This window comes from Meriones unguiculatus, chromosome 6 (genome assembly GCF_030254825.1).
Source record: "Meriones unguiculatus strain TT.TT164.6M chromosome 6, Bangor_MerUng_6.1, whole genome shotgun sequence".
NCBI lineage: Eukaryota > Metazoa > Chordata > Mammalia > Rodentia > Muridae > Meriones > Meriones unguiculatus.
Window position 1 is genome coordinate 80,747,453 of NC_083354.1, and position 288,358 is coordinate 81,035,810.

The 288,358-nt window shown below is 38.6% G+C and overlaps 1 pseudogene; it reads right to left on the reverse strand.

Annotated features, from left to right (window-relative positions):
* Positions 1-43,094: 43,094 nt before the first annotated feature.
* LOC110563480 (proliferating cell nuclear antigen-like) lies at positions 43,095-44,001 on the reverse strand (annotated as a pseudogene).
* Between the last annotated feature and the right edge of the window lie 244,357 nt (positions 44,002-288,358).

Below are 288,358 nucleotides of genomic sequence, written 5' to 3' on the forward strand. Positions count from 1 at the left end.
AAAGAAAAAAAAAACATACAAGCAATTGTAGAAAAAAAAACTGTTCAAGACCTGAAAATGGAAATAGAAGCAATAAAGAAAACACAAACTGAGAAAATTCTTGAAATGAAACACTTAGAAATTCAAACCAAAACTTTAGCAAACTTCAGCAACAGAACACAATATAGAAGAGAATCACAGGTATTGATGACACAATAGAAGAAATGGATATATCAGTCAAAAAATGTTAAGTCTAAAAATTTCCTAACATAAAATATCCAGAAAAACTGGGAAACTATGAAAAGACCAAATCTAAGAATGATGAAAACAGATGGAGAAGAATCCCAGCTCAGGAAGTATTTTCAACAAAATCATAGAAGAAAATTTTCCTAACCTAAAGAAGGACATGCCCATAAAGATACTAAAATCATTTAGAACACCAAATAGGTTGGACCAGAAAAAGAAAATCCCCTTGCTACATAGTAATTAAAACACTAAACATACAGAACAAAGAAAGAATATTAAAAGCTGCAAGGGGAAAAGACGAAGTTACACATAAAGGAAGACCTATTAGATTTACACCTGACTTCTCAACAGAAACTCTAAAGTCAGAGGGGATGGACAGATGTGCTACAGACTCTATGAGGCCAAAGATGTCAGCCTAGACTACTATACCAAGCAAAATGTTTAATCACCATAAATAGAGAAAATGAGATACTCCATGATAAAATCACAGTTAAACAATATTTCTCTACAAATCCAGACCTACAGAGGATGCCAGAGGAAAACTCCAACCAAAGCAGATTGCCTGTACAATGAAACCACAAGGAATAAATAATTTCAAGACAAAAATATTTAAAAAAGGAACCATAGGCACACACTCACACATACACACACACACACACACACACACACACACATACACACACACACACATGCACCAAATACTGCCACCACTAACAACTTCCTAACTTTTTCCAAAATGACCACATACTTGGATAAAAGAAGTTTCAGCAGACACAAGAAAATTGAAGCATCTTCCTGAAACCTATCAGACCACCATGGATTAAAGCTAGATATCAACAACAACAGAAACAACAGAAAATTTACAAGCTAATGGAAACTGAATATCTCTCTACTGAATGAAAAGAAGATTTTCTAGAATCCAATGAAAATGAATATACAGCATACCCAAACATATGGGATGCAATGAAAGCAGTGCTAAGAGAAAAGTTCATAGCACTAATTACCTACATTAAAAAAAAAATAGAAACTGGAGAAATCTCATACTATCAAATTAATAGCACACCTGAAAGCTCTAGGAAAAGAGAAGTAATCCCACACAAGAAGTATAGACAACAAGAAATAAACAAACTATGGGCTTAGATCAATAAATAGAAACAAAGAGAAAAATACAAGAAATCGATGGAAGAAACAGTTGGTTTTTCGAGAAAAACAAGAAGATAAACAAACCCTTTTTCAAATTAACTAAAAGGCAGAGAGAGAATATATGCATTAACAAAATCAGAAACAAAATAGTGTCACATAACAAGAAACAGCAAGGAAATCCAGAGAATCCTGAGTACAATGTAGCCAGTCCTGATGAGACTTGATAGGCTAGGGTCAAATGGAAGAGGAGGAGGATCTCCCCTATCAGTGGACTGGGGAAGGGCATAGGAGAAGAGAGAGGGGGTGGGGTTGGGAAGGAATGGGGGAGGGGGTTATAGCTGGGATACAAAGAGAATAAATTGTAATAAATAAAAAACTTTTTAAAAAAATATCATCAAAAAAATAAGTAAGAGATTGGGGATACAAGGGACATACCTGAACACAATAAAGGCAGTTTACAAACTATTGCCAACATCAAATTAAATGGATAGAAACTCAAGGCAATTCCACTAAAATCAGGAACAAGACAAGGTTGTCCACTCTCTCCATATCTATTCAATATAGTTCTTAAAGTTTTACAGTGAAAAGACAAAAAAAAAATAAAATGGATACAATTTGAAAAGGAAGAAGTCAATGTATCATTATCTACTGATGATATAATAATATAGATAAGTGCCCCTAAAAATTCTACCAGGGAACTACAACAGCTGATAAACATTTTCAGCAAACTGGCTGGAAACAAGATTAACTTGAAAAAAAAAATCAGTAACCCTCCTATATACAATGACAAATGGATTAAGAAAGATATTAGGGAAATAACACTTTTCATAATAACCGCAAATCATATGAAATATCTTGGTGTGACTCTAATCAAGCAAGTGAAAGACTTGTATGATAAATGCTTCAAGTCTTTGAAGAAATAAATTGAAGAAAATATCAGAAGATGGAAAGTTCTCCCATGCTCATGGATCAGTAGGATTAACATAGTAAAAAGGCCATTTTACCAAAAGCAATCTACAAATTCAGTCTCATTCCCATCAAAATTCTAACACAATTCTTTACAGACCTTGGGATGACAATTCTCAAATGGAAAAACAAAAAGTGCAGAGTAGCCTAAAGAATCCTAAACAACAAAGGAACCACAGGAGTTCTCATCACCTTTTAAGGCACCTCTTATTGCTGCTGTACTACAGCACTATCATAATAGAAACTGTACGGTATTGGCATAAAAACAAACCTGCCAATCAATGAGATCAAACTGATGATACAGACATAAATTCATCCAACTATAGACACCTGATTTTTGATACAGAACTCCAGAAATTCACACTGGGAGGAAAAAAAAAAAAAAAAAGACAGCATCTTCCTCAAATCGTGCTGGTTAAACTGGATGTCTGCATGCAGAAAAATGCAAACAGAGCTGTGTTAATCCCTTTGCAGGAAACTCAAGTCCAAGGGACTATAGACCTCAACATATAACCAGATACAATGAGCTTGATAGAAGAGAAAGTGGGAAATAGCCTTACAGGCATTGGTGCAGAAGATAACATTCTGAACAGAATACCAACGGCTTAGACAACAAGATTAACAATTAATAAATAGGACCTCATGACACCGAAAAGCTTCTGTAAGGCAAAGAACACTGGCAATCAGACAAAACAGGAGCCTCCAGAATGGGAAAAGATTTTTACCAACTCTACAACCAATTTAAGACTAACATCCAAAATATATAAAGAACTTAAAAAACTAGATAATACAAAGTAACAACAGAAAGACATACATGGTACATACTCACTTATACATGGATATTAGACATATAATATAGGATAATCATACTAAAATCTGTACACTTAAAGAAGCTAAGCAAAAAGGGGGACCCTGGGTAAGATGCTCAATCCTCATTCAGAAAGGCAAATGGGATAGATATTGAAAGAGGAAGAAAACAGGAAACAGGACAGGAGCCTAACACACAGGGCCTGTGAAAGATTCTACACAGCAGTGCATCAAAGTGATGCTGAGACTCATACTCAAATGTTGAGCAGAGTGCAGGGAATCTTATGAAAGAAGGGGGAGATAGAAAGACCTGGAGGGGACAGGAGCTCCACAAGGAGAGCAACAGAACCAAAAAGTCTGGGCACAAGGGTCTTTTCTGAGTCTGACACTCCAAGGACCAAGCATGGAGATACCTAGAATCCCTGCACAGATGTAGCCAATGGCAGCTCAGACTCCAAGTGGGTACCCTGGTAAAGGGGAACAGGGGCTGTCTCTGACATGAACTCATGGTCTGGCTCTTTGATCACCTCCTCATGACAGGGGTTGGGAGGGCAGCCTTACCAGGCCACAGAGGAAAACTATGCAGATATTACTGGTGAGACCTGATAGGCTAGGGTCAGATGGAAGGCGAGGAGGACCTCCCTTATCAGTGGACTAGGGGAGGGGCATGGGAGGAGAAGGGGTAGGGAGGGCAGGATTGGTAGGGGATAAGGAAGAGAACTGTAGCTGGGATATAAAGTGAATAAATTGTAATAAATTTTAAAATAAATTTAAAAGAAATTAAAAATAAAAAAATAAAAAAACAACCAAATAATCCAATTTTAAAATGGGGTACAAATCTAAACAAGGATTTCTCAATTGAGTATTCTCAAATGGCTGAGAAATATTTAACAAAATGTTCAATATCCTTAGCCAACATGAAAATGCAAATCAAAATGACTCTGATAGCTATTGTTGGTTCCTCAGAAAATTGGGAATTATCTACCTCAATCCCAACTCTACCACTCTTGGGCATATACCTAAAGGACACTCCATCCTACGATAAGGACACTTACTCAACTATGTTCACTGCTTTATTCATAGTACCCTGAAACAGGAAACCAAAAATTTCCTCAACAGAATAATGGATAAACAAAATGTGGTACACAATGGATTATTTCCCAGCTTTATTATAAGTAAAATAACATCATAAAATTTGCAAGAGAATGGTTGAAAATAGAAAAATTTCTCCTGAGTTAGGTAACCCAGATCCAGAAGGACAAATATGGTGTGCATTCACTTACAAGTGAATATTTGCTGTTAATTAAATGATAATTGTTTTACAATCCATAAATGCAGAGAGGTTAGGTATCTCCCTAGGGAGGGTAGACTTGAACAAATGGGATCAGGTGCAGTGAGGAAACAGGATGGAAGAATGGAGTGTAGGGAGGGACAGCTGGAAATGGGGAGCATTTGGACGGTGGCATGGAAACGTAGTGCAGTGGAAACTTCCTGGATTCTATGAGGGTAATCCTAGGGAGTAATGGCATGGAGCGTCATCTGGCCACCTTTTGTAGTTATTGTTTTATGCTTTTGTTTTTGAGACAACAACTCTCTATGTAGTCCTAGGTGTCCTGGAACTCACTATGTAGAACAGGCTGGCATTGAACCCCCAGAAATCCATCTGCCTTTGCCACCTGGGCTCTGAAATTAAAGTTGTGTGCCAACAGTGTGCCAACATACCTGGCTATAGTGTAAAGGATTCCTCTAGTCATTGTGGTTTTGTTTTATACATGCAGGCCATTTTACCTATATGAACTGTGTATAGTGAACTGTAAGGAATGAGAGCTTCTAGCATGGGTGCTCCTTGAAATACTGCCAAGAAATTATACAAAATTATTTCTCTCAAGGAATCAAGGAGGAAGCACACTCACTTGTTTCAGAACTGTTTCTATTTTTTACTTAACTATTATATTTTTAAAAGTAATTTATCTACCCCCATTTCCCATTCTCTCCCTTGTAATTCTTCTCCTATTCTCCCCTCACCTCTTTTTCCTTCTACTTCATATGCATTTCTTTTAAACCCACTGTTTCCACATAGTGTTGTCAGTATGCATGGATGTCGCACTATCTACTGTAACAGATGTAGTCTCTCAAGGACCACACCCTTGAACAAAATTGACTCTCCCTTCACCAGTAGCCATCACTTTCCATTGACTTCTCAGGTAGGAATGGTACGAACATGACACCCTCCTCCTCTCTAGCTTGATTTAGTGCACTCACAGCTGTTGCAAGCTCATGTCTTCCAGGACCAGAAAAACCTTTTTTGCTTCAATCATCCACTTTCTCTGGTTCTTCCAGTCTTTCTGGCTGCCTCCCTCCACCCCCCACCCTCCACCTTCTACAATAATACTTAAGCCTTGGAAGGAAGGGATAGAATATAGATGTTCCATCAATTTCTAGTCTCTTTATGTTAATCTTAAGTCTGTGTGTTAATGACTGTCTACATTAAAAAGAAGCTTTTCCACTGAAGGTTGAGAGATGTGCTAATTGGGGGCTATAAATATAAGTGCTAGGGGACAATGTAATGCTCTGTTCATTTAGCAAATTGTTTTTGTTTCTGCAACAGGGTCTCCATAGGAAGCTAAAGCTCACCTGGAACTCGCAATTCTATGTCTGCCTCCCTAGTGCTAAGATTATAGGCTTGTGCTACCTTGCCTGGAAGAAAACAATAGGATCCTTGACAAAGACAATCTTCACAGGTAGAATCTGTGTAATCATCATCATCATTTTCTCCTCTGTTCAGTAAATATTTACTGAGAAATTACCACACAGAATGTAAATCATGGGGATAAGGCTGAGTATAGCCATGGTACCTCTTCAGGCATAAACACTTCAAAGTGGCAAGATTATAAACAGGAGAAATGTTTTCAGACAATGCCTGTCCTGTTGTGTTGCATTGCATCATTCCTCTTATATAACAAAATAGAGGGAGACTTCACACATGTCCATTATTCCCAAAAACCAAAGGAGCAAGGAGATCTGCCAAGTGACATTGATAACTCCCCTTTTCTTAATTCTAAATTGGAAAATAGCAATCCCATAAGGTCAGAGATTCTAGATCTAATAACTAATTGCCAATATGTTTCTGAAGCAAGCACAGAAGCACTGTCAGTTACTAGCAAAGCCCATACTCCTCTCCAAAGGCAAAAGCAATGGAGACGTTACCCAGCCTTGTAGAAAAACAGAAACTGTGGTGTGGGGAGCTATGCTTTAAGATATGATTATTCAACACTAAAGAGAGAGACTTCATAGGCTTTTGTCTTTGTACTCTTCACAGAATAGCACTCATAATGAGCACATTTATTTGATATTGTAGCCCAACTGCCAGCATAAAGAATATACAGCAATGTCCTTGGCCTTACAGTTTGATGTCAGTGAAATTAAGCCAAGTACTTTGTTCTGGACAAGATTTCAATGCTTCCCATTAGCAACCTACACACAAAACAAATGATTTAAAGCACCCATGGATTATTTGAGGAATTCATCCCAACTTGGAAAAGTAAGTAATTTTAAAGGAAATAATAGCCATGATCTACAAAGAAAGCTACCTTTTGATTGGCAAGTGGAAATCAAAGAATGTGCGTGAGAATTAGAACTGCTTGAAGTGCACAATTTAAGCTGAGGGAAGCCAGGAAGAACCACAAGGAAGGTAATTATAGCTCCAAGCAAAGCTTTCGAGAATCCGAAGCAGACTCAGAACTTCTCACCTTAATTGGTTTCTATACAAATATACATAGAGCCCATCTGTCTGTCTGAATACAGCATCTTCTCTGTTTGGGTTAAAACTTCATCTTACTCCTGACTTAACTGTATGGATACACGAGAAAGTTTTGTTCTGCTATATTGGAATGTCACAGCGTGACTAACTCAAGCCTAAAATAGAGAACAATGTGAAAGCCTGTGAATGTGACATTCAACTTGAAGGCCACATGGGAATGATAAAACCATGAAAGTAAAGGGTGGAACTAGATATGCCCACAGACTTCTGGTATGGATGGGGCTTATCAACTCTGCGCTGCTTAAAGAATTTTCACAGACAACTGTTTTCATCTAGTTTAGTTTTACTCATCTGATTTAGCTCTGCAAATTAAAAATTGACAATGTATTTTTAAGAGGAACATCCTCTACATTAATTCTTGGTGGGAAAGTAACAGGATGGGCAGTTTTGAATCATTGTCATTCGTGTTTGGCTTTGAGTGAGCAAGGCTACTGCTCATTTTATACTCAAAAGAATGGAGAAGAAAAAGCAAATGAAATTATTGTAAATAATGCACCAGTTCTGTTGCCAAAAATAATCACACATATGTTTTTAAGTAGTAAGAGAGGTAAAAGATATTTTGTTGGAGTAAAAATTTTGCAGTTTTATCTTCTCAAGATAGGCACTGATGAAAAACTCTCTCTTGACCTTTAGTCAGCTCCCTTCTCGAGTAGCTCCTGACTTCTTCCCTTCTATGTTAGCTTGTGCATTTCTAATTTCAGTATGAATCCTGACAAGACAATTCAATCCAAAGTCTCACTTCAGTATTGACTATGGGCATCTATCAAAGTGGTTTCCTCTCCTATCCCCATACTTCAAGTGATGACATACCAGATTGGCCCACCTTCAGCAGGAAAGTTTCTGTTAGATCTGTTTAGCCAGAATCCCTCCTCATGACGCACACTCTCTAATTTCCCACCCACTATCTCCCCTAACCTGATCTTTTGGAATCAGTTTCTGCTTTTCATTGTTGTATTTATCATTGTGCTCAATGTCTTCCACTCACTGTAAAAAAAAAAAAAAAAAAAAAAAAAAATTGCAGGGGGTGTCTAAACCTCTTCTAATTGATTGGAGGAATTAAAAAAAAAGAAAGAAAACACTAAGAACTGCATAGAAGAAACAGCCGCTCTGCATCCTGTATTCCCATGATACACACTTCACCCTTGCTCTGAGTGTCAGTGAGAACACTCCATTATCTTCCTGCAAGAACTGAAGCTCTAGCAATGAACATTACTCTGATGAAGAGCTCTGTAAAGACAATTTATTAGACTGTTTTCTTGAATTTCTAAAATGTGTCTTTCATTAAAATAGCCTTGGCATGCAAAAATCACTAAACAACATTAGTAAACTGCAAGCAAAGTAGCAAGCTATAATGAATAAAATAGATGACCTTCCTAATGCTTATTTTAATTCATCCTAATTCATCTATCACTTAGAATGCTTTCTGTTTTAATGTATAAAACAGAACATGGCCAGACATGGCACCCACTGCAGACAATGTGAAATATGTCATTTGAGGAAATTATTGGAGCACGGTTACAAATGAAGGGGAATAAAATGACTAATGCTGCAAGTAAAACTGGCATTACAGATCACCACCACGGGCAAGCGGTCCTCAGGGAATATGTTAAGATGCCTGGAGTTATATCTGTATACCTCATGCTGGGACAGAATCTAAATTCTGTCTTGCCTAGCCTCATCCAGTTCCATATAGCTGGGCTCTTGGATAACTCTGACATCAAGCCTTACCAATACCTTATTAATTCATTGATACAACTACTAACTGAATATCTAACATGTCAAATGTTTTCAAGGATACAAAGATAACATAGATATGCTTCCCTTATTCAAAAAGTACCAGTGCTCTACACTTTGATGATACGGTTTGTATTCAACCTTAAATACTGCTTTCTCGTATTTCTGGAATATCTTCCACTTAGATTCTACACGTTATTAATGCTGAAGCCACTTTTCTCTACCCTACCTGCATCGCTAATTATATTGAATTATTTAAGTTCTGTGATAAACCAACTTAAATACATTGTACATAGGTTAGTGCCAGTATTCAGAAGATAAGAAAGACAAATAAAACATAGATAGGAACTCCGAACTAAGAGGGAAACATTTAAAATACTCTTTTGCATAGTTTGAGTTCATGCACATGCCAAGAAAGCCTGCAGGGTTGATAATAACCTTAAACAAAAGTACTATGACAACAATAATAAACCATTAAAAAGAGCATAAGTATTTTATAAAATTCCTATCTGGAAACACAAAAATAAATAACAAAGCAAAAAAAAAAAAAAGGTAAAAGACAGAAACAGAGACAAGAAAATTAAGATGTAATACTTCTACAAATTAAAGTCCAACCTTATTTCTTTTCTTTATTCTTTCTTGGTAAAACCCACTTCTCCACAAAGTAGATCTCAGCCTTGAGAACTGTCTTCCTTCTTCCCAGCTCTACCAACATGTTGTAAAATGAAGAAAATGGTGTCTTAACTGAATAATGTATCCTTAGGTCCAATGTGCCCCCCAAAATTGCAGTCCTGGTAGCAATGTTCTACAGAGAACACTGGCCTTGAAAACAGAATAATTGTTTCTGTTTATCAGAAAAGCAGATGGCTCATAGGTGTGTTTCTGCTTACCAGGAATCTTATTTAATCATCTACCAAAGGTCCACTACCTTAGGCAAGGACATCTTGTTCCTGCTAAATCTGAGCAGCCTGCTCAAAGATACTCACTATGATTATAGTCATATAAAATTTGTTTGATTTTCCACCACTTTACTCTTCTCTCTGCCCATTCCCAAGAGATATCCTTTAACAGTTTGAAACCCAATAACCCTTTCTTTCTACTCATGGAGTGGGCCAGTTTGGTGGATTCATGGTGCCGTTGCTTACAGGTATGAGGTTCTATGTCATATTGTAACTTCGTTAAAGTAAGTATGCAATACACAAAGCTCCCTGGCCTGCAAATTGACTTCAGTAGATGGTGAGAATAGATTTCGATAGACATAGGTATGGCACTCAGGAGGGAAAATAAGGATGCAATGTTTGAAAGGGGAACACTGACTTATTGTCATTTGCTAACATTCAAGGCGTTAGCCTCTGAAATTTCAACACTGTAGTTTGAATTTTGGGAGACTCCATCTAAAGTGTCGTGATTTTCATGTCTTTGCACACAGTGCAGTTTCGCCAAGGCCATTATCATTTGCACATTTTCTATCAAGGAAAGTACTGGACTGGCTTATCTACTCTTACCTACTCTCTAAGTTCTCTCAAAGACTTGTTCACCAGTCTGTGGAGTTATTTGGAATTGGTGGAAACATTAGGAATTAGGGCCCATGAGGAAGGGAGTTACATTAGTAAACTGTGTTCTTGATGACTATGTTAGAGCAGTTGTCCCTTTCTTCTTTCTCTTTGTTTCTCTGCTGCCAGGATGTGAGCGGTTTTCTTTGTCACATGCTTATAGACATGATATTTGTTCTTGCCACAAGTCCAAAGGCAACATCGCCTATCTACCAGAGATGAGACCTTCAAAACCCTCAGCTTTTTACAACTTGCTCCTCCCAGCAACTTAGTTCCCAGCAATGGAAAGCTGACTAACACATCTAAAAAATGTAATGGAAATACTTTATAAAAGACAAGAAGGAGAACTATGAGATTTCTACACCAGAGTCTATACCCAAATCTCTTGAAACCACGTAAACATGTTTGTCAACATCCAGTAAGAAGTATCCAAAACACTAAGCTAAATATGGCAGATTTCATGTAAATACTTATCTCTGCTTCTTTCAAAAATATCATGAAATAAAATAAATGAACTAACAATGTAAGTCCAGTTGAAAAAAATGAAAATTTATAGAGTAGAGAAGGGGAAGAAGTCCTCCCCTATCAGGGGACTAGGGAAAGGGCATAGACCGAAAAGAGGAAGGATGGGACTGGGAGGAGACAAGGGAGGGGGCTGCAGTGGGGTAACAAAGTGAATAAATTGTAATAAATAAAACATAAAAATTAAATTAAATTTAAAAATAGAAAGGATAGATAGGACAGCCCAGCAATTTTTCGTGATAGAAAATGTGCATAATAGCAATGGACCTTGGTAAAGCTGCACTGTGTGTCCTATAGAACTCAAGCTGCTCCAGATTTAGAATGAAAGGGTATAGGGCAGCCAAAGGTGACACAAAGGACGTGGAGTTCCAAAGGATGAGAGAAAAATGAGGTGGGGGGATCTTTAAAGAGAAAGTCTCTGAACTAAAGCACTTGAATGTTTTGACTGAAAGCTTTCTACTCTCTCAGGTCAAAACAGATCACATGCTCTCCCTCCTGAAGAGTACACAGTTGCTACTACTTTACTGTGAATTAGAAGGTTTTTTCACAGTGTGCCACCTTCCCTGTATGTTCCTTTCTTGTATTTTTTTTTCATTTGATGATGCTTTATTAGTAGATAATGAACTAATTGCCCACATCACAAAGTCATAAGCCAGCTTCTACCCTAACAAGCCAACGATGAGATGGAAGAATTTAAAGCAAGTGACAACATTTAGTCTTTTAATTTTTAATTATCTTGTCTATTTTAATAGTTCCATCACATTGGTCAGGCAGCAGGAGTTCTGAACTTGCCATCACCAACTAACACTGTGGGATACAGTGAGTGATTTGATTTGGACAGGATTATTAAGCCCCTTGCAATCATATATTTCTCACATTGTCGTAAACAGGGAATAGAGCTTTCAGTGGAGATTTATCATGTTGTCCTCCAGAGGACTCAGCTATGGTGGGAAGCAAACCAGGCTCTCCTTTCATTAGAAATTCTTTCTATTCTTGACCTGATTATAACATTCAGACACAAATGTCTCAGCTTCAGATTCCTTCCCAGTGAAATAAAAAACTAATTGCATGAATTTCTAGTAAGGCTGAAAAATTATGAAATGGTTGCAGAATAAATGGAAATTTCAGCAATTGCTGTTTAAAAACTCCAGTGAGGATATCAACAAAAATAGGTAATTTGATTTTCATTACCAAAGAAATGAAAGTATACTTTGCATTGCTGGGATAAGACACTTAAAGACCTAGGCCCACAATTTCTTTTCTTTTTTTTTAATTACACTTTATTTTCTTGTATCCCCCCTCTAGTTCCCTCCCTCCTCCCCTGCCAATCCCTCCTTTCCTCCCCCTTCTCCACACACTCCCCTCCCCAAGACTACTGGTAGGGGAGGGTTTCTTTTTCTTCCTTCTGATCCTAGTCTGTTAGGTCTCATCAGGAGTGGCTGCACTGTCTTCCTCTGTGGCCTAGTAAGTCTGCTCCCCACTCAGGGGAAAGTGATCAAAGAGCAGGCCAATCAGTTCATGTCAGAAGCAGTCCCTGTTCCCATTACTATGGAACCCACTTGGTCACTGAATTGCCATGGGCTACATCTGTGCAGGGGTTCTAGGTTATCTCCATGCATGGTACTTGGTTGGAATATGAGTCTCAGGAAAGACCCCTGTGCTCAATTTTTTTGGTTCTGTTGCTCTCCTTGTGGACCTCCAGTCCTCTACAGATCTAACTATTATTTCCCACTTCTTTCATAAGATTCCCTGCATTCTTCCCAAAGTTTGGCCATAAGTCTCAACATCTGCTTTGATAGTCTGCAGGGCAGAGCCTTCCAGAAGCCCTCTGTGGGAGGCTACTAACATGTTTCCTGTTTTCTTCTTCTTCTGGTGTCCATCCTTTTTGCATTTCGGAGTAGAGATTAGCCAGAGTCCTCCCTCTTGATCAGTTTCTTTAGGTGTACAGATTTTAGTAGGTTTATCCTATATTATATGTCCATGTGAGTGAGTATATACTGTGTGTGGGGGGGGGATGATCCTTTCCAGATCTCACCATTTACCTGCAAATTTCATGATTTCCTTGTTTTTCATTGCTGAGTAATATTCCATTGTGTAGATGTACCACAATTTCTGTATCCATTCTTCAGTTGAGGGGCTTGTTTCCACCTTCTGGCTATTACAAATAAAGCTGCTACAAACATGGTTGAGCAAATGTCCTTATTGTGTACTTGAGCCTCTTTTGGATATATGCCTAGGAATGGTATAGCTGGATCTTGAGGAAGCACTATTCCTTGTTGTCTGAAAAAGCACCAGATTGATTACCAGAGCGGTTGTAAAAGTTTACATTCCCACCAGCAGTGGAGGAGGGTTCCCCTTTCTCCACAACCTCTCCAGCATGTGTTGTCACTTGAGTTTTTCATCTTGGCCATTGTGATGGGTGTAACATGAAATCTCAGGGTTGTTTTGATTTGCATTTCCCTGATGGCTAATAACATTGACCATTTCTTTAAGTGTTTCTCTGCCATTTGATATTCCTCTACGGAGAATTCTCTATTTAGCTCTGTTCCTCATTTTTAATTTGATTACTTGATTTGTTGTTTTTCAACTTCTTTAGTTCTTTGTATATACTGAATATTAGCCCTCTGTCAGACAGAGAGTTGGTGAAGATTCTTTCCCAATCTGTAGGCAGTCATTTTGTTTTGATGACAGTGTCCTTTGCTTTACAGAAGCTTTTCAGTTTCATGAGGTCCCATTTATTGATTGGTGCTCTTAGAGCCTGTGCTGTTGGTATTCTGTTCAGGAAGTCATCTCCTGTACCAATGAGTTCTAGAGTCTTTCCCACTTTTTCTTCTAACCGATTTAACGTGTCTGGTTTTGATCCACTTGGACTTTAGTTTTCTGCAGGATCCTAAGTATGGATCTATTTGCATTTTTCTACATGTAAACATCCAGTTAGACCAGCACCATTTGTTGAAGGCATCTTTGTCAAAGATCAGGTGTCCAGAAGTGTGTGGGTTTATTTCTGGGTCTTCTGTTTGGTTCCATTGATCCACCATTCTTTTTCTATGCCAGTACCATGCAGTTTCAATAACTGTTGCTCTATAGTACAGCTTGAGATCAGGGATGGAGATACCTCCAGAAGATCTTTTATTGTAGAGGATTGTTTTAGCCATTCTGGGTTTCTTGTTATTCCATATGAAGTTGAGAATTTTTTTCCAGGTCTGTAAAGAATTGTGTTGGTAATTTGATGGGAATTGCATTGAATCAGTAGGTTGCTTTTGGTAAGATGGCCATTTTTACTATGTTAATCCTGCCATGAGCATGGGAGATCTTTCCATCTTCTGATATCTTCTTCTAATTCTTTCTTCAGAGACTTGAATTTTTTTTCATACAAGTCTTTGGCTTGCTTGGTGAAGGTTACACCAAGGTACTTTATGTCACTTGTGGCTATAGTGAAGGGTTTTGTTTCCCTAATTTCTTTCTCGGCCCTTTTGTCTTTTGTATACAGGAAGGCTACTGATTTTTTTGAGTTAATTTTGTATCCAGCCACTTTGCTGAAGGTGTTTATCAGCTGTAGGAGTTCCTTGGTAGAATTTTTGGGGTCACTCAAGTATACTATCATATCATCTGCAAATAGTGATAATTTGACTTCTTCCTTTCCAATTTGTATCCCCTTGATCTCCTTCAACTGTCTTATTGCTCTAGCAAGGACTTCTTTTTTGTATTTTCAAAGGTGTCCCTATTCTTTGCTTATTTTATCTCATCCCTCACAGAATCTTTGAGTTGTGATATTCTATCTTCTGCTTAGTTCATTCATGTTACTTGTAAGGCTTCTGTTTGAGTTGAGTAATGGGGATTTTTATTCCATCTTCATTGCATTTTGAGTCCTCTTTAGTGTTTTTATACTTTAATAAATTCAGTTTTCAAACCCTGGGTCATTTTTGTCATTTCCATAAGCCTGGTGACATCATTCAGATACTTACTTTCCTTAATTTCTTCCTACTTGATTCCACTGAACTGTCTTTTTGTGTATTTCTGCCTCTTTTATGCTTCTTGAGTGCTTTGATTAAGTTGATGATTGTTCCTTTAGATTCTGTGTCTGAGTTCTTCTGGGTAACTCTCATTGGGAAACATTTCCATGGTACTAATAGGTTTCAGAGGTGAAATGCTGCCTCGATTCCTCATATTTATCTTAGTTGGAGTTTCTATTGCTTTGAAGAGACACATGAGCATAGCAACTCTTATAAAGAAAAACATTTAATTGGGGCTGGCTTACCTGCAGAGACTTAGTGCATTATCATCATGACAGCAAGCATGGCAGCACTCAGGCAGACATGATACTGGAAATAAAACAGAGATCTACATCTAGATCAGCAGGCAGCAGGAAGAAAAAAGAAAGAGAGATTGGGCCTGGCTTGAGCATTTGAAAATTCAAAGCCCATCCCCAAAGACTCACTTCCTTGAAGAAGCCCATACCTACTCAAGTAAAGACATACCTCCTACTAGCGCCACATCCTGATCACCAAGCACTCAAACCTATGAGCTTATGGAGCCATTCCTATTCAAACAATCACAAAATTGTTTGCATTTTTGTAAAGAGATCTGAGCATGTGGACTTCTTTTGTTAGCACTATGCCTCACATGAACAGAGCAGGTTGGGGCAGAAGAGAAGATATAGGGGTGGGATGGACCTAATGTTTGGAAATGGTTTGGTGGAATGAAGTCAGGTGGATAGAGGGGACTGGGCTGCTGTGTAGATGTGTATTTGGTTTAACCTTGTAGTATTGGGGGTAGACATGGATGGATGAATAGATCAAAGGTGACATAAGAAGAGCTTGTAGGGAAGGCACGGTGGGTCTTGGTGGAAGCCTACAGAAAAATTGAAGCTCATATCGAGGTGGCCAGGCTAGGCTGAGTCACTAGATGTGGGGTGCAAGCTAGATCTCACAAATAGAGGAAGGTTCATGAAGGGGAGGTCATACTGACTTACAGGTCTAGAACCTGGAGAATGTTGTATAAGTAGCTGTGTGGAGAGGGTGAAAATGTCGTGGGGGATGGGCCAGGAATAAAAAAGAAATCATCCTCTCCAGTTTCAAGATATTTTTATTTCAACCATTTTTTTTTCTTAAAGATACAATAGTTACATTGTATAGATGTACCACAATTTCTGCATCCATTCTTCAGTTGAGGGGCATCTGGGTTGTTTCCAGCTTCTAGCTATTACAAATAAAGCTGCTACAAACATGGTTGAGCAAATGTCCTTTTTGTGTGCTTGAGCATCTTTTGGATATATGCCCCGGAGTGGTATGGCTGGATCTTGAGGAAGCACTATTCCTAGCTGCCTGAGAGAGCGCCAGATTGATTTCCAGAGTGGTTGTACAAGTTTACATTCCCACCAGCAGTGGAGAAGTGTTCCCCTTTCTCCACAACCTCTCCAGCATGTGTTGTCACTTGAGTTTTTGATTTTGGCCATTCTGATGGGTATAAGGTGAAATCTCAGGGTTGTTTTGATTTGCATTTCTCTAATGGCTAATGAGGTTGAGCATTTCTTTAAGTGCTTCTCTGCCATTTGATATTCCTCTGTCAAGAATTCTGTTTAGCACTGTTCCCCATTTTTTAAGTGGATTACTTGGTTTGCTGCTTTTCATCTTCTTTAGTTCTTTATACATACTGGATATGAGTCCTCTGTCAGATAAAGGGTTGGTGAAGATTCTTTCCCAATCTGTAGGCAGTCGCTTTGTTTTGATGACGGTGTCCTTTGCTTTGCAGAAGCTTGATGGAATATTACTTAGAATTGAAAAATAAGGAAATCATGAAATTTGCAGGTAAATGGTGGGACCTGGAAAGGATCATCCTGAGTGAGTTGTCCCACAAGCAAAAAAAAAAAAAAAAAAAAAAAAAAAAAAACTCACTCATATAGACATACAACATAGGACAAACCCACTAAAATCTGTGCATCTAAAGAAACTAAGCAAGAGAGAGGACCCTACCTAAAACGGTCAATCCCCATCCTGAAAGGCAAAGAGGATGGACATCAGAAAAAGAAGAAAATAGGAAACAACCTAGGAACCTACCACAGAGGGCCTCTGAAAGCCTCTGCCCTACAGACTATCAAAGCAGATGCTGAGCCTGATGGGCAACTGTTGGGCAGAGTGAATGGAATTTTATGTAAGAACTGGGAAATAGTAAGAGCTGGAGAGGACAGGGCCTCCACAAAGAGAGCAACAGAACAAGAAAATTTGAACACAGGGAACTTCCCAGAGACTCATACTCCAACCAAGGACTATTCATGGAGATAACCTAGAACCCCTGCACAGATGTAGCACATGGCAGCTCAGTCTCCAAGTGGGTTACATAGTAATGTGAAGAGGGACTGCCTCTGACATAATCTGACTGGCCTGCTCTTTGATCACCTCCCCCTTGGGGGGAGCAGCCTTACCAGGCCATAGTAGAGGACAATGCAGCCATTTTTGATGTGAACTGATGAACTAAGATCAGAAAGGAGAGGAGAGCCTCCCCTATCAGTGGACTTGGGGAGTGGCATGCATGCAGAGGGAGGAGGGAGGGTGGGATAAGGAGGGGAGGAGGGAGGGGCTTATGGGGGGATGCAGAATGAATAAAGTGTAATTGATGAAAAATTAAAAAAAAAAGAAAAGATAATTTAAGAACCTTAAATGACTTTCAAAAGTGGAGGGAAACATGGAGTTAGTCAATTTACATGGGGGCAATGGTCTCCTGAACCTACTCAGACCTCGGACACCACCACTGCTAGTTCTAGAACTGATGCAGGATGTTCTGACGAGGGGATTAAGGCTTCTCATAATATTTCCTATAAGTCCACACCTGTTTGTTTATAACCCCCATTTTTATTCATTGTTAGCCAGATAGAGCCAAGTAATTGTAGTAATGATACTTGCTTTTTTGCCCAAGGCCGGAATGCTAGTGAATTTAGGTATGCCCTGGTTACTCGCATGCCTCGCTGGGTGCCTGTGCCCGTTGATGCCCCTCATGCTATGACTCTCTTCAGACAGAAAAGGGATCTTGGAATTACAGCCGCCATTGTTACTGCCATCTCATTGGCGGCTGTTGGAGCTACCACTGGGGCATTAGCCATGAGTCATACTATGCAGACTGCTCAGACCCTAAATAATTTTTTAGCCAATGTAGTTCATGCTTTAGATATACAAAAAAGAATTAATGCTCAACTAAAAGGAGACTTGATGGTGTTCAATCAGAGGATTGACCTCGTGCAGGAGCAAATTGATACCCTATGGCAAATCGCTCAACTTGGCTGTCAATGGAAGTATGCTGGACTTTGTGTCACTAGCATAAAATATGAGAATTTTTCCTGTGCTGCAAATCTGTCTGAACAATTGTCTAGCTATATTTTAGGTAATTGGACTGAAGAATTCAATACTATGATGGAGCAGCTGAGAGTGGCCATTGTTATGGCAAATTCTACCAGAGTGGACTCAGGACTAGCCACAGGATTATCATCATGGATTGCTGCAGCCATGAATCATCTGAAGGAATGGGAGGGCATGGGAGCATTAGCAGGCCTTCTGGTGTTGGTCTCCTTGGTTTGCCTGTGGTGTATATGCAAGATTAGAGTCTCACAATAGCGTAATGCAGCCATGATCATTCAGGCCTTTACAGCCATTGAAGCAGGACAGTCTCCCCAAGCATGGTTGGCTACCATAAAAAGCTGAAATGTTATGCTCAGGATGCGAGGCTAAGCACTGCACTCAGGGTCAGCTGCTTTGGACCCAGAGAAGAGCATGTCTGATTGCATGCGGGTTGATGCCCCAGGTCCCGCCTCTGAGAAAAAGGTATCAGACGGGTCTGATGCTCTTTGGGTGGATGACACCTAAATGAACATCAGTACAAAGTCCCAATTTATTTCTAATATCAGAGATCAGACCTCTACTCTTGCCTGATGCGTCTAAAACAAAAAGGGGGAATTGTAGAGAGCTGTGTAATGCCGCGCCTTAAAGATGGAGCTGGTTTCCACCTTCCACCTTTCTGACGGTGAGCACTCTCTGTCACAAACAACTCCATATTTGGCTAAGGCTGAGGATCTGGCTTGCTTCCATGTATGTGGACCTATCTGCATTGCCCACATGGCACGCTGGGGTTGGCTACCCAGAGGCTATTTTAAGCTGTGGGCTGGCTTTCCCCAGGGTCAGAAGATTGTTCAAGGTTCCTGAATAAACTGCATTGAGAAGAACAAAAAAAAAAAAAAAAAAAAAGATCAGAAAGAAGGAGAGGAGGACCTCCCCTATCAGTGGACTTGGGGAGACGCATGCATGCAGAAAGGGGGGAGGGGAGACCGGGAGGGGAGGAGGGAGAGGTTTATGGGGGGACACCAAAAGAATAAAGTATAATTAATAAAAGTTAAATAAAAAATTAAAAAAGACAATATAAGCAGCATTCTTCGTTGCAAGAAAAAAAAAGACACAATAATTAGGCAAAATATCTTTGTCTTTTTATCACACTTTCACATTTTAAAAAATGTAAATTCCATAAAGTCTTTGCATTACTAACGCAGTTATTTGAAATATTTTTGTATCATGTTGCCACTAGTTCAAAAAAGAAACTCGCTTAAGCCAATGGTGAAGATGTCTTGTAACATGCCAACATAGCAGGAGAGGTAAGGACCATCTCTTACAAAGGAGATTGCAAATTTCTGAATTTGTCCAAATCAAAATTCATATTGTACCTATGCTTTCATTTTTATATTCAACTGTCTAGATAGAGTTCTCTGCTGCAGTTGTACCAGGTCTAACTCCCAATCCTTTTTCCTTGAGTCTTTCCATCTTCCTTAGTCCTACCCCACACTCTTTCTTTTATTTTTTTACTGCCCATCTAAATGTATACTTGGTGGAGCATTTCAAATCTTCCTTTCCAAGTGATAATTTTTCTAATCACTCTATCTCAAGCTTTCTTACACTGGATAGTGGTATAAGCCAGTATTTATTAAACTGATTGGGTCATCATAGGCATCTTGCTTTTACACAACAGACATTTTGGATTCATTGCCATTTTTAGTGAACTCTACATTATAAACCAGACAGACCAAAGCTCTTGAAACCTCTAGTTGTAGTCATATATTGAATCTAGCTACCTGCATACTACTTAGCATATGAAGACTATTTGACCTTAATAGCAACATATGTGTATTATCTTAGCCAAGCGGTAAGTTCTGTGAGATAAAAGTTCTATTGTTCTTTTATATGTATGCACCTGTACATGTTCATGTGTGTGCATAACAAGAATTTCAATTACTGAACCATCTACTCAAGTCCAACAAGCTCATATATCACTTTATACTTAAGCTAATCTTTGCTCTTTGCATTAATTACTAATAACATGTTACGTTAGTGCATCGGATCACTGTTCTTTGTTAATGTGCTCTGAGCAATTGCACATGGCAGGTACTAGTCAATACGTAATGGGGCAAACGATGAATTAATGATTTATTTTTTAATTCCACAGTCAGCTTGTTTTAGCATTCCTATTTGAGAATGTGCTTATAATAAAAGTATTTTCTGACAATAAGCTCTCTCTAGAATTCTTTCATCTTTATTCTACAGAAATGTCATCAAAGGAAGATGAACACACCTCCCTGTGTATACATCTAAAGACTAGACTAAAACAAATACCATAAATAAAAATGATTGGTGATAAAATATTTGAAATATTTCAATGGAAGTAAAAAAAATTGTTTTCTGTGTGAGCTTTCTTTGATTCGACACACTTGCGTAGCCAACACACACTATTCCTGCATTCTAGAAGCCTCTTTAAAGTACCTCTGGTCACTGCCCACTCCCAAATTATTAGAAGCATGACTTCTAAAACTGTCTTGTTTAGATTGTATTTAGTATATTCTTATTTTCTCTTAGTTAGCATAGAATAGTAAGTTCCGTTGTGATATGCTATATGCTCATCACCATGCTTTGTTCATATTTGACCCATATCTTTCACGTATTTTCCTCCTCGTTCCTCATTTCCCCTTCCTCCACCAAATAGCTCCATTTCTGCTTTAATGCACACATATATTATATTATTTTGTATTATATAAATTGTATTCCATCAGAGAGAAAATGTGATATTTGCCTTTTTGAGTTTGTCTTATTCTGTTTAAAATGATGATCTGCAGGGAAACAGGAGAATTTAGAAATAGGTGCACTTGAATTTTGCCTTTGGGATTAGTAAGTTATTTAATTTATTCATCACATAAAGTTACTTATATGTAATAGATTAACAATCTCAACAGTGAGGTACCGCGGGTGTATTTTCTGCCAAGAGTTATAGTAGGGTCTTTATTAAGTCTTTCACTAGTCCCTTATGTATTTCTATGTTAAAGAATTACATCATATCTAATTACAGAAAATGATTCTTGAATAGAAATCTTATATTTTAAAGAACTTTGGATTATAACCCAGAAGACTTATAATTAAAGTGTAGCCAATTCCTCTTGGACTTGGTCTTTCCAATGGTTTTGGATGCAATATAATATACTAAGCAAGTAAATTAGAATATAAACCTGTCTCTGCCTCTTACTAACAGTATGTATTTAAACATAGTCTTTAAAGTGTTTGAGATTATTTTTCCTTGCTGATAACATTTTCCTTGTTTCAAGTTACACATTGTCCTCAATTCAGGATCTGAAGCAAGATAAACGTTCATGATACAGGATTTCCACTTCTGTATATATTAAAAACAATCTATTATACTGTACTCATATTTTCAGAGTTTCTATCAAAAAAAGTCTTAAAAGACATAATCGGGGAAAATAGAGATTTCTTCCACAACTAGTCATTTCTCTAATGGCCGAGAGTCTGAAGTGACTTGATGTACACATTTGTCCAGCAGGACCGAGAGCGTCTTAACTGCCTAGCAGTGTTCCTCAGGCTGGAAGTTTGCTCATAAAAATCATATAGAGCATCAAAAGTGGAGGCAACTGGCTCAGTTTCAAATCTGCACAGAGAGAAGGCAGTATATGTGAGCCATTTTCAACAGAGGACATAAACCCTGACTAATACACATGCAGCACCTATACAGGACTGGTTTCAACATGATCACTTTACACCAAACCCCACTTCTGTTCAGGACTCTTTCCTACAACGTAGTATTTGCACATGTCTTGTACACGTCCTCCTACCTGTTTTTAAATTCTTACTAGATGCCATGTAATACCTAACACAATGAAAATAGTTACTGGAATAAGGACAGAAAGAGACAGCCATGTGTGTTTAATACATACACAAAGATTTTTTCTTTTAATATTTTCAACCTGTGGTTCTATGGCTGGCTAAAAGCATAAAAATGGAAGCCAGATATATAGAGATTAGACAGGCTTTAAATAGCTGATATCATCTGAAGAATTTCTGAACATTAATACCTGAAGCGGCCTAAGTAATTAGGGGTATATCTGTTATCAGAATGATGAGCAGGACCCTGAGTAGACAGTCGATAAAGCATGGAGCTACTACAATAAAGCACATTTCCCAACCTGAGACGACTGTAAGTATTAATGTGTTGTACATGGGAGTGCTTATGGAGAAGAAGGAGTTAATAATAAAGTGAATGCCATGGCCTTTTGTATTAGGACAAAGCAAGGTATTCTCTGGGGTTATACATTAACAGGAAACAGCATTAAGAACGAGAGACAATATCATAATGACCACATGACCTCATCAGCCAATTCTGTCCCCAAAGGACTAATAATTTGCAAAAAGCCACAAAAAAAAATTAATGAAGCCTGACAATGGCTATTCCTGTCAGCTTTGACTGTATTTTTTTCTTTATTTCTTTCACATAAACAAATTAGCTGTAATAGTATGTCAGGTGATGTTTTCAATCTCTGCAAGACTTCTAATTTGCAGCACTGTCAACTGTGGAACAATCGAATCTGTCCTAAAACCATGCCCTCAGACCCTGCTTCAGCCAGGGTGGTGCTCCTCCGGCCTCTGAATGTTTGTACATTTCCTTTCCACATAGTGAGACAACTCCCCCTTTATCTCTAAAGGGATAATTTCGGTTTCTAAAAATAGTTGTAGCATGGTGTCAAGCCAGAGGTGAAACTCCAGGATACTAGTATAATTTGGATGATTTTGTGTACATATTAGAAAGCTCCAAGCTTAAAGCAATGGTGTTCCTCAAGTAGCTGATGCAGTTGAAAAACAAGGCATACTTTAAAAGTTGAAAATATTCTTTTCTGTCAACTACTTTCAAACAATAATTTGCTGTTGGCATCTGAACACAATTAATGGGAAACATGTGCCTGTCTATACATATAAGTGAGTCATTTAAGAGAGAGTCAGGACATTCACTCGATGGTGGGCTCTTTGACCTCCCCCCGCCCCCTCCAGGGAGGAGCAGCCTTGCTAGGCCACAGAGGAGGACTTTGCAGCCTGTTCTGAAGACACCTGATAAACCAGTATCAGATGTAAGGGGAGGATGTCCTCCCTTATCAGTGGACTTGGAAAGGGGCAGGGAGGAGATGAGGGTGGGAGGGTGGGATTGGGAGGGAAAGAGGGAGTGGGATGTAGCAGGGATACAAAGTTAACAAACTAATATTAAAAAAATAAAAATAAAGAGAGAGTCAGGAACAACTGATATACTAATACACACACATACACATATACATATATATATATATATATATATATATATATATGCTTAAAGTATTGCTTTCTTGAGTTATCTGAGTTATTTGTTGGACAAGTCATTGCTACATTTGCCATGAGAAGTGGGTTGTTAAGCATAGCCTAGATGCCTGGCAGATGGCAAGGAAAAGGGAAAGGGAGTAGGAAAAGACATTCCCATTCTCCCCTCCTTCCAGTATTTATTGCCACTATAGTTATTTAACACTCCTTTATTGATATTTTATTAAGGACATAGAGATCAAAAGGGGACTGTCTAGATAGAACAATTTTGATAATGAGTCAAATACTTCTCAGCTGATATTCTTTTATCATGTAGTGATAAAAGTGATAACATACTGAGTTAGAGATGTAATATGCTGTAGAAACGATAATTTTATAATCCAAGTTAATATACAAATGTTAATTCAAAAATTAGTTTCAATAAGGTTTGGTATCAAGTGGCTTCCTATAGTTACCCATCAAAATCTTCTCCTAGAGAATTAAAATTAAGTTTCTATTTGTTGTCACATCCTTCCCCTAAACTGCTAGCTAGAAGATTTGCCAACACTTCTCACTTGAAAAATCTACGCATTCTAAGAAATCATGTTGATTGAACCAATGTGTTAAGTAGGTGAATAGGTCCTGCTTTGGCACGTGGATCATGGCGTCCTCGGCGGGCTGCTCGGAGTACACCGGATGCCTCTGCTAACTCAAGCCTTCTAGCAGTATGCTCAGAAAATAACTCAAAGGACTGTTCTCAGGTAGTTTCTGCAGCATCAGAGGTACTTCCAAGACACAAACAGCTATTACTGGAATATTTTAGGTAGCTTATACCACAACGGCAAATGAAACTGGAGCAGATCCCCCAATTCATCTAGTTATGATTTTTAATATTCAACAATAACATAACTTATTCCAATATAAAGAAACTGTCCTCAGCCCATCATCTGTGTACATTCAGCTGTATTTCAGCTCAAACGTAATTGAGTTTCAGGATTCCTTTTTTTAAAAAACATTTATTTATTTATTTACATTACTGTTTTTTTAATATTGTTTTTTTTTAATTTTTTAATTTTTTTAATATTAGTTACAGTTGATTAACTTTGTATCCCAGGTGTAATCTGCTCCCTCATTTCCTCCCAATCCCACTCTCCCTTCCTCATCTCCTCCCTGCCCCTTTCATCTGACACTGTTTTATCAGGTATCTTCAGGACTGGCTGCAAAGTCCTCCTCTGTGGCCTAGCAGAGCTGCTCCTTCCTCAGGGGGGGAGGAATAAAAGAGCCTGCCATTGAGTTCATGTCAAAAATAGTCCCTGTTCTCCTTACTAGGGACCCCACTTGGATACAGACAATTAGGAATAGTGCTTCCTCAAGATCCAGCTATACCACTCCTAGGCATATATCCAAAAGAAGCTCAAGTACACAACAAGGACAAGGTTCAACCATGTTTGTAGCAGCTTTATTCATAATAGCCAGAACCTGGAAACAACCCAGATGTCCCTCAGTCGAGGAATGGATACAGAAATTGTGGTACTTTTACACAATTGAATACTATTCAGCAATTAAAAACAAAGAAATCATGAAATTTTCAGGCAAATGGTGGGACCTAGAAAAGATCATCCTGAGGGAGGTATCCCAGAAGCAGAAAGACACACATGGTATATACTCACTTATATAGACCTATAAGATAGGCTAAACATACTAAAATCTGTACACCTAAAGAAGATAAACAAGAAAGAGGACTCTAGGTAAGATGATCAATCCTCACTAAGAAAGACAAATGGGATGGGCATTGGATGTAGGAGAAAACAAGTAACAGGACAGGAGCCTACCACAGAGGGTCTCTGAAAGACTCTACCTAGCAGTGTATCAAAGCAGATACTAACCAAACCTTCTCAAGAGTGCAGGGAATCATATGAAAGAAAACAGAGTTAATATGACCTGGAGAGGACAGGAGCTCCACTAGGACCAAATATATCTGGGCACAGGGGTCTTTATGAGAATGTTTCTCCAACTAAGGACCATTTATGGATATAACCTAGAACCTCTGCTCAGATATAATCCATGGTAGTTCAGTATCCAAGATTTTTTTATTTTTTAATTTTTATTATTAGTTACATTTTATTAACTCTGTATACCAGCTGTATCCTGCTCCCTCATTCCCTCCCAATCCCACCCTCACTCCCTCGTCTCCTCCCTGCCCCTTTCCAAGTCCACTGATAGGGGAGGACCTCCTCCTCTTTCGTCTTACCCTGTTTTATCAGGTATCTTCAGGACTGGTTGCAAAGTCCTCCTCTGTGGCCTAGCAGAGCTGCTCCTCCCTTGGGGGGTGGGGAGGTCAAAGAGCCTGCCATTGAGTTCATGCCAGAGAGAGTCCCTATTCCCCTTACTAGAGAACCCACTTGGATACTGAGCTACCATGGGCTACATCTTGCAGAGGTTCTAGGTTATGTCCATACATGGTCCTTGGTTGGAGAAACAGTCTCATATAAGGCCCCTGTGCCCAGATATATTTGGTCCTTGTGGAACTCATATCCTCTCCAGGTCATACTAACTCCCCCTTCTTTCATATGATTCCCTGTACTCTGCCAAAGGTTTTGTTATGGGTCTCAGTATCTGCGTTGATACACTGCTAGGTAGAGTCTTTCAGAGACCCTCTGTCGTGGGCTCCTGTCCTGTTACTTGTTTTCTCCTACATCCAATGCCCATCCCATTTGTCTTTCTAAGTGAGGATCAATCGTCTTACCCCAGGTCTTCTTTCCTGTTTATCTTCTTTAGGAGTATAGATTTCATTATGCTTATCATACCTTATAGGTCAATATAAGTGAGTATATACCATGAGTGTCTTTATTTTTATTAATTACAATTTATTCACTTTCTATCCCAGATGTGGTCCCCTTCCTCATTCCCTCCCAGTCCCACACTCTCTCCCTCTTCTCCACCCATGACCCTCCCCCAGTCCACTGATACAGGAGGTCTTCTTCCCCTTCCTTCTGATCCTAGTCTATCAGGTCTCATCAGGACTTTCTGCATTGTCTTCCTCTGTGGCCTGGTAAGCTGTTACACCCCCTCCCCCAGGGGAAGGTGATCAAAGGGCAGGCCAATCAGTTCATGTCAGAGACAGTCCCTGTTCCCATTACTATGGAACCTACTTGAACACTGAACTGCCATGGGCTACATCTGTGCAGGGGTTCTAGGTTATCTCCATGAATGGTCCTTGGTTGTAGTATCATTCTAAGAAAATACCCCTGTGCCCAGATGTTTTGGTTCTGTTGCTCTCCTTGTAGAGCTCCTGTCCTCTCCAGGTCTTAATATTTCCCACTTCTTTCATAAGATTCCCTGCACTCTGCCCAAAGGTTGGCCATAAGTCTCAGCATTCGTTTTGATATCTTGTGGAGTAGAGCCTTTTAGAAGCCCTCTGTGGCATGCTCCTGTGGAGGACTCTGGCTAAGATGCTCAATCCCCATTCAGAAAGGCAAAGAGGATGGACATCAGAAGAGTTCCAGGATTCTTAAAGGACCAGTAAACCCCCAGAATCATTAAATGTCAACAGAAAAAAATAATTAAAAAAAAAAAAAACTTTAAAGTAAGCAGGAGGAGTATAATACCTAAACGCTGTTTTTAGAACCTGGTATTTATTGTCAGTCTTCTCTAAGAAGCTACCTGTGTGCCAAAATGAAAAATGCACACTTCCTGAACATACAAGCTTTGGTGTTGAATTCTGGGGATAAAGAAACATTGTTCATTCTAAATAGTGACATTTTCTCTTGCGAATGTTTCACTAAATGCCTTGAGGGCAAAGTTTTAGAGACTGATGTTCTTCTGCTACACTTTGTTTGTTTTCATAGGGTTTTCTTTCAGTACAAAGTGTTGCACATTACCTAAAAGCAACAGGAGAGCTTCGATAATATCCATGTTAAAAATGCTGGAGAGTAAAGCTAAAAGCTGTTTTTGCTGAGACACACTAAAATATGATATTTAACTTTTCTGTTTACCTTTTATTGAAAGTAGATTTTTTTCACATTATATTTTTTTAATTTTTAATTTTTATTATTAGTTACATTTTATTAATGCTGTATCCCACTCCCTCATTCCCTCCCAATCCCACTCTCCCTTCCTCATCTCCTCCCTGCCCCTTTCCAAGTCCACTGATAGGGGGGACCTCCTCCCCTTTCATCTGACCCTGTTTTATAAGGTACCTTCAGGACTGGCTGCAAAGTCCTCCTCTGTGGCCTAGCAGGGCTGTTCCTCCCTTGGGAGGTGGGGAGGTCAAAGAGCCTGCCATTGAGTTCATGTTAGAAATAGCCCCTGTTCCCCTTACTAAGGAAACCCACTTGGTTACTGAGCTACCCATACTATAGTTTTGATTACTGTTTCTTCTGTCCCAACTCCTGCAAGAGTCTCCCACCTATCAGAATTCACACTCTTCTGTCTCTTGTTGGAAAATAAACAGGCTTTTAAAAACAATAATAAAATAAAATAAATTGGAATAAAAAATAAAACAGAAGAAAAGGAACCAAATAAAAAACACAAGAAATAATCAACCAATCAGATATGTCTTAGGCAGGATAACAAAACAAAGATAGGTGTAACCAGATTTTAAGGGCCAGTAACACATCAGACCAACCTCCAACAAATACATTTCCTAGAATCCTCTTTGCCGTGTGGCTCTGGATGTGACTTGTCAAGGAGAGAAATTTAATTTGATATTTTTAAGGCAGAAGTGATATAATACAATCTGAAGTTAGGTGTTTTTGAGTCATAAATGACATACAGGAATTCAAATGTATTGAAGCTTATCCTTGCTTTCTTCTGTCCTATTGCAGTCCTCTGGCCTACTAACTGCTGACCTTCTAACCAATAGTGGAACAACAGCTGAGTGTGGTTACCTTAAAATGAGTTTCTGGCACATTCGACCTGTTCATCTGAGCCAGTGCTTCAAAAGTCTGAAGCTTGACTTTTTTCTGACTCTTTTTAAATCTCATGGACCAATATTTCCTACAGTTAGACCAGCCTCTTTTTCCACTATGTCAGGCCTGAATCGCAAATATTGAGGACATTTTCTCTCCAAAATGAAGGTAAATAAAAGGTATTTTGAGATTAGAGGGTAATAAATAACAGTCCCATTACAGAGGTAACAGAGGTAATTCTTCAGTATACGTTCTATGACTACTTGAAGCCAGGAACTGACTTCTGCTAACCAGAAAGAGTAAGGAACAATATTCTTCTACATTCTGCAGAGAACATATGACCCTGCTAATAATTGGACTGGACTGGTTCCATGTGAGGAATGAGGGAGGAAATATGTCCATTGATGGAAGAGAGCTTATACATCCTCAAGGCCTCACATTCTGACTGCAGTATAAAAGCAAAGGTCCGTGTGAGATGTCTGACTTAAAGAACAATGGGATTATAATCTGGTACTGCTCTGATTCACTAGCAGACTGCTTTGATTGGCAGGGCTAAGTGAATCATTGGTTAGTAAAGTAAGAAAAGCATTGGAAAGTTTGGGGGTCAGTAATGTCTGTAGAAGCAGCTGTCTCTTAATAATTGCTTTTAGAATCTTGAAAAGAAGCATAGGCTTCTTCAGTTATTCAGCTCAATTTAAAATTGTAAAAAGTAAAGAAATAAAAAAAAAACCACTGATCGCATAGAGACTGAGTCTGTGGGCTACATCTGAGCAGGGGTTTTAGATCCTCTCCATGCATGGTCCTTGGTGGGGATATCAGTCTCTGCAGGGCCCTCAAGACCCAATTTTTTTTGTTTGTTTGCTTGTTTAGTTTTTTGTTTGTTTGTTTGTTGGTTGGTTGGTTCTGTCAGTGGGGGGTGGGGTCCAACCTTGCCAGGTCACAGAGGTAGATGATGCAGCCAGCCTTGATGAGACTTGATAGGCTAGGGTCAGATAGAAGGGGAGGAGGTCCTCCCCTATCAGTGGACTAGGGGAGAGGCATAGGAGAAGAGGGAGGGAGAGGGGGGGTTGGGAGGAGACAAGGGAGGGGGCCACAGCTAGGATACAAAGTGAATAAATTGTAATAAATAATAAATTTATTAATTAAAAAAAAACAACACTGACCACAATTAAGGCTCTGTACAGTCCCAGCTTTGGTAAAAACTAGGATCAGGCATCACTGGTGAGGGTCAGAAAATTTATATAGAAGCTGAACACACAGCCTTGACCTACACCTAAACCAGAAAACTAACAGAGGCAAGGTTTGTTTGTATAAAGAACTCAGAAAAATTGTGGACCACCAAGGCAATAACAGCAAATCCCTTCCTGCTTAACAGAGACTTCTTCTTGCCTAAAACCCTGTGAAGACTTACCTGAAGCAGGTATCACATGTGATGAAGCCATTTCCATCTCTACCAACCTAACAGCTAGAAGGAGTTTATCATTTTTTTCCATAATTTTATTTTTCTCATTAGTTACATTTTGTTAATTCTGTATCCCAGATGTATCCCTCATTCCCTCCCCAATCCCACCTTTCCTCCCTCATCTCCTCCCTGCCCCTTTCCAAGACCACTAATAGGAGAGGACCTCCTCCCCTTTCATATGACTCCCTTTTGTCAGGTATTTTCAAGACTGGCTGCAAAGTCCTCCTCTGTGGGCTAACAGTACTGCTCCTCCCTTGGGAGGTAGGGAGGTCAAAGAGCCAGTCATTGAGTTCCTGTTAGAAATAGTCCTTGTTCCCCTTACTATGGGAAACCAATTGATTACCGAGCTATCACGGGTCACATCCGAGCAGAGGTTCTAGGTTTTATCCTCTCATGGACTTTGGTTGAGTGTCCATCTCAGAAAATACCCTGTGCCCAGATACATTTGGTCCTTGTGGAGCTCCTATCCTTTCCACATCAAACTCCCCTTCTTTCATATGATTCCCTGCACTCTGCCGAAGGTTTGGTTGTGAGTCTTAGTATCTATTTTGGAGCACTGCTAGGTAGAGTCTTTCAGATGCTTTCTGCGGTGGACTCCTGTCATACGTTCAATGCATATCCCATTTGTCTTTCTAAATGAGGATAGATCATCATACCCCGTGTCCGCTTTCTTGATTATCTTCTTTAGGTGTATAGATTTCATTATGTTTATCCTATCTTTTAGGTCTATATAAGCGAGTATATTCCATGTTTGTCTTTCTCCTTCTGGGATACTTCACTCAGAATGATCTTTTCTAGATCCCACCATTTGCCTGAAAATTTCATGATTTCCTCCTTTTTGATTGCTGAGTAGTATTCCATTGTATAAAAATACCACAATTTCTGTATCCATTCCTCTGTTGATGGACATCTGGGTTGTTTCCAGGTTCTGGCTATTACAAATAAAGCTGCTACAAACATGGTTGAGCAAATGTCCTTATTGTGTACTTGACCAAATTTTGGGTATATGCCTAGCAGTGGTATAGCTGGGTCTTGAGGAAGCGCTATTCCTAATTGTCTGAGAAAGCGCCAGATTGACTTCCAAAGTGGTTGTACCAGTTTACATTCCCACCAGCAATGGAGGAGGGTTCCCCTTTCTCCACAACCTCTCCAACATGTGTTGTCATTTGTGTTTTTCATCTTGGCCATTCTGATGGGTGTAAGGTGAAATCTTAGGGTCGTTTTGATTTGAATTTCCCTAATGGCTAATGACGTTGAGCACTTCTTTAAGTGTTTCTCTGCCATTCTATATTCCTCTACAGAGAATTCTCTGTTTAGCTCCGTTCCCCATTTTTTAATTGGGTTACTTGTTTTGCTGCTTTTCAGCTTCTTTAGTTCTTTATATATACTGGATATTAGCCCTCTGTCTGATAGAGGGTTGGTGAAGATTCTTTCCCAATCTGTAGGCAGTCGTTTTGTTTTGATGATGGTGTCCTTTGCTTTACAGAAGCTTTTCAGTTTCATGAGGTCCCATTTGTTGATTGTTGCTCTTAAAGCCTGTGCTGTTGGAGTTCTGTTCAGGAAGTTGTCTCCTGTGCCAATGAGTTCTAGGCTGTTCCCTACTTTTTCTTCTAACAGATTTAGTGTGTCTGGTTTTATGTTGAGGTCTTTGATCCACTTGGACTTTAGTTTTGTGCAGGGTGATAAATGTGGATCTATTTTCATTTTTCTGCATGTAGAAATCCAATTAGACCAGCACCATCTGTTGAAGATGCTATCTTTTTTCCATTGAATGGTTTTGGCTTCTTTGTCAAAAATCGAGTATTCATAGGTGTGTGGGTTTATTTCTGGGTCTTCAATTCGGTTCCATTGATCCTCCTTTCTGTTTTTATGCCAATACCATGCAGTTTTTATTACTATTGCTCTGTAGTACAGCTTGAGATCAGGAATGGAGATACCTCCAGATGATCTGTTGTTGTATAGGGTTGTTTTGGAGATTCTAGGTTTTTTGTTTCTCCATATGAAGCTGAGAATCTTTTTTTCAAGGTCTGAAAAGAATTGAGTTGGTATTTTGATGGGAATTGCATTGAATCTGTAGATTGCTTTTGGCAGGATGGCCATTTTCACAATGTTAATCCTACCAATCCATGAGCACGGGAGATCTTTCCATCTTCTGATATCTTCTTCAATTTCTTTCTTCAGAGACTTGAAGTTTTTCTCAAACAGGTCTTTCACTTGCTTGGTTAGTGTCACCCCAAGGTACTTTATGTGGTTAGTGGCTATTGTGAAGAGTGTTGTTTCCCTAATTTCTTTCTCGGCCCTTTTGTCTTTGGTATAAAGGAGGGCTTCTGATTTTTTTGAGTTGATTTTGTATCCAGCCACTTTGCTGAAGGTGTTTATCAGCTGAAGTAGTTCTCTGGTTGAATTTTTGGGGTCACTCATGTATACTATCATATCATTTGCAAATAGTGACACTTTGACCTCTTCCTTTCCAATTTGTATCCCCTTGATCTTCTTTAGTTGTCTTATTGCTCTGGCTAAGACTTCAAGTACTATGTTGAAGAGATATGGAGAAAGTGGGCAGCCTTGTCTTGTCCCTGATTTCAGTGGGATTGATTTAAGTTTCTCTCCATTGAGTTTGATGTTGGCTGTAGGCTTGCTGTATATTGCCTTTACTATGTTTAAGTATGTGCCTTGTATCCCTGATCTCTCCAATACTTTAAACATGAATGGGTGTTGGACTTTGTCAAATGCTTTTTCAGCGTCCAAGGAGATGATCATGTGGTTTTTCTCCTTCAGTTTGTTTATGTGGTGGATTACATTGATGGATTTCCGTATGTTGAACCACCCTTGCATGCCTGGGATGAAGCCTACTTGGTCATGGTGGATGATATCTTTGATGTGTTCTTGGATTCGGTTTGCAAGTATTTTATTGAGTATTTTTGCATCAATATTCATAAGAGAGATAGATCTGAAGTTCTCTTTTTTTGTTGGGTCTTTGTGTGGTTTGGGTATCAAGGTAAGTGTCGCTTCATAGAATGAGTTTGGTAATGTTCCTTCTGTTTCTATTTTGTGGAATAGTTTGAGGAGAATTGGTATTAGCACTTCTTTGAAGGTCTGATAGAATTCTGCGCTGAAACCGTCTGGCCCAGGGCTTTTTTTGGAGGGGAAGCTGTTAATGACTGCTTCAATTTCCTTGGGGGATATAGGGCTATTAAGTCTTTCTATCTGATCTTGACTCAATGTTGGTAGATGGAATCTATCAAGAAAATTGTCCATTTCATTTAAATTTTCAAATTTTGTGGCGTATAGGCTTTTGTAGTATGACCTAATGATTGTTTGGATTTCTTCAGTGTCTGTAGTTATGTCCCCATTTTCATTTTTGATTTTGCTGATTTGGATAGATTCTCTCTGCTTTTTAGTTAGCTTGGCTAAGGGTTTGTCTATCTTGTTGATTTTCTCAAAGAACCAGCTTTTTGTTTCATTGATTCTTTGAATAGTTTTATTTGTTTCTAATTGATTGATTTCAGCCCTGAGTTTGATTATTTCCAGCCGTCTGCTCCTTCTTGGTTTGTCTGCTTCTTTTTTTTCTAGGGTTTTCAGTTGGGCCATTAAGTTACTTGTATGTGATGTTATAGATTTCTTCTTGAAGGCATTTAGTGCTATAAATTTTCCTCTGAGCACCGCTTTCAATGTGTCCCATAAATTTGGGTATGTTGTTCCTTCATTTTCATTGAATTCTAAGAAGTCTTTAATTTCTTTCTTTATTTCTTCCTTAACCCAGCTGTCATTGAGTAACAAGTTGTTCAGTTTCCATGTGCGTGTCGGCTTTTTGTTGTTTCCATTGTTGTTGATGTCCAGCTTTAGTCCATGGTGGTCTGATAGAATACAAGGGATTATCTCAATCTTTTTATATCTGTTGAGGCTTGCTTTGTGACCAACTATATGGTCTATTTTGGAGAAGGTTCCATGAGGTGCTGAAAAGAAGGTATACTGTTTTGAGTTTGGGTGGAAAGATCTGTAGACGTCTATTAGGTCCATTTGATTTAGGGACTCTATAAGTGTTTTTATTTCCCTATTTTGTTTCTGTCTAGTTGATCTGTCCCTTGGTGAGAGTGGGCTGTTGAAGTCACCCACTATTAAGGTATTGCCATCAATGTGTGGTTTAAGCTTTAATAATGTTTCATTTATGAATGTGGGTGCTCTTGTATTTGGGGCATAGATGTTTAGAATTGTGATGTCTTCTTGGTGAATTTTTTCTTTGATGAAAATGTAGTGCCCCTCTATGTCTTTTTTGATTAGTTTTGGTTGAAAATCTATTTTATTAGATATTAGGATAGCCACTCCTGCTTGTTTTTTGGGTCCATTTGCTTGAAAAACTGTTTTCCAGCCTTTTACTCTGAGGTAATGTTTATCTTTGTTACTTAGGTGTGTTTCTTGGATGCAGCAGAATGTTGGTTCCTGTTTCTGCACCCATTCTGTTACTCTGTGTCTTTTTATTGGAGAGTTGAGTCCATTGATGTTGATAGATAATAATGACCATTGAATGTTATTTCCTATTATTGTGGAGTTGGTGATGTTACTTTGAATCATTGCTTGTTTGCTTTTGACTTTTGTTGGAAATTATCTTTAACCTCTGTTTTCTTGGGTGTATTTGTTTTCATTGGATTGGAATTTTCCTTCTAGTATCTTCTGTAGGGCTGGGTTGCTGTTCAAATATTGCTTAAATTTAGTTTTGTCGTGGAATATTTTATTTTCTCCATCTATGTTGATTGAAAGCTTTGCTGGGTAAAGTAGTCTGGGTTGGCACCTGTGGTCCCTTAGGGCCCACATGATCTCTCCCCAGGCTCTTCTGGCTTTCATAGTTTCTGATGAGAAGTCCGGTGTGATTCTGATAGGTTTGCCTTTATATGTTACTTGGCCTTTTTCCCTTGCCGCTTTTAGTATCTTTTCTTTGTTCTGTAGATTAAGTGTTTTGACTATGATGTGGCGTGAGGAGTTTCTTCTCTGGTCTAGTCTATTTGGTGTTCTGTAGGCCTCTTGTATGTTTGTGGACATCTCTTTCTTTAGGTTGGGAAAATTTTCTTCTATGATTTTCTTGAAAATATTTTCTGGACCTTGTAACCTGGACTCCTCTTCTTCTTCAATTCCTATTATTCTTATATTTTGCCTTTTCATGGCATCCTTGATTTCTTGGATGGTTTGTGTTTGGGATTTTTCTGATTTTGTTTTTGCTTTGAGAGAAGTATCAATTTCTGTGAGTGTATTTTCAGCACCCAAGATTCTCTCTTCCATCTCTTGAATTCTATTAGTGATGCTTACCTTTGAGAGTCCTTCTCTTCTCTCTAAGTTCTTCAGTTCCAGGGTTTTCTCAGTTTGTGTTTTCTTTATTGATTCTAATTCTGTTTTCATGTCTTGCAACATTTCCTTCATCTGTTTGAGTGTGGATTCCTGTGTCTCCAAGATGGACTCTATTTTTTGTTTCCTCTCTTAGTGCCTCTGCTTCTGCCTCCAATTGTTTGGCTATATTTGCATGTGTTTCTTTAAGAGCTTCTTCGTTCACCTTGTTTGTCTTTGTTTCTATTTGGGAAGCCAAATTGTTAAGGGATTTTTTTGTATCCTCTTTAACTGTTTGAATCTCTATGACTATTTCTCTGAGAGATTTTTTGGTTTCCTCTTTATGTGCCTCAAATAACTGGATAATCATTGCTTTAAAATCATTTTCTTTTTCTGTTTCTGCTGAGTTGGAGTGTCCAATAATTTTGGAGGTTGCCGGTGAAGCCATGATATCTTGATTTGCGTTGGTTGTGTTCTTTCGCCGACCTCTGGCCATTTGGTTATCTGTCGTGTTCACTGGATTCTGCAGGTCAGACTGGTTTTTCTCTGGTGTCTGGAGAATTCTTCAGGAGAATGAAGGTATAGTGAGGTCTAGTGGTTTCAGTGTGTGCGTTGGTTATTCAGCTATACCTGTAGAAGGAAAGTTTGAAGGGCAAATGCGGGGTAGTGTGTGTTTGAGCGTGTGCTTGTGGGTGTGTCCTAAGGGACAGGGTGTTGGTGAATGAAGAGGCCTTCAGTGTGTGAGAGGGGTGCTTTGCAGGCACTGAAGTTGTTGCAGGCGCTAAGGGATCGCAAGCGCTGTTGAAGAATGCATGCGCATATTGATTTTACAGGTCTGCTGTTCTTTGGTGTCTATTCAGCTGGTTTTCTGCCACTGAGGGGTTGGATGGCCCATACAGTCACTGGCTGGGCCGCCCTGTGTAGTCTGTGTTGCCACTTGCAGGCTTGGGATCTGGGAAGGGTTGTACTGTGGGTCTGAGTCTCTGTGACTAGCACTGTATTGGGCGTGCGCTCTGGCGGGGTGGAGTTTCCGCGGTGCGTGCACTCCTGCAGAGCTGGGTGGTGGTGGTAGTGGGGTGTGTGTTCCGCGGGTCAAGAGCTCGGTGAGAGGGTTCTAGGTCGGGTGTATTCTCCTCTGAGTGGTGGCGTTCAGCAGGCCATTACTGCTCTCCGCTGCGTCTGCAGGGTCTGGAGCCCTGCCTCCGCCCGTCTTGGGTCCCAGGCACTGAGCTTTGCGGCTTTGGTATCCAGGAAGAATTGTATTGTGGATCTGAGTCTCGGTGGTTAGGGCTCAGTAGTTGGAGCTCTGTGATTGGGCCTGTGCTCCTCCTGTGAGGAGGTTTCTGGGGTTATTGTGCTCTGGCTGCTTGGGGAGTGAGCTCCGCTGCACTTTCTGCTGCGGTCTAAGCCGCGGGATCACGTCAGTGGGATGGGGGAGGGGACGATCCTCGGGACCGAAGGGCCCCGAGCGGGACGTGTCCCAGGTGGGGTTGGGTGTTCAACGGGTGGTTACAGCAGACCGCTGCTGTAAGGGGCCCGGAGCACTGTCTCTGCTACCTTGATCTCCTGGATGTGAGTTTTGTGCTCAGCTGCCTGGTGCTGTGTGTGGTTTTCCCCGCGGGAGGCCCGGACAAGGGAAGCGCCCTATTTCCTTCCCGGAGAAGTCCGCGCCCGATATAAATCTACTAGCACTCCACACATCTGTGGTGGCCCCTCTCCTTTAGAAAGCCCCACAGTCCAAATTCTAGCTTTGATTGACTCTCCACTCACCAATTACGGAGATTCATGTCTTCTGCCTCTCCGAAACGGTGCGCTCTGCTCCGCCATCTTGGAGTCCGGAGTTTATCATTTTAACCATTAAACTAAAAATGAGTTTGTCTTTTTTGAACATTGATGAAATCTATAAAAAAGACATAAATATGTCAAGATTCTGAAACTGTAGGGATCTGGGAGCATAGACTTTTGGAAAGGGGACTTAATTGTCTCACAGAGAGAAAAGTATATAAAAAAAGAACATAAAAGATGAAAGTACTAAAAAACAATTTAAGTTAGATGTATATCACTTTAAAAAGTTATGTCTTCATAAACGGTAGGATTCGTTTTGCAGTGGAATTTTAGACAGAGAATGATATCCGATTGTTTTTTAGCTGTCCCAGTGGATATTGATATTTTAATGCAGAACTTAAGGCAATATAAGAAAGGGAAAAACATCAGTTAGTTCATTTGCATCTGTTTATATTGCTAAAGCAATGAAAAGAGGGAAAGATAATCATTTAACAGATAATATTCCAGCTGTTTATGACTGCTTTGGGTTCTTCAAAATGCTTTAAATAAAGGATGTGAGTCCATTCTTCCAGAAATCAGAATGTTCATTATTCCCATGTGGAATGTTGGCTCAGAGTTTCAGTTATAAACAAATTTGCTTTTACTCAAAGACCTGATCCTTGACTCAACTGAGTGAATCTAGTAAGCAAACCTTGGCAATTTCCGTTACAACAAGATAATGTTTATGAATGCAGTGTGATAACAGGTAAATAAATTAATGATATGTCTATTTACAATAAATAAATGTTGCAGAAGGAAATTAATGGGCTGTGGAAGCAGAGAATGTTACATTCAAATCCTGTTCTACATTTATAAGGTGCATAAAGTTTGGCAGGCCAATTTCTCCCAACTCAAGCTATCTTTCCAACACACTGGTATAAATATCCTCAGAGTGTTAAACGATAGAGTACGTACAAATATAGCAATTGTGTGTTAGAAAATATACTTAAAATAAAACCCTCCAGTTCAGTAACATGTGCCTGTAAGCAGAAGACTGAGACAATGGATTCCAAGTTTCAGTCCATCCTGGTCTATATAGCAAAACCCTGTCTCAGAAAATGAAAGGAAACCTCAGACACATCCAGAAATCTTTGGACAAATATCGAATAGGAATGCTACAGACTATTGCAGTATAATGTGCTACACCTCAAAGGCAATCCATGTAGTGAGAGAAAGGAGTAAAAGATCTGCATCTTCCACAGCAGCCAAACACCCTTGAGATAAACAATCGTCTAGGCTAATGGAAGTTAATAGCAAATCTATTCAAGAGTTCAACCTAAATTAACCTGGCAGTTGGGTTCATCTGTGATTGCTTTAGCTGAAGAAAATATAATCTCACATGTTTATGACAAGAGGTATATTTATAGCGTGGAACAATGGGCTATTAAAGTTAGTAGCTAGTGGTGGAGCAGGCCTGTTACTCCAGCATTGGAGAAACGGAGGCAAGAGAATCGTGAGTTCAAGGCCTGAATGAATGACCTACTCAGCAAAACCCTATCTCCAGAAGTTTACAAAAAGAAGTCAGGCTCTTGCCTTCTAACAGGAAGGACAGTTATGTTTACTAATGCTTGTACTTCAAAGAAATGGTCCATGTCCTTGAGAAAGAAACTCTTGAGCCTTCAAGCTGTCATGAGTCTTATTAGCTTTCTCAAAGACTCATACACACTTCACATAAACATACATGTACAAAAATATTTGCAACACAGGGTTATGATATAAATGATTTAAAGAAAAAGAAGCTTTTCTTTTTCTTTTCAATAAAATAAGCCTCATATATTATTTAATTTTTATTTCCCCCTATAGGTAGTACAATTTCTGTAACTCAGTATCTACCCTAAAGAACTGAAATAATATTTCAGCAATTGGAGATACCCGGGGAGCTAACTTTGGGAACTAGTAGTGATGGATAGTTTTCTTTGCAGTTTGTAGCTATGATGAAGCCATCAGAGATAACATGTAAAATTAGAACTTTTCAAAAATTGTGCACCCAAGGGTTCTGAGTTTGTTATGTTCTCTGGGAAGGCTAGCTTCACAGTGGATTTTCATATGTCAGGGCCCATGGGTCTACCTGGGTCTTGGGTCTCACACAACATACATTATAGCTTTATATTTCAGTAGCCATCCCATGTTGGTCCAGTCTTAAAATTTTCAGGAAAACAAAATTACTGCGATAAAAATTTGATATCCAGGTTTACATACCCCATATAAACTCTATTTTTATACGGATCTACCTTATTACCTGGAGATGGAGAAAGCAGGAGGATTTTGAACTGTCAAGTCATCAACATTTGGAGAACAGCTGCTGAGCATGATGGGAAAAGCTCAACAAACTGCACCCTCTGAAAATTTGCTGGAGGCATAAAAATGTCACCTCACATGAAGTTTCAGACTACAAATTTTTTAAAATGATGGGTAAATCCAGGCACTCTGTAAGAAATAATACTGGTTGACAACCTATAGTTTACAGATACCAAAATAAACTGTAGTTAGCAGGAAAAAATAGAACCTTAAAATATGTTTTCATCATTATTAATGGAATTAAAGTAGTAGTTGAAAAATAAGCCTAGCAAAAGAGATGGGCTTACTTTTCTGATATTAAGTCAATATACTAACAGATCTATCAGATGCTCACACGAGATTACTACCTTATTATATAGAGGGTACGTATACTTCCTAAATACATGTAAAGGTATATATGCATATACATATATATATGACATATATATATACACATACATACATGTAAAGGATATATATATGTCTATAAATATACAAATCCACTATGAAGCCCTCATAAAAAGTCTCAGTAAGTACAAAAGATACCAGACAATGTTTTTTAATCACAGCATAAAAAATAATATATAAGAAGATAAGCACCCTCTAAATTTATGAGATTTCTCAAAAAATCAAACTTTGAGTATAAAAATCACAATGGAAATAATAATCACTTGACTTTTGTTACAGGAAAGAGACAATATGCAAATAAGTGAAATTCCATATGAGAAAGGAAAAATGGCTAGAGACAAAATAATTTAAAATGAGATATCATAGTCAGCCATAATCAGGCACTAACTGAGACCAAATGTATAAAGTATTGAACACTTACAAAAAGCCAACAGAGGTTCAAAAAGAAATAAAAAAACGTAAAGACCTAACAAACTTTAGATACATTGTAACATAATAAAAACAGGCACTTTCTCTCTACACCTTTTGCATGGACTATGTGCTAATAGTCAACATCAGTGTTACACTTGGCACCTCAGCCTAAACAAATGTTGCTGTTTTGCTTAGCCTGGAAAAAAGCAAAGAATGGGAGCAGCCAGTTGTGATCCTAGCACATTTAAAAGTTAATTGCTTCCAACTGAAAATACAAAATAATTTCCTACTTTGTGTTTACCTGACCTATATTTATAAGTAGCTACTGACATCCTTCTTAGGCTTAGATAGTTCATTGTTTCTAGGAAATCTCCAACAATCTGTGTGAGCATTTAAATTTTTCATTGTAAAAGTGAAGAGTCACATATAAAACGTATTTATTTTCTCTGGCTTGAGAACTGCTCAACACCAGTTCTATTACCTAAATGAATAGGCAATACATTGGCGGTGAATACCGAAGGCATCATTCTTAGTGGAGGAAAATGATTTCATGCTATGACCAGCTGACTTACTCATTAAGACTAGAACACTCAGTTCCCTTTTAATCATTAATGCCTCATGATCCTCAACCCACAGCTGTCTATATTTATATGTCTATGCCACTGAAATAAGCTATAACTGCTAGGAAGAAGTATTTTAGATAGAAGTCTCAGTAAGCCAATTAACAATAAAATGTGGTTGGATGGCATTCCTCGTGTATGTGTTTTCTTTCAGCATCATCTCTAAGTATAGTACCCAACCAGCAGCATAATTACCCCCTGGGAATCTGTGAAAATGTAAACCTCAGAATTTGCTCAAAGCTTCTGAATCAGAAGTTTAGTAGTGGAGCCCAGATTGTAGAGACTCTGGTAGATGTACGCTCACTCTGAGAATGGTTGGCCTGAATGAGGCCAATGTGAGAAACAACTACCAGTTTATTAAGCTATTCGTAAGCTATAAATTGTCAGCAGCCAGTATTATTTTCTGCACTGTGCCTGAATTTATCTGTCATTTTAAGAAATTTGTAGTCTGCAGCTTCATGTGAGGTGACATGTCTAAAGCCTCCAGCAAACAGTTATATTGCATTTCATCTCATGCCCAGCAGTATTCTCTGAACAGTGATGTCTTGACAAGTTGATGTGTTCCTGCTCACCCTTTCCAGATGTTTAATCTACCAATGCCCAGGACACACTGTAATGGATTCTTGTGTAAGAAGTTTGAGATAAAATCTAAGAATGAGTGTTTTCTGCCCAACAGATATTAAGGACACATGTATGTATGCAAGTACAGACAAATATGTATATTCTACAGCAGGGTAGAATGCTGATGTTTGTTAAAACCATTGCTACTTCAAGGCTAAATGATCCAAATGTAGCAGAAAAGGCTTTGATCATTTCTGATGCTATGTGCCCAAACTATTCTTCAGAACATTGCCTCTTCTCCTCTTCACTCTTCAAGGCTCATTAGATACAGATTAACATGAGAGAATGACCATTAAGTTCTCCATCACCAAGCTTCACTTTCAAGCCTTTATAAATGAGTCTAAGCTCCAGGAAAAATATCAAGATTGTGTTATTACTGTGGGCCAGAATGATGTTTGGCAGAGACAGCTGAACACTGGGAGAATCTAAATTGAAGGTTGGGCTTGATGTTCAATGCACAGCAAGATTCCCTGATGTTAAATGCAGCCCACACTCAGGACAACATCCAAGAATGCTACTGTTTTGAAGGGAGAATTCCTATCTTGCCAGGTGCCACCTTCTCTTCTCTTCCAAGTCCTTAGAAACCTCCACAGGAAAGAACCTTCCTAACATAGAAATCTGTCCTTTATCCTTTCCCTTCCCTCCAGGACATGTATTTGCCTGCTGGGGAGCCAATATCTATACTGTGGGATTACATGGTGCCAAGCCAATCTTCGCAGTTGTATTACAAAATCATCTGGAGACACATTTTGCCAACGCTGCTGTTCTGCTTAATCATAGGCTCTACATACAATTGTAACTCTTAGAAAATTAACCAGATCTCTACACACAACCCCATTGCTCTTCTTCCCCCCACCCAACCACCAATGTTTGCTAAGGTTTAAGAACTCAAAATTCTGAGATGATATCAAGACAGCATGTAGAGTGTATGTGGCTTCATCAATATGTTGTGGGGCGAGTAACATGTTTTTCATATGGAATACATTATTGGTTCTTACTAAAATCTTCTTTGTGCCACCAAATTTACATGTGAAGAACTATCTCCCCACCCCATATGCTAAAATGTGACTTTCCTTGGGGTTTGGTCTGGTGCTTTGTATTCTAATGCTAATTACTGGCCCTTAAGATCTGCCCAGAGGAGCATATTCTCACATACACCTATCTTTGTTGTGTAAAATTTGCTCTACCTATTTTTTTTTATGTTAACAAAACTAGTTTTTACTTTGGAGTTTATTCAAGCAAATTGTGAGGAATGCAGAGAAAAAGGTACATTTGTATTCAGGTACAAAGCTGGTGACAGAAAAAAAAAACTGTTGTGGATATTAACATGTTTTTGTTTTAATCCCAGGTGTGGGATGTGGGCTGCTTCAGACAGTCCACAGTAGCAGACTATTTGCCTCCTGCAGTCTCTGAGAAGAGCTCTTTGCTAGCTGCAAATAGTTTAAATCTGAATACTCTGGAGAGAGACTAGATGACAGAGCCCAGAGAGTGTGGAGGAGCTCTGAGAAAGACCAAGGCTGCTGCTGCCTTCCCCAGCTTCTGCCTGCGGTTGATGCAGTGAGACAAGAAATTGGAGACCTCCTGAAACCAAGTCTGGACTGGCTCCAAGGAACGTGACGACCCTGACCATCAAGAAGCAGCTAACTGTGCCCCCTCTCCCTAACCTTTTCTTTCTCCTACCTGGTGTTGGAGTGTTGGAAGGGATTGGGGTGGAGTAGGGAGAAAGAGATTTTTAAAAATGTAAATAAAATAATTTCAGGAGGCCAACAAAAAGCCTCAGGACATGTGGGCATCTCAGAAGCATTTCTGTCAGAGGCTTAGTTCTCTCAGCTTCTAACAGTGCCTAAGGGCTTTCTTCATCTTTGACCTTGGGAGCCAAATAGTACATTAAATGTCCCATGTCAGCAGTTTTATACTCTACAACAACAGGCACGTCTGCAGGCGTAGAGTGTCGCTGTAGGAGATAGTGGAGTGGCTTTGTGAAAAAGTTCAGGTACCTCAGTGCAAAAGTTAGCTGAACCGGCTCATTCACTTCTGTGGTTACAGCTTCCTCTTCTGTATCGACATCCCTTGTTTGTGACAACTTACTGTTTCCATTTCCAAGCTCTCCACTTGCAGAAAACATCACTCCCTCCTTTGCACAGGATAATATGGCAGCATCTCCAATATGGCTGAGGTCTCTGCATATAAGCGCAAATTCCCCAGAAGACATCTTTACCACACTGCTCCGATCCTGTTCTGGGATTCCAGTTAGCTCAACACTCTATTCCATTTACTTCATTTCGTAGTCTGAAACTTTCTCTTGATTTGGTGCACCAAATGCTAGTGCTAATGTATCACCGTTATCTTAGTGTAGTGATGTCTTCATTACCAGCATATTTTAGTATTTTTGACATGCAAGTGAGGTAACCGCCCATGGCCAGGTTGCGGACACAGCAGTATGTGGAAATGTGTCCACACCTTCAGAGCTCAGAGTGAGATGAACTTCGGAGACATACTATGAGTCCATGCTCTGCAGGTTCAGGCCTAATGTCCCAGCAGGCCTTGTGGGTGAGGTCTTTGAGAGTTTCTGGCAGCTTCTGCACAATGGAGCCCTGGATCAGTCGTGCCTCAAACTGTATGGCAAAGTTGAAACAACTTAATATTAGAGACACTGTCAAAAGCAAGGCGTTGCTGCTCAAGTCTGCCAGTTCACGGTGCAGAATCGACAGCGAAGACCCCGAGAGGACGACTGCCACCCTGCTGCGCATGTAGCCATTTAACGCACGCTCTGCCTAAGTGTTTTTTTAAGATTGATAATTACTTTTCTTTTTTAATTTATTTATTTTTTATTAATTACACTTTATTCACTTTGTATCCCAGCTGTAGCCCCTTCCTCATTCGCTCCCAATCCCATCCTCTCTTCCTCGTCTCCTTCCATTCCCCTCTCCAAGTCAACTGACAGGGGAGGTCCTCCTCCCTTTTCATCTGACCCTAGTCTATCAGGTCTCATCAGGACTGGCTGCATCCTCCTCTGTGGCTTGGCAAGACTGCTTCCCCCTCGGGGGGGAGGTGGTGGTCAAAGAGCCAGCCACTTGTCAGAAACAGTCCCTGTTCCCCTTACTAGGCAACCCACTTGGATATTAGATGTAGTCTATGGGCTACATCTGAGCTAGGCTTTTAGGTTATATCCATGAATAGACCTTGGTTGCAATATTAGTCTCAGAAAAGATCCCTGTGGCCAGATATTTTGGTTCTGTTGCTCTCCTTGTAGAGCTCCTGTCACCTCCAGGTCCCACTATCTCCCCCTTCTTTTACAGGATTCCCTACACAATGCCCAAAGTTTGGTTAAGAGTCTCAGCATCTGCTTTGATACACTGCTGGGTAGAATCTTTCAGAGTCTCTCTGTGGTAGATTCCTGTCCTGTTTCCTATTTTCTCCTTCTTCCAATGTCCATGCCATTTGTCTTTCTGAGTGAAGATTGATCATCTTACCCAGGGTCCTCCTTCTTGCTTAGCTTCTGTAGGTGCACAGACTTTAGTATGTTTATCACATATTGTTTGTTGACTATCCACTTATAAGTGAGTATACACCATGTGTGTCTTTCTGCTTCCTGAGTGCTACCTCACTCAGGATGCTCTTTTCTTGTTCCTACCATTGGCCTGCAAATTTCATGATTTCCTTGTTTTTAATTGCTGAGTAGTAGTCCATTATGTAAATGTAGCACAATTTCTGTATCTGTTACTCAGTTGAGGGACATCTGAGTTCTTTCCAGATTCTAGCTATTATGAATAAAGCTGCTATGAATATGGTTGAGCAAATGCTCTTGCTGTACACTTGAGCTACCTAATTTAAAAGTTGATTGGTTAATAAAAATGCTGAAGCCTGTGACTGAGCAGAAGAGAGGTATGCAGGGCTTAGGTTCTTGTGCTTGGGGTCTGGGAGAAACCACAAGACTGGGAGAAGAAGGAAAGGAAGCAAATGTAGCAGGAGGAGAAGAAGCAGGAGAGGAGGAAGTCACCATGGGGTAGTAGGGACCATGAGCACATGGCCAAGAGAAGTTTGCTCTGAAGACAGACTAATGGAACAGAAGCAGCCCAGGCAGAGCTATTACAGCAAGTACTTTTGAAATATGCAGCTGGGAAGTAGCATAATAGCTTAGAGGGTTGACATTTGCCCAGTTATTGTATTTTAAAGCTTTTATAAATCCAATAGGTCTCTGTCTCAGTTATTTGGGAACTAGCCAGGGTAGAGAAACCCTCATAAGTCAAATATCCTTTCTACAACAGACTTTTCTTTGGAAATCTTGCTTAAAGTGCTAGTTACAATTAAATGAAGCCCTTGGATGGGGTCCTAATACCATCTGATAAATACATCCAGCATGACAAACTGAAGGTGACCTGTGACATCACAGGGATAGAGAAGCCATGTACAAGCCAAAGGAGCATCAGAAAAAAATAAGCAACTTGACCTTGAAGATCAAACCTCCAAAATTCTAAACATATTTTTTGTTGTTTTATTTTACTTCTTGCATTTAGGTTGATGGTCCACTTTTAAGGTGTGTGTGTGTGTGTGTGTGTGTGTGTGTGTGTGTAGTATGCACATGAATGTTTAGTGTGTGTGCCTATGCATGCATATGCAAATGTCAGAGGACAACATCAAATCACTTTGTTTCCCTCTGGATTCTTCCCTTTAGATAGCATCTCTTACTGAATTGGAAACTTGCTGTTGCAGCTATGATAAATGACCAGCATATGCCTGTCCATATTTCCCAAGGATGGGGTTACAGTGGCTTGTATTCATGCTTGGCTTTTTTATGTGAAGGCTGAATTCACACTTACACCTTCATGTTCAGACAGCAAACAGTCTTACTTACTGAGGCATCTTCCTGTTGTTTAAGCCACCCCATTTATGCTTTTGATAATGATGCACTGACCTTTTTCCATGGCTACATTTTTCTTACATCCTAGAGACACCCTCTTCTCCTAAGCATCTGCCTGTCACAGTGAAGGTCTGATGTAGCAAAATGAAAATGAGGTCTTTGTTGCAATGCACTGTGAAATAGAAATATTTCTCTCTCTTGCCTTACAAATAATTTCTTTCTATGAGGAGAGACCAAAAAAAGAGAGAGAGAGAGAGAGAGAGAGAGAGAAAAGTAAACTCAAGAACAAAGCAAGATGGTGAAGATATGCAAAAGAAAACTTCAATGCAATGCACAGCTAATCTTGACTTAACCGAAGTAATCCAGGGTAAGAAGAGATCAGTGGGAAAGAGTATGAAGGAGGTTCTAATTTCAATTCTTACGGATTACAATAAGAGGTCAAGCGATTGTAGCACAGGTGTTAGGAAAGGAAACAGTTTTTTGTGGTTGTTGTTATTTTGTTTTGCTTTTTATTAAACAAATCAGTTATGGGTGTGAATTTGCCAAGTTCATACACTGAAATTAGGTTTTGAAACAACAAAAGTCAAATAAACATTTCAGCACATGCAATGTGGTAGTCATTCTCAATATTCTGCATTTGAAAGAACTATTTCCACAGTAGAGGAGTGTATCCTAAGAGAGGAGCAGGCCTCAGAAAGGGAAAGAGAGCACAGAGGCCTGCCACTAGCTTTCTTGTTACCAATTTACTCACAGTAACATTGTCACAGCCTTAGGGTGTGTACTTGATGACACTGCCAGGACAGCAGCATTCCTGTGTGAGGTGTTTTTATTTGACAACTGTCCCATCTCTTGAGTAAGATCTCTCGCTCTTTCTTTCTGTCTCTTTTTCTCTCTCTGTCACTCAGTTGATATTTCTCTGTCTCTCTCTGTCTTCTTTCTCTGTCTCTCTGTCTGTCTCACTCTGTCTCTCCCACTAAAGACAGTTATCTCACCTTAGTAAGCCCCTCCATAGATTGTAGAGCTTTCTATCAACAGCGGTAGGGAGTCAGGGACAAATGCTGGAGAGTAGGTAAGGGAGAGCCTGGGAGGCATAGGTGAATGAATGACCATTGAATTGGGATTTTTTTACCTCTTCCCTGTTTTCAAGAGAGAACTTTTCCCAAGATGGAATTTTAGACATACAGCAAATTATAATTCCTATTTTTAAATTAAATTTTTATTTTTTACATTAATTACATTTTATTTGCTTTGTATAGTCCTTGAGCAAGGTAATGGGTAAAGAAGTTATTAAAGCAGACTATAGCTACCACAGTGAACTATAAAGCCTCAGTTCCATTCAGTAGGAAGGGGAAACCCCATAGGAAGCTTATATTTTTGTGATTCTGCCTCTGTGCATTCCAAAACCAGGGGAGCAGGGCTAAGCCACAGAACATGACTCTTTGATTCTGTCCTAAATGGGAAAGGAAACACAAATCTGTGTAAGCCACAGGTATTTAAGAGAGTAGAGCCACAGGACTCTTCATGCTATATCTTAGGTCATATCAAAGCGATTAACTCTGAAGCCATCCTATTTATCTATTTTGCTTTTCTTGCTTGAGTTACTGGAGTTTTCAAGAAATCATTGACCAGATCAATTTCATGGGCATTTACTCTGAATTTGCTTCTAATACTTTTACTAATATAAAAAAACATGAATGTAAGAAACTAACATAAGAAACATTGAAGTCTTTCATCTATTATTGTAAATATTTGTTATTTTTAATTGACACATAGTAACTGATATATTTTTGATATAGGGGATATTTTGATAAATGTATTCAATGTAAGAATCAAATAGGGTAATTACAATGGGCATTGCCTTAACATTTATCATTCCTTTATGGTAGGAACATTAAAAGGCCTCTAAGACTTATATTGAAACATTCAATTAAATTGAACTAATTGATGCCAACTATGGTTGTTTTACTTTGCTATAGAATATAGATTATCCGTGTTGTCTAAATGCACATTTTTAATTGATAAGATGATAGCTCAGTTTAATTCTCCAGTATGAAGATAGTACATATTAAACTTGGTGTCATGTCAATGAGCTCTTCAGCCAGCAAGACCCAGGTCCTAAGGATATTCCTTTATGTTCTCTCAGAGAAGGTAAGAGCTTTTCATGGTGTTTTTATTTTATTTTTAATTAACAGTTAGTACTTCCACATTTATGAGAAACAACATGCTGCTTTATACTTTATGTTCTATAAAATGGTCAATTCAAGCTAACCCACATATTCGCACCTCATATGTCTATAATTTCTTTAAAAATTAATAATCGTTTATTTGGCCGTTCTGAAATATAAATTAACTATAGCTGCCATGGTTGACAGTAGAACATCAAAATTTATTCCACCCATCAAACTGTAACTTGGTATCTATAGTCATAGTTTTCTCTATGATGTTACAAGTGACATAATATATTTTAAGGCAAAATGTCATTCCATTTTGAATACATGCCGTCTTGAAATACTCTATTCATATTTGGGTTGCTCAAATACATTGGTTATGTTGAATGGTAATATAATAATATGGGAATATAGACATATTTTTTTAGCATTCTGACTTAAATTTCTTTAGATACATATCTACTTCCAATACTATTGGATTATATTAATAGGATGGAGGGGCAATTCCCTTCAAATATTTGCAAATCATTTATTTTTTAATTTTATTATTATTATCATTTATTCAATTTTTATCCCAGCTGTGGCCCTCTCCCTTGTCTCCTCCCAATTCTACCCTCCCTCCCTCTTCTCCCCCTATGTCCCTCCCCTAGTCCACTGATAGGGGGCAAGTCATTTCTTAATTAAAGGAGTAGAGTGGTTAATTTCAATTGTCAACTTAATGAGCTACAGAACCATCTGGGTATATCTGTCGTGATTTATCTTGATTAAGTTAATAGGGATGGGAACACCTGTCCACTATGGGTGTCACCATTCTGTATGCTAAGATCCTAAAAGCATAAAAAGGAAAAAGGAACACAACCTCAAACTGTGAGCCAAAACAAACTATGCTTTGTTTATGTTGCTTTCACTAGGATGTTTTATCACAACAACTAGATAAGCATCTGACCGAGTTGTTTATCAGGACTCAATAACAAACAGCCCTATGAAAATAATAAAAGGCCAGGCTTGCCTAGGCCCACTATCTATGGATAATAGTAAAAGATAATAGTAAAAGACCACCATCCTGGTCTTTTACTATTTTAATAGGACTGTTTGTTACTGAGTCTTGATAAACAACTCCCATGCTCAGTTTCCTTAGTCATCCAGGAAACACAAATCAGAATGACACTGAGATTCCATCTTATACCCATCAGAATGGATAAGATCAAAAACTCAAGTGACAACATATTCTGGAGAGGTTGTGGAGAAATATGTGGGAATGTGTATTTGTACAACCACTTTGGAAAGCAATCTGGCACTAGCTTAGAAAATTGGGGAGTACTGCTACCACAAGATCCAGCTATACCACTCCCGGGCATATACTTGAAAGATGCTCAACTATACAACAAGGGCATCCACTCAGCAATGTTCATAGCACCTTTATTTATAATAGCCACAATTGGGAAACAACCTAGATGTCCCTCAACTGAAAAATGGATACAGAAATTGTTGTACATTTGCACAATGGAACACTACTCGTCAATTAAAAACAAGGAAATCATGAAATTTGCAGGCAAATAGATGGAGCTAAAAAGATCATCCTGAGTGAGGTAATCCAGAAGCCATATAATATAGGATAAACATACTAAAAGCTGTAGACTTAAAGAAGCTAAGCAAGAAGGAGGACCCTGGGTAAGATGACCAATCCTCACTCACAAAGGCAAAAAGGATAGGCATTGAAAGTGGGAGAAGACAGGGAATAGAACAGGAGCTTACCACAGAGGGCCTCTGAAAGAATAACCCAGCAGGGTATTGAAGCAGATTCTGAGTTTCATAGCCAAACTTTGGGCAGAGTGCAGCAATCTTATGGAAGAAGTGGGAGATAGAAAGACCTGGAAGGGAAGGACCTCTACAAGGAGAGCAACAGAGACAAAAATCTGGGCCCAGGTGGCCCTGCAGAGACTGATACCAACCAAGGACATGAATGGAGGGGACCTAGACCCTCTCAGATGTAGCCTATAGGAAACTCAGTCTCCTCAGGGTTTCCTAGTAAGGGGAGCAGATGTAGTCTCTGACATGGACTCGGTTGCCTAGTCACCTCCTCCTGGTGGGGTGGCCTTATTAGGTCAAGAGAAAGAGGATTCAACTAGTCCTGATGAGACCTGATAGGCTAGAATCATTCTATCAGTGCACTAGTAGAGGAACATAGGAGGAGAAGGAGAGAGAGTGGCACTGGGAGGAGATGGGGGAGGGGCTACAGAGGGATACAAAGTGAATAAATTATAATTAATAATAATAATAATTTAAAAAATAAAATAAAACAGTAAAAGACTGATAGATAATTCCAAAAGAAGGCATACAGATGACCAACAAATTACATGAGAAATCTTTAACATCTCTAATCATTAGACAAATGTGAATTAAAACAGCATTGAGATATCACCTTGTATCTGGTAAAAAAGGCTGTGATTATAAAGGTCACAATGACAAACGTTGATAAGGACATGGGTTTTGAATGTTCTCATCCTTTGCATATTGTTGAAATTTTTAAATTACAACCATTTGAGCAACAGCATGAGATATTTCAAAACACTGAAAACTTAAAATTGCAAGGAAGCTCTTACATCTACTTTTAAACATGAGGTATGTTTCTACTTCTTTTTTTTAAAGTTAAGTTAGGTCATCTACTCTTCTACTTCTCTATGGGAATTCACATCCTACGGCACAATTTATTTATTAGGCTACCTCCCATTGAATTCCCTTTGACCTTGGACAAAAATCATAAGCCCTCATTGCATTTTTTGTTATCTCTTGGCTTTGTGTTCTGTTAAATGTGTTTATTCTCTCTGCCAATATCAAACACTCTTACCACAGTGGCTATTGAGTGGTTAAATTCCATGACTTCATTTCTCTTAACTATTCTCTTTCAAAATTTTTTTATCTGTTCTAGTTTTGTTTTTTTTTTTTTTGTCATTTTTCCACATTGTCATAAAAATCTCATTAGATTACACTAGGAATTGCATCAAGTTTATAAGTCAGTTTTGGAGATAAATGTAGAAAGCTGAGACTTCTAATTTATAAACACAGTATGTAGCTCCATTTCTTTATAAAAATCAGAATGTAAGTTGTTACATGATTTGATGGATTTGCAACTAACTATTTTTAAAAATGATTATAATTGTAAATATTTCTAATTTTCTCAGCTTCTTATAATGTAGGTTTGCACAGGCTACTTTCATGCCTTCCTAAAATCATATTTCTCCACTAATTTTTGACCTCACATTTTTTTCTAATGTCTTTCTGAAATTCTGATGACAGAAATGTGGATACTTTAATACAGCATCTCTGGTCTCAAAGACACTGGTCACCTCTCATTACTGCTCAGGTTGCCAAATTTCACTGCTCCACTCTCAAGTTCACAGATGCTTTTCTCTTTGCTTTGAACTTGCCCACTGAGTATATACCCATCATTCTATTTTTCAGTTTTAAAGCCTCCACTGGATATTTTGTTTTCATTTTTCTACCGAGACTTCTTGCTTATAATTTTAAGCATCCCCTAAATGATCATGGAAGGATTTTGTGTTTTGTACTATTTTTGTGACAAATCTTTAATGGTTATTTCATCTTGACACCTGTGCTATTGACCATCAGTTTGAAATATTCTTGTCTTGGACAATAACTAACTTTTTATTGAAGTCCTAAAACTGTGGGTCTTACCAGGTTTTATCTATTATTTTACCAGGTTTTATCTATTATTTAAAATGTTCCCTTTAAATGCTGTTGTCATTTTGAACAGGGGAAAAAGTATTACCTCTATATTAACCCTCTATTGATTCTGGCTAGAATTTTTGTTGCTATTGAATGAGAGTGTGAGTTCAGATTGATGCCACTAACATCATGCAGCCTGTAGACAGAGCAGTGCTCCAATGGTGCCCAACCTGAACACCACTGAATTTTCATGGGACAGGCAGGTATTGTGGAGTGCTGCTAACTAACTCCAGAAGGGAGGGAGAGACAGCTTCATTATTCCTGAGATAAGGATGTGAAACCAGCCTCCACACAAGGTAGACAAATATGCCTTGTTATTGCTCACCCAAAACTCCCCACGTTTGGGGAGTTTGGCTTTCTCTGCACTACCTCATGGGGTAAACGGGGCAGTAGGAGTATTTCATTTCATGCCAGGCACTGTGGCACACAGGGAGGCAGAGGCAGGCAATGGAGCTCTGTGAGTTTGAGGCCAGCCTGGATTACAAAATGAGTCCAGGACAGCCAATCCCTGTTCTGAAAAACAAAAAAAGAAAGAATGAAGGAAAGAAAAAAAGAAAGAAAGAATAAGAAAGAAAGAAAGAAAGAAAGAAAAAAGGAAGGAAGGAAGGAAGAAAGAAAGGGAAGAAAAGAAAGAAAGAAAGAAAGAAAGAAAGAAAGAAAGAAAGAAAGAAAGAAAGAAAGAAAGAGTGAAAGAACTTCACTGTTGCTAGGACAAGAAATAGAGCCCAGGTTTTAATCAATCTTCACTGGGAAGAAAAGAAGTGAAGATTTCCTCCTCCTCCTCCTCCTCCTCCTCCTCCTCCTCCTCCTCCTCCTCCTCCTCCTCCTCCTCCTCCTCCTCTTCTTCTTCTTCTTCTTCTTCTGTGGTATTTGAAATCAGTAGAGTGGTTATTATGTAATTTTTTTCTGCTTTGTGAAGTAGAGATTTTTGGTCCTTTGGCGAAAGAGAGCAGGTTTTTATTAAGATGGTTGCCTGCAGTTATTGGCAGTTTTGTGCTGCTGACCTCTCTAGCATCCACACAATAAACAAAGTGGAAAGAAAACCTAAGAATGCACTGTTGTGTAATTCTTCAGGCCCTGGAATCCCTAGCTAATCAGTCTTCTTTCTGACTTAAAGCCTTCTAATATTTGAAATTCCCTCATAGGATATCCAGAGCCTTTGTCTGTATTTACCTGAAGGGATAGGGAAAAATTAATCTACTCTATAATTCTGGCAGAAAACCTAAGTTTCCACTTTCAATAATAAACAAAACCAAAATAGAAAATCCAGAGATAAACATAAGACAAGTTAATGAGATTGTTTTTTAATGTTTATTTTTTATATTAATTACAGTTTGTTCATTTTGTATTCCAGCCTCAGCTCCTCCCTCATTCCCTCTCAAACCCACCCTTCCTCCCTCATCTCCTCCCATGCCCCTCTTCAAGTCCACTGATACAGGAGGTCCTCCTCCCCTTCCATCTGACCCTAGCCTATCCAGTCTCATCAGAACTGGCTTAAATAACAGTTTAAAATTTTACTAGAAGAAATGAAAACTTAATCAAATGTTCTTATACGCAATGTGTCATAGTTTCAATTCCCATAGGGTAGTCACAGTACACACTTCAAGTAAACCTTCAAACAAAGTGTTGGAAATATATAATGAATGGAGGAGGCTATTTTTCTGGGAGCTGAACAGAGCCTAATCAGAAGGTAGAGAGACCTACCCTGCTTCCCCAGGCCTCTAGGAGACCTTATCAGAGGCTGATCAGTCTCTAGGTCTAGATGTTTGAGCTTCTGTTGCATGCCATTTTGCAAGCAGATTTCATCATGAAATAGAGCCCCCAAATTGCTATGTTGAAAATTAAATAAGTGTGTATACTGATTGAAATCAAATGTGTATGCATTACAGATACTTGTATTTATAAAAGTGACTGCCAGCAAAATTAAAAAAGGAATTGAGACATTTCATGATAGAAGATACCAGTAAGCTATCACCTGTCCAAAGGCAAGAAGCTATCTGGGGAAAAAAAAACCTGTGACAACAGATATTCCTCAAGGGATATTTTTAGAAATGGCTGCAGAAAGTATATGGGAGGGAGGGTCCATCTGAATGATGACTCTGAGCTCCACTGCATGGAATACAGACAGTAATGGCGGGTACTATTCCCTAGGAGCTGAAATTGGCCCAAAGTGTAGAGGGGACCTATTAACACTTGACCAATGAATTTCAAAATCATCACGGACAAAGGCAAACTCTAACTTTCATTCTTATCCTACCTCAGGAGTGTTGCATCATTACATCATATCTCTCTGTTCCATGACTGCATATTAACTCTTTAGAGCCTCAAGTTTATTTAGGTTTTTATTTCATATATCCCCAAATTAGGAGTGGTATGAGAGTCTATATTTCAAGTCTATTGTTATTACTGGGCAAGAATTTTAGAAGTCTTGTGTATGTGTCGGGGAGAGAGTGAAAGTAATTTGTAAATGAGAAGGATATAAGTTATTGGGATAAGAATGAAGATCATAGTATGTTGTATTATTAATTTCAGCTTTGTTCTAGCCATGGCTTCAGTTATATGATTATTGTATTCTATTCCTTGGTCATTGATTTGGTATTTGCCATGAAATTTGATTTGGTCAATGGAATTATAGTAGAAAGGGCTCAAGCAAGTACTTGAAACCCTGTACAGTGAGAAACATTATCATCTATGTCTCTGCTAGTGCCAGGAGAACATGGCACTTTGACACTGACCAAAGTGGAGAATAAACATCTGATTCTGCTATGAGCCAACAAGATGCATCCATTTATAAATATTTTGCATGTAAGGTCAGCAGGTGTTATATGGTACACATGGGGAAGGATAATTCTGCCTACTACTAAGTAGGGTGTTAAAGCAAATGAGTACTTTAGCATAAAATTAATGGATATTATAGTTTCCTGTAATAAATGCAAATGACTAATTCTCAGAGCTGTATACAGCTCTGAAATTACAGATATGGTAATTTGATAAGCACAAATTTTAAAATCTGCCTAGTTTTCAATGGCTGAGCTCTCTGGTTCTATCTGTCTTTATCAGGTTTCTTATATACAATCATAAACGCTGACTGTCCTAAATAATGACCTCATACTTTTAGGAAAACTGACTTTAGCGACTCACAAATGCAAGCGTAACATTTTGTTTTCAGCAAATTTTTAACCCCACTGCTGTGGTTGTCAATTTTTTCCAGAGGTTCATAACAGTAACTGGGCTTTGCACATGTACATCCGCATTTCATCTTTACAGAATATTTCTGTTCTAAAAGGATTGAGTACAGCAGTTCTCACCTGGTACAATCATGGAAGATTTACCCTGTGGTTACAGACCATGAACAAACAATCCACCAAAGGAACAAACTAACACGCTCTTTCTTTATATGTTTATATTTCAGCTCTAGTAGAGAATATGAGCCCTCCTGTGGGTGTTGCATAATTATTATATCAAAAATAAGTATTTCTGTGGGCTAAACTGCACATAAATACTAGGAAATGGAGTGCAGTTTATCTTGATACCCAATAGATAGGGACACCAAGGGAACTATTCCAGCAACTGATTGTGCTGTTTATCTTCGTGACAGACACTTTCATTGACTCCAATCATGTGCTTTTCAAAGGCAGTTTGGTTATTCTGCTTGACAATAATGTGAAAAGAACTGAGGAACGGTGCAATGATTCTTCTTTCACTCTTTGGAATATAAATCCATTCTTGATGAAATCAATAAGCTCTCAAAGAAAGTCAGAGATGGAGTCTTTCTGCTACAGCATGTGGTTACAATTTGTGAAGGTTTCACTTTTGTTTAGCAAGTAGCTTTGAGAGTTGCTCTGCTCTTAGATACTCATCTAGCAGACAGAGGAAACAATACTTGTGGAAATCACCTCTTCTTCCTAGACACTGTATCTGAAGGAGCATACAGTAATATACAGTTGACACTTGAATTGAGGGAGACACATGGCACCACCTAGAAATGAAGAGAACTCCTTGCTAGACTTCAGTTTGCCAGCAGCAGCTCTATGCTCTAGAGTAGGAGAACTGATGCTTCTTGGTCCACTATCCACCTGTTCCATGGCATCATTCATTAACTCCCTCAGTATGATTGCCTGTTTAGCACAATCATCTCAAATCTTGGTGATTTTACTGAAAAGAAGAAATATATGAAATCTGAATTTTCACAAAGAGGAGTATATAGGGCTCTCATGAGGCTCTTCACTCCTCTTTTCATCTCCTCTGGAAAACACAGAGGACCCTGTAAGAAGTACTAGAGATTGTACGAACTGATGTGGACATGTTTCTGACTCTTCACGTGGTACTTTTTGATAGTCCCACTGGTAATAGCAGTTTTAACCCACTATTGTAGGTCTTTAGTCATGTATAATGTCATCATGCCATGCCATCCCGGCCATACCATGCCACACAAAATTCACTGGCTTCAAGCTTCTGAGTACAAAGCAAATGCTTTATTGCAACACTGCTTTTACTTAAAAGAGTTTTAAAAAGTTAATATGCTTAAAAATAAATAATTTGAAATCTTGTTAGGTCTATGAGATATAACTGTTGTGGCCCATTAAATGATGAATCAAAAAAATTACTCAGCTATACAGAAAGTTTACATTACTTTTTTCTTCTTCTGTTTTCCTGTCTTTCAAAGCACCCCTTATTTATACTAGGGAATGTCTACATATGTATATGTGCATAGCAGATTTGTAATAGGACATCTGATACCAACAGAAAATCTAAAGCATCACTGGACCCTGGTGGCTATTAAATATAAATGAAGTTGTTCCTTTTGGATGTTAGCTAGAATACTCCTGTACATGTGCTTTTAGTCCAGAGAATGAAAATATCTGAATTTTAGAAGTGAAAATGAGACAGTTTCCACTTTTTCTTCCCCTGTAAAACCTCAAAAGACAAAAGAAGGCAAAGGGCCAGGATGGTTTGGGTAAGCAACAGAAAAGACCTTTGATGAGACAAAAGCTTGTGTCTTGAGCCTAGACCTACTGCACATAAACCACCCCAAGCATAGTGCCTGCTTGCCAGTGCCAACGCTAGCACTGCCCTGATGAACCCCTAGAACCGGAGTTGGCAATGTATGAGACGTAATCTACAATGGGCTGATTAAACAGTCTTTATCTGCAACCAGATCAGGACCTAAGGGCTGCTATAGGATCTTTCTGCTGGTTGTGAAACAACACCAAATGCCACAGGAGGTCACACTGGACATTTATAAGCATTAAATGGGCAGAGGAGAGGCACAAGGAGAAGTAGTCTTGACTACTTTAATACCACTCTTCCTACCGTCACTATGCTGCACCTGCTGCCGCTACTGCACTACCACTGCTACTAGTAGTAGAAACCTTTGGTAATTGCAAACATGAATAAAATGTACTTAGCTCAGACTGCTTCCGCTTTCTGTCTCTTCATGAAGGTCTCCTAACCCCACCCTCCTCCTAGCTTCACGATTGTTTACCACCACCATCTTCATAACCCAGTGAATCCAATTAATTCTTCGCAACTTCAAGGGTATAGGGCAATGCATCAGTGCATGGGCCACACTGAGGATGATAACTGACCCGCTCTCCTTCTGTCGCCATTACCCTGCCAAAACTCCATTGTTATGGGTGAGGACTTAAAAACAACCCGTCCACGCTGTTAGTGTTGGCCTACTTGTTGGCTTGGTCTTGGGCAGGTAAGCACAGCCTCTGTGAATTCATGAAAGTGTGTCCTGGGACAGTCTGAATCAGTCTCCCTTGACCTCTGGCTCTTACAGTCTGCCAGTCCTATTTTCTGTGATGCTCCCTGGGCTGCCTGGGGAAGAGGGTGTGATATAAATGTCCCAGTTAGGGATGAACACTTATCTACTGCTCTTTGACTAGCAGCTTCTGAATTAACTGCCTTTGACTGAATAAAGAAACTTTTCTGTTGAATAGTGAACTGTATCAATCTGTGGATTAAGGGGTAAGTATTAAGATAATTTACATATTAATTTGCTATGTACCTCCATCAAAATAATAGGTGTAACCAGAAATAACCCTCAACTAAACAACTCAATTAATGGCAACAACAACAAAACCAGAGCCTAATTCATTAGTACCAACAACAATGATGACATCTAACAAGAGGCTTCTCAGCATCCAGAGATATTTCTCTCTGCCCTTGTATGTGTCTTCCCCCTTCTCTGCTATCAAATGGCTAGTCTCAGGAAGAACTTTCTTCATTCAATGATGAACAACATATAGAGAAGTAAGTGTACATTTTATAAAAAATATTATGAAAGGAAAATGAACTTGTGTTAATCTTGGAGGGAGGAAACATTTATCCTCTACCAGTGATGTTTCTCTTTGTAGTTGGTGCTACAGTGGTGTAACAAGCCAGAGGAAATCTGAGGAATGACCTAAAATGATGAATAAATTTGGAAGATGAAATGAGGAACTTGGAAGTTAATTGCATTGGGGAGGTAGTTTGTGAACTCTTTTCTACTCAGCAAGTCTGTTCTGAGGACTGCTATTAAGGAATGACACTGGGTCTTGGTATTAAGGAATTTGCCTGGTTTGTTAGTGTTTTTTTTTTTTTAATTCTTTATGTATTTTTTATATAAACCAAATAATCTAACTTACAATGGGATACAGAGCTAAACAGAAAATTCTCAACAGAGGAATATCAAATGGCCAAGAAGCACTTCAAGAAATGCTCACTGTCCTTAGTCATTAGGGAAATGCAAATCAAAATGACTCTGAGGTTCCATCTTACATCCCTCAGAATGACAAATACCAAAAATTCAAGTGGCAGCACATGCTGGTACTGATGTGGAGAAAGAGGAGCACTCTTCCATTGCTGGTGGGAGCGCAAACTTGTACAAACACTTGGAAAAATAAACCTGTGCTTTATCAGATCATTGAGAATAGCTCTACCTCAAGACCCAGTTATACCACTCCTGAGCATATACCCAAAAGACACTCTACCATACAAAAGGATATTTGCTCAACTATGTTCATAGCAGTTTTCTTCACAATAGCCAGAATCTGGAAACAACCTAGATGTCCCTCAACTGAAGAATGAATAAATAAATTGTGGTATAGCAGGAGCAGTTGACCTGGGAAGAGCAAGGGTATGAGGACAAAGAGGGAAGAGAACCGTGGGTGGTGGCATCTCTGTGAGAAGCTGTAGACCTAAGAAAGGGTAAGCTTCTGGGAAAATATGGGGTGACTCTAGCTGAGACATCTAGTAGCAGGGGTCATGGAGACTAAAGAGGATACCCTCTAACTAGGCAGAACTCCTGGTATAGGAAAGGGAACACCAACCCACCCACAAAACCTCTGACCCAGTATGTGCCCTGCTTACAAGATGTGCAGGGATAGAGACAGAGTAGAGATTGAAGGAATGTCCAACCAATGCCTGCCCAACCTAAGACTATCCCATGGGCAAAAGCCAACTCCCTGACACTATTAATGATCCTCTGCTATACTTGCAGATAGGAGTCTAGCATAGCTGTTCTGAGATCCTCCACCCAGCAGCTGATCCAAACAAATGTTGAGAATCACAGCCAAACATTAGGCAAGGCCTAGGGAGTCTTGTGGGAAAGTGGGGAAAGGATAAAAAGACGTGGAGAGGACAGGCGCTACACAAGACCAACAGAGCCAATTAACCAGGGCCCAAGTGGGCTTGTGGAGACTGACACACCAACCAGGGACCTTGCATAGACTGGACCTAGGCCACCTACACAGATGTAGCCGATGGACAGCTCAGGCTGCATATGGGTTCCCTAGTAAGGGGAAAAGGAGCTGTCTCTGACATGGGCTCTGTTGCCTGCTTTTTAATCACTTCCCCCTGTTGGAACTGCCTTGGCAGGCCATAGGGGAAGAGGATGTGCTCACTCTTGATGCAACTTGATGTCCTAGGGTGGGTTGGGGGGGGTCCTCTTTTCTGAGGAGTAGGTGAGGAGAGATGGGAGGGGAGAGAGTGGGACCAGAAGGAAAGGCAGGAGGTGGCTATGATCAGGATGTAAAGTGAATAAATAAATACATTAATAAAAATAATATTTGCCTGTCAACTGATATAAACCATACTTCTTGTCACTTTTATCGATGGAAAGTGACATTTTAATACTGACATGCCTTTATTTCATAAATAAATCAATTCAGAACTTAGTGAAAAACAAAGTTGTTTTAAGCAACAACAAAAACACCCAGTAAGCAATTAAAATGGTGATGGGGTTCTTTGTGATACATGAGTAGGTGGGCTACCAAGTGGAGTCATTGATAAAAACAATAACATACAAAGAAGAGAAGTGCTTCCTTGATCAATATGTCAGGAAAGAAAACAAATAATATGAATACATCAAACAAACAGTGATGTCCTCAGAAGAACAAGTAAGTGCCACAGAAACTGTGAATAAGGGATAAAAGAGGAGCTAAAATAACTGGGTGATTTATAGATGGAGAATAGAATTTAAAAAAATGTTTTTCACTAGTACACTGAAAAATGTCTATGTAGTTAGTGGCAAGTAACAGCAAGGAGTTAAGTTTTTTGTTTTTTTTATTCCTAATTTATCATAGTAAGAACAGGAGCCATTAATTGCATCAGTCACTCAAATTATGGCATTATAACATTTTTTGGTATATATATATATATATATATTTATATGTGTGTGTATGTGTGTATTTATATACATATATACACGCATATATCTTTGTCATATGTAGCTCTAGACATAAATTTAATTTTGATCTTTTTAGTGATTTCTCAGTACATATGTTCATATAGACTAAATACATACTATCAAAAATAAAGTAAATATATATGATTGAGAATGCTATTAAAAACAAACCCAAATTTCACTGAAATAGAAAAGAATGTATAAAAGGCGACATCTATGAACCAGATGAATCATTTTTCTAATTTTCATCGTAAATTGGAATGAGGGCAGTATCTTCCACAGTCTGCTCCTACCCAGCATTAGTCTACTCAGCACCACCATGAGGCCATTTTTCCTAGATGAGGCTGTATGCAATCTGAGGATCAACAGGGATATGGAGGTTTGTTTTTGTTTTGATGTAGAAAAAAATTCTTTCAGTTACAAATATAAAATATTTTTACAGCAAGTTCACTAAGTTGGTTGTAATGTTAACATATCCAATACAAGAGATCATATTCCAATTGCCTAAAACCTATTTTCTTGTCAGTTCCATCTTTTAATTTGTGCTTTGATTCACATGCTTCAATTGTCACCATTCTATGATATTTATTATACTCCAAATTTACAAAGCAGAATCATTAACATTATTGGCCTGAGGAAAAAAAATAAATTTAAAAATACAAATATACTGAGATTCATGATCTTATCATTATAATAATTTCCCATAAAGATTCAAAATCAGTAAAAAAGAAAAGATGGTGCAGTTAGAAAAATGAAATGATGAACAACAAAAAATCCAGGTTTAGATAAGCGATCCATTCTTCAGTTTTTCATTTTGACTCTATCTATATAAAACATCACCAAGCAGCTCACGAAGCCATGAACGTTTACATGCCATTTTAAGACAAAATGCAGCACCCTCTCTAGTCAGCAAATTGATCACTCCCTAGACAGTAAAAACTGTTCCCAAGATCATATTCATTAATTTTGTGACAAACATAGAAGGAATGGAAATGTAGAAGTATCAGTCAAAGTTGTATCCATTTTGAAAATACAAATTTAATACAAAGTTATTCATTGACAGCAAGATAGTCCTACAGCACAATATTAATGGATACATAGTGCAGAAAGAAAATAAAAAGAGTAACAAATTATCTTTTCAAAGATTCTTCTGGATATAACACAAAGTAAGCAGCATTCCCTGTGAGTGAGCAATCGCTAACTCATGTCGATGATGACAGAGGTTTAATTTTACAGCTGCATGCACCCAGGAACAAAGTATATGCCTGTTCTTCAATATATACATGAAAACTATTTTTCTATTATTCTTGAAGCATGTACTGTAAAAAGCCTCATAATATATTAATGATTCCACTTTTTAAAGTATTTTTCGTGCCATGGTGGAGGCTGTGAAGCATCCACCAGAGCCCATACTATAGATGTGGACTGCAGAGAGACCACTGTGCAGGAAGGGTAGTGCTGCTGTGTCAATGTCCTGCCCCTTGACTGTGATTCTTGGGTTAGGAACATGACAAAAATAATGAGTAACATGACCAGTATTGTATCTTCTTCAATCTGATACCTAACATATAAATAATAATTATAAAGTAATATATTTCTCTTTCAAAGATTTTTTTTCATGTCAAAGACAATTTTTGAATGGTTTGTAGGTAGTAGGCATTTCATTTATTTTGTATCACTTAAGTTTTGTCAAAACTATGTGTAGAACATATTGGTCCTATTTATTAGCAGACAATAAGTACTTAAACAGTTAAGTTAGTTCTGAGTTATATCTGAAATGCCCTCCCAAAGCATTAATGTTAAAGACTTGATGTAGTTTCAATATACAGTATCTAGTGGGGACTTTAGAAAATGACAAGATAACCATTTGAACTGTGACAATGGATTAATATACTGGTACAATCATAATTTGATGGGTTATTAGGAGTATTGGGCTTAGCTGATGAAAGCGTATTCTTAGCAATTTTCTCTTGAGGAATTTTATCTTATTTACAACTCCTTTTGTCTCCTTTCTCTTTCCCAAGTGTCTGCCGTCAAGCAAACTTCCTCCACTGGATGCCATCTACCATGCTGTTAGTTGCTCTTAGACTAACACTGAAAATCATCATCAAAAGTAGTCCAGAAGGATTACAAAACTAAACAATTTGGCCAGAAAAGAAACATGTTGGGAGATGTACAGGAGGAGAAAATGGTTGCTAAAGGTATTAACATCTCCAAACTAAACCAAGTACTTTGCATCAGAATAGAAAAGAGGCAACTCAACCCCACTTACAAATATTTACTATACAAATATTTATGCAGAAATTTACAATTAAGTCTTATGCTGATAATAACTTATAAATCATTTACAAACACAACAAAACAATAAATACTAAGCAAAGCAAATAGTAAGAAAAGAGATAATATATCCTTTGGATCTAGAAAACCAATTTCCATAAACCTAAAGAAAAAGAAATGTTAGTTCACAGAGAATATACCTGTGCTTAAAATCTTATGCTTATTGATGTAAAATTGCTGGAAAAAAATTCTAACATTCAGAACTAAAAGAATAAACTAGTTGCTAGTTGTAGTCACATTCTGCCATAGAGTATAGTAACAATCAGTGAAGAATGCCTTAGGTCTATACTAGCTGACTTAAGAAATTACCACATATGTTTTTATGTGATAAGAACATGCTGTGAAGGGGTGTGTAAAATATATCATAGTTTTAGAAAGGAGTGATATGAAGCACCGTGTAGCTTTAACCATTATACAAATTTAGATTTGACCAAAAAAGTATACATACCTCATGCAGTTAAAATTTATTTGTGGAAGGTTTTGTGGGGAGTAAAATGTGGAAATGGAAATAACAGGTTTTCTGACTTTTAGACTCTTACCTAACTAACTACAGTTTCACAAGTAATATTTTTTGTAAGTGAGCTTTGTATACTTTTTTTAATTTTTAAAATTTACTTATTTATTTATTCAATTTATATCCCGATCATAGTTCCCTCCCTTTTCCACTCCCAGTATCACCCTCCCTCCCTCCCTCTTCCAGCTCAACTTTTTAATGTACCATCTTCCTCTTCATTCAGGCTGTAAAAACCACAGCCTCAACTTACCAGGCTCAGTGTATAGACATTGTGGTGTGCTCTGCTGTTCAGAGATGTTTTAACTTTGCTGCTTGTTTTGAGATATGCCAGGTTGTAATTCAAAGATGCCTGTATGTTCTGTGAATATCAAAAATTAGTTCTCATTTTTCATGCTTACATAGACAGAAAGAATTTATGCTCTACTGAGACTATGAGACCATTCAGCACTGGTTCCTAAAGATTAGAAAAAGGTATGATGTATTGGTTATGTTTAAGGAAAGGGGTTCTACTTAATGCTTCTGGATTCTCTCCTTCATGACTTTCTGCCAAGAATACCATTCTGTTTTTAAGTTTACCTAGGAAAAGTGTTGTTTCTCATTTTTCTTTTTGTACACTCTAAAGCAAAAGTTTACCTGAATCTTAGCTATGGAAATCTATTCCTTGTTATTGAGTCCATATCTATTAACATTCTAAACTACAAATATGTAATCATAGACATTTAAGAAATCTGAGAACATATTATGAAAAAGTAGGTATAATTGTGTATTCATTTCTATCTTTTATTAAAACATGCTATAGGATTGCTCTCATTGGACATTCCAAAATGTCCACAGCCTAGCCCTGATTAAGAGCTGCTGCTCTGGCTATGTATGATAGCATGTGACTATATCACAGCACTTAAAAAGTCAACAAAGGAAGATCTGGAATTCAAGGTCACTCTCAGCTACACAGGAAACTTACAGCAAGCTTAGGCAACATGAGAGTTTGTCTTTATTTATTTATTCATTTATTTATTTATTTTTATTATTAGTTAGATTTTATTAGCTTTGTATCCCAGCTGTATCCCACTCCATCATTTCCTCCCAATCCCATCCTCCCTCCCTCATCTCTTCCCTGCCCCTTTCCAAGTCCACTAATATGAAAGCACCTCCTCCCCTTTCATCTGACCCTGTTTTAACAGGTATCCTCAGGACTGGCTGCAAAGTCCTCCTCTGTGGCCTAGCAGTGCTGCTCCTCCCTTGGGGGGTGGGAGGTCAAAGAGTCCACCATTGAGTTCATGTCAGAAATAGTCCCTGTTCCCCTTACTAGGGTACCCACTTGGATACTGAGCTACCATGGGCTACATTGAGCAGAGGTTCTAAGTTATGTCCATATATGGTCCTTGGTTGGAGAAACAGTCTCATAAAAGATCCCTGTGCCAAGATATAGTTTGTCCTTGTGGAGCTCCTGTCTTCTCCAGGTCATATTAACTCCCCCTTCTTTCATATAATTCCCTGCACTTTGCCACAGGTTTGGTTATGAGTCTCAGTATCTGCTTTGATACACTGCTAAGTAGAGTCTTTCAGAGACCCGCTGTGGTGGGCTCCTGTCCTGTTACTTGTTTTCTCCTACATCCAATGCCCATCCATTTGTCTTTCTAAGTGAAGATTGATCATCTTACCCCAGGTCCTCTTTCTTGTTTATCTTCTTTAGGTGTATAGATTTCATTAAGTTTATCATATCTTATAGGTCTAAATGTGTGAATATATACCATGTGTGTCTTTCTCCTTCTGGGATACCTCACTCAGAATGATCTTTTCTAGATCCCACCATTTGCCTGTAAATTTCATGATTTCCTCATTTTTAATTGCTGAGTAGTATTCCAAAACTATCCTGTACAACGACAGATCATCTGGAGGTATCCCTATCCCTGATCTCAAGCTGTACTACAGAGCAATAGTAATAAAAACCGCATAATATTGGCATAGATACAGAAAGGAGGATCAACGGAACCAAATAGAAGATCCAGAAATAAACTCACACACCTATGAATACTTGATCTTTTACAAAGAAGCCAAAACCATTCAATGGAAAAAAAAACACACAGCATCTTGAACAAATGGTGCTGGTCCAACTGGATGTGTACATGCAGAAAAATGCAAATAGATCCATATTTATCAACAGCACAAAACTAAAGTCAAAGTGGATCAAAGACCTCAACATAAAACCAGACACCGTAAATTGGTCAGAAGAAAAAGTGGGGAAGAAACTTAAACTCATTGGCACAGGAGACAACTTCCTGAACAGAACACCAACAGCACAGGCTCTAAGAGCAACAATCAATAAATAGGACCTCATGAAACTGAAAAGCTTCTGTAAAGCAAAGGATACTGTCATCAGAACAAAACAAAACGACTGCCTGCAGATTGGGAAAGGATCTTCACCAACCCTATATCTAACAGAGGGCTAATATCCAGAATATATAAAGAACTAAAGAAGTTAAACAGCAACAAACTAAGTAATCCAATTAAAAAATGGGGAACACAGCTAAACAGAATTATCCATAGTGGAATATTAAATGGCAGAAAAACACTTAAAGAAATGCTCAACCTCATTAGCCATCAGGGAAATGCAAATCAAAATGACCCTAAGATTTCACCTTATACCCATCAGAATGGCTAAAATAAAAAACTCAAATGACAACACATGCTGAAGAGGTTGTGGAGAAAGGGGAACCCTCCTCCACTGCTAGTAGGAATATAAACTTGTACAACCACTTTGGAAATCAATCTGGTGCTTTCTCAGACAAGGAGCAATAATGCTTCCTCAAGATCCAGCTATACCACTCCTAGGCATATATTCAAAGAGGCATATATTCACAGTAAGGACATTTGCTCAACCATGTTTGTAGCAGCTTTATTTGTAATAGTCAGAAGGTGGAAACAACCCAGATGTCCACCAACTGAGGAATGGATCCAGAAATTGTGGTATTTTTACACAGTAGAATACTACTCAACAATTAAAAATGAGAGTTTGTCTTAATTAATACTCAACAAACAAAAAACGTCATTGTTGTAGATTTTAGATATATAGATAGATGATAGATAAATAGATAGGTGCATACATACATATATAGCTACATAGATAATAGATTAGACAGGCAGACAGACAGACAGACAAATAGATAGATATAGAAATTATCAAGATATAGCTATCTATTACATAGACACATGAGATAAAAGTAGAGGGGACTTTACTGGAAAAAGGAAGAGGGCTTTTAGGAAGAACAGGAGAAATCTAAAATGAAATAGGTAAATCTGAGTAATACGTGACATACCATATATGAAACTGTCATCTTGAGACACATAAGTCTTTTCACTAATAGGAAAACTGTTAAAAAAAAAAAACAAAAAAACAAAAAAACCTCCTGCTTTAGAAATATCATACCTAGAACTTCTGCTCAGATGTGGCCCCTGGTAGCTCAGTAACCAAGTAGTTTCCCAAAGTGAGGGGAACAAGGACTATTTCTAACAGGATCTCAAGGGCAGGCTCTTTGACCTCCCCCCCCAGGGGAGGAGCAGTCAAGTTAGGCCACAGAGGAGGACTTTGCAGCATGAAGATACCTGATAAAACAGGGTCAAATGAAAGGGGAGGAGGTCCTCCCCTATCAGTGGACTTGGAAAGGGGCAGGGAGGAGACCAGGGAGGGAATGTGGGGTTGGGGAGGGAATGAGGGAGCGAGATACAGCTGGGACACAGAGTTAACAAAATGTAACTAATAAGAAAAATAAAATAAAATAAAAAAAAGAAATATCACACCAAGTATCTCCAGGACTGGCTACAAAGTCCTCCTCTGTGGCCTAGCAATGCTGTTCCTCTCTTGGGGGGTACAGTGGTCAAAGAGCCTGTGATTGAATTCATGTCAGAAATAGTCCCTGTTCCCCTTACTAGCATACCCACTTGGATACTGAGCTACCATGGACTATATCAAGCAGAGGTTCTAGGTTATATCCATACATGGTCTTTGGCTGGAGAAACAGTCTCATATCAGACCCCTGTGCCCAGCTATATTTGGTCTTTGTGGAGCTCCTGTCCTCTCCAGGTCACATTAACTCCTCCTTCTTTCATATTTCGGCACTCTGCCAAAGGTTTGGGTTATGAGTTTCAGTATCTGATTTCATAAACTGCTAGGAGGACTTTGCAGCCAGTCCTGAAGATACGAGATAAAACAGGGTCAGATGAAAGGGGAGGAGGTCCTCCCCTATCAGTGGACTTGGAAAGGGGGAGGGAGGAGATGAGGGAGGGGGGTGGGATTGGGAGGGAATGAGGGAGCAGGATACAGCTGGGATACAGAGTTAACAAAATGTAACTAATGATAAAAATAAATAAATAAATAAAATGAAAAATAAAATATACCTGCTTTGTCAAAAATTTCTCTGATAAATTATAATACACTTACATGAGCTTTTCCCACATCTATCCCTTTAGGGCAATTTTTTTTAATTTTTTATTTAACTTTTATTAATTACACTTTATTCATTTTGTATCCCCCCATAAGCCCCTCCCTCCTTCCCTCCCGGTCCCACCCTCCCCCCTTTCTGCATGCATGCGCCTCCCCATGTCCACTGATAGGGGAGGTCCTCCTCTCCTTCTTTCTTTTTTTGTTTTGTTTTGCTTTTTTAATTTTTAATTAATTAATTTATTTATTTATTTTTTATCAGTTACATTTTATTAACTCTGTATCCCAGCAGTGTCCCGATCCCTCATTCCCTCCCAGTCCCTCCCTCCCTCCCTCCCTCATCTCCACCGTGCCCCTTTCCAAGTCCACTGATGGGGGGGACCTCCTCCCCATTCATCTGATCCTGTTTTATCAGGTATCTTCAGGACTGGCTGCAAAGCCCTCCTCTGTGGCCTAACAGGACTGCTCCTCCCTTCAGGGGTGGGGAGACCAAAGAGCCAGTCCTTGAGTTCCTGTTAGAAATAGTCCTTGTTCCCCTCACTTTGGGAAACCAATTGGTTACTGAGCTACCACAGGCTACATCTGAGTGGAGGTTCTAGGTTATATCCATACATGGTCCTTGGTTGAATGTCAGTCTCAGAAAAGACCCTGTGCCCAGATATATTTGGTCCTTGTGGAGCTCCTATCCTTTCCCCATCAGACTAACTCCCCTTCTTTCTTATGATTCCCTGTACTCTGCCAAAGGTTCTGATCTTAGTCTATCAGTTCTCATCAGAAGTGGCTGCATTGTCAGGATTCTAGGTTATCTCCATGAATAGTCCTTGGTTGGAGTATGAGTCTCTGGGAAGTTTCCTGTGTTCAAATTTTCTTGTTCTGTTGCTCTCCTTGTGGAGTTCCTGTCCTCTCCAGCTCTTACTATTACCCACCTCTTACATAAAATTCCATTCACTCTGCCTGACAGTTGGCCATCAGGGTCAGCATCTGCTTTTATAGTCTGCAGGGCAGAGGCTTTCAGAGGCCCTCTGTGGCAGGTTCCTAGGTTGTTTCCTGTTTTCTTCTGGCTTTCAGAGGCCCTCTGTAGCAGGTTCCTAGGTTGTTTCCTGTTTTCTTCTTCTTCTGATGTCCATCCTCTTTGCCTTTCAGGATGGGGATTGAACATTTTAGTTAGGGTCCTCTCTTTTGCTTAGTTTGTCCAGATGTACAGATTTTAGTGGGTTTATCCTATGTTGTATGTTTATATGAGTGAGTATATACCGTGTGTGTCTTTTTGCTTCTGGGACAACTCACTCAGGATGATCCTTTCCAGGTCCCACCATTTACCTGCAAATTTCATAATTTCCTTATTTTTCATTGCTGAGTAATACTCCATTGTATAGATGTACCACAATTTCTGCATCCATTATTCAGTTGAGGGGCACCTGGGCTGTTTCCAGCTTCTGGCTATTACAAATAAAGCTGCTACAAACATGGTTGAGCAAATGTCCTTTCTGTGTACTTGAGCCTCTTTTGGATATATACCTAGGAGTGGTATGGCTGGATCATGAGTAAGCACTATTGCTCGTTGTTTGAGAAAGCACCAGACTGATTTCCAGAGTGGTTGTACAAGTTTACATTCCCACCAGCAGTGGAGAAGGGTTCCCCTTTCTCCACAACCTATCCAGCATGTGTTGTCACTTGAGTTTTTGATCTTGGCCATTCTCATGGTGTAAGGTAAATTCTCAGGGTTGTTTTGATTTGCATTTCCCTATTGGCTAATGAGGTTGAGCATTTCTTTAAGTGCTTCTCTGCCATTCAATATTCCTCTACAGAGAGTTCTCTGTTTAGCTCTGTTCCCCATTTTTTAAGTGGATTACTTGGTTTGCTGCTTTTCAGCTTCTTTAGTTCTTTATATATACTGGATATGAGTCCTCTGTCAGATAAAGGGTTGGTGATGATTCTTTCCCAATCTGTAGGCATTCACTTTGTTTTGATGACGGTGTCCTTTGCTTTACAGAAGCTTTTCAGTTTCATGAGGTCCCATTAATTGATTGTTGCTCTTAGAGCCTGTGCTGTTGCTGTTCTGTTCAGGAAGTTTTCCCCTGTACCAATGAGTTCTAGAGTATTCCCCACTTTTTTTTCCAAGCGGATTTAATGTGTCTGGTTTTATGTTGAGGTCTTTGATCCACTTGGACTTCAGTTTTGTGCAGAGTGATAAGTATGGATCTATTTGCATTTTTCTACATGTACACATCCAGTTGGACCAGCACCATTTGTTGAAGATGTTGTCTTTTTTTCCATTGTATTGTTTTGGCATCTTTGTCAAAAATCAGGTGTCCATAAGTGTGTGGGTTTATTTCTGGGTCTTCTGTTCGGTTCCGTTGATCCACCATTCTGTTTCTATGCCATTACCATGCAGTTTTTTATAACTGTTGCTCTATAGTACAGCTTGAGATCAGGGATGCAGATACCTCCAGAAGATCTTTTATTGTAAAGGATTGTTTTATTAATTCTGGGTTTCTTGTTTTTCCATAGGAAGTTGAGAATTTTTCTTTCCAGGTCTGTAAAGAATTGTGTTGGCAATTTGATGGGAATTGCATTAGATCTGTAGATTGCTTTTGGTAAGATGGCCATTTTTACTATGTTAATCCTGCCAAGCCATGAGCATGGGAGATCTTTCCATCTTCTCATATCTTCTTCTAATTATTTCTTCAGAGACTTGAAATTTTTTTCATACAAGTCTTTGACTTGCTTGGTTAAGGTTACATCAAGGTACTTTATGTCTTTTGTGGCTATTGTGAAGGATGTTGTTTCTCTAATTTCTTTCTCAGCCCTTTTGTCTTTTGTATACAGGAGTGCTACTGATTGGAAATCCATCAATGTGATCCACCATATTAACAAACTAAAAGAAAAAAAACACATGATAATCTCCCTAGATGCTGAAAAAGCATTTGACAAAATCCAACATTTACTCATGTTTAAAGTATTGGAGAGATCAGGGATACAAGGCACATATCTAAACATAGTAAAGGCGATATACAGCAAACCTATAGCCAACATCAAACTGAACGGAGAGAAACTTAAAGCAATCCTACTGAAATCAGGGACAAGACAAGGCTGCCCACTCTCTCCATATCTCTTCAACATAGTGCTGGAAGTCCTTGCTAGAGCAATAAGACAGTTGTAGGAGATCAAGGGGATACAGATTAGAAAGGAAGAAGTCAAATTATTACTATTTGCAGATATGATAGTATACATGAGTGACCCCAAAAACTCTACCATGGAACTCCTACAGCTGATAAACACCTTCAGCAAAGTGCCCGGATACAAAATTAACTCAAAAAAATCAGTAGCACTCCTGTATACAAAAGACAAAAGGACAATTTCTTAAAGAAATTAATAGATTACTTTGTGTCAAAAAATAAATAACAATTTGCATATACCCATTGTTAAAAAATAAAAATAAATAAGTAAATAAATACCACACCAAGCTCTTGTTTTCTTTCTTGTCATGCACTTGCTTCTTAATTTATTTGCAGAAGTGAAGGGTCCTTTCCTTTGTCAGGCAGTATCTTTATATCCATGAGATTTCTTATGAGTGCTGTTTGCTTTAAGCTTTAGCATTTGCAATATATTTCAAATTTATTTTCAAAATATGAGTGGATATATTAGCAAGAGGGTTGTATTCACAAAAACAAGATGCAGAAATGATAAACTACTGCCTGTAATACTTGGGGACAGATATGTTCCAAAATGTATCCTTTTTCTAACTTACCAACTTTTGAAGGCAATGATTCATATAGCCTGTACTACCTAATGCTTCCCCCGGGGTCCAGAACATTTTTTTCCATAATCAAATACATTAGTATTTCTGCAGTAAAACAAAAATGATAATTTTTAGTAGGACTGAGATTAAAAACTGCATCACATTGGTTTCAGTTAGAGTTTTGCCAATATTGAATTGTGGAAAACTTGTTATTTTTTTTTCAGTACCTTGTATGGGGGAGAAAATATGATTAAAGGATGTTAAGCTTAACTAAAGAATAATGTTTTCCTTCAATTTTTATCTAGAATTGAACAACTACTATCTGTTAATGTTTCTCTTAAACAGTCTTTGTTATCTCTCCTCTTAGTTACTCTGAAGCACAATCTTACAAAATATGAAACATAACAAATTATTATGCAGTGAAATCTTAGTGGGAGATTATCTTTGGCTTTAGACCTATGGTAAGTGTTATAATAATTGAATATCTTCTGGATAACACATAATTGTCTTCTGTATTGTGTCTCCTATAACAAAACCAGTATCCCCAAATTTATGCTCCAATACCAAATTCTCAAACGCCTCCTCAAAATTATTTTGTTCTTATAGCCCTTAGAAATGGACCTAATGATCCTTTTATCCTACAATAAAATGGACATATAAACTGGGACAAGCAGTCTTAGGGCATAATGAGTTTCTTTTATTAAGGGTTTTAATGAAAACCTAGATGATACCATGAGCATGTTTATAACGTGAAACCAGCAGACCATAACGAAATTCATTTAATTCTGTTTGATTGTCACTTCTGCAGAATTCATAACGAAGCTTTATTCAAAACGCTCAAAGTGAAGGGCTAACATTTGGGAAAATGAAAGCCTACGATCTGAAATCCTTTGTTATCTGTCAAAAGAGTAATTACCCAACCTGTATTTTTGGGGTTTTAATAGCACATACAGAATATATGTACAACTAGAATGCCTTCCCATCCCTGTCAAAGGGTATTTACTGCTGACCAGTGGTATCTCCCTTATGAACTGCTCCAAATCTTTTGAGAAAGAAAAATAAAAAAACTTACATGTGTATCTCTGGAGAATACCTCTTCTTCATATTACATCACAATCATCATGCAAGGCTGATCCACAGCTCACTCGAAGCAAATTTAATAAAGTCCTAGCATCCATGAGTGTTTGGTGCTATTTTCTTGTAGTACTTAAAGCTCCCTGACAAATGGAAAGATGACAGATAATAGATATCGTTAGGTAATTCTACAGCTCTTCACAAAAGGCCCTTGCTCCTGTCAGCAAAAGATCATTGGAATGATTTTTCTACATTTACCAGTTCTCAATATTACAATACAGCTCTTCGTTTTTGCATCTTTTTGTGGGACCAAAGAAGCTGTAGTTTGTTTGAATTTTTATTTGACTGTTACTTATAAGCCAATGTTTTTCTATTTAAAATTTTCTAATTTTATGGAAGATTTTTTGCCTATCTTCTAATTATTTGTCATTTTATTTTATTCATGATGGAACCATATTATACATTAGGGATACAAACACTATTTCTTTCTTTTTTTTATTTTTCATCAATTACACTTTATTCATTCTGCATCCCCCCATAAGCCCCTCCCCCCTCCCCTCCCAATCCCACCCTCTCTCCTCCCTCTGCATGCATGCCACTCCCCAAGTCCACTGATAGGGGAGGTTCTCCTCTCCTTTCTGATCTTAGTCCATCAGTTCACATCAAAAGTGGCTGCATTGTCCTCTACTATGGCCTGGTAAGGCTGCTCCCCCCCAGGGGGAGGTGATCAAAGAGCAGGCCAATCAGATTATGTCAGAGGCAGTCCCTCTTCACATTACTATGTAACTCAATTGGACTCTGAACTGCCCTGGGCTACATCTGTGCAGGGGTTCTGGGTTATCTCTATGAATAGTCCTTGGTTGGAGTATGAGTCTCTGGGAAGTTCCCTGTGTTCAAATTTTCTGGTTCTGTTGCTCTCCTTGTGGAGACCCTGTCCTCTCCAGCTCTTATTATTTCCCAGTTCTTACATAAAATTCCATTCACTCTGTCCAACAGTTGCCCATCAGGCTCAGCATCTGCATTGATAGTTTGTAGGGCAGAGGCTTTCAGAGGCCCTCTGTGGTAGGTTCCTAGGTTGTTTCCTGTTTTCTTCTTCTTCTGATGTCCATCCTCTTTGCCTTTCTGGATGGGGATTGGACATTTTATTTCTTTTAACTGCCGTTTTTTTTTTCTTTGCCTGAAATCTTCAGTTTTGCTCTCCTACTGAATTTTACAACCTAACCATTTTTTTTCAAATATACACACCGTAAAAAACTCCACTTCAAATTTCCAGTTTTTGGTCTTTTCTGCCCACAGTTTAAGAAACAAACTATTCAACTATATTCAAACTTTGTTTCTTATATTACATTTAGAAATTTAAGCTCTGTGTTATTTGTGATATAAATAATATACAGTAGTGATTCAAACTTTTTATCTCCTCTTTGGAAAGCAAAGCACAGTTTTGCCACCTGTTAAATAATGCATTACAATTTTGCTTTCTTAAGGGGATGTCATTGTGCTGGATTAATTTGCCAAATATTCTTTAACTTACTCTTAATTTTTCTCCTACAGCCAATTTTCCTAATTAATTCCATACCCAGAGCATAAATTTTATTTTAGTGACTTGGCAATCAATTTTAATGTTTGGTAAAACAAATCTGTATTTGTCTATAATTAGTCTAATTATTAATAACATCTTAGGTATCATTAGATATTATCATTCCACTTAAAACTTTAATTTTATTCTGTTCCAAAATGAAACTCTGTTTTCATGCTAATAAGAATAATATTAAATGCCTATATAACTTTGAAAGAAGTTGTACTCTTCTCATGAGAGTTTATCATTAAATACATATACACAGATAATATTGCTTTATTTCATTCTGTCAAGTTGAATGTCCTGATATTCTATTTCAAAGTTTCACCTTTTAGTCTCTCTCCAAAATGTTATTTCTCTCCTTGACAAATATGTGGGGTGGTTTTAGATGTAAAGGAATTAAATAGACTAAGGTATATTTTTATACACTTTCTAAAGTTTGTCATAAAGAGACTTTATGTGCTAGCCTCTTGTCTGTTAGGTCCTCTTACCTTCTCCATGACCCACCAGAGAGAAACAAGCTGCCATGAAAGGTATCCCTGTGTGTAATGGAGCACTTTTCATCTCTGGCAGTACTTAGTGAAGTCCTATGTATTTCCAAGATCTTTATTAGGTCTATGTAACACATGTCTCAGAGGGTAAATATAGAGTTTTGATGGTCCGGTTTATCTATAATGAGATTACGACATTTTATTTTTACTAGTAGAGACTCCCTTTTAAAGAAGAAGGCTTTATTTTGACTCTAGGTTTATCAGGACAGTTCATGATGGGGGAAAGGCTTTCTGGTAGGAGACTGAAGGAGCTAGTCTTGTCAAACCCAAACTCAAGGAGAGCTGAGTGCTGGCAAGCAGCTTGCTTTCTTTTTACAGACTTCTTTAATTCAGCCCACTACCCGTGCTTTTGTGACAGCTTTTTCTTTTTTCTTTTTATATGAATTACAGTTTGTTCACTTTGTAGCCCAGATGTAGCCCCCTCCCAATCCCACCTTCCCTTCCTCATCTCCTCCCAAACCCCTCTCCAAGTCCACCGAGAGGGGAGGTCCTCCTCTCCTTCCATCTGACCCTAGCTTATCAAGTCTCATCAGGACTGGCTGCATTGTCTTCCACTGCGGCCTAGGAAGGCTGCTCCCCCCCTCAGGGGGAGGTAGTCAAAGAGTCCAGCCATTGAGTTCATGTAGGAGACAGTCCCTATTCCTGTTACTAGGGAACTCACTTGGGTACTGAGCTGCCAAGAGGTACATCTGAGCAGGAGTTCTAGGTTATATCCATGAATGGTTCTTGGTTGTAGTATCAGTCTAAGAAAAGACCACTGTGCCCAGATATTTTGGTACTATTGCTCTCCTTGTGGAGCTCCTGTCCACTCTAGGCCTTACTATCTCCTCTTTCATTCATAATATCCCCTGTACTCTGCCCAAACTTTGGTTATGAGTCTCAGCATCTGCTTTGATACACTGCTGGGTACAGTTTTTCAGAGGCCCTCTGTGGTAGGTTTCTGTCCTGTTTCCTGTTTTCGCCCTCTTCTGATGCCCATCTCATTTGTCTTTCTGAGAGGATTGATCATCTTACCTAGGGTCTTCCTCTTTGCTTAGCTTCTTTAAGTGTACAGATTTTAGTATGTTTATCCTATCTTATAGGCCTAGTATCCTCTTATAAGTGAGTATATACTATGTGCGTCTTTCTGATTCTGGGATACCACACTCAGGATGATCTTTTCTAGAGCCCACCAATTGCCTGAAATTTTCATGATTTCCTTGTTTTTAAGTGCTGAGTAGTAATCCATTGTGTATATATGCCACAATTTCTGAATCCATTACTCAGTTGAAGGACATCTGAGTTGTTTCCAGGTTCTGGCTATTACAAATAAAATGGCTAGGAACATGGTTGAACAAATGTCCTTGTTGTATACTTGAGCATCTTTTGGATATATGCCTAGGAGTGATATAGCTCAATCTTGAGGAAGCACTATTCCTAATTGTCTGAGAAAGCACCAGATTGATTTCCAAAGTGGTTGTACAAGTTTACATTCCCACCAGCAATGAAGAAGGGTTCTCTTTTCTCCACATCCTCTACAGCATGTGTTGTCAGTTGAGTTTTTGATCTTAGCCATTCTGATGGGTACAAGGTGAAATCTCAGGGTCATTTTGATTTGTATTTCCCTGAGGATTAAGGACGTTGAGCATTTCTTTAAGTGTTTCTCTGCCATTCGATATTCCTCTACAGCGAATTCTCAGTTTATCTCTGTAGCCCATTTTTTAATTGGATTACTTGATTTGTTACTTTTTAACTTCTTTACTTCTTTATATATTCTGGATATTAGCCCTCTGTCAGATACATGGTTGGTGAAGATCCTTTGAAAGAACAATTCACAACTTCATATGGAAAAACAAAAAATCCAGGATTGCCAGAAGGATCCTGTACAACAACAGATCATCTGGAGGTATCACCATCCCTGATCTCAAGCTATACTACAGAAAAAGAGTAATAAAAACTGCATGGTATTGGCATAGAAACAGAAAGGAGGATCAATAGAATCGAATAGAAGACCCTGAAATAAACCCACACATATATGGATACTTGATTTTGTCTAGAAGCCAAAACCATACAATGGAAACAAGACAGCATCTTCAAAAAATGGTGCTGGTCTAACTGGATGTCTACATGTAGAAAAATGCAAATATATCTATTTTTATCACCCTGCACAAAACTAAAGTCTAAGTGGATCAAAGACCTCAACATAAAACCAGACACACTAAATTGGTTAGAAGAAAAAGTGAGGAACAGCCTAGAACTCATTGGCACAGGAGACAACTTGCTGAGCAGAACACCAACAGCACAGGCATTTATTGATCAACAACCAATAAATGGGACCTCGTGAAACTGAAAATCTTTTGTAATGTAAAGGACACTGTTGTCAGAACAAAACAACAGCCTTTTGACAGTTTTTCCTTAGTCACCCTTAAGATCACTTCAATATTTTAAATTTTATTCTTTATTTTTGAGAATTTTATATATGTCTACAATAAAATATGATTATAGCTACCCTAATCCATTTCCTACTTCCAAATCCCCTCTTAACTCCCTAACATGCACCTTCCAATTTAATGTCTGGTTTTTTTTTCTTTATTTTATTTTTCACAACCTATTAAGTCTACTTAGTCTTGCCCATACATTGAATGGGTATAAAGCCAACCTTTCAGTGCCATATCCTTAAGAATAGAAAATTTGCCCTTCCTCCAAAGCTATCCACTGCCAAGAGCTACTCAGTAAGAGGTACAGACTGGAGGTTGGCTTTTGTTTGGGTTGATATTATGACTGCCTTGTGCAGGTAACTACAGCTACTATGATTTCACTAGTGCATGAGCCATGGCATGTCCAGAAGACAACATTTCACAGCATCCCTCCCCTTCTCTGGCTCTTTCTGTTTTTTCTTCCCTGATAATTCCTGAGTCCTGGTGGTGAAAGATATACATGGCTGTCTCCTTGGGGTTTAGCATGTGATAAAGACTATTCTTAATTTTATTAAAATAGGTTACATAAGGCCATGTTTAGGCAGTTAAATAATCTTGTTGTTGAAAATAAAGGATATCAGGCTAACAATGTTTATTAATAATCCCTTAATATTATGGCAGTATTATCTAACCCACTACTATGATCAATAAGATACACAGACACTTGATAGATTTTAGAATAGCCTTGTCTTATCTGGGGTATGGCAGATATTAATTCTCTAAACTACTTTTATCTTCCAGCCCCAGCTCCATAAATGCTTGTTTATCCTCTCACATCTGGGCTGCTTCCTCCATCTACTTGGACCATGTGCTTCTCCCACACTAAGCCATGGTGGCTCTCTGCTTCCTTCCTCTCCTTCTTCTGGTATTTTCTCTCTCTCCCAAGATGCTTCTCTCCCCCAAAGTCCTTGGACCACAGCCACCTTACAACATCCTGCCCTGCTCCAGTGTAGACCTTTTTAATCAGCCAACCAGGAATAAATGAGAAACATTCCTTCTCATCACCTGGGTACGGCAAAGAGTTCAACGTTAACAACAGTGCTCACAGCAAGGCGGTGAGCAGTTCCCAAGGCATTCTAATCAGCATTTGGAAACACAGTTTGACCTTCTTCCAACATAATCTCATAAGATTTCAGCTGAAATGTGATTCGACAAATTTGCAAGGAAATCTGTCATTTGTATGATAACCAATAAGAACAACAACAATAATAAAAATAATTAAAAAGAACTAATTCTTTTTCTTGATAGTTCAAAATCCAAAGGGGAGACAAAGTTAGCTCTCTCTATATAAAAGAAGCACAGTGAAGTGTCAACATCAAAGCTTCTGCCTGCTTACTGTTTGTGACACACACACACACACACACACACACACACACACACACAGGACAGAGTTAGGGCGGCAGAGAGATTTCAAGAAAGGAAATTTTTCTTCCTGTTGCCTGCTGCCTTCCCAGCACAATCCAACAATCCATGTATATAGTATATATGACATGCTGTTTTAAAGAAAGAGCACTCTGTAAAGCTTATTAACTATAGCACATTTAATATGTCCCTATTAGTGTAGTTCTTTCATTTTTATTTACCCAAAATGGTGACAATGGCACCACATCCCGACCATTTGTTCTTTAATGAGAACAATTTCATCACAGGGTTCTGTTTTGTTTCTCAACATCAGCCAAAATGTCATTGCTAATCACAGCCATGGTCTGATCCTTGGCAAGACAGTAGGAGAAATCAGAGAAAGAACTGCCCATTTTAAAAGCACAAGATTTTAGAGGAAGCGCAGCCTACAGAATTAACAAGACAAGAAATTAGTTTATTTGTTCACTTTAACGTTAATTCATCCCTTCTTTTAATCCATCATGAAACACTGTCAATATAAAAATTTTAAAAATTGGGCACTTCAGTGATTAAAACACCACTTTGTTTTTTAAGAGTGATTCTAGATTTTCTGATAGCTGAGGAAATTGTGGGCTACTAATATTTTCCCATATTTAAATTAAATAAAAGATATGCATTTTTGTGCTCAAAAGCACTGTGTGACTCAAACTCAGTCTCCAGCCCCTAGAAAGTTTGCCACTAAGTCATCCACATCACACAGGAATAAACAGTAGCAAGACAAGAGAAAGGAGTCAATGCGAAGGAAGGAGCATTTGTTTGTTTGTTTTCTTTTTTGTTTGTTTGTTTGGTTGGTTGTTTGGATGGTTGGTTTTTTTGAGACAGTGTTTCACTGTGTAGCCTTGGCTGTTTTGAAATTGCTTTCTAGACCAGGCTGGCCTCAAACTCACAGGGATCTGCCTGCCTCTGCCTCCCCAAGTGCTGGGATTGGAGGCATGTGCCACCATGCTCAGGTTAGATTTTTTTTTCCTTAATGACTACAAAAATCTTCTATCATATTATGGTACTACCTGGCATGCCTTCCAGGTGTTGGCTGTGCAGAATAATGGGGGAGGGGAGAAGCATGAATCTTGCTTGGCTATGTATTTCTATAAAACATGAGGACAAGAAATAGGAAGGGAAAGTTGTTTCTAAGGGTCATTTCCCAGCAGTATAGTACCTTTCAAGTCCTCATTTTAACTGATTCTATTGTAAAACAGAGTTCCCTGCTCCATTTACTCAAATTTAAAGAGTCCGCATTGAATTTGATGATGACTGTCTGCCCTTGCTCAAATCATTGTTGACGTAAACTTGTTCTAGTTCCTACATAGCAATGTTATGGTGGAATGTATGAAAGAAAAATCTAGTACACAGGTCTTTTCACAAAGAAGGAAAATAAAAGTTCTATTTTCCCATGAATGAGTTCCTTATTTCTTTTATCAAACAGGGCAAAAAATAACACTTGATAATTCAGTGAATCAATGTTGTGAATATCTTATGGCAAAAGCATGCTATTTCCGGAGGAGAATTTACATCTCAGTCTAAGCTTCAACTGACAGGTTTCACTTGGCTCTGAAGTCTCTCTGGTAGACTTCACATGCCATTGCAAGCATGGCCTGAGAGATGATGATTTCAACAATACACAGATTCCAGCAATAAATACTGTGTTAGCAAATATATGCTAATCTCTTCAAACACTTAACAATGTGCTAGCTTTCAAGGAAAACCTATAGGTGGCTTTAAACCTCAATAAACTTGTAGTCATGTTATGGAGAATTGAAAGCTCTTGATTAAAGTGGACGATGAATTGCAGAGTCCTAAATATAAATGAAAAGTACCTTGATGGTGGTTTCACTTTGCAATCTTGAGATATCAGTAAATTCTGGGTCTCCAGTTAAAGAAGTAGAAAGCAATAATATTAAGTTAAACTATTACTCCTAAATATTTAATTATTCCATAAATCAGTTCACCAACAGCTCCTGAAGGGAAGCTGTAAACGATAATATTTACACATTTAAATTCTGTAGTTTAACCATTTTGGGCTCCGATCTCTCTGCCTTATTATTCTTCATTATAGAACCTGACTAATGTAATCTTGCTAATCCTAAATATATTTAGTCATCAAATAAGGATATTATTGATGTTACATCATTGTTTAAAAAGCTTAAATGAAGTAACACATCATGTACACTAATTATTGTTTTGAAACAAACCACACAATATAGTAGCTTAAAACAGCAAGTACATAAAGTGGTTGTAGAAGTTTACATTCCCACCAGCAATGGAGGAGGGTTCCCCTTTCTCCACATCCTCTCCAGCAAGTGCTGTCACTTGAGTTTTTTATCTTAGCCGTTCTTATGGGTGTAAGGTGAAATCTCAGGGTCATTTTGATTTGCATTTCCCTGATGACTAAGGACGTTGAACATTTCTTTAAGTGTTTCTCTGCCATTTGATATTCCTCTGTTGAGAATTCTCTGCTTAGCTCTGCACCCTATTTTTAATTGAGTTATTTGGTTTGTTGGTGTACAATTTCTTGAGTTCCTTATATATTCTGGATATTAGCCCTCTATAGGATATAAGGTTGGTGAAGATCTTTTTCCAATCTGTAGGCTCTTGTTTGTTCTATTGACATTGTCCTTTGCTTTAGAAGTTTTTTCAGCTTCATAAGTTCTCATTTATTAATTGTAGATTTTAGAGCCTGAGCTGTTGGTGTTCTGTTCAGGAAATTGTCTCCTGTTTCAATGAGGCTCTTCCCCACTTTTTCTTCCAACAGTTTTATGTGTCTGCTTTTATATTGAGGTCTTTGATCCATGTGGACTTTAGTTTTGTAAAGGATAACAGATATGGATCTCTGCATTTTTTACATGTGGACATCCAGTTAGACCAGCACCATTTGTTGAAGATGCTATTTTTTCTCCATTGTATGATTTTGACATCTTTGTCAAAAATCAGAAATCCATAGGTCTGTGGGTTTCTTTCTTGGTCTTCTATTAGATTCCATTGACCTAACAGTCTGTTTTTATGCCAGCTATACCACTTTGGGCATATACCCAAAAGATGCCCCTCCCCCATTCAATAAGAACATTTGCTCAACTATGTTCATAGCAGTTTTATTTGTAATAGCCAGAATCTGGAAACAATCTAGATATCCCACAATGGAGGAATGGATACGGAAATTGTGGCACATTTATACAATGGAATACGATTCAGCTATTAGAAACAAGGAAATCATGAAATTTTCAGGCAAATGGATAGAACTAGAAGAGATCGTTCTGAATGAGGAAACCCAGAAACAGAAAGATAGTCATGGTATATAATCACTTATAAGCGGATATTAGCTGTATATTGTAGGAGAGTCATCTACAGACCTCAAAAAGCTAGACACTAAGGAGGACTCTAGAGAGGATGCTTAAATCTCATTTTATTTATTTATTTATTTATTTATTTATTTATTTAATCAGTTACATTTTATTAACTCTGTATCCCAGCCATGTCCCGATCCCTCATTCCCTCCCAGTCCCTCCCTCCTTCCCTCATCTCCACCGTGCCCCTTTCCAAGTCCACTGATAGGGGGGACCTCCTCCCCATTCATCTGATCCTGTTTTATCAGGTATCTTCAGGACTGGCTGCAAAGCCCTCCTCTGTGGCCTAACAGGACTGCTCCTCCCTTCGGGGGTGGGGAGAACAAAGAGCCAGGATTTGCAGGCAAATGGTGGGATCTAGAAAAGATCATTCTGAGTGAAATATCCCAGAAGGAGAAAGACAAACATGGGATATACTCACTTAAATCTCATTCATAATGGCAACTGGATAGAGACACCAGAAGCAATGGAAAAGAGGATGGGAACAGAATGGGAGCCTACTATAGAGGTCTTCTGAACGGATCGAAAGCAGATGCTCAGAATCATGCCAAAACTTTGGGCAAAGTGTAGCAAGTCTTATCAAAGAAGAGAGGGGTGGGAATAGAAGGACATGGAGGGGACCAGACCCCCACAAGGAGACCAACAAAGCTTAAAGATCTAAGCCCAAGTGGTTCTGCAGAGATTTGTGTATCAACAGAGGACCATGCATGAAAGGGACCTAGACCCCAAGCTCAGATGTGACCTATTGAAAGCTCAGTCTCCATATGAATTTCTGAGTGATTGGGACAGGGGTTGCCTCTATCATGAACTCAGCTGACTGCTCTTTGATCACTCACCCCTGGTGAAGTGGCCTGCCAGGCCACAGAGGAAGAGGATCCAGGCAGTTCTGATGAGACTTAACAAGCCATGGGTAGATGGCAATAGTGGAGAACTCCCTTTTTCAGTGGACTAGTGGAAGGGGATGGGGAGAAGAGGGAGTAAGGGTAGGACTGGGAGTAGTTGAGGGAGGGGGCTTCAATTGGGATATAAAAGGAATAAATTGTGAAGAAAAAAATAAAATTAAGAAAATAAAATAAATAAAACAAAACCATACAATAAGTATATTATTACTGTTTCAGATAATAGGGTGCCTGCATTTGAGTCTTTGTTTCATATCATCCTACTGTTGCATCTTCAACAGTAATTATAAATTGAGTAGATAACCATCCTGAACATTTGGAGGCCGGTTAGTATAGACAGACTTTGATGGCTTCTTAAGAGCAATTGGTCCCTCCCTGATATGGATTTAATCCTTTAGCAGGCTTAACAACATAATGTAGGAATTCCAAAATAGGCTATAAAGGTGTGCAAGTTCGCTTAACATGAGGCACGCATCTTCCCTTACATCTGTTGATCAGAGCAAAACAGAAGTCTAGTCTGCACCCAAAGGATGCAAACTAAACTTTACTGCTTAGTTCATGTATATGTGTTGATCTTCAGAGAGGAGAACTGAGGAGGCAAGAGTCAAGAACCAAGGTTTTGAGCTCTTTGTTTTGTTTTGTTTTGTTTTTTGTTTTTTGTCTTTTTTTTTCTTTATTAATTACACTTTATTCACTTTGTATCCCCCCTGTGGTTCCCTCCCGCCTCCCATCCCAATCCCTCCCTTCCTCCACCCTCTGCATGCATGCCCCTCCCCAAGTCCACTGATAGGGGAGGACTTCTTTTCCTTCCTTTTTTTTAAAAAATTGAACTGCTGTATTCTTTGAAAAACATAAAATTCTTCTATGAATTTAGAATTCATAGAAATTCTAGAAAATTGGGGTCTAGAAAATTGGGGTAGCAGCTAAGTACATCCTGTTCTTACAGAGGACCCAACATCAGGTAACTCGAAATGTCTGTAACTCCAGCTCTAGAATAGTCAACCCTTTCATCTTTCCCCCACAGGTGCATTCACTCACATGTGCATATGTATACACAGATACACATACACACAAGTTAAAATGAATTAAAATAAATCTGAAAATATGGAGTAAAACATTGATTATTGTCTCCTCAGGTTTCAATGAGAATGAGCCAAACAAATAATAAAACTGTGTGCAGATCAAAGTTCTTGAATTTATACGAGACAAAGTTTGATTAGATGGCACTGAAACTGAACAACATGAAAAATTAAGATTGAGTGATGTGCTGAAAAGATTGAAGTATGTGAGTAAAATTCCTGAATTATACAGTTAAGAATAAATAGGAGGAAAAGCCCAGACACCATCTTTAATAGGATATAGTTGCTTGAGAGGTCTTTAAACATCCTTACTAAATTAAAAAGGAGTTCTAACTTGCCAATACCTAGACTTGAAAGACAAAGCATTTGGGAAACAATGAAGCTGCAAATAGTCTGTAACCAATCTAGGTCAATCTAGAATGAATAATTAGAAAAACAGCCTGAACTTGCTGCAACTGAGACAGAGCCACTATGACTGAAAAAGCAAGTGTGAAGCACGCAAAGAAGACTCCTCTTGGACCTCTTGAAAGACATCTAAGCCTTTTTTAGTTACTTAGACAGATTTTGACCAATGAGGAAGAAAACCCGAGAAAGAAAAGGCATATTTCAACCACGGGATGGACAGATTATTCTAGGAACCAAAAAAATGTGGGTGTTTTTCACAAGAATTTGGCTACATAGTATGAAGGTTGAGAAAATGCCCAAGATAAAATGCAAAAGAATGTTGAGGTCTTTTTAATTGGATATCATTATGCATCCAATAATTCACAACCATCTTTTATCGTCAATGACACAGAGGTGCTACAGTTACTCTAAACGTGAACATGATAGATCCTTTGACCATGAAAGCTTGTGTCTTACCTTCAGGTACAGAAAATAGTAGGGATAGTTGGTGGCTCCCTGAACATCAACAATGCCTCAGTATGAACATACCTAGCTTATTTTACTAACCAGAAGGACTTGCTTTATGAAAATCAGTCCTCTCTGAGGGTCAGGTTTCAATTTTGCCTTTTTTTTTTTTTTTTTTTTTTTTTTTTACATGCACAGTGAGGTAAAATTTGGGTTACAGTTAAGGATCATGAGCTTAGTTCTGGCTTTGCTGTTAAGTCAAGGAAACTTCTTTAGGGCTCAAGGGTCAGTAATAATATTCATCTTATAGGATTACTATGAGCATTAAATATGAAGGTACATTCCTTTAAAACATTGTTATCTATATTGATTTATAAATGTTATTTATTTAGCAACACATAACTACTCCAAACCATGTGTTATGTATTATGGCTGGAAAGAAATATATCTACCATCAGCTCATTTGTCTAAATACTTGGTTGTTAGTTGGTTGAGCTATTCTGAGAGATATAAAACCCGTAGTAGGTGAGGGCTAGCAGAAAGAATGGGTCACTTTGGAGATAAGGAGAAACTTTGAAGGTGATACTTTCTTCTGCTGTCAGCCCAGACTCTTAGTGGTGAGCATCTTGTGCCAAGACACATATCTAGTTCCCACCATCCAGATGGAGCTAGTTGAGGTCTGAATGTGAAATCTTCCCATAGACCTGAACATTTCAACACCTGCCCCGCAGTAGCACAATTTGGGGAGTTTAGGTGCTGTGGTCTTGCTAAAGGAAGTGCATCACTGGAGGTAGGCTCTGAGATTAAAAAGCCTTAGCCACTTCCATTTGGCTTTCTGCTTTATGCTTGTAGATGAGGATATGAGCTCAGAACTTCCTTCACGCTGGTCACCATGCCTACTTGCCTCCCCATTGTAATGAATTCTAACCCCTATGGAACATGAAACCAAAATAACCTATCTCTTCCTTGAATTGCTTTCATTGTGGTAGTTTGTTGAGATGACCTTTCTATGTACTGTATAAAGATTGACCATGTATCATTCAAATGCCGATTTCTGTACCAGAAGAGAGACGAGTACATACCAGACTTTGGTATGGTTAAGAATCACCTGTCCCAATGTTTTTGTAAACATTATTCTCTATTACCTTCTGATTGGTTGAATAAAGAGCTGACTGACCTAGAACAAAGGCAGAACTTCTGGAGAGATAGAAACTCTGAAGATAAAAAAAAAAGAGGGGTGAAAAGAATTGCCTATGAGAAAGAAGAGAGCAGATGCATGAAACAGAGGAGAGATAAAGAGCCATGTGGTAGAACACAACATACGTTATAAGGGCTAGTTGGGAACAACAATAAGATAAGGCCTAAAGCTATTATAAATAAGTATAAGTTTCTGTGAAGTTATTCAGAGCCAACGAGGACTCTGCTCTTTAAACCTTAATCTAAAATGTCACATTTTCCAACAAATTTTTTCTTTGAGGCCATCTGTGCCAGCAAGGTGGAAAGCAGTTAATATGTCATGTTGATATAATGAATAAATATTTATATTTATATAATGTTAATATCATGAATAAAATATTTACTTTCATGTTAATATTATGAATAAAATATTTACCTTGACCTTAATTAGTTTACAGGTTATTCTAGGAAATATTGGTAACTAGCTACAAAGAAAAATACAAAAATGAGAGCAAATTGTTTTGAAAGCTCCTAAGAGGGTAAATTGACTAAGAAGTTAAATAGATTAATGAGTCAAAAAATAACAAGCAATGTATAAAATAAACTCTAGCTCTAAACATTTTTGAGAAATTTATGTAACAAAAAATCCGAGATAAAAGCAAAAAAAAAAAAAAAAAAAAAAAAAAGAGGCCGAACATAGGAAGTTGAAGATAAAATTGGTTAAAAAACTGTTTCAGAGGGAAGAAAATGAAATTTATTGAACACTGGAAATGATTAAAAATATAATAAAGCTTACTCAGAGGCTTATCTCAGAGAATTGCACCAATAGTAGCACCATGAACACAGACATATCCCCCCGCCCCAAAAAAGAGGGTGCATTTGGTAAGTAAGTAGGAAATGGATTCAGTGCAGGATAAGGTGACTGACAGGCCGGCAGGATTTCCATATGGAAATGTCCAGAAGCTCAGGCCCAGATGCAGAGTGAGCAATTTACTTTACCTTTCTTCCACTACAAAGTGATGGGATAGTAGTGCTTGGCGCTTTTCTCCAAGGACCGTTGAGAAGATTAATGAGGCAGTGTCCACATTTATTCCACACCAAGGATCAATGAGAGCTTGGCAAAGAATTAGGCTGAAGTCCCATTACGTGAAATTGAAAACAAAGCAGCTTAGATGTGAAAGCCATTGGGGGGGGGGGGTCGGGGTACGCGGGAGAGAACACAAGCCTGTGAGGCCATGCTGCAGAACGGAACAGTACTTAGCTCTGGGCACAGCCTTCACGTGGGTAGACATTAACCTGTTTTTAGCTGAGGGCAATGGAAGTAAAGAAGCCTTCCTGTTGTCTGCCTTTTTCCTTTGTGTTCCTATCCAAAACCTCCAGGACTCAGCTCCAATATGAACTTAGGAAAAAGAGAAATAAAAGCTGTTCAACACTTTCCATTGAAACATATTTCACAGTTTCTCATTCTGTCAATAACACTGATTACCGAGAGAGGCTTCTGTTAGCTTCCTCTGTCCTGAGAGGAGGTTTGTGCTGGCCTGTGTGACCAGTGATTCCTGACAACACTGAGACTTAAGTGAATGTTTTGGATAGATGAGCACCAGGAAATATGCAGGATACTAGTGCCAAGCCAGCATCCCTTGTTTGAGACTCTCCCAAAATGTGAATAGACTAAGCTGTACAGTTGTCTACAAAATAGGAAGCTTCCATAATCATTCGAAACCCTTTAGCCACAAACCTTATTTATTTTCTTAAGCTTTAAAAGGGGTAGAGAAGCCATGCCTACTATAAAAACAACAACGTGAAAAGTCAGGTATACATGGTTTTAAATTTGTCACTAACTAGACAAGCTGGTTCTGGTCTCTTCTTGACTTTATTTGTATCTTTCTGGCCTTTCTCAACCTCAGTGACTTTGTAAAGAGTCATGAAATGGAAGTGGACTCTTGTCACTCATGTCACATAGTAAAGGTTATTAAGATTTTCTGCTCATGTTTTTCTAACCTGTGATACAAGGACAACTTTGCTCACCACAGGCTGTTTAATGGCTGCCTGAAATGAGTTAATGTCTTCAGCCTTGGGTCTCATTGCTGGTACAGCTGTTGCTGGTGATGATAATGTGATAACTTGAATAAGATGGGTCATTGTAGATCTTCAATGAATGTAACTAAATAGACTATGAATACGAGTATCACAATAAGCAGTACTTGGGTGTTCTGGGTAACAATATAAGGGATTGTTTGCATAAGAAGACAGAAATGAATCATCTTGCATGAGTGAAATATTACTTGGATTACCTCAGTTTTAGATTAGAAAAACTAATAAATTGTGTAGATGTTTAACAACAATAAAAAAACTGTGATAAAATAACAGCTTGGGGCATTTTGAAGCACCCATCTTAAAGTAAAGTAGTGGTTCTCAACCCTCTTAATGCTGTGACCCTTTAATATAGTTCCTAATGTTGTGATGACCCCAACCATAAAATTATTTTTGTGTCTACCTCATATTTGTAATTTGCTACTGTTTTGAACCATAATGTAAATATTTTTAGAGATTTTGCCAAAGGGTTTGCAACCCACAGGTTGATATCCACTGTGATAGCCTCTCTTGATGCTTTTGTGAGCTCTCTAAAGCAAGCCTGAGACATTGGTATCTTGTGGCCTTATCCTATGAAGACCTCAAATATGATACATAAAGAACATGTATAATGTGTCCAGAACTAGAAAATTTAGCAGACAATGCAAAATTAACACACAGTCCTCCAACCCCATGGTCCAGTGGCTTCAGGAATAGATGGAACATTCACTGAATGGCAGAGAGACATTTTATAATAAACGTCCTCTCTGAAAACTGCTTTCTCTTACCGTATTTTAGTTCTTTTCACTTTGGCATGTTCAAGTTTCAAAGTATATATTTCTTAAAGCAAGGCCATTTGAGACCAGAATTGGGAATTATGCAAAAAAAAAAAAAAACAAAAAAAAAAAACAAAAAAACCCTCCTTCTCTCCTTGCTACCTCCGATTTCAAGTTGTTGGGACTACAAAAGCCTTTAGTCATTACTAAAGAACAAGTCAGTGCCAACACGCTCTCAGCATCGCCATCTTGTATTCTTTCCTGTATAGTAACTGTACAGCTAAAGCCACTATATAGCTAAAGACCACCTTGAACTCCTCCTGCCCCTCCTGCCCCCACCTCCCCAGTGCTGAGTACACAGGCATGCATTGCCCCAGCTAGCTCTCCCTGCTTCTTTTGTTTCTGTCCCACACCACTGATTACCAATCCCCTAAGACAGAACCTTAATGCCCGCCTCACCATTAAGCACTCAAGTTACTCATCTTATGATTCAGAGATTGACTAAATCTATTCATCCTCAAGAATGAGGATGTATTATGTTATCTCTCCCAGAAGTATCTACTAAGCCCCCTGGATAAAAGGTAATTGGACTTAATGATGTAGGTTTGGCCTCATCTCTTATTCTATTTAATTAGCATTTAGAAGGAGTCCACATCTCGCATCCATTGCATTCTTCTCCACAGCCACTCTAAGAACAGAACAGCAAACACAATGGCATCTGGGGAAAGAGTATAAATTGAAAAAAGCCTTTCTCATCACCTCTTTAAACAATACTGTAGGGACTACCACTTATCCTGTCTCTTAATAGGACTAGCACTGGTAATGTAAAAGAAAAGACAATTCGTAGTAACATCCACAAGTGTAATTCAAACAAATTAGCTCAAATCCCTCCCCCTACCAACACCAATGACTTTGTTATATAAGAGAGATAGATGGCTTGTATATAGAAAGAGATGGCTTGTAGATGTGAGACTTATTTTTATAACAAATTCAGAAACAGCCTCAGCCTCATGTTTAGAATATGCTCTTCATCACATATGTTGTGAAACTATTCTTCTAAGCAGAATTGTGGGCCCATAATAGCCCAGGGTTACTAAGAAAGGGTCGAGGGAGCTTCAACCACAGATACCTCAAACATGAGGATGACAGGAGTTAGTTACCTCCCACACCCAACTGGTGCCATGAAGCTGACTCTCCTACCAGCAAGCTTAGTAAGAATTTATTACCCTGACAGTTATTAGGCTTCACTCCTTGTTTGACCTCATAAGGTTTTCCCACACCTCTAATCCCCACCCTCCAACCAGATCCTACAGCTACTGAGTGGGTGGACCTTCAAACACCCCTGCCCTGGCCAATGGTACATGGCCAATCAAATCCCGCAGAGACCCTGGACACGTCCTCAGGGACATAAATATTCCCACCCCACATTCTCCCAATAAAACGAACCAGTTCTCTGAAGCTGTTCCCAGGTGTGCTCACAGCCCGCACACTCATCTCACACACCAGGATCCTGCACTGCCCTGCCCCATGCCTGGCTGTGATTCCCTTTCTCCAGTCCAGCCCAGTGCACACCAGGCCTGGCTACCCCAAAAGACAAGCAGACACGGGATGGCACAGAATGACAACTTTGAATAACTTGGTATTGTGTTGGATAGAGGTGAAAAAACCAAATAGTTGGAAACCTGTTTTGATTCCCTCTATTAGTGGCAAACATGCTTCCTTTCATTGTATACAGTATTATTATTAATGTTGTAACACCATCAAAGATGATTATAGAGCTGGCCAATTAACTGTTGTGGGTATCTTGACTTTACTCCTGTTATACTGATAATTAGCGTTATCACACATTGCATTGCCCTAGAGAGAACAATGTTACAAATTATTCGTGAAAATACAACTCCAGCCTATTGATTTTCTTAAAACATACTGTCTGGCAAATTCTAGGACTTATATAAAAAATCATTTATTTTTAAAGTTTAAATTGCCTAGAAAGATTAATAAGTGTGCAGATGCCAAGGTGCAACTGTTGTTTCTTATAGAGAATGTATTCTAAATTATTTTCATGCCTAGTTCACAAAACAGATTTTTATGGAAGATTAAGCAAAAGTCAAAAAAAAAATCAACCTTCAAAATGTGGATTGTGATGACAAGATCCCTAGAAGTCAAATGAAAGTTATGTGGCATGGCATCTGAATGTGTAGCTTAAAGTCAGAATCAATACTGAAACAATGTAAGCTATAGCACTGAGATTTATGACAGTAAAAGGAAAAAAGTATCAAGAAGAACTACTTCACAGCACTGAAATATAAGAAGAATCTATCAAAGTCTTTTATATAAAGAGCATTTCACTAGCTATTAGACAATAAAGTAAGACAGAAACTACATTCACAAGGTTGGGTTCTATACATACCTGTAAGGGCAAGAAATGCATTCGAATACAAAGCTATGCTTCTTTCATGTCTCTCCCTGGCTAACAAATGCCACCACGGGTGCTATCTCTGATGACCAAACAAATGAGAAGAATGAAAGCTCTCAGCAGAAGAGAGCACCACTCGGTGTTTGAAACAAGAGCTGACTAGATTGCTTGAAAGCATGAGTGATCTGCAGCACCAGAGCACATACTGCCATGGGGATGTTTGTGTCCTCACATTCTGAGACGTATTCCCCAACGAGAGAGTAGTGATAGTGACAAGGGTAACTTTGTGAGGAGCTGGGTCACGAGCTGAGCATCAGGAAGGACATCAGGGCCCCTAGAAAGGAATCCTAAGGGAACTGACATGTGCCTTCTTTCATTTGAGGACAAAGAAGGGCATACAATCAATTAGCAAAATGGTGAGCACTTATTAGACACCAAACTTGCTGCCATCTTGATCTTGGAATTTTCACTTGTAGAGTAGCAAAAAACAAACCGTCCAGTTCAGGGCTGGAGAGATGGCCCAGTGTGTAAGGAATTTTCAGAGGATAAGCCTCATCACCTGAACTTGATCCCAGAAGCCCATCTGGCTGCCCAGTTCCATGCATTCTGTTATAACTGTCCCGACAAAACTATGACATTGTAGTATAACTAACTGATCATTACAAATTGCTAACATCATATGAGAGGTTTCAGAACACCCCATTTTGGAAAACATGGAGTTCAGGGACTGGAGGACTTTCAGAAATGAGGGTGACCTAGAACTAGAAACGTCTCTAAATTACCTTTTTAATCTGTGCCTGTGTCACTTAACTTATGCACTCTTTCTGGCTGGATGACCTTCAGAAATGTACTGCCATTAACTTAGCAGTTTTCAAAAGAATAATTAAATAACTGAATTGTCAAGAATTAATTAGAATATATTATAAGCAAAACCTAATAAGCCTTATGTTCAGACTTTATAAGATTTTATTATCAGGGCAGAGAATAAAGATATTAATAGTTAACCCTGACTTATAGCTACCAACTGTAGTTTTTTTTTTTAAAGATACAAATACTCAATTTGCCTTAAAATATAAATGTGGGTAGCTTAAAAAGTTGTGAAGACTGACTTGCCCTCTGGATCAAGTAAAATCATCCCATATATTATCCCTGCACGGAAACAAGCCTCATGAGTCAAAGGATTAATGAGATTTAAGGCAAAACAAACAAACAAACAAACAAAAAAACTCTCTAAAAAACCATATTTAGAATGGTTATCATAATACAAACTAGTTATAGTTTACATATTTCTAAACATCAATGAAGAATCTGAGAAAACATGAATGTGTCCCTGATAAAATATACTCCATACTCTTCAACTGTGAGTGAATTAAATGAAGAATGCAAAATATCGTCATTATGCCTGAGGAAAACTGAGTAGCTTCCCAGGATATGATACATGACAGTCAGAATGATGTGTCTTCACACTCATAATTCAGCCATGTGTCACTAAACTTCAAGGGTAACTTCTAAGAAATGCATACTTAAGCAGTGTTGCGCTCTTGTGTACATGAAAGATTATGCTTTCACAAGCCTGATGACACAGCCTGTTCTAAACTAGGATGGTGTAGCATGGCCCATGGATCCTAGCCTACAAATTTGTATAGGCTCTTTGTGTATTCAATACTGGATATTAGATATAAATGAAATACACAGGTTTAGTATGTGTGTATTTAAATAAAGAAAAACTGCAGTAAGAATGCTACATGCTACAAGATTTTCAGGTTCCCTGTGTTTTTATATGGCCACTTTTATGTATGTGGTCCATAATTGACCAAAACCTTATTTTTGGCTCCTGAGTGCTTTTATAGAGTCCCAAACTTGTTAAACTAAATCTCTCAATTAAATCTTGTATGAATATTCCTAAATATACTCCCTTTGCATGTAAAGCAATCAATACACTGTTGCTGAATCGACTTAAACTTCACACTGTAATAGAATTAGCTTGTATGAAAAATATGTCCAGTGAGTTAAGTTCATGTTCTAATTTAAGAATACCTTAATCCTAAGACATAATAAAGTAATTCCTACAAGCAAGTGTTTCAGGTCATCTGAAGTAAACTGTAAAGAGGGAAAAAAATCAAGGACTGGCAGTATAGTAAATTATGGAAGTCAGGATGCTGCATTCACAAGGAAAATGCTCTAAAAGGAAATTATCTTTTTCTATTTTTTTTCCGAGAGCTGATTTAAGTAGAGGATATATTTCAGTTCACACACTCACACTATATTACATTCCCAGCTAGTATGTCTGTTATTGTACAGAACTGATATTGTACACTATATAACACATAAGCACAAGACAAGGATTACTTAAGAACAGGACAATAAATGAAATATGTAATTGACAACAAATACCTGCTTTCAGACAAGATCTTAATTCAGCATTGAATCACCTAATAACAACTGAAACCATTTCATCACTGCTACCTAGCAAGTGTGTCTGTACTGACCAAGGATACAACCCTTAATATTTAAGAGTTTGAATAATCGGCCACTCAGGTAAGAGGTGGCAAACAGGTCAAAAGAAAGAGGAAATAATCTTAATATTTTTTTTCAATTCCTACCAAAGGTTTTCTGTCACCTATTACATGGTATGTTTATTTTTCTCCCTTAGCAAGATGCTTATAAAACTTTTAATGTTTTATACTGTTAAATCAACCACAGAATCATTTTTGTAGTGCCAGTCATAAAACCAAGGTCCTCACTGATACCTAGGCTCTGCCACGGAACACACCTAACTCTACCACTGTCCTAAACATCCAGCTAGTTACAGACACATTTCTAACTGATGTGAACCAAAATCACTTAGTATGGTTTTCTTATAGTGTTATGGAAGCATTTCAAGAAGGAAAGAACATTCCAGAGCATTATAGACTGATTCATTAACAGATTATGTTAATGCTATTGCTTACAGCTATCCCAGTGAAATAATTTTTGGCAATTCAGCAAAGTGAAAATAAAATTTTGAAATGTACTAATCTATCATAGTTTCAGGAAGGCTTTAGAAAACTTTTATAGTTTATAGACTTTGTAATGCAAAATTTGATTAGCACAGCACTAAATTATTCATATTCTATATAATTGTTCACTAAAACAGCAAAATCCCTATATTGGGTAAACTTCCGTGAGCATTTTTTTTAATTTAAAATGTTAAAAATATTATTGATGTCATTAAATGTGAGTCTCACTAAATAAATACTTCTGCAAACAGAGCACCGCTGTTAATAAAACTCTAGGGAGAGAGCTTTGTTATTTTGAGCCAAACAAGCAAGCCTCTTTGTAATTCATGGAATGGCACTAACCTCAAGCCGAGGGACCACCACAAGATTCATTTACATACTATGGTACAGGACTTAAGTAAGTGTACTCAACACATGCAAGTAAAAGCTAAGCAAATCAGGTTTTCCAGAGTTCCCAATGATTATTTTCTTAACCTCTGAACCACTGTTTTTCATCGAGTCCTCCAGCTCCTGACAACATTTCTGGCATCTAATTGTGAGCATATTACTGACAAATGTTGATAGAAATCACTGTACTTCTTTAAAGCCTGGCCCCTAAAAATACCACCCAAATGTTCATCCTGACTTTTTTAATGGCTGCTCCAAACAAATACAACCTCATAGTTCTATTGGATCATTGGCAGCTACACATTACACATGGTAAGGAATGTTAAATAGATCATTGAATAACTATATGGAAGATGGCTGTTATGACAACTTGTGTCACATACTCAGTACTCCTAAAAAAATAATAAATTTCTTCAGTTTGAGTCACTGCACATATTGGTGGTCTGTTGCTGTGCAGTGAGTCTGACCTGACTCGTGTCCAGGCCAGCATGCAGAGGATCCCAGTGTAGTTGTATTCTCCAGCATCTAGTGTTCCTATAGTTTTCATCCTAAGAGTTTATATTCCTAGAAGAGAAAAAAAAAAAAAAAAAAAACTCCAGATACCCAAGATCTCTTTACTTCTGATCCAGGTAGATAGAGAACATTATGGTAAATTTGGGTTTTCTGGGTTTTCTATTGTCAAGAATAAATGCTCCCTTGCAGACTCCCCAGCCCCATACTGTCCCTTTCATTATTTTCTGCCTCAAAACCTGTGCATCTACTCTGTATTCTGCTGGCACTTTTGGGCATGCTTTTCATTATGCTTACCAGGGCTTACTGATAGATGCTTCCTTATCAGACCTTTTGAAATGTATGCTATTTTCTTTGTACATCCTTGTGTGGCCATGTATAGTATCTTAAAAATCACCTGTAATTTATATACCAGGTATAACCCGAGTATCACAGTTTTGATAATCCTTGAGGCTGTCAGAAAGAGAAGAAGTGTCTCTTTCTGATCCAGAGCACGTATCTGGGTTACGTGGTATGGTAAATGAAGAACAACAGAATATATCTCAACAGAGAGAAGAAGAGAAGAAGTAGGGAAGGAAGAAGTGACAGAAATCAGAGAGACAATCCTGGGTGTCTGAAATAGGGGGTTTACAAGTTAGTCACTTACCTCAGCAACATAACAAGACCATGCCAATGATGATGATGATGGTTGATGATGATGATGATGATGATGATGATGATGATAAATGTTTACTAACCATGATCAGGTTTTAGCTGCTTCTGTTTTGTGTGTCTTCATGGAACTGATGCTCTTATGCACACTTACACATTTTAACCAACTCAATTATAATTCACCAAGATGAAATGTATAGGAAATCTATTGTGTGCTGAAAACTATTAAGAACCAGAGAGAATACAAAGAAATAGAAAGCAGAGTCATTTTTTTCTCACAAAGCTTATGCTTATGGAGACAGGAAACATACATATAAAACATTTATGAATATTTCCGGACATGGTGTGATTGATAAAGTATCAAAGTACACTATGCTGATGACATGAGTGGGTCAAAAAAAAAAAAAGACTATCACGTGAAGAAACTCTATGGAGGGAAAGTTTAGAAAGCAGTGGGAAAGGATAAAATTACCTACAACTGATTGATCTTTTCTTGCACTATAAGGATTTATTTTTGCCCTTACCATGTATAAGAGCACACAGAATTGTATAAGGTGCCAGGAAACAGAAATCTTCTTTCTCCAGGCATAGTATACTTGGGAAAGAAAATATTAGAGATTGGAGGGTGTGAGCTCTTCCTAGTTCTTGTCTTAAAACAAGTTCTCCCTTGGGCAAAAGGTATGGAAGAACATATCACTTGCATATGTGAAATAAAATGAAAAATGAAATGCTATGTTTATTTAAAGGTCAGGATCCAGAATGCAGCATAAACTCATATATATTATATATACAAATATATATTATATATACAAATACATATATATGAATTTTCATCTATATGTGCATTTATAAATATAAATATACATATGTAAAATTCAATAGCCTTAAATTCTTTGTGAACATTAGAGTTAAATGGTAGACAAACTACCATTTAGAATTTTAAAATGCTTGGAATTTTAAAAATGCTTCCAAAAATGGCTTTCTGAAAAAATACAACCCCATTCAGAGGCTTACTAACATTAAAGTACAGCAAAATTCCAGAGTCTTCATAAGAAACCATCACTGTATATACTTACTGAAGGTTCATCTCTTTATTGCCAGGTTTCATGTGAGAGAAAACCTAAGCTAATTTAACAACAAAATTTCCTGTCTCTATGGCTTCTGTTATTTAAGAATTTTCTTGGGGTTACAATGTCTGACCTACCAGAGTGCATTAAAGCCAAAGCAGATCTTTTCATAATTACTATATTTCTTTTTATCTGTGCATTTTCTATTAGGGTTCCTTGAGGTAAACAACTGTTTCTGTGGATTATTCTCCATACCTAATAAATAGACAATATAGAGAAGCTATTTAATAATATTTTAAAGGAACAAATGAGTGAGTTGAACTCCGTTCTTAAATACCATCTCTATCTAAGACATAATCAGCATGTTGAACATGCTAATTGGTACTAATTACAGCTGCTATTCCTTTTGTGAAAGGCATTGCCAAATGGCATTTGAAACACCCCCAAAGAATGAAACTGCATGTAGGTTTTTCTCTTAGTTAAAGAGTATTTACTGATTTTCTATTTTGAGGGTGTGGGTGAATGCATGTATGTGTGCCACCTGTATGCAGTATTCTCTGGAGGTGAGAAGTCACAAGAGTGCTGAGAACCAAATCCAGGTCTTCTGAAAGATCCACAAATGCTGTTTACTGTTGAGCACCTGTCCGGCCCCTGGGTTTTTCTTAAGTTATAAATAAATATCAAACAAGTGTTGACAATTTTTTTTTATTTTCCACATACCTCCTTCTAGCTGAAATATGATGGATGAGCTGAAGCAATTAACTGCTCATAAAACGTTAGCACAGTAGCAGATATGACTGGTATCCCCTGTGGTACTGCTCACTTTAAGGCAAATCCCTTGCTCACTGAATGTACACTATTGCTAACTGTGCATCTAAGGTGGAGGCAGAAACCTGGGAGCAGGGGGAAAAGTGGCAGGGGTGAGCAGACTGCTATATGGATGGCAATTCCTGGGGTTCTTCAGGACTCACTGCCTTGCTTGTGAGCTAAATAGGGATGGGGTACAACCTTGTCCTGAATGTAAAATTGAAGAAAATGAAACAGTGCAATGCTGCTGTCTCTCCCTGGCACCCTCCTGTTTGGGTGACATGTCTCTGCAATGTGAGCTGTATTTGTTGGCATTAGATCATGAGGAAAGTAGTAATAGTTTTTTGATGGAATACTTTCATTGCTCAGTAATACTGTCAACTGTCTCTGGGTCAGGTTTCCATTTCTAATCTTTTATTATAATTTTTTTCTTAACAAGACTGCATCTAATACAAAAACAAAGTGCACAAAGGGCACAAACTGATGGGAAACTGGCCGTAAAGAACTTCACATGACTCGCACTTCTATAAGGCAGATAGAGAAGCTGTATTCTTATCAGGCCTGCCATCACAAAAGCAGACTTTATGCATACAAAAAAATAAAACCTAGGAAGAGGCCAAAATGAATGTGTAAACCAGGACAGCCTGAAGTCCTTGGATCAAAGGACAAGCTTCAGCGACCTCTCCCAGTCTCCCTATGCCTCCCACATGTTCCAAATAGGACACACACAGAAGTCACTAGCTCAGATGGGCCAGGAGGCACAAATAAGAGAGTTCCAAGAATCGCCTATTTACACTGGTTTTTCACCAACTTTTGTTTATTCTAAAGAGAGGAGTGTGTGTATGTGGTGGTGGGGAGGGAGGATGTTCTGAAGAGTTGCTGGCACATAGACCACAGCAGCAAGATTGTAGATGTCGTCTCTTTTCCCATTGCAGAAACAACTTGAAAGTACGTTTCTGTCAAAGAACAGCAAGCGCAACAAGCTCATTGAAAGACTGTTGGGATCCAGCCTCAGAGCTTCCGGTCCAGTAGACCTGGGGTGCTGGCGGTGGAAAATTCGGCCGCACACTTGACTGAATTGGACTGTGTAACTCCACCGCCCCCTTGACGGTCAACACACCTAGTAAGCACTTTGTATCCCACCTGTCTCCGTGTTACAAAGCAATTGCTGCCTGAAATACACTGAATAGGATCTAAGGCCGTTGTATGTTACAAAGTGTGGTGTTCTCACGAAAAAATTGTTTGCTCTTGAAGAAACATTTTTCTTCACCCATTCACCTACTGATAATCATCTAGGTTGGTTCTGTGACTTGCTTTTTGTGAAGAGTGCAGCCATAAATACAGCTGTGAGGGTATCACTGTGGCATTTAGTTCCTTGGGTATGAGTGCCGCAGCTGGCTCATGCTGTAGTTCTGTTATCAGTTTTGTGAGGATAATAGATTGTTCTGATTTCCACACAGGCTGGTGCAAATTTACATTTTCATAGCAGTAAATAAGAGTTCCTAGTTTTCGATATCCCCGCCAGCATTTACTGCCATTTGTTCCTTTCTGTGTGATAATATTACAACTGGGTTGAGATAATGCTCATAGCAATTTTAATTTGCATTTCTTTGTGGCTAAGAATGGGAAACAAAGACTTTTGGTATTTTGCTGCTGTTGTTCCTTAGCACATAAGTATTCATTGGACTGAGTTGCACTGGATGGGATTTGAATGTTTGATCATAAAAACTGCTACTTGAATCCTTAACTTGTGTTTTATTGTTTTAAAGTCATGAAATACACTTTAGCTTGGGATTAGGCTAGAATGTAACAATATTCCTAAAACATATTGTGGTCATTTTATTCTACCTATTCATGAAAATTATGAAGTCAAAATACTTATCAACCCTGAAAACCATTGAAGATGCTCCCCATCCTGCAGTATCAACTATCCAGCCAGGATTTGACATTTATGTAAATATAAAAAGTATATTCATCTCATTAGCATGAAACTTTGTTGCTCTCTTTAACAAATAATAAGCTTATATGAGCACACACACATATGTATAAAACAAAGAATTGTTTTAAAGTAAATGTGTCCATTATTTACTTTCAGTGAAGTGTTTATTTGTATCTCTATTTCATACACCTCTGCAGTCACGCAAAAATTCCTAAGACACAAAGAAAACATGAGTGGGAGCATTTAATATACTCTGGGCCAAACCACATGATCGTCAGCCTAACTATGATATTGATATTGCTTGACAGATGGTATAATTTCAACCTAAAATCACAGGCATTAATGTACTGATAATGAAGAATTCTATTGTGCCACACAGAAAACCATTATCCTTTAGAATAGTGTGACTTACCTGGGAGGAAGAGAATATTTTCAGAATTCCCCGGTTATCATGCTTGCACATATATTTGGAAGGAACAAATGGACATAGAGGAGACCAGACTTAGAGTGCTCAGTGTGGTGAAACAGGGTGACAATTCTCCTTGGGTTTCATGGCTGTAGGGAAGATAAAGGCAGGAAATACAAAGAAGGCATCCTAAGGTGTGGGAGTTTGTGTCTTTCAGAAAGGTGAGCAAGTAGAACCGTAGCCCAACCAAAGAGATATCACACATTCCAGAGTTTGAGCTGATCCATACACAGGAAAAGGTGACAGTGGTTTGGGTCTAAAACATGAGACCAAGTTTTCCACAACTGGTTTTGCTGTGGCACTCAAGGAACTACCTGGAACTACAAGAAATAGCTTAGAAGGAGGCCAAAATATTTGGACACTAAAAATCAGATAAACCAACTCTAGAATAAATTGATTCTTTGTACAATCAAACAAACAAACAAAAAACCCACACCGGGAATGGAGAGATGGCTCAGTAAGTAAGGTGCTTCCTGAGCAAGAATGAAGATTCAAATTTAAATCCCCAACACCCACGTAAAAGCTAGTATGACAGGAACATGTATAGCTACAGACAGATGGAACTTGACTGACCAGTCAATCTAGCTAAAAGAGAACAGAGCCCAGATCAATGAGAGACACTGTCTCAAAAATAAGCCCTCAGGAAAGATATCCTGATGTCAACCTCTGTCCTACATACACAGTTTAAAAAAAAAAAAGACAGTGTTTTCTATATCATCTTGGCTTCATACCACAGGTGATTCAATCCTGCTTCTCTGTCATAATAGAACTAAACTGTTTCTAAGGTTTGCTGTGATAAAACACCATGATCAAAAGAGCAACTTGGGAAGGAAAGGGTTTATTTCAGCTTACAGTTTGTGGTTCATTTTCCAGGGCAGGAACACAAGGCAGGAACCTGGAGCCAAGAACTGAAGCATGGAGGGGTGTTACTTACTGGCTTGCTTCTTACTTATTTGCTGCTTTCTTATAAAACTCAGGTTCACCTGGCCAGGAGTGGCACCACTCCCCAAGAGCTGAGTTCACTAACATCAATCATTGATTAAGAAAATACCAAACAGGCTTACCTACAACCAGTCTATGGAGACATTTTTCTCAATTGTGCTTCTCTCTTCTCAGATAACACTAATTTAGGTCAAGTTGACAACAAACCAACAAACAAACAAACAAAAGATAGCAAAATCCAAAAGTCACATCATGTGGTGATAGATATGAAAATAGAGTAGTCAGCACCACAATTCTCTCTCATTGGTGTGAAAATAGAAATGTCTAAGAGAAGGTTTGAGATTCTAATGTTCTCAAACATATTAGAGGTGAGAGAAAGCACCAGAGAGATGTTCTAGGCTTCTTGATGAATAAGGAAGTTGAGTCCCAAGCTGATTAATTGAAAAACTAAAGAGATTTGACCAAATTAGTCTTCTGAGGTAGTAGAGCATTTCATGCCAATTACCTACTTTTTGTTCAATTACCTGGGATTGTTGGCTCATTGGCTAGATCATGATGCTAAGAAAAACTGAGGAGATTTAAGTTTGCATTGGAGAGCTAGTTTGCTGGTTATCACAGACTCTAGATTCTCTCTAAACACTGGCCAATAGTTTTATCAAAGAATGCTGATAATAAAAACTGGGTAGTGAAGAGTTCATGACTGACATGTGTAACATCCTTATGATAGCTAGACACACCACCCAAAATGTGTGTCTGATGTCAGTGGGGAATTGTCTCAAGTTGGTATTCCAATTACAGCACTATTCTAAAAGAGAAAATACCCAAATTTACTGAAAAACAACATTTTTCCTCTTACAGGGAGCCTTGAAATTCATTCATCAAAATGACTGAGCATCTGACATTATACTATGGTAAGTTCTTTATAATGTCATGCATTTAAATCTTCAAACAACCATATGTGACATGTATTATCTTCCAATTACATGTGTAGGAGCCATGGTTTGAAGAGATTTTGCAATTTAATTTGATTGCAATTTAAACAATTTTCTAAGAGAAGTTTCTGAGTCATTAAGATCATGCTATCAAAACAAGCCATTTTATCTACTTAGTATGGATTTGACTCAGTCCAATCAGTACAAAGCATAAATAACCAAGGTCAAATTTTTATAAAAACTGACTTTCACTCATGTAATGATAAATTAACATCTTGTCCAATGAATATCTCTGGGACTTTTGAGCCGTTTAATCTGAAAGTTCTCAAACCTGTTTATGAAATTTATCCAGAGAAATTTATTAAAGTATAGATTACTGTCTTCTGTCAATAAGTGTAAATATATATTTTACGAAAATACTCCAATACACTGATATACAATCATGTGCCTAAATTGTTAGTGAACTCACACCTTTTGTCATAGAAACATGGAAAGTGGAACATCAAATAGCCACAGCTTCTGGTAGTACAGCAGAGAAGGTGCTTTGAAAAGCCTGCCTGATTCGAGAAACAGATATTGTGGTAGATTAATACAAAATGTTCTTGGGAAATTTCTACAGAGAATAACACAGTAACCTGTGCACACTGTTAGAATTAGCTTATGACTTTTTAAAACTAAATAAACTCATGTAAATATCAGGGAAAACAAGAAACAAAATGAAAGACGCGTTCCAGAAGCTACCTTAGTCTCCTTGCCTGTCACTGCCCTAACCTGCTTCAGCCCAGGGTAACTAACCACAATCTAACTTAACGTACTCATCTGTGAACAGAGAAGAGCTGGAGATGCCCCTCGGTGACGTAGCACTTGTCTAGTACGCAACATTCTGGTTTTGGTTCTCATCATTGTATAAGAAAATAAAAATTTCTAAGGTAGCAAGAGGGTTAGAAAGATGGCTTAGTGATTAAGAGCCCTTGCAGGGGAGCCAGGTTCAGTTCTCAGCACCACACAGTAGGTCACAACCACATATAACGATAATCCCTAGGGCACCCAACAGCCTCTTCTGAGCTCTGTGGGTTCCTGCACACCCATGGTGCACACACACACCCACTCACGTGCACCACGCACATTAAATAAATAAATAAATTATATTAATTATCTGACTTATTTTAATGTTTGCAATTCTTTCATTGCTACATGAAATTATGTAAAATCAATTCATGTAACCATTTTTAGTATACTCTCTGCTTGAAGAACATTGTTATATCAAGTATGATCTCCTTTACTTGAGCTACACTGACTACAGATATTAACCACACCAATAAAATATTTCACAGTACCTCTGAGATCAGTTTTAATTAAATAACAAGACACATGGGCAAAGAAAACTGACCACCACAACAAGAACTGTTTCAGTCCAGAAGAGCATACACAAACATGCTATCCTGATGGTACCATTAACAGGATTCTTAGAAAGAAGAGTAGTGTAAGAAAAACTAAAATAAATCTAAGTAAAATGGTATTTATTTAATAACCATGCCTCACCATTGATTCATCAGCCTTGCCATATAAAATAATAAAAGATACCAATAATGGGAAATATTGGGTACAAGATGTACAAAAGTTTCTGTACTATCTCTGCAGCTTATTAATAAATCAAAACAATTATAAAAGTAAAAGTTTCTTGAATATTGAAAAAAATGAAGCAATCACATCTATATAGGAAGCACATATGTACTCAAGAAAAAATTCTGCAAATGACTTGGGAGGTTGGCCAGACCAATATAGAACTGTGAAAAAAATGTAAAATAACAAGACTTTTTAACTTTAAACAAAGCAACAACAAACAAAATAGTACAATACAAAAACTATCATTTTAGAAATGAAAAATAAATAACAAGGAATCCACTGAGGAAAGCAAGACAGCACAAGGAGACAGAATAAGAAAAATGAACACAGAGAAAACAATCGACATTCTATCATTAAGTGAAGGTAGAAATAGAAATGTTAGGCAGATAACTGCGGAAGGTGTGAAAATAGTGAAAGGTCAAAAGTTTTAAAGTATAATGCAAGAATTTAATCACACTATAAAAAAAAAGGAAAAGGAGGTACTGCCAGTTTCCAGGGGGAAAATTGATACCTAACAGTAAAAATTGAGAAATACAATAGAAAATATTTTAGAGTTAAAGATGAGAGTCATTGTATACCCAGGCCAACAAAGGAAAATACTCAAATCATTCATAAAGAAGCAGGGACCACATTGGAGTCATATTTCTTTACTTCAGCAGGTAACAGAACAGTGTGCAAGGGGAAAAAAGAAGAAAGTGAGCACAAGCCAAGACTGTATACCCATCCAACCCTAGGAAGACTGGTGTAGACTTCATACAACATACTTTGAACTCTGCAGAAATAGTCTTTCTAGAGGACAAATTCTGCTGACTTAAAAACCAAAAAAAAATGTGTGTGTGTCTGTGTAATTTATTTTGTTTTAAAGAAAGAAAAATTCAGAATGGAATAGTGGGTAAGTTTTTCAATAAACATAAAGAAAAAAATGCTTATATTAGACTTATTATAGATTTTCTATAGATTACTGGTAGTCTCTTCTTTCTTGTAAAAATAAATTATTTCTGAAGCACTATGACTTTTTGTAGAGTGCTCTATTGTTTATTTGGGCTCCATGTATCTATCAGTTGTGCTTTATTCTTCCCTCTTAATTTGTTATGCCGCTGGGTTGAATCCTGTCTGGCCACTTTGCTTTATGGTATTTATTGATGCTTCTTAGCTTTGTTTTGTTCATTTGGTTGATTGGTTGGTTGTTTTTGGATTTTTGAGACAGGATTTCTCTGTGTAGCCCTGGATGTCCTGGAACTCACTCTGTAGATGAGGCTGTCTTAGCTTACATCTACTTTCTAAAGATATTATCAAGGATGTTAGTAAACGAAATTCTTTTTCAATTTTCTTTTTCAAAAAACCTGTACTTACCTTTTTTTGTGCTAAAGTTTTATTAGCACAATAAAATGTGTTGGAAAATATTCTGTTCCTGTTATAAGGTAATGTTTATATTATCATTACTCCCAAAGAGCAGAAGCCCACACTTACTGTAAAACACTATTTCATTCTTAAAAGAATGTATGCCAAAGGCAAGACCATGCCAAACCCTCAGAAAACTATGAACCTCCTCATTTTTTGGCATGTAAACTTTAATCATTATTCAATTTTATTAATATAAATATTATTAAAACTCACTTGATAACTATATTTTTCTAGAATGTTTTGTTATTTATTCTTATTAATTTATTGCTGTAATCTACTCTTATTCATTCATTAACTATGAATCTGTGAACCATGTCTCCTCTTTCATTTCTATCACTGTTTTACAATTTTATATTTTCTAATTTGAGCGGATAATAATATTTTAAATTAATGTGATGCCTGTATAAATCACTAAATTATAGAAATTAAATATATTTTCTTCTATTTCATATAATTAGTATATAAAATAGAAAAGGGAAAAAATACAAAAAAGGAGAAAATAGTACCCCTCTAAAAAGTAAAACAGTACCCAAAATATAATGGAATAACAACAAAAAAATAACAAAATAAGTCAAAGTATATTCATTATAAAAATTAATGTGACTGGATTGGGCTCATAAATGAAACATTTAAATTAGTCCATAAATATCAACTCTCTAGTAAAAAGACACAGGTTAACAGAATGGATACAAAAACAGGACCCATCTTTCTGCTGCATACAAGAAACATACCTCAGCAATAAAGATACACATTACCTCAGAGTAAACAGCTGGAAAAAGGTTTTCAAAGCAAACAAACCCAAGAAGCAAGTTAAAGTCCCCATTTTAGTATCTAATAAAATTGATTTTCAACCAAAATCAATCAAAAAAGATGAAAAGGGACACTTCATATTCATCAAAGGACAAAATCCACCAATATGACATTTCAGTTTGGAACTTCTATGCCCAAATGCAAAGACACTCTCATTCATTAAAAAAAAAATACTAAAATTTAAATCATACCTTGAACCCCACACATTAGTAGTCAGAGACTTCAAAAGCCCACTGTCTCCAATGGACAGAAACTAAATGGGGAAATAAAGAAACTAACAGAAATCGTGAATCAAATGGACCTAACAGACATTTACAGAACTTTTCACCCAAACACAGGAGAATATACATTCTTCTCAGAATCTCACAGAACCTTCTCCAAAATTGACCAGGTACTTGGTCACAAAGCAAGCCTCAACAGATATAAGATTGCATCTTATCAGACCACCATGGATTAAATCTGGAACTCAACAACAGAAACAAAAAAAAGTCTACAAACTGAACAACTCTCTGCTCAATAACCACTGGGTCAGGGAAGAAAAAAAGAAAGAAATTAAAGACTTTCTAGTATTAAATGAAAATGAAGACACAACATACCGAGACATGGGACACAATGAAATAAGTGCTAAATGAAAAGTTCACAGCACTAAGTGCCTTCATAAAGAAATTGAAGAGATTCCATACTAGTAACTTAGTAGCATAGCTGAAAGCTCTACAACTTAAGAAAGCAAATGCACCAAAGAGGAGGAGACAGCTGGAAATAATCAAATTCAGGGCTGAAATCAATAACCTGGTAACAAAGAGAACGACAAAAAGAATCTATGAAACCAAGAGCTAGTTCTTTGAGTACATCAATAAAATAGACAAACCCTTAGCCAAACTAACTAAAAGGCAGAGAGAGAGTATCCAAATTAACAAAATCAGAAACCAAAAGGAGGACATAACAACAGACACTGGAGCAAACCCAAAAAATCATTAGCTCTTATTTCAAAAGCCTGTTTTCCACAAAAATGTAAAACCTAAAGGAAATGGATGATTTTTTAATAGATTTCATTTACTAAAGTTAAATTATAACCACGTAAAAAGTTTAAACAGTCCTATAAGCCCTAAAAAAAAAATAGAAGCAGTCATTAAAAGTGCCCCTCCAAAATAAAAAAAAAAAAAACAAAAACAAACAAACAAAAAAAAACAAACAGGTCCTGATGGTTTTAGCAGCGCAGAATTCTTCCAATCAAAGAAGAGGTAATACCGATACTCCTCAAACTATTCCACAAAATAGAAACTGAAGAAAATTTGTAAAACTCATTCTATGAAGGCACAGTCACCTTGATACTTAACCACACAGAGATCCAACAAAGAGAATTTCAGACCAATTTCACTCATGAACATCAGTGCAAAAATACTCAATAAAATACTTGCAAACCAAATCCAAGAACACATCAAATATGTCATCCACCATAATCAAGTTGGCTTCATCAAAGTGATACAGGGGTGGTTCAACATATGAAAATCTATCACCATAGTCCAGCATATAAACAAACTCCAAGAAAAAAAAAATTACATGATCAAAAAAAAAAAAAAAAAAAAAAAAAAAAACCTTTGACAAAATCCTACAGCCCTTCATGATGAAAGTCTTGGAGACATCAGGGACACAAGGCTCATACCTAGATGTAATAAAGGATATATACAGCAAGCCAATTGCCATCATCAAATTAAATGGACAAAAACTCAAAGCCATTCCACTAAAATCGGGGACAAGACAAGGTTGCCACAGTAGGCTCCTGGGAGGATATGAGGGGTACTCAAGCAGAAACTCCTAGTGACAGAGGCTATAGAGCCTGAAAAGGACATCCACTAACTAGTCTCTTAGCAGAGGGAAGGGAACATAAAATCCACCCATAAAAACTTTGACCCAAAATTTACCCTGCCTACAAGATGTGCACGAATAAAGATAGAGGAGATAGAGCAGAGATTGAGGGAATGTCCAACTAATGCCTGACCCAACCAAAGACCCACCCTATTGGAGAGTGCCAACCCCTGACACTATGAATGATGCTCTGGAAAACTTGCAGACAGGTTCTAACAGAGTTGCCCTCTGAGGGGTACTACCTAGTAATGCCACGAAACACAAGCCAAGACTCACAGACAAACACTGGGTGATACGCAGGGCATCTCATGGAAAAGGGTGAGGAAAGAGAAAAAGACCTGGAGGTGACAGGAGCTCCACAACAGAGCCAACTAAACAGGGCGCAGAGGAGCTGGCTGAGATGGAAGCATCAACCAAGGTCCATGAACAAAGTGGACACAGGCCCCCTACAAAGATGCAGCAGATGGGCAGCTGAGGAATCATATGGGTCTTCCAGTAAGGAAAGTGGGGACTGCATTGGACACAGACTCACTTGCCAGCTTTTTGATCATGTTCCCCTGGCAGGGTACCTCGCCAGGCCATAGGGGAGGAGGACAAGCTCAGTCCTGATGCAACTTGATGAGCTGGGGTGGATGGGAAAGGGGGAGGGGGAGAGTGGAACTGGGAAGGGAGGTAGGATGGGGCTAGAACAAGGATATCAAGTGAATCTAAATATTTTTAATTAAATAAATAAAATTAGACCATGAAGAAAACAATAAGAAAAAGTCAAAGAAAGTGCAATGGTATAATAAAGAACAAAATTAATAATGCAGCAATATAAAGGAAAAATATAACAGAGAAGACTTGAAAGAATGAATATTAGCAATCTAAAAAATAATTAAAGGTTAAATGGGTGAGGTATATTAGGAAAGAGAATAAGATACAAATCAACACTTTTTTCATTTTTTTAAATTTTTTTATTAATTAGTTTATTCACTTTGTATCCCATCTGTAGCCCCCTCCCCCATCCTTTCCCAATCCCATACTCCCTCCCTCTTCTTTTTAAAAGATGGAAAAAAATTACAAAGTGAAAGTTTTAGAGGGACTCATTGTAATATATACCAGTAAACCAAAATTTAGATGAGTAATAAATTTTTAAAAATACATTTTTTTTAACTCCTGAAAACTGGCTTGTAACTTGTGTTTGCTGCTTTCAGGGTTTCTTTCTCTCTTTTATCCTTATGCACTTCTTTGTTTCTCCCCTTTAATCTTCTAACACTACGTAGGAGAGAAAAAAAGATAGAGGGAAAAGGGGATAGTATTATAGTTACACTACTTCCTGATGATTAGAGACATTGAGTTCTTTTAGGCAAGTTTGATCTTCCATGTCAGGATATCTAATTTCTTCTTCTCATTTGTGCATGGCTACTTGACAAATCACAACCAAGAATATCCAACCACCAACCAGCCAACAACAGCCAACAACAACCACCCCACCTCTTGGGGCTTTGGCATTTATATATGCTCTTGAAAGTTTCCAGAATTCCAAACTCCACATGCTCACAGAAACTACATCTGGCAAAACTTTGCTCCTGTATGAACATGAGAAAAATCATAGTCAGCTGCTGTGAAACAGCCTCAGATCCCCACACCTGGGATTAAAACAAAAACATATTCTTATAATTTTTTATAATATTCTTATAATGTTTTTAAAGAAACAAAAATCCAAAATTCTCACTACATTTTCCCTTTCTTTTTGTTTTCTTGTTTTGTTTTGTTGGCTGGATACAAAATTAACTCAAAAAATCAGTAGCCCTTATCTATACAAATGATAAACAGACTAAAAATGAAATTAGGGAAACTACGCCCTTCACAATAGCCAAACAATATAAAATATCTTGGTGTAACATTAACCAAGCAAATGAAAGACCTGCAAGACAAGAAATTCCCACTCTCTGTTTTAAGCCATTAATTATGCTGTGTGCAGCATGAAATCATAAACAAAGACTTTTTCACTGAAATAAGTGCCTTTTGAATCAGTGGTCAAAGTTTTCAGGAGACCTCTCCCTACTCAGTTCTAATCTTTATCAATTTCCATGGTATCCACAACTTTTCACTTTTTGTGGAAACAAAATCTAAGTCTCCATTGCAAAACTTTTGCAGAGTTCCATTCTGAATTTAACATATCCTTATAGTGTTTATGTTGATTTAATTCTACATTTTTTTCTATAACCTCAGTTGCTCTTGCATTAAACAGCTTGTACTTTTGTTGTGAAACCTCGAGCCAGGACCCCCAAAGCCATTTTCTGATGGCAAGAAATTGCTTTGGCTATCCATCTTGAGCCTACACTTGTTGGACCAGTGGCAGCTCTTGCCACGTTGCCCGCACGCCGCTGGAATCCCAGGCCTTCTTTCTGGTGTGTTTAGAAACCTATGGCTGCTAAAAACAGCTTGTTGACTTTTGCAGCATAAATTATTTCCCACAGTGAACACACCAGGAATTTTGCGACCTGACAGTGTTAGTGGCCAACTCACAATCCCCTTGCCACTGATTTTCCTCAACTGAGACACTGGCATTTTGATATCTGAGACTTTTAGCTATAACATCGTGAAAAAAAAAAAACAAGCAGACAAATAACAACAACAACAAAATAGAACACAGACAAACTGAGGACAGACTCACAGCACAGCTTCAAAATCAAGGAAAACACAAATAAACCAGCTAGAAACAGATAGTGACTGTTACACACGAATGCAAAATTGGTTATATAGTTTTCAAAATCAAATTTACTACAAGGATAGTAAAAGATGAACAATAATATCTCATTTATAATGAAGGAAAATAATTCAATGCAATTCATCACTTTCAGATTAGCAATCTAGTATACAAACAAAAAAAGAGAGAGTGAAATATAAAAGACAAGATGTCGCATAAGCTGAAAAATGGTATTTTCAAGGCATAAAGCAAACAGAAATATAACTAGATATATGCCAGCAATATATGCTAAGAATTTTGAACTTCCTTAAGTGCATCATGGAAAGCATAAAAGGATTATGAGCATTTTCAAAAGATATTTCCACACTGGAGAGAAATACCATCGTAAGAAGTGCCCTGCACTTGTGAGATGCATTTGGAATGCCGTACAGTTGGAAGATTCAGAAATAAAGGAAAAAGAAGAAGTATTGAAGTTTCACAAAACACAAAGAAGAATGCCTAAGACTACTGCCTTTAACCAGAGGAAGCCCAGCATGATCAAAGATTGACAGAGCACCCTGAGAGGATGGAGAACATCTCACTCCGAGGAGGTGAGACATGTAAATGAAAACTGCATTAGGCAGCAGGGCATAGCAGCATGCAGCTCAGCAGAAATGCGAGAGGCATTCTAAGAAAAAGTGCAGAGATCTGAATTCAAAAGAAAAGTAATAACACATCAAAGAGGAACACAAAAAGGATTCCAAAATGAGGAGCTAGAGAACCAACTGAACAGCCAAAGGAGTCTGTTATTGAAAGTTTTAAAAATTAAGTATCCAAGAATATGAAAAAAAAACCCACAAATTTTCAGCTGTGATCAATATGAAAAAAGCCACAAAATTTCAGCTCCATTTTCTTCCCACTTACCAACCATCACACAACCACAATTTGTTGCACAGATTCAGCACCTGTACCAAACTCTATTCCTTCAGACTTTGTCTTGGAGAAACCAGGTTAGTTCCATGTGGCCCTATGATGAGTACAACATCTGTGATTAGGGAGGCATAGATGAGAAAAATTCCGATGGACTGACTTATCCCTGAGGGGAAACGGTGGAGGGGAAATGTTTCTCTGAGAAAATGAGATGAATAATGCAAATCCTCTCCTGAATGGAGTTCCAGTTACCTTCATGAAGGAGATTAGAACCTGACTTAAAACGATGTTTTAAGTGGACAGCGGCAAAAGTGCCCAAGGGAGATGAATGGTAGGTCATTTAAACCTACTTAAGAGCTCATTAGCAAGACTTTAATGAACTGTGATTGTTTTTTCTATTTCTGAGAAAAATACAAACTACAACAATGATTAAAAGAAGGAAAATAGATTCTATATAATTATCTAAACAGGCCTCTATTCCATTCCAAGTGTCATTCTTCTTTGTCTCTAGAAAGAACAGTAGAGCTTTAAAGTTGTCATGTGACACTCTTCCTGGAGAGATGTGAACAAACACATACTCACCCCAGATAGGAAACAAAAAGCCAGACCAAAGTATGGATTACCAAAAAATTCCAGCTTAGTGAACAAATAATTCCTATTGAAGTTACTTACAGAAGTGTGGATGAGAATTATTTACAGGAGCAGAAATGACTCAAATACAGCTGAATCACCAAAGTCCACCCCACACGGGTGACACTGCACACTGCACATCCTGCAGGCAGCTCAGCAGGTTGGAGAGCATCCTTTCAGTTGGCCTTTGTCTATTCCAGGGAGCTCTGCTGAGCGCCACTTCGCCCAGGCAGCTAGGATTGCCTATGAGTGTTCTTTGGACCTCGTCTTGTCTGAGTGACTCTAAGCAGAGCCAGACCATTTTGTTTATTTTTTTAACTGAAATTTTCTATACAATATACTTGATCATGTTTTTCCCTCCACCAGTTCTTTCCCGATCCTCCTGGCTGCCCTGCCCTCCCCCCAAACTTTGTGTTCTCTCTCCCTCTTCTTTCTCTTTCCTTGAAAACAAAACAGAGACAAATAAAATAAAATAAACAAAGAACCTACAAAACACAATGAAAATTGAAAATTGTTTGGATTTCCTCAGTGTCTGTTGTCATGTACCATTTTTGTTTCTGATTTTGCTGATTTGGATAGTTTCTCTCTGCCTTTTAGTTTAGCTAAGAGTTTGTCTATCTTGTTGATTTTCTCAAAGAACCAGCTCTTGGTTTTATGATTCTTTGAATTGTTTTATTTGTTTCTAATATATTGATTTCAGCCCTGAGTTTGATTATTTCCAGCCTTCTGGGTATGTCTGGGTTTTTTTTGTTTTTTTTTTGGTTTTTTTGTTGTTTTTTTTTTTTTTTTCCCTAGGGCTTTCAGGTGAACCATTAAGTTGCTTGTATGAGATGTTTCAAGTTTCTACCGGAAGGCTATTACTGCTATGAATTTTCCTCTTAGCACTGCTTTCATTGTATCCCATAAGTTTGGGTATGTTGTGCCTTCATTTTCATTGGATTCTATGAAGTCTTTGATTTCTTTCTTTATTTCTTCCCTAAACCAGCTGTCATTGAGTGGCAAGATATTTAATTTCCATGTGTGTGTAGCTTTTTGCTATTTCTGTTGTTGAGATACAGCTTTAGTCCATGGTGGTCAGACAGTATACAGGGGATTGTTTCAATCTGCTTCTATCTTTTGAGGCTTTCTTTGTTACCAACTATATGGTCTCTTTTGGAGAAGGTTCCATGAGGTACTAAAAAGAAGGTATACTCTTTTGAACTTGGGTGAAAAGTTTTGTAGACATCTATTAGGTCCATTTGATTTAGGACCTCCATAAGTGTCATTATTTCCCTATTTAGCTTCTGTCTAGATGATCTGTCCCTTGATGAGAGTGGAGTGTTGAAGTCTCCCACTATTAAGGTGTTGGGATCAATATGTGATTTCAGCTTTAATAATGCTTCATTTACAAATGTAGGTGCTCTTGTATTTGGGGCATAGATGTTCAGAATTGTGATGTTCTCCTGGTGGATCAAAGCAAAGCAAAATAAAACAAAAGAGATCAGTAATACAAAAAAATGTCAAAACAAACAAACAAACAAACAAAAACACAAAAAACAACAGGTCCACAAAAACACAACTGAGTTCATTTATGTTGGTCAAATACTCCTGGACATGAGGTCTACCATGAATATACCCAGTAACACTCCATTGGAGAAAACTGATTTTTCCTTTCTTAGTGGTTATAAATTGCAGATAGATTATTGGTCATAGGTAAACCCTATATTTACTTTTCCCTCACATCTTTTTTTTTTTTTTTTACTTCCTATCTAGCTTGAAACTGTGCAAGTCTGTGTGTGCTTACACAGTCTCTGTGAGTTCATATGCACATCAGTCCTGTTGTATCTGGAAGATACTGTTCCCTTGGTGTCATCAATTACTCTGGCTCTTACAGCTTTTCTGCCTCCTCTTCATGTATAGTTCTGATTCTGGAGAGGAGGATTTTGGTGAAGGCGCTCCATTTAGTCCTGAGTGCCCCAGTTATTCACTCTCTGTGCACTGTCTTGTTGTAGGTTTCTGTGTTAGTTCTTATCTACTGCAAGAAAAAGCTTCTCTGATTGGGGTTGAGTGAGTCATGATCTATGGGTACAGAAGTATGCCGTTAGAAGTTATTTTATTGCTGTGGTCCTTTAAATCATTAGGTTTTTCCCTTAGGTCGTAAGCTATCCAGTCTTAGGTTCTTTGTCTCTGTAGCAGTGTTGGATATGGGTTCCACCGCATGAAATGAGCCTTAAATGCAATCAGAGAGTGACTGGATACTCTCCCAGTGTCTGTGCCACTGTGGCCCCAGCATGCCTTTCAAGCAGCTCACTGTTGTAGGCCACAGATATTGTATCAAGGGGATATTGATGATAACTGTTTCCTCTGGTAGTATGCACAGTACCTTTCAGTAGGGGCGAGGATTCCAGTTACATAGCAGTTCTGCTTCTCTGTATTTGATGACATGAATAAGTATTGTCTTCAACAATAGGGCCTTACCATCAGGTTGAGGAAAGCAACCAATAGCTTTGGCAATAGCCTATGATGTTTGTGGAGTTCCTTGGGATCTCTTTGACCAACAGCTCAACAAGATATAACCCATTCCTGACTGGAGGTTTTATTTGGGGGTATAAGATGTCTAGTAGGAGGCTTTGTCTCCTAAATAATATTTGGAAATATTTCAAAAGCTTATCTATTTAAGGGACCTATAGTTTTTCTAGTGTTCTTTAGTGTTAATTGTTCATTGTTATATTCCTTCCTATTTATTCTCCTTTGCAGACTTAGAGGGAATATGAGAGTTCCAGTTGTACAAAATTTTCATCAACACTTTGGTCAGTGTCTTTCAGTTTGAGATTCTGATAGTCATGTAGTGTTATGTATTAAGTGTTATATTAAATTTCCTAAATGAACAATACTGTTACAAACTTTTTCATGAGCCTGTTTGCTTTTTGTTTACATCACTGGTAAAGCAGCTCATCAAATCCTTTTCTGTGTTTTACTAAGTGTTTTATTTTGATATGGTTGAAATACTAGAGTTCTTTGTATATTAGGAGTACAAATTCTATTACGTATATGATTTACAAATCTATTCTCCCTCTTTGAATCATTATAGCAATCCGTTATCTTTTAGAGTCAGAAGTTCTGAATTTTGATAAAGTTTAACTTACCAATTATTCCTCCTATGAATTATTCTTTGGTATTGCCGCAAGGACTTCTCATTCAGAGTCAAAATCTTTATAGAGAACCATGATACTGTAAGTGAACTTCCTTCACCATTGTCTACCTGTCATCTTTTTCTTCAGGTCTTTCTTATTCTCCTCAGCCATGCTGGCTTCTGCTCCTTCTAGAATACTTTAAAATGATTCCACCTCAATATACTTGTATTAACCATTCTTTTTTTCCTGAGATTCTTTTCCCCAAATATCAGCAGAGTTTTTCTGCTAGCCTCTTTCATGTCAATATGAAATGTGAACTTAATTAAGCCTATACAATCTTCTTTAAAACAACTGTAATCCAGCAATATCCTATCCTCCTTGCCTTGTTTTGTTTTTTCTCTACAACTCTTTCGGCCATGCTATTTATATATTTATTTTTTGTTCCAAGTTCTTACACTAGAGTTTCAATCTAGTGTAAAATCAGGAACTTTTGTAGGTCTACCAGCATCCTACTGGTTACCACATTGCTTGAACATAAAAAAATACTCAAGAAATCCTGATCACTGCATGAGCAAACCCTTAAAAGGAAATTTTCCTCATCCTTATTTGATAACTTGACTGATTAGAATTTAGTTAAAAAGAATTTCCCCTGTATAAGGTTCTTTAAAGTTCTTATTTGTAGGAATTTTATATTTAGATTAATCAAGGTTACAAAGATAAAACAGTTTCCATAACCCTTATAAAATCTTTCTCCATTATTGTTAACCATAACTCCAGGGTACACTTATCAAAACAAAGAAAATGAGATTGGCCCAAGATTATTAACTAAGCACCAGGATTCTCTCAAAATTCTGAAAACAATCTTCTAAATATTTTCCAGTTTGTAGATGTTAAATGATAAATATGTTTGATTATAATTTTCTAAAAGACAGCATATCAACACAGAGTTGCAGGAAATACTTAAAAGGCAGGTACAGATCCACTGCAATGTCCCCCTTTGGATAGTAAAAAAAAAAAAAAAAAAAACGGAAGAAAATCCATTTGATAGGTCAAGGACAAATTTCCAAAGATTTTCCCCCAAATTCCCAGCCACTTCAGATATGAATTGACAATAGCATTTCTCTATATCTGAAAATATCCTTGAAAATAAGGATATCATAAGATCTCAAACAAAAATGAAAATAAACCAGTAACCAGACAAGCAGGACATCAACTTATATGAGCATCTAAAGGGAAGGGCTATCCAGTTAAGTTCCACTTCAGAAAACTGATCACCTGGTGGAGATTGACATTTGGTGGTGCAAGTAGCAGGCATCTGTAATTCAAGCTGCTGATCCCTTACCTCTTTAAAAGCAGTGAAATGGCAGATGCTTGAAAGGAAAGGTCAGCAGCTGGTGGGGTGGCACTTGATTATTTTTAATTTTTTAAATATTAATTACAGTATATTAACTTAGTAGCCCTCCCCTCATTCCCTCCCAATCCCACCCTCCCTCCCACATCTTCTCCCATGCCCCTCTCAGAGTCCACTGGTAGGGGACGTCCTACCAATGATGATCAAAGCGTCAGCCCCTGAGTTCATGTCAGAGATAGCCCCTGTTCACCTTACTAGGTTACCCACTTGGATACTGAGTTGCCATGGGCTACATCTGTGCAGGGGTTCTAGGTTATCTCCATGCACGGTCCTTGGTTGGAGTATTAGTCTCAGAAAAGACCCCTGATTTCTTGGTTCTGTCGCTCTCCTTGTGGAGCTCCTGTACCCTTCAGGTCTTTCTTTCTTCCCCTTCTTTCATAAGATTCCCTGCACTCTGCCCAACATTTAGCTATGAGCCTCAGCATCTGTTTTGATACACTGCTGGGTATCAAAGGCCTTTCAGAGGCCCTCTGTGGTAGGCTCCTGCCCTGTTTCCTGTTTTCTCCTTGTTTTGATGTCTGTCGCATTTGCCTTTCTGAGTGAGGATTGATCATCTTACCCTGGATTCCCCTTCTTGTTTAGCTCCTTTATGTGTACAGATTTTAGTATGTTTATCCTATATGTCTAATATCCACTTATAAGTGAGTATATACCATGTCTGTCTTTCTGTTTCTGGGCTACCTCACTCAGGATGATCTTTTCTGGATCCCACCATTTGCCTGCAAATTTCATGATTTCCTCCTTTTTGATTGCTGAGTAGTATTCCATTGTGTAAATGTACAATTTCTGTATCCATTCCTCTGCTGAGGGACATCTGGGTTGTTTCCAGGTTCTGGCCATCACGAATAAAGCTGCTACAAACATGGTTGAGCAAATATCATTATTGTGTACTTGAGCATCTTTTGGATATATGCCTAGAAGTGGTATAGCTGGATCTTGAGGAAGCACTATTTCTAATTGTGCCAGACTGATTTCCAAAGTAGTTGTACAAGTTTACATTCCCACCAGCAATGGAGGAGGGTTCCCCTTTGTCTGCAACCTCTCCAACATGTGCTGTCACTTGAGTTTTTTTATCTTAGCCATTCTGATGGGTCTCAGGGTCATTTTGATTTGCATCTCCTTGATGGCTAAGGATGTTGAGCATTTCTTTAAGTGTTTCTCTGCCATTTGATATTCCTCTATACAGAATTCTCTGTTTAGCTGTGTACCCCATTTTTTAAACTGGGTTACTCGATTTTATGCTGTTTAACTTCTTGAGTTCTTTATGTATTCTGAATATTAGCCCTCTGTCAGGTACAGGGTTGGTCAAGATCCTTCCCAGTCTGTAGACTGTTGTTTTGTTCTGATGACAGTGTCCTTTGCTTTACAGAAGCTGCTCAGTTTTATGAGGTTCCATTTATTGATTGTAGATCTTGGAGCCTGTGCTGTTGGTGTTCTGTTTAGGTTGTTTTTCCTGTGCAATGAGTTCATGGCTCTTCCCCACTTTTCTTGTAACAGATTTAGTGTGTCTGGTTTTATGTTGAGGTCTTTGATCCACTTGGACTTTGGTTTTGGTGGCATGTTATTTTAATCCCAGAACTTTGGAACTTTGGAGGCAGAGGTAGGTGTATTTTTATGAGTTCAAAGCCAGCCTAGTCTACAGAGCAAGTTCCAGGACAGCCAAAGCTACACAGATAAGCCCTGACTCAAAAAAAAAAAAGAAAAAAATAAACAAACGAACAAACAAAAACAAAAAAGAGAAGAAAACAGAAAAAAGAAAGAAAGAAAATAAAGGTCAGTTGAATATTTAATGCTTCTAAATAATGGTCCTACACCCCTTTTTTGTTTTGTTTTTGAGGTCTCAAGCATTACTATGTAGTATTTATGATAATGTTATATCTTTGATTTCTCTACCAGTTTGGTTTTCTCAAAGCTCACATTTCCATTTACCCCATTTTAAAAAGGATAAAAGGAAATGACAAAATGCATTAAGATTTTGTTGGTCTATAGACCACCTTATAGACTACCAAAGTCTGCCTATACACAAAGCCAAAATCTCCTAAAATCAAGACAATATTTTTTTGGATAAATAAAAAGATGCTATGGAGATAGTATTATTGTCAATAATAAATACATATGTAGTTGTTAAAATAGTCAAAATGCTTCAAATGGGTTTATTGAGGTATATAAGGATTTTAAGGATTAAACATTTACCAGTTGTTTGTTTGTTTTTCTCAATCACTAACTCCGGATGTTCTCTGATGAAACCTTTTTTTTTTTTCCTATTAGATGGAAGTTTCTTTAGTGACATTTTAGCCCAATTTCATCAATTTTCTGTCATGTTCAGTAATAAAGCCTTATTTCAGTATGTTAATTAGCTACAAATTAAAATTTAGTGCCAAAATATATAATAAGTTTTTTCAATAAAATTCATTTCTAAATTTCACTCCCACACTTTTTCAAAGCTTTCCTGTCCTTCCTTCAGGCCCAACCAAGGTTAAATATGCCAACATACGTTTTCTGAGAGGATCACTGCAGTCTCTGTTCATGCATTCTTCCCTTAGGAATCTTGTCTTTCACCACTTTCTTTTTCCTGGTGTTCCAGAAAGACATTTCAGCTCCATCTATCATCAGCAATGACGACATTTTTCCCCATATGATAGACACCATCTCAGGGATTCTCAACAGATCTTTCTCATGTCATGCACAGAGATACAATGTCTTTAAATATTCTCTTAACACTAGAAAGAACAGTGATGAATATCCAGATGTTCTCTCAAGATTTTCTTCAGGGTCTTTTGGCACAGGCCCCTCCAAAAATCTTGTGTTTTCAGTCATATGACAGTATTATAAATTCACACCCAGATTCAAGGTTCAGAAAATCACAATAATTGATACCTATTTTAAAACCATGTGTCCTATTCCTTGAGTCCCAAAGGCTCTGGAGAGCACTTTCAGCACACTGTACCATGATCATAAAAAAGGGACTGTAGCTTTTGTAACTCTACAAAAATGTCAGCCAGTGTTTACTCTCCCCTGTCAGGACACTGAAATATAATTTCTGTGTTTTTTTCAGTGTTTAATAATTATAAAACTATATTCTCATAAGAGAGAATATTGGTATGTAAGTTACACTCCTATCCTGAAATACATGTAGAGTTTGGCAGAGTCCTAGGGAATGACAGCCTGTTTCAACAATCAGAGCTATGAGTTTAGAACAGTCCTTTGTTCTTCAGGCCAAAGTGCATGTGCCTTGTAATCTTTGATTCAAAATAATATGATACTGTCTTAAAAAGGAAAGCAAAACTGCCACTTTATGTTCTCTGTAGTGCTGAGTGGTCACATGCCAATTAGATAAGCAAACTCACTGTGTTGTTAAACCAAATATTACCATAAACCAAACCAAACCAAAACAAACAAACAAACAAAAAACAATAAAATGACTCCTAATGATATTCTTCTTGCTCAGCCATCATCAGAGAAGCTTCTTCTTGCAGTAGATGGGAACAAATACAGAGACCCACAGCCAGATACTGTGCAGGGAATGAGAGACCTTGGATCACTCAAGTATAAATGAGATGTCTCATGAATTTTATCCCCTCAGACTTCCTGGATCACTGTGGAAGAAGAGGAAGAAGGTGTTTAAAGGCAAGAATGGATGAAGGGCATCAAGAAAACAAGGCCTTCTACATCAGCATAATGAAAGCTCGTATGAACTCACAGAGACTGTGGCGGCATATTTGCAGAGACATTGACAGGAAAACAAATGACTTCTGCATTTAGTAATTAAAATCGATTTTGCTTGAATGATGGGGACTAATGACAAGATGCAATGAATTGGAGAGACTACAAATTAATAAGACTAATTAGGGCCGAATATATCTCAAGAATTTTTTAAGGAAGGAGAGAGACACTCTGATAAAAAGAAATAAAGACAAGAAAAAAATTGAAAACATTAGAACAAAGGAAGACTGAACAAAATTGGAGGTGACAGAAAGCAATGGAGTAGATCAAGCTCATTGAAAAGGGTCAAAGAAAATAAGCTACTTAATATAATTGCCCACTTGGTTGGTTCTGTTGGTAAAGAAACTTCCACAGGGAGTCAGCTTAAAGCTTCAAGTAACATTTCAATTCCCACTTTTGAGTTGCTGTATTCAGGTTACTGACACCTTGCTCATCCCACATTAAATACAAACTTCTCTAGTGAACATATTTCACAACACCCTTTGCAATGAGCAATTAGGAAATGTATTATAATTGCAGCTAATAATCTTCCACAGTAAAGAATTTGCCACCTTAAAAGCATATTAATCTTTGTCATCAATCAGGCTTTTACTCATAATGAAAGCATCAAATATGTGAAATTCCTCTAAAAATTACCAGAAAGTATTAGAAGATGGGGCCTCATTTAAATGCTAATAAATTTTATTTTTCCACATATCAGACATTTTCTAAGTTAACCTTATTTGGTTATATCTTACAGCAAAATAATAAAATAGACTTTCAAAAAGATTTTAACTTCTTTCATATCTTGATGACTATAATTACCCCTATGCCCTCTGAGGCTTATAATTTGATAGCACGCCACTCTTAATAAACAGCCCAATTCTGCAATTCTAATATAATACTATCACATCTTATTATTAGATTATCATTAACACTTAAACCCAATAATTTATTCTTGCCCTCCTTTAATATATACTGTCATCTCTTATTAAAAAAAAAAATTAAAAGAAACAGAGAATGCGTTCTCCCTGAGGAGACAGATGCAGTTTGTGTTAAACTGACAAATTGACCTCATGAGTATCTCCTGCACAGGGTACCCATTCTCATCTAAACTTTTACTATGACAGCAACTGCTGGGGCACAGAGAGTCCAGAACATGCCATGCAGAGAAAGAATCCACAGGGGCCGCATAGGTCGCAAAGGTGAGAAGAGAAAGACCACAGACCAAAATAATCATGGCCAAGTTATTAAAGCAAGCAATTAGTTAAAGCAAGCTTTTTCCTTTTATTTGTGTACACAGGCTGCCTGCCTTTAAGGTGGGATCAGGAGAGGTCAGTATTTAATGAAAGGAAGACAAGCCTTTTTATATGTCATGGGTAAGGAAGTTTCCAACTGGATTTGGCGAGTGAAATAGGCAGGGTTGCAGGAGCAGAACATCATAACAAGTTGGTTCTAACAGCTTCCTGAAACAAAGATATGCCTACACGGTGGACATAACAACTCAGTCATAACAAGTAATCAAAATGAAGAAGTCATAGGTGGTCATATAACCTTTTGAACAGAAGTAGGTTTGCAACATGGTTATAAACAACTTTTTTGAAACAAAGACATGATTGGCATTCCTGGAACAGGCAGCACAGAACCATTTGTCATCAAGTTTACATGTGCCGCATAGCCCTATCCTTGAGAAACAGCGATTTAATCATAAACAGAGTGAGCATGCTTTGTCTTTACAATAAGATGGATTTTAAGCTTAAGATGGAGGCAGGCTGGTTCTTCAGCACCTCTCTTGTCCTGGTGACTAACGTCCTTCAAGTAGGTTTCTAAACCAAACTCACATCTACTTTAGTTTAAGGAACTTGTGTGAGAATCAGTTTGCGCCAGCATTGACTGCAAAGTTAATTAGCTCATAAGAAAATGACACCTAGGAATGATTGGACAATTCTGTTTTGCTCATACTATATTCAGGTTTGATTTCCTGGCAAGGGAGCTTTGACAGCAACTCTCAGATACAGCATTCACTCCATCACATCAGTTCAAAGCTGAGAATACTCAACGACAAAATCAGAGCAGGCAAATTAAGCCCATTTACCTCAGTGGAAGTCAGTTAAGAAAAGGAAACCAGCCAGTCATGGAGGTGAGGAGAAGCACACTGCTGGAGAGCCCCCAAGTCCTCTCTTTTCATCAGTCTTTGTTCAAGATTTGACAAATACTCTAAAAAATTTTAGTCTTCAACAACAGAAAACAAAGGCCTTGTAGATTAATTTAGCCACTTCAATGTGTAGTTAAATAGTAATTTTTTCCAGTGACAAAAATCAGATGAGATCTTACAATGTTCATGGTTTTTTCACTGCGAGGGCAATGTTTATTGGATCAAAATGAGGGACTTCAACCACTAAAGTAAACTGAACTTTGTTAATGTAGCTATCAGAACACCCGAGAGAAAATGTAATACTATAAGATCTTATAATCAGATTATAAAGCAAAGCCCCAAGATATATTGGGAAACTTTCTGCCAAAAACTAATGAAGATTTTACATTTAGAACAGACACAGAGGAAAGTTAGAATCTCATAATTAGGAAGGGCTCCACTGTATGTGACCGTTCTAACATCAATTATCAGTAGAATAAAGGAGGCTGGAAGTGTTGGAAGAAAATCAGCACAGAAATCCTCGATATCTGAAAGAGAAGTAGGACAAAAATTCTCTTAGAGCTAGCAAACATTTACGTTATTTTCTTAAAAAGAGGGGAGTAAAATGCTAATTTGAAACCTCTACTCTTACTTATTTGGTACATTTAAAAACAACAAACAAATCCTGTGAATTTCTGAAGTCAGTAAGTTGAGTTTAAGCCATTGATAGATCTTTCTGCTGTTAGCACAGCAGTCTTCTGGGATGGGGCTATGTGAGCCCTGCTAGACTTCAGGGAAATTGTACATGGGATCTCATTTTATGAAATAGCCCTTTAACATGTGTCTGGAAAGGACAGCATCTATGGTTCAATCTCTGAAAGCATTCAAACAGCAGGCACTGCTTCATGAGAAATGTGGAGATGACAGTTCAATAATTTACAAAAGAGGGTTACCAGCACCTGTGAGTAAATACCGAAATGAACAGGAGATCAAACTTCCTTTGATCCTCAAGGGATCACTCTTCAAGCTGTTCTGCAATAGCGGGAGGCCACACATTGCTGATCAAAATTTCTATTCCATTAGACTAAGTTAGCAGGGAGAATAGACCAACATATAATTCCCAGTTGGCATTACGAATATTCTGGGTGCACTGATTTGTATTTTTTGAACGAGTTAATAAACCCAGAGAACAGAAATTTTCAGTTCATGTGACCCCAGAAAAGTTTCAAGAAAAAAGTCAAGCTCAGTAACCCCAAAAGAACAAAGGATTTGTGAAAGAACACAATGGTGTTGGGAGGAATACTAAAGAAAAATTCCCTAGCCTGGAGCAGAAGGGAAATTTTGTATCCCACCGGTCACTGCAGAATGTTCTTTCTCTGTCTTTGCTCTGAGCTCAGCCTTCGGTGTGTAGCTCCTGCTAAAAACAAACAATTGCTTTAGTGAAAGAAATTATTTAAACTCAGTTTTATTTGAATTCAGTTTATGGTGGTAAAGGTAAAACATGCATGCTCTCTTACAGTTTCCAAGTTATAGCTAAATTCATCAGCGAAGTCTTGATCTATTAGGAGAATTTGTGAATTAAATGCTATGGGCTGAATTATGTCCCTTCAAAAATTCATTTGAGGGAGACTTAACCCTCCATATCCTAAATATAATTGCATTTTATGATTGGGTCTTCCAAGAAATAATGAAACAGAAATGAGATTTTTAGCACACTGACTGTTGTGCTTTCAAAACAGCATTCCAGGCTCCATCCAGAAGGCAGTGTGAAAACAGAGAAAAGAGCAAACACAGACAGAGGCAGCTTGGAATAGAGACTCCCCTGGGTTTCTGGATGAATCCAACTTGCTCACATCTTAATCTCAATTGCCTGGGCTCTGGAATTTTAAGAAAGGCAACATCCAGCTGTTGATCTCATTCCATCCGTGTGCCGCTTCCTAAAGCTGCTCTAGCATGCCAGCACTGCACACTTCATCCCAGGAGCAGAGCAGCCATGCTTCAGCCGGTTTCCACCTCCTTTACAACCAGGCTGCTTGGTTCGAATACTGAGTTAGCTCACCAGAAGAAAGCGGAGGGCCTCCCACTTTGTAACGGGGTGCTATAGTGTATAAACCAGTGCTGCTGGACATGACTGGTCCCTTGACATTACTTCCCACACAGTGTAAAGTCATTGCAGCCACTGAGTCCTCTCTCAGGAAATGAAAAGGAGGAAGTATTTCTATAACAAGGCAATGACCTCTACTGGAAGTTCCACAGAATTACAGAAATCTCAGTAAGGGAGAGAGGGGAGGAGGAAATCAAAATAAAATATATAAAAATATAAACAATAGAACAGGTTTAAATGTTCGGGGGCAGTGATGAAAGAGAAACTTACCATAACCACTAAAGAAACCTACATTGAAATGAAGTCTAAGGGGAGAGGAGAAGGGAAGCTATTTGCAATTGTGATGCTCACGGTTAGCTCTAGTTAGATGCATGTGGACAGCAGAAGGAAAACATGGGATATCTCCACACTGCTTCTGCTGAAGGACCCCCAGATTTTTTCTCTTCTGTGTTGTCTTCAACATTCTTACCTGCACCAACAGCATCATCTACTGCATGAGAATGAAGCCTCAACAAGCTTCTCCAGTAACTCTGTAAACACACCACAATCAGGGAAGGATTGCATACAGAAGAGTGTCAGTCCTCTGGGCATTTCCAGTAGGAAAACTCAAATGACTTTTCAGGGGTAACTGCACAGCAGATAGCTCTCTTGGATCTGTTTTACTCACTTCAGCATACAATATGGCTCACAATATGCTGCTTGAATTAACAACTGTTCCATTAGTCATTGTATCTTCCCTTTTAAACCCTTACAACTCAACAGATGACAGCTTGGGGACTCATGATTTCCAGAGTTTCCCATGAATTTGCTGATCCTTCTGGCCCTGCCATTAATTATCCTGCTATCAGAGAAGAAGCATGTTTGAATTTTAATTCTTCTGCATAAATATATTTCACCCACCAAAATTACCTCAGCAATTTACTACATAGCTTTAGAAGCTGTTAGTAAATTGCAGTTCAGATTCTTGTCAACTGTTTGCCAAGCTGGCTCTACACTTTTATCGTTACAAACTCTTCTAAAGGGTGGTACTAAAAAAATAAATAAAAAATAAAAAATAGCCTTTTCTGTTCAAGTGAGACAATTCTTGTAAACTGTCCTCAAATCGGAGTATATCAATTTGTTAATAAGTGTTATGTATCTGTAATTGTGTAAAGAACCATTGAATGGGCCAGAGCCAGAACTACAAAGCAAAACAAAACAAAACAAACCTAATATTTACATTATTGGTCAGTTGTCATATGTTGTTTGACCAATTTTAACATACCAACATAGATCATGGAGTTAAGACACAGGTCTGGAGTGGGCCTAAGCCTTCTGCACATACGTAACAGTTGTGCAGCTGGGTCTTCATGAGAGACTCCTAAAGTGTAAGCAGGGGCTGTCTCTGACTCTGTTGCCTGGCTCTGGATCCCTTTCCCCCTCATTTGGGTTGCCTTGTCTAGCAAAATGCAATGGGCCTAGTCTTATGCATCTTGAAGGCTGGTTGATATCCATGGAAGGCTTCCCTTTTTCTGAGGAGAAATGGTGGAAGAGGAGATAGGGGAGGGGAAGGGGGAAAGAACAAACTGGGAGAGGAGGAGGGAGGGGAAGTTGTGATTGGGATACAAAGTAAATAAATAGCTTAATTAATTAAAAAAGAAAAAGGGCAAGACAAACAATTCTTTTTTTCCCTTTTTACTTCTTTCTTTTCCTAATAGCAAGCAGGATCCAGCACATTGATATTTATTATCAATCATGACTATTTTACAGGATATTTCCTGATCTAGTTTGAATACATATATCAACATACAATATATAGTCTATATAATTATAAAATTGGACAATCTAAATATTGACCAATAGAAAACCAAGTTTGCAATAAAATACTGACATTATTGTCATTTTTAATTATAAAGATAGTTAAACTATTTAGTCTCCCAAAAAGATGAGTATCCTGATTATCTACTACCAAATGATCAGCACTAAACAGGCAACACTAAACAGACACAACAAGTTGTGTCTGTATGTTTATTCATTCATATGTGTCTGTAACAAAAATGGATAAAGAAGAGGAGGTTGTGAAATTGGGGAGGGGACGATTTAGAAAGGATAAGAGAGAAGAGAGAGACTAGCAAATGATCTGATTAAATCTTAATTGAATTTTTAAAATAGTGATCTTTTTTTTCAATGCAGTTTATTCAGGAACCTTGAACAATCATCTGACCCTGGGGAAAGCCAGCCCACAGCTTAAATAGCCTCTGGGTAGCCAACCCCAGCGTGCCATGTGGGCAATGCAGATAGGTCCACATACATGGAAGCAAGCCAGATCCTTGGCCTTAGCCAAATGTGGAGTTGTTCGTGACAGAGCACTCACCATCGGGAAGGTGAAAGGTGGAAACCAGCTCCATCTTTAAGGCACAGCATTCCGCAGCTCTCTGCAGTTCCCCCTTTTTGTTTTAGACGCATCAGGCAAGAGTAGAGGTCTGATCTCTGATATTAGAAATAAATTGGGACTTTGTACTGATGTTCATTTAGGTGTCATCCACCCAAAGAGCATCAGACCCGTCCGATACCTTTTTCTCAGAGGCGGGACCTGGGGCATCAACCTGCATGCAATCAGACATGCTCTTCTCTGGGTCCAAAGCGGCTGACCCTGAGTGCAGTGCTTAGCCTCGCATCCTGAGTGTAACATTTTAGCTTTTTATGGTAGCCAACCATGCTTGGGGAGACTGTCCTGCTTCAATGGCTGTAAAGGCCTGAATGGTCATGGCTGCATTACGCTGTTGTGAGACTCTAATCTTGCATATATACCACAGGCAAACCAAGGAGACCAACACCAGAAGGCCTGCTAACGCTCCCAGGTAAGAACTGGGAAATAGTGAGATCTGGAGAGGACAGGGTCTCCACAAAGAGAGCAACAGAACAAGAAAATTTGAACACAGGGAACTTCCCAGAGACTCATACTCCAGCCAAGGACTATTCATAGAGATAACCCAGAACCCCTGCACAGATGTAGCCCAGGGCAGTTCAGAGTCCAATTGGGTTACATAGTAATGTGAAGAGGGATTGCCTCTGACATGAACTGATTGGCCTGTTCTTTAGTCACCTCCCCCTGGGGGGGAGCAACCTTACCAGGCCATAGTAGAGGACAATGCAGCCACTTTTGATGTGAACTGATGGACTAAAATCAGAAAGGAGAGGAGAACCTCCCCTATCAGTGGGGAGTGGCATGCATAGTGCTCCTTTTTATTACCAAATATTTAGGTGAACAGCTACAAAGAAGCTCTCACTCCAAAATTAATGATAACAACCTTCTCCACCCAACCCTTACCTGTGGGATCAATAGCTCGAAATCCCATGAAGAAGGCTATTGGCATCTTTGTGCCTATGTTGTAACATTTCTCCTGGTTATCAAAACATTTCCACAGTCACTCTACCAACTACATTTGTTGGCAACTAAGGCCTTTCAGTCTAGCCAGTCCTGCCCTGATTGTTCCAGCATCATCTTCAGTTTTTCCTACTTATGCCAAAAAATGCTTATAATTTTATTAATCTTCTAAAATGAAGACCATGGCACATATGATTAATTACTTCACTGCTTTTTCTCCATTAAATACTACTATGGGCTAAAGGTACAGACTCAAAAAAATTTAAATCCTAGCTTTCAATACTGTAACATTATTTTGAAATAAGTCTTTATTGATGATTGAATTAAAATGAGATCATTAGAGAGGATTCTAAAGGAATATGATGTGTTCTTATGAAAACAGGAAATCTGAGGAAAAAAAAGACAGATCTAGTTGTGAAGAGACAATGTGGAAAAATAAGTCAGCCATGCAGAGGCAAAGGAAAGAAAGGAACGAAATCTTCCACACCTTCATTCCAGACTCCCTAACTTCCAACACTGTGGGACAATACATTTGTGTTTTCTTAACATAGTTGGTTTGTAATTCCTTGTTATAACCTAATATGATAATAAAACCACAATCAGAATATTTTACTCATATCAAAAATGAAAAAAATTATACTTTTATTTTTATTAGCACTTGAAAATATATTTTCATTGTAATAACAATTTCAGTTTCACTGTATTTTGGGATTCTTTTCTAGTAACAGGAATAAGTAGAGTTATGATTAGTCTTTGTGACTATTGGGGTCTTTTCTGAGCCTGATACTCCAACCAAGGATTATTCATGGAGATAACCTAGAACCCCTGCACAGATGTAGCCCATGACAGCTCAGTATCCAAGTAGGTTCCCTAGTAAGGGGAACAGGGATTGTTTCTGACATGAACTCAGTGGATGGCTCTTTGAGGACGCCACAGAGAAAGAAAATGCAGCCAGTCCTGATGAGAGCTGATTGGCTAGGGTCAGATAGAAGGGGAGGAGGACCTCCCCTGTTAGTGGATTGGGAGAGGGGAGTGGGAAGAGAAGAGGGAGGGAAAGACTGGGAGGGAATGAGGGAGGGAGCTATAGCTGAGATACAAAGTGAAAAATTGTAATAAAACAATTTTAAGAAGGCCTTTAAAAATAATATTTACAAAAAGATGAGGGACATTTGAAAACAACTGGTCACAGATATTATAACAGAAAACGGACTAAAAATGCTAAGATGCAAGTATGACTGGCAAATAAAACCATTAACTTTCTAATGTAGCTTCATTAACAACTTGTAATAAACAAGATTTATTTGCTACAGAAGAAGAGATCTCACCCTGACCTTCTCCTCTACAGAAGAATTATCAGAAACCGAAAAAGAATTGGAATGGAAGGTATTCTGGGATGAGAAAACCTTAAAATACTTTGACTGAATGCCATAGTTAGCCACAAACTCTGTCTACTTAACATGTAAATTTTCAGATTTGGCTCATGGGTCTATTCCCAGGTTCCTGGGAAACTTGCCATTTCCTAATGGAAATGATTCTCTCCAGAGATTTTTACCCTCCATTGCTCCACTCAGGCTCAGGCTTCCGTGAGTTTCCTTAATTTTGAGGAGCTTGCTCAGTGCCCTCTGTGTGGCAGGATATTTGATCCCATTGTAAACCCTGAAGTTGTGAACTGTAAAAGCTTGTCTTTTGTTTCATGTGGGTCAGCCCTCACACACACCTTTAATCCAAGAATTTTCCATTTATTGTAAATACGTAATTGTGGTGGGGTTCTGTCCTAACACACACCTTGAATCCTATTGCTTTCTGTATTTAGTAAAGTTAACCCTGGAACAAGACATGGAGCAAGTGATCAGCTGACAGAAATTAACAGAAAAAAAAGGGACTTTGAGAAAAGAGTAGTTAAGACAGAATGAAGAGGAAGATCTTGATAGAAGTTTAAAAGCAACACATCAACCAATTAGAAAGTAGGGTACGGAGTTAAACAGAGAATTCTCTGTAGAAGAATATAGAATGGCAGAGAAACACTTAAAGAAATGCTCAACATCCTTAACCATCAGGTAGATATAAATCAAAACGATTTCACCTTATACCCATCAAACTGGTTAAGATAAAAAACTCAAGTGACAACACATACTGGAGAGGCTGTGGAGAAAGGGGAACCCTCCTCCATTGCTGTTAGGAATGAAAACTTGTACAATCACTTTGGAAATCAATCTGGCGCTTTCTCAGACAATTAGGAATAGTGCTACCTCAAGATCCAGCTATACCACTCTTAGGCATATATCCAAAATATGCTCAAGTGTACAACAAGGACATTTGCTCAATCATGTTCGTAGCAGCTTTATTCATAATAGCCAGAACCTGGAAACAACTCAGATGCCCCTCATTTGAGGAATGGATACAGAAATTGTGGTACATTTACACAATGGAATACTACTCAGCAATTAAAAACAAGGAAATCATATGGTGGGACCTAGAAAAGATCATCCTGAGTAAGGTATCCCAGAAGCAGAAAGACACACATGGTTTATAGTCACTTATAAGTAGATACTAGACTTATAAGATAGGAAAAACATACTAAAATCTGTACACCTAAAGAAGCTAAACAAGAAGGAGGACCAGGGGTAAGATGATCAATCATCACTCAGAAAGGCCAATGGGATGGACATTGTAAGTAGGAGAAAACAAGTAACAGGACAGGAGCCTACAACAGAGGGCCACTGAAAGACTCTACCCAGCAGGGTATCAAAGCAGATGCTGAGACTCATAATCAAAGTTTGGGCAGAGTGCAGGGAATCGTATGAAAGAAGGGGGAGTTAGTAAGGTCTGGAGAGGACAGTTGCTCCACAAGGACAAAATATATCTGGGCACAGGGATCTTTTCTGAGACTGACTCTCCAATCAAGAACCATGCATGGATATAACCTAGAACCTCTGCTCAGATGCAGCCCATGGTAGCTCAGTATCCAAGTGGTTCCCTAGTAAGGGGAACAGAGACTGTCTCTGACATGAACTCAGTGGCAGGCTCTTTGACCTCCCCACTCCTGAGGGAGGCACCACCTTACTAGACCACAGAGGAGGACATTGCAGCTTGCCCTGAAGGGACCTGATAAGCTAAGGTCAGGTGGAAGGGGAGGAGGACATCCCCTATCAGTGGACTTAGAAAGGGGCAGGGAGGAGATGAGGGAGAGTGGGATTAGGAGGGAATGATGGAGAGGGCTGCAGCTGGGATACAAAGTAAATAAACTGTAATTAATATAAAAATCAATAAAAATTTAATTTAAGAAAGGCACAGAAAAAAATGAAGAAGAAGAAGAAGAAGAAGAAGAAGAAGAAGAGGAAGAGGAAGAGGAAGAGGAAGAGGAAGAGGAAGAGGAAGGAGAAGGAGAAGGAGAAGGAGAAGGAGAAGGAGAAGGAGAAGGAGAAGGAGAAGGAGAAGAGCACTTTAGCTCTCTAGCTCTTGAGGTTTTTAGCTGTTGGAGTTTTTCTCCTGGGCTTGTTGAGTAAGCTAGCAGGCCTTTTCCCCCTGGCTGGTCAGCTGAGCTAGCAAGCTTTTAGGCTTTGGGCTTTTGGCCTTTTCCTTTTGGGATATTTGCTGAGTAGGAAGGTCAGCTGGGTGGCTTTCTCTGCCTCTCTGAACTAACAGGTTTTCACCCCAGCAACTGGCTCCTAAGTCTTCACTGGTAAAATAGAATGGTTGGGATTTTCATTCTTTCTAACAACACCCCAAACTTTCTTCTGATGGATGACACATTCACAGTCATCCTTTCAAAGCTGTCCTTCCCAACTCCTGCATAAGTTCTAAGTCTACAATATTTGGAGCAACTGGGGAAGGGGATTTAAAATTTGTTTTGAACAACCTTTCATGAAACATTACTTCCATCCCATATTCACTGGCACTTGCTGCTGTATGTGCTGAGCACATTCAAATTTTAGCATCACAAATAGCCACTTATCCATTCACCAAGGGCAAGATGATTTATGTAGAGTGAGTTGTAATAAACACTGGTTTCATTTATTTTCTATCATTGCTGTAACTCCTAAGGGGAGAAGAGTTGATTCAAATGTCAAACAAAAAGAAAAAAAATTAATCACACCATGACTGAGTGAATCACAATTGTTTAGAAAGTTTGAAGGTTCAAACTGGGACAAAAGAGAGATCACGGGAGAAAACAGCTGAATATGAGCATCTTGGAGTTGAAAATAATTGTGCTCATGACAGTCAAGGCAGAGATTGTCACCGACAAGCTATGTGATTAGGAGGAGGCCTTCATTCTTAGGCATCCTTTCACTTTCATACCTAAGGATACCCAAACAAAAAGATAATAGGAAGTACAGTTTAATGGGTGTAGCTACTGGAAAGATGCCTTTAAAACCCTTCTCAAATATTCCTTCTATTTTAATCTCTACTGTATGTCTTCTAGGGTGAGCCTCCAAACCTCTCTCCTGAATAATTTCAGAAAATTCTAAGGGCTTGGCTTGCCTCTTTAACATTTATGCCATTTCAACAGAAGTTTCATCTCTTACAGTCTTTTCCTAAGATATCTACCCACGCTCCCTGTACTCAGTGTTCGTGAGGACTTCTGGGAAATAAAAAACACCTCTTCTTCAAAACTATTTTCTTCTCCAGAACACAGGTACAGGCTGAATTCCTCTAATCTAATCTATTCAGCAGTAAGATTACTTGTGTCTCCACGCCAAAATGGAAAAACCAAGGGAAACATGAAATAGTCATATCTTGATACCCTACTGGTGAGCCTCTATCCTTATAGACTAATTTATTTGTAAGGGGAGAGAGACAGAGAAAGAGACAGAGAGAGAAGGAAGGACAAAAGGAAGAAGAAAGGAAGGAGGGAAGAGGTCATGAAGCCATTTTGAAATCTGTTTCTGGGCACTGAAATATGAGGCCAGATGAACTCAGTGCAGACTGTTTGGCTGACACTAAATTCAGACCTCATATTCTGCTTATAAACTGCATTGAGAATTAAAATTATCCTTTCTTTGTAATAATGAAACAGACATAGCATGCCTTTGTATTGATGTTTCATCTGACTTTGGGTTTCTGTCACTGATGACACAAGGTCATGATGACGAGGTATCTTCTGATCAGAGATGTGCTGAGCACATCGGCTCATGAATATAGACCTGTAGCATGTGGAGTGAAGACAAGTGTTTATGCAATTCTTGGGAGTCACACAAAATGGGACTGAAGCTTCCAGACCTCAGACACTGGGCTTTGAGAAAGTGGGAAATAATTCAGACATTTGAACTGAAGCATGTTAAAGAAATTCAAGTCACTGTCATTCCACTTAGAGATGTCTACCAAGCACTCAGGGTACAGACATACCTGTCATTTGCCTCAGAAGCTTATAGAAATTTAGTTGCTCCAGGCATCTTCAGTGGAAAGGAGGCTCTTACTCATGCTTATGAAACCAGCCACTGCTCAGAGAAGCACTGAAATTATCCAACCAGCCCTAGGGCCATTTTGAAAAAAGGGGTTCCTAGCTTTCTTTTGCTCAAAAACTTTCAGAACAAAAAGAAAATTAGAAATTTTTTTTCTTTAACAGCATCTCCCCTCTCTCCATCCTCAGTTACTCTCACACGGACATACACAGTATAGCAGTGCTCCTAAATAAAGAGCCACTAATCCGGAGCACAGGTCAACAAAAAGGAGAATGAAACTTGGGTACTCTGTTTCTCATATCTATAATAAAAAGTAAGCAATGCACCTATAGCCCTCAGTGTTTTCCCGCTGCAGGGATGTGTTTGATTCTGACCGTTTTGTCTCCACCTTTAAGGGTCACTTCTTTCTGAGTCTTCTGGGATACCTATGTCATAGCTATGACTGACTCTACAATCCATTCAAGGCTGTTTAGAAGCTGCATTGTAACCCTACTTGTTTTCTGTCTGAGTTTCAGCCAGTGTGTTGGCTGATTCTTTTTTGGGGGCCACAGGGCTCTTCCTCTGTTCATAGGTGGTATATACAAAATCATCTGACCTCGCTCCTTCTCTTAGGGTCACTGAGGAGGCCTCCATATCCAAACTCAATCTCTGAAATGGTATTTTTTGTGCCTATCATGATATTTTTTGTGTCCTCTACAACCCCCACCATCTTCACCTGATCTAAGCATTTTCTTCCACTCTGACTCTAAGAGAAAACTCTTTGTTTCTGTTATTATCTTTCCTTCAGTGTTGTTCCCTTGCACAATGACTTCCTTATCCATATAAATGTTAACAAAACATCATAATTTATAAAGGGCTATAAATACAATTCCATCACTGGAGGTAGAGATGGTATCTGAAGAGAGATGCTGTGAGGAGAATTGGTGTTCTGACCTTCAATGGAAGCCTCCAAAAGCCCCAAAGGCAGTTAATTGCCTTTGGCAGATTAACTATAAAACCTGTTTCCTGAGATCAAGAAATCAAGACTGAGTTATTCCAACAAAAAAATCAAGGTGCAGATAACAACTAATAAAGCTAAATTCATGCATTCCTGAGAAGGAAATTTTCTATCACACTCTTTGAAAAATCTATGAATAAATAAATAAGGTAATGCAAATAGTTCTCACCTCAGAGATGACTCCCTAACAGGATGTCCTTTTCTTAAATCAGACTGCCTTTAGAAGTAGCTCTCCTGCCTAACAGTCATCTGGCAGAATTGGTGAGCAGAAATGACCTCTGTTCACGCTGTAGTCTATACACGTAATTGAGGACAGCCTCCACAAAGATACCAACATCAGACCTGGCGCCATGATGTTTTCAAGGCAATTTGTATCATAATGGTTCATTTATAAACATGTACAAGCAAGCTTGCGTTGCATTAAATGTAATCACTTATTCATATTCTTAGGACCTAAAGGAAGTGGCATAGCCTTTTCGAAATCAGTACACAGCCTAAAATCAATGGATTATTAAGTTTTTCTCTGCTGCTGAACAGGAGCTGCAGCAACAGGGTCCACAGCAAAGCTGGGTTAGAGATGAAGGGTGTGTCCAACACAGCCAGCTAGCCTGAGGATTTTCTGGGTAGGAAGGATAACAGGAGGTTATATAGCAGAAGTAAACAAGAATCAGAGCCCAGGCAGCTCTGAATGAGGGCAGAGCAACACTGATTCACGGACACCAGCCCTAGTTCATTTTCCTTTTCAGAGTGTTTTTCTTCGTAAGTCAAGTTCTAGGAGCCATTGTAGTGTCCTGTGCAAAGGCAGACATGCAGCAGGCCAAGATGAGAATGAGGGAGCATACTGAATGCAATGAGCCCTGCCTTTTGCTGTTAGGAAACGGGGGATAGAAGGAGGCCATTTTGCCCCCACATCCTTTTGCCTTAATGTCTTTCTGTGTGGAATATATGTGGAAAACAGGGACTTAAGGCTTCCAACAGAATGCTGCACTGACAAAAGGCAGGATAGGGTCCTGGGTAGAAACTGCCACCCTACCCTGACCTTGGCCCATTAAAACTAATGATTTGACTCTATCAGACTGTAATCACCTGAATCTTTGGCCTTTCAGTGTGCCTCCAGTAACAAGGGGTGTGATTCAAAGTTTGCCAGGGGTGTCATATAGCAATTCCAAAAATAAAGTAAATTTCATCCCTTTCTAAATATTCATCTACTCCATATAGCAATTTGGGGGCTCATGGGAATTTTTGAAAAAGAGAGAAGTAAATACAGAGAACAATATATCCGTGTGCCTTTGACTCTCTAATAGATTATACATGAGGAGAAACTTTGTCTTCCTAGTGCAATTAGATCATGAATACTTCCATGTTTAATAAGTTAACTTAAATGCCAATGTTCTAGTCATTCACCCACACAAACGGTTATATTTATAAAATATATTCACTGATTTTTTTTATTAGAGATTTACTTTTATAAGCTTGCATCCTTGATTGCATTTTTTAATTCCATATTCTGAATTTAGTAACTATAACTCAGATACCCAGATGTTTAAACATATCAATCATTGATGACTTGTGTGGGTGTAATTTAAAACACATAAGCACTACTAATGTTGTTTGCTTTCAATAGAGAAAGTAAACCTCTAAAAAAAACTGATGTTTATAAAAGTCAAAGTCCATGCCTACTTTAACAATAGCTGCCTAATAGATCAAGCTAGAGAAGTGAATGCAATTGCACCTCTGATGGGTGAGAATCCTGTGTGGACATGGTTTGTAATAATGACTCATCTTCCCAGTTTTCTTCACAATAATGGGGGAAGGGTTAGACAGAATTGTTTTTCCTTAACTCGAAATCTTGCTGAGCCAAAATTCTAACTCTTGTCTTTTGTTAGTAGTAAAAGTCAGGCATTAACATCATTTACAACTACTCAGTGACAGCAACAAAAAGATCAGTTTCTGCCCCAGTCTGAACCTCACTGCCAAGACTGTGTGCTCCAGCTGTCACCTGGTAGAAATTTGAATCTCCACCTGAAAGTGCTAGCAGATAATGGGTATAGCCCAGAACCTAGCAGGCACTGTATAATCTCCATTTCTCTCCAACTTTAATAGCTTACCTGACTGTTTTTAAGTTTTGATATCCCCTTAAGCACATACACTTGAAATAAAACATGAACAAGCTCTACTACCCAAAACACGTATGATCAAGCACAGCCAAGTTTTCTGTGCTTTTCAGTGGTCAGTATCTATACAACCCAGGACAAATGGTTCCCCCTCCTCAGAGTGCTGTGAATCCTCTGTAATGAATTATATAGCTCTCATTTGGGGAATCCCCAGGAGACCCAGATCTAGAGGTATCACCTGTGGAAAAGCATCATTTCCTCCTGAGCATAATCAGGTACAGTGCCATATATACATATACAACTTGAAAACATACATGACATATACAAGAGACTTGGTTATTATAAAGAACTGGAAAATATATACCCTGAAATCTTAAAACCTAGATTTATAATCCTGTTCTGTTTTCCAATGCTTTGCATCCTCACCTTTAGAGCAGATGATTAACCATAAGCCTATGTTCACATTCAGCCTCATCACTCTTTGCTTTTCATTACTGTTTCTATATACAAGCCACATTCACTATTTTATGCAATAAAAAGATTCTGAACATTAAGTTACACTGCTCTGCAAAAACCCCTAAAGGAAATATGCCCTCCGAGTATTCTAATAGCCGCTGCTATGCTTTGTAGCTCTCATGCTCGGATCTCATACCACCACTCAATAAATATTTATCAAGCCAAGAGACGAAGGAAGAATGTTTTAGACCTTGGGAACACTTAGTGAGCTCTGCCTCATAACACTGTGGCCTTGACTACTGCCTTGAAGAAGGACGGCTATGTGAGCTGGAGCCTGGCTTCTAGGCGGGATCACACCTCTGTGTTCCTCTGCTTCTATTCGGGTGCACGGACCTTCAGTCTAGGAACACGCATCTTGATGCAGGTGCTTGTCTGCCGCCCTCCGTCCTGCACAGTGTTGTGTCTATCACACCCTCCCAGTGCTGAAGGGAAAGGACTTGCCAGGGTGACAGCCAAAACCACTCACAACGACCGTTCTTCCTGACAATACTGATGTGGACTTGGAAGGTTTTCAAGTTGTGTTCTGCCAAGGCAGAGATTCACTTTAACCTATTTTGTCTGAATCAAGGGCTCAATCTTCTTTGTCACTAAAGCCATTTTCTCTTGTGTAACACATGGAGACACTATTCAGGAAGTTCTGTAAATCAAGCAGTATGTGAAGAGCATACTTGCTAATGTGTTTAAAATATGTTCGTGGGGTTCTCAAATACAATGTCAGATATAATTCCGATATGTTAACATATTATCTCGACTTCCTCCAGGTTACCTCCTATGTTTTTCATCCACTAAATATTATCTTTCTTTCCTTGTTTCTGAACTCATATGCCACTTTGGCTTCAAAATTTACATCATCTTCTTTGTGTAGCCTAAAACTTACATAAAACAAGATTTTTTTTTTTAATTTGATCAGGCAACTTATCCTTTTTGAATTTTAGAGCAGACTATCAATGTAGATACTGAGACTTATGGGCAACTTTTGGGCAGAGTGCAGGTAATCTTAGGAAAGAAGTGGGAAATAGTAAGATCTGGAGAGGACAGGAACTCCATAAGGAGAGCAACAGAACCAAAAAAAAAAAAAAATCTGAGCACAGGGGTCTTTCCTGAGACTGCTATTCCAACCAAGGACTATGCATGGAGATAACCTAAGACCCCTGCACAGATGTAGCCCATGGCAGTTCAGTATTCAAGTGGGTTCCATTGTGATAGGAACAGGGACTGTCTCTGACATGAACTGATTGGCCTGTTCTTTAATTACCTCCCCCTTAGGGGGAAGCAGCATTACCAGGCCACAGAAGAAGACAATGCAGCCACTCCTGATGAGAAGTAGTTGACTAGGATCAGAAGGAAGGAAAAGAAGTCCCCCCCTATTAGTGGACTTGGGGAAGGGCATGCAGGCAGGTGGTGGAGGAAGGGAGGGATTGGGATGGAAGGAGAGAGGGAACCACAGGGGGGATACAAAGTGAATAAAATGTAATTAACAAAGAATTTTAAAAAATTAAAAATAAATAAAAATAAATAAATTGTTGCTAATTTAAAAATAAAAAAAAGAAAACCAGAACAATTGCACAAAGTTAGTTGAATCCATAGACAAACATTCTCAACTCATTTATTCTAGATAAATTACTGATCTTTTCAGTGGGGTAAACATTGAGAAAAGTAAAATTTTTAAGGTCAGTTCAGCACAAATTTCCAAAATATGTGTCTAAAAACATTCAAGATAATCCCAAACACAAAATAGCCAAAGTGCTTAGGACAAACTCTCATTGCATTAAAATGAAAAGAAATTCTGGATGTTTAGAAAGCAGGAAGACTCAAAAATGACAACAGCAACAAAAATGAACAGTCAAATGTGGAAGAAGAAATTAAAATACAGAGCAAAAGGCAGAAAGAGCAGCATAGTTGTGAATAGATTTATAACAAGGGTATCCTTCAAAATTTCTCAACATTTGTCTTTAAAATTATTCATCAGGCTCTCCACTTGGGCTGCAGCACAGTGGTCTTTGCAGCAGCAGTCTCTGGAATGAGCATTCAGAAGAAAGCATCCTTAGCTTTCATGAAAGTGTCTCAGTGGCCGCCTTGTTATCCCAGCTTGCTGTGGATTAGACCATGCTGGTTTGTAGGGAAGCACTTTTGCTTTCTGGACTCCTTTCAGGTTTAGTTAATAGCACATACAGGGTACCAAGGGCCAAGGAGATTTATTTTTAGCTGTCACAGATACCCATTCCCCTGGAGAAGATGTGTTGTTTTTGACAAGGTGAAGATGCCTGTTTACTATCTTGCTCAAAGTTATTTACCTGTTAGGATGAGTTCATTTCAATCATGCAATTTTCGATCAGAAGCATGAAATTAAAATTAACCAGCTACACGCTAGCTAACAATGCAATGTGATGAAAGTAGAATTGCAGTTAGCTATGTTGCCCCTGCTTAGAAAATTCATTTAAAACTTCAAATTCACAAATCAATGGAAATGGTATGTTCAGGCAAACAAGGAAAATACCTGCCATGAGCTATAGATGCCCTGTTTGTGCATTTATAGCCAATGCAAGACTTTAGGTAACAACCAGCCATCTGCTGCGCAACCTAAGATAAAACCTAGTCTATGCAGCCTCCTGATATGAGATAAATTAAAAATGTATAAGAACATATTTCTGTAGGCTTTTTGGAAAAAAAATTTAAAAAAACACAAATATAAGATGAAAATTACCAGTTTAAAACTGTCCTTCAAAGCAGTTTTGATGGTCACTTCATATAATTTTACAATATTAATTCTATTGTTTCCAGTCATTCATGACATCCATCAGTCTGAAAGCTGATAGCAAGCAATCCAGAAATAGTTGGGGGGCAGTGCCCTCCATGTCTCACAGTCCGCAATCCCATCTCCACAGATCTGCAGCGATTGTGGCCTGTGAGACATGGAGGGCCCACAGACAAACCACTGTAAGAAGTAACTGAACCTTTCTAACTCTACATACAATATGGCTCCTAACCCAAGCCAAGCCAAATAGCCCTATACTGACTTAGGATGACATGAAACCTGTAGTGAGAATTTTGGATTGTTTAAAACACCGATTATGTCATGTGACTATGTTTTTGTCTTAACTCCAGGAGTGAGATATGGGGCTGCTTTAGACTGTCCACAGCAGCCAACTATGACTTGCCTCAGGCTCTGGTAGGGGAATAAATCTGTCAGCTGAAGATAGTTCACGTTAGGAATTCTGGGGCTTCTTGAGAGGGAATAAAAATGCCAGAGCCCTGAGAGAAGCAGGGGATTGGATTTTACCCAAGGAACGTGATGCCCCTAAACAGTAGGAAGTAGTCTTAAGAGATCTATCCCTCTTCCCCCCTGCTATCTTCCCCTTTCTCCTATGTAGTGTTTGGGGGTTAGAAGGAATAGGGATGGTGTAGGGTGGTAGGCAAATGAGCCCAATAGAGTAGCGAAAAGCCCAGCTACAGGAACCTGAAGCCTCTCACACCTCTTTACCCAGCCTCCTGCCCGGAGGGATACAATCATGGCATCCTGCAGCACAACATTTTGTCACCGTGAGGTCACATTTCAGCATATTTCTTCACAAACAAAGCAAACCCACACTATTACCTGCTGTATGAAGCAGAGTTCTAAGTAGATACCCGCTTTCATTCAACCTCTTACAAAAGGCACATATACATGAGCACGCTATTTGGGTTGTTTTCCCCTGGCTCTAGATATTGAATAGAACTTTGAATAAAAAGCTAATCTATTAAGCCATTAAAAATATTAAAAAAAAACAAATAGACCATAATGCACAAATAAATAGGGATTACAAAATAAAAACATGTATATCACTTTCGTATCAAGGTAGAAATATGTTACCTGAGAAATCATATACAATAACCTTGAAGTACTTGTAGGCATTTGGATTTTTCACACCCATTATATTATTAAAAATGAGACTCACCAGTCATTTTCATTAAACAGTGCCTCTAGTACAGCTAATAAAAAAAGAATTGTATTGTAGCTCTGCGTTGTTCCAACCACTGTGATTACTTTAAAGTCAGTATTACAATCCCTTTAATTTTCTCTTTACTGAAAAAGAAGGGGCCTCCGTGATCCTTCCTGATTTTATACTTGTAAATTTAATTTATGTACTATAGTTTATAAATTTATAAACACCTCTGACTTAATAGATTACAAATCTCTTATGTTAACCTGTCTACTCAATAGATAAGCTAAATAAACAATACTCATAAGTTTTCTTTTTTGTAGTGGCATAGACATTTTTAAAATTTATTTGTTTTTTTTTTTTATTAATCACAGTTTTTTCACTTTGTATCCCTCTCTCATCCCTTCCCAGTCCTACCCTCCTTCACTCCTCTCCTCCCATTCACTTTCCAAAGTCCACTGATTGAGGAAGACCTCTTCCCCTTCCTTCTGACCCCAGCCTATCAGGTCTCATCAGGACTGGCTACATTGTGTTCCTCTGTGGCCTGGTAAGGCTGCTCCCCACAGAACCAAAGAATCTGGGCCCAGGGGTCTTTTCTGAGACTGATATTCCAACCAAGGACCATGCATGGAGATAACCTAGGAACCCTGCACAAATGTACCCCATGGAAGCTCAGTCTCCAAATGGGTTCCCTTGTAGTGGAAACAGGGACTGTCTCTGACATGAACTTAGTTGAGAAAATAAATGTAATTTGTTGTTTGACTTAGGAGGAGACAGATTTCATGACTGTGTCTACTCTTCATTCTGAGCATGTCTGTTGGGCATCACTGTACTCAGGCCTTCAAGGCAAGTTATTTTTCCACAAACATAGTCTCCTGAGTTGCTCTCTCTGCTGAGCTGAACATAATCATCTCCTTCTTGACTCAGAATGCTGAGATCAGCCTCAAAAGTTTGGTCCATAAGATTGGGACAATTGACAAGATGAGGCTAACCGGGCTCTGGAGCCTAAGGAGGCCCCACCTCTCCCCATGGATATATAAGCAGTTAGGAATTCCTGTGAGGAGAAGACTCTCTACTGGTATATCAACTACTAAGTTGACCATGCCCCATTAATTAGCTTCCATACATATAGCTAGATGTGACTACAATTATGTAATTATCTTTAGCCACTATCATTGTTCTCTCTGTTTAGGGTGAAAAGAAATAGTCTCCTTAAAAAAAAAAAGCCATAGAATACCTTGATTGCTATCCATGCTGCACATACAGACTTCTCTGGAAGTTTTAGTAAACCCTATGTAGAAAAATGTGAACATTGGGCAATTAATAGATGCTTTTACAAAAAGACTAAGCACCAAAGGCAAAAGTTCTAAAAGACGAGTTTGACCTGGAATTTGAGGGATGTTTTAGTTTGCTTCTCTGCTGAACAAAAAGCAGTTTAGGAAGAAAAGAGCTTAATAGGCTTACAAGTTACAGCCCTTTAGGAGAGGAAACATAGTCAGACACTCAAGGGATGAAACGAGGCAGAGAGCATAGAAGAATGCCACTTACTTCCTCGCCGCCATAACTTTCTTGATCTGCTTTTTGTACTATCCATAGGTGGCGCAGACCACAGCAGGCGGAGTCCTCTGGCATGAATAGTTAAACAAGAAAATGGTCCACAGATAAGCCGACATTCCCATCTGCTGGTGGCAATCCTTCAGTTGAGGTTCTCCTTTCCCTGGCAACTCTAGCTTGTGTCAAGTTGACAAAACCTAACAACAGACAGAGGAGATTTGGAAATGAAGAAAAATAGTTTAGAATGTGTAGTAAACCAACGGAGAACAATCTTTACCTGGGATTCAAGGACAGAGACTAACTTTCTTTAGTTTCCTTTTTCTTTTGATTATTATTATTATTTATTAAAACTTATTCAATTTGCATCCTGGCTGTGGCTCCCTCCCTCATCTCCTCCAAACCCACCCAACTTCCCTCTTCTCCCCCTATGCCTGTCCCCTAGTCCACTAATAAGGGAGGGCCTCCTTCCCTTCTATCTTACTTTAGCCTATCAGATCTCATCAGGACTGGCTGTGTTGTCTTCCTATGTGGCCTGGCAAGGCTGCACACCCCAGGGGGAGGTGTTCAGAGAGACAGCCACTGAGTTCATGCTATAGACAGCCCCTGCTCCTCTTACCAGGGATTCCACTTGGAGACTGAGTGTGTGGGCTACATCTGAGCATGGGTTTTTAGGTCCTCTCCATGCATGGTCCTTGGTTGTGGTATCATTCTCTTCAGGGATCCCAGGGCCCAGGTTTTTTTTGTTTGTTTGTTTGGTTGTTTGTTTGGTTTGGTTTGGTTTGGTTTGGTTCCGTTGGTCTCCTTTTGGAGTTCCTGACCCCTCCAGGTCTTTCTATCTCCCCTTCTTACCTAAAACTTGATGCATTCTGCCCAAAGTTTGGCTATGATCTCAGCCTCTGCTTTGATATCTTGATCAGTAGCCCTTTCAGAGGCTCTCTGTGGTAGTCTCCTGTCTGGTCCCTGTCTTCTGCTTCTGATGTCTATTGCATCTGCCCTTCTGAATGAGGATTAGGCATCTTCCCTAAGGTCGTCCTTGTTCTTTAGCAGTATAGATATTAGAATGTTTATATTATATTATATATCTAATAACTACTTATGATAGAGTATATACCATGTGTGTGTTTCTGTTTCTGGATTACCTCACTCAAGATGATCTTTTCTAGTTCCTACAATTTGCCTGCAAATTTCATGATTCCCTTGTTTTAAACTGGTGATTAGTAGTCCATTGTGTAAATATACCACAATTTCTATTAAACAGCAACAAACCAAGTAATCTAACTAAAAAATGGGGTACAAAGCTAAACGGAGATTTCTCAATAGAGGAATATCGAATGGCAGAGAAACATTTAAAGAAAATGTTCAGCATCTTTAGTCATCAGGGAGATACAAATCAAAATGACCCTGAGATTACACCTTACACCCATCAGAATGGCTAATATCAAAAACCCAAGTGATAACACATGCTGGAGAGGATGTGGAGAAAGGGGAACCCTCCTCCATTGCTGATGGGAGTACAAACTTGTACACCCACTTTGGAAATCAATCCCATGCTTTCTCAGAAAATTAGGAATAGCGCTTCCTCAAGATCCAGCTATACCACTCCTAGGCATATATTCAAAATATGCTCAACTATACAAGGGCATTTGCTCAACAGCAGCTCTGTTTGTAATAGCCAGAATCTGAAAACAACCTAGATGTCCCTCAACTGAGGAATGAGTATAGAAATTGTGGTACATTTCTTTAGTTTCTTCCATAGGAAAAGAACCCCAACTCTGGTAAACTTGGTTTTCTCTTCAACTTTACCATTTTCCCTACAGTTGGTCCTTAGCAGTGATTACCTGACCACAGGCATTTCTAATTTAGTTAATAATTTATAATATCCTACTAAACACCTCTTAGCTAGAAGGCTCACTTATAAGTCCTCTCTCCTAACTCCATGGAACAGGAGTTAGACAGATTATCTAAAGCCACCTCAGGAATGAACAGGAAGCGTTCTCTTAAAAGAATGCACTAAATTGCCAGGATGTTCACTTCAGGATCAGGTTGTATCAGAAGCACAAACAAGGCTTTGAATGTGATTTGAGCCCCAAGAGAAGTTACTGTGACATATTCCTGATGACTAATACCAAGTTTTTTTCATTCCTAGTCATTCTGATGAATGTTTTCCTAGGCTCTAAATGACTGGTTTACATTGCTTCTTCTGACTGATATTTATTAAGCCATGCACTAAACTAGTATTATTATTGTAAAATGTTGTGATGTTTCATTTTATAGTAGTATTGGCTATTTAATTTCTATTACTCACCTCAACAGGTCATGTTTGGGGAGCATAGTGAATGGTTCTGTTGGTAATATGTTTACCACTCAAGAGCTAGGTGCAGCAGTGAGCGTTTGAAATCCCAGCATTGGGGAGGTAGCCATAAGCAGAACCTTGAAACTCGTTGGCAATAAGCCTCACTAAATTGGTAAGTTCAAGGTTCAAAGAGAATATCTACTTAAAAACTAAAGTGGAGGGGTCTTAGGTTATCTCCATGCATAGTCCTTGGTTGGAGTATCAGTCTCAGGAAAGAACCCTGTGCTCAGATTTTTTGGTTCTGTTGCTCTCCTTTTAGAGTTCCTGTCCTCTCCAGATCTTACTGTTTCCTACTTCTTTCCTAAGATTGCCTGCATTCTGCCCAAAGGTTGCCCATAAGTCTCAGCATCTGCATTGATAGTCTGCAGGGCAGAGACTTTCAGAGGTCCTCTGTTTCAGGGTCCTGACTTGCTCCTTCTGATGTCCATCCTCTTTGCATTTCTGGATAGAATTGAGCATTTTAGCAAGAGTCCTCCCTCTTCATTATTTTCTTTAGGTGTACATATTTTAGTAGGTTTATCCTATATTATATGTCTATATGAGTGAGTATATACTGTGCGCTAAGACCCCTGCACAGATGTAGCCCATGGCAGTTCAGTGTCCAAATGGGTTCCATTGTTATAGGAACAGGGACTGTCTCTGACATGAACTGATTGGTCTGCTCTTTAATTACCTCCCCCTGAAGGGGAAGCAGCATTACCAGGCCACAGAAGAAGACAATGCAGCCACTTCTGAAAAGACCTAATTGACTAGGATCAGAAGGAAGGAAAAGAAGACCTCCCTTATCAGTGGACTTGTGGGGGGGCATGCATGCAGAGGGTAGAGAAAAGGAAGGATTGGGACAGAGGGCTTGTATCATCTCACGGGGGGGGACAGTAATAAAGTGAATAAAGTGTAACTAATAAAGAATAAAAAAAAATAAAGTGGAAAGCAATTGGGAAAGATACGCAATATTGGCATCTGGCCTACACAAACACACACACACAAACACACACACTCACACACACACACACAAATGTACACACATGCACATACTCACATCACAATATGTACATAGAGAGAAGAAGGAAGAAGAGGAGGAGGAGAAGAAGGTGCTGGTGGTGATGATGATGATTTAAAAGACAATATTAGACTACTTGGCAGATATAAGTCTAAGGCAGACCCAAGACCTAGACTTGATAACCTGGTGAACAGGAAGGCATATAGCTAAAACACACTACACATAGCTCTATTGTCTTCACCATAAAACAGCTTTAAGTGCCATGGGAAGACTGATTACCAAAGTCTCTGTAGGAAGAACAGGAAGAGTGCAACATTAGAAGCAGGTTCTAGTCTGAGTCATGCCTGCTGATATTAGACCTCAGGTCATAGTCTGGCCTGTGCTTCTAAAATGTCTCTATTATTCACCCAGTTCATCAGCAGAACTAATTTCCTCCTTGTAAATTGTTCATTGTTTAAATAGCTTATTGCTTGCTAGGACATTGTCTTCTCTACAACCCACCAGAGTTACTCTTTTACCTAATCCCACTGCTGCATGAAATGTTGGCTTTTGGGATACATCCTTGACAATCAAATTGGTCAAACAACCTGTTTGACCTTAAGTGTCCCGAAAGTTTTTTTTTTTCTTTTTTTTTTTTTCTGGAATTCTGAGACCCATTAGTAGAGCAAGTTCACTTACCATGATTGTTTCCATGTGCTGAAGCATAGAGTCTGCTGGTGATGATGCTAACTGTCAGGCTATGCATTTTAGGATTAGATATGAGCAGAAGACTAGGCTAAGTGAATATATCAGAAGTAGTCAGTGGACTCACTCGTAACAACTTAATGAAAATAATTATAAGAGAAGTAAGTTTCCAGAGACACAGATGTCAATAAAAAGAGGGGAAGTATCCAAAACTGTCAGAGTTCCCCAGGGAAATATGAAATAGGATACAGAGAAATGCATATATATATATGTATGTATATTTTAATATTAAAAAATATATATGTATATTTTTAATGAGATTTACTATGAGACTTAGCTTATATGGTTATAAGATCCAAGAAGCCACTCACATAATACACACCAACAGGAGGATCAAGGATGCTGCTATCATTTGATTCATAGTCCAAGCCTAAGAACCAGGGTCTCACTAGTATAAACTCCAGAATTTCATGGACAAATGAACTGAGCTCCCCAAGGCTGGGGAATGAAGAAGGGTCTTAAAGAAGGAACTTACTCCTGCTGATTTATTGTTTATGTGTTCCCTCCTGGGATTGGCTGATTCCCACCCACAAGGGTGAGGGTAGATCTTCACTTAGATTACCAACTCCACTGCTAATCATTTCTAAAAAAATTATCACCAACTCACTCAAAACATTGTCTTAGTCAATGTTGTCAAGTAATTTAACTAGCACAAAGGTATGAGGGGAGGGGAGCTCAAAAGAAAAATGACATGTCTGTGCCAATAATTATTTCTAAATTAATTGATAGGTGCAACCTACCCAAACACTGAACACCAATAGAGTGAAACCAACAACTCCATTGCAACACACATTAACACAGTCAGGATTTGAATTCATATCTGGCTGAGTCTTAACATACTTCATTTTTTTTAATTTTTATTTTATTTTGTTTTTAATTATACTTTATTTACTTTGTATCCCCCCTTTATAACATAGTTCTACCTAAAAGTAGGATGAGAAGTCATTCATTATTTAAATCAGTGTTTGGAAAGTTTGTCCTGAGTCAGATGAACATTACCTTATTTCCTTATTCATATTTATTCAACAGTCATCTACAGAGAACTTCTTACATGCATAAGCTGTACTAGTTAGCTAGCACATCAAAGACATTCAAGAAATTTTGTTGAAAGGATGAAAATGTTCTTGGATGCCTCATAGTCCTTTTCATAGACCTTTAAGGGCCTTCCATTTCTTTCATCCACCCTGCCTTAGGCATGGCAATTTTCCTATATTAAGACAGCAGTCTTTTAATATTCTCAGCCATATCTTACCCACCATACTTCTAACTGGTTCTTTTGGTAAGCCTTTTAAAGCATACATATCTCACTTCAAAATGCTTTGGTTCCCACTCTCTTACAATCCTGATATTTATTTCAGCTTCTGGTTTTTTGCTCACACCCCTGCCTTGAGGACACTGTGGGAAACAGTTCAGTTTTCAAGTGTTCTCCTCAACTGATTTGCTCCATCTGCAGCGCTCCCTACAGAAAGTATGTTGAGACTGGACTTTCACTTACACTTCTGTCTTTTGAGGAGAATGTCTTGACCAAACCTATGTACATGTGCCTAAGATAAATTTAAAGTGATTTGTGTTGCCTATTTCTTCTATCTGAATCAAAGTTTCAAAATGCTGTAGATGAAGGCATTATGACCCCAAGTGGAGAGTACTGAAGACAATTGGCATCCTAATATATGTATGTTTAAATTTATTGAGAGTTTTTATCAATAATTAAATAACAGAATATATATATATCATGTTTTATGCATTCAGTGTTTTTGTTGCCAATATAAAAAATTAGATTTTTGTGTTTTTTTAAATGGTAATAAAATATTTATTGAAAAATTTACTAGTTATTTTAGTTGGAATAGTTCTCTTGCAACACCTTTTAAGAAGACACTCATGATATAATATAGAATAAGCAGACTAAAATCTCTACACCTAAAGAAGCTAAGCAAGAAGGAGGAACCTGGGTAAGATGATCAATCCTCACTCAGAAAGACAAACAAGATGGACATGAAAAGAGGGAGAAAACAAGAAACAGGACAGGAGCCTACCACAGAAGGTCTCTGAAAGACTCTACCCAGCAGTGTACCAAAGCAGATGCTGAGGCTCATAACCAAACTTTGGGCAGAGTGAAGGGAATCTTATGAAAGAAGGGCGAAATAGAAAGACCTGGAGGGTACAGGAGCTCCACAAGGAGACCAACAAAACCAAAAAATCTGGCACAGGGGTATTTTTTGAGATGACACTTCAACCAAGGACCACGCATGGAGATCAACTAAAACCCCTACACATATGTAGTCCATGGCAGCTCAGTCTCCAAGTGGGTATCCTAGTAAGGGGAACAGGGACTGTCTCTGACATGAACTCAGTGGCTGGCTCTTTGACCACCTCCCCCTGACGGGGAAGCAGCCTTAATAGGCCACAGAGGAGGACAATGTAGCCAGTCCTGATGAGCCCTGATAACCTAGGGTCAGATGGAAGGGGAAGAGGACCTCCCCTAACTGTGGACTTGGAGAAGGGCATGGGAGGAGATAAGGAAGGAAAGGTGGGATTGGGAGGGGAAATGGAGGGGGCTAGAACTGGGATACAAAGTGAATATACTGTAATTAATAAAAAATAAATAAGATTTTAAAAATGGGATACTCAAAATTGTTAGTTAAGTGAAGCTTCACTTTCCAGAATAATTTGTGCTTTAAATTATACACTATCTTAGTAGCATGGACTATTGAACCATTCACTATTCCCCACCAGGAACATGTATCATTTTCTTCTGCACTGTATCCACACTGTGTACATTACTCTCCCGCTAGTCAGCTAGCTGCCTCAGTTATAAAGTTGGTTGCCACAGCATCACAGTGTTTATATTCAAGCTACTCTTATTTTGCTTGATTAGAACCTGTAAAGCATAAGCATCACTGAAATAACCTGCAAATAATTCAGATATTCCTACATGATTTCAGTCCTTGGAACATATCTCTCATGGCTAATACAGAACCTCTTTGCATTTGTTAGTTTAAGCTATAAGAATGGAATTTGATGTGCTTCAAATTACACCTAAAAACTTGCTGATGTATGACGATTTTTCAACCGCCAAGACCTCTCACTGCCTGTGCTTCAGTATGATGCCTAAACAAATGCCAGAGCTCATTAAGCATTTGCAAGATGTCATCTCCTAGGATGAGCATAACACTGAATCTAATCCTTATAATAACCCATAAATATGGACATAATCATCCTTACTTTGAAGGTGAGGATATTGGCCTTAGGAACTCTACTGCTTTCATAGAAGTGTAGATGATATGAATGCCTCTGGAAAGATCTGAGGAAATGGGTATCATGCTCATGTTATCAGAGAAAGGCTCACCCATATTATGAAATTTCAAAAAATTGGACCAAATTACATATTATTGCTGGGTTATGAGGCCAGTGGGTTATTATGGTTTGAACTATGAACTCTGGAAAGATATGTGGCAGCCACAATTTTAGTGCCTGTGGATGTGGCCTTCTGGGATAAAGGATCTTTATAGATGAAACTAGATGAGGTCAGATTGTGTTAGGTAGCTGTAAATTCAACATGACTGGTGTTTCCATACAAGTAGAGAACATACAACAATAGGAACACAAAGGAATTGACTAGGGTGCTTTGGACATACAGGAGATATGGTAAACATTGCCATGGAAAAGTGGAGGCAGGGATTAAAAGTTATTGCCACAAAATAAGGAAGTGGAGGATTGACATCATGACTAGGAGCAAGAAGGGACAGACTAGATTATTTCTCAGAGTCCCAGAGATCACAAACCCTGATGAATCCTTAACTTTTCAGACTTCTGGCCTCCAAATTTATACAATAATTTACTATCATTTTGAGGTATCTAGTTTGTGGTAACTTTTATAATAACCTAAAAAAATAATTTAGATATGGAAGTGCACATTCAGACTGAGTAAAAGGTGAAGGCAGGATTCTGTCCAAGTACATGAATCCCAAAGGCCATGCTATACATTTTCACAAGCTGCTATATCCATTATAACATATGTATTAATAGTACTACAATATACAATGCAATAATTATATGTATTAACCTATGAATTAAATCTTACATTGCATAGATGGAGAAACTGGATCTCGGAATAAAAAGCAACTTAATGGCCAATGACTACAGCAGCATTTAAACGCACATCAAGTATTTTCTACATACTTTTCATGAGCCCACATTTGGTAAGTGCTCAGCATAATTATGTTTAGAACACAGCTATTTTAGCTTAGTGTTTATTGCTCCACTAGCTTCCAAATCTATGGACCTGTATCATGTTCCTTGTGATTGAGACTTGAGAACTGAGTTTAAGGGTAGCTTTGAACTTAGCTTTTTACAAAGGCACCATGTTTATAAATTCTATCCCTTTCCTAGTGTACATCCACAGGGCTGGAGCCTGGGGCCTTTGTTCCACAGAACTGTGGAGACTGCAACCACAGCCACATTGAAAACCTTACACTTTGCATTTTATAATTCCATAGACATGGGTGGTAGCCAGTGGCCCCAAAGAGCCAAAGGAAGTTTGTCATTTTTAGTGGCATCTAGGGAAAGTTGACTCCCCTCAGTTACAGAGTGCAATACAAATTCAGAATAGGTTTCAGCAAATACTGAAAACAGAAGCACAGATGATTATATCATCATCCACATCCAGCAAATACAAATGTATATCACACACACACACACACCACTTCTTCTGAAGTGTTCCTAATTTACTATTGGGCCATTTGACATTGGCCAGTGATGTTTTCCGTGGGATGTGTCTAAGTTTACAATAAGCTGATGCTGGGATCCTCAGCCTATTTGTCTGCTATGGCAGAGGAAACGGGAAATCACTAATTCTAGGAAAGTGAACAAGCAAAGCTCTGCTATGCCCAGCCTGGGTCATCTGAGGTTCAGCCAACTTGCAGGTGTTTGCAACTGTCTGATAGAACTATTTTTTTCCTTCGTAACCACCCAGTATTAGTATCCAAGTGACAGATGCAATCCAGACAGGAGCCCCAAAAGGAGACCAACAAAGCTAAACATCTGAACTCAGAAGTCCTGCGGAAACTGATGCACCAGCCAAGGACCATGCACAGAGAGGACCTAGACCACCTGCTCAGACGTAGCCTACTGGCATCTCAGTCTCCATGTGGGTTCCCGAGTGAGATGAGCAGGGGCTGCCTCCGTCATGAACTTAGTTGCCTGCTCTTTGACCACTTGCCCCTGGCAATGCCATCTTGCCAGGCCACGGAGGAAGAGGATCCAGGCAGTCCTGATGAGACTTGGAAATGACAATGGTGGAAACTCCCCCTGTCAGTGAGAGAGAGTTTCTCTCTCTCTCTCTCTCTCTCTCTCTCTCTCTCTCTCTCTCTCTCTCAGAAACACATGCATGTATAAATACCTAAATACCAGTATACCCGTTATTAGGTCAGCTATTCTAAGTTCTCATCTTTTCACACTTTTCTTTTTCCTCCCAAAATTTGAACAGTCAGTAAATAATTGTTAGTAGTGATTTCAGTGGTAAATTCATGGAGTAAAAACACACATTTATACATTGCAAAACACAATTAAGTACCAAGAACAGAAGAGGGTACTTCAGGAGGAAAGTCGGAATACACTTATTGTGCTGTATTCTCTCTAGAGACACTTAACAAACGACTCAGAAAGAAGCTTAGTGAGTCCCTATACTAATTCAAACTGGTATAAAGGGTGTGTTTTTGAATAATATAAGAAAATGATTACCACAAAACCCACATCATCTGTCTCCATATCACAACATTCCATTTATGTGTAAATGTGCTCAACAATACAATGCCTTTAAAACTACTCACTTTTTAACTTCTTTTTTAATATTATCATTTAGTACAATTTATTCTATTTGTATCCCCAGCTGTGGGCCTCTCCCTCCTCTCCTCCTAATACCACCCAACTTTCCTCATCTTCTCTATGCCCCTCCCCTAGTCCTCCTCCCCTATCAGGTCCCTAGCCTATCAGGTCTCATCACAACTGGTTTCATTGTCTTCCTCTGTGGCCTGGAAAGGCTGTACCCCCCAGGTGGAGATGATCAGAGAGCCTCTGAGTTCATGCTAGAGAAAGTTCCTGCTCCCCTTACTAGGAACTCCACTTGGAGACTGAGTCTATGGGCTATATCAGAGCAGGGATTTTAGGTCCTCTCCATGCATGATCCTTGGTTGGGATATCATTCTCTTCCGGGTACCCAGCGCTGTTTTTATGGTTCTGTTGGTCTCTTTTTGAAGCTCCTGTCCTCTGCAGGTCTCTCTATCTCCCCTTCTTTCATAAAATTCCATGCCCTCTGCCCAAAGTTTGGCTATGAGTCTCAGCCTCTGCTTCGATACCTCAATGAGTAGAGCCTTTCAAAGGCTGTCTGTGATAGGCTCCTGTCCTATTCCCTGTCTTCTCCTGCTTTGGATGTCTATTGCATTTGTCCTCCTGAATGAGCATCTTCCCTAAGGTCTTCCTTTTTGTTTAGCTTCTTTAGGAATATAGATTTTAGTATGTTTATGCTATATTATATATCTACCACTTATGAGTGAGTATATACCATATGTGTGTTTCTGTTTCTGGGTTATGCCATCGGTTATTAATATTTATTATTGATTTATATTTAGTTAAACAGAATTTTATTTCCAAGCCAGCTGTATACCTAAGTCATCACACAGAAACTAGGATTTTATTTAATTAACCTAGGGCACAATGCTAGGCAATAGTTACTCCATCCTAAACCTCCAAGCCTGCGTAGCTTCCTCCCATTCAGATTTCCCACATTATATTTTCTTTAATTATATTTTTGGTCTGGTTCATCTCTCTTCCTGGTTCTAAGTCCTCTCTTACTGATCTCTGCTCTCTAACTTCTCCCATTCTCTTCTTTCTCTTCCCCTGCAGACCAGGATGCCCCACCCTATTCTCTCCATTGCTCAGCATTGGCCGGTTGTTTTATTGACAATACAGAGAACAAATGGTGGCATGTTTACACAAACTTGAGACAGGTGATGCTTAGAATAAGCATCACAATGCAATGTCAGGATTGAAACCAGATAGTGGGATAGAGAAATCAGCATTTGAATGAACAAGGGTAAATTGTATACATTCCACAAGAGCATTATACCAACAGGGTTACCTCACTCAAAATGATATTTTCTAGTTCCCACATTAGCCTCCAAATTTTATGATTTCCTTGTTTTTAATAGTTGAGTACTATTCCATTGTGTAAATGTACCACAATTTCGATATCCATTCCTCCTTTGTTTCTAGCTCTGGCTATTATGAATAGTATTCATGTTACAGGTTAACAAGAACACGGGTCCTGTGCCCCTAAAACACTGAGACAGCATGGTAAATACAGAAGGAAGGGAGAAGAATTGCATCATGCCCTATGGCAAGGTGTGCTTTACAACTTCCCTTCTGACCCTATACATTCAGCAATTCACTAACTTAACCCAGTAGAACTGGATGGCAGACAGAGTAATGATGTTTAGCCTAGAGTAGTGAGAAGGTACTTCTAAAGGCACTGTGGTTTTTGATCATGACTGGTTCTGGATGGCTGCAAGAGCTAGAAAATGTCATCTCATACCAGAAGAAGGCTTAAATGTGCCCTTATGGTCAGGACGTAAGTATGTTTGGTGTGTGGAAGTTCCCACTTCTCTGAATCACAGATTTAGCTTAAAGTAAGTTCCCAAACGGCAGGACCATGTCTTAGCATAGCTAAGGTTTCTGTGATTCGTGTGATTTGTTGCCCTCAGGCCCTTCAAACAACTGGAGAGAATAAACACTAAAGACACTGGGTTCTGCACATATTTTTGTAAATCCATTTTTCCTCTTTCCCCCTCTCCCTCACCCCCGATACATGACATAAAAGTCCCAGAAGTGGAGATTTCTCCAGCTCAACATCATCACTCCTGCTTCAATTTAGAACACATCTTCCACCCCTGCACTTGAGGAATTCTGATTCAATGGATTTGAGAACCCAAAAAGTTGTGTTTTAAATATTACTCCAAGTGATGCTGAGATAGTTTTTAAACCACCTTTCTGGCATAAAGGGGGTAGAGTTTTTAAAGGATTTGATGATATCTTATAAAATTTTTCTTAGTTATATCTTCTGGCTGAATAATCCAGGCAATCAAATAACCAATAATAAAGGATTTTCAAAGAAAGGCAAGTTGTAAGAATCATATGGGAGAGCAAATCACATTTAGAGAACAGAGCTGGGTATTACAGGAGGAAGTTCCTGAGTATGTATCTGTTCGATTCTGGATGGCCTAATGCAGCCACGTTCTCATATATAGAAGAAACTTGAGCAATGAAAAAGGATAGATGGAGGTGTGGGCAGCAACATAAAGTAAGAGCTAAAAGAGAGTTATTATTGCTGTTGGTGTTAAAGAAAGACGTCGCTTTAAAAAAAAAAATAAAAGACTTTCTTTCTCTAACTCTTCATTCCCTCAGTTTTCTTTTCTTCTCAGACTCCAGTAAATGGTTTCTGAAAACTGAATCTAAAGAGAAAAGTCATAGCTTCCAGGCACTTAAAAATGAACTCTATTTTTGCTTCACTGCTCTCAGCTCCATGCTCTCAGAGCAGCTACTCTGTAACTGTGCAACAGGCCACTTGCTTCCTTGGGGGGAAAATACACATTTGCTTGTCCTTCAACAAAATGAACAAAACAGACCCAGCAGAGGTGGGCATGGCATTCGCTCTTTTCTACTTCACTGCCATGCATTTTGTGGCCTACCTTAATAGGAACAAGCTGGATCAGGCTTTCCACATAAGGGAAAGACTAGTCCCTTCTAAGCACTAAGTGTAATGGCATCTGAGGTCCAGTAATTCAGCTTAACACCAACAATGTATGGAAGGCAAGTTTTAATTTGCATCTCAAATGAACAGTCGAGAAGGAATAAAGGAATACTTTGGGCTAAATCTGTGTATTTCATTATGTAATTAAATTTGAACTTAAGTATATCTGTAGCAAAACTGCTGTGAGGCTAGTGAGTGAGGTATCTTCTGACGTCAATATCTCCTCACAGGCATATTAGTGAATGCCTATATTTTTGGTAGCTTTAAAAACACAAAGGATCTCCTGTGCTCTGCCCAAAGTTTGGCTATGAGACTCAGCATCTCATAGTCTGATACCCTGATGGGTAGAGTCTTTCAGAGCCCCCTCTGGAAGGCTCCTGACCTGTTCCTTGTCTTCTCCCACTTCCAGTGTCTATCCTGTTTGGCCTTACAAATGAGAATTAAGCTCTTCCTTAAGGTCCTCCTTGTTGTTTTGCTTCTTTAGGATTATAGATTTTAATGTGTTTATCCTATATTAGACGGCTAATATCCACTTATAAGTAAGTATGTACCGTGTGTTTCTTTCTGCTTCTGGGTTACCTCACTCAGGATGATCTTTTCTAGTTCCATCCATTTGTCTGCAAATGTCATGCTTATGGAAGAAAGGGAAGATAGAAAGAACTAGAGGGGACAGGAGAACCACAAAGAGACCAACAGAGCCAAAAAAAAAAAAATCTGATGAATCACTTAAGGACCATGCATGGAGAGGATCTAGACCCCCTGCTCAGATGTAACCCAGGGGCAGCTCTGTCTCCATTATGGTAAGGGGAGCAGGGGAAGTCTCTGGCATGAACTCAGTTGCCTGCTCTTTGATCACCTCTCTGGTAAGGTGGCCTTACTAGGCCACAGAGAATGAGGATCCAAATAGTCCTGATGAGATCTGGTAGGCTGGGTCAGAGAGTAGGGGAGGAGCACCTCCCCTATCAGTGGACTGGGGGGGATGGAACAGGGGAAGAGGGAAGAAGGGTGGGACCAAGAAGAGATGAGGGAGGAGGCTACAGCCAGGATACAAAGTGAATAAATTGTAATAAATAATACTTTTTTTTTAAAACACAAAGGAGAAGCACAAAAAAGTGCTTCAAGTCTCCTCCTCATGCTGTCATTTTAGTTGTGTAGAATTCACTGACTTGTATTCCGTATTCAGATCCCGTCCGTTTTCAATTCCACATCAGCCTGTGCCAGACTGTACTGTGCCTTAGATCAGGACTAATACATGCACAGCAATAATTGCTGCCTCTGCCCACAATTATTCAGAGATCAGACTTCAAAGACAGGTTTCTCAATTTGAGAAAGTGCAGGTTCATACAAATCTTTTTTTAAAATTTTTTAATTATTTTTTTCACAATTTACTCATCATATATCTTGATTGAAGCCCCCTCCATCAACTGTTCCCAGTCCTGCCCTTCTCCTTCTTCCCCCTATCCCTTAGTCCACTGAAAGGGGGGTGGTTCTCCTCCTCTGCCATCTGCTCATAGTTTATCAAGTCTCATCAGGACTGCCTGGATGCTCTTCCTCTGTGGCCTGGCAAGGCCATGTCACCAGGGACAAGTGATCAAAGAGCAGGCAACTGAGTTAATTTCAGAGGCAGCCCCTGCTCCCCTTACTAGGAGACCCACATGGAGACTGAACTGCCAGGAGATCTAAGTCTTCTCCATGCATGCTCCGTGGTTAGTGAATCAGAATCTGCAGGATCCCCTGGGCTCAGGTTTTTTAGTTTTGTTGGTCTCCTTGTGGGGTTCTTGTTCCCTCCATGTCATTCTATCCCCACTTTTTCCATAAAACTCCCTGCACTCTGCCCAAAATTTGGGTATGAGTCTCAGCATCTGCTTAGATCCCCTGTTGGGTGGAACCTTTCAGAGGACCCAGTATAGTAGGCTCACATCCTGTTCTCTCTCTTCTACCACTTCTGGTGTCTATCCTGTTTGCCATTCTGGATGAAGATTAAGCATCCTCCCTAGAGTCCTCTTTGTTTTTTAGCTTCTTTAGGTCTGTGGATTTTAGTATGGCAATCCTATATTATATGGGTAATATCCACTTATAAGTAAGTATATACCATGTATAATCTTTCTGGATTACCTAACTAAGAATTATCTTTTTCTAGTTCCATTCATTTGTCTGCAAATTTCATGATTCATATTTAATAGCAGAGTAGTATTCCACTGTGTAAATGTGCCACAATTTCTGTATCCATTCCTCCATTGAAGAACATCTAGGTTGTTTCCAGATTCTGGCTATTGTGAAGAAAGTTGCTATGAACATAGTTGAGCAAATGTCCTTGTTGAATGGTGAGGCACCTTTTGGCTAAATGTCCAGGAGTGGTATAGCTGGATCTTGAGATAGTGTTGTTTCTAATTTTCTGAGACAGTGCCAGATTGATTTCCAAAGTGGTTGTACAAGTTTGTACTCCCACCAACAATGGAGGAGGTTCACCTTTCTCCACAAGCTCTCCAGCATGTGTTGTCACTTGAGGTTTGATCTTGGCCATTCTGATTGATGTACTATGGAATCTCAGAGTTGTTTTGATTTGCATTTACCAGATGAAATGCAAAGGCAGAGTGGTCACATATGTTTTAATAGGGGTCAAATGGGGGGAAAAGAAATTTCCATATAAGTAAGTATTCAGTAAATTTAATAAGTCTTAGATAGAACAAATTTATTGCAATTGTGGCCCCCGAGATTGTGAACTGTAAAAATTTGTTTCTAATTGTGATATGGCCCAGTCTTTGATCCCAGAACTTTCTGTTTATTGTACAGGTGATTGTGGGGTGGCTCAGACCTACCACAAACCTTTAATCTAAGAGCTTTCTGTAAACAGGATTAAATAAAGTTAACACTAAATCAAGAGGTGGAATAAGCAATTTGATTGATTGGAAGTGAACATAATAAAAATAAAAATATAGAGAGTGAGAGAGTATCCAGTGGACAGAGAGATTCACCGGAAGTAGAAAGGAGGGGCATTCAGTTGAAAGGTATTTAAGAGAGTGTGGAAAAGTAGGAAGGGCTTCCCACCCCTATTCCCCTCAGGACTCCCCTGAGCCAAGTCAGACGGAGATTTTTTTCTTATGGGCCATCAACTAACTAGGAAAGTCGGGTGGGTGCTTTCTTTGCCTCTCTGCACTAGCAAGTTTTCACGCCAGCATCTGGCTCCTGAGTCTTTATTGGTAAAATTGAACAACTGAGATTTTCTTTCTTTAAAACAACACAAAATTAACGAGTACCCCTTACCAAAAGACTCCCTTAGAGTCTTATTATATTTTCTATTGTAATTTCAGGAGTGAAATTATGTGTATTATGTCTCAATCATTATTGCGAAATAATTTAATTTTATGAAACTCTTTAGTGCAGTATCCATTCGTGTTTCATACCAAAATGTTTTAGACTAAAAACTGAGATGAACTTGGACAATTATTGTTCTTGAACAGTATTTGTTGAGTGGAAATAATTAGAAATAATGACATTCTGTTCTTTTCATAAATCAGTGTATCGCTTAACCACCGCAAGAGAAGCTTCCTTCCACAGCAGATAGGAACAAAATACAGAGACCTACCAGTGGCCAATATGCCAAGACCTTAGAACACCTGCTTCTAAATGGGATGTTTCCCTCGAATCCCACTGCTCAGGGCTCGCGGAGACTATGGTAGCATGCTCAGGGTCAGCACAGGCCTGAAACAGATGAGGTTCCAGTACCGAGAGAGGAAGTAGACCCAGGAGCTATCTCCCATTGACAGCCACTCACAGAGGAAAAATTCATTTCCTCCGATAGAATTTTATTGAGTACACAAGCCACTCTAAAAGGCAGGGCCCATGCCCAGTCGTAGAGTCTCAACCCAAAACAAACACAATGGCATTTTAATTTTGAAGGTTCTTTGTCTCATAATGTTTTGTCATGTTTGTCAGGGCTTTTATTTATTTTGTTATTTTCAGATGTCTGTTTCTTTTGATGACAAAGGAAGAAGAAAGAAAGAAAGAAAGAAAGAAAGAAAGAAAGAAAGAAAGAAAGAAAGAAAGAAAGAACAGAAGGAAGAGAGTGGATTTGGCTAGAAGGGGAGGTAAGGAAGATATAAGAGGATTTGGATGAAGGGAAAGCATAATCAGAATATATTTTACAGAAAAGTTCTACTTTCAATAAGAGAAAAATGGGAGAGGGGTGCTTTTGTGGAGTATGGCTGTATAAATCTACAATGCCAGCCCTGGGAGGACAAGTTCTAGGTCAGCCTGGACTACACAGAGAGACCCTGTTAAAAAAAAAATTACTAAAGCAGATGCTTATCGCACTTCCTAGCTAGATACTAACTTAAATATCTAAAGTAATTAATGATAGAATCACTAAGTGACTTCCACCTCAATACAGTCTTTTTTCTTTCCTTTTTCAAGATAGGGTCTCATTACATCTGGTTAATATGGAACTTACAACATAGACCAGGTTGGCCTCAAACCCAGAGATCTGCCTGCTTCTGCCTCTGAGTACATGGGTTAAAGGCTATCAGCGGACTTGGAGAGGGGCAAGGGAGGAGATGAGGGAGGGAGGTTGGGATTGGGAGAGAATAAGGGAGGGGGCTACAGATGGGATGCAAAGTGAATAAACTGTAATTAATATAAAAAATAAAAAAATTTTAAGGCATGCTTAATCACACACACCCATATTGACATTTCTGTTCCTGGCATAGGAATCCATACCTCTAAGATGAAAACTTTCTAATGTAATACAGCAGATAGCTGACTGCAACAGTGAAATCTCTTAGTTGCATAAAATATAAAATTGGTTAATTTGTTAAAATCAATGATGTTTAAGATTAATGGTGTAATTTCCTCTTACTGCACTCAGTTTTAAAATCAAAAGCATTTTCAACAAATTATGTCTGTTATGAATGTGTGTTTTTGAATTAAATAATCTAAGAACAAAGAAGAAGAAGAAGAAGAAGAAGAAGAAGAAGAAGAAGAAGAAGAAGAATCATCCACCCACTTGGGAAAGCAGAAAGAATTGAGCTCTGTGTTTGAAGGCAGAATGGTTATGCTGGCTATGCTGACTAACTCACAGGAGAATTTAGGATATGCAGGCAAGATAAACTTTATAAAAACAGAACACTGAGCAGTTTCCAATCTTTTCTGCACCAGATTAGAATGGACAGGTGCGAGGAAAATGTCCTTCTGAAGTTATGCTTCACCTAGTACTCCTAAACAACTCAGTCCAGTACCACACACCTAATGTTATTTATGTTAAACTAAGGAAGAAAAAAAATGTAACCAATAAATAGTGGCAGGCCAAAAACTTGCCTAGGGTTTTCTTGAGGGAGTCAGGTAAAGACAGGAGTTTGATACAAGTTAGTGTGCTGATAATGGAGTACTAGTTGCCCCAAGTTACAAATAAAGGTGAGCTTCTTGAAGAAACTCATGAGGCATGAGCTACTGGACTAGCACAAATGTGTTACCATTCCCCATATCATACTAATCATTAATGCAAATAATCATGTAAACTTCTATTTACCTCACTAGTAAGTACTGTGGCAAGGGAAAACCGCAAGTGTGGAGTGTTATAGCTGCTACAGTCTATCCTCTATAAATGTTTTGATTGGGCTTTAGAGCACACACCTTCTGGATGACTCTGTTATTTACTTTCATGGTCCTTATAGCATTGTCTTTTGTCAAATCTAGTCCAAAAGATAGAAGAAGGAGTGGAAATTAATACTATATACAAATTTAGCTCCAGGACAGATTGAAAGTTGGTCTGTCAAGACCAAGAATTCCAACTTCTCAGGGAAAGAGCAGGAATTAAAATAAGAATCATAATGTTCATAAGGTAAAAAATCTCTAATTAAAATTACTATGCCATACGAGATACTATAATCATAACCTGAAAATTTAGAAATTCTAGACCATGCAAACTATTAATATTCTGAGAAGGAACTCACTACATGGATTCTTAAGAGGATATAAATCATAGAAATTTAAAAAATCTAAATAGTTAATAAGACAGATTATCAATGGCATATTTTTATCAGACATTTTAAATGTCCACATACTTGGCATGTTCAAGAAACCTGATGACACATCGCAAAGAGAGCTCTATAGCAAGATCTACTACGGTGAGTTGAAGAGTGTAACTAGATTTGTATACTTGATTAAACTGTCCAGATATTTTTGTGAGCCTCGACAACTACTGTATCTCATATAGCTCAATACTGCATTTATGGTGTGGCTACTTTAAACCTCAAAATAACGTCCTCATCTGTAATCACACAGAGCAAAAGGAAAAGGAACTGCTCCACCGTATGAGACTCTCCCCTCAGTCTTGCCCCCTCAGAACTCTCCCTAACCACCCATCCAGTTGCCTTGCCTTGCCAACCAAAAAATTATTTCAAGATGCCCAGGTTTCATCACAAAAACACAAGCAATCAAAACAAAACAAAACAACAACAAAAAGACAAGATGACCATTGCACAAATTACAAGTTCCATAGTATGGTCCCCAACAAAGAGCAACTTCGCTGAAATGCAACAGAACAAGAAAATTTGAACACAAGGAACTTCCCAGAGACTCATACTCCAACCAAGGACTATTCGTGGAGATAACCTAGAATCCATGCACAGATGTAGCCCATGGCAGTTTAGTGTCCAGATGGGTTACATAGTAATGGGAAGAGGGACTGCCTCTGACATGAACTGATTGGCCTGCTCTTTGGTCACCTCCCCCTGAGGGGGGAGCAGCCTTACCAGGCCACAGAAGAAGACAATGCAGCCATTCCTGATGTGATCTGATAGACTAAGATCAGAAGGAAGGAGAGGAGGACCTCCCCTATCAGTGGACTTGGGGAGGAGCATGCATGCAGAAAGGGGAAGAAGGGTGGGATCAGGAGGGGAGGAGGGAGGGGCTTATGGGGGAATGCAGAATGAATAAAGTGTAATTAATAATAATAATATAAAAAAATCTTAAAAAAAAATCCAGACACACCACTCCTAGGCATATATCCAAAAGGGTCTCAAGTACACAATAAAGACATTTGCTTAACCAAAAAAAAAAAAAAAAAAAAAAAAAAATTTTGCAAGAACAATTATTAATGTATTCAAAAGTTGAAAGAGTTCAGAAAAAGGCATGAATGAACTTACTATCTTATATTTGTATTTTTTTAATTTTTATTATTTATTTATTTATGGGTTTTTCAAAACAGGGCCTCTCTGTGTGGCCTTGGCTGTCCTGGACTACCTTTGTAGACCAAGCAGGCCTTGAACTCACAGCAATCTGCCTGCCTTTGCCTCCCTGAGTGCTAGGATTACAGGGGTAAGCCACCATGCCCAGTCATATATATTGGAGGAAGTAGAAAGGGACTACTGAACTTGGATCTGCCTTAATGGAGAACAGAATCTACATAATATTATGGTAGAGAGAGAAAATGCAGGTAATAGAAATGATTAAGAAAGAATGGTGTAGAGGGATGGAAGAAAAGGGACCTCATCAAGAGATGACTAACCAAAACAAGGAATACATATATATAAATTTCTTATAGAAACTTACTACATTTCAAGCCAATTTTTAAAATGAGCTGGTTTATTTGTTTGTATGTTTATTTTAAAGATGAGGTAGAAGGAATATGTTTTGTGTGACTAGATAGTACTAGTCCTAAAACCAACAGGTTATTAAACAAAAAAATCCCGGTTCTAGAATTGAAACACTTCTTATGAGTTGTTAGTCAGGAAAGCTACAGAGAAAGCACAAACAATTTAGGCTGCAACTCTTCCTTTTGGTTGCCTACCAGACTAATTAATAAGACCTTGTTGCTGAATATAATATAATATAATATAATATAATATAATATAATATAATATAATATAGTATAAACTTTCATTATAAGACACAGAGAAATCAACATAGAACTGACTTAAAGGCATCCTCACTGCTAGTTAGTTTTCATTTTATCAAAAGGTGCTTTCAGGCTTTTGGGGGGAAAAGACATCAGTGGTCTTTAACAACTGTGAACACAATAAAATATAATGCTAACCCATAGGGTAATATGTCTTTACTGGTGAATAGCAGCATTACTGTTACAGGGATAACCAATTGCTTATGGGGGGATTTCAAACCTGTTCCATAGGACCTAGGATTGAATTCATGCCTGTATGATAAACTCAGCCCAGAAAAATAAATGACAAGATCCTAAGAGGAGTTTACTACTATCAGTAAGCTAAACTGACATGGAACCAAACTGCCTTCTAAATATTTATTTTTATGCCCATAAACAAATGCTACTCTCAACCTCACTCAAAGAAGTTTCTCTTTGCAGTGAGCAGCAGTGAATTCTGAGACTCATGGTTTTTTAAAGTACTGAAAATAATTGATAGTTGAGTGGCCAATCCTAACCACAGTATTTACACACACACACACACACACACACACACACACTCACACTCCTAGGTCTAAGGAAGTCCAGCAAAAGAAGGAGCAGAAAGAATAAGAGCAAGAAAGGATATAAACTGCTGTCTCCAGGGCATGACATCACCATCTCAATCATGATCACACAGATCCTGTAGTTACCTGTACATGGACTTCACAAGATTGGGCCAGTCAATGGGCAGTCATGAGTTTGGGAAGGGCTCATGAGGCCCTGCCTTTCTCAGTGAACTAGTAGAGAGCCATGCATTCTGGAAGAGTGATAGTCATTCTCTACTGCTGTGTACTCAGTGGTCAGTCCACTGGGCTTAAAAAGACAGCTCCAAAATAAACTTTGTGGATTACAGAACAAAGCAAAAAAGACATAAATATGAGAAAGGGATTTGCATTGAGGAGAGAGACTGACATACATAGGAAGGAGATAAAAGAGGAAGAAGGTGAAAGCAACCAAAGTGCATTATATACATGCATGACATCGTCAAAGAACAGATGTCATAAGAATTACAATTAAAAAGTAAAAGAAGGAGTAAGTAGATGCAAACAAAAGGTCCCCTACACAGAACTTGTGGAAATGTTATCTTTGTGAAAATTAAATGGCAAACTTCCACAAAGATAAAAATGCTGTCTGGCCTATTATGTTTTTTATAAAGCTCTAGAAGAGAGAACTTTCTAAACCCAAAGAAATGGTAAGTAACGATAATAATGCTAATTACTCTAATTTGGCAAGAATATGCTGTATGCAGCACTGAATCAGCATACTCTACCCTACTAATATGAACAATTACAAGTTAATTCAAAAGAAAGATTTAAGACATTATTAGACTACAAAGAGCATAAATATCTGTGCTATGGGTAATGGGTTAGCATCCAAATAGACTGAGGGAAAGAAAAGAGGAGGGAAAATGGCGAGAAAAAGACAGACAGAGGGAAAGGGGGAAGAAGAGGAGGAGGAGGAGGAGGAGGGAGTGACAGAGACAGAGACAGAGAGATTGAGAGAGAGAGAATCTTATGTTCCAGTTACACAGAAGAAAACAGAGAGTGGAAATTGAACTGCCAGCATTTTCCTGTGGATTCTATTTGACAGCTTAAATTCCCAAGGTAATATACATTTCTGCCGGGTCTGTGGCCTCATTTTGAAGCCTCTCAGTGGCATCCGCTTAAGGTAAGCACTTTAAAATATAATTTCCAAAATATCCCAATTCCCAGGTAAGCAGAAATGTTTTCATGGGAGAGTGTTGGCTGGAAGGGATTGCAATTTAGCCATCTGACCATATTATCAGAAAGTTCTACTTCTGGCCTGGGGTGCCTATAACAGAAAGAAGACTCCAAACCCAGGTCAAAGCAATCTTTTAAATGCTGAATGTCCTAACATTATTACTGCATCAGTGGGAAAAGAAGTACATATCACTTTTCAAAGACTATCTAGACACACATAGCTATAGAAATTGCTAAGATAAGAGCTTTGGACTTGTCCAAATTTTTTCCTGGATTTTGTCAGAGTAGATGGTAAACGTTCAGATTATTCCAAGTCTGTAGTTTGGTCTAGTAAATTAGAAAAATAAACAGAGTAAGGTAAAAAATAATTTGAATTGCTACATAAGAAGCTCTATGCCAAATACTAATACCATAATATTACCAAATACCTGCTAATATCATAGAAACACAAGAAGCTCTTACTAGGGTCATTTCTTAAAGTCAAGGTACCGTTTTCCTATAGATTCGTGTTAAATATACTGACAGAAAACAAAGATGCACATCTCAGTTTACATCCTATTAGAGTCAAAATAGCAAATTCATCACAATAGTTTTTTTTTTCTGAAAGATTTCTCCAAGCCTCTAATTTGCACATGAACCTATAAGTCTTCAACTGAATAATTAAGCATGCAGGATTTTGCAAACTTAATTTTGTTAGGAACTCTTCCCCTTCCACCGCCAAGTCATATCTCCTAAGATCTGGTTAAACTCACAGTGATATCTACAAAAACCATGCTAAACATGGGGTGTGCTGGCTCATCAGATAAACTCTTCAATGTAACAGAAAACAGAGTCCTAAGACCCGTAGACCCATGCTGTGCAGATGAGGAGGACAAATTAAACAGAAAGAAAGGGGCAGAGTATGAACCAACCCAGCACCCTCACAGTGACATACTGGGATCCAAGCATTAGGCAGACAACTGGGAAGTGGGAAATGATAACAAGATGTGAACATGAGGACAGGATGTGGGTAAGAAGAACATCTATAAGGAAATAAACTATTAATCTTCCATAGTCAAGGTCTACTCTTTCAACAGACAAAAGTTATCATCAATAAACCATTTTTAGTGGTCTCTGCTATTCGGTAAAAAGCAAAACAGACCACACTGATTGCGTGTGTCAAGAACCCATGTAGTATAAAATGTTGTTTATTTTATCTTTGTTTCTTTACAGGATATTAAAGCTGTCTGTGTTAGATAAGAAACTGAGCAAGAGTTTTGTTGGACTACTTGCAAAAGGATGTACAAGATGTCCCATCAGCTCTGGAACACTGTTCACAGGCCTCCTTCAGCACCCAGTGTCCTCTGGCCTGTTTTGTGTTCCTGAATCCTAAACCTATTAAAAATCCTTTCTCAAGCCGGTGCACACCTTCAATTCCAGCACTTGGGACACAGAGGCAGGTGGATTTCTGTGAATTTGAGTCTAGCCTGGTCTACAAAGCAGGTTCCAGGACAGCCAGGGTTACACAGAGAAACCCTGTGTCAAAAATACAACAACAAATCCTGTCTTACGGTTAGAATGACTGAATTTATTTACATTCGAATGTATACTCTTCCTATGGCTTAAAATCTTTCAGTTTCCCCCCCCCCCCCAAATTGCCTGGCCCATGATTTACATGTATGCAGAATACATACATGTCCTTTCCTAGTGTTCCATGGAAATAGGGCCTGACTTTCCTCAATGGCCACTAACCCAGACCCTTCTATAAGCACTGACACAAACCAAGTCTTTCTTATGTGCCAAAGTAATATTTCCCTCCCTTTATTATCCAATTGGTAGTAAGTAGAAGCTATGTTACACTGAATTGGCTCTTTGAGGCTTTAGAAATCTGTGGATTAAATTAGTGTTTCTGAAAATGAAATGTTTCTTCTGAAGTCAAGAACCATCTTAATAATTACCTTCCCATGAAGAATTTGTTTTTATAGCAATAAGCAGACCAACCAAGTAGGAAAGAGAAAATCTTTCTAGGAAAAAAAAATGAGAAAAAGTTCCAGAGTGGTCTCAAACTTAATCTTGTTTCTCTGTGTTGACTTGAATAATCGGACAAGTAACAGCAACATCAACTAATACTTTCAGTCAAAAACCATGAAAAGTTTGGAACTGTAGTGCAGAATTCAAAACCACCACTAGTAACTTCAGCTTCTTAGCCTGATGTTAGCATCCTGGTCATGTAAAATAAATTATAAAAACAAACACGGAGAGTCATAATCATCTTCACAAAGCACTCATCATCAATGTGAAGGGAGTACAGAAAGAGCTCTAAAGGAAGATACACACTGATTTCTACTACTAACCAACTATTGAACTGAAGCAACTTGAACAAGAGAGCAAGCCCCTGTTTCTTCCTAAGAAAACTGAAGGCAATCACACTTTCTTTGCAGGTTTCTTGGGAGGGTAGAACAAGAGCAGATGAACATAAGAACACTTGATATGCTATGAAGCGCGATTCGCATATTTCCACGCTGGCTATGATGATGGCTGATTTGCTTGTGTGTGTGCATGTTCACCTGTGTGTGTTTGCACATAAGTGCAAGGTTTCTTTTGTCTTTCTCAAAAACGTCTCCATCTTACTGTTTTTAAAGGTTTTATTTTTTTAATTCTTTATTAATTACACTTTATTCACTTTGTATCCCTACTGTGGCTTCACAGACCTTGAAAGAAAAATTCTCACCTTCATATGGAACAACAAGAAACCCAGAATTGCTAAAACAATTCTCTACAGTAAAAGATCTTCAGGATGTATCTCCATCCCTGATCTCAAGCTGTATTATAGAGCAACAGTTATAAAAACTGCATGGTACTGGCATAGAAACAGAACGGTGGATCAATGGAATCGAATAGAAGACCCTGATATAAGTCCACACACTTATGGACACCTGATTTTTGACAAAGATGCCAAAACCATTCAATGGAAAAAAGACAGCATCTTCAACAAATGGCGCTGGTCTAACTGGATGTCTACATGTAGAAAAATGAAAATAGATCCATACTTATCACGTTGCACAAAACTAAAATTCAAGTGGATTAAAGACCTCAACATACAACCAGACACACTAAACCACTTAGAGGTAAAAGTGGGAAAGACCCTTGAACTCATTGGCACAGGAGACAACTTCCTGAACAGAACACCAACAGCACAAGCTCTAAGAGCAACAACCAATAAATGGGACCTCATGTCCTTTGTAAAGCAAAGGACACTGTTGTCAGAACAAAACAACAGCCTACAGATTGGGAAAGGATCTTCACCAAAGGTTTTATTTTTAAATAATGTTGTTATTATTTTTTTGAGAATTCCATAGTCAATGTGCAAACCAAAGACTATGGAATGTTCAGCTCTAAACTGTATGTCTGTATCACATTCTTCACAAGGTTCACAGATCTTCACAGAAGAGAGAGAAGGATTGCAACAGCCAGAGGTAGTCAGCAATTTATTTAATTTTGGATTTTGTGTACGTGTGTGTGTCTCTGTGTGTGTGTCTGTGTGTGTGTGTGTGTGTGTGTTCATGTGAATATGAGTTCCCACAGGTGGCAGAATAGTGAATCAGATACCCTGAAGTTGAAGTTACAGGTAAGCCTGAGCCGCTTTGCATGAGTCTCTGAGAACTAAACTCTGGTCCTCTGCAAAAGCATCGTGTGCTCTTAACCATAATCTTGAACCATTTTTCTGGGCCTTTACCTTATTAAATATGGAAACTGCTGATTCAAATAGACAAGCTGGCTAGCCAATCCTTGGGATCCTCCTTTCTGCACTTCCCTAGCACAGAGATCGAAAGCATGCTCAGCTTTTTGTCATAAGTGCTGGTGATCAAACCCATATTTTTAGAATAAACACTTACTGACTGACCAATTCCTGGCACTAGACATTGCTTTTAATAAATGGAATACATTAGTCTATCATGATCCAAGTTCGTTTGTTCTCAGAAATCTTATTCAACTTCTGCAAGCATCTCCAACATGGAGCCCTCCCATATCTACTTAAAATTCCTTTTCTTTCTGCTCTTACTTGTTCTCTGACTTAGCCCTCATCAGGTGTACAGACCAAACTTTAGTTGTTGGAAACTTCAAAAACTTGTCTTGGAGAATCCAAAAGCACACAACATGTAATCACTGTGCTGAAGATTTCAAGATATCACAGTATATAGAACTGATTAGATACTCACTGGCTTTTGCTATCCCCACTATCTGGTCTTCTCATATATGACTGTCTATGCTAAGAGCAGGATCTAGAAACTGGTCAGGAAGTTTTAGGGATAGGGACCACAATGCTTACCCTTAGTTAGAAGTCAGAAACATACTTAGTTTTGTCCTGGTCAGAGGCTCCAAACACCAGAAGTGTTTGCGGTTCTCAGGTACCTGGTCTGGTTTCTTGTTATCTTTCTTCTTTCACATATCTTGGAAGTTTTACATGAAAGCATAACAAAATCTAGTGTAGATACCACCATTTCTTTTGGCCAACAGTTTTAGAAATAGCTCTCTGGGTTTTCATAATGGAAACGAGTTATATCCATTATAGTCTTAATAGTAGTGCTATTAATCTTTTGGCTTTGTGTACTCAATTGTGATCTTAATTTTATCTGCTCTCATTTATTATCCACATGTACTCAGAAAGTATATAAAAATGTAACCTCATTGCTCTTCAAGGCATAAAAAGTCAGCAGAAATACATATTCTATACCCTTCTACACCTCATTTTTATCCACAAGTAGCTAGAACAACTCAACTTCAATCTCCTAAATGATTTTAGAGTCCCAACTCCTGAGAAGGATGTTAGGTAACCAGGTAGGGATTAACATAATTGAAGGTCATTGAGGATATACATTTCCTTGTTGATCAGCTTTGGACCCAATTTCCTATTCCCATGATAACTCTGAGTAGCTTCATAACAAGAGTAACTTACCTTCCTGTTATAAATGTCTTCTTCATAGTGAGTGATGTGGTCTCAAATAAATATGTGTTCCAGCTCATCTTATGCTTATAATGATTATAAAAATGAGGATATGACATGATAGAAATTTTGATAAGAAGAGTGAATCACTTTGCAAATTACTAAAATTATGCTCCTTTGATTTACATACTTAGAAAAACAGATCAATCTTTACAGTGCAGACACAGCCAGAAATTATGAGTATAATTCATAGCTCTTTTACCTGTTAAACATAACCTACCCTCCAGTGGGGGATGTCCTCCATGGCAATGTCATTGTCCACCTCATTTGACATCATAGTACCTAGCTCTCTGCTTCTCAACTTCAAAAGATAGACCTGAGTTTGCAGCTACCACACATCAAATATCGAAGGCCTTTAGGCAACTTCTACTGATTTGCTTGAACAAATATTTCTTAGGAAATAAGAGGTTTTCATGGATAATAAAACATGCAGGCAAATAGCTGTCTTTTCCAAAAATAGAAATAAAATGTTTCACTCTCGTGGCATTTTGAACTGCTACATAAAAATCTAATTTTGCTGAATAAGGCAGGATCAAAGGCTATATATAAATTGAGAAGAGAGATGTTTGCAGAGAACTAAGTCCTTTGTATCTTCCTCAAACTTTCTCTTTTTTTCTCCAGAGTATTATTCTGGACTTTTAAAGTTATTAACTTTCAACAAGTTTTTACTCCCAACGTTACTCAGACAACCACGGTCATCATAAATTTGTTGTTGTTGTTTATGATAATACTTCTTTTCCACACAGAAGTAAATAAATTGATTAATTTCAAAGCAGTTAAGAGCTTTGGGCTGTTAAAAGCTGACTGAGAGTGTTAGGTCTCAAACCCACCTTCTGACTCCTCCCATTGGTGATCACCCTTTGGAGACTGTCTCCTCAGCAGAGCTGCTTATACCCCACACATGTCATACAGTAGAATCCAAGGAGATGCGGCTTCACGTGCTCTGTGAGGCCACGATCTTCCCTGAATTATAAAGCTGAATGACAGACTTGTCCTGAGACATGCCCAGAAATCTTGCTCCGCTACACATTCTAAAGCAATACGTACAGGGAGTGGCCACCTAAGACTTTACATTTCTAAGATATTTTCAAGCTCACGGACCGCACTGAACGTAGCAAGGCTATGAAGCATCTCACCTCATTCCATGAGACAAAACCCTCACCCTCCAATTAAGCAAAGCTTCCCAGCTGTTCTAAAATAAACCTACAGGGGCAAGCACAAATGCCACTCCCTCTACCCTAGCAGCAATGTCTTGAACTGTGTACTTGGCGATTGGACCTCCCACACCCATATTGCTCTGTCTTTTGGATCATGTTTACCACCTAAGAGTAGTCATTCTCTTCTTTCCAGTGATAAAGATGGCATTGTGTGAAAGGAAACAACCTAAAAATTCCATCAAGTGGAAATAAAACTGGAGAGAGCCTAGCCACAGGATCCCTACAGATTTAGTAAACTTATATCAGTGAATGTGTTAGATTTCAGTTTTTCTTTTATATTGTTCAGAATGATTTGCTATATCTATCATGCCCCCTTATGCCACTCTTCACATTTAGTAATATACAGCAGTAAATATTTTAGTATAATTTCACATTCAAATGTTATGACCTATTAACCAATTATTTCATCCTAACTTTTGTTTTTAATGGAGCCCAGCATTCCATTTCCACAAATCCTGGTTGACTCTAGTACACACCAGTGGTTGAGGACCATAGTTATAAAACCATGACATTTTGACCCAACTCTCCATCCTCACTCTGACTGAAATGTTGCAGAACTATACCTGGCCACCTATATTTGTTTTCAAAATTCTTTGGATAAGTCTACTGTTCTAATGTGCAAATGAGAATAGAAAAAAAACAAAAAACAAAAACACTCCAATGTGGTCTAAATGCAGGAGGCAAGACAGGGTTTGAATCTACATGTTCATTCTACAATCAAATGTTTTCAACAGTATGCTACCATCTTAGCTCCCTGTTCATCACTGTAGGTCCATGGATTACGTACAGGATGATACACATGTCACATGCAAAACTAAACATTTTTAATTTCTCTAAGATTGCTTCGATGACCTTTTCATCATTTTCATCTAAGGTTTTCTATCTCCCAATCTGTTTCTTGCATCACACACTGCTGTGTTAATGGCCTTATCTCCAGCTTAGCATTATCATGGGGTGGTATAACTTTAAGAGGTAGAGATTACTGAGAGGTCTTCAAGTCATGAGAAGTCTGCCTAAAGTATGTCCCTTTGCCTTTCTGACCCTCTCTTTCTTTTGCTTCCTACCAAAATAACTAGGGTTTACTCTATCACATTCCTCCATAATGTTGTGCTACTTAGCCACAATTGTAAAAGCAGGAAGCCAAGTGAGTTATCATGAGCCAGAACCTCAAGAACTATGAGGCCAAAACAGTTTTCCTGATGAGTTTATTGTCTCAGGGTTTTGTTACAGTAGTAATCAGCTGACTACCACATACACCCCCTGAAGCCAATCCTGCACCCTCTATTACTCTGTTATAAGCCCCTACATAAGATAACATATCCAGCCAGAGCTCAGATTCTCCATTTGTTAATATTTGAAAACTCAAACTTCTAAGCTGACTGGGATCAGCAATGTCATTCCTTCTATTTCTAAGAAGTATAATTACTCTAGATTTTTTCCAGATAATGTTTTTCTCAACTGGAGATCCAATATGCAACAACGGGCTTTTGTCCTCACTGGAAGAAAGGAGCTTGAAAATGTTGAAGCCATCTATATAATCCCCAAATCTCTATTCCCCGTAGTATTCTGGCCCATTTGTTCAGAAATTCATAATCAGGGTGTACATGGAGATACTTAGCCATTCTGCATACTAAGAATCAGATACAAAGAAGCTACGAGTGGGTTACAGAATGATGAAAGTCTCTATTTAGTGGTTGGTGCCTTGTCTCAAAACAGTAGATCACATTTGTGCTTAAAGCTGAATATGGGGTGGAGACAAACACTGTCAGTACTACCAGGTGCCGAGTGATGGGAGAGTATCTTCCAAACACTAGCCCACTCTAAGATATTGGCAAGAATGGAGATGCTCTCCAACAGTTTTGCAGCATATTTGAGTCTAAATCTGAGTATATGATGAGGTAAGACTGAAGGCATGATCATGAAAAAACAAGCTAAATCTCAATGTGTCCTTATAGATTCTGCTTCTAATTTCTCACTTAAGTATCAAGAAGAAGCATCTTTCTATAAACTTCATGACATTGTTCTATAACCTACCACACAGGAAGGAAATCTAGAAACAAAGGCAGTTAGGTTTGAAAATTATTATCCATTCTGTAGCTATAATAAATAAGACATAGTTTCCCAGCTCTAATCAGTTTATATTTTTGATTGGTAAATATGGCAGCTGCTCTGGTCCATCTGCTTTTAAAGAAAGTTATAAATAAAGCTCTTAAAAGAATAACTTTTTTAAAGGGAGAGAAACTGCAGTGGGTGTGAAATTCTGACAGCTACTGACACGGTCAGATGATTGAATCGCATGTCAGAAAATGGCTTGGTGAGAATAAAAGTAACTTCTGTTATTCTAACACAAAAATGTCTGCAAAGCCATTTTCACACTGTGGAGCATAAGCAGTTATGATCATTTATTCTTTTTCAAAGTGAGGCTGGGCAATGACTCCAGATCACTATGTGAACCTCACCATAGAAGCATACCTAGCCTTAAGAAAACAATTTTATACTACAGGAAAATTGACAAGTCCAAAGATGGTACTATTTCAAACCCATGAATATACATGGCCTTGGCATTTTCTTTTATTGTTTTAAATTTATTTACTTTATAAATATATATATATATATATATATATATCCCTCAACTCCTCTCCTTCTTACTTCTTTACACCCTCCCCTATTCCTCATGTGGGCTTCCCCTTACCAACCCACTCCAGTTCGTCAAGTCCCATCAGGACTGAGTGCATCCTTTTCCCATGTGGCCTGAAAAAGCAGCCCCATCAGGGAGGAAGTGATTAAAGAAATCAGACAACAGAGTCTATGTCATAGACATCCCTTGCTCCCCTTACTAGGAAGCCTACATAAAACCCAAGCTTCCCATTGGCTACATCTGTGTAGGGGGCCTAGGTCTACTCGATGCATGGTCCTTGGTTGGTGCATCAGTATCTGCACACCCTCCTGGTCCATGGTTAGTTGGCTTTGTTGGTCTTCTTGTGGCACTCCTGTTCCCTCTGGGTTGGTTTTAACCTGATGGTTAAATAAGAAAATAAAAAGAACTAACATCCAGAACATATACCCAGATCTTACAATGGCAGCACCATAATTGGTGATGGAGTTTTCTACCATCTTGTCAAACCAGGGCTGCCTAACTATTACATATGTTTATGTACTTTTTATTAGAATTTGTGTTTAAATACACATTATAAAAGTAACAACAACACTGAAATCTGTGAGCTAGAAGTCAATTTTCTTGTGTAAAATTTCTACTGGTTTTCATAAGTATGCCTTCCTGGTGACTTCTTCTAAATAATATTTGTTTAATCATCCACACTCAGATTTCTTATAGGAATAAACATCATGATGTAACAGAATGTGTTTCATACACAGAATCATAGCATGTCAACAGCTAGAGGAGCTTTCTGGAATGCCTGTATCTGGACATCCACGGTTCCTTTTCTTTTGTTAAGTTCATGCTAGTCTCCGCTCATCACACTGTGATCCCCTTTCTGCATAACCAGAAACATAACTTAGGCATTCTTCCCAATAACAAGGAGGTCTATTAAATATACCAGTGATGGTGTCAGCAGGAAACAGAACGTAGCCAACTTACGGGTGGTTTAATGAAGAGATTTTTCAGGGGAAAATGCAGATAAGATGTACTATAGAGATGAATGAAATAAGATAGCAAAAAGAGACATATAAAGAAGGTACATACAAGAGAATTGTGGCATTTAATTGATGGATAAGACCAGGTATAGGGTAATGTCACTAAAAGTCCAATTGTCCACACCAGACTATCACCACAACTGGTTTGGGATGTAAAAATTCCAACAGGAAGCCAAGAGGTTAGAAACTCTCTGAGGTAGTTTATAAAAGCACAATCTGGGAAAAATAAGTTAGGAAAGGTAGAAAGGGGTCTAGAGGCAAAAAAAAAAAAAAAAAAGACGCTATCCTACCCTTTAGATGACTTACCCTGGAACACACAGTTGTCAAGTAACGTAGTAAGACAAAACAGAGATTTTCCTTTTCCTATTTCCAAGCCTTTCTCTGTGCATGCCTATGTGGGGCATACGCATGTAGGCATACATATATGTATGTGCATGTGTGTGTTCTAATGCTTCTATACACAGGAGTGAGTACAGTTGCATGTGTCCTGATCATAGGAAGCAACTGAGCAGATTTATATCCGTCCATGATTAGTTGGCTCAAAATGTCATAGCTGATCCTTCAGTTCTGCAACTTGCTCAGGCACCATCCTAGTTCATCATTTTTAAGTTTTATCCAGTCGACCTGTCTGGGGTGCCACAGTTGACCAGATCACAGATCCTTCCAACGTGACTTTAAAATTTGTTTTCTTCCTTTTAACGTGTAAAAGATAAAGCTGCTTCCTAGATTTAGATGAGCCCAAATTAGCTTAACTTTCTGACCCATGACATAGCTGAAAATGTCAAACTGTCTTAAACTCAGGTTTATTTTGGAAGTCCTGTACCCATAACTAACTCAATGTCATGTCTCACCCTCCCATTGTATCTGTGAAAGAAAAAAGAAAAAAGAGGATTTTTAAATGAATGAGCCATTCACTATCATTTAAAATGCCACAAGCTTCTCAGTCACCAGTACTAGCTAAAAAGCTCTGTCTTCTTTGTTTAAGTTTATAGCATGAATATATATGTGAAAGTACATATTTGGGTTGGAAGAACTCTTTATGTGCTAAATCTTACAAAAGGACCATATTTCTAGACATTTGGTAAAAACATTTTTGGTAAAATATAAATGTAGAATACTTTACAAAGCCCTTCAATTTAGCACTTCAGTTTCTCACTGAATAGACTGGATCTTAAATTTCCTATGGATAGCCACATACTCCCTTACCTAAGTATAAAAATTCAAATCACAACTATGGTAATCAACTTGGAAACAAACACGTCCTTATTTTCAGTTTCAGTTAACGTTCATAATTGACTCTCTGCTGTGTACCAAGAATGGTACTATTTGCTGGACAAACTGAGCAACAGATAGCACAAATAATTACCCCGAAACATTGTCCTCCTTCGAACAATTCTGTCATCAGAAGAACTTGCAAGTATTATTAGTCAATATGGGCAATGGTGCTAAATATTCATGACCTGAAAAACAATATTGTTTCTGTGAAAGACTTTTCTCTAGGAATAACCAGGGTCTAGCTCAAAGTCATTAATAGAATTTCCACTTATATATTAACAACAGGTCACAGGAAAAAAAAAGAATCAATATTGTAAGTAATTATCCCCATGTTCTTGGGCTGGTACAGTATTCTTTTGCTTCTAAAACTCCTCACAATGATGGAGTTAAGATATGCCACCTCTTATACTGCTCTGGCTTAATTGAACTAAAGACACTGAAAACAAAATTGTACTTCAAGATTACTCTGAACTCTTTCCTTATTCTGAAAGCAGGAGATAAAGTTCTCATATGAAAGATGTCCTCTGTGTCTAAAGGAGCATCCTTTTCTTCAAAGTTTGGATTAAAAGCTTCTGAACAGAACATCTTAAAACAGCTCAACTCTGCTCAGATGTAGCCTGTGGTAGCTCAGTAACCAATTGGTTTCCCAAAGTGAGGGGAACAAGGACTATTTCTAACAGGAACTCAATGACTGGCTCTTTGGCCTCCCCACCCCCCAAGGGAGGAGCAGTCCTGTTAGGCCACAGAGGAGGGCTTTGTAGCCAGTCCTGAAGATACCTGATAAAACAGGATCAGATGAATGGGGAGGAGGTCCCCCCTATCAGTAGACTTGGAAAGGGGCACGGTGGAGATGAGGGAGGGAGGGAGGGACTGGGAGGGAATGAGGGATCAGGACACGGCTGGGGTACAGAGTTAATAAAATGTAACTGATAAGAAAAAAATAAAATAAAAAAAAAAACCAGCTCAACTTTTAACCCTCTCTGTACCATGTAGTTGCTTTCTCAAAGCTTCTTGCTTTCTGTTCAATTCAGTTCAGTTTGTGTTAGTATAAGACTCTAACTCCTTCACCAGTTTATCATCTCCTTATGAAGCCCTTGCACCAAGTAAAGGTATGTGTTAATAAATTTGCAAGCATTTCCTTCATTGATTTATTTTACATCTGTTTAATTCTTGGGTCCAGCCAGAATCCTAAGAAGACAGAAATGAGATTTTTTTTTCTTTTCCATAATTTTATTTTTCTCATTAGTTACATTTTGTTAATTCTGTATCCCAGCTGTATCCCTCATTCCCTCCCCAATCCCACCCTCCCTCCTTCATCTCTTCCCTGCCCCTTTCCAAGTCCACTAGTAGGGGAGGACCTCCTCCCCTTTCATATGACTCCCTTTTGTCAGGTATTTTCAAGACTGGCTGCAAAGTCCTCCTCTGTGGCCTAACAGTACTGCAAGGGAGGTGGGGAGGTCAAAGAGCCAGTCATTGAGTTCCTGTTAGTAATAGTCCTTGTTCCCCTTACTTTGGGAAACCAATTGATTACTGAGCTATCACGGGTCACATCCGAGCAGAGGTTCTAGGTTTTATCCTCTCATGGACTTTGGTTGAGTGTCCATCTCAGAAAAGACCCTGTGCCCAGATACGTTTGGTCCTTGTGGAGCTCCTATCCTTTCCACATCAAACTCCCCTTCTTTCATATGATTCCCTGCACTCTTTTTATCTATTCTTCAAATGTAGCACAACATTTGCTAACAACTGAGTCTTATTTAAAAAGAAAAAAAAATGGTAAACCAATGAGACAGCAAAAAGAAATGAAAGGCTGAAAAATTTAACATAGTACCAACCACTCCATGATTCCAAGTACCACAACTAGTTTTCCATGTTAACTTATGAGAAAAAGCAAAGTTGTTTTCCCCTTTGGGAGCCTGTGAGAACCATGATCTTGGGGGCCAGGGAGGGAGTGGTGGTGTTCCCAGCTTCATATGGTTTCCAGTACCTTTCCTCCCATTGGCATTTAAAGTCAAATCACTTGAAATGAGTGAATGTAGATTTAAGTAAATCAAGATAATCTGTGTTGGAATCAAATGCAATTAAGAAACACACAGCAAGTAGTCTTGGGAGAGTCTCTTGCGTCAACATTATTGGTTCAAGTAATAAACTAATGATCCCTCTAAGTTAAAATTTTCCAAGTGGCAGCTCACGTTAATGTATAAGTGTGGAGAGATTTTTGTAGAAATAATTTCAATTTGAGCTTCTCAAATGGTGAACAAAGCATCATTCAGATCACCATGAAAATGATTATGGATTCTCACACCAGCCCAATCAAACACAATCAGTGAATGGGCAAATAAAAATGCAATTGAGCATGAATAATGACAAAAAACACTGCTAGTCCACTTATTTTAAGGTATTATTGCTACCTCTATGTGGTTTTCTTCCTAGTCTTGCCATTAACCATTAATTCCAGATTACAGTTTCATACCTACATTGAAACACTACTCTTTTTAGCTTATACATTATGATCCTCCTCCTTAGCCTAGGAAGAAAGGATAGTTTTAGTAAATGAACTAAGTGTCAGGCTTAGTACAAAGAACTTTACACATATATTTTCCTATTGAAATATCTATCACTTGTGGTAGGTGATATTCTCTCTGTCTTTCATTTTTAATTATTTCTCTTATTTTTTGAGATTATAATATAATAATGATATGATTTTCCCTTTCCCTTTCCTCACTCAAAACCTCCCATATACCTTTCTTTGCCCTCTTTCAAGTTCTTGGACTCTTTTTTTTTCATTAACTGTTGTTTTATATATATATATATATATATATATATATATATATATATATATATATGTATGTATAAAAAAGCTCCCATTCCTTCCAGGTCTTTCTACCTCTCCCTTCTTTCATAAGATTCCCTGCATTCTGCCCAATGTTTTATACATACATATATATACATACATATATATGTATGTATATGTGGTGTCACGTGGTGTCCTTTGCCCTGGGGAAGACTATTTCCAGCACTCTCAGCACTCCCAGGTTGCCTGTAACTCTTTGAGTATGACTGAGGCATCTAGGGCTTTCCCTTGTCCACATTAGCATGTCCCGCTCTGGAAACCTAGCCAACTACCAAACATAAATCACCAACTACATTCTAATATTTATCCTTATGCTCATAGATAAATACAGTTCTCATTCCCATCAAGGACACTTCCCTTTGCTGCTGATAATCTCTCATTTTAGATTAAGGAACTGATTGGGTTCAAAGTGGTTAAGTGAAATGCACTGGATCATGGAACTGGTGTGCAGTAGAAGTCAAAATAATCAGTACATGTTCCATTCCATGTCTATTATAATCTAACGAACATCTGATTCTCACCCTATTCCTAAGATTATACTGCCACACACATTGTATGGTCTGGCTCTTAAATGTCCAATAATGGTCCGTATGGTTTGGTCACTAGTTTGTAGACTCTGCGTGGGATCCAGTGGAAAGAAGTTAAGTCACTCGGGCATGTCCTTGAAGGGGTTATTGGAATCCCATTCCTTCCTCTCTCCCTCTGCTTACAAGCTACCATGAGGTGAACAGTCCTCCTCTTGTACACCCACCAACCATAAGACAATATCCTTGTACAACGTAAAATATAATTTAGGTGATCATGGCCTAACCCTCTAAAACCATGAGATAAAATGATCTTACTTCTAAGTTATTTTCCTCCCAATAGATACCTGACTATGCTTCACAGTTGCTGCCCAAAGCAGCCCAGGTGATTCTCTTATGATCAACAACCAAGTTGATCCCTTTGGCCACATGGTACTTGGATTTCCATCTTTCGTAGTCTTTTTTTTAACTTTTAATTTTTATTTTTATAGTAATTACAGTTTATTCACTTTGATCACACCTGTAGCACCCTCACTCATTTCCTCCCAATCCCAAACTCCCTCCCTCTTCTCCTCCCATGCCTCTCTCCAAGTCCACTGATAAGGGAGGTCCTCCTCCCCTTCTGTCTGACCCTGGCCTATCAGTTCTCATCAGGACTGGCAGAATTGTCTTCCTCTGTGGCCTGGTAAGGCTGCTACCCCTTTTGGGGGGGAGGTGATTACAGAGCCAGTCACCTAGTTCATATCAGAGACAGTCCCTATTCCCATTACTAGGGAACCCACTTGGAGACTGAGCTGCCATAGGCTACATCTGTGCAGGGTTTTAGGTTATCTCCACAAATGGTCCTTGGTTGGAGTATCAGTATCAGAAAAGACCCCTGTGCCCAGAGTTTTTGGTTCTGTTGCTCTCCTTGTGGAGCACCCATTCCTTCCAGGTCTTTCTACCTCTCCCTTCTTTCATAAGATTCCCTGCATTCTGCCCAAAGTTTGGTTATGAGCCTCAGCATCTGCTTTGATACACTGCTGGGTAGAGTCTTTCAGAAGCCCTCTGTGGTAGGCTCCTGTCCTGTTTCCTATTTTCTCCCTCTTCCAATGTCTATCCCATTTGCCTTTCTGAGTGAGGATTCATCATCTTACTGAGGGTCCTTCTTCTTGCTTAGCTTCTTTAGGTGTACAGGTTTTAGTTTGTTTATCCTATATTATATTGCTGGTGGGAATGTAAACTTGTACAACCACTCTGGAAAAACAATCTGGCACTTTCTCAGACAATTGGGAATAGCACTTCTTCAAGATCCAGTTATACCACTCCTAGGCATATATCCAAAAGATGTTCAAGTACACAACAAGGACATTTGCTCAACCATGTTTGTAGCAGTTTTATTCGTAATAGCCAGAACCTGGAAACAACCCAGATGTCCCTCAGTTGAGGAATGGATACAGAAATTGTGGTACTTTTACACAATGAAATACTACTCAGCAATTCAAAACGAGGAAATCATGAAATTTGCAGGCAAATGGTGGGATCTAGAAAAGATCATTCTGAGTGAGGTGTCCCAGAAACAGAAAAACACACATGGTATATGCTCACTTATAAGTGGATATTAGACATATAATATAGGATAAACATACTAAAATCTTTCCTAGTCTTAAGCACTCTTTCCACTAGCCTGAAACACAGCTGCTGTGACCGCAACACTTAGCTTTATGTTTCGAGCTCTCTGTTTTATACGATACTGGCAATTTTAACACAGTATTTGGTCATAATTGTTCTATTTCATTATACCATCTCTGTGCTCCATGTTTCATCTCTGCATCCACAGTCTTTTTAGCACTGGCCTTTATTGCCTTTCCTCTCCACTGTCAGGTCACAAGGCATCCTTCTTTTACAGCATGTGCCACACTATAATCTAATTGATCATTTGTCACCAGACAATCAGCTCTTCAACAAATAGGCCACAATGTGTTTATCCATCATGGTTTAGCACTGCCCTCCCTGTGAGCTCTATGTACTTTCAGCTTTCAGCAGACAGAACTGCAGAAACAACACTAACACAAGCTTGGGGCGTAAGCCGTGTGTGAGCCTAGAAAGCATATCAAGATGAAGATGATTGTGATCTAGGAGACCAAGAAAATGTTTATTACTCAAGTGGGAAGAGATGCTCATGGGGGTTAATGAATTCTTATCTGGTAGCTGAGACTACATATAGAGCAGAGAGAACAAAAAAAGACAACTTTGTATTTTAACTACAGCAGTCTTGTTATTCAAATGAGTCATCCCATGTCCCTGGTGAATGATTTTCTTATCCTAACCATAAAGATTTTTCTACTACTTTCCAAAGACTTCAGGATAGCCTCCCAAATGAGATTTCTTCATAGACCAAAGTTCCCTTCTTCAGACATCCCAGAGCTGATCAGGAGAGTCTGGAGAGAGTAGCTACTGCTTGTGCAGCCCAGCATTTCCCATGATAAAGGGATATACATATATTTTTTTCTTTTAAGTTTCACACCAATATTATCATGTACATATATGATTAATCTTCCCATTCCATAGACATAAAAACCAGAGGGGGGAAAAGCTCAATAGTATTTCCAAGTTCATATTGCAAATGGATGAAAAATTCAACAGTCTACTTGTGTCCACAACCCACACTATCAGCATCCACTGTCATCCATCCAGAGAGGATCACCAAGAATGTACAGAAGGAGAGAGGATCACCAGGGATGTACAGAAGGAGCAATGCAGGCCCAAATGAGACATCTACATCACTCTTTCCCCCAAAGCTCAGGGCAAATGGAAAAGAGACTGGAAAGACTCCATTGACAGAAATGTAGAATAAATGCTTGCAAAATGGTGCCTTCTGCATGTGCCAGGGCCATTGATCTCATCAATGATCTCAGCTGATCTCAGCTGCAGCTGCCTATACAAGATCTAGAAAATATCAAGCCAGTAAAAACCCTGACATATGTGAGAAAAGTCCTCATGAGAGTCCACTACTAACAAAGCTATTGACATGTCTACTTGAGGAAGGATTCAGTTTTCCACGGGGCATGGCTTCCTACCCCTAACAAAGCTATTGACAGGATTTTTACTGGAGAAATTCAATTTTCTGCAGGGTGTGTTCTTCAAAACCTAACAAAGCCATTGGTACGATGTCTACTTGTGTGTGTGTGGGGGGGGAGTTCAATTTTTTGTAGGGGATGAACTCCCACTTCTAACAAAGCTATTGGCATTAGGTCTACTACAGGGTAGCATTCAGATTTCTATAGGGTTATAGTCCTTTATAGATTGTTTTGCTCCACAGGATCCCTGCACCTGTGCACATAAGGAAGATCCAATTGTATTCAGTGGGTTATAAAGAGGGAGGTGTGAGCATATGGAATGGAAAGGGGATAAAGGAGAGGGACATAAGTAAAAAAGGAAAGTACAAGTGGACTCCATCAGATGGCAGTGTCTTGTTCTCAAAAGTCATTGTGAGGAGAAACAGCAGGAAGATATAGTGTGGGTATCTAAAGAGGGCAGCAACATTACCAGGCCACAGAAGAAGACAATGCAGCCACTCCTGATGAGACCTAATTGACTAAGATAAGAAGGAAGGAAAAGAAGACCTCCCCTATCAGTGGACTTGGGGAGGGGCTGGCATGCAGAGGGTGGAGGAAGGGAGGGATTGGGAGGGGAGGAGGGAGAGAACCACAGGGGGCATACAAAGTGAATAAAGTGTAATTAATAAAAAATTAAAAATAAATAAATAAAAATTAAAAAATAACGGAAAAAAGAGGGCCTGTAGGGGGCAAGTAATGACTTCTAAAATATCCAAGCCAACAACTGTTTGGTGGAATTTTAGCCAGAGGCCTCTTGGACCCAAAGAGAAAAAGATGTTACTCCCCCTTTCTCTGTGGCTTGATCTTATCTTAGATGTTCAGTTCTTTGTGAAAGGTAATGAACTCAAGGAACCCCCAGACAACCAGCAGTACAACGGCACTGATGCATGCCCTGGTACAGGGGCAAAAATGGGTGTGCAAAATGTTTGAAGGGGGGATGGTATGGAATTCTTGTGGTCAATTTTTTTTTTTTTTTTTTACAGACTGAGCAAGTTTTATTTAGGGATATATGTATGTACACATGTATATGTAAAACTGTGTTCAAATTTTAATTTAATAAATTAATTAATTTATTTTATGTTACAGATCTATTGAGTATATATACTTTCAATTTTGTGTTTTTATGGGATTCCCGTGGTCAATTTTTTAAAGAGATGAAGGAATTTCTAGCAGAAAGAGCTATATTACAGGATGGGTTAGAGGGCTCATCTATTGAGATATGGCTAAGAATTCTAAGTTTCGTGGTGTTAAGAAGAAAGAACAGGAGGGAAGGGTGGGTGTTTGGATACCGGGCTATGAGGAGCCTCTGGACATAACAGGGAGTTTAAATACTATGGACCACAGAGTAGGGGTTGCTGTATTAAAATGACAAAGATAAAGAAGAATTTTGTTAGACAGGAAGTGTCAGGTGATTGACTCTTTTACTGAGTGTTTGAATGTAGGCAGTGGAAAGGGAAGTAGAGAGGAGAGGTTTGGATTCAAAGAAGAGATATGAGCAGAAACAACAGGATTCTGTACAGCCAAATATGAATAAATGTGAGGAAGGAAAAGAAGTTGGCTTGAAAGCTAAGAGATTGGCTGGATGGTGATGTCACTGAGGAACCAGGAAGCAAGAGGAAGTGATGGGTCTGGGCAGGGGTGTGCTGAGTGTGAATGCCTAGAGAAGTCTACATGCTATATCTAGAGAAATTTCGCTGACCAGTTTTCCCTTCTAATTTCATCTGTATTTTTTGTCACCATGCCCGCAGCCCTGGAAATCAGTAAGATAATCTGAGAAGGATAGTGAAGGGAAACAGACTTAGTCCCTCATTTTCAGTCTTCAGGCTGTAGACAAGAACCTTTTAACAGTCTTTCAAAAATGAGTTCTGGAAGGAATAATACACTCTTTACTTTCGAGGATCACTTTTTATTATATTTTTTACATATTATGCTTATACTCTTTATTTTCATACCAAAGGACATTTCTACTCATACATACATATATATGTACATGCACAAACACACACATACATGCACACATGCATACATACATGCATATGTACACATAGGCACACTAACATGCTCACACACATGAACATACACATACGCACACACACACATACACACTTTTATAACTATAAGTCAGTTCAGCCCACCTGAAAGTTACCAAATTTCATATTTTAGAGACTTTTATCTCAACAATTGACTGCAGCAGCAGCAGCATACAATATATATTAACAATTATCCCACATGTTTTTTAAAACCCACTAGTGGTAGCCCAATATTTTCTTGGCACACTACAAGGTAATGAGCATCTGTAATTTTCTTGGTCTGAGACACTGATATTGTCTCAGGCAATACTAAGTCCCACTGGCTTAGTAAAAATAATAGGAAATAAATTATTTATATTGGTCTTCATTCATAATTAATAAAATTACAGGTGCAAAATTACAGTGAAGCTGGTACACAATTGCCTTCTCCCAAAGCACCACAAATTATTTCTGCTGAATGTATGCTTTTAATTAATTTGTGAGACTTCATGAGGAAGTGAGAAAATAATAAGCTAATTTCAAATAGAAAACATGCACTGGTATTGTATAGAAATTTCCTTCCAGATAAAACATTCCCTCTAGGAAGGAGGGAGAGGCTCATGAGACTTAGAAAATAAATGAAGTTCACATGTCTGGGAAATCTGAAAGTCATAAGATGTACAAGAGCCCTTCCTAAGATTACAGGAACAGTGAACAGCTGCTGATGGAGGAGGCTTTCACACCTGCTGAGCTTCCTTCAAGCCTTGCAGAGAACCTCTCCCATTGCGGCTTCTGTGTGTCATCACCCATGCCGAAGCGGCCTTTTGGCAATGCAGCTACTGGGGGTTGTCCATACTCTTGTAGGTAACCCCAATAAATTCACTGGCTCACCAAGTTATACCTTTTCGTGGTTTCATTATTTTGTTCCGTTGTCAGTTCCCTGTCTTCAGTAAATGGATGTTTGTTCACATTGCCACAGAAAATGTGTGGTTTATAATTTCGGGATTCTTATGGTATAATTTAATCAGACTCACTTTTACCTTCTTATAGATAAATAGATGATAGATAGATAGATAGATAGATATTAAATTGTTCCAAAGTTCCAGTAAAGAAAGTGTATAAAATATTCCGATTCTTCATAGCACTTTGGGATTTAGTTTTCAAATCCAAGACATGTGTTGCTCTCCTTGCTCACCATCCACCCACTATGACTTTTTTCTCTCCCTTTCAGGCACTCACCTTCTTAGTTTAGTTGTTAGCAACAAATATTTAATGAGAATAGACTATACTTTAGTGGAAAATAAATAATAATTCATCATGTTAAAATGCTATGGAAAGTATTCTGTCTGTACTAAATAAGCTAATTTCCATGAACATGAAAAGATAATAGCTACAGAATACTTAAAGTCTAGTTATAAAAATAACATGTATAACAAGTGATCAGGCTATGAATCATGAAATGGTAAGTACATTTTCCCCCTCTCTGTTCCACACCCTGGAAAGCACAGTCTTTAGCTTCCCAGTACCTGGGACTTCAGTTGGCAGTATGACTGATGACTAAAGACTGCTGTGTAAGAACGGTCATTCTTTTTAAATGTGTCACTAACTGTGCTAGTAGCCTAAAGGAGGGCAGTAAAGGCCACAGTCCAGGTCTCTGACCATGTGACTACTGATCTTCTGAAAACAATCAATATGTAACATTGATGAAAACAAAAACAGGGCATTAGTTATTTGTTCAGTACTACAAATGAAGTCACAGAATAATGGGATAAGAAAAGTGACAGGTTGGGAGGAAGAGAAAGAGTGGATAACTATACGTTAGGAGGCAAAAGGGCTGTTCTGAAGAGGAAACACTTAAGCGAAGTTCTTCAGAGTGCATAGATACCTAGGTGCAGAACCCAGCTAGGAGTATCATAGGCAGAGGGAACAATAATTGCTACAGCCCTCGCTGAAAACATGTGCAGAGGGAGAGAAAGAGAAGAGTAAAGCAGAGAGAACAATGAGATGCTGCGATAAGAGGTAAGGGGACCTGGGTCAAGAGTGTGACAAGAGGAGCAAGCCAACTTGAGAAGGTAGGAGGATTTATCTAGGGGAAATGGTTTTCCCTCTTCGTTTTGTCATAACTCTCCTTTCTGGAAAAATTCTAAGAATTCTTCCAGTTTTCTAATTTTACAATATACTTACAATTTTTCACAACATACTTTACAACCTCCATGTGAGTTGTCGGTCACAGAGGATCCAAAAGTGAATGAAACAGTACAGCTCTTGCCATTTTTCTTGATTTCCCCCTAGAATTTGTTGATCAGACTCTGATGCTAAAACATTATAAATCTTGCTTTCAGGATACAGTAATTTCAAAGTGTAACTGACCAGAACACTTTCTCCCTCCTGGTTTGTCTTTATAGTGACAGAAGAAACCATGCAGGCTTGCAGGGGATGTAAAAGTATTAGCCATCTGTGAAATTAATCAACTGCAGTGATAACTTATTAGGTTATATGGGTCCACTGGTAAAATGGCAAAGTTAACTTACAAAAGTTAACTTACAAAGTTACAAGGGTAACTAACTTCTTTGTGAGTGTATTCATGGCCTGTTCCACTGGAGGCAATTCGTGTCTGGCACTGGAAATCTAGTGAAACACTCATGACTGGGAGGTCATAGTCGCTAGTGAGGAACTTAGTATTATTAAACTTATTCATATAAATGTATTCGTAGAAATTTAACTAATCAATAGCTTTTAAATTAAATAGCTTCTAAATGCTTCCATCTGTACTCATAGACAAATGCTACTCTCAGATTTTTTTATTTTAATTTTTTCACAATTTACTAATTTATTCACAGTTTATTATCCCAATTGAAGTCTTGTCCCTCAACAGCTCCCAGTTGCACCCTCCCTCCCTCTTCCTCCCTTTTCCCTTACCCCTAGTCCACTGAGAGGGGGAGTTCTCTTCCTCTGCCATCTGTCCATAGTTTATCAAGTCTCATAAGGATTGCCTGGATCCTCTTCCTCTGTGTCCTGGCAAGAGCACATCACCAGAGGCAAGTGATCAAAGAGCAGGCAATAGAGTTCAAGACAGAGGCAACCCCTGCTCCCCTTACTAGGAGACTCACATGGAGACTGAGCTGCCAATCAGCTACATCTGAACAGGGGGTCTAGGTCTTCTCCATGCATTGTTTTTGATTGGTGCATCAGTCTCTGCAGGACTCCCAAGGCTCAGGTTTGTTAGCTTTGTTGGTCTCCTTCTGGGTCTCCTGTCCCCTCCATGTTCTTCTATCTACCCCCCTTCTTCCATAAGACTGCATGCACTCTGCCCAAAGTTTGGCTACTCTATATTTAATCAGAAAAGCTTCTTTTTACAGTGAACAGTGGTGAATGCAAAGACTTGTGGCTGCCCAGGTACTGGAGAATAAATAGCAGTTGAGTGCTCAGCCCTAAACAAAACATTTATACCCCCAGTCTACAGCAAAAGGAACGTAACAGAAAAGGAAGCTAAGAGCTGAAACGTAGATAAAGAAATGATGATATGCTTCAAGAATCTTCAGAACATGGCAGAACCATCCTGCTGTGATCTCACAGCAGCCATAATTACATGCACACAACCTAAACAAGACTGAGCCAATCTCAGTAGTCAATTATAGACTGAGGAGGACCTGGAAAGGTCTTACCCTTTGTAGATGAACTATTGCCTACTGGTGGATTCTGTGAGAGAGACAGTCATTGTCGTTATTTTTGTACCCAAAGAATATAAAGAGACAATGGTCCTGGTTAAACTCAGTGGATCACAGAAGACAAAGAGACATGAACGCAGGGAAAGGACTTGTAGGGAGGAGGGCTAACAGACGTGGAAGGAAGACAAGAAAGGATGGGGATGTGAGTAATCAGAATACATTATATACATGAATGATATTATCAAATAAATTTAGTTAACAAAAATAAGCCATTTGTACTGCACAGTAGTCTCCAAAAGGAGACCTTTCTTTTGATTACTGTCTTAACCATGATATTCTTAGAAAATAGGCCTGAAAACAAAGACTTTACTAAGCTAGCCAGAGAATAGGAATGAGCTCCAGAAAAATGAATTGAAAAAAAAAAAAAACTAACAGAAAATTAATAGGTAAAGACAGAACCTACCAGAGTAACTGCCCCACCAAGCCATTGAACTTCTCAAGGCAACTCTGTAAAGGGTATAAGGACCATTTGAAAGATAGATAGAGAGGAAAGTTTCTATTTACTCTTGGTAAAGATGTACTCTCCAAGGCTTAAACTTCTTGGACTTCTGAATTATAGATGCAGACTCAGAGGCACTTTTCACATTGTATCCTTACATGTCCTTGAGTCACTAACCCTGTTGAAGTATCTATAGATGGATCATGGGACAGAGCAAGAGAAGCAGATAGCAGAGCCTGAGGTGAAAGGTTGGTAGGTTCTACCTGTGTGATGCCCATAAAAGTCCCACAGAGAGTAGGTGGCATAAGAGTAGCTGGAGCCAAAAGATTTTAATGAAGTAGCAAAAAAGAACATAATATTTACATTGTCTTAACTGTAAAGTAAAAGTCCAAGTCACGAGGGTAGGATGGCCAGCAGTAGGTTGTTTGTCAATGTCAGCTTTAAAATGCACTCTTCCAATTACCCCTCTTAACAGATTTCCATCCCTGTATGTATGTGTATACAGTACATATTTGTAGAAATAGTACAAATTAAATTAAATCAAAGTGTTCATCTCCAATTGTTATGACTAACTATTTCCATAGGAATGTATTTAATTCTACCATCACAATAACTAAAGACCAAAATAGTTGACTTCTTCCACGAATCTATCCAATACTAGTTGTTGAAATATCATGGAAACTATTTTAACTCATGTTCATATAGCAATACAACTCTTTATACAATGGGAAAATGTAAAACTAGCCCTGTTCCCACTCAAATCATGAAAAAAATGTGTTTATTAGATTTTAGTGTAGAATTTGCTAATAGAAAGCTAATAAAAAACTTGTCTAGTTTAATGTCCCATGGTCTTGTAAGAGAAGTATATTTTGGTGTTTACTAAATAGAAGTGAAAATCCCATCCTTATTTATTACCTTTGGTGTTAGCAAACTATGGATTTAGAACTATTAACAACACCACATCTCACATGCCCCTCCCCAAGTCCACTGATAGGGGAGGTCCTTCTCTCCTTCCTTCTGATCTTAGTCTATAAGGCTCATCAGGAGTGGCTGCCCCCTCCTCAAGGGGAGGTGGTCAAAGAGCAGGCCAATCAGATTATGTCAGAGGCCGTCCCTCTTCCCATTACTATGGAACCCACTTGGACACTAAACTGCCATGAGCTACATCTGCACAGGGGTTCTAGGTTATCTCCATGCATGGTACTTGGTTGGAGTATGAGTCTCTGGGAAGACCCCTGTGTTCAAATTTCTGGTGCTATTGCTCTCCTTGTGATCTGGAAAGGACAGGAACACCACATTTCTTTATGAAAGAACGGTAAGGAGGGATAAAGAATCCTAGGGAAAGGTTTAGAAAATGGGAGTAAGGATGAAGAAGATACAGTATGAAAGAGCATTAAAGGAAGGCAAAGAACTTGTAACTATAGGAAAAATAGAGACTTGAAAGGCTTGGCAAGAATAACTTATTCGCTCAAGGAAAGAATTTCCATTATGTGAGACAAATATGCTTCACCATCAAATTACTCTGTATATTCTATTTCCTTGTGATTTCATCGGTATGAACTTTCACTGGGGAAGACTAAAAGAGGACAGGATGATTAAATAAAGAACAAAGTGTAACACTGTGATTGATGTAAAAATCAGTTTTTTTCTACTAAATATTGAATAAAGCATTAAGACTATTGGCTGAATCATAACAACTTCATTTTTAGTCCTGCAGGATGTCAAAGATAGAGCATGTCCATCCATGACTAGCCTAATTCTACACATAAGTTAAAAAATAAGGACTGGACCTAGGCCTCCTACAAAGATGTAGCAGATGAACAGCTTAGGCTTCATGTAGGTGCCCTAGTAAGGGAAGTGGGGACTGCATCGGACAAGGACTCACTTGCTAGCTTTTTGATCAGTTCTTCCTGGAGGGACTGCCTTACCAAAGCACAGGGGAAGAGGACATGCTCAGTCCTGATGCAACTTGATGAGCTGGGGTGGGTGGAACTTCCTTATTTCTGAGGAATAGGTGAGGGGGGGAGGGATGGAGCCCCAACCAGGATACAAAGTGAAAAAAAATTAATTAATTACAAAGTTTCCTGGTGACATAGGGCAAGACAAAGCTTATAATGACAGTCTCCACCTCAGAAGCCAGCGCTAACCTTGCTGTGTGAGTGTTCACATGTGCAGTCTACCGTGGTCACTATGAGGCCAAAGCCTAGTAAGAGAGAAAGTTTAGGTTCTATAATAAAGAAAGTGAAGCACCTTCTGCCTCTCTCGTTTGCCAACAATGTTTTGTTGACCGTGATACCCTTCAAACATGATATCGATACAATGAACCCAGTTTTGTAGGACCCCCTGATCACTTGAACTGCACAGGTTGAAAGAACTCATTCTTTGCACACTCGGGTCATGTTTAAGGTAATTTCAGGTATTATTAAGAGTGGGTGGTATCCTTGGAAAAGGAGGGCGTGCTTTCACCGTGTGCACCATGGGATAAAAACAACCAATTAGCCTATCCACCCTAACCAAATAGAAATGTGTTTTGGATGAAAACAATTATAGATTAAAGTAACCAGCAGAATTCCCTGAATCTATGTCTACTACATGCCTTTTTACCATTCTAATTGCTACAGCAAATGGTTTGCATAAAACAGCCACAATTATTTCCTTCTCTGTCTTCATCTCTTTTGTGAGGCAACGCCCCCATCTGGGCTGAAATTGCAAATCAATTTTGTCAATGTAATGCAGCTGTAGTGATACTGTGTTGAGCTCAGACACAAGCAAAAGAAGACTCCACACTCTCATGTTTCCTAGATGAGTTTTCTGTGGGCTGCCATTACAAAATACTGCACATCATGTGACATTAGTGGCACATTGTAGTGTCTCATAACTTTGATAGAAAAAAAAAAACAAAAGAACAGAGTGTCACAGTGAGTCTTATTTTTCTCTGAGTCTTATTTTTCTCTGAGGCATCTCTCTTCTTGGTTTAGAAATGGCTGCCCTTTGTTATGTCTTTAGGTGGTATTTCCTCTGTGGACACAACCACTACTACCCAAGTGTCCAAATACTCTGTCTTTATAAGGTCACCTGTCAGATTGGCTTAGAGCTCCTAACGTCCTCACTTTAGCTTAATCACCTCTTCACTGTCCTGTCTTTACATATACTCGTATGCTGAGAGTTAAGTTTTCAACATTTAAGTTTGAGGGTATGAAACACAATTAACCACAAACATTTCTTACATTACCTTAAGACCTGGCTTCCACCATCTCAACAATCCCAGGTTGACTTCCTAGTTGGCCTGAAAACTAAGGAACAAAACTTCTCACCTGATTAGCATCTTACCATGGAAACATGAGAGAATCCAGCTGAGACCAGACCACCTCTCCAGTCCAGCCTTGTCTGTATAATTGTAAGTCAAATAAAATGACCACTGAGTTTAGAGATTGTATACAGAATAACTAATTGACACCTTAACCAAAATAAAAATGTGATATTTTACCTTATACTGTCAGAGCTCTTTGATTGCAGACAATGGAACGCTCACTAGTTAACTTAAATAACAGGAAATTCATTGAAAAGAAAGCATGATAACAGAATCAATCAAAAGGTTTATAAATAGAAGCAAAAGTAACTTTGAAGTTCAGACAGCAAGAACTATTTTACATTTTTATCGGAGAGTTATACTGCTGAAAGAAATTAAGAAGAAAAAATCCTTTTAGAACATGTGTGACCAACCTAAAATCAAAGTCTGAGGAGAAAATGCTATAAGCTCAACCACATGCTGAAAGTACTAGAGTGTGGGCTTCAGGTCGATTAAAAATCAAATGCAGAAGACGTCATTAGATCACCGAACCATTAAGATGGGATAGTATGTACTAGGGATGTAGTCCAGTTATTAGAGTGTTTGTTTTGTGTGCACAAAGTCCTAGATTCAATCACTGCCTCATACTGCATAAAACTAGAAATGGTGGCATATGCCTGTGATCTGAGCACTCAGGAAGTGAATGCAAGAGGATCAGAAATTCACTTGCTATAAAATCCTCTGCTATGCAACACGTACAAAGCCAACCTTGGCTACCTGTAACCCTGACTCAAATAATAACTGAATAAAAGATTTTGAAGCAGGGAGTTATGTAATGATACAAGAGTGTCAGTAACTGCAGTAGCAGCGGGATGCCTGGGCACCCAGGCATAATGTCCAATGTGTCAGTCACTATAGGTGATGCATTTATTCATGAGTCAGGTACAGGCAGGAGCGAAAAAGCACGTAAGCCAAATAAGCCTCATCTTAAGTGCCTTGTGCTTTACCTTTCACTAGACACTGAACAGAGGCAGCTGCCTAGATTTCTTTCTTTTGTGGAGCTGCAAAGCATAACTTACCATGTATGCAATAAATTATGCTGACAACCAGGTACAGTGTAAAAGAATAGTCATGGATCAGCAGTCTTTCCACAGCAACCCAGGATAAGACATTTGGCAATGGTCTTTTTTACTCTCTTTCTCTCTCTCTCTCTCTCTCTCTCTCTCTCTCTCTCTCTCTCTCTCTCTCTGTGTGTGTGTGTGTGTGTGTACATTAATAGTATAAATTAACTGCTTTCACTATGACAATTTATATAAGTATAAATCATTCTGTGATCATGTGTGTCTTCCCTTTCACCCCATTCTGTACTTTGCAGCATAACCCTTCCCCTAATCATCCTTCTAATATCAGGCCACTTCCCTTCCTTCCTTCCTAACTTCCTTCCTTTTTATCTCCCTTTCATTGTCACATAGGAGAGCAAACACATGAAACCTGTCCTTTTGTGTCCATCTTTCCTCAGTTAATGATGATCTAAGGAAGATTACACTATAGCTGTTGACTTAAGCTGTATCTCTATGTTCTCTATAATCCCTTCTCCCCACATGCCTAGGAGAAAGCAGGACGACTTTCTGTTCTCCACTTCATTAAATAATAGTAAGATAATTTCTAAGAAGGAGGAAGAGGGTAGCTAGATAGGGGACAAGGATCTGGCAACAAGAAAAAATCTGGTTGTCAGAATGAAAAGACCCAGTAGTCAATAGCAACGGGGAGATGAGGTAAGGCAATGGCAAAAACAGCAAATAGTAAAGGGTGCCAATGGCACACTCAACCAGACACCTTGTGTCTAATAGGATGGAGCTCTCAGAGTAGAAGGACAGATCAAGCAGATTCCTGTGGATGTGTAGGAGGAAGAGGGAGAAAAAGAACATAATTTGGCAGTTATTATATGATATATAGTCCTAAATCATGGAGAAAAGAGGATTGGGGAAGCAACTAGATCAAGTCCCTGCCATTAGTCAGGAGACAGGCTTGAGACAGATTAATTCAGTTTCAGGTAAATGAAAAGGTTACATTTCTGCACGATGGCTGGTCAGTGGTGAAGGCATTGTGCCTCCAGGCATTAGAGAAAGTCTAAAATTTCAACCAGAATTTCAAAGGCTTCTGACCAAAATCAGGCTGCTAGGTTTGTTTATCAGGGATAATGAAATGGCCAGAGGGGAAACAAGGAGCTCATTTTTCATTTTTCCCCTGAGTAAAATTATTTTCTTCCCCTCATGCTTTTGCTTCTTCCAGACAGTTCCTTACTTTATTTTCCAGATATGCCTGGATCTCACTGTGCAGCCCAAGCTGGCCTTGAACTTACAGCAGTCCTGACTTCGCTTTGTCTCAGGAGTGCAGGAAATGGAACACTGGTGTAACTCATACTCTCATGACATATTCCTTGGTCTTGACTGAGTCAATTCTCACTGTTATGTTAGACGGGGGCCGGTTCACTTTAAAGGAACTGCACCATCTAGACCTCACAAGATGGAGAGAGAAAAAAAAAATCTCCTCCAACATACCAGGTCTCATTGTCTAAGGAATGGTGAAACAAAAACTGAACAGACAAGAACTGGTGGGGTATGCAGGCCTTTGTGTGTGTCTGTGTGTGTGTGTGTGTGTGTGTGTGTGTGTACAAATGTGTATAGATACAAAATAGAAATAGACAATCAGACAGATGATAGACAGAGTATAGATTTTATATACTATTCTCCATTCTATACATTATAATTTAGAAAACTGTACAGAATTTATAGAAGGAAGAAAGATAGCATCTTCTTTTCAGCATTCCCCTAAAAGTGTCCATATTTCATTTTATGCTTTGGCCCCAATAGCTTATTGGATAGTCTCAGAACCTTTAGAATGAACATGGTCTTCCCACCAGAGAACCAACTTTTAAAAGCCTCACAAGCCTTAGAGAATTCAGATATTTCCAAAACTGGAGAGAGGAGAAACCAGAGAAAATCTGTCAATTCAGCCAACTTGGGACTGAAACACTGTTTGTTGAGTTAACATTTATGAATACCAACAAGCAAAATAAAGACAAAAATGTCTAGTAATGAAGAAAAATAGAGTGTAGCCTTGGCTCTCTATTCTAGAGAACACATAGGAGAGATGAAAAACATTAATGTTGGTGTTTGAAGAAATTTTTAGATATAGTATCAAGTAAACATTTAGAGAACAAACATGTATTAAGTTGCAAAACATGGATTTGAACTCAGTCACATGTGAGCAACATGAAAAAAAAACTTATTCAGTTATGAGAAAAAAATTATCTACTCATTAATTTACTTAACTCATAAATAAAATTACACATGATTATAATATACAGTACAGTGTTCTCTCTATGGCATGGCTAAATTAAACCAATTAATATGCTATTATTATACAGACTCATCATTTTTGTCATGAGAATACTTAAAATCTCTTCTTTCATATTTTTTTTTCAATGCAGTTTATTCAGGAACCTTGAACAATCCTCGGACCCTGGGGAAAGCCAGCCCACAGCTTAAATAGCCTCTGGGTAGCCAACCCAGGCGTGCCACGTGGGCAATGCAGATAGGTCCACATACATGGAAACAAGCCAGATTCTCAGCCTTAGCCAAATGTGGAATTGTTCGTGACAGAGAGCACTCACCATCGGGAAGGTGGAAGGCGGAAACCAGCTCCATCTTTAAGGCATAGCATTCCGCAGCTCTCTACAGTTCCCCTTTTTGTTTTAGATGCATCAGGCAAGAGTAGAGGTCTGATCTCTGATATTAGAAATAAATTGGGACTTTGTACTGATGTTCATTTAGGTGTCATCCACCCAAAGAGCATCAGACCCGTCTGATACATTTTTCTCAGAGGCGGGACCTGGGGCATCAACCCGCATGCAATCAGACATGCTCTTCTCTGGGTCGAAAGCTGCTGACCCTGAGTGCAGTGCTTAGCCTCGCATCCTGAGCGTATCATTTTAGCTTTTTATGGTATCCAACCATGCTTGGGGAGAATGTCCTGCTTCAATGGCTGTAAAGGCCTGAATGATCATGGCTGCATCACACTGTTGTGAGACTCTAATCTTGCATATATACCACAGGCAAACCAAGGAGACCAACACCAGAAGGCCTGCTAACTCTCCCATGCCCGCCCATTCCTTCAGATGATTCATGGCTGCAGCAGATAGAGCCAAGTAATTGTGGTAATGATACTTGCTTTTTTGCCCAATGCTGGAATGCTAGTAAATTTAGGTATGCCCTGGTTACTCGCATGCCTCACTGCGTGCCTGTGCCCGTTGATGCCCCTCACGCTATGACTCTCTTCAGACAGAAAAGGGATCTTGGAACTACAGCCACCATTGTTACTACCATCTCATTGGCGGCTGTTGGAGCTACCACCAGGGCAGACTGCTCAGACCCTGAATAATCATTTAGCCAATGTAGCTCATGCCTTAGTTGTACATAAAGGAATTAATGCTCAACTAAAAGAAAGCTTGATTGTAGTCAATCAGAAGATTGACCTCTTGCAGGAGCAAATTGATACCCTATGGCAAATCGCTCAACCTGGCTGTCAATGAAAGTATGCTGGACTTTGTGTCACTAGCATACAACATGAGAATTTTTCCTGTGCTGCAAATCTGTCTAAACAATTGTCGAGCTATATTTTAGGTAATTGGACTGGAGAATTCGATACTACGATGGAGCAGCTGAGAGTGGCCATTGTCACAGTAAATTCTACCAAAGTGGACGCAGGACTAGCCACAGGATTATCTTCTTTCACATTTTAAAATGTAAAACGTTGTAATCAACTATACTTCTCATGCTGCTGACAGACCTGAAGACATCACAGGTCCATGCTTCCAGGTTGTGTCTGTGAGCCAATAATCTCCCCTAAAAGACTCACTCCTAACCCCTGATAGCCACAGTTCTGCTCTTTGCTCCTCTGAGCTCATCATTTCTAGGTTCTACATATAAGTGAAGTTGTGTGGCATTTGTATTCCCGTGCTTGACTTATTTTTATAACACAATTTCCTCCAGGTTCACCCCATGCTTTTGCCCTTGGCACAGTTTCCTAATTTGAAGACACAGTTGTAGAGAACTGTGTATGCACACAATCCTGTCCTCATCCACCATCTGGTAATGGACATTCAGGTTGATTCCATGCTTTGTTATTGTGAATACACTGCAATAAGCACAAGAGTATGGGCTTCTCTTCATAAACTGACTTACTTTCATTTGATTTCACACGCACAAATTCACAAATTGGATCCCCAGACAAATATAAATAAATACAAATGCCACTTTCATGAAAAAAAAAATGGAAAAAAAAACGTTATGATCGCCTTATTTTGTTAAGTTATTCTAGCTTTGAATTAGTTTGATGTCTTTGTAAGACAGAGGAAGCAGTCAGACCCAGATCTCTACATTTCCTTTTAGTTATTGTGTATAAACATTCACCACAGGACTTAGAGAGTAGCAAGTAGAAGGAGCAAGTCTGTACTGAAGAATGTTTACTGGCTTGCCTACTTCTCTACATCTTCCAGATCTAAGATGCAATTGTCAAAATGTTGATAGTGTATGCCTTTGCTTCCTGAAAATGAGTGTTTTTGTGGTTGCTTTTAAAGACTTTTCTGCCGATGTGAAAATTTTTATATTGAGAGTGTACAAGGAAAAACAATCAATACCTATTTTTTAAAAAATAACCTATCACAATGAATTGTGATTTAAGATTTAATATTTCTGTTTTATTATTTGAATAAACACTGACTTAGTTTTTAAAATATTGTCAAAAATGCAGACTTAATTAAAGAGAGACTTTATAAAAATATTGCAACCTTACCCATTTGGGTGACTAGTACTGTGGTTTATATTTAAAAGACAACTCAGCAGGCTCATGTTTTAAAAGTTTGTTCCCTAACTTATGGCTTTATTTCAGGAGGCTCTGTAACCTTTGTGAAATAGGGCCTGGTAGAGAAAGAGGCTTGTTGGGGGCAAGCTTTGAAAGCTATAGGCTGCCGCTGGCTCCTTGTAGACTCTCTTCTTCGTAGATTCCTGTGATATGAAAAATAAATCTTTCCTCCCATGAATTATTTCTATCAGGTATTTTGTGATAGTGGCACAAAGTAGCTAATGTAACTTTAGTGATAAAAAGTGTTGTTGAGGAGATGGAGAAATTATGACCCTTGAGCACTATTGTTTGGAATGTAAGGTGGTAATTCACTAATGCAATACATTAAAACGCAATGCTTCCGGGAATCCAAGATGGTGGTGCTGGGAGGATATTCCTTTCTGACCAGCAGCACAGCAGGACCTGCACAATGACCAGCAGACAGAACTCTGGGCCCTAAAACTCCAGGTGTGGGATTCAATCAGCCTCAGGTAACCCAGCTAAACCACGGAACAGTTTCCAGGTCCCGCCAAGTGCTCAGGTGCCAGCCCAGAGCCACACGCTGCCATCGAGCTCTGATCACTGTCCCAGAGTGAACTATGGGCCCCCCAACACCAGAGACTGGGATTTCCAATCGAGAGAAAACCCCACGGTGCAGGAAGCAATGGGGATGAACCTTAGGTCACCCAGACAATCCCTGGAAAAAGACCCGGGTCCAGCAGGTGCCCAGGTGCCAGCCCAAAGTGGGGTGCTTAGCCACCAGCACAGAGTCCTGTCTGCATGCCTGACTCACCATTCCAGACAGAACTGAGGGCCCCAGGGCACCAGAGACTAAGCTTCTCTGTCAGATGGAAGCCTACAGTAAAAGGAAGAGCAGGCCTGACCCCAGAGCACGCAGCTAACAATCCTCCCCCGCCACTGGTCATTAATCTCTCTCAACATCAATGGACTCAATTCTCCAATAAAAAGACACAGACTAACAGAATGGATGTGTAAACAAGACTCAACAATCTGTTGCATACAAGAAACATACCTAAGTAAAAAAGATAGACATTACGTGAGAGTAAAGGGCTGGAAGACAGTTTTCCAAGAAAATGGACCTAGGAAACAATCAGGAATAACCACTCTAATAACTAATGAAAAAGACTTTCAACCAAAATTAATCAAAAGAGATGGGGAAGGACACTTCATACTCATCAAGGGAAAATTCCACCAGGAAGACATCACAATCCTGAACATCTATCCCCCAAATACAAGGGCACCCACATTTGTAAAAGAGATATTAATAAAACTTAGACCACAAATAGATCCCCACACATGAATAGTGGAGACTTCAATACCCCACTCTCAACAAAGATCAACAAAATAGAAATTAAACAAAGAAACAATAACTCTAACAGAGGTCATTAATAAAATGGACCTAACAGCCATCTACAGAACCTTTCACCCAAACACAAAATAATTTGCCTTCTTCTCAGCACCTCATGCAACCTTCTTCAAAATAGGCCATATAGTTGGTTACAAACCGAGCCTCAACAGATACAAGAAAATTGAAATAATCCCTTGTATCGCACCAAGGACTAAAGCTGGACCTCAACAATAACAGAAATAGCAAAAGCCTACACACACATGGAAAATGAAAAACTTGCTACTCAATGACAGCTGGGTCAGGGAAGAAATAAAAGTCTTCCAAGAATTCAATGAAAATGAAAGTACAACATACACAAACTTAAGGGACATGATGAAAGCAATGCTTAGAGGAAAGTTGATAGCACTAAGTGCCTTCAAGAAGAAATTCAAAATATCTCATTCAAGCAATTTAGTGGCTCACTTAAAGCCCTAGAAAAAAAGAAGCAGACACACCAAAGAGAAGTAGATGGCTGAAAATAAAAAAACTCAGGGTTGAAATCAATCAATTAGAAACAAATAAAACAATTCAAAGAATCAATGAAACCAAGAGCTGATTCTTTAAGAAAATCAACAAGATAGACAAACCCTTAGCCAAACTATCTAAAAAGCAGAGAGATACTATCCAAATTAACAAACTCAGAGAGGAAAAAGGGGACATAACTACAGACACTGAGGAAATCCAAACAATCATTAGGATTTACTTCAAAAGTCTATATGCCACAAAATTTGAAAATCTAAATGAAATGGACAATTTTCTTGATCGATTTCACTTACCAAAGCTGAATCAAGACCAGGTAAATCAATTAAATAGTCCTATATCCCCTAAGGAAATGGAAGGAGTCATCAAAAGTCTCCCATCCAAAATAAGTCCAGGGCCAGATGGTTTCAGTGCAGAATTCTACCAGACCTTCAAAGAAGAGCTAACACCAATTCTCTTCAAACTATTCCACAAAATAAAAACAAAAGGAACACTACCAAACTCATTCTATGAAGCCACAGTCACCTTGGTACTTAAACCTCACAAAGACCCAACAAAGAAAGAGAATTTCAGGCCAATCTCCCTTGTGAACATTGATGCAAAAATACTCAACAAAATACTTACAAACGGAATACAAGAACACATCAAAGATATCATCCATTTTGACCAAGTAGGCTTCATCTCAGGTATGCAGGGGTAGATCAATATATAGAAATCCATCAATGTGATCCACCATATAAACAAACTGAAAGAAAAAAAAAACCACATGATCATCTCCTTAGATGCTGAAAAAGGATTTGACAAAATCCAACATCTATTCATGTTTAAAGTCTTGGAGAGTTCAGGGATATAAGGCACATACCTAAACATAGTAAAGAAAATATACAGCAAGCCTATAGCCAACAGCAAACTCAATGGAGAGAAACTTAAAGCAATCCCACTGAAATCAGGGAAAAGACAAGGCTGCCCACTCTTTCCATTTGTCTTCAACATAGTTCTTGAAGTAGAGCAATAAAACAATTAAAGGAGATCAAGGGGATACAAATTGGAAAGGAAGAAGTCAAAGTATCACTATTTGCAGAAGATATCATAGTATACATGAGTGTCTCCCAAAATTCTACCAGAGAACTCCTACAGCTGATAAACACCTTCAGCAAAATGGCTGGATACAAAACTCAAAAAATCAGTAACTTTCCTATATACAAAAGACAAAACGGCTGAGAAAGAAATTAGGGAAAAAATACCCTGAAAGCAGTCACAAAGTACATAAAGTACCTCGGTGTGACCCTAACCAAGCAAGTCAAAGACTTGTATGAAAAAATTTTCAAGTCTCTGAAGAAATAATTGGAAGAAGATGTCAGAAGATGGAAAGATAACCCATGATCATGGCTTGGCAGGATTAACATAGTAAAAAACGACTATCTTACCAAAAGCAATCTACAGATTCAATGCAATTCCCATTAAATTACCAACACAATTCTTTACAGATCTTGAAAGAAAAATTCTCAACTTCAAATGGAATAACAAGAAACCCAGAAATGCTAAAACAATCCTCTACAATAAAAGATCTTCAGGAGGTATCTCCATCCCTGATCTCAAGCTGTACTATATAGAGAGCAACAGTCATAAAACTGCATAGTACTGGCATAGAAACAGAATGGTGGATCAATGGAATCAAATAGAAGACCCTGAAATAAACTCACACACTTATGGACACATGATTTTTTACGAAGATGCCAAAACCATTCAATGGAAAAAAGATAGCATCTTCAACAAATGGTGCTAGTCCAACTGGATGTCTACGTGTAGAAAAATGAAAATAGATCCATATTATCATTCTACACAAAATTAAAGTCCAAGTGGATCAAAGACCACAACATAAAACCAGATACACTAAATCTGTTAGAAGAAAAAGTGGGGAACAGCCTAGATCTCATTAGCACAGGAGACAACTTCCTGAACAGAACACCAACAGCACAGGATCTAAGAACAAGAATCAATAAATAGGACGTCATGAAACTGAAAATCTTCTGTAAAGCAAAGGTCACTGTCATCAAAACAAAACGACAGCCTACAGACTGGGAAAGGATCTTCATCAACCCTTTATCTGACAGAGGGCTGATATCCAGTACATATAAAGAACTCAAGAATTATACAGCAACAAATCAAGTAATCTAATTAAAAATTGGGGAACAGAGCTAAACAGAGAACTCTCTGTAGAGGAATATCGAATGGCAGAGAAACACTTAAAAGAAATGTTCAACCTCACTAGCCATTAGGGAAATGCAAATCAAAACAACCCTGAGATTTCACCTTACACCCATCAGAATGGCTAAGATCAAAAACTCAAGTGACAGCACATGCTGGCGAGGTTGTGGAGAAAGAGGAACCCTCCTCCATTGCTGGTAGGAACGTAAACTTGGAAATCAATCTGGCGCTTTTTCTTGGGAATAGGGCTTTCTCAAGATCCAGCTATAACATTCCTAGGCATATATCCAAAACATGCTCAAGTATACAACAAGGATATTTGCTCAACCATGTTTGTAGCAGCTTTATTGGTAATAGCCAGAACCTAGAAACAGCCCAGATGCCCCTCAGTGGAGGAATCGATTCAGAAATTGTAGTACATCTACACAATGTAATATTACTCAACAATAAAAAACAAGGAAATCATGTAAATTGCAGGTAAATTGCAGGACTGGAAAAGATCATCCTGAGAGAGGTATCCCAGAAGCAGAAAGACACACAGGGTATATACTCACTCTATTAGACATATAATATAGGATAAACATACTAAAATCTGTACATCTAAGGAAGATAATCCAGATTGAGGAGTCTGGATAAGATGATTAATCCCCATTCAGAAAGGCAAAGAGGATGGGCATCAGAGGAGGGAGAAAACAGGGAACAGGACAGGAGCCTACCACAGAGGGCCTCTGAAGGGCTCTTCCCTGTAGAGTATCGAGGCAGATGCTGAGACTCATAGCCAAACTTTTGGCAGAGTGCAGGAAAACTTTTTTTTTCTGTTTTCATATGATTTATTTAAAATGCCTACAGTTTTTTCCTTATAGTTATCTTTTATTTTTTTAATTTTAATTTAATTTTATTTTTAATTACACTTTATTTACTTTGTATCCCCCCTCTAGTTTCCTCCCCCCTCCCCTACTAATCCCTCCTCCCCTTTCTCCACGAATGCCCCTCCCCATGTCCACTGGTAGGGGAGGGTGTCTTTTTCTTCCTTCTGATACTAGTCTGTTAGTTCTCATCAGGAGTGGCTGCATTGTCTTCCTCTGTGGCCTGGTAAGGCTGCTTCCCTCTCAGGGGGAGATGATCAAAGAGCAAGCCAATCAGTTCATGTCAGAGCAGTTTCTGTTCCCATTACTATGAAATCCACTTGGACACTGAACTACCATGGGCTACATCTGTGCAGGGGTTCTAAGTTATCTCCATGCCTGGTACTTGGTTGGAGTATGAGTCTCAGGAAAGACCCCTGTGTTCAATTTTTTTGGTTCTGTTGCTTTCCTTGTGGACCTCCTGTCCTCTCCAGGTCTTACTATCTTATGAAAGAAGTAGGAGATAGTAAGACCTGGAGAGGATAGGAGCTCCAGAAGGAGAGCAACAGATCCAAAAAGTTTGGGCACAGAGGTCTTTTCTGAGACTGATACTCCATCCAAGGACAACTCATGGAGATGGCCTGGAATTCCTGCACAGAGGTAGTCCATGGCATTTCAGTGTCCAAGTGGGTTTCATAATAATAATTAAAACAGGGACTGTCTCTCACAGGAACTGATCGGCCTGCTCTTTGATCACCTCCCCCTGAGGGGGAAGGAGCCTTAGCAGGACACAGAGGAAGACAATGCAGCCACTCCTGATGAGTCCTGATAGACTAGGATCAGAGGGAAGGGGAGGAGGACCTCCCTTATCAGTGGACTGGGGGAGGGGTACTGGTGGGGAAGAGGGAGGGAGGGTAAGGTTTGGATGGGAGGAGGGAGGGAACTACATGGGAGATGCAAAGTGAATAAACTGTAATTAATACAAATAATTTTAAAAATAAATTTATAAAAGCAAAGCTTCTCAAGAAGCTTACATGAATTAATGTAACTCCAGCAACTCTACTTTGCATGTATATCAAGAAGTGAAAGTAGGCCCTGAAGAGCTATTTAAATGCAGAGCCAAACTTCAATCAGTCTTGTTAATAATAGCTGAAATGGTGGAAACATTACAAGTGTCTATCCTTATCTGTAAATGTAACTTGTATCTGTTAGATATAATTGTCATCTCAAAGGTTTACTGCTGAGTTAGCTCACCCTTTCTAGTTCTTTCTGAACTCTGGCTGGCTGGTTCAACTCAGCTGTTCTGCCTCAAAAGTTGATTGATTTAAACTGGCTTCTCTCCGCTTCTGACTGAATTGCTCTGTTTGAATAAACTGCCTCTAAATCCATGAACTGAACTGCACTGACTTCATTGACTGCACAAACCTAACAGAATTGAACATAGCTCCATGCACTCAACAGCACTGAACTGAACTGCTCTAAATTAAACTGCCTCTCTCTCCCTGAGCTGCTCTCTTAAGTCATTTCTCTTTCCTGTATATTCTCATGAGATTTGGGCATATCTTATCTCTGAGTCATTCTGTCAAATCTTTCTCTGATTTCTCACTTTGTATGCCCTTCATTTAGGAGTCATTGTTTGAGATGAAAGGTATGTACTAAAGATATGTTTGTATTTCAGCCAGATCATACTATAATCCAGAGCATGTCTGCATTCTAGCCAGATCACTTAGACCCAGAAAGTCTTTAGATGTGACCCCTTGCCAGAGCAGGGGGTCTCAATGGATGCTATCATCTCAATGGATGACAGTGACAGAGAGAACATTCTGATACTTCTATGGCATAGACAAACCTAAGGGAGGCTGTGCCTAATGAACTACACTAGTAACAAAAGACAAACACTGAGTGATTCCACATACATGCAACACAGAAACCAAGAACAACCAAAGTCATAAACAAAGAAAATAAAAGTATGGTTGCTAGGGCCCTAAGGCGGAATTAGAAACTGTTTCATGGGTATAATCATTTTCTAAGACTAAAAATTCTGAAGATGACTCAGCAGGTAAATATACTTCCTGAATAAGCATGATGACCTGAATTCAGTCCCCAGAACCCATGTAAAGATGGAAGAAGAGAATAGATGCTAGAGATTTCTCCTTTGGCCTCTCTCTATCTGTGTGTGTGTGTGTGTATGTGTGTGTGTGTGTGTGTGTGTCTCAGAGAAAGACAAAGATACAATAATAAATAATAATAAATGAATGATATTTCTTAATTGCTATCATAAATGTGAATGAAACTATTATAATACTACAACAAGAAAAAAGCTCAAATCATAAGAGCTGAAAATCTCTCTCTCAAGACTAAGTAAAAAAGGAATGTTCTTTTATAGAGGAGAATAAAAGAGACCAGAGAGGACTCAGCATGGGGGAGCAGATGGGCAGGTGGCCATGGGACAGCTAAGCAGAAAGCACATTTCCTCCTAGTCAGCAGACTGACAGAAAGAGGATGCTGGAAAAAACTGCTCCATTTCTGCACTGGCTCAGTCTAATGTGGATTAGGAGAAGAAGCCTGGCTAAAGCCTGGTGGCTTCACCTTGGCTGACATCTTGGCCAGAGAAGATGGAGACATATGTGTCAATGCTATTCATAGACAAAGGATGGGAAGTTAGAGGGCTATTCATGGTATGAGCACAGACACACACTACAAATTTTATCCAGTCACAAAGGAAAGAGTGGATCTTTGCAGTAAGCTTAAGGGGTATGGCGTGTGATGCCCCATAATAATTTCTTACTTGATGCTGGTTTCTAGGAATACAGGTTTATATGGACTTCAATACTTCCTGTAACAAAGTGTAGTAAGATAAAGAGAAGAGGAGTGGAAATCAGACATATGAATGTCAGTGTCTACAACATTTGCAAGTGCTATCTCAGGGCCTTAATTCTATTACTCTGGCATAAAATTAAGTATGAAGTAAGAGAAGACATTCATATGACTCAAATGATGCCTACACAATGTCTTGCAAAGTGTATTATTCAGAGTTCTCCATACAAACAGAACTGAGAGGATATATGTACTTATGGGAAGGGATTTGGTAGTTTGGCTCCTATGATTTTCTGTAGTTCTCCAATGGCTGTCTGTAGACTGGAGAGTTTGGGGAATCTATAACTGCACAGTCTAAACTTGAAGCTTCATAATAAGAGTCCAGGGATGCAGCCCTAGTCCTAAGCCAAAGACCTACTGGTTCCTGGAGAGGGATGTCTTTGTCAAAATCACTGGTACGAGTCCTTGTCAAAAGCTGAGGAAGCTGAAGTCTGAGCTTCACTGACAATAGCAAAAAAGCATGCCAACTCAGAAAAGGTTGTGTGAACACCCACATAGGAGAGATTGAACACAAATGAGAAAACAAGCCTTCCTGTTCTCCTGCCCAAACCATCTGGGCTCCCAGCATATCGGATGGTTCTACCCACAAGGCAGAAGGGCTTCCTCACTCACTGAACTCAGCTGCATGCCAGTCTTCTCTGAAAACGCCTCCACAGATGTCACCAGAAAGCATGCTTTCCCTATCATCTAGGCCAAATCCAGTCAAGCTGATGTTCATAACCAAAAGAGGGAAACCCCAGAGTCTGGGAGCAGAGCTCAGCAATAGAACACTTGACCTACCATATACTGGGCTCTGTGGAAAACAAGGAAGCAAAGAAACAAGGGAGCAAAGGCCTGCAGCAGCATTAGGTACCGTGATTAAAATAAACCTGCTTCTGAAGAATTGTGAGGTGAGGAATGTAAAAGTAATGCTAACTCTTGATTTTTACAGGATGAGAGATACAGAAGCTGTGGAGAACCATATGTGCTTAAGATCTAAAATGTATGCTAGAAAGTATAGGTTCCAACAATCTGTAAAGAACTGGGATTTCTGCAAGGACAAGAGGAAAGAAAAACAAAACAGTGCTTGGAGAGAACAAGGAGCTTGATTGGTCTTGGAAGAATGGGGGCTTCTGCTTGAGTGGAGGCAAAAAGTGGGAACACAGTGGTGGCTCTCAAATGATATGAAAGAGTGCCTATGTGCCAGGGATCTGAAGTAGGGCTTTTGGGCTTCTGTGTACCAAATGCTACAGGCAGAATGGCTTAAATAATAGGAACATATTTCTTCCCAGCTCTAAAAGCTCCATGGCCCAGATCCAGTCTGGCAGCCCTGGTGGTTGGAAAAATGCTTCTCTAGTTTATAGCAGCTGCTTTCACACTGGGTCTCTGGCCTTTCTTCTTCATGTGCACTCCCAGTGAGTCTGTCTTTTTGTTTGATTTTTTTCTTTTTCAAGACAGGTGTTCTCTGTCTAGTTCAGGCAGTCCTGGAACCCATACTGTAGACCAGGTTGGCCTTGAACTCAGAGATCTGCCTGCCTCTGCCTACTGCATGCTGAGAATAAAGACAGTGCCACCCTGCCCCTGGCAAGTGTCCTGTTCTCACCAGTCCTAATGAATATGGGGCCGTGTGGCTTCAGTAAGCTGTAATTACCTCTTATAAATGCCCTGTCTCCAAAAACAGTCATATTAGGGGAAATAGCTTGCTGTGAATTTGAAGGGGATAGTATCTACTGAATACAGAAAAGAAAAGTAAGCACTTCACTGTCACCTTGGGGGAAGTTGAGGACTACATCTTAAAAAGAATTTTGCCCTTTCCACCTTGGGAAAGCCAGAAGGTATCCTGGTGAGAGGGAAAACTCTTTCTTCAAAGGGTTGCAGAAGCAGAGCTTTGCTATTTTTTGACTTGTTATTTTCAGAAGGAAAAAAAAAAATGGTTTTCAAATGTATTGGCTTTTCTGAGCCATGAGTTTGGAAATAGCAAAAAAGGAATTTTAAAAATATACAGTGATGAGCCTGTCTATACTCTGAAAATGACAGTATGGTACAAAATACTCCTGGTGTCTTGGGAAGTAAAGTAAGTGCACATGTTCATTGCTCTCTTTTTGAAACCCTGCATTCCCCAAAGGTTCTTGTACTTAATAGGACGGTGGCTCTGCACCATGGCAGTTCGGGCACTGAGGACAAGCGATAAATTTTCAAAGGCCAGCTAGGAATTACCTGTGTCTGGGGTTGGGGATAGCTCCTGATAACTAGCAGGTGAAGATTAGAGGTGAATGCTAAGCTTCCCCTGCCCTGCAAAGCTCCAGTTACACAGAGGATTGGTCAAGTCAGGTGAAGCATTCTTTATTAACTACTGTATGGATTTCTCCATAAAGCCAGTTTGGAGAACAGATCCAAATCTGGACTTCCTCATCCCTCCCTCTTGCTTGGAAGCTGCTATTCACACAAGGCCAATGTGACCCACCTTTTCCATTCAGGAAATACTGAGAAGGTTGCAGTAATGCCCTAAGTATAAATATTATATCAGCACTGCTAACCAGTGAGGCACAGAATTCAATACCTTTCCTCTGTGTAGCCTGGGGGTAAGGAGCACCTACAACCATATGCCATAAATGTCAAAATTCCTTCCTACACAAGAATAATACCTAGCAGAATGGCAACCACCTGCTAGTGCAGGACAGTCTTTTACGGTCCCCGGGTGTTGGTGGGCATGCAAGTGTCTGGCCTTAGCTTATTTATCTATCATATTTATCAATCTTATTTTCACTCATTCTCTACTTACCGTTCCAAGGTCCCAAGCAAGTGCCATGCACACCAGGAAAATTTATACATATATTCTTTTTATTTCTATATGCCCTCTGGTGGAATAGTCTTCACTCCAAAAATCTTTACCTCGTTTCACATCCCTGCTCCTAGGATACTGTCACTAACCACTGTTTGTTTATAGCTCCCACCTCCAAAATGCCCCAAGTTCTTACTCTGACTTACAGTTTAGTCTTACCACAAAGTGCCATTTGATTAATTTATTTATTAATTGTCTTTCTCCCCTTCTCCCATTAGAAGAATTATACTTTATCAGTTTATCCAGCACCTAAACTACAATCTGAAACAGCATGGGTACTCAGTAAAACTTTCTTAAATAAATGTTTTAAATGCATTGTAGTTTTTGTTGTTGTTGTTGTCACTGTTCTCATTTTTCTTCCTCTTACTTTTTTCCCTCAACTTCATAAGCCTATCCTATGTTGAAAATACCTTATTCATTTTTTTATTTCTCTACATATTAAACCAGCCATAATTACTATGCACTTGAAATTCAAAATTTTGCTCAACTTTCAGTGAAGTTCTATCAGCAGCTATAAGTGACAGTTCTGGCTACAATGAAAAAAAAATAGCATGGCACCCCATAAACCCCTACATTAATCAGGATCCTCTAGAGGAACAGACCTATAGAATGAATGTATATCAAAGGGAATTTATTAGACAAGCTTGAACAATATGGTCTGAGCAGTTCAATAATGGCTGTCTTCATACTGGAAAGACAGTATGAAATCAGGCAGCCAGTCCATGAGGATGGATGTCTGAGCACTCTAAATCTTATGCTCAAGCCTGAAGGATTTCTAGAATGCCAGTGATCTTCAGTTCACATTAGAAAGTCAAAGAAGCTGGGTTTTGGTGTCAGCAAAGAATGGTAGCAGTTGTAGGTCCAGCAGTAGCAGCAGCAGGGTGGATGAACTTGGCAGCAAGTCACAAAAAGGTTTGATTATGTCACTAGTATATCAAGAAGGCAAGCAAACAAAAAAAAAGTTTCCTTAAGAACTCCTAAATCTAAGGCATACTATATTCTTATGAGTCTTTCCATTTCAGTTAATTTAAATAAAAAAAAATCCTTCACAGGAGAGGCATGCCCAGAGGTTTTTCTTGAGCAATTCAGAAACAGTCAAGTTGACATGCAAAATTAACCATTACATCCCCCTAAGGAAATATGGAGATGGAGCAATATTCAATGAAAGATAAAGGAGATCTATACTGCAGTGAAAAGCAATGTCCTGGACGACACAAAAGGCCAAGTGATTTTGCCAGTGTGGAGTGGGAGAGGGGATGAAAATCTTCCTGCTTAGAAAGAAACTCAAGAATCAAGCAAGGAGATATTAGATATATAATATAGGATAAACATACTAAAATCTGTACACCTAAAGAAGCTAAGCAAGAAGGAGGACCCTGGAAAAGATGATCAATCCTCATTCTGAAAGGCAAAGAGGATGGACATCAGAAGAGGGAGAAAACAGGGAACAGGATAGGAGCCTACCACAGAGGGCCTCAGAAAGACTCTATCCAGCAGGGTGTCAAAGCAGATGCTAAGACTCATAGCCAATCTTTTTACAGAGTACAGGGAATCTTCTGAAAGAAGGGGGAGATAAAAGACCTGGGGGAGATAGGAGCTTCACAAGAAGAGCTACAGAAACAAAAAATCTTGGCACAGGGGTCTTTTCTGAGACTGGTACTCCAACCAAGGGCCATGCATAGAGACAACTTAGAACCCCTGCACAGACATAATCCATGGCAGCTCAGTGTCCAAGTAGGTTTCCTAGTAAGGGGAACAGAGGCTGTCTCTGACATTAACTCAATGGCTGGTTCTTTGATCACCTCTCCCTCAGGGGGGAGCAGCCTTACCAGGTCACAGAGGAAGACAATGCAGCCAGTCCTGATGAGACCTGATAAGCTAGGTCAGATGGAAGGGCAGGAGGACCGCTCCTATCAGTGGACTGGGGGAGGTGCAAGGGAGTAGAAGACGGAGGAAGAGTGAGATTGGGAGGGGACAAGGAGGGACCTACAGCTGGGATACAAAGTGAATAAATTGTAATTAATAAAAACACACAATCAAACAAACAAAAAGAATCAAGCAAGTGTCAGCTGGCAGGATGAGGGAGGAGAGACAGCCAAGGAAGAACTACAAGAAAGTGAAAGGACAGATGGATTCTGTAGGAAGAGTTTGGTAAAGCGACTAGGGAGGTAACATGAGCTAACCAACTCAAATCTCAATGAACCAGCTGCAGTATGATGAAACAAATTAATTCAAGCCCTTTTGGCAAACACCACTATTACAGTTATAACAGCAGTGATGGCTTCAGCAAAAACCAGGAGGCTTCTCTAGGCTTCTGTGGGTTTCTGTAATCTTGTGTTTCTTTCATCTTGTATTTGAGTTGACTTTCTTCTGTCGGCCCATCCAGACCACACTGTATTTTCTTCTTCTCATCGCCTGTGTGTTTTACCCTGGTTAAACATCTGTATCCTCAGGCAAGAAACAAGAACACCATGAATATCCCAGGAACTAAGCACAAGACACAGATGAATTAGCAAAATCTCAGCTGCCTTTTGATTCCTTCCCATCACAGGTGGTGTGACACCCTTCCTTAACTTCTAGGCAACCTTGGTCTTTTCACAATCTTTGAGCCATGATCATCCCTCCTTCCCAAACATCCTGTAATGTCCCTCTTCTTTCAGCAGAAATGTTCAGGCCTTCAGTCTTAAGGGTGGGGTGCCTGACTTTATTCTATTGGCTCATCCTGATCACACTGCTGTTTTCCTTCCCCTCCCCCAAACTTTCTATATAATTCACAACCTCCGGCGTGCTTTCTTGGAGGATATTTCACCCACAATTTCTTGCAGTATAAGAATTGCCCTAAAATATGGATTGAAATGATCACTTCAAACATTGCCAGTGGCTTAATAATGAGCAAATACAGTGACTCTTTCTTAATTGTAGTAGCTTTTATTTCCTTGAATTATTTAAAGCTTGTAACCACCTGCTCTGCCATAAAATCTTTTATCTAAACTTTGTCATCAAAAGAAAAACATGCATAAGAAAATAATTTTTTCAGTTAAATTAGTAAGTACAAGAGGAACATAGTTTAATAACAATGGACAGTTTTTAGACTGACTAGATTGGAGCCCTTAGAAGCTAGCTGTGTTGAATGAATCACTGTATCCTTTTGTAGGTACACAAAGATCTTTCTCAATACGGATGGCTCACAGACTCTAGACATATGGCAGACCATGAGAAATCTCAGGAAGGGCTTGAGAAGAAGGTAAACTGTTTCAAGGAAAGAAAGGAAGCCTACAAGAAGATGCAATACACTGGCTTTTACACTGGAACCTTACCAGTTTTAAATTTAATAAGGCACACAATGAAGAGGCAATTCCAGAGAACTTATGTGAGTCTTTAGTGGCAAGAACCTTTTCTTTTAAAACTTATTCAAAATACAAACAACATTGCATAGACTGATTAAGTTATCTTTAGGAATATATATGTATTTAGAAGTACACATACACATGTGTGCATATAGAATCAATTGATAAGAAAAGCAGCCATGAATTTGAAATAAAGAAATAAGAGGTTTATGAAAGGGTCAGAAGGAAGAAAAAAGAAATGAAAAATTATGATATCAAAAACAAAAGAAATAACAAAAAATATTCTTAGTATATAAAGTTCTAGAGTATAAGGTTTTGTTTGCCCAAAATGTCTTTTATAGAAAATCCTTAAAACAAGATGATCTGATTATAAAATAACTTCTTTATTTTGTTTTTAAATTGGGACCTGCATTTAAATATATCTGACATTATCAAAAAAAGAAAAAGAAAAAGAAAGAAAAATTATACCCGATCTGATAAGATCTTTAAATTTAGAATTAAAACCAGTTCTTATAATTGTTTTACTGTAACTATTTTTTATTACAATTTCTACTTGGGTGAAACACTCAAAGCATTTTGGATACTTCTGAAATCCATTTCTATATTTGTCAGAAAACACAATTATCAAGTGTCTTTTATTTCCATTGTTTTCATCAAGAGCACTCAAGAGGATTTCTTGTTATTTTCCTTGAAAAAGTGTTGTTACTACAAGTTGGCATTGAGAAATCTATTTTTAACTTTGTGGAGTATTTTAATTTGAAGATAATGTATGTATTCAGGCAGGCGTTTGGTGACAGCAGTTTTAATTGGAACATTGTTCTGCCTTTTTTTTTTAACATAAGCATTCTCTCTTTATTCTTTGCTCTTTCCAAACTTCTTAATACAGCAAATCTCTTCTCCAATCTTCAAAATGAAACACTTTTTTTCCCATTAAAGTGGAATTCTTCATCTCTTGAAAGAAAATGAAAATAGGAGTCAACAGAAAATGAGGCTGAAATCACCTTGTCAGGAATGACTGAAGGCAACGGAGAAAATGAATAAGGAAAGCAGAAACAAACATTTAAATGAATATAAATGATTCTGCTTGGCTGAAAAGAGGAGCAAATAAATCTCCAAGAAAACAGCAAGGCAGTGGATGCTTAGAAAATACCTGAAACACCACAGTTGGGCAGGTTTTACTTCCACACTTCTTGTCATGTTCTTGGTAAGCTCATATCCTTTCTTTGGCTACTGTCTCCATAAAAACCTTCCTAATCACTCACCAACTTTCCATCTGCTTTTCTTGGAAGGTAAACAAAATTGCTAAATACTTGGCAAGGCCCGCTCAGAAATAAAGGCTGTGCCTAGGCCTGATAATATAATTAAATCATGGGGAGGAAGTCTGGCCTTGGTGTCAGGACTACTTCTCACTGTCTGTAAGACTGAAAAAAAAAAGTTTCCTTTTGAAAATAAGTAAATAAATAGGTAAGAAACTATACAAAAGCAGTCCCCATAGTAATATGGAGCAAAGAATTTTCACTAGCGTATGATGGACGCCCAGGATATGTGAATTTGGCGAGTGGGAAAGAATTGACTGTCTACAGTAGTGTCAAATCCAACTCAAGGCCTAACCCATGAATATTCGGTGAGAGTGAGAGTGAAGGGATGAATAATACTTTCACATAGAATGAAACCATGCCAAAGGGAATAATAAAGAGAAGCCTGAACAGTTCTCAATGAAATCTTGATCCTGCCACATTTTATAAACATTTGTTAAATGATGAAATAAACACGTGAAACAGGGGAGACTGCATATTTTATGTGGCTTGGCACAAAATGAGCATGCAGGCCTCTTTCTCAAAATGCAAAGGCACTCTGTTTCTCGCTTTCCTTGCTAATAATCTTTATGCTCCACTTCATTATAAGTGTTTTATTAATTCAGAATTTTCTGATATTGTATAGGAATAAACTACCTCTAGCTTATTTTTGCCTTTTATTGAAAATAGATTTTTTTTCTAACAAATATACCCTGATTATGCTTTCCTTTCCCTCCACTCCTCCTAATTCCTTCCCCACCACCACCCCTCCCATCCCTACCCACCCCTTTTCTGTCTCTCATTAAAAAAGAATAGGCTTCTAAAGGATACTAATAAAACAAAACAAAAGCTAATACATAAGAATAAGACAAAACAAATGAACAGAAGAAAGGGAAAAAGAGCACATGTGCACCAAAAGCACAAGAAGCCAATATAGACCCAGAGACCCTCTCATTTACACACTCAGAAATTCCATCAAAACAATAAACGGGAAGCCATGCTATACACCCAAAGGACCTATACAGTAAAAAAAGAGAGAGAAAATATATATTGATAAATAAATTAAAGAGCCAGGAGCAGTAGGACATGCCTGTACTCCCAGAATTCTATAAGGCAGAGGCAAATGGATCTCTGTGAGTTTGAGGCCAACGTGGTCTAGGCCAGCCTAGTCTACATAGAGAAACCCTGTCTCAAAAAAAAAAATTAGAGTAAAGTAAAATTTTAAATAAAATAAAATTAAAATAAACAAAAATACCCAAAACAAAACAAACAAGCAAAAAAACAGAAAATCTCTGACATTATTTTATGAGACAAGCAAACTCCAAAGATGCCATTCTGTTAGTTTTCTGTTGGCCATCTACTGTTGGGCATGTAGCCTATCCTTAAAAGTATTTTCCTAATGAGATTCCCTTGGAGAAAATTAATTTTCATTTCCAAGTGATTATCAACTAGATATAGCTTTATCTTCTCAATTGAACTCCTAAGAAAACTTCCACTCTTCACAGGCTACCTTCTCTCTTCCTGCCTGGACCTGAAGAAATCCTTCAGTGCTGATCACAAATTCATCATGTCATTGTCAACCTTTAATGCCTTGGGGTCCTACGGAACTTCAGTGGTCATTTCACTAACACACTCCATGCAATAACTGAATCAAATATTTTCCTTTCTCACAAAATCTCAATCAATTATCTTCTAAATATTTATACCAGAAATGTAGAAATATTCACTGTTCAGAACAGGAGCACTGCATATATCCTCAACATCCACGGTGCTAGTTTCAATACATGAAATCATAGAGAAGGTCCATGGATCCTGAATCAAGGTAAAGCAATAGCTTGTGGGAAGATAGCTTGGCTTATGAGTATCTCAGCATTTTAAACCACCAGCATCACCTTATTCCTCCAGTTTATCTTTTTTCCTCAATCTTAATACGTAACCTCATCTCTTATTCAAGAAGGAAAGCTAAATGCATCTATCCTTTAGCTTTCAATTAACAAACGAATCCTCCCAGTACATTAAGAGAACTCAGTACTTCACCTTCGATTAGTTTAATCAAGAGTGAGTCCAAGTTTGAGTTCTCAACTTCTCTTTGTGTGTCTTCTGTCTACCCAGAATTTGTGGTTGCTTGCTTGTCTATAGTGTACCTGTCATACATCCTGGTTTGTCTCTACTGTCTGTGTGCCTAAAAAAGAAATTTATTCTGTATTTATTGAACAGCAGAAAACATTTAATGGTAGAAGGAACAAGGGATATTTTACAGAAATTTTTATTACTATTTATTACTATTTATTCACTTTATATCCCAGCTGTAGCTCCCTCCCTCATCTCCTCCCAGTTCCATCCTGCCTCCTTTCTTCTCCCACTCTGTCCCTCCCCTAGTCCACTGATAGGGGAAATCCTCCTCCACTACTATCTCACCTAACCTATCAGGTCTTGTCAGAACTGGCTGCATACTCATCCTCTGTGGCTTGGCAAAGCTGACCCCACCAGGGGGAAGTGATCAAAGAACCAGCCACTGAGTCCATGTAAGAGACAGTCCCTGCTCCCCTTACTAGAAAACCCAAATGAAGTCTGAGCTGCCCATGGTCTATATCTGAGCAGAGGTTCTAGGTCCTCTCCATGCATGGTCCTTGATTGGAGCATCTGTCTCAGCATGGCCCTATGGGCCCAGATTTTTGGCTCTGTTGTTCTCCTTGTGGAGCTCCTGTTCCCTCCAGGTCTTTCTATCTCCCCATTCTTTCATAAGATTCCCTGCACTCTGCTCAAAGTTTAGCTATGATTCTCAGTGTCTGCTTCAACACCCTGCTGGGTAAATTTTTTCAGATGTCATCTGTGGTAGGCTACTATACAGTTCCCTGTCTTCTCCTGCTTCCAATGTCTACACTGTTTGCCATTCTGAATGAGAATTAAGCATCTTCCCTAGGGTCCTCCTTGTTGTTTAGTTTCTTTAGGACTATAGATTTTAGTATGTTTATCTTATATGCTAATATCTACTTACATACAAGAGGCTTATACAAAATTTTTGACAATTTGCCAGGGATTAAGTTACTCCAACTGTTTCAGATTACAAATAATGTTGCAAACATACATTATTAAGTTATATCCATGTATCTTTCAACATTTATGGTAAATAGTTGTATAAAATTGCTTTCATTTTAGCTTTTTATGGTATCCAACCATGCTTGGGGAGAATGTCCTGCTTCAATGGCTGTAAAGGCCTGAATGATCATGGCTGCATCACACTGTTGTGAGACTCTAATCTTGCATATATACCACAGGCAAACCAAGGAGACTAACACCAGAAGGCCTGCTAACGCTCCCATGCCCGCCCATTCCTTCAGATGATTCATGGCTGCAGCAATCCATGATGATAATCTTGTGGCTAGTCCTGTGTCCACTCTGGTAGAATTTACTGTGACAATGGCCACTCTCAGCTGCTCCATCGTAGTATCGAATTCTCCAGACCAATTACCTAAAATATAGCTCGACAATTGTTTAGACAGATTTGCAGTGCGGGTTGATGCCCCAGGTCCCGCCTCTGAGAAAAAGGTATCGGACAGGTCTGATGCTCTTTGGGTGGATGACACCTAAATGAACATCAGTACAAAGTCCCAATTTATTTCTAATATCAGAGATCAGACCTCTACTCTTGCCTGATGCGTCTAAAACAAAAAGGGGTAACTGTAGAGAGCTGCGGAATGCTATGCCTTAAAGATGGAGCTGGTTTCCGCCTTCCACCTTCCCGATGGTGAGTACTCTCTGTCACAAACAATTCCACATTTGGCTAAGGCTGAGGATCTGGCTTGCTTCCATGTATGTGGACCTATCTGCATTGCCCATGTGGCATGCCTGGGTTGGCTACCCAGAGGCTATTTAAGCTGTGGGCTGGCTTTCCCCAGGGTCCGAGGATTGTTCAAGGTTCCTGAATAAACTGCATTGAAAAAAAAAATTGCTTTCAATATGTTGGCTTTTTTTTCAGCAAATGATTACTGTAACACACATATATAAAAACACACACATGCATATACACACACAGAGATAATGATGGCTAGATAGCTAGATACATACATACATAGTTTCTCTAAGTTGGGGATTGGAAGAGTACATAATTTAAGAGTAAAGCCTTGTAATAAATAAAGTTGTAAATACTTATTACATGGGAAATCCAAGGCAAATAAGATTTGTCATTTGTTGGGTGGCAAGTTATTGGTTCTCTTAAAATCAGGTAAAATAAACAATATGAGTATGTGTTAGGCCATCAGGCCAAGTCTTAAGTTAAATCAAACAGAAGTTCCAGTCTCTTAGAATGCAAGAGGTATTTTCATCTTGAGTCAAAGTTGAGGTATTTCAGGTAGCTTTTGTTCATTAACATCATGTGGACTGATAGCATGCCTATGCAAAGTACACATGTTACATCTTCAGAACCAAGGCTATGGAAAATTTTTGTGATACAATATGGGTGAGTGTTGCCATAAATGATTTGGATTTGGTATATACTTGATTTTGCATTAATTGTTGGTTGTTGCATATAGCAAAGCTTTTTAGACTTGCAAATTTTTTCATGACACTCTCCCTCTATTCAATTACCATATGTAGTCAACAACAGGAAGTTCACTAAGCTGGGATCTTGGGGGAGGGAAGGGAATCACACTGAAATGAAGTAGACGTGATTGCTTCATTTACTTGATGTTTTATAAAGACTACAAGGCAGTATGAACAAGAGTCATAAAATATACATGGCTTTTCTAAGAGGATCCCTTTCAGGGAAATTTGTTGTGAGTCACTTATAAAGGTTGAAAGAGTCATTTCCTAGCGTGAGTGTTTTATGTGGCCTGATTATAAATTCAATTGAAATAAACCCAAAGGATGTATGTAATACATAAAATCCCTCAAAACAAGAACTTTATATTTGCTTCAGGAGAGTAAAGAAATTGAACTTATTTTAAGGACATTACAGGATGCAAAGAAATGCCCAGAAAAAGTTTTGTACTTCCACTTAGCAGATAAGGAGACGATGATTTTTCAACACTCTGGAAATGAGAGCATCGTGTACTAGAAAGTATGAACTGCGTGGTGAAAGAAATAAACCCGCAAGGAACACTGGACCAGGTACTGTGTAGGAGACATGGGGGTCCTTGTGCTCACAAATAAGCACTAGGGAACCTGGAATGTTAAACAGGTAGAATGGTTCCTTCAAAGAAAGGATGCATAACCTGTTCTCCTCCTAGAAGACAGGTAAATAGCCTGACAACCTTTGTGCTGTGTGGTTGAGACCACAGCAGATTTCCCAGACCCTTCTCATAAGCTTGTTTTCTTCAGTCAGTCTTTAGGACACATCTTTAGAGTAAGTTTCATGAGTACTTTTTAAAGAGTTTGAATATAGTCACCTTCGATTTCTGTTTAGCTTACTATGTGTTTTATTGTGCAGGCAAGATTGAGCTAATTATCACCAGGAAAGTTCTTGTCAAATTGCCCTTGCTTAAAGATGCCTAGAATAAAAATTTATGCCTAAATGTTTTAATGTTATATGCAAATATGCATATAAATATTATATTATTATTTTTCAAATAAAAATATGCAAAAAAGAGCTATTTGGAATAAGACTCTTAAAATTTTAACTGACACTGGTGACTTAGTCATACTGAACTGAATGACCTTCTTGCCTCCCTTAGATTGTTACTCTGAGGGCCATGTTGGTTGCAGAGACCCCATGATATTAGGCTTAGCATCCTCTAATAGAATTAGAAGAAACTTAATGGCAAACCCTGAAAGTTTGTATTCTCAAATACGGCCTATAGATTCTCAAGCAGAAGCTCCTAAGCCAGAACCCACACTGGAAGGGTTGCTTGCTGCACCCTGCTGTACTCTAGAGCCAGCACTTACCCCAACAAGTCTAGAACACAGGCTTGTGTGGTTCTAGTAAGTTTCTAGATGAAATTCATACAAATTTGAGAACCTGATCTAAAATATATTTAGAAGTAAAATAAACCAATGAAAAAATATTTACTTGAGCAAGTGACAGGGCATTAAATTAAAGGCATTTTTAAAACTTCTGATTCTGGAAAAAAATATTTCTAAGAGGCTTTGAACAGATGTAACATTAATTAGCTCAGTATATCACAATAAAAGAAAATAAACTATAGTTTTTCAAAGTTCTTTTGCTGACTTTTTCCAGAAATCCCAACACTTGTTTTTGCTTTTTCTCCACTGATTTAATGTTGCAGCCTTTACCATTTACCTGCCAGTTATTTCACACCACTGTCTGTGGGTTGATTTCCTGATCCTTATTTTAGCTTTCATTCTCTTGATTCGTAAATGCTTCCTTTCTGCCCAGCATGCTGTTCCAGTTGGCAACAATGACTGATTTCCCCGGTTCCCTAGGCTCAACTTTGCTCTCAGTCAATTTTAATTTTAATTTCCTGGCTCACCTTCACTAAAAGTGACCATTCTAAACTCAAAATAGAGCCTTCAGCACTGTGGATAGGAGGATCTCAGCTTGGCATGAGCCCAATCTAATTATTGCTGGGTAAATGATGTCAATGTACATGCTGGAAGAGGATAACCAACTAACTGGATTTACTGATGACCAGAGTCAAATTAGAAGATAATAAATTCCAACCAAGGCTGTGATAGATAGATGGTTGGATGGAAATGAATAGAGGTCTGGTGAGAATTCTGAAATTATCAGGGATGAGAGGGCCTTTTAGCAACTACATTTTAGGAAAAGAGGAGTTAACCAAAAAATGTAAGTAAGAATACAAGTTTGCATTTTTTTTATATTTATGTGTAGAAAAACTAATTAGGAAGGACAAGCAAATACTAATAGGTGCCTCTGTCATCTGATTCAAAATGAAGTAAATTGCATCAGGAGGATAATAAGAGGTATAAGGATGGAGAATTGACAGGACATGCTACCTATTAACTAGAAAACCCTTTCAGTAACTTTATATTTTAGAAAATATAGTTTGGATGGTAGGAAATACTTCCCAATACCTTAAAATTGCTTTCTCCCTTATCAAAAGCCGGTGTATAGAAGGAATGTCTTGTGTATTGCATGGGTGTAGTACCTGTCAATAATCAATCTTATCGCCTATAGCCTAGGCAGGAAATAAGAGGCACGGAAATCCAATAGGATTTCTAGGAAATCCAGTAGGCACAGAAGACTCTGGAAGAGAGTCAGGAGAAGAAGATTCAGCCAGCAAGATGTGAAGTGAATGGATGCAAGATCCTGAGCACAGGTAACCAGTCATTTGGCAGAATGTAGATGATTATAAATGTGTTATTAAGTTATGAGCTAGTCACAGAAGAGCCTAACTATATGGCCTGGGTATTTGTATAATATTTACGAGTCTCATGAGGCATTATTCTGGGAGCTTGGGGTCAGGAGGAAAAACCTCCCACAACACAGGTGTCCATATGTGTTTAAATTTATGTCTGGACCAATACCAATTGGTTTTTTGAACTATAGGTCTATAATACAGCTTAAAATCAGGGATGGTGATACCTCCAATCAGTCCTTTCATTGTACAGGACTGTTTTTATCCTAGGTGTGTGTTTGTTTCTATATAAAGTTGAGTATTGTTCTTTCAAGGTCTGTAAAGAATTGTGCTAAATTTTTGTTGGGATTTGCATTGAATCTGTAGATTGCTTTTGGCAGGACGAACATTTTTACTATGTTGTTTCTACTGATTCTTGAGTGTGGGAGATCTTTCTGTCTTCTGATATTTTCTTTAATTTCTTTCTTCAATGACTTGAACTGTTTATCATTAAAGTTTTTTAGTTGCTTGTTTAGTGTTACCTCAAGATGTTTTATAAGTTTTAACTTCAAGATATTTTGTATTATTTGAGGTTAGTGTAAAAAGGATTATTTCCCTTATTTCTGTCCCAGTCCACTTATCATTTTATGTAGGAGTGCAACTGATTTTTTTAATTAGTATCATATCCTGCCATTTTGCTGAAAGCATTGACCAATTGTAGTATAAAAATCCTTATTGGAATTTTTAGGATTATTTAGTTTATAATCATATCACTTGCAAAAACAAATAGTACTTTGACTTCTTTCTTTCCAATTTGTATCCCCCTTGATCTTCAGTTGTCAAAAATACACACTGGAAAAAAGACAACACCTTCAAAATATGCCATTGATCAAACTGGATGTTGACTGTGTAAAATCATGCAAATAGATCTATACTTACTAACCTGCGAAAAATTCAAGTTCAAATGGATTTAAGACCTCAACATAAAACCAGATACATTGGATCTGATAGGAGAGAAAATGGGAAATAGCATTGAACACAGTGGTACAGGAGATGACTTTCTAAACAAAACACTGATAGTATAGGCACTGAAATCAATAATTAATAAATGGGACCTGTTTTACTGAAAAGTTTCTGTAAGACAAAGGACACCATCAGTCAGACAAAGTGGCAGCCTACAAAAGAGACAATACCCAAATATGTAAAGAATTTTATAAAACTAAATATTAAAAGGCCAGATAATCTAATTTTAAAATGACGTATGGAGCTAAACAGTTGACTCTCGAAATCCCAAATGGCTGAAAAATGCTTGAAGAAATGTTCAACATCTTTATCAATCAGAGAAATTCAAGTCAAGCTACTATGAGAGTCCCTCTTACAGAATGGCTGATATCAATAACACAAGGACAGCTATGGTGATGAGGATGTGGAAAGGGGAACTCTCTTCCCCTGCTGCGTGGAGTACAAACTTGTAGAGCCACTATAAAAATCAATATGATGGTTCCTTGGAAAATTAGAAATTATTCTATCTCAAGACCCAGCCATACCACTCTTGGACATGCTCCCAAAGGACACTCCATTCTACCAGAAGGATATTTGCTCAACTAGGTTCATCAAGGCTTTATAATAGCCAGAGACTAGATGTCCCTCCACAAAAGAATAAATAAAGAAAATAATGTATATTTACACAATGGAGTAAGTTTAGCTTAATTAGCCATTAAGCAAATAATGACCAAGCTACAACCTGTGGACCCAGAGATGTTACAGAAAGAGAAGAGTTCTAGAGGGGATGCCTAGACCTACCTGAAAGGGGAAATAGTAGATGTAATGGGTGGACTGGGGGCAGGTGAAAAGGGGAACAGGCAGAATCGAGTGGGGAGATGGAATGGAGGATAGAGGGATAAAGTGTGGAGAGATACGGCTGGGATTGGAGGTACTTGGTGGAGGTAGAAACCTAAAGCAGTGAAAACTTCCTGCAATCTATGAAGGTGATCCTAATGAGCACTCTGGGTAATAGGGATACAGAGCCTCAACTAGCCATCTCTTGCAGCCAGGCAGAGTTTTCAGTGGAGGGACTGGATTGAATTCAGTTGAGTTGTTGGACAAGGGAGATCCATAGAAATCCTCAAACAACCCAGGCCTATGCTAAGACAAAGGGTTGCTCTCCACAAAATGACAGTAGAACCCCACTGAGGGGACAACATCCAGACAACTGATTGAACATGAAGAAGCTGAGCTGATGCCTACATAGGTTTTACACCTACGTTCTCATCTCTTTGTTACAGGAGGGTACTCTGTAGGCTCCTATGAGAAGCTTAGACACAACCTGGCCACAAATCCTTTGACCTATAATCTATCCTGTCTATAAAATCTGTTATGACAATGGTTGCACAGAACTTTGGGAGTAGCCACTGATGTCTGATTTGATTTAAGGTCCACTCCATGAAAATGAACCCATCTCCTACACTACCTGAGGAACCAAGAACCAGAAACTAGATAGCCCAGAGACTATTTACTGGGTTAAAACTAAACATGAAGAATCAATAAAATTATTTCTAAAGGTATTCTGCTATATTCACAGATCAGTTCCTTATTCAGTAATCATGAGAGGCTTCTGCTAGCAGCAGATGAGAAAAAAAAATACAAAGATCTACAGCCAGACATCATTTGAAAGAGTCCAAATTGGAGATCTCCATTAAATCTTTTCCCTTAGAGCTCAGGAAATCCTGCAGAAGAGGGCACAGAAAGATTTATGACAGAGGAGATAAAGGACATTACAAGAACATGGCTCTCTGAATCAACTAATCAAGGCTCATACAAGCTCACAGAGACTGAAACAGCAAGCACCCTACATGGGCCTACACCAGGTCCTCTGCATATATTTTATAGCTCTTCATTTAGCCTTTTAATGGGACTCCTGGCTATGAAAATAAGTGGGTCTCTGACTCTTTTGCCTGCTCCTGGGACTCTTTTCCTTCTGCTGGGTTCCCATATCCAATTTTGATATTAAAGTTTTTGCTTCATGTTATGACATTTTATTTTGTCATGTTTAGATGTATCTCTTAGGTGCCTATTCTTTTGTAATGAGAGTCAAAAAAAAACTATATCTGGATAGGAGTGGAGGAGAGGTGGGGGAAAACTGTGAGGAATACAGGGAGCTGACACTATAATCAGGATATGTTGTATGAGAAAGTAATCTATTTTTAATTAAAAAATTATTTCTCCCAAGCTGTACTTCTAGATCACATTCCATTACCCAAACAAACAAAACTAGTTCCTTTTTCTCTGCTTTGTCAATAAATATTTATTTAAAGCAACTACACATGGATGGCATATGGGACATAGTTTTCTGACCTCTCATTTTCTGGCATGAAATGTAGGAAAATATCATTTTTAAATATTCTGCTCAATTTATTTATTTTTTATTATAATTCATTCACTTTGTATCCTGGCTGTGGCCCTCTCCCCTGTCCCCTCCCAATCCTACCCTCCCTCCCTCTTCTCCTCCCATGCCCCTCCCCCAGTCCACTGAAGACAAAAGTAGTTCTTAAAGATTCTGAATACCATTTTTTGTGACTGCTTTACATGCTTGTTGTAGAGGTCACAGTCCCCGGCTTTTCAGTTCAATAACACAGGTGATTAAAGATGACTGTAAAACAGATTAACCCAAGCTACACAGGTAGGCCAGTTCAATCTGTTGACAGGATTTAAAAGTAGAATTGACAGTCCATTTAGAAGAAATTCTGCTGTAGATGAAGCTCCACTCAGGGCACGCTGTCAAAGAGGACAAACTCCCAGGACCCGAGTGGGGCTTCAATCCACAGCTGCATTTCAGACTCATTCAAGCCAGTTTCACACAGTAAATCTCTTATGTACCTCCTCTTAGTTTTCTTTCTCTGGTTGGATGATGACTGCTACATTTTCCTCTTACAGTTTTTCATTACAACACATTTCCACCTTCAGAAGATGTCTGCGGGCCAGTTTCTAAAATGCACTACATCAATTCTACATCATCTAATAAATAAACATGCCAGGAAAACATGGCATAGTAACCACTAAGAATTAGTAGAAGATTCCTATTTAGAGCGGTGGCCACATCCAATTTTCCAGTTATCAAAAAAAATTAATAAAGGAAAAGCATTGGATACTATAGACACACATGAAAAAAGAAAAACAGGTTTTTAAATGAATAGAGTCCATTTTCTCTGGAGAAAATAATTACTATAAAAGTGAAATTGATTTACCAAGAAGATGAGTGGATGAAAACTCAGCATTTCCCCAGCTCCATTAACTCAGAGCGACAATAAATACCACCAACACTGGCACACAGTATGCGAATCACTGTTCAAAGTGCTTTATTGTGAAACATTTCAGCCTTGCCCCAAGAAGCAAACAGTAGAAGTATCTGAAGCTTATAGATATTAAAACTGATGTAAAAATGACATGAATTGGCTTTGGCTAAGAAGATTCAGTGCATAAAATGCTTGTTGTGCAGACATGAGGAGCTGAGATCAGATCCCCAGCACCAGTTTCAGACCCTGCCTCAAAATAATAAAGTGAATAAATAAAATGTAAATAAAAGGGGGAAACAACTAAGGAAGACATTCCAACATCCACCTCCGGCCTCTCTAAACATGTCTGAAGGACAAGCAGACCCATGTGTACTTATGCACGCACACACACGCGCGCGCACACACACACATGCATAGATAGATAGATAGATAGATAGATAGATAGATAGATAGATAGATAGATAGATAGATAGTTAGATAGGTAGATAGATAGATAGATCTTAGAATCTGCCATTAACGTTATTACATAGAATGCTGGCATGAAGACAGAACACGTTCTTAGCTGCTTAAACCTACAGCGTATGGTGTGCTCAGTGATGCACACTAAACACTCATGTATAATGATTATAGAATGGCAATCAGGGCATTGTAAGCTATTGCAACACTCAAGGAAATGAATCCTTTCTCATCCCGGACAATAAATCAGCCACCCATCCCTTGGCATAATCCCATTCTGTCTAAGTCATTTCTTAAATTTGTCTTTTTTGTTCCATCTTCACTGCAATAAACCTAGTCCAAGCTACAATAATGCATATTTCATATCTAGGTGAGCATTCTAATGTGATTCTCATATTCCCTTGGCTTCTAAAAATCTGTTATTTGCAGTGAAAGCCAGAAGATGCTTTTTAAAAATTCTACGAATATCAATATGGCATTCACATAGTTAATATTTGTTCAGAGCTTTTATTTGCTTTTGATTGTTCTCCATTTCCTTGAAATAGCCTGAAATGCCACCACATGCTCTGGCCATTGCCCTGGCCAATTTCTTCCTCTCATTCCTTCTGTCACCAGAATTGAAGCATCCTTTATCACTACTAATAATTATACAGATTTTTGTATAATTGCTTGGCTGCTATGCAACTTCTCTAAGAACTTTATAGATGGCCCCAACTTATGGTGGCTTGATTTGGAACACACCCATGTAATAAGCATTCCAAATAAAACCCCACACACAACACATGGTGGGCCTCTGCTCGAGCTGAGCATACTGCAAAATGGGATATATTAGTTTTAGAGATAATCATTTTTCACAATGTTTAAACTTGGTCAGTTTGCTCTTTCTTCACTCTCCAAAAGGTTAAAAATCACTGCCTTAGAAATATAAATAAATAAGTCTTTTTTTTTCTAAATTATAGCCTTAGACTTTTATAAGCTATGAGTTTTTTATAATCTAAACTGTTACACTCTTTCTTTATGGACTATGCCTATGATTTTAAGACTCCAACTTAACAAGGATGAAACCTAAAATCCCAGTCTTTCATGTAGATCTACTTGAGATAGACATGGTCCTCAAACACTTATCTGCATAATATTGCATAAATTGTTGCATAGATCATAGCATTCTGTTTTATGTTTAAAAAGTGTAGTTTAGCGCAGATAACTAAATACAGACATAGATTGCTTAACTCAAATATGCTATCCTTCAAACCTGTCAGAGATCTGCTAAATATAGCATTTAACATGTTTAAGTCTATTGTGACAGAGTCCCTAATTCTAACAGTAGCTCCTCAAGGTCTCCAAGAAGATGTGGGCACAGTGACAGATGACTTCAACTCTGGATCATGTTATGCTAACCACTGGGAAAGACTGACCCCAACTGGCCCACTGCTAAGGCCCATTCTGAACTATGGACAAACTGGACAGCCAGAGAGTTATTGTCTCACATTGCAGTAAACAAGATGAGGTCAATCTCTCACATGGTCTCCTTCCACAGGAAAAAAAAAAAAACAACTTCTTATCTTCTGCACCTGATGACAAGACTGTTTGCCCATGTTGCCATGGAGACCTGGGATAACTGTCTAGGTAGTAGAATATGGACTGACGAGTCATCTCTGTCATTTTGATAGACATAGATTCATTTAGATTACAGATTATCCTCCTCAGTCTCTGATTATGTTGACAACTAAGACCAGGTCTTAATCCTCATTTCTAGAACTACTATGTCAGGTCTAGATACAGTCTACTTTGTTACCAGACTCATAAAAACAGGTCTCAACGTAGCCTTTTACCATTCCTTTAGCTAAAAGACAATGAATGCTCACAGCAGTCTCACCCATGTCTCATGGTAAATAGGAAAAGGCCTAAGGATACAGGAGTTTAGGTTATGAGGATCTAAGAAAATATTTGAGGGTCTAAGAAGGTATTTTAAGGTTGGTAAATACAAGTCATGAAGGTTAGAAAATCTAAGGTAATTTAAGGTATACAAAAAAAATGCTTTATATTTCTTCCTGTGACTATTACTACTGTTGTATTAAGACTGTCCAAAGCTTTGACATTTATCACTAGAACTCTGATTTATCAATAAAACTCTGATAAAACATCCCATTATATGGTCGTCTATCAGGGTTTCAATCTCAAGATTGTTTTTTGGCTTGTCTTTTAAGTAGACTTAAAAGTTGTTTCTCCTTGTGCTAAATTGATACATCCAGTCTTATGGATAGAGGGAAGAAGTCTCTCTCCCCTCCTACTTCACGGAAGGCTTCTACCTTTCCGGAGTCACCTTAAAGAGTGTTTATGCTCTTAGTACAAAGCTGTGTGTGTCTGCTGTCTTTTTCTACAATGTATATTTCACTGCAGATTACAGTGGTGATGCTAACATGTCTGAAGTTTGTGTCCTTTGTAAAATTAAAAAGGAAATCCATGTGAATTCATGTCTCAGGTCAGATGGAATCCACATAAGTACTACCAATCAACAGCTTAAGTTTCCTACCTACTGCCCATTCCAGAGGGTGGGATTCCTCTCTTCCCCTTTCCCTGGTTTTGGGACTCCCCTTTCCTGGCTACCCGACGGCTACATTTCTGCACACAAGACTGGCTGATCGGTGAGTCTTCACTTCTGGTTGGCAGAAACACTTTCTATCCTTCTCCCCAACCTACATTCAAACCCTTCATCTGGGACCTTCTCGCTTGGGTGAGATTTTCCCTCTACCAGCTTTGTTCCTCTCTCTCTTACTCAGGTACACAAAGTCCTAGAGTTAGGTAATCATGTCTGTACCAGACAACTGTACCCTTAGTCTCTGATCAACACTGACGAGGTGTTGAAATAGATTGTACCATATCAAGCTGCTGGTCAAACCTTGCCTTCGGGATGCCTCAGATAGATCACTGACTCCTACCTGCCCAATTGGACCAGTTCATCATCCATCCCTTCAGTCTCCCCACTGGTATATCTTCGGGAGAATTTTAAATCCCTGCGCATGGCCTGGATTTAACAGCTTCCAAGCTTACACACATCTGCAACCAAACTTGACCTGAATATCCCTTAGATAACAGCACAAAACCAGAACCTTTTAATTACTGCCAGCAATTGAGCAAATGGAGGTCCCCTATGTTCAAATTTTTCTCCTCTTTGCTCCAAACCTTCCATCTCTGCTTGCTCTCCCAAAAGCTTCACATCTACACTAAAAAAATTTTCTTCCTAACCTACTTAACTTTATCTTCTACCAAAATATCCGTTCCAGTATCCTGCCAAGTGTTTCCTACATCCATGACAGCACCAAAACAGCCACCCACAGGTGTACCAGTCTAACCGTGCAAACTGTGTCAAGCCAGACCTGCACTTTTCCTCCCAGCTGCAGATGTTCTCAGATGCTGGACAGCAAATACAACAGAGTGCTCTTCCCGGACTTGCCCCCGCCCCCATCATTGCCCCAATATCAGCAGGAAGTAGTCAGATAAGATTCTTCACCAGTTATCCATTTATTATCAACAAAAGGCTAGAATGGTGCACTTCAGACCCACTACAAACAGCTTCAGGTACTCCCAGCATTCCTCAGTCCATATGTGCTGAAGGGCATGGCTGGCATACCTCTCTACCCTGAACTTTCCAAGGAAGAGAATTCCCCTTCTCCTTCACCATATAATCTGGGCGTTTTCATCATTCTCTCTCTCTCTCTCTCTCTCTCTCTCTCTCTCTCTCTCTCTCTCTCTCTCTCTCTCATGCATGGCAGCCAAAACCTGCTTCTAATGAACCTACAATTATATACTTTATCTTGCCTTGCATGAGAAGCAGTCAAACATCCTCATTCCTGTCTCGCCACCCCTCTCTAGCTCCTCATTTTTTTTTTTACTTAAACAAAACAGGAGGAATGTTGTGTTGTGCAGGCAATTTGACTGGCCTGCAGTCAAGGACCTTTAGGGTCTTGACAACTTCCTATGCCACCACCTGCATCTTATGCATCACCTGGGCCAGGTGCTCAAGATATAACTTATCTACCACTGCTGCCCATTCTCTTTGCTTCAGTTTCCTCCCCTTCCCTCCTCTCTGACTTTCTCTCTTGGGGGCGGGGGGGTGGGGCAACAAGATGCTCATCTTTCTCTTTTCCTATGCTCTCTCACTGTCTCTCTGTCTTTTTTCTCCCCCCCCAAAAAAATCGCTTCTTATCAGATCTGTTTAGCATGTGACATTTTTGTTTGTTTTTGAAAGATGCAAAATGGCTTTATTTGGATTAAAGTTATAGTACAGATGATAGATGGAGCTCCTTCAAGCCTGACAGCAGGGCATATGAGTCAGAGCACTCAGGCCCCTCAAGTTTCAGTCTGGAGTATCTTTTTGCTGAGGCTAAAGTAAGGAGGGGATGGATGCTTAAGAACAGAGTTTAGGTGTTTTTTATTTTTTTTTAATTTTGGTTGATAGATTGGGCCTTTCTTCTATTGTTCTTGTTGCTTTCCACATGCTCTGGTTTAATTGCATGCTAGCACAGTTATTTCTAGGCATAAGAGGATAAAAAGGGTATTCTCTAAAAAGGGTTACTAAAAGAGATAGTTTTTCATTACTGCACATACACCTGAAACCAGTTCAAGCCATATCTGTCCCATTCATCACAATAGTATATGTTGGAGTTAAACTTGAAAAGAAACGATCTTAATTTGATTGCTAACAGAGCTGGGGAATTTGTATAATATTTTTCAGGGTTGTAGTATGTACAGTGTGATACAAGTAGAAGATTGAGAGGGTTCTCACGTTTCTAGGTGAGTTGTGTGGAGATGAGTGAGTATAGCATGTGCAGGTTAAGAATCAAAATGGCTGGATATCAGCCTTCTGTTAGATATAGGGTTGGTGAAGATCCTTTCCCAATCTGTAGGCTGTTGTTTTGTTTTGATGATGGTGTCCTTTGCTTTACAAAAGCTTTTCAGTTTCATGAGGTCCCATTTATTGATTGTTGATCTTAGAGCCTGTGCTGTTGGTGTTCTGTTCAGGAAGTTGTTTCCTGTGCCAATGAGTTCCTTCCCTCTTTTTCTTCTAACAGGTTTAGCGTGTCTGGTTTTATGTTGAGGTGTTTGATCCACTTGGACTTTAGTTTTGTGCAGGATGATAAGTATAGATTTATTTGCATACTGATACTCCAGCCAGGGACCACTCATGGAGATGGCCTGGAACCATGGGCACAGAGGTAGCCCATGGCAGTTCAGTGTTCAAGTGGGTTCATAGTAATGGGGACAGGGACTGTCTCTGACAGGAACTGATTGGCCTGCTCTTTGATCACCTCCTCCCTGAGTGGGGAGCAGCCTTACCAGGACACAGAGGAAGACAATGCAACCATTCCTGATGAGACCTGATAGACTAGGATCAGAGGGAAGGGGAGGAAGACTTCCCTCATCAGTGGACTAGGGGAGGGGCACAGGTGGAGAAAAGGAAGGGAGGGTAGGATTGGGAGGAGAGGAGGGAGAGAGCTACAGGGGGGTGTACAAAGTGAATAAACTGTAATTAATAAAAATAAAACTAATTAATAAAAAATAATCAATGTGGCCAAATGCATTCGTACAAGAGGTTCTGTATATGTAACCTAAAATCAGTGGGATCCAAGGCTACTAAACTGCCACCTATGCTTGCCTAATATAACCTGATATATATTCTTTCATTTAGACATACCATATACTTAAAAAACTCTCTCATTTCAAACCAAAAATATGGCTAAAGTCTGATAATTAACAGGAATACATATTGCTAATATACACTCCTGAAGCCCTCTAAAAATTTCTAGATATCTCCAGAATGTCTTCCATTTAGTTGCCATGACTCTTTAATCTCCCCTTACTCTGAAACAGTACCTAAGCTTTCTTCTACTTATATGACATTGACAATTGAAGATTAAAGGACTGTTCTTTTATGAAGGACCCATGAATTGCTCTCTGTTGCTTCCAGTGATTAGATTTCAGCTGACTCTTGGCAGAACTTTCACAGAAGTGATGTTGCATTTTTTTCTTATGTGCTTATCATTACTCATGATTCTGACTTTGATGCCTGGTGAAGGTGGTGTCTGCAACCAAGCTTCTCCAGTGAAACTTACTGCATCAAACATTCATACATATTTCATTGAAAAAATCCTTTGGTGAAAAGCATTTTGAAACACAGAGATTTCAAGCTATTTATATACTTCTATATGTTCTCATCATTTCTTCTCTTCCATGGCTAATTTATTTTGATGCTCGAATAGATCAAGATTTGACCAATAAAAATCAAACTGTCATTTTAATATCTTCTCTTGTACTTCATTACGATACAAAAGCTGTTCCAGACTCACATAACTTCATCTTGTTCCAGCACTAGGATCAGCCATTTCTCCACAGAGACTTTGTTCTTTCTTTATTTATTTATTTATTCAGTCATTCATTTAGGTTTTGTGAGACAATATCTTTTCTCTATCATTCTCCATCTTTATTTTTTGAGACTGGATCTCACACTGAACCTAAAATTATTATTATTATTATTATTATTATTTTGTCTTTTTTGTTGTTATGTTCTTTACATCTTAAACTTAGCATTCTCCTCCTGGTCCCTCCCAGTCTTCCCTCCTTCATCTCCTTTCCCCAGCTTCACTGCTCTGCAGAAAAGAGAAGTTCTCCATCCACACATCATGAAGCAACCCCAGCACATTCAGTCCCATCAGGACTGTGTATTTCCTCTTCCACAGTGTCTTAGCAAGACAGCCCCAACAGGGGGAAGTCAGTGGCCCTCCTGTATAGAAATGACAAATGGTCTGAAAAGAAAAGGAAAACAACAGCCTTCACAATATCTCCAAATACTGTGAAGTATCTTGGTGCAACTCTATCCAAGAAAGTGAAAGACCTGTATGACAAGAACTTCAAGTCTCTGAAAAAAAAGAAATTGAAGATATCAGAAGATGGAAATATTTTCCATGCTCATGGATCATTTGGATTAACATAGTGAAAATGTCCATCTTACCAAGAACAATCTATAGAGTCAATGTAACTCCCATCAAAATACCAACATTACAGACTTTGAAAGAACAGTCTTCAACTTCATATGGGAAAAAAAAAAAAAAAAAACCAGCAACAGAGTAGCTAAAACAATCCTATACAATGAAAGAACTCCTGGAGGTATCTCCATCCTTGACTTCAAGCTGTACTACAGAGCAACGGTAATAAAAACTACATTGTACTGGCATAGAAACAGACTTGTTGATCAATGGAATCAAATCTAAGACCCAATACCCACACACTATGGACACTTGATTTTTGAAAAGCTACATTCTGAAAGAATGGGAGGAAATATTCATGACTTAAAAGAAAAGAATCATAAAGAGTCCATTTAATTCTCTTACAATTTAATTATATAAATGTTTTAAAGAGACACAATTACATAGATATTTTTCTCATGTATATAAAATGATCCTTATAGAGACATAATTAATCCTCTTTTATTATTATTATTACTATTATAATTTATTACAATTTATTCAATTTGTATCCTGGCTGTGGCCCCCTCCCCTGTCTCCTCCCAATCCCTCACTCCATCCCTCTTCTTCCTCTCCTGATAGGGGAGGTCCTCTTCCTTTTCTATCTGACCAGAGCCTATCAGGTCTCATTCAGGAATGGTTGCATTGTCTTCCTCTGGGGTATGGCAAGGCTGCAACCCCAGGGGAAGTGATCAGAGAGCCTGCCACTAAGTTCATGCCAGGGACAGCCCCTGCTCCCATTACTAGGGAACCCCTTTAGAAACTGAGCTGCCTATGGACTATATCTGAGCAGGGGGTTTAGGCAATCTCCATGCATGGTCCTTGGTTGGAGCATCAGTTTCTGCAGGACCCCTGAGCCCAGACTTTTTGTCTCTGTTGGTCTCCTTGTGGAGCTCCTGTCCCCTCCAGGTCTTTCTATCTACCCCTTCTTTCATAAAATTCCATGCCTTCTGCCCAAAATTAGGCTATGAGTCTCAGCCTATACTTTGATACCTCTATCAGTAGAGTCTTTCAGAGGCCCTCTGGTAGGCTCCTGTCCAGTTCCCTGTCTATTCCTGTTTCTGATGTCTATAATGTTTGTCCTTCTGAGTAAGGATTGGGCATCTTCCCTAGGGTCCTCTTTGTTGTTTAGCTTTTTTTTAGGAGTATAAATTTTAGTATGTTTATCCCATATTATATATCTAATAACCACTTATGAGTGAATATATACCATGTGTGTCTGTTTCTGAGTTACCTCTCTCAAGATGATCTTTTCTAGTTCCCACCATTTGCCAGCAAATTTCACGATTCCCTTGTTTTTAAAACTAAGTAGTATTCTGCTGTGTAAATATACCACAGTTTCTGTATCCATTACTCCACTGAGGGACATTTAGGTTGTTTCCAGATTCTGGCTATTACGAATAGAGCTGCTACATGATTGAGCAACTGTCCTTGTTGTATAATTGAGCATATTTTGGATATATGCCTAGGAGTGCTCACAGATATTATTTAAAGATTGAAAATTAAAAAAAAAAACAAACAAAGGAGTATCTCAAGAACAGCAAAATAGGTCAAAACCAAAAATAGTACACAAGAATTTAACCAGAAAAAAAAAAGCGTTTTCCTTAAATGTTCCCCTAAATGATGCTGTAAGACTTAAAATTAAATATGAACAGATCTTAAAAGATAAAATTAAGGAATATTATTTAAGATCATATTCCAGACTACAAATGAATTTGCAATAAATCCCTAGACACATTTAGAGGTCACTGGAACAGTGTGGGTCAGAAACTGAATTAAGAAGCCCATTCCACTACATGCAACACTAACACAGAAATATATGCCTACAAGCTCAGCCTGGGATGCACAGTAATCCTGTCTCAAAAAAAAAATCCATTACAAGTACTCACATGATTTATCTTTATAAATCTTTTAGATTAAAGAGACATGATATTTTTGTTCTGTGAGCTGGTTCTCAAACTGAAGCTTGTCTTCCATGATGAATCAACTCTTACTCAGACAAAAACTGGATTGTTCAAAGGACCAGCAATGAGTACCAATCAATAGAGTGACATTTCATACATCAAGCTTCTCTTTCATTTTTGAGTTGCCCTCCAGTTACTGCATTTCCAAAGCATGATGGGAAATCACTCAACAGCCACTGCCAACTTATTTGTCAAAAAGGGGTCCAAGTATATGCAATGGCTGTCCAAGATCTACCAGATTAATAAGAAACCATCTATCCTGGTGACCCTACACTGAAAAAGAAAAAAATCATTGATAAATATAAAAATACTCATGATAGCCTTGCAACTGTGACACTGCCCCTATGTCAAATTAACAAATCTTGTATAGATGCAAATATATCTGAAAGCAACCAGCCTGTAAGATAAAACAGATATAAGTGAATTTAAAGATTTTGTTTTCTTTCCTCGTATTCTCTTCCCAGGCCATCTTTTTTCACGCCTCTGTCCATGTCAGAGGTTCTCAACCTGTGGGTCACGAGTCCCTGAGTCAATGACCTTTTCACAGGGGTTGCATATCAGGTATTTACATTAATCTTCATAACAGTAGTAAAATTACAGTTATAAAGTAGCAACAAAGGTAATTTTATGGTTAGGGGTGACCACAGCAGAAGAGACTGCATTAAAGTGCTGTAGCATTAGGAGGGTTGAGAAACACAGATCTATGACGTAATCTTCTTTTCATGTAATTTCCTAAGTTCTTCAAACCATAGTAACTGTTCCTAGCTGGAATCCTGCCATATTCATGAACTTGAGTTTTACACTTGTTTCTTACATAGCCACAAAGATGATGTCTGTTCTGTCCTAAGAAGGCTTCACACAGGGTAGAATAATGCTGGACACTGAGCTATAGGGAGCTGAACTTCCTTTAATGTTTACATAAAACTATATTTTAAATTTTCTCATTCTCTATTTGCCATTCTTTTTAAGTGTCTTCAGATCTATGATTCTGCTGAGGAGATATCATTATTTGTTAGCTGACTTCCGATGTAATAATAAGTCTTTAATGTTTTCAAATCTAGTAATGAAAAAATAAACAGGTATGTCATATTAATGGAACAATTTATACCAAAAATCAAACCCATTCTTGTTAGAAGCTAGATAATCAAGGATTAAAGTAATTAACTTTAATTTATTCTAATTTCAGCATTTAGTATCTATATATATGAAGCTTTACAGCATTTTTTATAATTTTTATTTTTGTATATTAATCACAGGTTATTTACTTTGTATCCCAGCCATAGCCCCCTGCAGCATTTTTTTTTAATTCGATATACAGGGCTGAAGCATGGTAGAGAAATTACCAAGTAAGAGCAAGGGCTTGAGTTAGATCCTCGGGCATGGAAAGAATTTCTATATAACATATAAACTTGGCAAGTACAGCTATTCTATTCATAAGTAGATAATGCCTCAAGCAGTCAATTCCAAAGGCAGTAATATTAGGAAGACCTTAGATCAGAAGAGTAGAGCAACCACTATAGAGGCAAAAAAAAAGGTCCTTGCAGAGTCAAGAAGAAAAGAGAAGTGGGAGGGGAGAGAAAAGAGGAACAATCCCTCAATAAAATCCATTTACACACAGTAATTATTTTCAAGACAGTCAGGACAAAAGGCTAAAATATCCCATGTTTGTCTTTCTCCTTCTGGGATATTTCACTCAGAATGATCTTTTCTAGATCCCACCATTTGCCTGCAAATTTCATGATTTCCTCCTTTTTGATTGCTGAGTAGTATTCCATTGTATAAAAATACCACAATTTCTGTACCCATTCCACCATTGATGGACATCTGGGTTGTTTCCAGGTTCTGGCTATTACAAATAGAGCTGCTATAAACATGGTTGAGCAAGTGTCCTTTTTGTGTACTTGAACAAACTTTGGGTATATACCTAGCAGTGGTATAGCTGGGTCTGGAGGAAGCACTATTCCTATTTGTCTTAGAAAGCGCCAGATAGCTTTCCAGAGTGGTTGTACCAGTTTACATTCCCACCAGCAGTGGAGCAGGGTTCCCCTTTCTCCACAACCTCTCCAGCATGTGTTATCGCTTGAGTTTTTCATCTTGGCCATTCTGATGGGTGTAAGGTGATATCTCAGGGTTGTTTTGATTTGCATTTCCCTGATGGCTAATGAGGATGAGCATTTCTTTAAGTGTTTTTCTGCCATTCGATATTCCTCTGTCGAGAATTCTCAAACATGGGATATACTCACTTATATAGACCTATAAGATATGATAAACATAATGAAATCTATACACCTAAAAAAGATAATCAATTGAGCGGACATGGGGTAAGATGATCAATCCTCATTTAGAAAGACAGACGGGATGTGCATTGAACGTATGACAGGAGTCTACTGAGCGCATCTGAAAGACTCTAACTAGCAGTGTTTTCAAAGCAAAGACTCATGACCAAACCTTTGGCAGAGTACAGGGAATCATAAGAAAGAAGGGGAGTTAGTCTGATGGGGAAAGGATAGGAGCTCCACAGGGACCAAATATATCTGGGCACAGGGTCTTTTCTGAGACTGACATTCAACCAAGGACCATGTATGGATATAACCTAGAACCTCCACTCAGATGTAGCCTGTGGTAGCTCAGTAACCAATTGGTTTCCCAAAGTGAGGGGAACAGGGACTATTTCTAACAGGAACTCGATGACTGGCTCTTTGGTCTCCCCACCCCCGAAGGGAGGAGCAGTCCTGTTAGACCACAGAGGAGGGCTTTGCAGCCAGTCCTGAAGATACCTGATAAAACAGGATCAGATGAATGGGGAGGAGGTCCCCCCCATCAGTGGACTTGGAAAGGGGCACGGTGGAGATGAGGGAGGGAGGGAGGGAGGGACTGGGAGGGAATGAGGGATCGGGACACGGCTGGGATACAGAGTTAATAAAATGTAACTGATAAAAAAAAATAAAATAAAAAAAAAGGCTAAAATATTAGTTTGCTTAAAATAGTAAATAATATAAGTTAATTCAAAGATCATTCTTTTTGATGTACCTTTAGAGGTTTTAGATATTATTTGGTTACCTTATTTCTACCTTCACTCTTTGTAGTCCTTACCATGAAGAATATTAAAATCATGCACATACTAACATGAATGACATATATATATATGAATGCATAGAAACATACATATGCATGTTTGTTTTGGCAGCACAAAGGCTGTGAAACTGCAAAGCCACCTCTCTTGCAACAAGAACTCCAGACATCAGCAGTGGCATAACTGGATTTCAGCACAGTCTATCAAACATTTTCTCCTGCTTCCCCATAAATAAATTCTTCAATTTAATATTACACGCTATCTTCGAAGAGAAACTGGACTTTGCTTTTCTGCTGAATAGAGCCAGCTTTTAAGCAATTGGAACAATTGCATAAAAAGCCTCACTCTTTTGCTTCATCACAGGGGGTTCTCTTCGAAGTCATTCTAGAATGTGGTCAGAGTAACTGTCTTGGAAAGTTGCTGCAGCATGCTTTATGATCCACAGCATGCTTCTATTGGGTATTTCATGATTTCAGAAAACAAGATGATAGAATATAGATAGATAGATAGGTAGACAGACAGACAGAGAGATAGATACATAGATTTAAAAAAATCAGGTTGTTTGGAATAAAGCATAACAATTTGATCAGATGTTAAGGGTAGATTAACATCTTCTGTATTGTCCCTGGTTGTTAACTCTTGTCTGCTTGAGAGATAAATTGAATTCTCCCATTATAATAATTGATTTACTGATTTCAGCTCACAATTTAGCTAAAGTATTGATTTATTTGTTAGAAAGTATTTCTATTGTGGACCTTTTTCAAATTTTTCTTTTTTACAATTTATTCATTTTATATCCCAATTGTATGCCCCTCCCTCATCTTCTCCAGGACCCACCCTCTGTCCTTCTTCCCCCCTAATCCCCTTCCCCCAGTCCACTGAAAGGTGGAGTCCTCCCTCTTTTCTAGTTCCATCCATTTGCCTACAGATTTCAAGATTTCCTTGTTTTTGATAGCTGAGTATTCTATTGTGTAAATGTACCACAATTTCTGTATCCATTCTTCCATTGAAGGACATCTAGGTTGCTTCCAGATTTTGACTCTTACAAATAAAGCTGCTATGAGGAAATGTCCTTACTGAATGGTGGAACATCTTTCAGGTATATGCCCAGGAGCGGAATAGCTGGATCTTGAGGTGGCACTGTTCCTAATTGTCTGAGAAAGCACCAGATTATGTACACAAGTTGTTCTACAAGTTTGCGCTCTCTCCTGCAATGGAGGAGGGTTCCCCTTTCTCCACATCTTCTCCAGCATGTGTTGTCACTTAAGTTTTTTATTTTAACCATTCTGATGGGTGTAAGATGGAATCTCAGAATTGTTTTGATTTGCATTTCCCTGATGACTAAGGACACTGAGCATTTCTTTAAGTGTTTCTCTGCCATTCTATATTCCTCTTTTGAGAATTCTCTGCTTAGCTCTGTACCCCATTTTTCATTTGGATTATTTAGTTTGTTGGTGTCTTAATTTCTTGAGTTCTTTATATATTCTGGATATCAGCCCTCTGTCAGATGGAGGGTTGGTGAAGATCTTTTCCCAGTCTGTAGGCTGTCATTTTGTTCTGACGACAGTGTCCTTTGCCTTACAGAAGCTTTTCAGTTTCACGAGGTCCCATTTATTAATTGTTGATCTTAGAGCCTGAGCTGTTGGAGTTCTGTCCAGGAAGTTGTCTCCTGTGCCAATGAGTTCAAGGCTTTTCCCCAATTTTTCTTCTAACAGATTTAGTATGTCTGGACATTTAAGTTAGAAAATAGTATCAATAATTCTCTGAAAAGCTTAAAAAAGTAATAGCATGTAAAAATTGATTTCATGTAATGTGTTCTACCTTGAAGTCTACTTTTTCTAGTTAAAAGATTTATACTGTTTTATATTTCCTGGTATATTTTTCATACTTCTGTCTTTCATACTTTTCTCTGTGGGGTTCTTACCCCTGGTCCATTTTCTCTGATGAGTTGTAACTGGGGATTCTTTTTTAAAATTCAATACAAAATATTAACATATTAATTAGAGGATTTTAATGTACTGGGCAAATGTGTACCACTGACCTATTTTGAAGACCCCTTTTTGCTTTTTATTTCAAGACATGGCCTCACTAAGTTGTCTAACCTTGAACTCACTCTGTAACCAAAATAATTGTTGAATTTGTAATCCTTCTGCCTTAGTCTCCAAAGAAGTTAAGGCTCCAGGTATCTACCACCAAGGCTGGCTTTCCATCCTTTGTCTAAATTTGATGATGAAGACACTATCACTGGGGTTCCAGTTTGTTTTAAATGCCCTGATATTGTTTTCATCTGTCTACATTCTAAACATTTTCTTTGGTGATGTCATCCAAATCTGCATGGCATCCTTTAGTTCCCTCTGACTTGCTCCTTGAAGTACATAGAGTTCCTCATTTCATCTGCTGAATTTTTCTATTTCTAAGATTTCTAACTGGATTTCTTTTCAAATATTCCTGATCATTTTCAATATGTATATATAATGGGCCGTCAGCATCCTTTTAACATATTTTCTATTTCCTTCGACCTTATTTTAACATGGTTATTTTTATAGTATTGGAACTTTCCAAAACCTCTTCCCTTTAAAAGTTTGGTCCTGTTTGTTGTTTCCACTGGTTCTTACTAATTTTGCAGTCATATTTTTAGAAACTTTTTCTGCGGAATTCCACTGAAGTCTTGTTGTAAAGGATTCTCCAGAGTAGTTGGTTATCCTTCTGTCTGGTACCCAGAGGTACAACTGCTTCATGAGCATCTTTCTGATTTTTTTTCTTTTGTGTTTTTCTCAGATCAAAGAATGTTCTTTCAGTCTTCAGATTCATCTAGATTTTTAATTTTGTGTTTCTCTTAGATACCACAGAGAATTTTATTTCAATCCCCAAATTCATGAGTGGGATTTTTCTGGAGAAATATGTTTTCCACACTCAACCCAGAACTGAGACATCAGCAGGTGTGTTTCTCTATCTCCAGTGGCAGGGGAATGGAACTTTTTCCATATGCACATACAGGAGATGGAGTGCCTTCATTGGAGGGCCTCGGAGCTAACCTCAGTCCTTCACAGACTGAAGCCTTTATCTTCCCATGCAGAGGTGTGACCCACCATGACAAATGCCCTCCGGACGGCCGAGCTCCAATACTCATTCACTCAGCTGTATTCACACTTTGTCACTGTTTCTGGCCTACCATAATTTTCTTACATTTCTGCCAATTTAAACGTTTGTAAATACACGTTAATAAACAATTCTTGCATTCTTGAAAGGTTATGACAATCATATAAATCCAGATAACACCAGTCATATAAAACTAAAGTCAGCCTGCTTAATTCTCCTGGAAATTCCCTTTTTCTTCTGTTTTGTTTTTTATACAGTTATGACTATTTTAACTTAACTTCAAATACATATAAGATAACTGTACACATTAGTTCACTCCTATTTTATTGTTATTTTACATGTATATTTTACATATAGAATACTCATCACCAAACTACTGCAGCTATGTTTTGTTTTCTAATTAGCAAAGTTGTGATTTCGTGATGCTATTTATGTACACATGTAACTAACCAATACACACAAATATATACGTGCCATTCTTTGTTGTTATTGATTTTCCTACCCAAATTATAGATCTCCAACTTTTGTTCCCCTGAAGATAACTTAATAAAGTTTGTGGATCTGTTGAGGTACCTGGGTTGCTCTATCTATGAGAAACTATTGCCAGAATATTTTTAGTCGCATTGTACATTGTGGGAAGCACTTACCTATTCACAAATATGGGTAACCAAAACAGTACAATGAAAAGTCATTATGCACAGTTCAAGGTAGGTCTTACCGTAGAGATTAACACAGCAGCTCCTAGTCTCCTCTCTCACAGGCTTCTCCTGGCCTCTTCAGGTTGCTGTAGTCTTCTCCAGGCAGACTGAAATTGCATAGCTTGTGAATTAAAAGAATTCTCAAAACATCATATATCTGGCCATGTCAATTATTAGTTAAAAATTGTACAAAATGTATTTACCTGATCTTTATTTAATTTTGGTAAATGTAATCTATCAAGAAAATTGTCCATTTCATTTAGATTTTCAAATTTTGTGGCATATAGGCTTTTATAGTAAGACCTAATGATTGTTTGGATTTCCAAATATCTGGGCACAGTGGTCTTTTCTGAGATTGCTACTCCAACCAAGGACCATTCATGGATAAGATCTAGAACCCCTGCTCAGATGTAGCCCATGCCAGCTTAGTCTCCAAGTGGGTTTCCTAATAAAGGGAACAGAGACTGTCTCTGACAAGAACTCAGTGGCAAGCTTTTGACCACCACTCCCCCAAGAAGAAGCTGCCTTGCCAGGTCACAGAGGAAGACAATGCAGCCATTCTTGATGAGACCTGATAAGCTAGGGTCAGATGGAAGAAGAGGAGGACCTCCCTTATCAGTGGACTTAGAGAGGGGAATGGGAAGAGATGATGGAGGAAGAATGGGGTTGGGAAGGAATGTGGGAATGGGTTACAGCTGGGATACAAAGTGTATAAACTGATTAATATAAAAAATAAAAATTTAATTAAAAAATAAATAAATAAAATATAAAAAAGTGTATAAAAGTTCTGGGAAAATATTTTACATATAAATGTGAACATACATGTTCCTTCCTAAAAAAGACTCATTACTTGCTGTTGTAAGCGATAAGGTTAAGAAAAATCTGTCAGTTTTCAAAATTTCCACCATTGCATCTAAATTATGAGCAGGGAGGCACTGGCTACTGCAGACTTCTTTGTCCTGACACTGTCCCAGATCCATCACAGTTCTTCCTGCACCAACGTGATAGTATCTCCTAAAGGAGTCATCTGTCTTGGCTATAGGACAAATAAAATGATGACTGAAAGGGACTTGTTTTAATCAAAGTTCAAAGGCTTGGACTCTAAGACAATGGCAACAATAAGAAAAAGAAAAATCGTTGTGTTCTGTTGGACATCCTTGAGATGTTGCAAATTGCTACTAGCGTTCTCATAAATTTTGTTTCCAAGGCATTTCCAGCCCATTTCTCAGTGACTGCCATGAGGCCTGCCCTGAGAGAGATGACAAAATTGGACAGTGGCCGTGAACTCACTTCATAGCTCTTCAGTCATGCAGTACAAAAGATCTTTTCAGTCTAATGCTATATAGGCTTCCCTACTCTGAAAAGAAGAAAAGAAGGGGAGAATCGGGGGGGGGGCTGAGGATGAAACTGAGAGGAGAGAAGGAGGGGGCTGGAATCAGGCTGTAAATGAGTAAGTAAGTAAATAAATAAATAGATAGATAGATAAGTAAATGGAAAAATACCTTTCTTTTTTTTCTTTCTTTTTTTCTTTTTTTTTTTTTTTTTTTGGCCAGAAGGTCAGATTCTTGCTAGCAACTATCTAGACACAGAATGGAAAAAATAGAGTAATAGAGTTCAAATAAAATCTGCATGCCTCTATGTTTTCAAGTTAACCCAATTCATATAAAACCAACAAAGCCAGTTTATAAATCCCTCTTGCCATATGTTTAGTTCTATCAATGGCTTCCTGACACTTTCTCTTTAATTAGATTTTTAAAAATCATTGACCTTTGATAGTCTGAAGGGCAGAGGCTTTCAGAGGCCCTCTGTAGCAGGTTTCTAGGTTGTTTCTTGTTTTCTTCTTCTTCTGATTTCCATTCTCTTTGCCTTTCGGGATGGGGATTGAACATTTTAGTCAGGGTCCTCTCTCTTGATTAGTTTCTTTAGATGTACAGATTTTAGTGGATTTATCCTGTGTTGTATGTCTATATGAGTGAGTAAATACCATGTGTGTCTTTCTGCTTCTGGGACAGCTCACTCAGGATGATCCTTTCCCTACAGACTATCAAAGCAGAAGCTGAGACTTATGGCCAACTGTTGGGCAGAGTGCATGGAATCTTATGTAAGAAGTGGGAAATAGTAAGATCTGGAGAGGACAGGAACCCCACAAGGAGAGCGACAGAACCAGAAAATTTGAACACAGGGGTCTTCCCAGAGACTCATACTCCAACCATGTACCAGGCATGGAAATAACCTAGAACCCCTGCACAGATGTACCCCATGGCAGTTTAGTGTCCAAGTGGGTTACATAGTAATGGGAAGAGGGACTGCTTCTGACATAATCTGATTGGCCTGCTCTTTGATCACCTCACCTTGAGCGGGGAGCAGCCTCACCAGGCTACAGAAGATGACAATGCCACTCCTGATGTGATCTGATAGGCTAAGATCAAAAGGAAGGAGAGGAGGACCTCCCTTATCAGTGGACTTGAGGAGGGGCATTCGTGAAGAAGGGGGAGGGGAAGGTGGGGCTTGGAGGGCAGAAGGGAGGGGCTTATGGGGGGATACAAAGTGAATAAAGTGTAATTAATAAAATAAAATGAAATTAAAAAAAATCATTGACCTTAGCTCTATTTCTTTCTCCTCCCTTTGGATTTTCTACAGTGGATTCAAATAATAATAATAATAATAATAAAACATTCTCTTTCCTAACCTAGCATTTGGTATGCTGTATACTGAAGGAAGCTCTATTGATATCATGGGTAAGAGTTTGAAGGATCAAATGGGGGAAAAGGAATAAACAGCCTTACTATCCCTCAACAAGCTCATTCCCCTTGAACAGGACACCAACTACAATGGTATAACTAACTAGTCCAAATACAATGGTTCCTTAAGGCAAGAGGTGGTTCAGGACACCATCAAACCAGTTCAGCATGGACAAATGATAAGCAGACAATATTTTTAGTCACTGGATCTAAATGTAAAGATGAATTTAAAGACATTACTAAGTCACACTGGATTCTCTCCACCCCTAAAGTCATGAGGAATGAACAGATGCATAGGGGTTCAGGAAGGGAATTGACAAAGTAGCAGCTGGAGCCTCTGTTCATAATCTCTTGAAGTTTGCCTTCTCTGTCACACCAGCTCCTCTAGAGATCAGCTAGGAACCCAATATCATCCATTTGGGAAGGACTCCAGCTTTGAAAATGAATTAAAATTTCCCAACTGATCCTTCTCTGCATCCTGCTAGGTAACAACCCACAGAGATTTGCATTTATTACTATTTAGATTTTCTGCATCTCGTTATCCCACCACGCTTTGGAGAGTGGGAAGCACAGCTTGGATATTTGCAAATGCCTTGGCAAATTTGGCAGAACACACCAATAAGCTCTAAGATAATATTCAAACAGAGGATTCTGTGGCTCTTTCACTGCACATTCTGAGTCTGCTGAAACTAGCCAGTCTCCAGAAGACACTCCCTGTGACAGCAGGCTAGGAGCATATTTGGTAATTTGACAACTGCCTGCACAGTGTGCTGACAGAGAGAAAGAAGCAGAGAAATAGAACAAGGATCTATCTTTGCTTTCCAAACCAACTTTTTAATTTTGTGAGTTTTATGACCACTTTCAAAACATTCAAAAAATAGTCACCCATATTTTAGTCAGCCAAAGTTTAATGAAATCTTGCTGAATTTTGAACTATATTATTCAATATCCTTAGCCCAAGAAAATGAAAATTTTAGAGATTTCATCTCACTCCATTCAGAACGGCTACTATCGAGAGAGAGAGAGAGAGAGAGAGAGAGAGAGAGAGAGAGAGAGAGAGAGAGAGATGGCTGTGTGTGGTGGTACATGCCTTTAATCTCAGCACCCCGAGGCAGAGGAAGATGAATCTCTGTGAGTTTGAGTCCAACCTGGTCTACATGCATTATGGCCAAGTCACATGTCACTTCTTTATCTTCCCAGCATGGATCTTAATTTTTGCTGGCTTATTATCTTATAAAACTTTGCCTTTGAGAAAAATTCTCTTTCTTCAGACCTACTCCGCATGTTAGCCCTTTTTTACTTGGGCATGTAATTCCTCCAAAAAAGTTTTTCGATTCAAAGCTTATTTGATCAACTGCAAAACACGAAAGGCTGTCATTTGCGCTAAAGGTGTTTCTCTATCATATTTCTTCTGGCTCTTCCCTCCTCCACATATTGTGGCTTTGCACAGTGCCATGACTAAAAAATTCCAAAGGAGGAAACAAACATTCTCAAGATGAAAAACTATTTTTATGTCTTCCCTTTTAATTAAAGATGTGTCCAATTGTGTCTCTGAAAAGACCCTAAATTCTCTGTTGTACAGCAGTTTCCTCAAAAATTAAACCCCTTTATCTTGGATGGAAACTTCCTAAGACAAGAGGTTTTCAGGGAAGAGAAAGAACAGGGAGTTGGAGGGGAAGGTGAGCTATGGCAGGGAAGCTCTTTAAGATAGAAAGTAAACTCTTCCTGAGGGTATGTGTTTGGAGGTCATGACTTAAAAGAGTTGATTCTCTTCCTCAATATATGTCCCCAGGATTGAACTCAAGTCTTCAGGCTCAGTAACAAGTGCTTTAATCTTCTGATCCATTTCACCGAGCTAACCCCTTATTCCTTATGCCCTGTCTGACTGTTGCGCTGGACATGCATACAAGGCTCTCACTATCATTATCTCTAGTGAAAACAGGTTAGGCCACAAGCTCTGCCTCCATTCTCCATGGCCTTCAGTGGGGCCATCCTTTAACCACTGACAAAGGAGACCTACAATACTCAAGACTTAAAATTATTCCCACTTAGGGAAAAACCCAAGCTCCTGTCTCTTCAGTCAACATTCTACCTATTTACTTTCCCTTTTCTTCTGAAAATACAAATGCTAGCCCCATTGCTTTCCTCCTCAAATGCCTTCATACCGCCTAAAACCATGGATGTGGGGTTGTTCTCAAATGCTCGACAGTTTCTGCTTTAAAATATAAAATAGAAGACTTCTAATGAATCTCTAATATATGGAGAACAGACTCAGGTCATCCAAGGATCAATGCCTTCTTGAATGGAGTAAGGAATTAATATTTGCTTTAAATTTCCTGAAGAATAAGAAAAGTAGATATGACTATTTTAATACCATTTCTTGTCCTATCATAAGAAAAGGGAACTCTAAGGTAGAGGTTAGCAGGAGCAATGTGTTGAAAATAAATGTCATAAAGGTATAATAACACACATCAGAGTTAGCAGTATTTATTTAATTCAGTACAATTTCTGGAAAAGTATATAGACCACATTATTACACTGATATCAGAATCAGGCAGAGGCTACTCACAATGTGAATATTTTTATTTAATATTTAATTGTAACTTCAGAGTTATATCTTAATCAATACTATTGCTTAACCTATTGATTTTTGTCCTTACATGAGGGTTCTACACTTACTAAAAATACTATGAAAATAACCCAGAATAAAAGGCTTATAAACAGGAAACAATTAGAAAGAAAGAAAAATTGCCTTTAAAATGTCTTTAGAAATAAAAAACTAAACTAAACCAATCATTCCCATCTTTGGAATATGATTATGATTATTTTAGAAGCAGGCATATTCATGAAAAGGGCTGGTAGAGACAGAAAAGGTGTGTTGTAGTATTATGTGTTGTCTTAACATAAAATTAAATTATCAAGGGAAGACATAAAACTCTAAATAAAACATCATGGCTCTTGTTGGAAACTGGTAGTAAAGAAAGGAGAGGTGTGTATTGGTAACATCCTCTGGCATTCTCAGATGCTGGCTGGTTAGGCCAAGTTAAAAACAATAAAGCATTAAAATTTTTTTTCCACCTGGAACATCTGGATCTCTTCGAATAGCTATTATAATTCTAAAAGATGAGAACTAACAATTTGCTCAGTCTAGTTACTGAATAAACAAGCCTGTTGGTGGACTCATATATTCCAATATGTCAAATAGCAAATGGCAATACAAGGAAAAGGAAGGCAAGTTATCTGTCGATTATATTCTGAGTAAATAAACCACCTACAATAGTACCCAGCAATCAACTAAAACAAGCAAACAAGCATGTAATCCTATCACCATCATATTTCACAGCACATAGGGAAATGCATGTGTTGTAAAAGAAATGTGTCCTAATTTTATCCATAGTCAGCAGTTTCAGTGGCTAGAGCACCTTGGCATTGGTAGTCATAGTTCTGTCATGCATAACTCCAAGTCATTGAAATTGTTGAGAGGATACAAAACCCAGTTCAAAGTTGAGTTTTTTATGGGTAATATCTAATTTATTTAATCATCCCACTATTCTGTAATGTGGGAGAGAACGAATCTGTGATGTCCTTTAATAATCCACCCTGAGAAGTTCTAATAGGTACTGAAAGGAAACGGGGTGATACCTAACTATAGACTCAAGCAATAGTCTCCATGATGAAAAGCTGGGGGTGGGGACTTCCCCAGTTTTTTCAATTATGGAAATAAACTCCTCTATTAATTGGAAAAAGGCAGAAAGTCAGTTGTTCTTATATGACACATTCTAGCGCCCAAGGTAGCAGAGAATCTGCAAAGTAGATAGTTTATACTTTTCCTTTATAGAGAGCTGTGGGTGTGGATGCAAAATGGGATGACACGTATGTGCACTATGCCCGTTATCCCAGCGCTATCCCAAGATTCTTCACTGGAATGCCTCCAAGTGTGTGTGCCTCTCATGCTGTACCACAGCTCATTGCCATAAGCACACATACAAGATTCCCTGGAAAGTGTAGTTCTGCCAAACTCAACATAATCTGTAGATTGCCATTCCCTTTTCAAGCATGATGCCAAGAAATGTGGCCTCACATGATCTTTCAGTTTCTAGATCTCTTTCCACTTTCTAGATCTCCTTTCTCGGGTTTCCATCTTCCTCTTGTCTTTTCCAAAACTTCTGATGGCAACGTCTCCATTAAGTCTTTGCTTGCTTATGCCTTCAATGAATTTCCTCAATACCTAAAACCTTATAGTAGTTCTTGTTGCTACCACTAATTTATTCAAATGACTCTGATGATTTACTAACCTTTGTAAGGCAATCTGTCCTGTACCCCAACTAAACCTGTGCTGCACGAACAAAAGCAGAGTAGTTAATGTTTGTTTTTCCTTAATGTTGGGGGATTGCTGCTTCTGTTTTATTCATTTGCAAAATCTGTGACAGTTCCCTGATAATCGTAACTTTGCAGTGAAATAATTTTGTGAGGAATGAAGAAAAAAGAGGTGGAGGAGAAGGAAGAGATATAGTTGCGAGATTAGTTATAACTCTGGTTATTAAAAGACTCCAGACAAGGAAAGCATCTGTCCTTTACTCCAAGCTTCTAGTCTTATGAAGAACAACACATCATTTTTATCAAATGCAAATAACCAAGCAATGACAAATGACCTGTGTTATTCATGCTTCTAGAGAACATATCTCAGCAGCGATTCTTTATGCTTATCCATAGGAATCAATTTCATCTAATAATCTATGCTATTTTCTCCAAGATGGGTTAATTACATATGCCAACAATCCTCAGCCAGTACATCTGATAACAAAATATTGTTTTCAGGATCAACTGAATCATTTCTGACTTCTTGTGAAAATTATTAATAAAATTTTTTTTCTTAAAGGCTTGGTTGCAATAAATTGTGCTTAATTCTAGAACTATCCTGAGCATATATCTTATTCATGTAACAGTTATTAGATTTAAATTGTCCAGTTTCCTCTCCAGGAAATTATCCCATGATGAAAACTATGATGTAATCATTTGCCTTTGGGTTATCCAATATATTTTCTCAGCTTGATATCCAAAACAGGACATGGAAAGCTTAAATGATGTTCAAAGAAAAGTCACAAAAATAATAAAAGAAGCTGAAAACAAAATTCACAAATAAGGAAACAGATTATTCAAGCAAAAAGGCAAATAAAGAGAAATTTAAAAGGAGCTTCAAGGCCAAATAGATGGCAAAGCTCTAAAATAAGCTCTATTGCTCATACTTTTCTAAGAAAGTAGAACACAAGGAAAACAGAATCACATTTCATAGTTGATATATAAGTTTGGAACTGCACTGATTTGTCTCATAACACCATACAGCATTGCTTTAATCTCTTTCTCTTTCTCAACAGAGTCAAATAGGAGTCAGCCCACCTGAAAAGGATGTTGGACTCAGCAGTGGCCATTCCCAAGTCCCGAACTCAAGACTCACCCATTTAAGTGGAGTACTAAAATTATCTTCTAAGTTCCACCCACATGGTCTTTCCTCAGATTCTAGAATAACATCACCAGGAATTAGAAGAAGGCTTAATTTATTGTTGCCATGGAACTAGCAAAAACTAAATCAGCACTGGAACTCCTACAGATTAAGAGAAACACACCCCACTGTTTGGGTCCATTTAGAGTAATATAAAAGCCAGTTCATGTCTATTTAAAAGAGCTGACTTTTATATTTTCAAGAATTTCATAAGGCACTTGATATCACACAGAAGGCTCTAAATAGAACACAGTGATAGCTGTTACATCACAGAAGTCAGCAGAACAGACAAATTAAGGTGCATCTTCCGCAAGGGTCTTAACTAAATGTTATCAGCATGGGCGCCACTGAAGACATACACACGCATTCACACACACACACACACACACACACACACACACACACAAACAGTAACATTAACTGTCTTTAATCTGGTGGTGAAGCTGCAAGCAAGACAAGAGCCAAAAGAGTGCATGTCAACAAAGCAGCAAGAGAGGAGTTTGCATTCACGACTGCATCAAATAGCACTGACATGTGTCTTTCATTGCAGTCGTTTCTGTTGGACATGTGTCTAGGGGTGGTGGTGCAGGCTTTAAATGTGCACTTTCAACTCAAGTACTTGTCTCCAAAATAGTTGCACCAGTTACATCTAAAATAAGGGGGTTTTTTTCCCTGTAAATTCACAAGAGTTATTTATATATTCTCAACAAGTCCTCTTTTCACTATATTACTACAAATAAATTATCCTTTTCAGTGGGATAGTTAATTCAACTATCCCATTTAAACATCTTATCCTATTCAATTGTTTTAATGTTTTTGGTGAAATGAAATATTGAAGTCTTTACAATAAATCACATATTTTATGATCAATGTATTTTATATACCACTTACTCCGTCTTCCTCTACTTGAAGTCATAGAAATATTCATATTTCCCACAAATTTCTTCTTTCATTTCTCAAGTTCTACCTGGAACTCTTTCTGAACATGATATGAGCTAGGAGCTGAATTATAATTTCTGAGTATCTAAATGCTTCAACTCCACTACAGTGGTATATCTTTAACTGAAAAATAACCTGACTGCGCATCAACAATGCATAAATCAATCATAAGATTTTCCAAATAAGCATTATTCAACAATGGGGAAAAAAGCCCTCGATTACATGCAACAAGGTGGATGGCTCCCGTCCACACATTAATCCACAGAAGCTGGATTCTGGGGAGTTCAGACTGTTAACTATGGACGCATCTATGTGCTGGAGCTCCGCAATACTATTTTCTGAGGAAGGAAATCATTCGATTGTTATGCCTATAGGAAAATTTAACAGAGAAAAGGCACTGAAGATTCGGTTGAGAGAGGAAGGTCGAATATCATGAAGTACTTTTAACCATACAGAAAGTGAGCCTCAAATGTAAAGTGAAGACTTCGATATGTGCTCTCAGGGGTACTATGTCAGCCAGAACAAGAGAAGTGTTTCTCCACCTTACACAGATGCTAATTTGCCACACAGCGCGGAAGCATGCTTCTCTGTTTACACAGGTGCTAATTTGCCACACAACATGGAAGCATGCACACAGAAGTTGCTATCTCAGTCAATGTGTCTTTTATATCTTAACGCCTCTACTTTCCTTCCAACCCCCTGACCCTAGGTAGAAGAGTAGTAGGGAAAAGGAGCTGTAGACCTCTTTTTAGCTATTTTCTGCTGAGTAGGGTCATTGTGTTCTTTGGGGATGTATCAGTCTCAGTCAGGAAACCAGCAGTCCAGTCAAACAGCAAAGCAGCAGCAGCAAACCTCAAGCAACAGTAAAAGCAGTAGAATCGCTCAGCAAAAACAGCCAGATTCTGCACAAATGGCAGAGTACCCCTAAGCAGCAAAGCAGCACAAGAAGTTCTCTGGAGAGTTTCCCTCTGTGAAAACCAGAAAAGTGATGTGAACCCCTGGCAAAGCTTAGAGATACCAAAAGTGTTGTTTCACTGTCTGTGAGCTTCTGTTTATCCTTCACAGTCCATACAAGGATGCTTTACAGCTAGCAAAAACCACATCCCTCCTACAAGGTAGTTTCCAACTGACAAACATCACATGACTTTTCACAGAGGCAGTTTTCTGGGGAGGGAAGGAGGAACATTCCCACATCCCACACTTGGAATTAAGGAAAAAAAAAAAAAAAAAAAAAAAAAAAAAAAACCTGTTCACATGGCACAACTGAGTTTCCAAAGAAACCAGAAATTTCCACTGAACTTTAGCAAACAAATGCATGGGAATGATTAGAACTAGAACTGAATTTAGAAATGGTTATGTGGAAGGAAAAAAATGGACGGAGAATATTAGGGGTAGAAGAAGAATTTCAGATTTAATAGAGAAATCCATGGCCCAAGCTTACAGAATTTTAAAGTGGAAAAACACTAGGTGTCAGTTATATGAGTGGTTTGTCCAGTTAATTTCCTTGCTGTGGTATTTTTTAAAACATTTTTAAGACCATGAAAATTCTAATTGATAACGTTGAACTGGCATGCCGACTTCAGTGTCTCTGTCTGATCTGGAACACATCACTTGCCTTCTCTGTTCTAAAACAATTCTGTAAAATGCAGGTGTTAATATCTTTGCTTCTCCACTTTACACAGATGGTAATTTGCTCTAAGGGACAATAACCACAAAGTGTATCAACTTCGGTGTAGAACTAAGACTCTTAAATCAAGAAAAATAACTTTCCTTCCTCAGAGGGAGGGGGAGGAAATTGTCAGAACAAAAAGAAAAATCAATTGAACACCATATAAGTTAAAAGTAACTCATTTTAGCTTTTGTTGCTGTTCTCTTTGTTAAATGGAGTGAAACAAACATTCTGCTTATTGATTTTTTTAATTAACAGGAAGCATAAATTGCAACCTAGTAAATAAAACTGAAAAAAAAATTCCATTTTGTATTATTTCTAGATAACAGAAACAGCAGGAAAAAGAAACAAAGAGATGATAAAAGGGAATGCAAGGGACGTGTGACTAGAAAGCAACAGAGAAAGAGAAATGTGTCAAACAAAACAGCAGAACCGACCGTGCACCAAAGGAATTGTGCATAGCCCTGTCCCCACTCACATTCACAAAAGCACCTATCAAAGTAATTACAGTTGTAAGAAGCGAGCTTCCCCCTCCACATAAACAAATTAAAGAAACTAGCTAAAGTAGGAAGGTTGTTATTTTATGATCATGCAAGATCAGGTGTCAGCCTGCACAAGAAGCAAAACTGGCTGGGGCACTGATTTCATGTAAAGCAATTCTCCTATTGGTTGGGTACTTCAGAGAGTTACAATCCGGCATGGTCCTCACTCCAGACTCCCCATCCTCCTGGAGCTGGGCCCCCTTCCACCCTTTTTTCTTATACATGGGCTCAGGCATGTACCCTGTGTAACTTTTCAACACTAAAATGTAAACTAAAATGATCCCAGGCACGCAGAACCCAGCTTCTGCCAGAAAGACAGGAGCCTAGTACCTCCTGCTTCTCTATGATTCTTTAGTGAGTTCTAAACACCTCATGCTGAAAACAGACCATAATGACTTATTTCTTATACAGAAAAGAATGCAGCGGGACTCATGGTTACTAAAATTTAACCATGAGTTAAATTTTAAATTAAACTAAAGTTTAAAAAAATGTAAGTCACAGAAAACTTCAGATTACTTGTAATGTTCCTTCCTTTAAGAAAGAAAAAAAAAAAAAAAACATAGACAGCTCCCATTTTTCTTGGCCAGCCCTAGCTTGAATTAGCAAGGATTAAACAAATTTTGTGGCTTTAACCTCCACAACCAGTCATATATTTCACTGTCACCATGTCTTCTGTGTAACTTATTGGAATTCTACCCTTCCTAATAGTTCAGCTTAATTTTTAATCAACACATCTCTGACTTTGATACTTTTTGAAGCCCATTTTATAGTGATCACCCTGCTTATTGTCCGTCATTAACTATCTGCATTTCCTCATTCTGTTTTCCAGTCATCTGTCTTAGTACTTAACATGTTATGTGGGTCTCTTACGCACACACGATCTGTTTGCATAGAAAATACTATCCCTACACTGTCTAGGTGCTAAACTTATTTTGTCAGAATGATACTTCACCCGACTCCTCAGCTAAGGTTGCTCTCTGAACTAGTATATAAACTGATGCGAGATCTTCCCAGACTGGGCCAAGAATGTCCTAGACTAGAAGAAAATAGAACAAGGAAGTATATTTTGTGTAGAGCATGTTTACATAGGTTCTTTGAACCTGAACTGTCTGAGACTGTCCTGAAGGAATTATCACTACTAACCCCTCTCACTTCCTGAAGCATCCTTGTTGGGATAATAAATTATATTGTATACCGCAGCTGATGCCACCAAGGATTTCTAAGTTCATGTTCCACTTTTTTACAGTTATAAAGTGAGCTATTAGTTTGCAACTACAGTTGAATAACAGATTATTCAGTTCAAACTAGGTAGCATAGTTAACTAAAGATTTATTGCTGAATTTTAAAATGAAATAATAAAATGTGAGCTGTTGAAGGAAGACAAAAGCAGCTGGAGACAGCAATCAAAGACAAGAAATATCAGGGAAGGAGGGCCTCCCCAATCAGTGGACTAGGGAAGGGGTATAGGGAGGAGAAGAGGGAGGAAGAGGGGATTGGGAGGAGATGAGGGAGGGGGCTACAGATGGGATACAAAGTGAATAAGTTGTAATCAATAATAAATAAGTTTTTTTAATGGAGAAAAAAAGGAAATCTCAGACACAAAATTGTAAAGAGGGGGTCTTCCAAGATGGTGACTAGCAGTGTGAATCATATATCTAAAGGGCAGAAGATCAGAGACGGTGAAACCAATGAGTAAACAGGTGGCTGGATCCAAAACACCTACTTTGGTGCTTCCTGCACGGGAGGGAACATCCTAGGAGCTGGGGACAATCAGATCCAGGCCCCCTGTGGTCGCCATCTCCTGGGTGCAGAAGTCACAAATAGTGAGCCCCCTACTCTTTCTGCCTACTCAAGTAAGCTCAAGGCCCCAGTTGCACGGACCCTCCACTCCAGCAACCAGACCTCGGATTCGTCCTGCTCCCAAAAGGGAAGGCAGCATATGGATTCTAGGGACAACAACCCAAACTCCAATCCACAGTTCTACTGGTCCCTTTGTGGAGACCAGGTGGTCAATAAAATCATACCAAATCCCAGATCCAAGATGGTGACCCCAGCCAAATCTGAGTGCCAGGACAACAGTGTCTGCTAGGCATGTAAGCTGGGGATCAGCTTACATGAGACACACATCTCTCCCGGCTGCCACCTGCGTAAGCCATGCCCTCATTGTTGCCACTTGAGAACCTGTGTGCCCGCAGCTGCCACCTGAGACACCCGTGTTTTTGTGGCTGCCTTCTGAGAAACCCACACTCGCACATACCTGTGCCTGAGTGCCTGCCTTCTGAGACACACCCATGACTGCACTCTGCTCTTTGAGATACCTGCACCTGTGCTCCTGCCCTCTAAGACATCCATACGAATGTGGCTGCCTCTAAAATGCCAGCACCCATTCATGTCCCCCCGGGTCTTTCTCGCCATCCTAAAGACTACTCTAGACTTCAGAGACAAGCATATCCAGTCTTTGGTTCAGCTCTCTTACTTGAGGGGACCAGCAGGTCCTCACCTGATCATTAAGGTCCAAGAAACCCAGCAGGTTCCAGGAACAAACAGCCAAAGCTATGGACAACCAGGCGGCTGAAGGCCAGCATAAGAACAAAATCAACGGAAACCAGAACATCATGGCTCTACCAGAAATTCCCCAAAACAATGGATATTCCAATGCAACTGAAACACAGGAAAATGACCTTAAATCAAGCTTATGCAGTTATAAGAGGCATATAAAGACAAAACAAAGAAATCTCTCAAAGAAATACAGGAAAATACAACAAAACAAATAGAAGCCATCATGGCCATACAGGAAACCATAATCAAACATATGAAGAAAATTAATAAAATGGTTCCAGACCTACAAATACAATTAGAATCATTAAAGAAAACACAAACCAAGAAAAACCTGGAGATGGAAAATTTAGAAAAAAAAATTAGGAATCACAGAGGTAAGCATCACCAACAAAATACAGGAGATGAAGGAGAGAATCTCAGGTGTTGAAGATGCAACTGAAGAAATTGATATATCTGCCAAAGAAAACATTAAAATGAAAATTTTCTGACAAAAAAAAAAATCCAAGAAATCAAGGACACCATGAAAAGATGAAAACTAAGAAAAATAGAAAAAGATGAAAAAGAAGATTCCAGGCTCAAAAACACCAGAAAATATTTTCAAGAAAATCATAGAAGAAAATTACTCCAACCTAGAGAAAAGATGCCTTTAAGTATTCAAAAGGCTTGCAGAACACTAAATAGACTATACAAGAAGAGAAACTTCTCCCACTACATAATAACCAAAATACTAAATTTACAAAATCAAGAAAAAAATATTAAAAGCAGCAAGAGAAAAAGGCCAAGTAACACATAAAGATAGACCTATCAGAATCACACCTGACTTCTCAATAGAGAATATGAAAGTCAGAAGGGCCTGGGCAGATGTCATGAAGACACTAAGAGACTACAATACCCAGCAAAGCTCTCAATCACCATAGATAGAGAAAACAAGATATTCTTGTTTGACAAGACCAAATTTAAACAATATCTATGCAATAACCCAGCCCTACAGAAGAGACTAGAAAAAAGATCCAACGAGGTCAACTACACCAAAAAAAAAAAAAAAAAACCCACAGGATAGAGATACCTTTACAACAGCAAAACCAAAAGGAATCGACCACACAAACACACTATCACCACCAATATCACAATAAAAGGAACTAACAATCATTGGTTACTAATATCTATCAACATCATGACATCAACTCTCCAATAAAAAGACACAGGCTAACAGAATGATTGCATAAAGAGGATACAAAATTCTGAAAACAAAACAAAACACCTCAGCAAGAAAGATAGATATTACCTCACAGTAAAGCACTGGAAAAAAGTTTTCAAAGCAAACAGAGCCAAGAAGCAAGCTGGAGTAGCTATCCTAATATCTAATAAAATAAATTTTCAACCAAAATTAATCAAAAGAAATGGTGAAGGACAATTCATTTTTATCAAATGAAAAATCCTCCAAGAGGACATCACAGTCCTGAACATTTGCCCCAAATACAAGAGCACCTACATTTGTAAAAGAAACATTATTAAAGCTTAAATCACATATTGATACCAACACATTAATAGTGGGAGATTTCAACACCCCACTGTCACCAATGGATAGATCATCAAAATGTAAACTAAATGGAGAAATAATGAAGTTAACAGAGGTCATGAATCAAATGGACCTAATAGATGTCTATAGAACTTTTCACCCAAACCACACTAAAAAATATATTTTCTTCTTAGCACCACAGAGAACCTTCTCCAAAATCAACCATATAGTTGGTCACAGAGCAAAGCTCAACTAATACATGAAAACTGAATTAATCCTTTGTTCTTTATCAGATCACCATGGCCTAAAACTAGCTCTCAACAACAGCAGAAATAACAAAAATCCTACACATTCATGGAAACTGAACCACCCCCTGCTCAATGATCACTGGATGAGGGCAGAAATAAAGGAACAAATTAAAGACTTTCTAGAATTCAATGAAAATGAGGGCACAACTTACCCAAACTTATGGGACACCATGAAAGCAGTGCTAAGAGGAAAGTTCATAGCACTAAGTGCCTTCAAGAAGAAATTGGATTCCTAGGTTGTTTCCTGTTTTCTTCTTCTTCTGATGTCCATCCTCTTTGCCTTTCCGGATGGGGATTGGACATTTTAGTTAGGGTCCTCTCTCTTGCTTAGTTTCTTTAGATGCACAGGTTTTAGTGGGTTTGTCCTATGTTGTATGTCTATATGAGTGAGTATATGCCATGTGTGTCTTTTTGCTTCTGGAACAACTCACTCAGGATGATCCTTTCCAGATCCCACCATTTACCTGCAAATTTCATGATTTCCTTATTTTTCATTGCTGAGTAATATTCCATTGTGTAGATGTACCACAATTTCTGCATCCATTCTTCAGTTGAGGGGCATCTCAACCTAGGAACCTACCACAGAGGGCCTCTGAAAGCCTCTGCCCTTCAGACTATCAAAGCAGATGCTGAGCCTGATGGGCAACTGTTGGGCAGGTGAACGGAATTTTAGGTAAGAACTGGGAAATAGTAAGAGCTGGAGAGGACAGGGTCTCCACAAGGAGAGCAACAGAACAAGAAAATTTGAACACAGGGAACTTCCCAGAGACTCATACTCCAACCAAGGACTATTCATGGAGATAACCCAGAACCCCTGCACAGATGTAGCCCAGGGCAGTTCAGAGTCCAATTGGGTTACATAGTAATGTGAAGAGGGACTGCCTCTGACATAATCTGATTGGCCTGCTCTTTGATCACCTCCCTCTGGGGGGGAGCAGCCTTACCAGGCCATAGTAGAGGACAATGCAGCCACTTTTGATGTGAACTGACAGACTAAGATCAGAAAGGAGAGGAGAACCTCCCCTATTAGTGGACTTGGGGAGTGGCATGCAAGCAGAGGGAGGAGGGAGGGTGGGACTGGGAGGGGAGGAGGGAGGGGCTTATGGGGGGATGCAGAATGAATAAAGTGTAATTGATGAAAAATTTTTAAAAAAAAAGAAGAAATTGGAGAGATCACATACTAGTAACTTCACATCTCACCTAAATGCTTTAGGAGAAGGAGAAGAAGAAGAACAAGAAGAACAAGAACAAGAACAAGAACAAGAACAAGAACAAGAACAAGAACAAGAAGAACAAGAAGAAGCAAACACACCCAAGGGTAGACAGCAGGAAATAATCAAACTCAGGGCTGAAATCAATAAATTAGAAACTAAGAGAGCAATACAAAGAATCAAAGAAATTAAGCTGGTTCTTTGAGAAAATAAACAAGATAAACAAACCCCTAGCCAAACTAACTAAAAGACAGAGAGACAGTACCCACGGTAACAAAATCAGAAATGAAAGGGGGGACATAACAGACACTGAGGAAATCGAATCATTAGGTCTTACTTCAAAAGCCTGTATTCCACAAAATTGGAAAATCTAAAGGAAATGGATTATTTTCTTGATAGCTTTCACCAACTAAAGTTAAATCAAGAACAGATAAACAGTTTAAATAGCCATACAACCCCTAAGGAAATAGAACAGTCATAAAAAGTCTACCAACCAAAAACAAAAACAAAACAAGAACAACAAAAGCCTAGGAACTGATGGTTTTAGCTGGGAATTCTACCAGACTTTCAAAGAAGACCTAGCACCAATACTCCCCAAACTATTCCACAAAATATAAACAGAAAGAACATTACCTAAAGCACACAAAGACTCAACAAAGAAAAACAATTCAGACTAATCTCTGTTTATGAACTCTGATGCAAAAATACTTGCAATAAGGAACTTGCAAACCAAATTCAAAATCACATCATCCACCATAAATAATCAAGTAGGCTTAATCCCAGGGATACAGGGATGGTTCAACATATGAAAATTCATCAATGAAATCCACCATATAAACAAACCAAGAGGAAAAAAAAAGGTCACATGATCATCTTATTAGATGCAGGAAAAGCCTTTGACAAAATCCACCCCTTCATGATAAAAGTCTTGGAGAAATCTGAGATACAAGGACCATACCTAAACATAATAAAGGTTGTATACAGCAAACAGATAGCCAACATCAAACTAAATGGAGAGAAACTCAAAGCAATCCCACTAAAACCAGGGACACAACAAAAAGTTGCCCACTCTCTCCATATCTCTGCAATTTAGTATGAGAAGTTCTTGCTAAAACAATAAGACAACTAAAAATGATCAAAGGGATACAAATTGGAAAGGAAAAAGTTAAAGTATTGATATTCACAGATGATATAAGAGTTTACATAAGCAATTCCAAAAATTACACCACAAAACTCCTGCATCTGATAAACTCCTTCAGCGAAGTGGCTGGATACAAGATTAATTTTAAAAGATCAGTACCCCTCCTATATACAAATTACAAACAGGGTGAGAAAGAAATTAGGGAAACCACACCCTTCACAATAGCCAAAAATAATATAAAGTATCTATGAGTAACCTGTATGACAAGAACTTCAATCTCTGGGCGGGGGGGGGGACAGAAGATGGAAAGGTCTCCCATGCTCATGGATCAGCAGGATTAACATAGTAAAGCTAGCAATATTACCAAAAGTAATCTACAGATTCAATGCAATCCCCATCAAAATACCAACACAATTTTTGGCAGACCTTGAAAGAACAATTCTAAATTTCATATAGAAAAACAAAAAATCCAGATTAGATAAAACAATCCTAAACGATTATAGAACTTCTGGAGCTATCTCCATTCCTGACCTCAAGCTATACTACAGAGCAATAGTAATAAAAACTGCATAAGATTAGCATAGATTGATCATGGAATTGAATCAAAGACCCAGATATAAACCCACACACCTATGAGCACACATGATGTACTCACTTATAAGTGGATTTTAGTCATGTAGTACAGGATAGACATAATACAATGAACAGACCCCAAGAAGATAAGTAACAAGGAGGACCCAAGGGACGATGTGTAAATCTCACTCATAATGGAAAATAGAATAGACAGGGGTAGTGGTTGAAGAATGGGAACAAGGTAGAAGAGAGAATACAGATAAAAATCAGGGTGGAGATCAGGCTTGGGAGAGCAGGGCAGAGGCCTGCAGAGAAAAGAGAAAAGGTGGGTTAGGGTATCTCCATATGAAGAGAATTGGCCTCTAGGAGGATATGAGGGGAACTCTAGCTGAGACTCCTAGTAGCAGGGCCAGTGGAGACTGAAGAGAAAACCCTCTACCTAGACAATACTCCTAGTGGAGGGAGGAGATCATCAACCTACTCACAAAAACCTCAACCCAAAACTTACCCTGCCTATAAGACCTGCAGGGACAAAGATAGAACAGATAAAACAGAGATTGAGCGAATGACCAACCAATGCCTGGCCCAACCGTTAGACCCACCCCTTGGAAGAGAACCAACCCCTATCACTTTAACAATACTCTGCTATGCTTGCAGACAGGAGCCAACCATAGTTGTCTTCTGAAAGGATCCACCCAACAATGGTTCGAAACTGATACTGAGACTAACAAAAATTGGGCAAAGCATAAGGAGTCTACTGGAAAAGAGAAAGAAGAAAAAATGGACCTAGAGATGACAAAAGCTCCACAAGAAGACTAACAGAGCCAATCAACCAGGGCCCAGAGGGGCCTGTGGAGTCTGAAGCACCAACCAAGGACAATGAGTTGACTGTACCTAGGTCCTTCACATATAAGTAGCTGATGGGCAGCTTCGACTTCATGTGGGACCACTAGTTTAGGGAGCAGGGAATATCTCTGACATCTATGTTGCCTGCTTCTTAATTACTTCCCTCTGATGGGACTTCCCTACCAGGCCACAGAGGAAGAAGAACTCAGTCATCATGTGAATAGATGAGCCTGGTTGGGGGGGAAGGGAATCTCCTATTCAGAGGAATAAGGGAGAGGAAATACAGGAGGGAGGGTAAAACTGGAGGAGATGAGGGAGGAGCCTATGACCAAGATGTAAATTGAATTAATTAATTAAAAACATAAAATGTAAAGAGGAAAGAAAAAATAGGAGGACATACATTGACGTCCAGTTATGACCCATTTAATGGGGCATGATGTACTTATTTCATGGATTGACTTATGTCAAGATCTCATTCTTTTATATTATTATTAATTACACTTTATTCTCCTTGTATCCCCCCCGTAGGTCCCTCCTTTCTCCCCTCCCACTCCCACCCTCCTTCCTCCTTCTCCACCCATGCCCCTCCCCAAGTCCACTGATGGGGGAGGTCTTCCTCTCCTTCCCTTGATCTTAGTCTATCATGTCTCATCAGGAGTGGCTGCATTGCCTTCCTCTGTGTCCTGGTAAGACTTCTGCCCCCTCAGGGGGAGGTGATCAAAGAACAGGCCAATCAGTTCATGTCAGAGACAGTCCCTTTTCCCATTACTATGAAATCCACTTGGACATTGAACTGCCATGGGCTATATCTGTGCAGGGGATCTAGGTTGTCTCTATAAATGGTCCTTGGTTGGAGTATGAGTCTCAGAAAAGACCCCTGTGCCAAGATTTTTTGTTCTGTTGCTCTCCTTGTGGAGCTCCTGTCCTCTCCATGTCTTACTATTTCCTACTTCTTTCATAAAATTCCCTGCAATCTGCCCAGAGGTTGGTCATAAAAGTCAGCATCTGCTTTGATACCCTGCACGATAGAGCCTTTCAGAGACCTTTTGTGGCAGGCTCTCGTCCTATTCCCTGTTTTCTCCCTCTTCTCAACCATGTTTGTAGCAGTTTTGTTTGTAATATCTGGACGCTGGAAACAGCCCAGATGCCCCTCAGTTGAAGAACAGATACAGAAATTGTGGTACATCTACACAATGGAATATTACTCAGCAATAAAAAACAAGGAAATCATGAAATTTGCAGGTAAATGGTGGGACCTGGAAAAGATCATCCTGGGCAAGGTATCCCAGAAGCAGAAAGACACACAGGGTATGTACTCACTCATAAATGGATATTAGACATATAATACAAGATAAACCTACTAAAATCTGTACACCTAAAGAAACTAATCAAGAAGGAGGACTCTGGCTAAGATGTTCAAACCCCAATCAGAAAGACAAAGATCTCATCTTTATCTCATGATTCCAAGGTGCCAACAAAATCTCATTCGTAGTTATTTTGAAAACACACTGTGGTGTCTTATATAAGTTTATAAGAAATTTTATCATGTATCAAGTGGCATCAGTCTATGTCTACTTTCTCTAGGAAATGGCTTTTCTACCACCATAAAAGTCTTAAGAACATTCATGTTCTTCCCAAAGGTGCTAGCCCCAGAGGTCCAGTGATGCAAACACAAACTCTCTCTAAGCATTGCGAAGCATCCGTATTATTCAATGCACACAACACATATTTTGAATGAGGAAATTTTGGAGAAATGTTCCACTTGTCAAACTTTTTTGACAGATTTTATTGTTGATAGCACCGTGCTGGCTACAAGGGTTACAATTGTTTACAAAAAGCAATAACCATTTATAATGACAATTTAGAGAAATAAAATCTCCAGCTGTTGTATCTGGAAGACTTAACCTGCAAATTCCCTTTTATCATTACTAGGGCACTGAATGAGTGCAGGGGTCTCTGCAAACACCACAGCCAGCAAAGTAACAATCTACAAGAGACAAGAAGGTAGTTCAATTCAACATGATTGTGCAGGCTAGTCTTACGTCAACTTGACACAAACTAAAGTTACCTGAAAGGAGAGAACCTCAATAGAGAAAATGTCTCCATACTATCCAGCTGCAAGATCTTTTCTTAATTAGTGATTGATGGGGAAGGGCCCAGCCCATGGTGGGTGGTACAATCTATGGACTGGCAGTTCTGGTTCTACAAAAAGCAAGCTGAGCAAGTTATGGAGAGCGATCTAGTAAGCAGCATCCTCCATGGCCTCTGCACCAGCTCCTGACCCCAGGTTCCTGCCCTATTTGAGTTCCTGTCCTGATTTCCTTTGAAAATGAACAGCAAAATGGCAGTGTGCCAAAGAAACCCTCTCCTCCCCAGCTTGCTTTTTGGTCATGGTGTTTCATGGTAGCAACAGAAACCCTAAGAAAACTATAATCTAGGTTGGTTCAAACTTTGGAAGTCTGATTCCAAGTAGTTCACATAGATTCAAACACAGCACAATTTGGTGAAAAATTTCCTGGTAATAATTAAATCAATCTCATGTGCAAAATAAAGTTTAAGACATTAAAACTCTTTATAAAGTACACATGACATCTCCTGTAAAGATGGGTTCTGTAGATTGACAAGCTCGTTATAAGGATGGGGAGGATCTGTTGCAAAGCCACACAGATGATTACTTCTAACCAGATCCACTTCTACTCCCAGCCTTCTGCGCAGAAAACAGACTATGTATCCGCACTTTGAATGGACAACCCAGTATGTTTAATACTTCTGGTCCTGCTAATGCTTATCTGTGAGCACAAGGACCTCTGTGCTTCCCATGAATGGGTGTTTTTATTGCCACCATTTCACAGGATGCTGTGGTGAGCTGAATAGCAGCCACCCAAGGATACCAGTTCCTAATACTTGAGGCCAGTAAATAGTATATTTAACAAAGAAAAAGAATCTTTGTAGATACAATTCACTTAGGATCATTGCCCTAAGATTATCTAAATAGATGCTATATCAAATCACAATAGAAGAGGAAGCAATAAAAGAGGAGGAAGAAATAAAAAGAAGAAAAAGGAGAGAGAGAGAGATGTAAAACAAATAGAAAGCAGAATAACTGAAAGTCAAGTGGATGCAAGAAATATATTAGGTAGCCATCAGGTGCTGGAAGAATCAGAATTCTGACCTCCAGAAGTACGGAAAATATTTTTCTGTCATTTAAATATGCAAGCAATTATCATGGAAGCAACAAAGAACTAATACAACTGGGGAAGAGAGGCATAGAGTTTTAAAAGACTTGCTTAGGCAACATCATTTCTTCCTGTATTTCAAGTCTAAAACCTTAGGATAGGCTAATAGAAAAGGACCAAACCTTTGCGTAGTCCTCATGCATCTCCATCCCATCTCATCTGAGCCTGTTTGTTCTGTCTTCACCTTCCCCACAGAGAGTAAAAATAAATGCCGGACTTCCTAGTAAACTAGCAGATCAAAAGAATCAAGATTATATACAGGAAGCTCTTAGCCTGCAAGAGACAAAGCCTGTTTAGTAACTTGTTTATCGAGGGATATCTCTGCAGGAAAGCACACAGGAGAGTTAAGATTTGGGTCTCAGTTGCAAACCCTCTTGAATCAACATTGTGGCCAAATTAAGCTGCCCAGAGGGTAGCTGAAGAAACTGTAAAGCACTATGGTTCACATACATGGAAACTGTAACATCACAAGAGATCAGCGTGGACTGCAGAGTGCATTGCGCATTGCTCAGTGTGGCTTAGACTGCTGTGTATATTTGCTATCCAGTTTACAACAGCACATTCTTTACCGTATGTGTCACCCAGATCTCACACAATAATCGCATATTCTTACATCTTTTCCTCTTTCCCTCATCCTTATCCCCCTCCCTCTTTACCTATTAATTATAAGCTCCCACAGTGATCAATAGACAGCTGTTGATGCTAACAGCATCCCAACTTTTTCCTCCCAATTATTCTACCCACCTCATTTCTTTCTTTTCAAGTATGATCAAATATGTATCATTATCCTGACTTAGCCTATTTTCCTCCCAGTTGTAATCTTTTTCCTATTATTAAATAAAATCCTAGTATAGCCTACTTCCTCCTTTGTTTCACTGTCACTGCTTTTGCTGTTGCTATTGTTATTGCTCTGACAAATACCCTAACTAAAAGCAGCATACAGGAGCAAAAAGTTTATTCTACTTACAATTCCCGTTTCAGTCTATGATAGAGAAGTCACAGTGGCAGGAACTTGAAGCAGCTGGTCCCATCACAGACAAGAGCAGAGAGAAATGTATGCAGGTATGCCACTTGCTTGCTACTCCAACTTCCTTCATTCTTAAACCAGCATGGCCCAGTTCATAAAATGGTGCTGCACACAGTGGGTTGCATTCTCCAGCATCAATGAGAGGCCAAGACAATCCCCCATAGACACATTCATCCACAGGCCAAGTTGAAGCAGAAAATTACTCAGCTGAGGCTCTCCTCTCAGATGAGTCTAAGCTGTGGAATGTTGACACTTAAAACCAACCGTGGTGGTTTTTATATCCTCTCACATTATTGATGTTAAAGGGGCCATCAGTGTTAATTAACTAGTACAACAGCAGCTAACTGGCAATAACCAGAAGCTGTGCTTGTTCCCACAGTTAATATTCTGCATGGGAAATGATATAGTTTTCATGAGGAACCCTGAACTCCTAGACTGAGGAACTGTACTCAGAACTGTGTACCTCAGATCTCTCACATCTATCTAACTGAAATAATATAGCTGAAAAATTTTCCCAAGCAACTAAATTACCCCAGATGCACAAATCATAATGCATTTATGTAATAAAAATAAAAAACTAAATCAACATTAACTCCTTCAAAATTACCAATCCTACCATAATGGTAATGAAAGGGGGTTACATTAAATCCCAGACAGAACTCAAAAAAGACTACTAAAAAAAAGTATTTTCAAAGAAATTAAAAAATAAAATAAGCTCCTTAATATAAACACAAACAACAGCTCAATAAAATAGGAAGGTGATATGAGACAGAACAGTAAAATTCAACAAATATAAAAATACTGAAGAAAAAAAAATCTTAGATATTGTAAATGAATAATATGAGAGGAAAATTACACCAACAGAATTGATCAAGGAAAGAATAATATCTGAGCTTGAAAAAGGTGGAGGAATTGGAAAATCAAGCAAGGGTAAATATAAAATAATAAAACACAAGTGGGAACTCCAACACTCTGAAAAGACCAAATGCATCTATTAATAATAGGAGTAGAAAAAGAAAAATAATCTAGATCTAAAGAGAGAAAATAGTGACAAAAGAATCATAACAGGACAGTTCCCTAAATTTTGAAAATAGATGCCAAGTAAATACAGATAATGTTTAAAATATCAAATAGATAAGACCAGAAAAGAAATCCCCCTCATGACAATAAACGGGTGGTTCTTACTTAAATATATATATTCACTGTATAGGGAATCTACAGGAGAACATTGTTAATGTTCCCCACCCTTAGGGATGTTTTAAAGCAGGTAGTCCACAGGCCATAGAAGACCACAGAGAAGCTTGGGCAGTTATGTAGACAAAGGGTCCTAATGGTTCAAGTGTTGTGTTTCCAGGAGACACACAGGAGGCTATGTGGTGAGGGGTTCTTACTTAAATATATATATATTTTTTAATATATTTAAATATATATGTAAGTATATATATTTAAGTATATATAATTAAGTATATATATATACTTATATATATATTGAACTTGAATAACTTAAATGTAACTCAAATGTAACTTGAATTACATTTGTCTGGAACCTTCTGGCTTTTAAAATTTCAGTTAGACAATCTGTTGTTACTCAGATGGGCCTACCTTAATATATAACAGGAGCTCCACAAGGACCAAATATATCTGGGCACAGGAGTCTTTCATGAGACTGTTTCTCCAACCAAGAACCATATATGGATATAACCTAGAACCTCTGCTCGGATGTAGGCCATGGTAGCCTGGTATCCAAGTGGGTACCCTAGTGAGAGGAACAGGGACTATTTCTGACATGAACTCAATGGCGGGCTCTTTGACCTCCCCACCCTCCAAGGGAGGAGCAGCCCTGCTAGGCCACAGAGGAGGACTTTGCAGCCAGTCCTGAAGAGACCTGATAAACCAGGATCAAATGAAAGGGGAGGAGGTCAACTTGGAAAGGGGCAGGGAGGAGATGAGGGAGGGAGGGTTGGGTTGGGAGGAAATGAGGGAGCGGGATACAGCTGGGATACAAACTTAATAAACTGTAACTAATATTAAAAAATTTAAAAAAAAGAAATGCCTCAGTCATGTAACTAATACAGAAATGAAAGTATTTCTGTTTGCAGATAGAGTAGCTCGACACACAAAAACACTAAAGGCACCACCAGAAATCCTTAGAACTGATAAACACTTTCAGCAGTTGCAGGATACATAATTAGCATACAAAATATCAATAGTGATAATATATTGATAATATACTGATAATAAATATACAGAAAAAAATCAGGGAAATAATTTCATTCATAACAGCTGTAAAAAGTCTTGGAATAACCCTACCAAGAATGTGAAACATACCTACAATGAAAAGCTGAGAACACAGAAGTCAGAAACTGAGGAGCGTACTGGAAGATAGGAAGACTGTAAAAATGACCATCCCATTCAATCTTCAGACTCAATGAAATCTTAATCAATATTACAGTAGCATTCTTTACAGAAATAGAAAAAAAATACTTAAAATTCACTTGGAAGCACAAAAGACCAAGAAAAGCAAATACTCCCATACCTTAGTCAAAGTTATATTACAGAGCCATAGTTGCCAAAACAATAAGATACTGGCACAAAAGTAGATCAATAAGTCAATGGAATAGAAGACCCAAATACAAAGTCACCCAACTTTATCCACCTGATTTTTAATGAAGATTTCAAAATGTAGACAGTGGATTTTTAAAAAAGCAGTATCTTCAACAAATACTGGTCTGAAAACTGGATACTTACAAGTCGGTGAATGGAACAAAGTTTTGTTTTGTTTTTTCTCACCCTGCACAAATATCAACTCCAAATGATCAAGGACCTTAACATATACCCGAAATTCCAAAACTGTTAGAAGGAAAAAGAAGGAAATACACTTTAAAATGTAGGCATACTTTCTGAATAGGACTCTGATCACTCAGGGAAAAAAAAAAGAAGACAAGTGTGGGACAAAAGAGATCTTGTGAAACTAAAACTCTTCTTCACTGCAAAGGAAATTGTCAGTGAAGTGAAGAGGCAGCCTATTGAACGGGAAAAAGATTTTGCCCACTATATTATTAGCATCTAAAGGATTAGTGTCTAGAATTAACAAAGTCAAGAAGCTAAACATCAAGAAAACGAATGGGCTACTAATAAAAAAAAAAAAGAATGGGCTATGGAACTGAATAGAGAATTCTTAAAAGAAGAAATACAAATGGCAAAAAAAAAAAAGTGTTCAAATTATTAGCCATCAGGGAAATGCTAATTAAAACTACTTGAGATAGTATCTCACCTGAGTGAGAATGGATATCATCAAGAAAACAAATACTGGCATGGATGTAGGGAAAGGGGAATCCTTATCCACTGTTTGTAGGAATGCGAACTGGTACTGCCATTATGAAAATCAGTATTAATGTCTCTCAGAAAAGTTAAAAGTAAACCTGTCATATAACTTAACTATGCCACTTCAGAGCATATTCCCAAAAGACTCATTTGTATATCCATTAACATTAATAGCTATGAAAAGAAATAAGCCCAGATGTCTATCAACAGATGAATGAGTAACAAAAATGTGGTACATATAAACAATGGGATTTTATTTCCCCATAAAGAAAATATGAAAATTTCAGGGAAATTAATAGAACTAGCAAATAGTATGCAAGAAGAGATAATCTAGACCCAGAAGACAAATTTTTCATTTTTTTTAGCTCATATGTAGATGTTAGCTTTTAATTTTGGATTTGAGTGTTTAATTTAGAATGTCTATAGAATCCATAAAACTATAAAGCCCTACTAGAGTGAATGATAAAGAAGGTTTAAGGGATAGAGGAGTAATAGAACATACATGATGTCAAAGTAGAATGAAGGATTCTGGGTTTAAGTGGAGATGGAAGTAAAGAATGGAGGAGTAGAGAGGCTAGAGATGGGTTACTTACAACTAAGGATGTATGGAAAGGGCTTATTTAAGCCCATTGCTTTGCAGTCTAACTTAATATAAGTAAAACAAAATAAAGAGTTTGAACAGAGGTTCTGTGCATGGGTAGACAATGGTTTCTCCAGAAGGCATGGGTTACTAAATAAAAATCTCAGTGCCAGGCATGAGATATCTCCCAGTAAGTTATTTGTCATAACCTCATAAGCCCATGAGGCTACCTACAGAACAATAAAATACATTGTTTTTAGCACCCACAACTAAACAGTTAGATACTACTACTGAAGACACAATTACTTTAGTTGGAGAATTGAGCTGGAACCAACCTTGGAAACTTCCTCTCTGTTGCTACTTTTCATAGTGCTGCAAGATCCTAGGAAAGCTATTGGGTAAGAAGTCACGGAATTACCTAGCAGTGAACCCTTAAAACCACAGCATTAGCTCACATCAGATGTGCCCACTGATGCAACTGTGGTATGGTTGTAATGTGGATAACCAACCACTCATTGGTTGGATCTGAGGACTGTTTCACAGGAGAAAATTCATCGCTAGTGCTGTAAACCTCTTCAAAAGAACATGACTAGAGTAGTCTTTTTTAAGTGATAGAGGTGAACCTACCACTGTTAATTTGTTAAATGGATATTGTAAAAAACTTTTAAATAAATATTTGGTTTTTTCCATTTTTAATGATCTATTTATTTAATTTTACGTGAATTGCTGTCTTTTCTGCAGGTATGCGTGTGTGAGCATATTGGATCCCCTGGAGCTGACGTTTCAGACAGTTGTGCGCTGACATGTGGATGCTCTGAATTTAACCCGGGTCCTCTGGAAGAACAGCCAATGCTCTTAATCCTGAAACATCTCTCCAGCCACCAAATAAGTGACTAAGAAGTACTTAATACTAAATGTGACAACTCTACCAACCTCCTGATCCTAAGACTCATGAAACATCACAGGAGAAGGGGTAGAAAAGGCCACTGACATCACTGTAAAATTAGAAACCTGCAATAGTTCCTACAGATTATACAGCAGAAAATTCAGAAGACAATGAACATAAAATACCTTTTAGACATTACACTAAAGGCATATGCTTAATAATAAACTAGAAACAAAGTTAAATTTTTCTGTTGCATGACAGACAAAGCCAAATGAATGAGAGGGTGAACTACACAATGGGAGAAACTGTTTGCCAAATGCATATCTGAGAAATGGATTGTCAAAAAAAAAAAAAAAAAACCACAAAGAAATCTTAAAATTCAACAGTGAAAATAATTAAGTCCCAATTTAAAAATAGTAAAATATATGAATTGGCAAATGAGAGAAGTTCTGAAGATGGAAAGATATGTGACATGATTTCACCGTAATAAATAGAAAGCTGCAAGTTCAAATCTCAATAGGATATTAGTGCACACTTAATTAGAATAATAACGAGACAAAATCTGACAGCAACAATGGTTGGCAAATATGTGGAGGAACAGGAAGAAATGTAAAGCAATAGAGTCACTTTGCAAACCTATCACACTCATACCATGTGATCCCCATTTGTAGTTCCTGTTTTCACTCAAAAAGCTGAAGACTCAGTTCATACATACACCTACGCAGAGACACTTATGGCAAATCAGTCATAAATGTCAACAAAGGTGACCTTTTGCGGTCTGTAGGCTGTCGTTTTGTTCTGATGAGTGTTCTCTGCTTTACAGAAGCTTTTCAGTTTGAGGAGGTCCCATTTATTGATTGTTGATTTTAGAGCCTGTGCTGTTGTTGTTCTATTCAGGAAGTTGTCTCCGTAACAATGAGTTCAAGGCTCTTCCCCAATTTTTCTTCTAACAGGTTTAGTGTGTCCGCTTTTATAGTGACGTCTTTGATCCACTTGAATTTTAGTTTTGTGTGAGTGATAAATATGGATCTATTTGCATTTTTCTACATGTAGATATCCAGTTAGACCAGCAACATTTGTTGAAGATGCTGTCTTTTTTTCCATTGTATGGTTTTGTCTTCTTTGTCAAAAAATCAGGTGTCCAAAAGTGTGTGGGTTTATTTCAGGGTCTTCTGTTCAATTCCATTGATCCACCAGTCTGTTTCTATGCCAGTACCATGCAGTTTTTACTACTGTTGCTCTATAGTACAGCTTGAGATCAGAGATGGAGATACCTCCAGAAGATCTTTTATTGTAGAGGATTGTTTTAGTGATTCTGGATTTCAGAGCAAGACAAAGAAGCCAGTCCTGATGAGATCTGATAGACTAGGGTCAGATGGAAGGGGAAGAGGAACTACCCCATCACTGGGCTTGGGGAGGGACACAGGAGAAGAAGAGGGATGGAGGGTGGGATCAGGAGGGGAGGGGGGGGAAGTGGCTGCAGCTGGGATACAAAGTGAATAAACCATAATTAATAAAAATAAAATAAAATAAGGAGGACCCTGGATAAGATGACCAATCCTCACTAAGAACTGCAAATGGGACTGACATTGAAAGAGGGGGAACACAGAGAACAGGACAGGAGCCTACCACAGAGAGCCTTTGAAAGACTACCCAGCCAGGTATCAAAGCAGATGCTAAACTCATAGCCAAACTTTAGGCAGAGTGCAGTGTATCTTATGAAAGCAGGGGGAGATAAAAAGACCTGGAAGGGATAGGAGCTTCAAGGGGAGAGCACAGAAGCAAGAAATCTGGGTTCAGGAGTCTTTTCTGAGACTGATACAAAATGAATAAACTGTAATTTCAATGACAGCTCTTTGACCTCCCCACACCCCAAGGGAGGAGCTACCTTGCTAGGCCACAGAGGAAGACTTTGCAACCAGTCCCAAAGATACCTGATAAAACAGGGTCAGGTGAAAGGGGAGGAGGTCCTCCCCAATCAGTGGACTTAGAAAAGGGCAGGGAGGAGATGAGGGAGGGAGAGTGGGGTTGGAAGAGAATGAGGGAGCAGGATATAGCTGGGATACAGAGTTAATAAAATCTAACTAATAATAAAAATTTTAAAAAAAGAAAATTAAAAAAATTATTTTGGAAAATGTTATCCCCTGTGGCAATGATTTTTGTCATTTTAGAAATTTGCATAATACATATTTAGATAATTAAAATAAGTAGGAAACTCTTGAGGTCCTGAATACTATCTGAAGCAGAATTTGTAATTATGGAATGGGTTTATTTACTTTAGTTTTTAAAAGATAATTTTTTTTATTTCTTAAAATTATCTTCTGTGGGCAGTGAAAATCACTGTCTAAATCCAAGAACTGTAGAAAGGGAGGAGATGAGGGAGGAAGGGTGGGATTGCAAGGGAATAAACAAGAGGGCTACAGCTGGGATTCGAAGTAAATAAACTGTAATTAATATAAAAAATAAAAAATGTACTAAAAATAATAATAAATAAATAAATCCAAGAACAATTAAAAAAAATAATAAATAAATTTTAAAAAGAAATTGGAATATTCCTAGAAATCTCATGGTGAGAGAAGGAAAAGGCTAGGAGCCTGATGCCAGTTAGAAGGGGAGCTTACCTTCCAGAAAGAAATTTTATAGCATTCTTGAGAACAGCCTCATTTAGGCCAGGGCTGGTTACACCTGAATCAGAAAGCAAGTCAATAAGAAATACAACTTTACTTGTCTTTCAACATAACAATTTTAGTTTTAGAAACTGAGTCCATATAAACACAAAAACTCGACATGTAGGTGCATACTCTACAGTTATACTTATGCAAAGCAGTGCTTATGTATTTCAATATTTTTGAAACAGCACTAAAATAAAGCAATGCAAATATCATCATAGGGAATTGGTTGAATAAATAATAGAGTAATATGAGGCTGTGCAGGTATAATAAAATGGACTTTAGGTACTGATATTGATACGAGTTTATATTAAGTAGTAAAATTGGCACAGAATAGTATAAATACCGTGTTTCTGTTTGTGTCACTGGGGATAGGGTAATACAGGTTTGAATATACTGAAAATTTGGGGGGGAATCATGAACAAGACAAGATGAAACTCTATGTCTTTGAGAAGCTATAGAAAGACAGCATAGAGAGTATTCCCTATATACAGAGTATTACTTCTGTATATAGTTGGAGTCATGTGAATATATAATTTATTCCAAAAAGTAAACAAGCCGCCACACTTTACAGCAGAGGTTACAAGATGGGGAAGATGCTTCCCCAATTCCTAGCCTCACGTTAGTTTCTGTTCTGCCTTTTCTGTCAATTTAAAGAGTATGAAAACAAACAAACAAACAGTTGGTGAGAAGACTTGCAACTGGGGTGAGGTGGGCCCCGATATGGCTAGGGTACATGAGACTGCCATAGACCCCAAGGACTTAGAAGGCGGCTTTCCAAAGGAAGGAAAATGATAAACATCCGAAAGCAAAGAGATATGCAGCCAGGCACAACTTCAGAGAATGGTATCAAGGGACAGTACAGCCTACCCACAAGGGGGCCCAGTCACAAAGCAGCTTCTAGAGGCATTAGTGGAAGCCCCTTTATATTATTCTGGGAGCAGCAACAGCCATGATAGACCCACATGACTGGCCAAGTCAAATTTTCCTTTCATGTTTCTTTGTAGTCTGGCTCCCTGAGGAAAAATGGTAAAAGAGTGAGGGTTGAATGTCCCTCCCCATTTTGGCACTTCAGGCATGAAGGGTCAAAGCTGTATCACCTTTGCATCCTTCTTCACTCTCCACTTAGTCTATAACAGTCACTGCTCTATTCTTTACCTCTATGAAATCAAACTTAGTTTGCATAGCTAGTGAGAATATGCAGTGTTTGTCTTTCTGTGCCGGCTTACTTCAGTTAAAGACACATGAATTTTTCATAAACCTTTTATTATCATTTTCAATGTATTTTATACGTATAAAATATAAATAGCATATTGATAATAACAGTTAATAAAACAATAATACCTACTGAGTCACTATCTAATTCAAGAATAAAAACATAAGAATAGCATTTTTGATTATAGTAAACTACAAATAACACAATTTCTACCAGAAATTTTCAACCATGATGTTGGGCCCCCATCACTGTTGATCTCTAGAATCCCTTTATTTTACGAGTCAGTTCCTGGTATATAATAACCCCTCCCCCACCATCTACTTCTAGCATTGGCAGTCACCATCCTGTGTTGTTTTTCTGAGCTTTACTATTTCAGATTCCTCCAATCAGTTTGTATTCACGTCCTTTTATGGCTGCCCTATCTCACTCCATATGAGTCCTCAAGGTTCATCCTTGTTGCAGCATCTACCAGAGTTGAGGAATGAGTTCAAAATCCTACCAAGTGATAAGAAAGGAAGAGTTAACTGATATAACTGACTTTAGGTGTTTCCAATTTATTCCTCAAATAAATTTAGACTCTTCTCAATAAATATCTGCTGCTGGTATTCCTTCTGCTAGTTTCATTAATCCTTTGTTCTCATGTTGTCTGAACTGCCAAAGTCCAAATCTGCTGAACTCTTAACCATTTGCCATTCTCCTCTAGCATTTCAAAGAAAGAAATAGAGAGAGCAAGAAAGAAAGAAAGAAAGAAAGAGAGAGAGGGAGGGAGGGAGAGAGGGAGGGAGGGAGGGAGGGAGGAAGGAAGGAAGGAAGGAAGGAAGGAAGAAAGAAAGAAAGAAAGAAAGAAAGAAAGAAAGAAAGAAAGAAAGAAAGAAAGAAAGAAAGAAAGAAAGGCATCCCCTTTCCTTCCTAATTCAAAACCTCTATTCAAGGCTTTAAACACAATATACAATGTCCAGAATAATTTTACTTCTGGTCAGCCCAGCTGTGTTGCAGATAAACATCTTTCCCTAAGAAAATATTCTTTGAGATCAAATTGCTCCTTATCTCCAAAACTGATCTCAGAAAGAATGCAGATTCTTTTCCAGAGGAAACTTGCAGAAGCCTTTCAGATACGATCTCCTCTTCCCCAGTCATTGCCATCCTAATAATGAAAAGCTTTCAACTTTATGTCAATAAGAATACACAGGCTGTGCAAGTACAGTGCAACGTTTCTGTGCTACTTACTTCAATGCTGTTGACTATATGTCCTAATTTTGTATTTTCAGTATGAACAGAACTACTCAACAGCAGATATGTGAGGTTATGTGTAGAAAATTCTTTTTTCAAAGCAAACTGTTAAGAATTCTTTTGTGAAGGGGAGTTAGTATGATGGGGAAAGAATAGGAGCTCCACAAGGACCAAACATATCTGGGCACAGGGTCTTTTCTGAGACTGATATTCAACCAAGGACCATGTATGGATATAACCTAGAACCTCCACTCAGATGTAGCCTGTGGTAGCTCAGTAACCAATTGGTTTCCTATAGTGAGAGGAACAAGGACTATTTCTAACAGGAACTCAATGACTGGCTCTTTGGTCTCCCCACCCCCGAAGGGAGGAGCAGTCCTGTTAGGCCACAGAGGAGGGCTTTGCAGCCAGTCCTGAAGATACCTGATAAAACAGGATCAGATGAATGGGGAGGAGGTCCCCCCATCAGTGGACTTGGAAAGGGGCACGGTGGAGATGAGGGAGGGAGGGAAGGACGGGGAGGGAATGAGGGATCAGGACACGGCTGGGATACAGAGTTAATAAAATGTAACTGATAAGAAAAAAATAAAATTAAAAAAAAGAAAGAAAACAGGAGCGCGTAATGAAACACAGAGAGAAATATATTTACAAAAAAAAAAGAATTCTTTTGCTTTTTCTGTACTATCAAAGACAGAAAAATGCCATTAAAGAGTCACCTACCATGGAAAAAAAATGTGGCTTTATTTTCTCTCTGAAAAGTTCAGAAAGACAAAGACCAGGGCCTGTCATTTTTCTATATCGTAATATGCAAAACACATGGACAAGAGAATTACTCCAGGGAAGGGGGAAGATCAAATGTTTAATTAAAAGTCATTTTATAAAATACCTTTCACAGATACAAACTTCTGAGTAATTTAACACCCTGTTGCTATCACAATTATTACTAGGGCAGGAGAGAGAAGAATCTTACATCAGACAAGAAAATGGGAAAACAACTGTGATTGCATAATGAGAAGTGATTTTTTTTTGCTGTGGTAAGCTAATGAATAATTCATCTGTAGGTACTATACATTTACTGAACATCACAGAACCCATCTACCTGATCCAGCCACTAAAACTATTTCTTTAATTTTTAAGTGTCTTCAATAAATTTGTCACAAATGTACTAGCTTTCCATACTGAAGATTTCACAGTATTAGCAATATACCATATTAATTTGAAAAAAGTTACCATTTAGATGTAAATTATTGAGATATTTTTTGAAATGCAGATATGAAATAAATCTATCTTCTCCTTAAAAGGTTGCTATTATTTTGATGATGGATCTGAGAATATAAAAACCATAGAAACTATAGATACACATACTTATATCTTGAGTTGACACCGTCTTCCTCCCTCAGCACTCCTGCTACCACATCATCACTACTGTCATTCAGGAAACAGCTACTGATTCATGTTCTGTCTGTGTCGCATATTATCCTCACATACTTGCACCCAATCAAGTTGTTTTTTGTCTTAGCTGAATCTGAAAGCCCTAATAGCATTTGATCATGGAATCTGGGTGGCCCCATATTCTTACATCTCTCCGAAAGGATTTGTGTGGACAGCCATCACTGAGAATTCAACCGTCTCAAAAATGTTTTTGAAGAAGATGTCATCATTATTCCTGGCCATAATTCAAACTCAAGACTGCTTTAACAGAAACATTGTCTTTAAAAAAAGTTTGGTTTTTGTTTTTTGTTTTTTGTTTTTTTTTTTTTTTTTTACGTCTATCAAACAGCACCCAGTACTTGGAACCCAAGCTGCACATCATATTCTTAGTTCATAGTCTCCCTAATTGAGAGACATAATACAGCTAAAAATTACTAATCACAGGAGAAAAATAACCATAATAAAAAGAGGTCACTTCTTCAATGGTTTTAAAGAAAGGCAAAATGGCCATATAATGAATAGGTTTTAAATTAATTCATCAGAGAACCAGCTAATGATGTCAGCAATGACCTGGACTCCAAGCTTTAAGGGCTGGATTCCAACTTTCTTTGTGCTTGACATTCAGTATAATTAAAGCCAAAATTTTAGTAACATAAAGCAGGTAAAAGACGTTGGCTGCAAGTAGCTAACTGTACAATAGAACTAAGCAACTGTTTGGAATGCTGAAGCTCTGTGCTCCATAACCCATACAGCTGTCCTGGAAACATGCATCTATCTCTTCAGCTTTTTATCCTGGATCAAAGACTGTCCTGAAATGAGTGTATCACCTGTCATTAGACTTGATGCCTCCTTACCAGCCTGTATCTCATGGTGACCTTTACCTGATCCCTGCAGTAATATACTCTTCCCTGTGGAATAACTGTACCCACCCAGACATCGAATTCTCTTTGTCTGCAGAAATTTCTGAGGGGCAGCGGAGAGAGAGATCAGATTCTGAGGAGTGTATCCTGTTTTCTCCTTTCTCTGAATGTAAGACACATTGATTACATATAGCTTATCAAGAACCATTTTCTCAGCATTCTACTTGAAAATGGGGAGAAAACATAATTTCCTATTCTGGTTATCTTTTTTTATTAGTTACAGTTTATTCACTTTGTATCGTAGCTGTAGCCCCCTCCCCCATCCTGTCCCAATCCCACTCTCCTTCCCTCCCTCTTCTTTTCTTATGTCCTTCCCCAAGTCCAATGATAGGGGAGGTCCTCCTCCCCTTCCATCTGACCATAGGCTATCAGGTCTCATCAGGACTGGCTGGCTGCATTGTCCTCCCCTGTGGACTGGTAAGGCTGTTCCCTCCTCAAGTGGAGGTGATCAAAGAACCAGCCCATGAATTCATGTCAGAGATGGTCCCTGTTCCTATTATTGGGGAACCCTCTTGGATACTGAGCTGCCTTGGGCTACTTCTGTGCAGGGGTTCTAAGTTATCTCCATGCATGGTCAAAACAAGCCTGAGATTTCACCTTATACCCATCAGAATAGCTAAGATCAAAAACTCAAGTGACAACACATGCTAGAGAGGGTGTGAAGAAAGAGGAACCCTACTCCATTGCTGGTGGGAATGTAAACTTGTACAACCACTCTGGAAATCAATCTGGTGCTTTCTCAGACAGTTACAAATAGTGCTACCTTAAGACCCAGCTATACCACTCCTAGGCATATATCTAAAAGATGCTCAAGTATACCACAAGGACATTTGCTCATCCATATTCATAGCAGCTTTATTTGTAATAGCCAGAAGCTAGAAAGAACCCAGATGTCCCTCAGTTGAGGAATGGATACAGAAATTGTGTTGCATTTACACAACGGAATACTACTCAGCAATTAAAAACAAAGAAATCATGAAATATGCAGGCAAATGGTGGGATCTGGTTATCTTTAAAGTATATCATCCTGACAATATTGTCACTGGTCACATGGAGAATCTGGCAGCGGATTCTAATCCCAAAGTCCCCTTAATAAATGAAATACATGATGATGTTCAATCCACGTTATTTGCCCCAAATGCCTGATGAGAAATGGCAACATGCTTGACCCCATTCACAGAGCTGTCCCATTCCACAGTGGTCCTTCTTCATTTCTTTGTCATCATCACTTTGGAGTTTTCATAGGGTAGAAATGAAGAAATGATTAAAATTTCCCAACACTGTTTTAATTAGATTTCTTGGGGTTGCTTTTGTTTCTGCTTTTTTCCTTACATATCTCTAATGGAAGAAATAGTTTGTATATAATGGTTGGTTTCTTCAGCAGCTGCATTTCACATCTGACCAAAACAACAACAAATTCAAGAAAGACACCAGCAGCAAATGTATAGTTTTTCACCCACAAGTCACTGAATGTTGACCTCACTAATTGACTCTCACAATTTTACTCACAATTGACAAGAAATCTTTACATGAAGCTTTAAAGACTCTGTGTCTGGAAAATAAAAGTTTAAGTGTTTTGTTGTTTGTTCTTTTGTTTTGGTTTTTTGTCTCATTGCAGTTTCATGTGTTCTCAGTAGTCATTAATCAGAATAAACACCGTGGGTCTAGATACATGCACCAGGAAGAGCAAGCTGATGCCACTCAACAACCTGGAGGACTTATCAAAGAGGGAAAGAAATTTCTGTTGTAAAAAACAATTGTTTGCAGAAATAGGTTTCTTAAAAGGAACCAATTAGTCAGCCGAATACCTGGGAAGATCCTTCACACTCCTGTCCCTTTTTCCTTATTACAAAAACAATATGTCGACTGATGGGACATAAAACAACTATAACTAAGGGAATGATTTGTCTTACTGCAAAGGCAAATTAACTACAATACAGTTAGTGAAGACATGAATGATACCAGAGTTTCATGAAAGCTAAATAGATGCACGTGATTGTATGGCGGTAGGAGTTCTTGTTATGGATTCTTGTTTTTGGTTTCCTTGTTGGATTTTTTAATTCTTGTTTGCCTATCTGCTTGGGACAGCATGTAAAATTTGAATTGTTTCAATCACACGTTATACAAAGAGTCTAATTGCACGTCCTATGAAGTTACTTTATAATTGTTCAAAAGCTAATTCAAGGTTGTTTCTCTTTACAAATGCTTTATAAGCATATTTTTCTAAAAATCAATTTACTGCAGCCCAAACCTGTGAGTAAATGGATTCTAGCCATTTGCTCTTGATTATGATTTTGCCAGAATACATGGAATCATCACTTCATTCTCTCCTGGTCGTTATACTCCCAAAAGATCTCTGCATCTTCCAAAATGGCAAAAAGAAAACTGGGGCCATAATGCTGATAGACATTCATTGATTTTGTTTGAAGTCTGGCTCAACTATGTTCATAGAAGGTTTATTCATAATAGCCAGAATCTAGAAACAACCTATATGTCTCTCAACAAAAGAATGGATACAGAAATTGTGGCACATTTACACAATAGAATACTACTCGGCTATTACAAACAAGAAAATCATGAAATGTGTCAGAAAATGGATGGAACTAGAAAAGATCATCCTGAGTGATGTAAACCAGAAGCAGAAAGACACACACGGTATGTACTTGCTTATAAGCACATATTAGCCATATAATACATGATAAACATACTAAAACCTACAGGCCTAAAGAACCTGAACAAAAAGGAGGACCCTAGGGATGATGCTTAATTCAGAAGGGCAAACAGGATAGATACTGGAAGCAGAGGAAGAGAGTGAATAGGACTAAAGTATAACACAGGTTTCCTCTAAAAGACTCCACTCAGCAGGGGATAGAAGCAGATGCAGAGACTCAAAGCCAAACTTTGGCAGAGCGCAAGGAGTCTTATGGAAGAAGGGGAAATAGAAAGACACAGAGGGGGTAGTAACTCTACAAGGATACCAACCGACAAAAAAGCTGTGTTCCTCAATGGAAGAATGGATACAGAAATTGTGGTACATCTACACAATGGAATATTACTCAGCAATGAAAAATAAGGAAATCATGAAATTTGCAGGTAAATAGTGGGAACTGGAAAGGATCATCCTGAGTGAGCTATCCCAGAAGCAGAAAGACACACATGGTATATGCTCACTCATGTAGACATATAATATGAGATAAACCTACTAATATCTGTACATCTAAAGAAACTAGTCAAGAGGGAGGACCCCGACTAAAATGCTTAACCCCCATCCTGAAAGGAAAAGAGGATGGACATCAGAAGAAGAAAACAGGAAACAAGTTAGGAACCTGCCACAGAGGGCCTCTGAAAGGCTCTGCCCTGCAGACTATCAAAGCAGATGCTGAGACTTATGGCCAACTGTTGGGCAGAGTACATGGAATCTTATGAAAGAAGAGGGAAATAGTAAGATCTGGAGAGGACAGGAACTCCACAAGGAGAGCAACAGAACAAGAAAATTTGAACACAGTGGTCTTTCCAGAGACTCATACTCTAACCAAGTACCAGGCATGGAGATAACCTAGAACCCCTGCACAGATGTAGCTCATGGCAGTTCAGTGTCCAAGTGGGTTCCATAGTAATGGGAAGAGGGACTGCCTCTGACATAAACCGATTGGCCTGCTCTTTGATCATCTCCCCCTGAAGGGGGAGCAGCCTTACCAGGCCACAGAAGATGACAATGCAGCCACTCCTGATAAGATCTGATAGACTAGAATCAGAAGGAAGGAGAGGGGGACCTCCCCTATCAGTGGACTTGGGGAGGGGCATGTGTGAAGAAGGGTGAGGGAAGGTGGGATTGGGAGGGGAGGAGGGTGGGGTTTATGGGGGATACAAAGTGAATAAAGTGTAATTAATAAAAAAAAAAAAAGCTGTGTTTGGGGAAGCTTACAAAGACTGATGCATCAACAAAGCACCATGCATGGAGAGGATCTAGAATCCTTGCTCAGATGGAAGCCAGGGGCAGCTCAGTCTCCACATGGGTACTGTAGCAATGGAATCAGGGGCAGTCTCTGACATGAACTCAGTCACCTACTCTTGTATCACTTCTCCCTGGTGGGATGACTTAGCCAGCCCACAGAGGAAGAGGATCCCAAAAGTCCTGATGAGACCTGATAGGCTAGGGCAGAAGTAGGAGAGGAGGACCTCCCCTATCAGTGAACTAGGGGAGAGGGATAGAGGTGAAGAGGGAGGAAAGGTGGGACTAGGAGGAGATGAGGGAGAAGGCTACAACTGGGATACAAAGTGAATAAATTGTTAATAATAATAATAATAATAATAATAATAATAAAGAAAGCCTAATAAGGAGCTTTGGCTTTTAGTAAATAAATATTAACTTGGAAAATGAGCATGGAAGGAAAAGGAAGGAATCATCTGAATGACTTTAGAGCCCAGGTCACAGTGCAATGGCAGCCCTAGGCTTCCAGATGCAAATTAATATAGATCTGTCAAGCAGCCGATCAAAGGTTTGGGCCGCAGTAAATTGATTTTAGGAAAATATGTTCAGAAAGCATTTGTAAAGAGAAACAACATTGAATTAGATTTTGAACAATTATGAAGTAATTTTGTAGGAGCTGCAATTAAACTCTTTGCATAATATGTGATTAAAACAATTCAAGGCAAAAATCTACTTCCCTGAAAGTTCATGTTTCTGAAACTATTCTATGAACTCTTTCCAGGTTATTTCAGTTTAATCTGATAACTGCTGCTAATTAGACTATAAAGGAAATTGGTGAATTAATTGTGGCTATCTTGTAATACAATTCTTTAGGGAGATTAGGGTGAGAAGGAGAGTTGCTTAAAATTACTTCAGAAACAGAGTGAACCAGTGAAATTAAATGCGGAGTCTGGACAAAGAGAAATGAATGTCATCAGTGCAAAAGCAACCTCATGATGCCTCTAAATGGGATATACAGAAAAAAATGTTAGATTTTAGCACAATAAAATTGGATGCTTCATTCAATTGAATTATTTGACATATACTATATACCATTAAAATTAATGATGCAAGAATGTCCAGCAAACTAATATTGCATACTGCTTATGAAAATCTCATAATTTCATACCTGAAAATGTTTTTATCAGCTTACTGACACGGACTGGATCTTCAAGTGTTTTCAACATTCTGGCTCAGATGAACTTTGATCTTTTCTAATCTTGTATAATGACAAAAGTCTCAACACAAAGTATGAATTCTTCTTTCTGCTAATGTAGCCAGGATGTCCATTATGCCAACTGACTTCAAAAATTGTGAAGCGAGTCTCTGGAAACAAAGAGCTGATGGCTGGCAACAAACTGCCTAACAGGGTTCCTTTTCCAGAGCGTTGGACTTACCTTGCGACATCAACCTTACAGTTTTGCCATCTTATAGATCCTTCTGCTTACCTTCACGGCAGTTCTTTGTAAAACCAGTATGTAATCAATGTAGACTCCCGAGAAGAAGCAACTGTCTTTATTGCAGGAATTGGCATACATGTGGATTCAACATATACATAGGAAAAAGTCCAAACTCAGGGAAGATCTAATGTCAGTTTTGTTTTTCCTCTAAACTAGAAACAAAAAAATCCAATGATTAAATCAATTTGTCCTGGCATTTTGCTATTTCAATAGCCAGAATAAATGCAGGACCTAGTTTCTCTCTCTCTCTCTCTCTCTCTCTCTCTCTCTCTCTCTCTCTCTCTCCCTCCCTCCCTCTCCTTCTCCCTCTCTCTCCCTCTTCTTCTTCCTCTCCCTCTTCCTGTCCCTCCCTCTCCCTATGGATCAGGAGTAGAACTCTCAGCTACTTCTCCAGCACCATATCTGCCTACATGCCGCCATGCTCCCTGCCATGATGACAACAGACTGTAAGACAGCCCCAATTAATTGTATTCTTTATAAAAGTTGCCATAGTCATGGTGTCTCTGCATAGCAATAGAATACTGACTATACTGACTAAGACACTATCATTCAGCTTAAATCATTCTCCCAAACTTTCTTTTTGTGGTATTGGCAATTTTCTAAAGAGCCACTATTTTCAACAATCAATGGGAATCACTCTGCAGTGTCTGTGTTTGGGGGATAAGAAATGCTTAGCTATTTATTTTAGGCAGATTTCATAGAATTGGAAGCCTAGTTTAGAAAATCACTACAGTCTCATCCCAACATATTTTCAGAATTAAGTTACTTTCATTTCATTTGATTCTGAAATAATGTATCCCAAAGCAACTCTTTGGGTTTTGACCTATGTTTTGTCTCAAAAGAGAAAAAGTGTAAGGCCATATTGGTTAAATCTGGAGTTCTTCAATTGATGTGTGTGTGTGTGTGTGTGTGTGTGTGTGTGTGTGTGTGTGTGTGTTTTCAGAATTGTAGCTTAATGCTAAACTTTAAAATACCATGTCTTCATTGCCAAATAGCTGATGCTCTCCCCAGGAAATTGCTAGTTCTGGCTTGATGATTGTATCTTTTCAATTGCACCATATTCCAAATACAAAAATTTAGTAATTGTAACTTGGCCAGAATGAAACAGAAAGCCTCAAAGCCAAGCATTTCATAAATTGGAGCTATTTTGTCCTTTAAGAAAAAGTAAAGCAAATCTTCCATGCTGAAAACACACAGCTCAAAATTTATATTTCTGAATTTTTAAAAAATTTTTATAGATGTATGGTAAGTTATTTTAAAAGATACCATGAATTTGTTATGTTACAAAGGGAACCTGATATAGTTCATCATTGTTCTGATATCTCACAATAACAGGACAATTTTAGGGAACTGTACTTCATTACTACGTCAAATTGGTGCCTTAATCATCCACAGCACAGTATTACAACTAAACACGTCCACCATCTGTGAAGAGACGGTTCCGTGGTAAAGAGCACTGGCGGCTTTTCCAGAGCACGTGAGTTCCATGCCTAGCATCCACATGGTGACTCACAACCTTCTGTGATTCCAGTTCCAGAAGATCAGCCATTCTCTTAGGACTTCCAGAGGCACCAGGCATATCCTTGGTACACACGCATACATGTAAGCAATCCACCCATACACATTAAAATAATAATTTTTAAAGATTAGTGCTGCAGAGAGTGACAGTTTAGCTCTTCAAACGTCATGAGCAGTCAGACAAACACATGGGAGAAAGCTTCATGACAACTGAATTTGGTAATGGCTTCTTACATATACTACCCAAAGCACAACCAATGAAAGCAAAGGTAGACAAATGGAACAAATATGAGATGTTTGTACAAAAGAAAAGACAGAGAATGAAAAGACATTCTCGGAGTAAGAAAAATATATTAGCCTATTTCATCATAGCTATTGAAACTCATACATCAAATACATGAACCCCAGTTAGTATACATGAATAACACATACACACACATACACACACATACCCACACATACACACGCACAAATATCTTGACTCAAAAGTAGACAACAGAATAGAGGGAAGAAATATAGCATACATGAACCCTGGGATTGTTTCCAGCCACAAGGAAGAATAAATTTAAATCATTTGCAAGAAAACAGATGCAAATGGAGACAATCATATTAAGTGAATTAAGCCATTCTCAGAAAAACAACTAAAATTATCAAACGTCTTCTCTCACTTCTGGCTCTGAGACTGTACAACAAATGTTTTCTCTCATGTCTGGTTCCTAGATATGCACTGTCATGTGTGTATTTGTGAGATACATAGAAGTAAACACTTTAGGAGACTAACGTAAGATAATGGGAGCTGGGTGTGGTGGCGCATACCTATAATCCCAAAACTCTGGGATGCAGAGGCAGGTGGATCTCTGTGAGTTCTAGGCCAGCCTGGTCTACAAAGCAAGTCCAAGACAGCAAAGACTGCACAGAGAAACACTGTTTCAGGGGGGAACAATAATTGGAGAGGAAAGAGGAGAAAGAGAGGCTGGAGGAGATGTGTTCAACATACAATATATAATTGAATAACAAATTAATGAATAAAAATTTAAAATAAGAAGACTTTAATACACAGTTATGGAAAGATGCTTCACAAATAGCTTACATGTACATGATCAGCCTCATTGGTTACCACAGAAATGCAAATGAAACACACAATGAAAAAATTACCTCACTACTACCCAAAACACAGACCATCATCAATGATGGTGAGTTTAAAGAGAAAATAGAAGCTTTGTGCACAAAGACTGGGACTGATGTAACTGTTAGGGACAGCATTAGAAAAGCTCCTTAAAAATTAGAAACAGAATTATCATAAAACCTAGATGTCCAAACTTTAGTATACTAAGGAAAATTTTTTTATGAGTTACATATTTTGGGACCTCATGAAACTGAAATGCTTCTATAAAGCAAAGGACACTGTGATCAGAACAAAATGACAGCCTACAGACTGGGAAAGGATCTTCACCAACCCTATATCTGACAAAGGGCTAATATCCAGAATATAAAAAGAACTAAAGAAATTAAGAGGCAACAAATCAAGTAATCCAATTAAAAAATGGGGAACAGAGCTAAACAGAGAATTTTCAATAGAGGAATATAAAATGGCAGAGAAACACTTAAAGAAATGCTCAATGTCCTTAATCATCAGGGAAATGCAAATTAAAATGATCCTGAGATTTCACCTTATACCCATCAAAATGGCTAAGATCAAAAACTCAAGCGACAATACATGCTGGAGAGGATGTGGAGAAAGGGACACCCTCCTTTATTGCTAGTGGGAATGTAAACTTGTACAACCACTTTGGAAATCAATCTGGCAATTTATCAGAATTAGAAATAGCGCTTCCTCAATATCCAGCATATATCCTAGGCATATATCTAAAATACGCTCAAGTACACAACAAGGACATTTGCTCAATCATGTTCATAGCAGCCTTATTGGTAATAACCAAACAACCCAGATGTCCCTCAAAGGCGGAATGGATACAGAAATTGTGGTACATTTACACAATGTCATACTACTCAGCAATTAAAAACAAGGAAATCATAAAATTTGCAGGCAAATTGTGGGAACTAGAGAATATCATCCTGGGTGAGGTATCCCAGAAGCAGAAAGACACATATGGTATATACTCACTTATAAGTGGATATTAGACATATAAGATAAGATAAACATACTAAAATCTGTACACCTAAAGAAACTAGCAAGAAGCTTATCCTGGGTAAGAAAGACAAACTGGATGGACATTGGAAGGAGAAAACAGGAAACAGGACAGGAGCCTAACACAGAGGGCCTCTGAAAGACTACCCAGCAGTGTATCATAGCAGATGCTGAGACTCATAACCAAACTTTGGGCAGAGTGCAGGGAATCTTATGAAAGAAGGGGAAGAGAGTAAGACCTGGAGCGGACAGGAGCTCCACAAGGAGAACAACAGAACCAAAATATCTGGGCACAGGGGTCTTTTCTGAGAGTGATACTCCAACCAAGGACCATTCATGGATTTAACCTAGAACCCCTGCTCAGAGGTAGCCCACAGTAGCCCAGTCTCCAAGTGGGTTCTCTAGTAAGGGAAACAGGGACTGTCTCTGAAATGAACTCAGTGGCTGGCTCTTTGACCACCTTTCCTCTGAGGGGGAGCAGCCTTGCCAGACCACAGAAGAAGACAATGCAGCCAGTCCTGATGAGACCTGATAAATCAGAAGGAAGGAGAGGAGGACCTCCCCTATCAGTGGACTTTGAGAGGGGCATGGGAGGGCATGAGGGAGGGGGCTACAGCTGGGATACAAAGTGAATAAACTTTAATTAATATAAAAAATAAAAATTTAACTATAAAAAGGTTTACCTATTTTACTATATGCATATAAGTGCTTTTGCCTGTATGCATGTATGTGTACTGTATGTGTACCTGACACCCAGTAAGCCAGAAGATAATATCTGTCCCTCAGAAGTTACATGTGGTCATGAAAAGCCATGTGGGTTAAGAACAAAATATGGATGCTCTGTAAGAGCAGTAAGAGCTCTTAAATGCTGGGCCATCTCTCCAGCCCCTGTGAATTCTTATTAAGATTTTTTGCATTTTTATGAATTATTATTTATCACAATTTATTCACTTTGTATCCCAGCTGTATCCCCCTCCTTCATTTCCTCCCAATCCCACCCTCCTTCCATCTTCTCTCCCTATGCCCATCCCCTAGTCCACTGATAGGGGAGGACTTCCTCCCCTTCTATTTGACCCTAACCTATCAGGTCTCATCAAGACTGGTTGCATTGTCTTTCTCTGTAGTCTGGCAATGTTGCAGCCCCTAGAAGGAGGTGTTCAGAAAGCCTGTCACTGAGTTCATGCCAGAGACATCCCCTGCTCCCCTTACTAGGGAACCCACCTGGAAAGTGAGTTTATGGGCTACATCTGAGCAGAGGTTTTAGGTCCTCTCCATGCATGGTCCTTGGTTGGGGTTTCAGTCTCTGTAGGGTCCCCCAGGGCTCAGTTCTTCTGGCTCTGTTGATCTCCTTTTGGAGCTCCTGTCCTCTTCAGGTCTTTCTATCTCCCCCTTCTTTCATAAAATTTCCTGCATTCCTGCCCAAATTTTGGCTATATTTGTAATGAGATATTTACAATACAATGTTGACACTAGCAATAGACACAATAGTCAAGAGGCTAAAGAAACTCACATGTCTATCAAAGAATAGAGAGAGAGCCAAGATGGGATATGTCTATGTAACGGAATATTATCCAGCCTAAAAACAAAAGAAATCCTCCATATACTAAAAGACAGGTGAACCCTAGAGCACCATTTTAAAGAGAATGATAAGTGTGGCTCTGTAGCAAAGAAAGGAGCGAAACCCAGAAGATAGAGACACTGGGGCAGCAAAAGCACTTTCAGTGGAAAACAGCTCAGATCACTGAGTTATCCAGCTGGGCATCTGGAAATTCACTGAGACTATTTGGTTCTATGTTTATCAACTCATTTTTTACAGAGTAATAAAATACCACACAAATTTAAAGCACAGAATGGGTAGTCTTTATTGCCTACGTGTTTATAATAAGACATGCAAAATGATGACTCTGAGCATACTCAAACACATAAATATTAAAGTCAATTTTGCCTTTAAATTGCTACCAACAAGTCATTTGTAAACAACAACAACAAAAAGACATACTTACCCACATCATTTTATGTAGGGCAGACATTTCTAAGCCACTCCACTTATAAACTCCATTTCCTGTGCCACGAAACAATACAGCTAGAGAGGATAGCTGAGTCATGGGGCGGGTTTGCTGAAACATAAACCCCTGGGCCCAAGGATCCAATTCAATAGGTCAGGCAGAAAGCCCAAGA